Source organism: Trachypithecus francoisi, unplaced genomic scaffold (genome assembly GCF_009764315.1).
Source record: "Trachypithecus francoisi isolate TF-2019V2 unplaced genomic scaffold, Tfra_2.0 Lachesis_group5, whole genome shotgun sequence".
Taxonomy (NCBI): Eukaryota; Metazoa; Chordata; class Mammalia; order Primates; family Cercopithecidae; genus Trachypithecus; species Trachypithecus francoisi.
Window position 1 is genome coordinate 94,896,466 of NW_022681470.1, and position 262,577 is coordinate 95,159,042.

The 262,577-nt window shown below is 46.4% G+C and overlaps 6 protein-coding genes and 1 pseudogene across 16 annotated transcripts; 4 read left to right on the plus strand and 3 right to left on the minus strand.

The window, feature by feature from the left end:
* The first annotated feature begins 33,956 nt into the window (after window positions 1-33,956).
* ADAR (adenosine deaminase RNA specific) lies at window positions 33,957-80,890 on the plus strand. 7 transcript variants are annotated; one of them, XM_033198702.1, is made up of 16 exons: window positions 53,174-53,607; window positions 58,853-59,443; window positions 59,588-60,435; window positions 63,214-63,397; window positions 63,826-63,974; window positions 64,533-64,677; window positions 64,805-64,995; window positions 72,556-72,781; window positions 73,042-73,213; window positions 73,501-73,594; window positions 74,290-74,412; window positions 74,706-74,839; window positions 76,604-76,786; window positions 77,099-77,211; window positions 77,623-77,750; window positions 77,924-78,161. In XM_033198702.1, the coding sequence occupies exons 1-16, from the start codon at window positions 53,290-53,292 to the stop codon at window positions 78,159-78,161; spliced, it is 3,837 nt and encodes a 1,278-aa protein (XP_033054593.1). In that variant the 5' UTR covers window positions 53,174-53,289. The 7 variants fall into 7 exon arrangements, with proteins under 7 accessions (XP_033054594.1, XP_033054595.1, XP_033054598.1 ...); XM_033198703.1 differs by lacking the exon at window positions 53,174-53,607 and adding an exon at window positions 33,957-34,112 and having other exon boundaries at window positions 58,853-60,435; window positions 77,924-80,886; XM_033198704.1 differs by lacking the exon at window positions 53,174-53,607 and adding an exon at window positions 33,957-34,013 and having other exon boundaries at window positions 58,853-60,435; window positions 77,924-80,886.
* A 2,008-nt stretch (window positions 80,891-82,898) lies between these two features.
* Window positions 82,899-96,865, minus strand: CHRNB2 (cholinergic receptor nicotinic beta 2 subunit). The gene is made up of 6 exons (XM_033198708.1): window positions 95,120-96,865; window positions 93,621-93,766; window positions 93,392-93,436; window positions 92,861-92,970; window positions 91,066-92,038; window positions 82,899-87,242 (listed from the first exon to the last, which is right to left on the minus strand). The coding sequence occupies exons 1-6, from the start codon at window positions 95,181-95,183 to the stop codon at window positions 87,072-87,074; spliced, it is 1,509 nt and encodes a 502-aa protein (XP_033054599.1). The 5' UTR covers window positions 95,184-96,865; the 3' UTR covers window positions 82,899-87,071.
* Window positions 96,866-104,497: 7,632 nt separating this feature from the next.
* On the plus strand, window positions 104,498-113,594 carry UBE2Q1 (ubiquitin conjugating enzyme E2 Q1). The gene is made up of 13 exons (XM_033198709.1): window positions 104,498-104,981; window positions 107,229-107,333; window positions 107,664-107,768; window positions 108,414-108,464; window positions 110,405-110,545; window positions 110,761-110,845; window positions 111,117-111,177; window positions 111,398-111,488; window positions 111,604-111,662; window positions 111,764-111,812; window positions 112,088-112,183; window positions 112,576-112,642; window positions 113,106-113,594. The coding sequence occupies exons 1-13, from the start codon at window positions 104,655-104,657 to the stop codon at window positions 113,135-113,137; spliced, it is 1,269 nt and encodes a 422-aa protein (XP_033054600.1). The 5' UTR covers window positions 104,498-104,654; the 3' UTR covers window positions 113,138-113,594.
* A 1,837-nt stretch (window positions 113,595-115,431) lies between these two features.
* Window positions 115,432-168,496, minus strand: TDRD10 (tudor domain containing 10). Of its 2 annotated transcripts, XM_033198717.1 has the most exons (13): window positions 168,331-168,496; window positions 164,471-164,499; window positions 164,061-164,140; window positions 162,687-162,745; window positions 143,271-143,341; window positions 142,168-142,324; window positions 121,683-121,725; window positions 120,598-120,688; window positions 119,327-119,474; window positions 118,924-119,069; window positions 118,492-118,646; window positions 116,100-116,170; window positions 115,432-115,903 (listed from the first exon to the last, which is right to left on the minus strand). In XM_033198717.1, coding segments are annotated over exons 2-13 (1,056 nt in total). In that variant the 5' UTR covers window positions 164,473-164,499; window positions 168,331-168,496; the 3' UTR covers window positions 115,432-115,870. The 2 variants fall into 2 exon arrangements, with proteins under 2 accessions (XP_033054608.1, XP_033054607.1); XM_033198716.1 differs by lacking the exon at window positions 115,432-115,903 and having other exon boundaries at window positions 116,022-116,170.
* A 797-nt stretch (window positions 168,497-169,293) lies between these two features.
* Window positions 169,294-201,167, plus strand: SHE (Src homology 2 domain containing E). Of its 2 annotated transcripts, none has more exons than XM_033198715.1 (6): window positions 169,294-169,943; window positions 172,162-172,288; window positions 182,466-182,771; window positions 185,156-185,312; window positions 185,781-185,900; window positions 200,452-201,167. In XM_033198715.1, the coding sequence occupies exons 1-6, from the start codon at window positions 169,353-169,355 to the stop codon at window positions 200,495-200,497; spliced, it is 1,347 nt and encodes a 448-aa protein (XP_033054606.1). In that variant the 5' UTR covers window positions 169,294-169,352; the 3' UTR covers window positions 200,498-201,167. The 2 variants fall into 2 exon arrangements, with proteins under 2 accessions (XP_033054606.1, XP_033054604.1); XM_033198713.1 differs by lacking the exon at window positions 200,452-201,167 and adding an exon at window positions 187,493-188,745.
* On the minus strand, window positions 189,990-243,058 carry IL6R (interleukin 6 receptor). 3 transcript variants are annotated; one of them, XM_033198711.1, is made up of 9 exons: window positions 241,218-243,058; window positions 239,740-239,863; window positions 235,667-235,848; window positions 235,212-235,378; window positions 234,266-234,407; window positions 221,930-221,976; window positions 220,107-220,176; window positions 215,410-215,503; window positions 189,990-191,136 (listed from the first exon to the last, which is right to left on the minus strand). In XM_033198711.1, the coding sequence occupies exons 1-9, from the start codon at window positions 241,642-241,644 to the stop codon at window positions 191,082-191,084; spliced, it is 1,308 nt and encodes a 435-aa protein (XP_033054602.1). In that variant the 5' UTR covers window positions 241,645-243,058; the 3' UTR covers window positions 189,990-191,081. The 3 variants fall into 3 exon arrangements, with proteins under 3 accessions (XP_033054602.1, XP_033054601.1, XP_033054603.1); XM_033198710.1 differs by lacking the exon at window positions 189,990-191,136 and adding an exon at window positions 201,353-205,777 and having other exon boundaries at window positions 241,218-243,052; XM_033198712.1 differs by lacking the exon at window positions 189,990-191,136 and adding an exon at window positions 209,512-210,110 and having other exon boundaries at window positions 241,218-243,057.
* Window positions 243,059-247,286: 4,228 nt separating this feature from the next.
* Window positions 247,287-256,185, plus strand: LOC117074124 (annotated as a pseudogene).
* The last annotated feature ends 6,392 nt before the right edge of the window (window positions 256,186-262,577 follow it).

Below are 262,577 nucleotides of genomic sequence, written 5' to 3' on the forward strand. Positions count from 1 at the left end.
ACCTATGCTCAAATGTTTATAGCCACTTTATTCATAATATCGCAAAACTGAAAATAGCCCCAGTAGCCTTCAGTGGGCAAGTGGTTAAGCAAACTGGTATATTCATACCATGGACTAGGATTCAGTCATAAAAAGGAGTGGGCTATTAATACGTGTAACAACCTAGATGAATCTCATGGGAATTATGCTGAGTTGAAAAAAACAAAGCCTATCTCAAAAGGCTACATACAGTATTATTTCTTTTATATAACATTACTTAAGTAACAAAATTATAGAGATGGAGAACACATTAATGGCTGTCAAGAATTAGGAATGAGGGGAAGGGGCAGTGGGTGTGGCTATAAAGGGGTGGCATAAGGGAGCCTTGCAATGATGAAGCTGTTCTTTATCTTGATTTTGGTGGTGGTTACACAAATATATACACATGATAAATTCGATACAAGACATGAGTATAGACACCCAAGAAGTAAAAGAAAGAGACCCACACTTAAACATGTTATAATCAAACTTTTGAAAGACAAAGAGAGAATCTTCAAAGCAGAAAGAGAAAAGCAACTTGTCACACACAAGGGATTCTAATTAAGATTATCAGCGAATTTATCATGAGAAACTTTGGAGTCCAGGAAGCAGCTGGGCAATATATTTGAAGTGCTAAAAGAAAGAAAAAAAAAAAACTGTTAACCACGAATCCTACGTCCAGCAAATTCATCCTTCAAAAACAAAGGAGAAATTAAGACATCTCAAGATAACCAAAGCTAAGAAAGTTTATTACCAGTAGATCCACCCTACAAGAAATGCTCAAGGGGGTCCTGCAAGGTAAAATGAAAGGACACTAGACAGTAACTCAAAGCTGTATGAACAAATAAAGATTCCAATAAAAGCAAACACATAAGAAATAATAAAAGCCAATATTATTGTAAAAATGGTTTATAACTCCACCTTTTGTTTTCTACATGATTTAAGAAATGAATAGTTTTTAAAGAAATTATTAGTCTAAATGGTTATTATAACTTTGGTTTGTACTCCGCATTCTGTTTTCTACATAATGTTAAGAGACTAATAAATTTAAAATAATTATAACTTTATGTTTTGGGACACACAATGTGTAAAAACACAATTCTGTGATATCAACAACCAAAAGGGGTGGGGAGAGAATGGTAAAGAAGCAGAGGTTTTGTATGTTACTAAAGTTAAGCTGTATAAATTCAAATTAGAGCATTATAATGTTGGGATGTTACATGTAATCCCCATGGTAGCCACAAAAACAAACAAACAAACAAACAAACAAAACCAGATATAGAATACATGCAGAAGGAAATTAGAAAGAAATTTAAATATTTCACTACAAAAAATTAAATACAAAAGAAGATAGTAAGGCAGGGAATGAGGAACAAAAAAGCTATACAGCATATGGAAAAAAATAACAAAATGATAGAACTGAGTCCCTCCAAATCAGTAATTACTTTATTTATTTATTTATTTATTTATTTATTTATTTTCTGAGATGGAGTCTTGCTCTGTCACCCAGGCTGGAGTTCAGTGGCACAATCTCAGCTCACTGCAAGCTCTGCCTCCTGGATTCATGCCATTCTCCTGCCTCAGCCTCCTGAGTAGTTAGGACTACAGGTGCCCCCCACCACACACGGCTAATTTTTTGTGTGTGTTTTTAGTAGAGATGGGGTTTCACCATGTTAGCCAGGATAATCTCAATCTCCTGACCTCGTGATCCGCCCACCTCGGCCTCCCAAAGTGCTGGGATTACAGGCGTGAGCCACTGCACCCAGCCAGTAAGTGTAAGTTGGACTAAACTCTCCAATCAAAAGACAGAGATTGACAGAATGAATAAAAACAGATGGTCCAACTATATGCCGTCTACAAGAGACTTACTTTAGATTCAAAGACACAAGTAGAATGAAAGTGAAAGAATGGAAAAAGATATTTCACACAAATAGTAACCAAAAGGGAGCAAGTGTAGTTATACTAATATCAGGTAAAAACAGATTTCAGATTATAAAAAGGTTACAAGAGACAAAGAAGGATATTAATATAACATATTAATAAAACGTTCAAAACAGCAAGAAAACATAACACTTATACACATTTATGTACCTGATGACAGACCATCAAAATATATAAAGCAAAAACTGAAGGGAAGAAATAGACAATTCTACAATAGTAGTTGGACTTCAATACCCCACTCTCAATAATGGCTAGACCAACCAGACAGAAGATAAGTAAGACATCAGAGGACTTAAACAACATAACAAACCAACTAGATCTAACAGACATATAAAGAACACTTTACCCAACAAGAACATACGCATATGTTTGGAAGCACACATGGGACATTTGCCAGGATAGACCATATGTTTGGGCAAAAATTAAGTCTCAATAGATTTTTAAAAGATCTATGTCACACAAAGTATCTTCTCCAACTATGACAGGATAAAGTTAGAAATCAGTAACAGATGTAAAACCAGAAAATTTACAAATTTGTGGAAATTAAACAGACACTAAACAACCATTAGATGGAAGAATAAATTAAAAGAATATTAGAAAATCCCCAGAGACAAACAAAAACAAAATCACAACATACCAAAACATGGAATGCAGCAAAAGCAGTGCTAAGGGAGAAATGTATAGCTGTAAATACTTACATTACAAAAACAAGAAAGATAACAAGTCAACAACCTTAAGGAACTAGATGCACTTACGGAACTAGAAAACTTACAACTTAAGGACCTAGAAAAAGAAGAACAAACGAGACCCAAAACTGCCAGGAGGAAGGAAATAATAAAGATTAGACCAATATACAGAACAGAGAATAGAAAAAAACAATAGAGAAAAATCAGTGAAACCAAAAATTGTTTCTTTGAAAAGATCAACAAAGTTGGTAAGCCTTTAGTGAGACAGACTAAGGAAAAACATAGAAAAGACAAAATACTAAAATCAGAAATGAAAGTTGGGACATTACTACTGATTCCATAGAAATAAAAAGGATTATAAGAACAATTGTATGCCAACAAATTGGATAATCTATATGAAATGGAAAAATTCCTAGGAACACAACACCTACCAAGACTAAATCATGAAGGAATAAAAACCTGAATAGACCTATAACTAGTAAGGAAATTGAAGCAGTAATTTTAAAAATCTCCCAACAAAGAAGAACACTGGACTTCATGACTTCACTGATAAATTCTACCAAGCATTTAAAGAAGAACTAATGCCAATCCTTATTAGACTTTTCCAAATAATGAAAGAGAAGGGAAAACTTCCTAATTTGACACGAGACCAGCATTACCCTGATATCAAAGGCAAAGACACTACAAAAAAGAAAAACTACCATTATAATATCCTTCATGAACATTGATGCAAAAATCCTCAGGAAAATACTAGCAAACTAAATACAGCAGTATTTTAAAAGGATTACACACCATGGCAAAGTGGGATTTATTCCTGGGTTGCAAAGCTGGTTTAAGATACAACGATTGAGGCCGGGCGCGGTGGCTCAAGCCTGTAATCCCAGCACTTTGGGAGGCCGAGACGGGCGGATCACGAGGTCAGGAGATCAAGACCATCCTGGCTAACATGGTGAAACCCCGTCTCTACTAAAAAATACAAAAAACTAGCCGGGCGAGGTGGCGGGCGCCTGTAGTCCCAGCTACTCGGGAGGCTGAGGCAGGAGAATGGCATAAACCCGGGAGGTGGAGCTTGCAGTGAGCTGAGATCCGGCCACTGCACTCCAGCCCGGGCGACAGAGCGAGACTCTGTCTCAAAAAAAAAAAAAAAAAAAAAAAGATACAACGATTGAGGCAATACACCACATTAACAGAATAAAGGAAACAAAAATCACATGATCATCTCAATTGATGCAGAAAAGGCATTGATGAAATTCAACACCCTTTCATGATTAAAAAAATACAAAAAAACAAACAAAAAAAACCCAGCCAGATGCGGTGGCTCACACACTTGGGGAGGCCGAGGCTGGTGGATCACCTGATGTTCACCAGCCTGGCCAACATGGCAAACCCCCGTCTCTACTAAAAATACAAAAATTAGCTGGGTGGTGGCATGCGCCTATAATCCCAACTACTGGGAGGCTGAGGCAGGAGAATCACTTGAATTCGGGAGGCGGAGCTTGCAGTGAGCCAAGATCATGCCACTGCACTCCAGCTTGGGAGACAGAGCGAGGACTCCATCTCAAAAAACAAATGAACAAACAAACAAAAACTCATCGAACTAGGATTAGACAGAAACTACCTCAACATAATAAATGTTCAACTGTTCTAGCTGAGGCCATCTTAGATCAGTCTATAGGCAGCTGAACCTCAGACATGTGAGCAAGCCTAGTTAAGATCATCTGAGCCTTCAGACAACCCACAGCTAACAGCTAATTGCAGACACATAAGGAAGCCCAACCCAGATTAGCCGAACCCCACAGACTTGTGAGCTAAATGTGGATTGTTGTATGCCAACTGAGGTTTGGGGTGGCTTTTTAAGGTAGCATTAGAGTGCCAAAAATTATCTGAATCAACCAGGCAGAAAATCAATAAAGGTATAAAAGATTTGAACAGCCGGGCACGGTGGCTCAAGCCTGTAATCCCAGCACTTTGGGAGGATGAGACGGGCGGATCACGAGGTCAGGAGCTCGAGACCATCCTGGCTAACACGGTGAAACCCCGTCTCTACTAAAAATACAAAAAAACTAGCCGGGCGAGGTGGCGGGCGCCTGTAGTCCCAGTTACTCCGGAGGCTGAGGCAGGAGAATGGCGTAAACCCGGGAGGCGGAGCTTGCAGTGAGCTGAGATCCGGCCACTGCACTCCAGCCCGGGCGACAGAGCAAGACTCCGTCTCAAAAAAAAAAAAAGATTTGAACAATACTATAAACCAACCAGACCTAACATCTACAGAACATTCCGCTCAACAATAGCAGAATATGCATTCTATTTAAATGTGAATGGAACATTCACCAGGATAGACCATATGCTATGCCATAACACAAGCCACAATTTAAAAGAACTGAGATATACAAAATACTTCTTCTGCGCACAGTGTAATTAAATTAGAAATCAATAACAAAAAAATTCGGAAATTCAAAACTATGTGAAATTTAAATAATACACTCATAAATAACCAATCAATCACAATGGAAATTAGAAAATATTTTGAGACAAATCAAAACAAATACACAACATACTGAAACTTGTGGAATGCAGTGAAAGCAGTGCTTAAGAAAAATGTATAGCTGTAAACATCTGTATTAAAATAGAAGAAAGGCCGGGTGCGGTGGCTCACACCTATAATCCCAGTACTTTGAGATGCCGAGGCAGGTGGATCATCTGAGGTGAGGAGTTCAAGACCAGCCTGGCCAACATGGTGAAACCCCATCTCTACTAAAAATACAAAAAAATTAGCCAGGCGTGATGGCTGGTGCCTGTAATCCCAGCTACTTGGGAGGCTGAGGCAGGAGAATCGCTTGAACCCAGAGGTGGAAGTTGCAGTGAGCTGAGATTGTGCCATTGCACTCCAGCCTGGGTGACAAGAGTGAAACTCTGTCTCAAAATAAATATATAAATTAAATTAAATTAAAATAGAAGAAAGATTTCAAATAAATAACCTAAACTTCCATTTTAAGAAATTAAAATGAAAAAAGCAAACTAAACTGAAAACAAGCAGAAGGAAATAATAAAGACTAAAGCAGAAATAAATGAAACGGGGTATACAAATAAAAAAACTAATAAAACCAAAGTAAATTCTCTGAGATCAACAAAAATGACAAACCGTTAGCTAGACTAAGAAAGAGACTCAAATGACTAAAATCAAAAGTGCAAAAGCAGATTGTCTTAGTCTATTTTTGTTGCTGTAACAAAATATCTGAGACCAGTTAACTTATAAAGAACAGACATTTATGAAGAACAGTTCTGAAGGTTTGAGAGTCCAAGATTGAGGCACCAACAGATTTGGCATCTGGTGAGGGCTGCTTTCTCCAAGATAGCACCTTCTTGCTGTGTCCTCACATGGTGCAAGGGGACAACAAGAGATCAACGCTGTGTTCTTACAGTTACATCTCAAAGTAGAAGAAGTGGAAGGACAGGCTCACGCCTGTAATCCCAGCAGTTCCGAGGTGGGCGTAGCACCTGAGGTCAGGAGTCCAAGACCAGCCTGGCCAACATGGTGAAAACCCATCTCTACAAAAATACAAAAATTAGCTGGGCATGATGGTGGGTGCCTGTAATCCCAGATACTTGGGAGGCTGAGGCAGGAGAATGGCTTGAACCCGGGAGGCAGAGGTTGCAGTGAGCCAAGATCGCACCATGGCACTCCAGCCTGGGGGACAGAGCAAGACTCCATCTCAAAAAAAAAAAAAGAAAAAAAAAGAAAAGAAAAAGAAATGGAAGGGCAAAAGGCACTCAGGCATTCCCTGTACCCTTTCTTAAAAGAGCACTAATCCATTCATGAGGATACAAACCTCATGACTTAATTACTTCGCAAAGGCCTCCTCTCTTATTACCATCACCTTGGGGTTTCAGTTCCAAAATATGAATTTGGGAGGGATACATACATTCAAACCATAATGGGAACATATCTACCAACCTTATGGAAATTGGAAAGAGTGTAAAAAAATACTATAAACGGCTGTATGCCAACAAATTAGGTCACTTAGATGAAATGGAAAAATTCCTAGAAAGCCACAAATTACTGAAACTAACTCAGTAAGAAACAGAAAATCTAAAAGAACCTAAAATGAGTAGAGATTGAATTGGTAATTTAAAAACTTCCCACAGGCCGGGCACGGCGGCTCACGCCTGTAATCCCAGCACTTTGGGAGGCCGAGGCGGATCACGAGGTCAGGAGATGGAAACCATCCTGGCAAACACGGTGAAACCCCATCTCTACTAAAAAAAAATACAAAAAACTAGCCGGGCATGGTGGCGGGCGTCTGTAGTCCCGGCTGCTCGGGAGGCTGAGGCAGGAGAATGGCGTGAACCCGGGAGGCGGAGTTTGCAGTGAGCAGAGATCGTGCCACTGCACTCCAGCCTGGGCAACAGAGCAAGACTCTCTCTCAAAAAAAAAAATTCCCACAAAGAAAAGTCCAAAAGAGCAAGCCCCCATCTCTACTAAAAAGAAAAGAAAAGAAAAGAGAAGAGAAGCCCAGGTTCACATTTCGTCACAGGTGAATTCTGCCAAACATTTAAAAAAGAACAGGCGGGGGGCAGTGGCTCACTCCTGTAATCCCAGCACTTTTGGAGGTTGGGAGGTTGGGAGGTTGAGGCAGGTGGATCACTTGAGGCCAGGAGTTCAAGATCAGCCTGGGCCACATAACAAAACCCCATCTCTACTAAAAATACAAAAATTAGGCTGGGCGTGGTGGTGCATGCCTATAGTCCCAGCTACTCAGGAGGCTGAGACATGAGAATTGCTTGAATCAGGGAGGCAGAAGTTGCAGTGAGCTGAGATCATGCCACGGCACTCCAGCCTGGGTGACAGAGTGAGACTCTCTCTCAAAAGGAAAAAAAAAAAGAAAAGAAAAGAAAAAAGAAAGAACAGTAATCCTTCACAAACTCTTCCAGAATAGAAGAGGAGAGAACACTTCCCAACTCATTCTAGAAGTCCAGAATTACCCTGATACCAAAACCATTCAATGACATCACAAGAAAACTGTAGAACACTATCCCTTGTGAGGATAGATGCAAAACCCTCAACAAAATACTAGCAAACCAAATCCAGCAACTTATAAAAAAGGATGATCTATAATGACCAAGTGAGATTTATCCCAGGATTACAACGTTGGTTTAATATTCAAAAATAAATTAATGTAATACAGCATATTGATAGAATAAAGAAGACCACATGATCATCTCAATGGATACAAAAAAAAGCATTTTATAAAATCCAAAACTTTTTTATAACAACACTCAACAAACTAGCAATAGTAATGAATTTCCTCAACTTGATAAAGGGCATGTATGCAAATCTTGCAACAACATCCTATTCAATGGGAAAAGACTGAATGCCTTTCTACTAAGATTGAGAATAAGACAAAGATATTTGCTCTTGCCACTGTTCAACATTGTACTGGAAGTTCCAGGCAGTACAGTTAGTCAAGAAAAAGAAATAAAAGGCAACCAGCCTGGAAAGGAAGAAGTGAAACTATCTCTTTCACCGGTAAAATGGTCTTGTTTCTAGAAAATCCTAAGGAATTGGCCGGGCACGGTGGCTCACACCTGTAATCCCAGCACTTTGGGAGGCCAAAGTGGGGGGATCACGAGGTCAGGAAATCGAGACCATCCTGGCTAACAGGGTGAAACCCAGTCTCTACTAAAAATACAAAAAAATTAGCCGGGCGCAGTGGCGGGCGCCTGTAGTCCCAGCTGTTGGGGAGGCTGAGGCAGGAAAATGGCGGGAACCTAGGAGGCAGAGCTTGCAGTGAGCTGAGATGGCGCCACTGCTCTCTAGCCTGGGCAAAAGAGCAAGACTCCGTCTAAAAAACAACAAAAAACAACAACAACAACAACAAAAAAAGAAAATCCTAAGGAATCTACTAAAAGCTATTAGAATGAATAAATTCAGCAAGATTGCAGTTTATACGATAAATATACAGATCTATTATATGTCCACATACTAATAATGAGCGTGTGGGCCTGGTATGATAGACAGTGGAATAAAATTAACGGTCCAGAAATAAACCCTTACATTTATGGTTAACTGATTTTTGACAAAAGCACCAATACAATTCAGTGGAGAAAAATAGTCTTTTCAACAAATAGCACTGGGATAATCGAACATCTATATCCGAACAGATGAAGCTGGATCCTCTACCTCATACCATACACTAAACTAACTCAAAATGGATCACAGACCTAAATGTAGGAGTTAAATCTATGAAACTCTTAGAAGAAATCATAGGACCAAAAAGCAATATTTTTTTTCTTTTTACATGTGACACCAAAAGTGACAAAAGAAAAAAAAATTTGAGATAGGGTTTCACTCTGTCACCCAGGCTGGCATGTAGTAGCATGATCACAGCTCACTGCAGCCTCAACCTCCTGGGCTCAAGGGATCCTCCCACCTCAGCCTCCCAAGTAGCTGGGACTACAGACATGTGCCACCACAACTAGCTAATTTTTAAATTTTTTTGTACAGACTGGTCTCACTATGTTGCCAAGTCTTGAACTCCTGGACTCAAGTGATCTTCCCACTTCAGCTTTGCAAAGTGCTGGGATTATAAGCATAAGCCACCATATCAAGCCAGAAAAAAATGTTTTGATAACTCAGACTTTATCAAAATATCAATTTTTGAACTTCAAAGAACATCATGAGGGAAGTGAAAAGACAACCTGCAAGCTGGAAGAAAATATTTGCAAATAACATATATGATTTAAAATCAGACTATTAAATAACTCTTATAATTCAATTAGAAGACAAATAGCTCAATTAAAACAATAGGTAACAATTTTGAATAAACATTTCTCCAAAGAAATATACAAATATCCAACACCAGTAGTATCAGTTAGAGAAATGCAAATCAAAACCACAATGAGATACCACTTCACTGTCTAGAATGGCTATAATTAAAAAGACAGACAAAAATGTGGAAAAAGTGGTACCCTTGTACATTGATAGTAGGCATGTAAAATGGTGCCAACATTTTGAAAAACACTTTGGCAGTTTCTCAAAATGTTATCTTTTTTTTTTTGGAGACAGGGTCTCACTCTGTTGCCTAGGCTGGAGTGCAGTGGCGTGATCTCAGCTCACTGCAACCTCCACCTCCTGGGTTCAAGTGATTCTTGAATCTCAGCCTCCTGAGTAGCTGGGATTACAGGCACACACCACCATGCCCAGCTAATTTTTGTATTTTTTTTTTTTTTTTTTTGGAGACAGAATTTCCCACTGTCACCAGGCTGGTGTGCAGTGGCGCAACCTCTGCACACTGCAACCTCCACCTCCCAGGTTCAAGTGATTCTCCTGCCTCAGGCTCCCAAGTAGCTGGGACTACAGGCATGCACCACCACGCCTGGCTAATTTTTTTATTTTTAGTAGAGACGGGGCTTCACTATGTTGACGAGGCTGGTCTTGAACTCCTCACCTCGTGATCTGCCTGCCTTGGCCTCCCAAAGTGCTGGCATTACAGGTGTGAGTGACAGTGCCTGGCCTAATTTTTATATTTTCAGTAGAGATGGGGTTTCATCGTGTTGGCCAGGCTGGCCTTGAACTCCTGACCTCAAGTGATCCACCCACCTCAGCCTCCCAAAGTGCTGGGATTACAGGTGTGAGCCACCGCACCCGGCCTCAAAATGCTAAACATAGAAGTATCATATGACTGTAAAATTCTACTCCTAGCTATCTACTCCAAGAGAAATAAAAACATGTCTATGCAAAAAGTCGTACACAAATATTCATAGCAGCATTATTCATAATAGCCAAAAAGTAGAAACGACCCAAAGTTCCATGAACGGATGAAAGACTAAACAAAATTTGGTGTATCTACACGATGGAATACTACTAAGTATTACAAAGGAATGAAATACTAACATAGAGCCAGGTGTAGTGGCTCACACCTGTAATCCCAACACTTTGGGATTACAAATCCACCAAGGCAGGTGGATCACTTGGGTCTGGGAGTTCAAGACCAACCTGGGCAACATGGCGAAACACTGTCCCTACAAAAAATACAAAGATTAGCCAGGTGTGGTGGCCTGCACCTGTAGTTTCAACTACTTGGGAGGCTGAGGTGGGAGGAGTGCTTGAGCTGGGGGAAGCTGAGATTGCAATGAGCTGATATTGCACCACTGCCCTCCAGTCTGGGTGACAGAGCAAGACCCTGTGTCAAAAACAAGCAAACAGGCAGGGCACAGTGGTTTGCGCCTGTAATGCCAGCACTTTGGGAGGCTGAGGCGAGTGGATCACCTGAGGTCAAGTGTTTAAGACCAGCCTGGCCAACATGGTGAAACCCTGTCTCTACTAAAAATACAAAAATTAGTCAAGTGTGGTGGCACACACCTGTGGTGGTGCCAGCTACTCAGGAGACTGACATGGGAAGATTGCTTGAACCTGGGAAGTAGAGGTTTCAGTGAGCCAAGATTGCGCCACTGCACTCCAGCCTGGTCAACAAAGCAAGACTCTGTCTCAAAAAACAAACAAACAAAAACCTCACCTTGTGTAATTTTATTTATATGAAACATTCAGAATAGGCAAATCTATAGTGACACAAACTATATTAGTGGTTGCTGAGGACTGGGGAAAGGTTGGTTTGATGGGAACAGAGAATGATCTCTAAGGGTATGGGGTTTCTTTGGGGGTTGATGAAAATATTCTGAGTCTAGATTATGAGTGATGGTTGCACAACTATGTTAATATTGAATTGTGTACTTTAAACTGATAAATTTTATGGAGTGTAAATCATATCTCCATAAAGCTATTTTTTAAGGAAGAAAATGGATATAATGTTGACATAGTTTGGATATTTGTCCCCTTCAAATCTCATGTTAAAATTGGATCCCCAAAGTTGAAGTCAGGGCCTGGCAGGAGGTGTTTGGGTCGTAGGGGCAGATCCTTCATGAATGGCTGGGGGCCATCCCCTCAGTGATGACCGAGTTCTGACTCTCTTAGTTCTCATGAAAGCTGGATGTTTAAAAGAGCGTGGCACCTCTTCCTCTTACTCTTGCTCCCTGTCTCACCATGTGACAGGCCTGCCCCCTCTTCACCTTCTGCTGTGAGTGGAAGCTTCCTGAAGCCTTCACCAGAATCTGATGCTGATGGCATGCTTCTTATATAGCCTGCAGAACCATGAGCCAAATAAACCTCTTTTCTTGATAAATTACTCAACCTCAGGTTAAAGTTCCTTTATAGCAACACAAAATGAATGAATACAACTGTCTTTCTCCTTCTTCTGCTTGATTTTTCTTTGTTATACTACCTGAAATTACACGCTCATTTATTTTTTTCTGTCTTTTCCTTCTCCAAACCAAAGTACAATTTTCATCAGGGCAGGTACTTTGATTATTTTTTCATAGCTGTATCCTCAGCAGGTAAAACTATGCCTAATACATAATGGGAGTTCAATAAATTCTGCTAAATAAATGGAGTGAACAAGACAAGGAAATCACTGCTAAGTTTTACTGTTGATCACAGACAATGCCATAAGACTGAAAGAGAGCAAAAGTGAAATTGGAAGAGACAAAATACTCACTACTTCTGGACAATATTGTCTACACAGAAACACCAAAAGAATTCATTAAAAATTACTATGACTAATAAGATAATTAAATTAGGTATCTGAGACCAGGTGTGGTGACTCACGCCCATAATCGTGGTACTTTGGGAGGCCAAGGCAGGAGGATCACTTGAGCTCAGGCATTTGAGACATGCCTGGGCAACATGGTGAAACCCTGTCTCTACCAAAAATGCAAAAAATAAAAAATAGCCAGGTGTGGTGGTATATGCCTGTAGTTCCAGCTATTTGGAGGGCTGAGGTGGGAGAATCTCTTGAGCCCAGGAGGTGGAGGCCCCCAGAGATTGTGCTGTGGCACTCCAGCCTGAGTGACAAAGTGAGACCCTGTCTCAAAAAAAAAAAAAAGCCCAACATTCAAAAATGAAAGCAACCTTTATCTATAGAGTCAATGAAATGTCAATTAAAATCTCAACAAGTTATTTTGTGGATATTGGCAAACTGATTCTAAAATTTTAGAGAGGCAAAAGAACCAGAACATCTAACACAATATTGAAGGAGAAGTAAAAAGTTGGGTAACTGCTATTACCAGACTTCAAGACTTCCCATAATACTTTTTTTTTTTTGAAATGGAGTCTTGCTCTGTCCCCCAGGCTGGAGTGTAGTGGCGTGACCTCAGCTCATTGCAACCTCCGCCTCCCCAGTTCAAGTGATTCTCCTGCCTCGGCCTCCCAAGTAGGTGGGATTACAGGTGCGCAGCACCAGGCCCAGCTAATTTTTGTATTTTTAGTACAAATGAGGTTTCACCATGTTGGCCAGGCCGTTCTCAAACTCCTGACCTCGGGTGATCCACCTGCCTCAGTATCCCAAAGTGCTGGGATTATAGGTATGGGCCACCATGCCCATAATACTTTAATTAAGAGGTGTGATATCAGAAAAAAAAAAAAAAAGGCAAATACATCAGTGGAACAGAGTAGAAAACCCAGAAATAGGCCCATATAAATATATTCAATTGATCTTTGACAAAGAAGCAAAGGCAATACAATGGGAAAAATATAGCCTTTTCAACAAATGATACTGGAGTAAACGGACGACAACACACACACACACACAAAGAAAAGAATCTAGACAGAGACTTAACAAAAATTAACTCAAAATGGACCATAAACCTAAACACAAAATGCAAAGCTATAAAAACTTTTAAAACTGTAATACTCCTAGATGATAACATAGGAGAACATCTAGATGACCTAGGGTTTGGCAATGGCTTTTAAGATACATCAGGCCAGGTCTGTAATTATACCTGTAATCCCAATCCCAGCACTTTGGGAGGCTGATGTAGGTGGATCACGAGGTCAGGAGTTCGAGACCAGCCTGGCCAATAGGGTGAAACCCCATCTCTACTAAAAACACAAAAATTAGCTGGGTCTGGTGGCGCGTGCCTGCAGTCCCAGCTGCTCAGGAGGCTGAGGCAGTAGAATCACTTGAACCCAGAAGGCAGAGGTTGCAGTGAGCTGAGATTACGCCATTTTCCTCTGGTCTGGGCAACAGAGCAAGAATCTGTCTAAAAAAAAAAAAAAAAAAAAGACCGGGCACAGTGGCTCACGCCTGTAATCCCAGCACTTTGGGAGGCTGAGACAGGCAGATCACGAGGTCAGGAGCTCGAGACCATCCTGGCTAACATGGTGAAACCCCGTCTCTACTAAAAATACAAAAAAATTAGCCAGGCGTGGTGGCGGGCACCTGTAGTCCCAGGTACTCAGGAGGCTGAGGCAGGAGAATGGAGTGAACCCGGGAAGCAGAGCTTGCAGTGAGCTGAGATCGTGCCACTGCACTCCAGCCTGGGCGACAGAGCAAGACTCCATCTCAAAAAAAAAAAAAAAAAAAAAAATCAAAGGCACAATCCTTGAAAGAAAAAATTAATAAGCTGGACTTTTGTTGACATTAAAAACTTCTACTCTGTGAAAGACACTGTCAAGAGAGTAAAGACAGAAACCACACTAGGAGAAAATATTTACAGAAGACATATCTGATGAAGGACTGTTATCCAAAGTATACAAAGAACTATTAAAATTAAGTAATAAAAAAGTAAACAACCCAGCTAAAAACTAGACCCTCATTTGATCATTACACATTGTAAATATGTATTGAAATATCACATGTACCTCATTAATATGTACTTTTTTTTTTTTTTTTTCAGATGAAGTCTCACTCTGTGGTCAGGCTGGGGTGCAGTGGCGCTATCTCGGCTCACTGCAAGCTCCGCCTCCCGGGTTCACGCGATTCTCCTGCCTCAGCCTCCGGAGCAGCTGGGACTACAGACGCCCGCCACCACACCCGGCTAATTTTTTTTTTTTTTTTTTTTTTTTTTTTTTTTTTTGTTGAGACGGAGTCTCGCTCTGTCGCCCAGGCTGGAGTGCAGTGGCCAGATCTCAGCTCACTGCAAGCTCCGCCTCCCGGGTTTACGCCATTCTCCTGCCTCAGCCTCCCAAGTAGCTGGGACTACAGGCGCCCGCCACCTCGCCCGGTTAGTTTTTTTTTTTTTAGTAGAGACGGGGTTTCACCGTGTTAGCCAGGATGGTCTCGATCTCCTAACCTCGTGATCCGCCCGTCTCGGCCTCCAAAGTGCTGGGATTACAGGCTTGAGCCACCGCGCCCGGCCTAATTTTTTTAATTTTTAGTAGAAACGGGGTTTCACCATGTTAACCAGGATGGTCTCTATCTCCCGACCTCGTTATCCGCCTGTCTCGGCCTCCCAAAGTGCTGGGATTACAGGTGTGAGCCACCGCGCCCGGCCAATATGTACAATTATTACATGTCCATTGAAAATAAAGAAATACAAAAGGGGCCAACGACCTTCACAGTCATCTTACCAAAGAAGATACACAAATGGCAAATAATAATGTGAAAAGATGCTGCTGGTCACATCATCAGGGAAATGCAAATTAAAACAAGATACCAGTCTACCTCTATCAGAATGGCCAAAATCAAGAACACTGACAATACCAAATACTGACAAGGATGTGGAGCAACAGGAACTTGCATCCATTGTAGGCAGGAATGCAAAATAGTGTAGTCACTTTGGAAACAGTGTGGTGGTTTCCTGAAAAACCAAACATATTTTTAACACAAAATCCAGCACTCACACTCTTTGGTGTCTACCCAAATGAACTGAAAACTTACGTCCACACAAAAATCTGTTCTATGGTATAAATATGTCCCAAAAGTTCATGTGTTGGAAATTTTCTCGCCAATGCACCAGTGTTGAGAGGTGAGAGCTTTAAGAGGTGATTCTTATGAATGGATGCCATTATCTCAGGAATGGGTTAGTTATCATGGGAGTGGGTTCCTGATAAAAGAATGATTTTGGGCCGGGCGCGGTGGCTCAAGCCTGTAATCCCAGCACTTTGGGAGGCCGAGGCGGGCGGATCACAAGGTCAGGAGATCGAGACCATCCTGGCTAACACGGTGAAACCCCGTCTCTACTAAAAAATACAAAAAACTAGCCGGGCGAGGTGGCGGGCGCCTGTAGTCCCAGCTACTCGGGAGGCTGAGGCAGGAGAATGGCGTGAACCCAGGAGGCGGAGCTTGCAGTGAGCTGAGATCTGGCCAGTGCACTCCAGCTTGGGTGACAGAGCGAGACTCCGTCTCAAAAAAAAAAAAAAAAAAAAAAGAATGATTTTGGCCAGATGCAGTGGCGCATGGCTGTAAACTCAGCACTTTGGGAGGCCAAAAAGTGAGGAATTGCTAGAGGCTAGGAGCTCTAGACCAGCCTGGGCAATATAACCCTGTCTCTACAAAAAAAAGAAAAAAAAAATTGGCAAAAGTGGTGGCATGTGCCTTTAGTCCCAGCTACTCAGGAAGCTGAGGCAGGAGGATCACCTAAGCCCAGGCATTAAGGTTACAGTGAGCTATGATTATGCCACTACACCCCAGCCTAGGTGACAGAGCAAAACCCTGTATCTAAAAAAGTGAAAATAGGCCAGGCGCAGTGGTTCAAGCCTGTAATCCCAGCACTTTGGGAGGCCGAGATGGACGGATCACGAGGTCAGGAGATCGAGACCATCCTGGCTAACATGGTGAAACCCCGTCTCTACTAAAAAATACAAAAAAACTAGCCAGGTGAGATGGTGGGCGCCTGTAGTCCCAGCTACTCGGGAGGCTGAGGCAGGAGAATGGTGTAAACCCGGCAGGCAGAGCTTGCAGTGAGCTGAGATCCAGCCACTGCACTCCAGCCTGGGCGACAGAGTGAGACTCCATCTCAAAAAATAAAATAAAATAAAAAGAATGAGTTTGTCCACCTTTCTCTCTCACTCTTGTGTGTGCCTTCCTGCCCTTTCACCTTCCACCACGAGATGATACAGCCCTGAGACCCTCACCAGATGCCAATGCCATGTTCTTGAACTTTCCAGCTTCCGGGATCATGAGCCAAATAAACTTCTATTGTTTGTAAGTTACCCAGTCTGTAGTAGTCTGTTGTAGCAGCAGAAAACAGACTAAGACACCTGCACACAGATGTTTATAGCAGCTTTATTCATAATTGCCAATATTTGGAAGCAACCAATATATCTGTCAGTAGATAAATAAGTGGATATGTCTATCAGTAGATAAATAAATGAATAAATAAGCTGTGATACATCCAGACAAGGCAATATTATTCAACACTAAAAACGAAATAAGCTATTAAGCCATGAAAAGACATGAAATCAACTTAAATGCATATTACTAAGTGAAAGAAGCCAATCTGAAAAGTCTACATTCTGTATAATTCCAAATCTATAGCATTCTGGAAAAGGCAAAACTATGGAGACAGTAAAAAGGTCAGTGGTTGCTGGAGGTTGTTAGGAGGGAGAGATAAATCCATGGAGCACAAAGGATTTTTAGGGCAGTGAAATTACTTTGTTTGATAATGTAATGGTAAAATATGTAATTACACATCTGTCCAAACCCACAGAATGTACAACACCAAAGTGATCCCTGATGTAAACTATGGACTTTGGGTGATAATGATGTGTCAGTGTAGGTTCATTAATTATAACCAATGTGTTACTCTCGTGGGGGATGTTAATAGGGGGTATGCTATGCATGTAGGGGGGAATGGGGTTTCCCCACAGGAAATCTCTGTGCCTTTTGCTCAGTTTTGCTGTGAATCAAAAACTGCTCTAAAAAATAAAGTCTATGAAGAACAAAAAAGGAAGATGAAGAGGGCGAGGGGGAGGAGGAGGCCTGACTAAACTGAAGAGTGTGCTATAATAATAATTGCAAACAATAGCAAAGTCATGGAATCAACCTAGGTGCCCATCAACAGGGGACTAGATAACAAAAATGTGGTATATATACACCATGGAATACTATGCAGCAATAAAAAAGAACAAAATCATGTCCTTGCAGCAACATGAATGCAACGGTAAGCTATTATCCTAAGTGAATTAACACAAAAACAGAAAACCAAATATTGAATGTTCTCACTTACAAGCGAAAGCTAAACATTGGGTACACATGGATATAAAGACAGGAACAATAAACATTGGGAACTCCAAAAGTGGGGAGGTAGGCAGGAGGGGCAAGGGCTGAAAAACTTCCTATTGGGTACTATGCTTGCTATCCATAGATCAATAGAAGCCCAAACCTTGCATTGTGCAATATGTCCATGTAACAAACCTGACATGTACCCACCCCTTGAATCAAACATAATTTTTTTAAACAAAAAAGAAATAGCAAAAGTATCTATCCCCTTTCTCCATAGTGTGAGGCCTTGTGTTAGCCCCTCTCCTGCTCCAGTGAAAGACTTAGGCCTATTCTATGAAGAAAGTAAAAGAGGGCCTCTAGTTTGGGATCAGATACAGTTAAGATTAAAGGTTATTGTTCTGAAAACATGATAAAGGGAATACTTATTTGTTTTTTTTTTTGTTTTTTTTTTTTTTGAGACGGAGTCTTGCTCTGTCGCCCGGGCTGGAGTGCAGTGGCCGGATCTCAGCTCACTGCAAGCTCCGCCTCCCGGGTTTACGCCATTCTCCTGCCTCAGCCTCCAGAGTAGCTGGGACTACAGGCGCCCGCCACCTCGCCCGGCTAGTTTTTTGTATTTTTAGTAGAGACAGGGTTTCACCGTGTTAGCCAGGATGGTCTCGATCTCCTGACCTCGTGATCCGCCCGTCTCGGCCTCCCAAAGTGCTGGGATTACAGGCTTGAGCCACCGCGCCCGGCCGGGAATACTTATTTGTTAAATGGTAAGACCCCTCAGTCCTCCTCCTCTGCTCAGTTATCAGAAAGTTATTAACCAGGGTTATATCCTCTAGGCAGGAAAATGGAAGGTTTTTCACAGGGGAATTTGAACAGCTTAAGAGAAAAGAAAAAACAACAAATATACCAACATCAGGGATTTTCCAACAATGGCCCAACCAGATCACCCTACAGCTGATGTTCTCAAAATCAGCTGCACATTAGATTTCCAAGGACCTCTTGAAAATCTCGGCCGGGCGCGGTGGCTCAAGCCTGTAATCCCAGCACTTTGGGAGGCCGAGGCGGGCGGATCACGAGGTCAGGAGATCGAGACCATCCTGGCTAACACGGTGAAACCCCGTCTCTACTAAAGAATACAAAAAACTAGCCGGGCGAGGTGGCGGGCGCCTGTAGTCCCAGCTACTCGGAGGCTGAGGCAGGAGAATGGCGTGAACCCGGGAGGCGGAGCTTGCAGTGAGCTGAGATCCGGCCACTGCACTCCAGCCTGGGTGACAGAGCGAGACTCCGTCTCAAAAAGAAAAAAAAAAAAAAAGAAAATCTCTATGCCCAGGCTGTATCCCACGCCAATTCAATATGTAACTCTGGGAACAGAACCCAAACATCTATAATTCTTACTACTCTTAAATAGCATCTATAGCTCTGTCCCCTTTCTGGTTCTGACTTTATTTGTGCCCCCTCTCTTTTATTCTAGATCAGTTTTATCAGTTTTTCTGTTTTATCAGTCTTTTCAAAACACCAATTTGTGCCTTTATTGAGTCTCTATTATAAACCTGTTTTATATTTTATTTGTTTCTACTCTTATCTTTATTTTTTATTTTCATTTTTTATTTAACTCACAAGACATCTACTCCTATCTTTATCATTTCCTTTCTTTCTACTTTCTGTGTTTAATTTACTGTGTATGTGTATGTATTTTTTTCTTCTAATTTCTTGAGATGGATATTTACATCACTATTTTCAGGCTTTCTTTTTTCTATGTCGTTATTTCTATACATATTCTGTGGTTCAATTGATACATTTTTCAGTTTAAACCTATAAATTTTCCTCTAATGGCAGCTTTTGTTGCATCTTGTAAGCTTAGCTATTCTTAACATTATTTAGTCCAAAATATCTTTTCATGTATATTGTGATTTCTTTCATCCATTAGGTATTTAGAAGTATGTTGCTAATTTCCAAATGTTCAGGGATATTCTACTTACCTTTTTTATTATTGATTTCTAAATTAATTTAAGTGTGGCCAGAGAACACACTCTGTTTGATTTTAATCATTTTAAATTTGTTGAGTTGCTTTATGATCCAACATATAGTCAGTTTTAGTAAATGTTCCATGTGCACTTGAAAAGAATGTACATTCAACAATTGCTGCAGTGTTCTATATGTAACATTTCAGTTACATTTATTGCACCATTCAAATCATTTATATCCCTACTGATTTTTTTGTCTGATAGTTTTCTAGTTAACAAGAGAGGTATGTTGAAATCTACTCTACTACTCTAATTAAGGATCTCTCTATTTCTTATTTTAGTTATGTCTTTTTTTTTTTTTTTTTTTTTTTTGCTTTCTGTATACTGATGTCTTGTTATTAGGTACATACAAATTTTATATTGTTGTATTTTCTTGGTGAGCTGACCCCATTATTATTATGAAACATTTCTGTTTATTCCATTTTATTTTATTTTATTTTACTTTATTGTATTTTTTTGAGACAGGCCCTCAGTCTGTTGCCTAGGCTGGAGTACAGCCGTGTGATCTCAGCTCATTGCAACTTCTACCTCCTGGGCTCAAGTGATCCTCCCACCTCAGCCTCCCTAGTAGCTGAGACTACAGGCATGTGCCACCACACCCAGCTAATTTTTTTATTTTTTTCATGGAGATGGGGTTCTACTATGTTGCCCAGGCTGGCTATTCACTTCTTATCTTGCTTTACACATTAAAGTATTTATGCTACATCTACTTTCTTTTGTTTTGAATTTGTGTTGTATCTATATATTTTTTTCATTCTTTTGCTTTCAACCTTTCTGTGTCCTTATATTTAAGCTGTGTTTATTATAATCAACATATAGTTGTGTGTGTGTTCTTTAAATCCAGTGTGACAATCTTCCTCTTTAATTGGACTTTTTAGTCCATCTATGTTTAATGTAATTACTGATATATTCAGGCTTAAAATCTATCTTACTTATTGTTTCTATATTCTGTATTTCTTTTTCTCTCCTTCTTGCCTTCTTTTGAATTTTTCAAATCCTGTTTTCTTTATCTATTAGCTTACAAGTTATATCTTCTCTTACTGTTCTTTCAATGGCTACTCTAGATTACAGCATGCATCTTAACTTTTTAAAGTATAATAAAAATTAGTAGTTTTACCACATTTGGACACAGCAAAGGCCTTACAACTTTATATCTATTGACCACACTCTTTTTTTTGGTAAAATTATTGTCATATATATTTAAATTTTCTATAAATTTTAATCCACAAAATATTGTTGGAGTTTTACGCTTTCCATTGCTCTTTATTTCTTCCTTAATTATTATGCTTCCATCTGAAATCATTTCCTTCTCCATAAGTCTCTTCAGTATTTTCTTTACTGTGATTCTTCTAGGGATAAATTCTCTCAGGTTTTTTTTCTCTGAAACTGTATTTTTGTTTCATTCCTGAAGGATAGGTCACTGGGTGTAGAATTCTTGGTTGTTACTTACTGTCTTTAAGTGCTTTTAAGTTAAAATTCACTGTCTTTTAGCTTTCATAGTTTTTATTGAAAATTTTGGCTGGGCGGGGTGGCTCAAGCCTGTAATCCCAGCACTTTGGGAGGCCGAGGCGGGAGGATCACGAGGTCAGGAGATCGAGACCATCCCGGCTAACACCGTGAAACCCCGTCTCTACTAAAAGATACAAAAAACTAGCCGGGCGTGGTGGCGGGCGTCTGTAGTCCCAGCTACTCAGGAGGCTGAGGCAGGAGAATGGCGTGAACTCGGGAGGCGGGGCTTGCAGTGAGCTGAGATCGCGCCACTGCACTCCAGCCTGGGGCACAGAGCAAGACTCCGTCTCAAAAAAAAAAAAAAAAAAGAAAATTTAACTCAGTCAGGCCAGGCACAGTGGCTCATGCCTGTAATCCCAGCATTTTGAGAGGCCCAGACGGGTGGATTGCCTGAGGTCAGGAGTTCGAGATCAGTCTGGCCAACATGGTGAAACTCCGTCTCTACTAATATACAAAAAAATACAAAATACAATACAGTCTCTACTAAAATACAAAAAAATTAGCCAGGCATGGTGGCACATGCCTGTAATTCCAGCTACTCAGGAGGCTGAGGCAAGAGAATTGCTTGAACCAGGGAGGTGGAGGTTGCAGTGAGCCGAGTGGGAGGATCACTTGAGCCGGAGTGAAGGTTGCAGTGGCTAAGATCGTGCCACTGTACTCCAGCCTGGGCAACACAGCAAGACTCTGTCTCAAAAAAAAAAAAAGAAAGAAAATTTAACTCAGTCTAATTGTTGCTTTTGTTTTCAGCAGCTTTACTGTAATCTGCCTAGGAGTAGATTCCTTTGTATTTATCCCCGTTGAGGTTGAACTAGCACTTCTTGAACCTATGGATCAACATTTCTTGACAGTATGGGGAAATTCTTAGCTGTTATTTCTCTAAATATTTCTTCAGCCTGTGCTCCATTCTCGCTCTTCTATTCTGAAACTCCAGTTACACATGTTAGATGTTTTCACCTTGTTTCAAACATCTTTTTTTTCTAGGTAGGAGATACTAGACTTTTTTTTTTTTTTTGGGCAGGGTCTCACTCTGTCACCTGGGCTGGAGTACAGTGGCATGATCTCAGCTCACTGCAACCTTCACTCCAGCTCAAGTGATCCTCCCACCTCAGCCTCCCAAGTAGCTGGGACTACAGGTGTGTGTCACCATGCCTGGCTGATTTTTGTATTTTTTGTAGAGATAGGGTTATGTTGCCCAGGCTGGTCTCAAACTCCTAGATTCAAGTGATTCACCTGACTCAGCCTCCCAAAGTGCTGGGATTTACAGGCATGAGTCACAAATATCTCTTATGCTCTTATATGTACTTTATATTCCTTGTCTCACCATATTTCAGCCTAGATATTTTCTTCTAATATTTTATTTCTTTTATTCTCTCTTCAACTGCTTCTCATCAACTGTTAAACCCATCTATTGAATTATTAATTTCATTTATTGCATTTTTCACTCCTAGAGTCTTCATTTGATTCTTTTTTTATAGTCTCTAGTTCTCTCCTGAAATTCTGCATCTTGTAATTTAATTTCTGGAACACATTAATCAAAGTTATCTTAAATTATGTGTATGATTTCTCCAATATCTGGATCTTCCATAGGTCTTTTTCTACTGTCTGTCTTGTAACTGAATTTTTGGCAGTCTTGTCTTTTTTTGCATGCCTATTTTTCATTATCTGGATCTTCCATAGGTCTGTTTCTATTGTCTGTCTTGTAACTGAATTTTTGGTAGTCTTGTCTTTTTTTTTGCGTGCTTATTTTTCATTACATGCTGGACATTGTGTATGAAAAATTATAGCAATAATTTAAGGTACTGGACAATATTATCGTCACCCAGAGAGGACTTATTCTTATTTATAGGAAAGGTTAAGGTAGGGGCATGGCACCAGAATAAATCTAAAATCGAGTTGCTTCAAACCAAATTTCAGTCTTTGAGAGTTAGTCAGTTTTGGCTCATCCTTACTCCTAGGATATAGCCCTTTAGGAATCCCAATTGTAAGTCTGGGATGTTTACCAGCTACTCAGGAGGCTGAAGTAGGAGAATCACTTGAACCTGAGAGGCAGAGGTTGCAGTGAGCTGAGATCATGCCATTGCATTCCAGCCTGGGTGACAGAGCAAGACACGGTCTCAAAAAAAAAAAAAAAGAAAGAAAATTTAACTCAGTCTAATTGTTGCTTTTGTTTTCAGCAGCTTTACTGTAATCTGCCTAGGAGTAGATTCCTTTGTATTTATCCCCGTTGAGGTTGAACTAGCACTTCTTGAACCTATGGATCAACATTTCTTGACAGTATGGGGAAATTCTTAGCTGTTATTTCTCTAAATATTTCTTCAGCCTGTGCTCCATTCTCGCTCTTCTATTCTGAAACTCCAGTTACACATGTTAGATGTTTTCACCTTGTTTCAAACATCTTTTTTTTCTAGGTAGGAGATACTAGACTTTTTTTTTTTTTTTTGGGCAGGGTCTCACTCTGTCACCTGGGCTGGAGTACAGTGGCATGATCTCAGCTCACTGCAACCTTCACTCCAGCTCAAGTGATCCTCCCACCTCAGCCTCCCAAGTAGCTGGGACTACAGGTGTGTGTCACCATGCCTGGCTGATTTTTGTATTTTTTGTAGAGATAGGGTTATGTTGCCCAGGCTGGTCTCAAACTCCTAGATTCAAGTGATTCACCTGACTCAGCCTCCCAAAGTGCTGGGATTTACAGGCATGAGTCACAAATATCTCTTATGCTCTTATATGTACTTTATATTCCTTGTCTCACCATATTTCAGCCTAGATATTTTCTTCTAATATTTTATTTCTTTTATTCTCTCTTCAACTGCTTCTCATCAACTGTTAAACCCATCTATTGAATTATTAATTTCATTTATTGCATTTTTCACTCCTAGAGTCTTCATTTGATTCTTTTTTTATAGTCTCTAGTTCTCTCCTGAAATTCTGCATCTTGTAATTTAATTTCTGGAACACATTAATCAAAGTTATCTTAAATTATGTGTATGATTTCTCCAATATCTGGATCTTCCATAGGTCTTTTTCTACTGTCTGTCTTGTAACTGAATTTTTGGCAGTCTTGTCTTTTTTTGCATGCCTATTTTTCATTATCTGGATCTTCCATAGGTCTGTTTCTATTGTCTGTCTTGTAACTGAATTTTTGGTAGTCTTGTCTTTTTTTTTGCGTGCTTATTTTTCATTACATGCTGGACATTGTGTATGAAAAATTATAGCAATAATTTAAGGTACTGGACAATATTATCGTCACCCAGAGAGGACTTATTCTTATTTATAGGAAAGGTTAAGGTAGGGGCATGGCACCAGAATAAATCTAAAATCGAGTTGCTTCAAACCAAATTTCAGTCTTTGAGAGTTAGTCAGTTTTGGCTCATCCTTACTCCTAGGATATAGCCCTTTAGGAATCCCAATTGTAAGTCTGGGATGTTTACCAGCTACTCAGGAGGCTGAAGTAGGAGAATCACTTGAACCTGAGAGGCAGAGGTTGCAGTGAGCTGAGATCATGCCATTGCATTCCAGCCTGGGTGACAGAGCAAGACACGGTCTCAAAAAAAAAAAAGAAAGAAAGAAAGTCTGGGATGTTTACTAGAACTCCTTCTCATTGATGAGCCCTGAACCCACAGTTATTGTTTCCTCTGCCCAGAGAGACTTCCAAAAGTTCTGTTCAACTTCTCATTTTCTCAGGTTTGACTTTGAAACTAGGAACACCTCAGTGGTGCCAGATGTTTGTCTCACCTCTATGGAATTCTCCCTTCTCCAGAATCTTGACCCCTAAGTTCTTTTCTATCTTGGTAGTTCTCCAACGCTTCCAAACAGATATTTTAAAAATATTTTGAACAGCTTTCCTAACTGTTCTTGATGGGAGACTTGATCTGGTTTTCAATGTCTTTGGGTAATTTATATTTATTCTGCCCAGCTCAGTGAACTTGAAAAATGAAGCCATTAACAGTACCTGGGGTATTTCTCAAACTTCTCAAATGTAAAATTCTGCCAGTAATAACTTTGAGAACCCATTGGAACAAAACAAGACATTGTGACACATAATTGGGGGGGCGGAGCAAGATGGCCGAATAGGAACAGCTCCAGTCTCCAACTCCCAGCGCGAGCGACACAGAAGACCGGTGATTTCTGCATTTTCAACTGAGGTACTGGGGTCATCTCACTAGGGAGTGCCGGACAATCGGTGCTGGTCAGCTGCTGCAGCCTGACCAGCGAGAGCTGAAGCAGGGCGAGGCATCGCCTCACCTGGAAGCGCAAAGGGGAAGGAAATCCGTTTTCCTAGCCAGGGGAACTGAGACACACAACACCTGGAAAATCGGGTAACTCCCACCCCAATACTGCGCTTTAAGGACACATAATTCAGCACCGCTCCTGGCAGCGATGCTGAGATGGACCATTCCAAAGCCTTTTCTTTGCCTTGTGTTTATCTCTCCCTAACTATCAAGCAAAAAACATCTACACGTACAAACCTCTTTTACGCTCTCCCAGTAGCCTGTTCCTGTATTTCTAATTATTCCCAATGTTAGGAATTCAAATTCATGTGTTTCTAATCCTAAATTCTAGAGATTGCAAAAAAGGCTCACAGAAGTAAAAATACATTTACAAGAGTTCATATAGTAGGACTCCTTCGTTAGAAATGAATTGCTATTCTTGCATCTCACTAAAATAATAGTGCTTTCTCCATATTTGTATCTCTAAAATGCTGCTCCTTGTTTTGAGAACATTCTCTTTCTTTATTTCTCATCATATGCCCCACTTCAGATTCTCTTGGCCTCACCTGTCTCTAGGACATTTGAATCCAGCTCCAGTCACTGCTGTTGGGAAAATAAATCTCGGGATCCCACATCACTAAGCCAAAGGGGAAAATCAAGCTAAGAACTCCTGAGGGCAAACCTGCCTCCCATTCTATTCCTAAAAAAGATAACTACTAAGATAAAAAAGCTATACACCTCCCTCACAATTTGCCCAAAAGGAAATTCCTTGGGGACAAAGGACAGACAGAACTTAGTCATCCCTCTGCTCACTGAGATAAATGTGTATCTGATTGCTTCCTTTGGAAAGGCTAATCAGAAACTCAAAAACATTGTCTCTTACCTACCTATGACCTGGAAGCCTGCTTCAAGTTGTCCCGCCTTCCTGGACCAAACCAAAGTACATCTTACATATGTTGATTGATGTCTCATGTCTCACTAGAATGCATTATAAAATTTAATATAGAATGTAACATAAAACCAAGCTGTACCCCACCCACCTTGTGGGCACGTGTTGTCAGGACCTCCTGAGGCGATGTCGGACACACATCCTTAATTTGGCAAAATACACTTCCTAAATTGACTGAGACCTGTCCGATTTTTAGAGTTCACAGAACAAAGTCTGCATGGATTGCATTCACCTTCACACAGGCACACGATGACAAGACCTTATTCCATACCAATACCACATGCTTCTTTCCACCCTTCTGTTGATGCTGAGTCATCAAACACCAGGGGACACATATGTATGAGACAGAAGGGCAGGGGAGTTAACCCTCATAACAGGAAAAACAACAGCCAGTAGAGAAATTCCTCTCTTCTTTTCTCCAAGCAGTTTGTTGAGGGATTGAAGATATCTTTATTCCCTCAAGCATAGCTTGCTGAGTGAGACACACTTTATACAACTTCTTAGAGGAGAGCCCCATAGATTGAGCTATCCCAGTTGTATTTAGTGGCAGCTACTTTGCAAACACATCCTCATATTGGCTTTGTTTGTTTCCCTGTATATAAATCCTAACATTGCCTATGTAAAATAAAATGACAATTACAAATTTGTGGAGTTACAAAGAAAAGAAAGAACCAAAAAAATAGACAACAGTACCATATAAGTCAGAAAAGGTAAGAAAAGAATTAAAATATTCTAAATATTTTATGCTATCTAGAAGAGAATGGTAAACATATTTAAAATTTATGCCTTGTTAAATTAAAATACATGACATATTTCTGAAGTAACCTCTAAAAAATAAAGTATAATTCCAAATCTTTAGTGAAAACCTGGAAGAGGGAGAAAGGTGCAAAAAGAACTCAGTTAATCAAAAAAAAAAAAAAAAAAAAGGCCCAGAGACCTAGAAAATGTAGAACAAATATAAATATAAAAGGAAGAATCAAAGTCTAAATATATAAAGAATCATAATAGGCTGGGGGTGTTGGCTCAAGCCTGTAATCCCAGCACTTTGGGAGGCTGAGGTGGGCAGATCACCTGAGGTCAGGAGTTCAAGACCAGCCTGATCAACATGAAGAAATCCCATCTCTACCAAAAATACAAAAATTAGCTGGGTGTGGTTCCGCATGCCTGTAATCCCAGTTACTTGGGAGGCTGAGGCAGGAGAATCACTTGAACCTGGGAAGCAGAGGTTGTGGTGAACTGAGATTGCACCATTGTACTCCAGCTTGGGCAACAAGAGCGAAACTCTGTCTCAAAAAAAAAAAAAAGAAAAAGAAATCATAATAAATATACATGGAACAAAATTAACAGTAACAAGACAGATGATCAGTTAGGACTCTTTTTTTGTTTTGAGATGGAGTCTTGCTCTGTCGCTCAGACTGGAGTACAGTGACACGATATCGGCTCACTACAAGCTCCGCTTCCCGGGTTCACGCCATTCTCCTGCCTCAGCCTCCCCAGCAGCTGGGACTCCAGGCACACACCACCACGCCTGTCTAATTTTTTGTATTTTTAGTAGAGACGGGGTTTCACCGTGTTAGCCAGGATGGTCTCAATCTCCTGACCTTGTGATCCACCCGCCTCAGCCTCCCAAAGTGCTGGGATTATAGGCTTGATCAGTTAGGACTTTTTAATACAGCTGTATGCATTAATACATCTAAAGCAAAGGAACTTAGAAAGGTTGAAAGTAAAAGGATTGCAAATATTACAAGTAAACACTCACTAAAAGAAAGCTGATTTGTCTATGATAATATCAGACAAAACAGACTTTAAGACAAAGAGCAATGTAGGGATAGAAAGGGATAACTGTGTCATAATATAAAATTTAATTCACCAAAATGATAACACAATTCTAAACACACAAGCACCTAATCAAATGTGTTCCAAGTACAGGGAGCATAAATTGATAAAAACTGGAGAGGCTGACAAATCTACCATCATTGTGGGAGATTTTTCAACATGCCTTTATCTGTGACTGGTAATGCAAGCAGAAAGCAAGAAGCAAAGATACAGGATATTTGAACAAAACTAACAATCTCGTAATAATGGACATATATCAATTTTGTACCTAACAACGAGAGAATACAAATTCTTATCAACCTTGTATTTCTCAGACTAGATTATAAATTAACCAATTAGGCAAATATCAGCACATTTTAAATACAAGTATAATAAAAATTATTATTATTATTATTTTGAGACTGAGTTTCGTACTTGTTGCCCAGGCTGGAGTGCGATGGCGCCATCTCAGCTCACTGCAAACTCCACCGCTTGGGTTCAAGCGATTCTCCTGCCTCAGCCTCCTGAGTAGCTGGGATTACAGGCGGGCACCACCATGCCTGGTGAATTTTTGTATTTTTAGTAGAGATGGGGTTTCACCATGTTGGTCTGGCTGGTCTCAAACTCTTGACCTCAGGTGATCTTCTCGCCTCAACCTCCCAAAGTGCAGGGATTACAGGCATGAGCCACCATGCCCGGCCTAAAAGTATAATAAAAATTAAGATAACAATGCAAATATGTCAGAAGAGACAGGGTCTGTGTTACCCACGCTGCAGCATCAAACTCCTGGGCTCAAGTGATCCTCCCACCTCAGCCTCCTCAGTAGCTGGGACTACCATGACCGGCTAATTTTTTATTTTTATTATTTTAGTAGAGATGGGGTCACACTCTTTTGCCCAGGCTGGTCTCAAACTTCTGGGCTTAAATGTTCCTCCAGCCTCACCCTCCAAAAGTGTTGGGATTACAAGGTGTGAGCCACCATGCCTGGCAAGAACATACTTTTTAAATAATGAGTCAAAGAAGAAACTACAATAAAAAATTTAAGTATTTTTGAACTGAATAATAATGAAAATGTTATATATAAAAACTTGTGGGATACAGAAAGCAGTGCTTTGAAGGAAATTTATTGCTTTAAATGTTTTTAAAGAGGAGAAAAACATGGCTGAAAATTAGTGAACTAAACACACAACTTAAGAAATAAACAACAGAATAAACTCAAAGAAAATGGAAGGAAGGGGATAATTATAAGAGCAGAACTAGAGATAGAAATGAAATAGAAAACAGGGAGAATCAACAAGGACCAAAGTTGGTTCTTTGAAAAATACTAACAAAATAAATAAACCTCTGCAATGATTTATTTAAGAAAAAAATGATAAGAAATCACAGGCAAATAATTTATCAGTCAGTTTTCACTATAATATGCTTTGGTAACTACAAAATCCCAAGTCTCTGTGTTTATTTCTTATTTGCTATATATGTTGACTCTGCTGGGCTCTCCTCCACATGTATTCTTCATTCTGGGGTCCCCAATCAAGCACATGCCATTCTCATGGAAGAGAGAAAAGAGCAAGAAAGCTGGTAGAAACAGGTATGATACCTTTTAAAGTTTCTGTTCATATACGATGATCAAGCCCATTCACAGATGGTTGGCTTTTAATTCTCCTGTCACAAGAGTCACCTCAAGTCACATAGCATTAGGTAGACATGCATAGTCCTCTTACAAGAAAAGAAGCAAATATTTGGAGAGCAATAACACAGTCTACCACAAGTAATATTATAAGTGAAAAAAGTTATAAATACAGCAGAGATTAAGAAGATAATACAATTAATAACTATGCCAATAAGCTTAAACCCTTAGATGACATGGAAAAAATTCTAGAACCTATTATTTTATTAAACTGACTCAAAGAGAAAGAAAATACTTGAATAGTTTCATAACTATTAAACAAATCAAAGTCGTATTTTACAATCTTAACACAAGGAAAATACCTAGCCCAGATGGTTTTGCTGTTCTGTTCTGTTTTGTTTGGTTTGGTTTTTGTTTTTTGGAGATGGAGTCTTGTTATGTTGCTCAGGCTGGTCTTGAATTCCTTGCTTCAAGTGATCCTCCTGCTTGAGCCTGTCAAGTAGTTGAGATTATAGGTGTGAGCCACTAAACCCAGTTCCAGACAGTTTTATTGGTGAATTCTACTGATGCTTGAAAGGAGAATCACTCCAATCTTATTAAAATTCTTCCAGAGGATACAAAAAGAGGGAATACTCCTTATATCACTTTAGGAGCCTTGAAACCCAAACAGATCAAGACAGAATGAGAAAAGAAAATCACAAGTCCATGTTTTTCATAAACACAAATACAAAAATCCTACATAGAATATAACATAGACACAGAATACAGAGTTGACAATAGCATATAAAATTGAGACTTTATGGTCCAGTTATTTATCCTAGGAATGCAAGGATAAGTAGTTTAATATAAACTCTATAAATATCATCTATCATATTAACATATTAAAGGGAGAAAGAAATTGTGTGATGATTTCAATAGATGTAGAAATAAATTAAATTCAAATTCATTCAAGATTTTAAAATTTTATTCAACTAGGAATAAAAGGTACCTTCCTTACCCTGATAAAGGAGATTTACAAAATGCCTACAAAAATATCATTGTTTTATCATATAATATAATTCTAAGTTCCCTTTTTGAATATCAGGAGCATCAAGAATGCCTACTATCACCATTTCCAACAACACTGTACTGGAACAATGCATTGCCTTCTCCCCCAAACCAGTGTAACTTTTTTTTTTTTTTTTTTGAGACAGGGTCTGGCTCTGTCATCCAGGCTGGAGTGCAGTGGTGTGATCTAAGCTCACTGCAAGCTACACCTCCTGGGTTCACACCATTCTCCTGCCTCAGCCTCCCAAGTAGCTGGGACTACAGGCACCCGCCACCATGCCCAGCTAATTTTTTGTATTTTTAGTAGAGATGGGGTTTCACCATGTTAGCCAGGATGGTCTCAATCTCCTGACCTCGTGATCTGACCACCTTGGCCTCCCAAAGTGCTGGGATTACAGGCATGAGCCACCACACCTGGCCAAACCAGTGTAACACTTTAAGATAGATAAAAAGCAATAAGGGTTGGGTGTAGGAAAGGGGAAAACTGGCATTATTTTCAGACAATGATTGTTTACATACAAAATCCAAAAGAATCAATAAATAAATTACTACAAACAAGAGTTTAGCATTGTGGTTGGATACAATATCAACGTACAAAAATCGAATTTATTTCTATACCATCATCAAAAAATTAGAAAGCATATTTTTAAAGGACATCACTTATAATAGCAACAAAAACTACAAAGTATCTAGGAATAAACTCCCCAAAAGATGTGCAAGATCTGAACAAAGAGAATAATGAACCCAAATTAAAGCATTAATGAAGACCTGATAAAAAGAGAGTTATCCCTTGCTTATGGAATGGAAGACTCAGAATCATAAAATGTCAATTCTCTCAAAATTTATATATTATTTGTTATTCAATGCAATGCCAACAGGTTTTTGTTGTTGTTACTGCTGCGTGTGTGTGTGTGCAGCTTGTTTGTGTGTGCAACTTGAGATGCTTGCCTTAAAATATGGTAAAACTAAAGACCAAGCATAGCCAAAAAAAAAAGATGGATGAAGAATAAAAGGGAGATTTTGCAGTACTAAATATCAAGACTTTTTATAAAGCTATGGTAATTAAATATTGTGGTATTGACATCAAGATACACAAATTTTCCAGTGGAATAGAATAGATAGATCAGAAATAGACCCATAAGTGACTGGAATGTTGATATATAACAAAGTTGGGAAAGGTAGGGCTAGTCAGTAAACAAAGCTGGGGGAAAATAAAGGTCATTTGTATGTAAAAAGTAAAATGGGATCCCTACCTCACACTATATACAAAAGTAAATTCCAGAAGGAATAAGGATTTATAGATTTTTAGGAGTAAGAGTAAGTAAACATATATTAGGGTAGGGGGAAAATAAAAACAGGATAAATATTAATAAATTCAAAGTTAAGAATGTCTATCAAAATAGAAAGTGAAAAGATACCAATGCAAGGATAAATTTGCAACACATATAACTGACAAAGAATCAGTGCCCGAAGTTTATGAATAATGTAACAAACAATCCACCAAAATAACAGTAAAAGACTCAAACTGACTGTTATATAAAGAACCAAAAATGGCCTCTGTATCTGGGTCCCCGGGTTGTTCATTTCTTCACAGAAAGCTGGTATCTATCATCTCAAAAGTCTTTCAGCACCTAATTCAAATGTTTATACATCCAGGCATTTTAGATATAACCCAACTAAGCAAATTTTTAGGCATTTAGAGCTGCTTGCCTGCTTTGTATACCTCATGAAACTGTGCCCAACATCTGTTAGTCATAGATAAGATAAATCCATGGTTCATGAAGACTCCAATTTACTGCTGCCCTTGGGAGCTTTCTGAAACAGAGACTTCCCACAGGCCGCTGAACAACATCACCTGGACATGGTAAGGCCACTCCCTTCTGGAAGTTTCCTTCTCTCCTCCCTTTTTGGATGGTTTCTCTCCACCTCCAATCTCTGGATCTTCTCATGCTTCGAGGGACTTCCCTTAAATGCAAACCTGTCAAAGCTCACACAAATAAAGCTTGAGTGTGCTAATGCCACCTCCTGGTCATATATTTTTTTCTTGCTCAGTCCTAAAATCCCTCAAATGCCCTACACTGACATTTCACAGAAGAGAAACTACAGATGGACCACACATATCTAAAAGAGATGCTTAACCTCAGTAAGGCCAATTTGAGACCATGCATTAGCAAAAACCAGGAAATCTGAGGTGTTAGAGAAGATGTACATGCTGGTAGGAGTATAAACTGGTACAACCACTTTGGATAAAAATTTGGTACTATCATATAAAGTGGAATACTGGCATTCCAAAATCCTATCAATTTTATTCCTAGGTAAATATACCCAAGAGACATTTTTGCACGGGGCACCAGAAAGCAATGCTGATTTCCAACACTGTTGGAAATAGCAAAAGACTGGAAATTGCACAAAGATTTGGCAGCTGGAGAATGGATAAATTATGGTACATAATGGATTTCTATGTAGCAGTGAAAATGAACAAAATGTAACTTCAGTCAACAAAGATGAATCTTAATAACATGTTTGTAAAGAAAAATGTACCAGGCCCAGGCCTCTAGATGAAAGTTTGGAAACACACACAAAACTAAAAAAGTAAAAATACATTGCTTAGTAATATATATAAATGCGAAAAGAAATTAAAGCAATATAATAGTTGTGTAAACACAAATTCAGGATGGGGGTTACTTCTGATGGAGAGGCAGTGGCAGAAGATGGGGACCACTTAAAAGTTGATGAAAGTTAATTGATAATATTTTAGTTCTTGGTTAGCATGTCAAGTTAAAGAAGGTGTTCATTATATTTTTTTAAAAATGAAGTCGTTTAATTTAATTTAAACGGTCCATTCAAGGTCTACTGGTTATAACGTATTATTGGCTAATTCTGTGGTCTATTTTTAAAAAGAGGATTGTACCTACGTATTTTCTCAGGCCTTCCGGCCCAACCACGTTATGAATGACTAAGAAGGAGTTCAATCAAGGCCATGGGCAAAAATGCAGCATCCTAAACCCATGTACCTACTCCCCACCGTACCCAAAACAGCAGCATTAACACAACGTAAAAAACCAAGGAAGACTTAGCAACAAAAACCCTGATTTCCTAGAGCGCAAACAAAAGAGGATAGAATCACGTGGTTCTTCCTCCCACGCCCGGCGCGCCAATGATGTCACCAATCTGCGACCACACCATTGATTCCCGACTGAAGGTAGAGAGGGCTACGTGGTGGGGGAGGGCGGGGGGAGGGTATCGGCCGCACTGGCAGCCTCCGGGTGTTCTGCCCTGTCCCAAGGAAGTACAAGACCCGGTAAGAGGCTCTGTCCTTCTCGGCCACACCTTCCTGGGCTGGAACGCCCGGCGCGTGCGGCCTCTCCAGTCTCTGGCGTTGATGTTAGAGGAAGCGCGGGGGCGCCCCGGCGGGGCACTGAGAGTGGCCTCAGGGCTGGGTGGGGACGCGGTGGGTAGGGGGACTGTAGCCGGTCTCGGCAACCTTCCAGCAGGCGGACGCCCAGGGCCGGTGTACTTTTGTGCGTGTGTGTGCGCCCGTGTGTTCGCCTATGTGTGCGCGGGTGTGGGCGGCAGAGGCTGCGCACGGATGCTCCGGCGCTCGTGCCAGCCGGAGCCCAACAGCTGGGTACCAAAGGCCCTTGTTTCCCTCTCGCCGACTCCCCCGCCTCGGAGAGTGACTGGAGAGCGAGGCTCCTGGGACTCGCCCCGGTAGGCGCTTTGCTGCGCCTTCTCCCACAAACTGCATTAGAACCAGCCCTTTATCCCAGAGATAACATCGCCGCCCTGGCGTGCCTTCCACAGGGAAGGCGTAGGAGGCCACTGTGGAGAGCCCACTGCGGGGTCACGGCCGCCGCGCTCAGCCTGTTTGGCGCAGGAGGCCTAGTTGCGTCACCTCCCCTTCCTTCTCTGTTTAGCTTGATTTGGGGTCCCCACTAGAGGGTAATGCGGCCCCAGGTGTTTCGTGTTGGTGTCAGAGTTTGGGAAACTTGCCTTCCAAAAAGGGATACCTGTCATTGGATTTTGAATGTTGTGTGGAGGAGCCCAAGCATGCAGTTAGCGGAGGGAGCAGAGTCTAGGCTGCTATGGGAGGAGACTTACAAACAGAGGCCTACATAGTGTCTTGTTGCTAGCGAGGGAAGCAGGATTGCTAGAGCGGGTCATTGGAAGCAGAGAAGGCAAGGGCGTCAAACTGTCAGCAGTTGTGATGCCAACTTCTTTCTGTACCAGAGAAGCCTTGTTTCCCATCTTTTTAAAGATCTTGAAATATTTTGTTCGTTATTTACAAACAGTTAGTGCTTGCTGTATGGGAAGCAGGGAAATAGAGTGGAAAGCGGACATGAACTTTGGAGTCAGGTCTGCCACTTAGCAGCTGTTTGACATTGAATGAGTTATTTAACCTCTCCATTCCTACTTGGGCTTATCTACAAAATGAGGATAATTATATCTGCCTTGCCCTGGGTGTCAGAATTCGAAGTGTCTAGCTATTATTAGTAAGGGCCCAGTACCCAGGCGCTTGGACTTGCTCCCTTGCTGAAGGTTTCCTGTTGGTACAGCTGCTTGAGAAGCAGGAGAACTTTTTGCTATTTTAGATGTTTGCTATATTGCCAGATATGATACGTAGACTTGGGGGGGGGTGGGGGGGAAATCTCAAAATCTATAATCTCTCTGCTGTAAAATCTCTCTGCATTAAATTCTAGAACTGCAAAGGGGTGAAAAATCTCACTTTAGGCTGGGAGCAGTGGCTCATGCCTGTAATCCCAGCACTTTGGGAGGCTGAGGCAGGCGAATCACGTGAGGTCAGGAGTTCAAGACCAGCCTAGCCAACATGGTGAAACCCCGTCTCTACTAAAAATACAAAAATTAGCCCAGCATGGCGGTGCACATCTGTGATCCCAGTACTTGGGAGACTGAGGCAGGAGAATCGCTTGAACCCGGGAGGTGGAGGTTGCAGTGAGCCGAGATCCCGCCATTGCACTCCAGCCTGGATAATGAGAGTGAAACTCTGTCACAAAATAAAAACAAAACTCACTGTATTAATTATAGCTTCTCATTTTATTTTATTTTATTTCTCATTTTATCCCAAGTAGTTGGCATCACAGATGTGCACCACCATGCCTGGCTAATTTTTTTTTCTTTTTTTGAGAAGGAGTCTCACTCCATCCCGCAGGCTGGAGTGCAGTGGCGTGATCTCAGCTCACCCCAAAGTCTACCTCCCGGGTTCAAGTGATTCTCCCTCCTCAGCCTCCCGAGTAGCTGGGATTACAGGAGCATGCCACCACGCCTGGCTAATTTTTGTATTTTTAGTAGAGACGGTGTTTCACCATGTTGGCTGGGCTGGTCTCGAACTCCTGACCTCAAGTGATCTGCCCACCTCGGCCTCCCAGAGTGCTGGGATTACAGGCATGAGCCACCGCACCTGGCCTTTCGCTTCTCTTTATATAGCACTTGCTGTGCACCTGACACTGTGTCAAGCACCTTACATGTGCTAACTTATTTCATCCCTCCAGCAACATAGTGCACTAAATATTATCCCCATTTTACAGATGCAAAAGTGAATCTTGGCTAAGGTCCTGACACTAGTTAACGGCAGAGCTGGAACTGGAAGCCAGCTGTGTGGTTTGAGTCTTGCTCTTTCTAAGTGACTAGTATCCCAGCAATGTAAACCTGGTGTGGTGGGGGAAAGGAGGCCCAGAGTTTAGTGGGCCAGCACTGGCTGCAAGAGTAACATCTCAAATTGTCCAATGATACCTTTTATTTTACATTTTTTACTTAGCATTGTCCAGATATGAACCAAGGTTTGGCCTTTTCACCCAGAGAAAAAGGAAAGGCTCATGGGCACACAGTGCTAGGATCATGGGCACGAAGTAGGTATTTGGAAAATGCTTGTGGAAAAAAGAAATCCTGAGGCATTGTTATTTCTGCCAGAAGGAGGCCCAGTGCTTATTACACAAAGGCTCCTTAAGCCAGCTAATTTTATACTATAACACACTGTAATATGAGCTTTTTTCTGATTCTTGGATTTAAAGATTTGAAGCTCTGTTTCAGACCAAGATTGGTAGTATTATCTGTGACCAACTGATTAGCGTTCTCAGACATGTGAACAACGGAATCTGAGCTTTTGGGCTTCTGTAGTAATCTCTTGAGATAGAGCAATTTGTTTTGCTATAACATCTGTTAGACTTGGACCTTAATGGGTACAACTGCTTGAGTTTTCTGGAGAGCACTGGATGGTTGTTTCACATCAGGGATAAAGAGTTCAAAATGTTATATTTGTCTCAAAATTAAATATTTGGGAAAGACCTGTGATTGATGTGCATTCATTGTAGGAATAGTACACTAGTTTCAAACAGATGATATTCCTGGTATTTTTGATGAGCTAGTCTGTGTCTTAAAGATATTTAAAGATGACTTATGGTTGCATAGTGAACTATTAGAAACAAACAAAATTTATATAACCCATCCATATAGACTGCGACTTACACACACACTTCTCAGTTTCTCCATCCAAGGAGGTCTAGTTGCTGCTTCTATACCCTCTGGTTACCTTGAAGCTACCTATTTCACCATATTTATCAGACTTAATAGGTGAGACCCTCTGACATCAGCCTCCCTTTCCTTCTGTACCACCCCTTGCCACATGCACACAGAATGAAGCTCTTCTCCAAAAGGACTGTATATTAATCTACTTGCAAGTGGCACAAACCCAGTGTAAATTAACTTAAGCAAAAACAGTTTTTTTCCTCCCTTTGATTATTTAACTAGAAAGTCCAAAGGCAATCTTTAGGCATGGCTGGATCCTGGGTCTAAAATGATGTCATGAGGGCTTTCTTGGTCCTTCCTTTTTCCGTTCCGTTTTGTTTATTGACCTCATCCTCTTTTGCTGCTTTCTTTTCTTTCTTTTTTTTTTTTTTTTTTTTTTTTGAGATGGAGTCTTGCTTGTCTTGCTCTGTCGCCCAGGCTGGAGTGCAGTGGCACGATCTCGGCTCACGGCAATCTCCACCTCCCAGGTTCAAGTGATTCTCCTGCCTCAGCCTCTTGGGTAGCTAGGATTACAGGCACCCATCACTACCCCCAGCTAATTTTTGTATTTTTAGTAGAAACAGGGTTTCACTATGTTGGCCAGGCTGGTCTTGAACTTCTGACCTCAGTGCTGGGATTACAGGCATGAGCCACCGCGCCCGACCTTCTTGCTGCTTTCTCTATGTATACAGAAAAAGCTCCCAGTCAGCAGCCCCAAGCCTATGACCTGATGGCTGTCATTTAGCATTGTAAGCTAACCATTGCTGACAAGGAAACAGGGAGACCACAATTGGAGAGGTCTGCATCATAGACTCACTCCTGGGATGAGAAAGTAAACTGCTCCTCCATAACCTTATGGGATGGGAAGTTCAGAGGTCCTAGGCAGGCAGAAACAGCACATGACTACTGCAGGGGTGTGTGTATGCACACATGTGTGCTTACATGTGTGCTCTTATCTCACTTCTTTGGGGTCCTTCTAGAACCTTCCAACTGTAATGAATCCAGTGGGTTGTGTTTGTCCATCAAACTTAGACTCCCACTGTGGTATCCATTATGTGCTCTCCGTCCTTTCTGTACCTTTGCATCTGCTGTTTGGGTTGCCCTTCCCCATTGCTTCATCTAGGTGATCCTTATAGATTCAGGTCATGCTTCTCCCAGAAGCCTTCATTGACACCTTCCTTAATGAGCGAGGCATCCCTTCTCTCTGCTCCCATAAACACCTGAGCACAACCCCCTTTTAGATTTTATTTCTGTTTGATAATTGTCTGTTTATTGGTCATTTCTCCACTAGACTGAGAGCCCCTTGAGGACAGAGTGCCCTTTGCTTTGTATTCCTTATCTCCTACTCTTAGCTAGCGTTATTTGTCTTCATAGCACTCATAACTGACATTGTATATTTATTTCTTTATTGCCTGTCTCTCCTCATTGACTGTCTCTCATTAGCTCCATGAGAACAATGTGGAAAGGAATTTTCTTTGTTATCAAAACAAAACAAAACTACCTTGAGGCCTAGGACAGTGCCTCATACTGGCATATAGTATATGTTCAGTAAATGTTTATTAAATGAATGAATGGAAATCTTCCCACAGGAAGAAAATGCTGGCATTATGTTGATGAACATTCCAGTCTGCATGATAGACACACTTCTCACTGTAAATATCTGAAACTTGAGTACCATGGCATCCCAGGAAGGCAGCACACCTCTACCCATATGTGTTTGAACCTGCAGAGGTCAGGCCCAAGGAGTCTCCAGCTGGAAATTCTACCCTGTGTGATGTTTCACTCCTCTCAAACCTTTCTGAACTTTGATGGGTTATATATTAAGGCTTTCTCCATATTTTCAGGCCCTTTCCTTGGAGTATTTATTTTTAAAAATTTATTTAAGAACTTACAAGGTGACAGGCACTGTTCTTAGTCCGTTATAAATAGCAACTCACTCTTGGACTGGAGTTTGGGGACCAAGAGTTGTCAACTTTAAAACTTTTTTCTTTTTAAATACCAAAACACTCAAGAACAAAAATAAGACTACTCTGCATCTAGTCCATCTCGCCCTCCATTAGAGCTATCTAACAGCCTGATATAGGTCTTGTGCCTGCCCTTTCCTCGAGTTTTTACAGCCATAGCTAGTAATTATACTGTATCTCATCACCTTTGTTTGGTCTTCACTCAAATGCAGCCATGCTCTGCCACAGGATATGTAGCAGAGCCAGGTGGGGAACCAGTGGCTCAGAGCCCACTCTGCTCTTCAGGACATGGGCTGCTCAAGTGTCTGTCTTCAGCCCTCTCCCAGGGAGGGCCTAAACCCACATCCTCAGGCCCCTGCAGAGCACATCCATCTTCCTGGTTACATGTTATGCCTTATCTGCGGGAACCCTAGCCACGCCACACCCACCCCTCAACACATGAAGAAAGGGAAAAAATACCTTTTTCTTTCTTTTGACAACAACAAAAAGTACTTTTCATACAAATAGACACTTGAAATGACAGGGTTATTATTTAACCCTGCTCTTACTCCAAATATCCAAGTGGCAGTTTCAGTCTAGCTGCAGTACTCTGTTGTAGTGCTTAGTCCTGATTTGCTTCCTAAAAAGTGAATACCAGTTTCCACTGCCGTCAGCAATGCCTGAGTACTTACTGTGCCTCTCCCTCACCTTACCCTCCTCTCCAGAACTGAATATTTTACTAAAAAGGGAAAATCTTAGCTAAATTTGAAATAGCATCTGATTTTAATTTGCATTTTTTATGATAATTACATTTGAGCCCTTTTTACCCATACTTAGCCATTTTTATTTTTACTTTTTAAATTTTTGGTGAATGTTTTGTCTATTCACTTACTGCGTTTAAGTGATTTTTAAAATATACAAATATTCTAAAAAACATGAATTTGCCCTCATAAAAAGCAAACAAGTTTGTTTGCAGTGAATTTTTTTTAGTTTATTGTTTGTCATCTAATTTTGGCTTTATCATTAAAAATACAAATCTAATTTTCATTCTTTTGTAGACAGATTTTATCCTTTTTGATTTCTTTTGCTTGTGAGCATAAAACGGTTTTTTTCTTATTCTGTGTTCTAGTTTTTTTTTTATGGCTTGCATTTTTACATATGACTTTTAAAAAGCTAGCATTCAGTTTTATTTCAGATTTTAACAAGATATTTGATGAAAATAGTATAATATTTTAAATAAAATCAGTTTTAATTAAAGGTCTATGTTTTGTTTTAAGGATGTTTATATTACTGTACTTATATTTTTTCTTTTTAAATAATTTATTAGAATAGTAAAAAGCTTGCTTGACAAAACTGAGATTCACATATATAGATAATCATAATTTTAGTATTCTTAGTGTTTCCATAAGTTGCCGCATGAAAAGATATTTATGTATGGCTGTCTGGTTTAAAGAGGCACTCATGCCTGACAACAGCTTTTCAGCATGTAGCCAAGATGAGGAATTCAGCCTCTTCCTGTTCCCCTTCCTCACTATTTCCCTAAGACTTTTTTCATGGGGGTATATCTATGTGTACCTCTGTGCACAGATTTTATGTGTGCCTTTCAATGTATTTTAACAAAAATATATACCATTTAACTATCCAAATCAAGAAGTAAAACATTTTTCATTACCTCAGAAAGCTCCCCTATGGCTCTTTCTAGTCACCACTACCCACAAAGGCCAACACTATTGATGTCTGATATCTATCACTATAGATTAGATTAGTTTTGCTTGTTCTAAAATTTCATGTCAGTATGTGCTTTTGTGTGTGGCTTCTTTCAGTGAGGATCAACCGTGTTGCATGTGTCAGTATCCATTGTGTGAATATGCATCAAGTTATTTATTCATTTAGTTGATTGACATTTGGGTTGTTCCGATTTGGGGCTATTAAGAATAAAGCTCTATGAACAGTTTTTTTCGGTTTTTTTGTTTGTTTGTTTGTTTTTGAGGAGGAGTCTCACTCTGTCACCCAGGCTGGAGTGCAGTGGTGCAGTCTCAGCTCACTGCAAGCTGCGCCTCCCGGGTTCACGCCATTCTCCTGCCTCAGCCTCTGCAGTAGCTGGGACTACCGGTGCCCGCCACCATGCCCGGCTAACTTTTTGTATTTTTAGTAGAGATGGGGTTTCACTGTGATAGCCAGGATGGTCTCGCTCTCCTGACCTCATGATCTGTCCGCCTTGGCCTCCCAAAGTCCTGGGATTACAGGCGTGAGCCACCGTGCCTGGCCTCTATGAACAGTTTTTTTCCTGTCTTTTGTTGTGGTAAAATATACAACATAAAATTTACCATCTTAAACCATATATATATATATATATTTTTTTTTTTTTTTGAGACGGAGTCTCGCTCTGTTACCCAGGCTGGAGCGCAGTGGCACGATCTTGGCTCACTGCAACCTCCACCTCCCAGATTCAATTATCTGCCTTAGCCTCCCAAGTAGCTGGGATTACAGGCACCCACCACCATGCCTGGCTAATGTTTGTATTTTTAGTAGAGATGGGGTTTCACCACCTTGACCAGGCTGGTCTTGAACTCCTGACCTCGTGATCCACCCGCCTCGACCTCCCAAAGTGCTGGGATTACAGGCATGAGCCACTGCGCCCAGCCCTTAAACCATTTTTAAGTGTACAGTTCAGTAGTGTTAGGTATAGTCACATTGTAGGTATAGTCACATTGTTGTGCAACAAATCTCCAGAACTTTCTCATCTTGCAGATCTAAAACTATATGCATTAACAGCTCCTCTTTCCCTCCATCCTCCAGCTCCTGGTTCTATGAACATTCTTGTACAAATCATTTTGTGGCCATTTTTCTTGGGTGAGTACCCAGGAATATAAATGCTGGGTTTAGCCTTAGAAGAAACTGCCTTACAGTTTTCTCAAATGGTTGTACCATTTTATGTTCCCATGGTATACAAAAATGCTAGTTTGCTCCGTATCCTCACCAACATTAAGTATTGTGAGTCTTTTTTATTTTAGCCATTCTGTAGCCGTGAAGTGGCATCCCATTGTGGTTTTATCACATATTCTAGTCAGTTATTTACATGACTGTTCCCATTACTAGACTGTGAGCTTCATAAGGGCAAGATTCATGCAGTAAGTAGTTGGGTTTTTTTTTGTTGTTGTTGTTCTTATTAACCTTACTCTTCTTATTTTGAGGGTGATACATGCTTTATTATTAAAAAGAACTTGAAAATTATAGAAAGCTATTAAAAAGTCAATAAAATCACAGATTAGCCCACCTCTCAGACATCATCAGGAGTATTTTGGTCTTTCAGGCAGTGTTGTGTTGGTTCGTACAGATAGAGCAGTTCCCATGATGGTTGATTCAGCAACCCAGCAGTGTTCCAGCCTGCTGCCTTGCCATCCTCTGGACATCACTTATTCCCAGCGAGGAGCCCTTTCTCTGAGACAGCCCCAGACAGATTGTTTTTGTGGTTTGCTGGTCACAAATGTTTCACATGTATCACTGGCAAAAGAAGTGGAATCCTCAATACTGGATTAGATTAGATTAATTAACATCCTTCCTCTGGGGCTGGGGAGGGAACCTGGCCTTCTTAGGAAAGTGGACAGAATCACAGTACTCTCAGAAAGGGAGGCATGGTTCTAGCATAGGCCACTAGCACTATCTGCCTCTTTTTTTTTTTTTTTTTTTTTTTGAGATGGAATTTCACTCTGTCGCCCAGGCTGGAGTGCAGTGGCACGAACTGGGCTCACTGCAACCTCTGCCTCCCGGGTTCAAGCGATCCTCCTGCCTCTGCCCCCCCTAGTAGCTGGGATTACAGGTACCCACCACCATGTCTGGCTAATGTTTGTATTTTTAGTAGAGACGGGGTTTCACCATGTTGGCCAGGCTGGTCTCAAACTCCAGACCTCAGGTGATCCACCTGCCTCAGCCTCCCAAAGTGCTGAGATTACAAGCATAGGCCACCACGCACAGCCTGTTTCTTGGTGTTTTTATTTAATTTTTTTACACTTAGCCTTTCAATACATTTGCAATTTGTTTTGGCTTATTAATATAAGGCTAGACCCTAGACTTTTTTTTTTTCAAATAGCCATCCAGTTAGCCCACTTCTCACTGCTGTTTTTGGTTCCTCCTCGTGCATTGGATGTCTGCACACACTAGGCTCTGTTTGGAGGGAGGTGGTTCTTTTCTGTTAGTCTGAAGCTCTACCCTTGCTTTATACCAGTCCTGCCTTGGTTTAATTAGCATAGCTGTCTTCTTTTTAAAAAAAACTGTTTTGTTTGTTCTTGTACTTGAACCTTATTTATTTATTCCCATCAATTGCATCTGAACTTTAGAGTAATCATTTTGTCAGGTATCCACTCCTTCCTGCTCCAACCTCATAGTATTTGCAGTAAATCGTTATTTAATTTGGTATTAATTAGCATTCATAAAGTATTCTGCCATCACATTTGAGACTGGTATGTCCTTCTATTTAAGACATATTCCTCAGCAGAGTTTGTAATTTTCCATGTGTAAGCGTTTCACATTTCTTAGGGTTATTCCTAGATATTTCTTTTTTTTAATGTTTTATTTGCTATTGAGAATATGGTAATTTTCCCTGCATATAAAGAAGCTATTGTTTTTTATATATTTCTCTTATATTCAACCATATTCTTTGACTGTTATTGGTTCTAAGAGTTTTTCAGTTGATCCTCTTGGATCAACTAGGGTTATGATGATATCATCTGCAAATAATCTGTTTTTCTTTTTAATAGTTTATCTCTTATTTTTGTTTTGTAATGTAGAATATGTAAGAATTTCCATATGTATAAAATATATTAAATATATATAGTAAACATGTGTTAAATACCATATTTCTTTTATTTTAAGACCATTGAGCATAAGGACATGCTATTGATTTAATAACAGATTTGGGGGGCACTGTATTAAATGTATACTTATACTATAATTCATATTCCACTATCAGAAATGTTAGGATGTAAAAAGCAGTGCATCTTAGAATTAAGGAAAATAGCAATGGAAATGGTAGCCTGCCTTTTTGTTTCTCATTTGAGTGGTAGTGTCTAACTGTTCCATTCTACATATGATATTGGCTGTTGATTTATGATAGATGGCCTTTATTATATTAAGTATCCTCTCACATCTTCCTGTTTGGAAGAGGTTTCATGTTGGTTTAATCAGCTTAGGAGGGAAAGGTGATCATTAGCGTCAATCACTTTCATGCAGAATCCCACCTCTGCCCACAATGCCTGCCTTCTTTGAACTTTGTTACAGTAAGAATCTAGACTCTGGCATCAAAGATTGATATGCTAAGCAGAAGTTTTACTGCCCAGCAGAGAACCAGTTCAGTGCAAAAGTTAGGCTCTGAGATGTAAGCTTTGGGGGTGGCAATGAGGGATGAGGTAGGTTTTTAAAACTCACAGTCTCTGTCGCATATTAGGGAATCAAATTCTCCAAATGCTACTTATTGGCCAGTGTTATCTGGACTAGGCACTGTCTAAGCAACAAGCAGGACAGGATGCTTGCAGGGGCTTTTGATAAGTTATCTCTCACTGTGTCTATGAGTCAGGATAATAGTGCCCCAGTCATTGTTTTGGTAGAACTCCAGTCCATTGGCTAGGCAGCCGTGTTGGGATTCATCACTTTGTAGTTTTTAACTTTTTACTGTACTCCATATTGGGAACTTTAGCCCTCCTCTGAGATACCCATTATCCACTAGAACTCCAGACAGAAGTGCTGGAGAGGGCAGTAGGCCAGGTCAGGAAGACATAAGCCAGAGTTGAAGTACAACAGTGGAAAGAACAAAGTCTTTAGAGCCGTGCCTCTTAACCTTCGATTTGGGTACACAGATCTATCTGGGAGTCTGAAAGCTATGGACTGTCTCTTGAGGGAAATGCACATGTTGAGTTTTTCAGTAAATATTTTTGAGCACGCTGAAAGCAAAACACTAGTATAACCCTAGCTTCTTGGAACTTGTAGTAAGAGAGACGGATATTTACCAAAAAAACCACATGAAGAAATGTAAAATTACAAATGTAAATATGTTCCAAAAGAGAGGAGGGGGTTTTGAAAGCATGTAGTGTGAGGGGGTAGGGGCTAGAGCTCAAGCTCGTCCTCCAGAAGTGTGGACTACGCAGAGATCTGAAGGGCAAATCACAGTATAGTGAAAAGGATGGGAAATAATCCAGAGAGAGGGGCAAGTATGTGGCAGGAGGGAGCATGGCAATCTAGAGGGGGGGAAAGAAGGCTCAGGGAGGCTGGGGGACAGAGAGATGGGGCATAGTCCAACAGAAGGGAGAAAGGAGGCAGGGCTAGGCCATGTAAGGCCTTGGAGCCATTGTGTAAAGATATTTGCCTTTATCTTAAGAGCATTGGGAAGCCATCAAAGTATTTTTTTGTTAATAATGTAAATATTTGATTTGCATAAAAGATTCCTGCAGCATATACGTATCACTGAAATATAATAATGAAATGAATGTGCGTAAACCTAACACCTTCCCCTGAATGAGAACCTTATCTGTATTGCTGAAGCCTCCCTTGTCCCCTCTTGGAACCCATCTCCCTGTGTTCCCCCTCCCCCTTTAATTGCTAGTTTAGAATTTTCTTGAATTCATGCATAACATGATCAGATTTTGGTTTTCAGAGATCACACAAGCTGTGTCGAGAAGACTGGATAGAAAAGAGGCCAAAGTATATGCGGGGAAACCGGTTAGGAGGTTGTAATCACAAAACACAATCTTACTAAAAGTTTGTCTGCATTTTATTTTATTGCCTTGGAAATTTATTTATTTCACAGATGATTTATTTTCATCATTTAAAAAATATAAATTAATGGTATCTTCCTAGAAAAAAAAATGAAATCAGACAAAACTAAAAGCTCTAATTCTGTTGGACAATAATGAGAAGGCAGTACTGTTTGGTTTAACTAAAAAATGTGGCCAGGCATGGTGGCTCACGCCTGTAATTCCAGCACTCTGGGAGGCCAAGGCAGGCAAATCGCTTGAGCCCAGGAGTTCGAGACCAGCCTGGGCAACATAGTACGGCCCTATTTCTACAAAAAAAAATGTTTTTAATTAGCCAGGCATGGTGGTATGTACCTGTAGTCCCAGCCACTCAGGAAGCTGAGGCAGGAGGATTGTTTGAGCCCAGGAGTTTGAGATTGCAGTGAGACATGACTGCATCACTGCACTCTGGCCTGGGTGACAGAGACCTTGTCTGATTGAAAAAAAAAAAAAAAGGACATCATGGCTGTGTATAAGTACATCTATGACATCTAGTCTGTTTGGCCTTTTCCCTTTGATGTACCCAAATGCAGAAATTCCTGTCTGGCCTAGCAAAGCCTCTGGCAGCCCTGGACTTGGAGCTCCCTGGTTTGTACTGCCCAGCAAAGATGCTGTAGTAGTTTCCCATGGCTGTCTGCTGTAAAAAATAACCACAAACTAGGTGTTCTAAAACAACAGAAATTTATTATCTGACAGTGCTGGAGGCCAAAAATCTGAAATCACTATCACTGGGCCATGTTGGCAGGGCTGTGCTCCCTCCAGAGGCTGTAGGGGAGAATCCATTCCTTGCCTCTCCCAGCCTCTGGTGGGTGCTGGCATTGATTGTCTTGCGGCCGCGTTGCTCTAGTCTTCAAGGCCAGCATCATCAAATCATTCTCTACTCTGTCTTCACATGGCCCTCTCCTCTGTGTGTGTAGATGGAAATTTTTTTGAACTTGCCAAGACTAAAAGAAACGCTTTTAAAGACAAGTGGTCACTTGGAAATGGCTCTCTGTCAAATTCCAAGAAAACCAGTTCACTGAAAGTTCTACAAAAGCCCCTCCATCCTACCCCTTTGCCTCCTCAGTTTTCTCCTCAATCTTCTGCTCTGCAGCAGCAGGAAGACAGCAGAGCACATTTCCTCTAAATTCTATTAAGAAGACAGAATAAAAACTGGTCAATTAAGACTAGGGAGATTTAAGAAAAAAGTAAATGCAACATATTGGTTGTTTCGTAAATTGGTTATTCAAGGAATTGACCATTTGGCAAATTGACTTTCCGCAAATTGGCTGTTGGTGAAATCAGCCTATTTCCCTGAGAAACACTGCAGAACTCAGGGCAGTGGCTGCCTTGAGCCTGCCCAGGACAGGACTGTGATTGTCCCCTCCTGTTTTCTACAAGCCATGGAGATGGGGGCATTGCTCTTGCATGAGGCTGGGACTGAGAGCAGTCCCCACAGGCTGGATCTGAATCCTAGGGAAGAAGAAGATGGGAGATCTCCCACTTTCGGTCCCCACTCAGTAGAATCCAAGTGTAGGCCAGTAGCTGAACGCCTGTGTTGGCCAGAGCCTGGCCAGAAGTCAGTCAGGTGCTGCATCCAAGACCAATCTAGCATCGGAGAGGCGGCTTAAGGGTGTCAGGATATAATGTATAAAACCACAAGTTGTATAGGGTCACCCTGTGGGGTAATTATCAGACTGAATGTACATTTATTGGTTATACATACTTGCAAAAGATTGTACACAGGCCTGTTAGTCATTATTATTAGTATTATTTTACATATGTAATATTATTACAAATGTTATATCTTTATTATATAATACTTAAGCCTGGCACATATAGTTGATAAATACGACTTTTTTTCTTTGTTACTAGATAACTTACTGGATTGGATAAAGGCACTTAATAGCTCTTAGATACCTCTTTTTCTTCTGGGTGTACCTGAGGTATTTCTTTCTTTTCTTTTTCTTTTTTTTTTTGAGATGGAGTTTTGCTCTTGTTGCCCAGGCTGGAATGCAATGGTGTGATCTTGGCTCACCGCAACTTCTGCCTCCCAGGTTCAAGTGATTCTCCTGCCTCAGCCTCCCTAGTAGTTGGGATTACAGGCATGTGCCACCACGCCTGGCTAATTTTGTACTTTTAGTAGAGATGAAGTTTCTGCATGTTGGTCAGGCTGGTCTCGAACTCCTGACCTCAGTTGATCTGCCCACCTCAGCCTCCCAAAGCACTGGGATTACAGGCATGAGCCACTGCACCCGGCCACATTTCTTGCTTTCTTGTAACTTCAAAAGCCAGTTGTAGCCGGGAGCAGTGGTTCACGCCTGTAATCCCAGCATTTTGAGAGGCTGAGGCAGGCGGATCTCCTGAGGTCAGGAGTTCACAACCAGCCTGGCCAACATGGCAAGACCCCACTTCTACTAAAAACACAAAAATTAGCTAGGCATGATGGCGCATGCCTGTAGTCCCAGCTACTTGGGAGGCTGAGGCAGGAGAATCAGTTAAAGCTGGGAGGTGGAGGTTGCGGTGAGCTGAGATCACGCCACTGCACTCCAACCTGGGCAACAGAGCAAGACTCTGTCTCAAAAAAAAAAAAGAAAATTAATGTTGATTGTTAGGAGCTGTTTTAGTGAAATAAAAAACTCAATGATAAAGAATTGAGGAGAAACAACAGTAACAAAAAAGGAGGGCAATACATTTGTGCCTAGCAACTCTGAATTGCTTGCTATGCGTTTCCTAAGAGTTATTCTAAAATGATGCCCTGGTACTTAAAAATAACTGAGTAATTTATTACTTTCTTTGATAATATGTTGCAGATTGTTTAGGATACATTCACATGCAGTACATTTCTGTCCCAGTATCACTGTATGAGCAAATACTGAAGGAGTTTGCAGACATCTGCTTTACAGTAGACAGGGAGATAGACGTTCCAATTGGATATAGCCCATATGTGTAGTAAAGTCTGGTTATAGGAAATTATAGACTAAAAAAGACTGTTGTAAATATGTATTCCTGCACGTAGTAAGGTTAAACAGAAGATCCACAACAAACCAAATTAACAATTACTGGCCGGGCGCGGTGGCTCAAGCCTGTAATCCCAGCACTTTGGGAGGCCGAGATGGGCAGATCACGAGGTCAGGAGATCGAGACCATCCTGGCTAACACGGTGAAACCCCGTCTCTACTAAAAAAATACAAAAAACTAGCCGGGCGAGGTGGCGGGCGCCTGTAGTCCCAGCTACTCGGGAGGCTGAGGCAGGACAATGGTGCAAACCCGGGAGGCAGAGCTTGCAGTGAGCTGAGATCTGGCCACTGCACTCCAGCCTGGGCAACAGAGTGAGACTCCGTCTCAAAAAAAAAAAAAAAAAAAATTACTAAGCCAGACTTAACAGTTACTTATAGTTAAAAAGCAAAAATGGCAGGGATTGGAAAACAAAACCAACTCAGGAACCCTGATAATAGCATGTCCTTTCCTGTAAGTGGGGAAGTCTCACCCCCTGAATGCAGTTATGGAGCTAGAGCTTGGCACAGCTATGTGGAAGCCAGACTTCTGAGGATACTGAGTTTCTGAGTGCTTCATTTGTAGAGAGTAACTCTTAATCATTTAGGTGGTTTTTAATAAGTAACCCTAGGTGGTATAGACACATCTGGGGTCATTTCACAGGCCCCTGGGGAGGTGAGCCTTTCTTTATAGGAAGAGCTCCTCCCTTGGGAGAGGACTGACCACCCATGTGTTGGCGGTGCCTTTCAGTGTTGGTGGTGCCTTTACAAACACTGAAAGGGTAGGCACGGATGAATGATGAATTAACAATGGGTGATTTTTATTGTGTTTGCTGGTCTGTATTTTCTGAAATAAACCTATTACTTTTGTTTACTTTTTAAAGACCTTCATCCAACTTGTCAGGTTTCTACAATAGAACAGTTAAAAAAAAAAAAAGACATCACCACCTCTCAACCTTGGGGGAGTTAAAACAATTACTGAGGAAGAGGAGAAAAAACGTTTATGAATAAGACTGCAGTTACTTGAGCTGCTAAGATTAAATGACAACAGGAGTTGTTCTTTCAAGGCATAAACTGACCTTCTGTTAAGGAAAGGTCACTGCTTCACCACTGAGTCCTATGTTAGATTAAAAGGGATGGGCGGAGCAGCGGTCCAGTTTCCCTCACACAGTAGTTGTGATTAAAGCTTTTCTGGATCATTTCTGAAGAAGGGTTAAAGGCTTTCAGATTGTCTTGCCTGAAGACAAAGCAGAGGTAAGATATAACTCCTGTTACTTAAACGAAGGAAAAAAAAACATGGGAAGTGGACTGGAATTGCAACAGCAAGAGTTTGTTGTGGTTCTTGTTTGTTTTTAGCTTTTAAATTTGTGAAATACAGCATATATATACAGAAACGTGAATAAAACATAAATGTATAATTAAATTATTGGAAAGCAAACATATGTAGCTGCTACCCAAGTCAAGAGCTAGAACATCACCAGTACCCAAAATATTTCTTCCCAGTCAAAACTCCCACCTTTCTACCTAGAAGTAATTAACCACAATATTGTCTTTTTTTTTTTTTGGAGACAGATGTCTTGCTCTGTCCCCAGGCTGGAGTGCAGTGGCACGATCTTGGCTCACTGCAACCTCCAACTCCCTGGTTCAAGCGATTCTCCCACCTCAGCCTCTGCAGTAGCTGGGATTACAGGCGCCTGCCACCACGCCCAGCTAATTTTTTGTATTTTTAGTAGAGACAGGGTTTCACCATGTTGGCCAGGATGGTCCTGATCTCCTGACCTCGTGATCTGCCCACCTCGGCCTCCCAAAGTGCTGGGATTACAGGTGTGAGCCACCGTGCCTGGTCTCATTTTGTCTTTTATGCAGAGCATACTATAGTTCGGTTTTGCCTGGCTTGGGACTTTCTGTAAGTGGGACCATATAGTATACATATGGCTTTTCCCACTCAGTATCATATTTAGATAATTAGCTACCTTGTTGCATGCATAGATCTTTCATTTTTGTTGCTGTATGGTATTCCATCATAGGCATATGCCACTATTTATCCATTTTACTTTTGATGGACATTTGGGTTGTTTCCAGTTTGGGGGCTATTACAGACATTATAAATAATGCAACTATGAACTTCTTGGGGTGTGTATAGTCAGACCTTTCTAGATAATGGTAAACTGGTTTCCTGTAGTGACTAGGAGCTGCTCTGCATCCTTGCTGCCACTGGTCTGATCAGTTGGCTAATGCTGTCTGTTGGTGAATGGACAGTAGCTTTCTGTAGCTATACTGTGCATTTCTCTGATGTGATGGGGTTGAGGACCTTTTCATATGTTTGATATTTTGTTACCTCCTGTGAAGTTGTTTTTGAATTGTTTTGCCCTTGTTATACCTACTGAGTGGTCTGTTATTCTTTCAATTAACCAGCCCTCTGAAGGCGAAATAGGGATATAAAATATGCTGCCTGCCCCCGAGGAGATGACTTGACAATTCTAGAGGCAGATATATGAACAAGAAATACATGCTAATTGTGATTACTGAGGCATCCATCTTCCCCACCAGACTAGCTAAAGGATGGCGCTCTTATTTGTGTCATATCCTGGGTGCTTAACACAGTATCTGCCACATAATTAGGTGCTTAGTAAAGTTTTGTTAAATGATCGAATGGGGCGTTTTTAGCGGAATGTACAAGTGCCCTATTAGGGACAGGTGCCCAGTAACTTGAGAAGCATGGAGTAAGAAACCACAAACAGCACCTGCTCCTCCTCCCCTCCCTCTACCTGCTGTGGGTAAGGCCTCCCTTGTAGATTTGAAAGGTTGCTTCACTGGAAGCAGTGGAGGAGGCATGCTAGGCCAACCAATAGAATGTGCAAAGGCCTAGAAGGAAGACAGAGCCCAGCCTGCAAGGGAATGTTAATTTGGAGTGACTAACACCATAAAAGGGCATCAGCTGGAAATACTGCTATAAAGGGATTGCCTTGTAATCTCAGAAGCAGGGGGGTAAAATTAAGATTAAACACAGGGGGCTGGGCGCGGTGGCTCAAGCCTGTAATCCCAGCAGTTTGGGAGGCCGAGACGGGCGGATCATGAGGTCAGGAGATCGAGACCATCCTGGCTAACACGGTGAAACCCCCGTCTCTACTAAAAAATACAAAAAAAATAGCGGAGGCGTGGCAGCGGGCGCCTGTGGTCCCAGCTACTCAGGAGGCTGAGGCAGGAGAATGGCATGAGCCTGGAAAGCGGAGCTTGCAGTGAGCGGTGATTGCGCCACTGCACTCCAGCCTGGGCGACAGAGCGAAACTCCGAATTAAAAAAAAAAAGAAAGAAGAATCCTGACCATGAAGCAAATCTGACTTTTGTCCCTCCAGATAACAAAAGTTATCTTTTTGAAAGTAATGGTGTAATTTGAATGAATGTAGAGAAGCCCCGAAGACTGAGCTTTCCGCCTTCAGACCTGAATTTAGCAGCAGCGTGGCCTTAGTCAAGCCTCGGTTTCTACACCTGCAAAGTGGGAATAATGCTTACCTTGGAGGGCTGTTGTGAAGATTAAGGGAGATGTAAAGTACTTAACCATTGCCTGGTGGGATAATTTTTATGACCTAGATCCTAAATTGTTCACTGCTGCTGTTGCTACTCCTGGTACTTTTTACTGGCTGGCATCTGCTTAAGTTTGTAACATAGTAGGAGCATTAACAAGGTCCCACGGTGGGGACCTTCGTCGTTTGAAGAGATCTGCGCTCCCGCCCCCCACTCCTACCCCGCCACATTGGCGACGCGGCCACCACCGCACTGGCGCAGAGGGAGGGAGGACAGGGCCTCATGCTGTTTCTGGCCTGAAGTTTTGCGTGCCTTTGTTTTTGTTTTGCTCTGCCTAAGGCCTGTGCGGGGAATTAGGAGCTCAGTACTGGAACGGCGGTTTTCCTAAAGAAGAGTACCAGCCGGGCGGGGGGCTGACGCCTGTAATCCCAACACTTTGGGAGGCCGAGGTGGGCGGATCACTTGAAGCCAGGAGTTCGAGACCACCCTGGCCAATGTGGTGAAACCCTGTTCCTACTGGGAAAAAAAAAAAAAAAAAAAATCCTGGAGTGATGGCGCGCGCCTGTAATCCCAGCTACTCGGGAGGCTGAGGCAGGAGACTCGCTTGAATCCGGGAGGCAGAGGTTGCAGTGAGCTGATACTGCGCCACTGCACTCCAGCCTGGGCAACAAGAGCGAGACTTCGTCACAAAAAAAAAAAAAAAAAACAAAGTTCCTGCCGTAGTTCTCATGCAAGGGAGGGGTTCGACTTGCAACCGACCTGAAACCAAGCACTGGCGCAAGATTTGCTCAAGCCCCTCCTCTTGGCCAAACTTTCCGGAGGGGAAGGCTTTCCGAGGAAACGAAAGCGAAATTGAACCGGAGCCATCTTGGGCCCGGCTCGCAGACCCGCAGATTCCCGTGCCGACGCCTCGGGCCACTTGCAGTGCGGAGCAGCAGGGGTGTGGGGGCCTCGAGGGGCTGGCGCGGCCCAGCGGTCGCGCCAGGGTCGTGCCGCCGGCGGGTCGGGTCGGGCAATGCCTCGCGGGCGCCATGAACCCGCGGCAGGTAAGCCGGGCCGGCCAGGCAGGCCCTGGACCTTCGCCGCCGTCTGGGCTTGTCTTACAACCTCACGGGCTTTGTGTTGGAGTGCGTAGTGTGTGCTGTCTTGTGAGTGTGTGTGTGTATGTGTGTGTGTCGTCTTGCCAAGCAGCATTGCTGGTTTAGGAATTCGTGCGTCTTGTGAGTGTTAGAGCGTGTGTGTGGGGGGGTGTGTGTTTGTGTCTGTGCTGATTTAGGATTTTGTGAATTTGTATCCTGCTTATTAATTCTGCAGAATGGAGCAGTGAGTGAAGAGGGCTTGAGGGAAAATGCGCCCCCATCTGAGTAGGAAGGCCTGAGCCCATGTCAAGGCAGACACCCCGTCTCCCTTTCTGCTAGGGCCCCTTGGGAACCCTCTACCCCCACTTTAGCCCCATTTGAACAACTTTCGGACTCTGAGCAGCGCACGCTATCCTCAGCGTACCCTATCCACCTCCCGAAGGCCGTCTGGGAGTTAAAAATGGCCCTTCTTAAGCTGTAGGAGAAAGCTTGTTAACCGCTTTGTAAATTATAGTTAAAAACTGGAAAAACAAATGTCCTTCAGCAGGTTAACAGATAAACTGCTGAGCAGTGAGAAGGAACTACTGTTACAGATAACAACACGGGTGACTCACAAGTGCGTTATGCTAAGCACGAGAGGCCAGACTCAAAAGACTGCATACTCTATGAGTCCATTTATATGACATTCTGGAAAAAAAACACAGTTATAGGGATGGAAAGTGGATCCGTGGGTGCCAGGGACTGGGTATCAAGAAAGAAGTTGATTGTTGAGTGGCATGAAAAAACTTTTTAGGGAAATAGAAATGTTCTGTATCTTGATTGTAGTGGCGATTGTCAAAACTCATAGATTTATACACTTAAAAGGATAAATTTTACTGTATCTAAATTATATACCTCAATTTCGTTAAGATATACATACATACCACTCCTTTGAAAGGATTAGGGACGCCTGCCTTGAAGGAAAAGCATTTCTGCACAGGTATCAGTGTATGACACTGTGGAACCTGTGTGGTAAAGGCAAAGGGGGGTAGTGCTTATCTCTTGATCTGGTAGTGAGACCAGATCAAAGTGAAATTTGGGGAGCGATGAATGTTAAACAACTTGTTATGTAATTTGCGTAGAGGCGATGCTGAGAGATTTAGAAATGATCACTATGGGTTGCTTGCTCACTTTCTTGCTCTCCTATTCAGTAGCTTTCCAAATGGCTGTTCTCAGTGGTGGCTTGGTTTTTAGGGGATTTAAGGGGCAAAAAGAAAAATTAATCTCCCCCTCCCCCTCTCCCTCTAACCCTACTGCCCTAAGATATCCTTTAGCAAATTTGTATATCCTTTCTTTTCTCTGTGTTCATTCCTGTGTGCACACACATACACATTCATGGATTTTCTCTTTTGGTTTAGGGAAAAAAAATTATAATGTACATATTCTACAACTTTTTGTTTTATTTAACATATGGTTCCTAAATTATCCCCAGGTGAATACAAATAGATGTGACACATTTTGAAAAAATAAAGTAACTGACCGGGTGCGGTAGCTCATGCCTGTAATGCCAGCACTTTGGGAGGCCAAGGAGGGCGGATCATGAGATCAGGAGATCGAGACCATCCTGGCCAGCATAGTGAAACCTCATCTCTACTAAAAATACAAAAATTAGCTGGGTGTGGTGGCACGTGCCTGTAATCCCAGCTAAGGCAGGAGAATCACTTGAACCTGTGAGGCGGAGATTGCAGTGAGCTGAGATCGTACTGCACTCCAGCCTGATTGCAGTGAGCCAAGATCACACCACTGCACTCCAGCCTGGCAACAGAGCGAGACTCCGTCTCAAAAAAAAAAAAGAAAAATAAAAATAACTGTGTAAGTACTATTCCATAGAATGAATGTATCATAATTTAACTCTTCTATAGACAGACATTAAAATATTTTCCAGATTTGAGTCAAGAGTAGCAGTTTAAAAAACATTTAGCTTTTAACTGACTTTAGCCACTTTGAAACACAGTTTTTTTTCCCAAGGTCATTCAAAGAGCTAATAGGAGAAGACCTAAGTCCCATAATTCAGCTCTGGGAGCCAGCACTCACTCTGTACACACATTTGCCTCTGTTCCTAGCAATATGGTGGGCGCGAGGGTGCAGCAAGAGGAACAAGGAAGAAGATATGATTGCTTGCATAGCGCATAGCGACATCTTGTTCATGCAGTCATTAATTCAACAAATGTTTGTTGAGAATCAACTTTGTGCCAAGTGCTAGGGAGGCAGAGATGATTGAAGCATAGTCCTTGATCCCCAGGAGCTCACCGTGGAATCAACTGAAGCCCTTCATCAATACTGTGTTGGGAATGTTGAGAATAGAGAGTTGAGTATAACTTGTAGGACACCTAATGTTAATTACCTTTCAGGCACTGCAATCTGTGTGTGCCATAAAAAAAAAAAAAAAAAAAAAATCCAGTAACTCTGATACAAGGTAAAGTAAATGGTTTAACAGGTACTGAGTAGGAGAAGCTCAAGGAGAGGAAACCCCAAGGGCTGAAGAAAGTGGGAATCAAGGAGTTTCTTGAAGCAAGTGGCATTTAAGGAGCTCTATAAGGAAAGGGTCAGAGTTGTGATAGGTGGCGGTGGAGGGAGATGTGCCACCTGGATTGGCCGTTGCAGTGGCCCAATAAGAGGTAATGAGGGGCTGGAACTGAAAGAAGACATGTAAGAGACAGTACAGAGGTGGCAGACAAGGCGGGACTTGGCAACTACCTGATTAGATCCAGGAGATGAGGCCAGGAGGCAGGCAGCAAAGATGACTCAGGTTTCTAGCCTTAGTAGGCTAGGAGGAGAGTAATGCCATTAGCAATAAGAACTACAGGAGAAGGAGCTGAGTTTGAGGGGATCTATTAATTTGGTTCAGAATATGTGCTGCTTGAATTATGGCAGGATATTTAAGTGGACAGGTTGTCGACATAGTTGGAAATTCAGATCTTAAGCTCCCACACAAGGTAGTGGCTGAACATAGTAGATTTGAGTGTTTTTGCTTCAGAGGGCTAGTTTAGGTTCGGGCAGTGATTAAAGCAACCTAGGAAATAAATTATAAAGGAAGAAGAGGTCCTTAAAACCTTGGAGACTGATTATATAAAGGGTGGATCTGTTAATACAATAGCTATTAAAAAATTATAAGGGGTAGGAAAAAGGGACAAAGAAGAAAAAAAAGGTGAAAGACCTTTGGTGCTGTGTCACCAAACCCTGGGAGGAGAATTAAAAGAAGAGCGCTCAATCCACAGTGAACTAACGCATGTTTGTTAAACAGAATTGACCACCACACAGTGAAGACCCAACTGAAGTTGAAGAGAAGGAATTTTTATGGGACCTGTTAGCATAAGTCAAGGTCCTTCTCCAGTACCATTGGGAAGCTTTGGAGAAGAAAAAGGAGACAGTGGGCCTTGGGTGGAGAAGGGCACTGACATGAGATCCAGGTGGGGTAAGGAGGTACGTGAAGTCAGAGTGGGGAAGAATCAGGGTGACTGAATGGCGGCTTCACCAGGGTCAGGCGAGGAGCAGGTTTCACCAGAGTAAGGAGCGGAAGTTGTAGAAACACAGGGAAGTCACCATCAGAAAAGAGCAGGAGTCAAGAAACTATGGCCCACAGGTACAAACTACCTGTTTTTATAAATAAAACTTCATGGTAAATGAATTGTAAATAAAGGTTTGGATATTGTGTGAGGCTGTTTTTGCGTGACAGTGGCAGAGCTATCTGGCCCTTTATAGAAAAAGTTTGTCAGCCACTGTAAAAGAGTTGCAGGATTTGAGGTCTTGGTGTGATGGCCTAGGTTACAGTCATAGTGAGATTGAAGGAGTAGCTAGACAAGCCAATTGTGTGGCAGAAAGGTAGAGATGGAGATCACTGGGTTAAGGATCCCTGTAGCCAGGGCACCGTGAGAGTGATTGACAAGAATGCTAAAATCCCCTAAGTGTGTCAGGATGTGGAAGAGTAGAAGGCTAGAGTTATGTAAGAAAGGGTCTCAGCTCTACCTGTGCAGGCTTCAGGAGAGTCTGAGGAGGGGGTGGTGAGTGTGAGCAAATGTTGCCAGAATCCCTTCTCCCAGTCTGCAAGCCTCAGGGAAAGGAAGCAAGGTATTTACTGACACCCCCAGGCTTATAAGTACTTCTTGGCTCCATCACCCTCCAGTGAACAGCCCTGGGGAGAAGACAGTACTGGTTTGCAGGTGGGTGGGTGGGGAAAGGGGTCACAGGTGCTCGGTGTTCTGGTAAATGTGCAGATGAGAACATGGGGTTGCTTATGCCCTGTCTGTCAGGTTTCAGAAGAACATGCGGTGGAAGCAGCTATGGGGAGGTAGCTAGGGAAGGAGGGCTGGTCTGAGGAGCAGATGCTGCCAGCTCCACACATCCAGGAGAGCCTGGGTGGTTTGGGCAAAAGTCTCTGGCATCCCTTCTGAGCCTGGGTACCACACTGAAGAGTGAGGACAGGGTGCCATTTTTATCAGGAAACCCTCCAGCTCCCTGAAAACCAAATTCTGATCCTCCCGGGATGGCAGTGGAGAGCCACAGAGATGACTCTGAGGTCCCGTGGCCTTTTCCCAGCTGGAGGTTGTTTTTGTTACTGCACTGTTACAGCCTTGGAGGACTGGGGTTCAGTTTGACCCAATCAGATTTATTCTTTTGTCATAGTCATCCAAACAATAGATCTTAGAGACAGGTGGGCAGAGGTGCACTAGCTGTGCGCCAGTGAGCCTGACTCAAGGAGAGGTCATCTCGTCCCTTCCCTAGTCCCGTCTCCCTTGGTTATTTCATGTGATTGTACTGGTTATTTCAGGTTTCTGTTTTTGTTTTCAAAACAAAATAACATTTATTTGTTGTTCTAATTTTAAAAGGGTAATTGTTTTGACTAGAAAATTTCCTTCTCAACTCCCTTAAATTCCGTCAAAGGGAAAAGTAAGTTAGGTTGCTGGAGAGGCTATGCTGAGGCCTCAGAACCTCTGTGCTCCTGGAAGCTCTGCGTGCTTTGCCTCCTGCCCCCCTCCCTCTCCGTGTTCCTGTTGGCAGGCCCCTAGACAGGTTTTAGGAGGTAGGCGAGTCACTCTAGCTGAGTCATAAGCCCATGGCTCAATTGCCTTCTCAGCCCATCAAGGGCTGTTCCACAGGCAGCAAAGGGAGGGGCCTCCACAGGTTGACCACTGCAGCCCTAATTCATTTTCTTTTCCGCTGTCTTATTCTGCAGGGGTATTCCCTCAACGGATACTACCCCCATCCATTTCAAGGCTATGAGCACAGAAAGCTCAGATACCAGCAGCCTGGGCCAGGATCTTCCCCCAATAGTTTCCTGCTTAAGCAAATAGAGTTTCTCAAGGGACAGATCCCAGAAGCGCCGGTGATTAGAAAGCAGACACCGTCACTGCCACCTTCCCTCCCAGGACTCCAGCCAAGGTTTCCAGTACTACCTGCCTCTAGTACCAGAGGCAGGCAAGTGGATATCAGGGGTGTCCCCAGGTGCGTGCATCTGGGAAGTCAGGGGCTCCAGAGAGGGTTCCAGCATCCTTCACCACGTGGCAGGATTCTGCCACGGAGAAGTGTTGATTGCCTTTCCTCACATTTCCAGGAACTAAGTATCAACCAAGATCAGGAACAAAGAATCTTAAAGTTCTTGGAAGAGCTTGGGGAAGGGAAGGCCACCACAGCACATGATCTGTCTTGGAAACTCGGGGCTCCAAAGAAAGAAATCAATCGAGTTTTATACTCCCTGGCAAAGAAGGGCAAGCTACAGAAAGAGGCAGGAACACCCCCTTTGTGGAAAATCGCGGTCTCCACCCAGGCTTGGAACCAGCACAGCGGAGCGGTAAGACCAGACGGTCATAGCCAAGGAGCCCCAAACTCAGACCCGAATTTGGAACCTGAAGACAGAAACTCCTCATCTGTCTCAGAAGATCTTGAGCCTTTTATCGCAGTCTCAGCTCAGGCTTGGAACCAGCACAGTGGAGTGGTAAGACCAGACGGTCATAGCCAAGGAGCCCCAAACTCAGAGCCGAGTTTGGAACCTGAAGACAGAAACTCCACATCTGCCTTGGAAGATCCTCTTGAGTTTTTTGACATGGCTGAGATCAAGGAGAAAATCTGCGACTATCTCTTCAATGTGTCTGACTCCTCTGCCCTGAATTTAGCTAAAAATATTGGCCTCACCAAGGCCCGAGATATAAATGCTGTGCTAATTGACATGGAAAGGCAGGGGGATGTCTATAGACAAGGGACAACCCCTCCCATATGGCATTTGACAGACAAGAAGCGAGAGAGGATGCAAATCAAGAGAAATATGAACAGTGTTCCTGAAATCGCTCCAGCTGCAATCCCTGAGACCAAAAGAAACACAGAGTTCCTCACCTGTAATATACCCACATCAAATGCCTCCAATAACATGGTAACCACCGAAAAAGTGGAGAATGGGCAGGAACCTGTCATAAAGTTAGAAAACAGGCAGGAGGCAAGACCAGAACCAGTAAGACTGAAACCACCTGTTCATAATAATGGCCCCTCAAAAGCAGGGTATGTTGACTTTGAAAATGGCCAGTGGGCCACAGATGACATCCCAGATGACTTGAATAGTATCCGCGCAGCACCAGGTGAGTTTCGAGCGATCATGGAGATGCCCTCCTTCTACAGTCATGGCTTGCCACGGTGTTCACCCTACAAGAAACTGACAGAGTGCCAGCTGAAGAACCCCATCAGCGGGCTGTTAGAATATGCCCAGTTCGCTAGTCAAACCTGTGAGTTCAACATGATAGAGCAGAGTGGACCACCCCATGAACCTCGGTAAGAGACCACCCAGGACTGTACCTAGGGTTGGGGTCAGGTGCTCTTGCTCCTGATGCAGTCTTGGCTGGTTTGTGAGCAGTGCCATTTGGTGGCGCCTATCTTTTCCTCCTTCCCTTCTGCCTTTTAGCTAAATCCCCCTTGATTGGCCCTTTCTGCAGATATTGAGTAGGGAATATAGACCTTGGACCAGCCAGAATCTTGGCTGAACAAGGGAGAGGTTGACTCTGTTGACTGTAATGAAGCTTCTTCAGAAATGATTGGTTTTGGCCATACGCGGTGGCTCATGCCTGTAATCCCAGCACTTTGGGAGGCCGAGGCAGGCATATCACGACGTCAGGAGTTTGAGACCAGCCTGGCCAACATGGTGATACCCTGCCTCTACTAAGAATACAAAAATTAGCCAGGCATGGTGGCACGTGCCTGTAGTCCTAGCTACTCAGGAGGTTGAGATAGGAGAATCACTTGAACCCAGGAGGCAGAGGTAGCAGTGAGCTGAGATCGCTCCACTGCACTCCAGCCTAGGCCACAGAGCGAGACTCCGTCTCAAAAAAAGAGAAATGATTGGTCTTGAGGGTCAGGGGCAGTGGCTCACGCCTGTAATCCTGGTACTTTGGGAGGACAAGGCAGGTAGATCACGAGGTCAGGAGTTTGAGACCAGCCTGGCCAACATGGTGAAACCCCATCTCTACTAAAAATACAAAAATTAGTCGGGGGTGTTGGTGCTTGCCTGTAATCCCAGCTACTTGGGAGGCTGAGGCAGGAGAATGCTTGAACCTAGGAGGTGGAGGTTGCAGTCAGCCGAGATGGTGCCACTGCACTCCAGCCTGGGTGACAGAGCGAGACTCCATCTCAGAGAAAAAAAAAAAAAAAAAGATTGGTCTCCATGCATCAACGTCATGCCTGCCTCCTAAGGCCAGAGGTAATAAAGACTTAACTCCCTTCTGTAGGCCTTCCCCTCCTCCCTAAGCTGTTTCTGAGAGAGGTGCAGAAGCAGGTGGGTTGGGGCAGGCTGTATACACAGAGTGGGGGTTGGGTTGTGCTGCTAAGCATCTGCAGGTCCACAGTCCCCCGTCTGCATAGCTGCTGGGGCGAAAGGATGGAGGAGCGCATGCACGGCTGTCTGCCTGCCTATTGAAGGTGGTGGTTCTAATTTTATACACCTCCTCTGCACAGATGGGTGGGCTAGCACTTGCTGCCACTCCTGAGCTGTGAAGTCAGCAATTACCTCACTCAGATAGCTGGTCAGGCCCTACACTGTAGGTCCTAATAGGCCAGTGGACAGATTGAGGAAAACAGGAGCTGCTGAAGGGCATAGCAGAGAGCAAAACCACTGAAGCTGAGTGGCTGCAGCTGTAGCCAAAGAAAGAGCCAGTAGGATGGGGGAGAATTCCACTGACCTTTATGTTTACATAGCCTGATTTCTAGGGGTGTAGATTCCTGGCTAGGGCCCTTATTCCTTGTCTTGACTGTCTTCATGATAACAATTTGGCATTTCAGAAGAGCTGTTAAGAAAAGGGGATGTGTCTGTCCAAAAGCTGGCAAGGCCAGAGCTGGATTGTTTGGGGTAGAGACTGGATGGCCGTCATTCTCTTTTGTCTCCATCCCTCCTCCCTAGAGTTGGAGGAAAGCAGTGGATTTTGTGGTTAATCATTCTTTGGACTCACACTATAAGAAACATTGGTGCCATGTTCAAATATATCAGAAGACCTAGGAAATAAGAAAGACCTACTTTTCTAAATGAAATCGCAGACTGAGCAGAGAGCTCACCACATTTGAACGCTTGAACAAAGGGGAGCCTAGGCTAAGTCCAGAAGCCTAGAACAAATGCTTTTTTATTTTCTACATAACAAGGGGAAATTCCTTGTTATGTAGAAAATAGCTTGAGACAAATGGAGCTGTAGAGTGACTCTTTTTTTTTTTTTTTTTTTTTTTTTTTTGTTGAGACGGAGTCTCGCTCTGTCGCCCAGGCTGGAGTGCAGTGGCCGGATCTCAGCTCACTGCAAGCTCCGCCTCCCAGGTTTACGCCATTCTCCTGCCTCAGCCTCCCGAGTAGCTGGGATTACAGGCGCCCGCCACCTCGCCCGGCTAGTTTTTTTTTTTTTTTTTTTTTAGTAGAGATGGGGTTTCACCGTGTTAGCCAGGATGGTCTCGATCTCCTGACCTCGTGATCCGCCCGTCTCGGCCTCCCAAAGTGCTGGGATTACAGGCTTGAGCCACCGCGCCTGGCCTGTAGAGTGACTCTTAACAAACTACAGTGATTTAGGTCTAGGGACAAAAGCCAGCCACTAATAAGTGGCAGATGCCTGACCCCCTAGGTAGTGGGGAATGTGAGACTGGGTTATAAGAAGCCTTCACTATCTTTCAGGACCCTCCCTTGAGGAAGCCAGTCTATCACAGTTGCTTTAGAATGAAGGTCTTTTGGTTGCTCACAAGACTGTAATGGCGTTTTTTGGCTCATCAATTTTGTGTGTGGGGGATTTATGTTAATTCATTGTTAAGAGACAGTGGGTTTCCCATGAGCTAGTTTCCTATCATCTGTGCCTATGTTTGCTTCACTGAGCTATGGGGAAAGAGTCATTGGCTGCTTTGTTTACAAAAAGAAAGGACAGGCTGAGCCTTAAGTAGTAGGAAGGAGTTCCTTGGCCTGTCCTTCATCTCGCCCACAAGTCAAAAGTCCCTTAGCGTAGCAGAAAATTCCAGGTTGAAGGTCTCTTTGGAGAAGGCAGAAGGAATGACTTAGACTCCTGTTCACACATCTAATCACTTTCCGTCAAGATTTAAATTCCAGGTTGTCATCAATGGCCGAGAGTTTCCCCCAGCTGAAGCTGGAAGCAAGAAAGTGGCCAAGCAGGATGCAGCTATGAAAGCCATGACAATTCTGCTAGAGGAAGCCAAAGCCAAGGACAGTGGAAAATCAGAAGAATCATCCCACTATTCCACAGAAAAAGAATCAGAGAAGGTAGGTGTCCTCCTGCCATCTGGGAGGCTATCAGTTCCCTGTCAGTGTCTGGATTGTAACTGACTCCCCTGAAGTAATGCCAGCCTAAAGAACTGACACTATCTCGGAGTCAGCTTCCCACTGTTCCCTCTACCCTACCTCGCCAGCCCATCTTTCCTCCTCTCATACCCAGCTCCTCTCTCTGCTCCTGTCCCAACATCATTGGATTTACAGAATTGCAGAGTTGAAAGAGACCTGAAAGGTTATTGAGGCCAATCTCCTCTCTTGGAAGATACAGAATGAGAGCCCCAGCAGCTCCTTTAACTTTGGAAAGCCAACCCGTTGACAGTTAGTTGGTGGGAAGAAAGTCTCCCATCCCTATCCCCTCTTCTGTGATGGACTAACCAGTGTTTTCTTAGTTTTGTTTTCTTGTCTCTCATTTTCTGTAGACCACAGAGTCCCAGACCCCCACCCCTTCAGCCACATCCTTCTTTTCTGGGAAGAGCCCCGTCACCACACTGCTCGAGTGTATGCACAAATTGGGGAACTCCTGCGAATTCCGTCTCCTGTCCAAAGAAGGCCCTGCCCATGAGCCCAAGTATGTCCCACGTGTCCTCTATCCAGCTGAGGTTTTCTCAAAAAGAAAAAGAGACACATTTTCCTCCTTGCCTCCTCAGGGATGGCAGATTGACCAATTTCTCCTGTTTCAAAATGGGGTAAGGAGGGCTCTGAGGGCCTGGTTGCTGCTTGTGAGGCAGAGAATTAGGGATTAGGAATTCAAAGGGAATTCCTGGCCCACTCTATCTTCTCTACAAGCACTGGGGAGGTTCATGGCTTGGAGGTCACTCACTGTTGAGGGGACAGAAAGGTACAGGACCTGAGAAGCTCTCTGCCTGTGGGTCTGTAGACTCACATGTTCAAGAGAGGTGTTCCTGGAAGAGGTGAAACTACGTTGATGCTTAAATGTTGAAAGGGGTCAGCCAGGCTTAGAGACACTGGCTGTTCAAGGCAGAAGTGACTGCATGAGATGTGACTGCACAGAGGTGATGTGTTCAAGGAAATTACCAGTAGTGGAGGATGGCAGCCTGGCAAAGGCTAGATCAGGCTCCTCAATCAAAATCATTTTAATCCTTCTACATGCTTCATCTCCTGTCAGGTTCCAGTACTGTGTTGCAGTGGGAGCCCAAACTTTCCCCAGTGTGAGTGCCCCCAGCAAGAAAGTGGCAAAGCAGATGGCCGCAGAGGAAGCCATGAAGGCCCTGCATGGGGAGGCAACCAACTCCATGGCTTCTGATGACCAGGTAGGGCATTTTCCTACTCAAAAGATACAGGCCATTTTTAGCAACTGAGTGGTTTGAGATTGCCAGTGACTCCCTCGACATTTCCTGAAGTGTTTACGGCTCCTCTGTTTGACGGATTCTCCTTTAGCCCGAAGGTATGATCTCAGAGTCACTTGATAACTTGGAATCCGTGATGCCCAACAAGGTCAGGAAGATTGGCGAGCTCGTGAGATACCTGAACACCAATCCTGTGGGTGGCCTTCTGGAGTACGCCCGCTCCCATGGCTTTGCTGCTGAATTCAAGTTGGTCGACCAGTCTGGACCTCCTCACGAGCCCAAGTGAGTGTCCTAGTCCTGGCTAATGCATGTGTCACCAGTTGGGGGCGGTAACCCAGGGAAAACAAAGGTGTGCTTTAGCTGTGTAGGACAGAAGGGACGAGTTGAGGGAAACAAGTCCAGCCCTGTCTCCATGGCCTCTTAGAAGACAATAGACTTGCCAAAAGTGAATGTGTTCACTCTTCCAGTAAGCATGATCTTTTTGACTAGTTTTAATTTTTAAAGGAATGTATATGTACATTAAAAAATCAGTCAGGCCAGACATGGTGTCACACGCCTGTAATCCCAGCACTTTGGGAGGTTGAGGCAGGTAAATTACCTGAGGTCAGGAGTTTGAGACCAGCCTGACCAATATGGTGAAACCCTGTGTCTACTAAAAATATAAAAATTAGCTGGGCGTGATGGCAGGTGCCTGTAATTCCAGCTACTCAGGAGGCTGAGACAGGAGAATTGCTTGAACCTGGGAGGTGGAGGTTGCAGTGAGCTGAGATCGCGCCACTGCACTCCAGCCTAGGCAACAGAGTGAGACTCTATCTTGAAAAAAATCATTTAAGCTGATTGAAAAAGTAGTCATTTCAATGAAAAGTCTCATTTCTGTCTCAGACTTCCAGTTTCTCTCCCCAGACCCATATACTACTATAGTCATGCATTAGCAACTGGGATGCAGTCTGAGAAACATGATTTTGTTGTTGTGAAAACATCAGAGTGTATTTACATAAACCTAGATGGTATGGGCTCCTACACACATACAGGCTGTATGGTACGGCCTGTTACTCCTAGGCTGCAAACCTGTACAGCATGTAACTATAGTGAATACTGTGGGCAGCTGCAACCCACTGGTAAGTATTGGTGTCTCTATCTAAACAGAGAAAAGACAGTAAAAAGACAGCATAAAGGATACAAAATACTACACCTGTATAGGGCACCTGCCATGAATGGAGCTGGCGGGACTAGAAGTTGCTGTGGGTGAGTCAGCCGGTGAGTGGACAGTGAATTGTGAGGGTCTAGGACGTGACTGTACACTAGTGTAGGCTTTATAAACACTGTTCACTTAGGCTAACTACATTTATTTAAAATAGTTTTCTTTAATAATAAATTAACCTTAGCTTACTGTAATTTTTTTACTTTATAAACTTTTTTATTTTTTGTTTCTTTTGTAATAATACTTAGCTTAAAACACAAACATGTACTGCTATTCAAAAATATTTCCTTTGTTTATATCCTTATTCTATAGTCTTTTTTCTGTTTTTAATTATTTTTTTTTTAACTTTTTAAACTTTTTTTTAAAAGCTAAGATGAAAATACATTAGCCATTAGCCTAGGCCGACACAGGGTCAGGATCCTCAGTATCACTATCTTCCACCTCCACGTTTGTCCCACTGGAAGGTGTTCAGGGGCAATAACATGCATAGGAGCCATCATCTCCTATGGTAACAGTGCTTTCTGGAATACCTGCCTGAGGATTTTTTTCGTTACTTATTTTTCTAGACGTAGAAGGAGTATACTCTGAAATAATGATGAAAATATAGTAAATACATAAGGAGCGTGCAACCTAGATCCCTTGCATGCACAGTTCACAGTAGAGTTCGTACTACCTATGGGAATCTCATGCTGCTGCTGACCCGACAGGAGGCGGGTCTCGGACTGGAATGCTTGCTTGCCCGCCACTCACCTCTTGCTGTGTGCCCAGGTTCCTAACGGGTTACAGACCCCTGCACTTGGTGATAAGAATTTTTCAGCTCCATCATAATCTTATGGGACCCCTGTCATATGTGTGATTTGTCATTGAACAAAACATTGTTACGCAGTACATGACTATACCAGTTTCTTGAGTCCTTCTAGAAATTGCTATGCATAACTAGCACATTTTCCCTTTTGTCTTTTTAAACAGATATATCTTTTGTTTTACATGTTAACTCCTTGACTTACCAGACTCCTTGCATAGCTGCATAATATTTCATTGAATAGAAGCTGACAAATTCAGTTTCTCAGAAAGAAATATTTAATAGGGACTTAGGAACAGAAATGATGTATTGGGTGGCTGCAAACGGTGGATCCCTGCACTTAACCTCCAGAAAGTATGCTTCCTGGAGGAAGTATGAGACTTGGTTAAACACGCAGCTGATCACACCTTATACTTTCTTGTGAAAATTATGAGCACTAGCTGGCGGGGAGGCTTGGTAGAAATCTTTGTGTGGAGTTATTTATGCTACCAAACACCTTGGGATGCGGGAGTCAAATATTGGTGGTCATGGTGGTTTTGCATCAAGATGGCATCATTCTTGCCATGCAATAGGCATGTTTTCTTAATCTCTAAGGTCTGTCACAAAGTGGAAAAGCAAGGTGTAAAGTGAGGGGAGAGGTGAAGATTGTATATGGCTAGAATATTTTCTTGAAGGATCGAAAAAACTGGCAACTGGGTTTGCTTCTGGGGAAGGAGGGACACTTTAAAACGTATAAAATGCTATCTTGTTACTTTAAATTTGTCTCTCCTTAATAGGAGTAATGTCAGCCGGGCGCGGTGGCTTACGCCTATAATCCCAGCACTTCGGGAGGCTGAGGTTGGTGGATCATTTGAGGTCAGGAGTTTGAGACCAGCCTGGCCAACATGGTAAAACCCCATCTCTACTAAAAATACAAAAATAGCTGAGCATGGTGGTACACACCTGTAATGCCAGCTACTCCAGAGGCTGAGGCAGGAGAATTACTTGAACCTGGGAGTTGGAAGTTGCAGTGAGCTGAGATTGTGCCACTGCACTCCAGCCTGGGTGACGGAGTGAGACTCCGTCTCAAAAAAAAAAGAAGTAATGTCATTTCATGTATTCATATTTATGTGTTATTTGCATTTCCTTTTCTGTGAACCACCTGCTCTTGTCCTTTTCTAGTTTTCTTTCAGATTGTTACTCTTTATTGATACGTAAGAACTTTTAACATAATTTTTTAAAGTAGCCTTTTGCCCAACATGACCCAATCTAGAACACACATCTGCCCACTGTTTAAGCCGTCTGGAAAAGGAGAGGCCCAGTCTCTCTCCAGCTGCTCTTCTACTACTTCATATCCTTCGCTTTCAGTAAGCACCTCCTTATCTTTAAGCACAGGCCTTCACATGATAGGTTCAGTTCATTTTCTCCTCCTCTTCTGTGAAATCTTCTATGAAATCCTTTCCAGGACTTCAAGTCAGCCATTCATTGAGAATGTAAGAACTCACTATGAACTAGATTGAAGATGTGAAAAAAAGTTGCCCGAGTGTGTAGCAGACATATAGCCATAGCAGTATTGAAATGTGCCATCAGGCCGGGCGCAGTGGGTCACGCCTATAATCCCAGCACTTTGGGAGGCTGAGGCGGGTGAATCACAAGGTGAGGAGATCGAGACCATCCTAGCTAACACGGTGAAACCCCGTCTGTACTAAAAAATACAAAACGTTAGCCAGGCGTGGTGGCGGGTGCCTGTAGAGTAGTCTCAGCTACTCAGGAGGCTGAGGCAGGAGAATGGCGTGAACCCAGAAAGTGGAGAGTGGAGGTTATAGTGAGCTGAGATTGCGCCACTGCACTCCAGCCTGGGTGACAGAGCGAGATTCCATCTCCAAAAAAAAAAGAAAAAAAAAGAAATGTGCCATCGGAGGTGAATGCAGAGTGCTGTGGGGACACAGAGGGCACTGCCGCCAGTGTCTGCCAGGGAGTTGAGGAAGGTTGCATAGAGAGGGGAAATGCTAATTGAGTAACTACGTTTCTTAATAACATACTCTCGTTCCTTCTTAATGTGAATTATGCTGGGTCTTCTTTTTTCCTTTCTCTCTACTCTTGTTGGTGACATTAACTAATTTTTTTACTTTTTTTCTTTCTTTCTTTTTTTTTTTTTTTTTGGAGGTGGAGTCCCACTCTGTCGCCCAGGCTGGAGTGCAATGGCGCAATCTCTGCTCACTGCAACCTCCACCTCCCGGGTTCAAACAATTCTCTTGCCTCAGCCTCCCGAGTAGCTGGGATTACAGGCATCTGCCACCACATCTGACTCACTTTTGTGTTTTTCATAGAGACAGGGTTTTGGCCAGGCTGGTCTTGAACTCCTGACCTCAGATGATCCGCCCGCCTCGGCCTCCCAGAATGCTGAGATTAAAGGCATGAACCACCACGCCAGCCATGACTTTTAATTTCTAAATGCTGGAGACCACTCAGAGCTCCAGATTCCTCCATCTAGTTGCTTACTTGTCACTTCTCTTTGGATAAACATCCCTAATCTGACATGTCCAAAGCAGAACTCTTGGGTTTTGCCCCCTTCACTTCATTTCCCTCCAGTCTTTCCCAGCTCAGTAAGTGATACCACTGTCTGCCCAGTGGCTCCAGTCAGAAACCTGAGGATCATCTTTTCCTCTATCTCCTTTACCTCCTTCATCAACTCATCCTTAAGTCCTATTAGTTATACTTAGAATTTCTATCCCAAATCCCTTCCTGTTCATTCCACCTCCAGTGTCAGCACTCTAATCCAAGCCACTGTCTCATCTAGACTATCAAAATAGCCTCCTAACTGATCTTTGTACTTTATTTACTCAACGCTTATTTGTGGAGTATCTTTTTTTTTTTTTTTTTTTTTTAGAACAGGAGCCAAACATTAACCAATAGTCACCTAAAAAAATGTAAGATCTCGGCCGGGCGCGGTGGCTCAAGCCTGTAATCCCAGCACTTTGGGAGGCAGAGACGGGTGGATCACGAGGTCAGGAGATCGAGACCATCCTGGCTAACACGGTGAAACCCCGTCTCTACTAAAAAATACGAAAAAACTAGCCGGGCGAGGTGGCGGGCGCCTGTAGTCCCAGCTACTGGGAGGCTGAGGCAGGAGAATGGCGTGAACCCGGGAGGCGGAGCTTGCAGTGAGCTGAGATCCAGCCACTGCACTCCAGCCCGGGGGACAGAGCGAGACTCTGTCTCAAAAAAAAAAAAAAAAAAAAAAAAATGTAAGATCTCATATTTGATAAGTATTCCAAAGGGCTCGCGTTGCATTGAGAATCAGTTATAGCACGATTTGACTTAGTAAGCAGAGGGGGAAGGGCTTCTCCAAGAAGTACTGCCTGAGCTGGGACTTTAAGGATGATGAAGAGAGAAAGACCAAGGGTTCTAGGTGAAGGACACTGTTAAATCCTGTGGTGGAAGAAGAGCAGAGCTGGCAAAGGGCCTGAGAGGAGGCCCTTACGGGTGAAGCAGGGAGCACAAGGGAAGGCTGGCACTAGAGGAGATTAGAGGTAATCAGGGTGGCCCACCAGGGCCTGCCTTGTTGAGTCACGTTAGTGCTTTGACCACAAAAGCACTGGAGAGCTGTTGAAGGTTTTTAATAAAGGACTGTGACTTGCCCTCTCCCCACACTCTTGTCCCTTTCCCAGCATTTTTCTTCTTAATTTTCTTTCCTCTGCTGAGAGAACCATTTCAGACCTTTGCCTCTTTCTTCAGATTTCCACCCATACCCTGTTGCTCACTTTCAACTACCTTACCTCACACTTAATTGAAAAAATAGCAGTAAGCATACAAGAAATACCTTATCTTCCCATTACCAAACTACCCCGCTACCTCCATCTGTACCAGCAAGAGTGAAGGACGTATCCCTCATCCTATCCCTGTGTCCTGGATCCCCCATCCCTCTCATCTGCTCTAAGACTTTACCGCTTTGGTTGTCTCCTCTCCCCTCGTCTGCAGCATCTCCGTCTCAGATCATTCCCACCAGCCTTGAAACATGCCCATGACTGTCTTTTAAAAACCTTCCCTCTACCCCATATCTTCCTGCAGCTACCATCTCATTTCTTTGCTTCTCTTACAGCCAAACTTCTCAAAAGAGTTATTCATACTCATTGTCTTCACTTTAACTCATTTCACTAAAAAGACCAACCACTAGCCACATGTGGTTATTGAGCACTCGAACTGTGGCTGGTGTGCTGAGGCACTGAATTATTAATTGCATTGTAATTAACGTAAATTCAGTAGCCCCATGTGGCTAGTGGCTACCATTTTGGATAGCACAGCTCTAAAGGATTCTAGTTGCATAATTAACGAATTTTATCATGTATGTAAATATATTATACTATTATAAAACTTTGCACATAAGAGTTCATATTCTTTTCAAACACATAGGGCAGTCATGAAATTCTCCTGGATCCCTGAGGTAAAGATCGTATACAATCTGTCCCTGACCCCCTTCACTGTCCTCTTTTCACGCCACTGTCCCTCTCATTCTGAACTTAAGCCCACTGGCCTGCACGAGCCTGCCAGCATGGGCAAAGAAAGAAGTGAAGGCATGCAGTTGCTTCGGATCATAAAGGAACAGTGAGAAACTCCATGTGGTCGAACATAGACGTTGATTCCTTTTACTGTCCGAGCTGCTAAGTCTTGAAACTGAAGCCTCTGTTGTATGCAGTTGGAGTATCCAAAGCTGGGTTCTCAGCCAATAGATTAGGATCTGGTTGAAAGCTAGGATTCTTGATGCCTTGTCTGATACATTTCCAAGCTGTTTTGCTCCACCATGCCCTTCCCTATGTGTTCGTGGAAATTCCCGGCCGGAGCAGTAGAAGCCACCTCCCTGCTCCACTTGGGCACTTTATTATCAGCACAGCTCATGGGCCCAGGATCCATTCCTTAACCCAGAGTTAGCTCAAGCCTGTCAGGAGCTGCAAAACAACTTCCAGAAAAGCCTGGGTCCCTGGCCTAAGGCCGACCTTGACCTAATGACCTTTCCAGGTCAAGTCCCCTTGAGCTAATAGGAAGTAAATGAGGGAATGGAGTTGGGTGCTTTAAAAATCAGACAGTGTATGAAGTAAGAGTCCAAGTTGGTAACGGTATCTGCTCAGAATTTTATAACATGATTTTATCATATTGTGTTTTACAGCCACTTTCAATATGTGGCAGGTGATACTGGTTTTCCATTTACAATAGTGATACGAAGTTTCCTATTTCAGTGTGTTTACATTTTTATCTCTTTTTTCATACCTAGTATTACAGATATTTACATTTTTAAAGGGTCTGTTTATTTATTTTAGAGATGGGGATCTTGCTTTCTCGCCCAGGCTGGAGTGCAGTGATACGGTCATAGCTCACTGCAGCCTTGACCTCCAGGGCTCAAGTGATCCTCTCACCCCAGCCTCCCGAGTAGCTGAGACTACAGGCACACACCACCATGTCCAGCTAAAATTTTTTTTTTTCTCTTTTTTAAAGAAACAGGAGTCTTGCTATGTTGCCTGGGGGATTACTACGTTGCCCAGGCTGGTTTTGAACTCTTGGCCTCAAGTGATCTCCCACCTTAGCTCCTCGAGTTGCTGGGATTACAGGTGTGAGCCACAGTGGCTGACTCTAAGAAGTCAATTTAGAGAAAAAAGTAATAGTCCAAGTGATACCTGGATCTGGCACAAATCATGTGGCGATTCATGAATGACCAAAATCTAGGACGTGCTGCCTTAGAAACAGCTTCTGTTTGACAGGTCCAGATGTTTGCAAGACCAGCCACATCTTCAGCAAAACTAACCCTTCCTTGGAACAACTGTCAGGATTTGGCACTTGTCTTCATTCTCTGCTTCTCATCCCAAAGGTTCGTTTACCAAGCAAAAGTTGGGGGTCGCTGGTTCCCAGCCGTCTGCGCACACAGCAAGAAGCAAGGCAAGCAGGAAGCAGCAGATGCGGCTCTCCGTGTCTTGATTGGGGAGAACGAGAAGGCAGAACGCATGGGTTTCACAGAGGTAACCCCAGTGACAGGGGCCAGTCTCAGAAGAACTATGCTCCTCCTCTCAAGGTCCCCAGAAGCACAGCCAAAGACAGTTAAGACGTCTACTTTTGGTGCCTTTTTTGGGGCGGGGGGGTCCTCCTAACTTCTCTCTTAAGTGGAGGTGGCTCTTGCTGTCATGCGAGTTATTCCTAGGCTTTACTCTTAGCTTCAAGAGAGCATATATCTGGGACACTAGATGTAAGAAGGAAAAGATGACTCACACGACAAGTAGAGCTTGATCTCCCTGCCATGGAGAATATGGTGGACGCAGCCTCAGCTTTGTGGTGCTAACACAGCCTCCTTTCCCCACAGCTCCCTCTCACTGGCAGCACCTTCCATGACCAGATAGCCATGCTGAGCCACCGGTGCTTCAACACTCTGACTAACAGCTTCCAGCCTTCCTTGCTCGGCCGCAAGATTCTGGCTGCCATCGTTATGAGAAAAGACTCTGAGGACATGGGTGTCGTTGTCAGCTTGGGAACAGGTGAGTGAGGCTCTGAGACATGCTGCCTCCTGTGGCGCCTGAAAGCGGGTCCCTCTCATCCTCCCCTGGAGTCCATGCAAGTCCAAGGCAGGGAGAAGAGACTTCATTTTAGCTACAGTCAATTCAGAGTGAGGAATGAGTTAGTTCCTAGAGGAGAGAATATGGGAGTCTAGGATCTGAGAAATTGAGGCTGTTTCTGCCTTGAACCTTTCAGAACAAATAGCCATCATCCTGTTTGTCATCAGTTTCCTTCCATTATTCTATTTCTGTTTTAAACACCTTCCTAGGGAATCGCTGTGTGAAAGGAGATTCTCTCAGCCTAAAGGGAGAAACGGTCAATGACTGCCATGCAGAAATCATCTCCCGGAGAGGCTTCATCAGGTGAGTGAGATCAGAGCTGTGGCCTGGTTGCCCGGCCGTGGAGAGCTCCAGTTCTCTGTCCCACGTGGCTCTGACATGGCCTCTCTGAATCCCCCTCAGACAGACGGGTCATGATGTGGCAGTGGGAGCCTTTGCTTTTCACCCGTCCATTTGAACCTGTCTGATGGAATCCATCCCCTCTGTGACCTGAGCTGCCTCCCACTACTCAGCGTGTTTTTAAATGCTGTCCTTTTTTCTGCTAACTCTGCTGCTTCATGTCCTTTTCTGAAAACACAAAATGACCTTTTAGTCCTCAGGGCCTTGGGGATGAGGCAGCTTTCCATTTCTATTTGAGGACCTACACAACCTTGATGCCCCTGCCAGCTTTCTCCTCTAACTCACCTTTTCTTTAATTTATGAAGGGAGAGACTTGGAACGGAGCAACAGCTTCCTGTAGTCCTTGAGTCAGTTTGCCCTGCCCTAGAATCCCTGTAGCTGCCATAGCGAGGAGCCCTCAGCAGAAATGAAGGAGACCCAAAAGGCTAACTATGCTTTATGAAATGCTGGGGTCTCCCCTGGAGAATCTCCACCTGAGAAACTGAAAGGTCTGCAACATTGAGGCTTTTCCTTACTTGCTCATTTGGAGGTCAGATTATAGAAGCAACTGTTTTTCCCAGAATTGAACCTGCCTTCCTAACCAGACTTTCTTTTTGTAGGTTTCTCTACAGTGAGTTAATGAAATACAACCCCCAGACGGCGAAGGATAGTATATTTGAACCTGCTAAGGGAGGAGAAAAGCTCCAAATAAAAAAGACTGTGTCATTCCATCTCTATATCAGGTCTGTACAGTTCCTGTTGCTGCCAGGGTGGGCCCTGCCAGGCTATTAGAATTGGGTATCCAAATGCTCTCTTGGCCTGTAAGTCGGACCTCATACAATAAGCCACACTCCACCGTGGGTTTGAGGTCCATATTCAGGTGTAGAATGACTCACGTATACTGCTGTCCACCTCCAGTCTCCCATGGTAGGCCTTAGAAAACATCCATTGCTTCTGTCACATCTAACTGTTTTGGAGCCCCATGAAACTGCAGATTTCCCACAGGTGAGTTTCAACAGCCACCCCTGTTTTTCAGCACCGCTCCATGTGGAGATGGTGCCCTCTTTGACAAGTCCTGCAGCGACCGTGCTATGGAAAGCACAGACTCCCGCCACTACCCTGTCTTTGAGAATCCCAAACAAGGCAAGCTCCGCACCAAGGTGGAAAACGGTGAGTGATACATGCCACCGCCTCCTTTTTGCAAAAGGCTCTGCAAGACCCCGGGCCCCCAAGTCTCTGCAAGGCTGCTAGGATTTTACCATTAGTCACTGGGCACAGAGGTGCTGTTTACAGGAAAGGGAAGACCTGGGTGGGGAGCTGTGTGGTAAGATCAAGGTTCTATTTTGAATGTGTTAGTTTGGGAGACCTTGGAGATCCCCAAGTCAAATAGGAAGTGGAGGTTCCCATGTGAAGCTCAGAGGAGGGAGCTTGGCTGGAAATAGAAATATGGGAGTCATCCCGCTATAGGGTCTTCACGGCCACAGGAATGCATAGGATCACCTCGAGAAAGGGGGGAGGAAATGAAGAGTGTGGCACAACCAAGCCCTAAGGAGGTGACAGATGAGGCTGCCAAGTGCCCGGGTCCCCTCCTGTCTAGCTGGCAATTGCCTCTGCCTTGTCCACTGGCTCCTTCTCTCCTATCCTCTCCTGTCTCCTTACTGTCTCCTCACATCCACGCCGTTGCGTTCAAGCCATGTCAGCAGTCATCACGGTGGTCCTGAAACCCTGCTAAATATCCTAAAGTATAGATACAGTTACCATGGAGCCAGTGCTCCACTTCTAGGTATATGCTCCAGAGAGATGGAGACCTGTGTCCACACGGAAACTAGTATGTGAATGTTCATGGCAGCGTTACAAGAGCCAAAAAAGTGGAAACAACCCAGATGTCCATCAGCTAATGGATTCATAAATAAAACATCAAGTATATCCATAAATTGAGTATCATTTGGCCATAAAAAGAAGTGAAGTGCTGATACATGCTTACGATATGGATGCACTTGAAAACTTGATGCCAAATGAAAAAAGCCAGTCACAAAAGATCCCATATTGTATGATTCCATTTATATGAAATGTCCAGAATAGACAAATCCATAGAGACAGAAAGTAGATTAGTGGTTGCCAGGGCCAGGAGTGGGAGGGTTGGAGACATGAGGAGTGACTGCTCCAATGGGTAGAAGGTTTCTTTTTGGAGCGATGAAATGTTCTAAAATTGACTGTGGTGACAGTTGCAGAACTCTGTGAATATACTAAAAACGACTGAATTGTATGCTTTAAATGGGTGAACTGTATGGCATGTGAACTATATCTCAGTAAAGCTTTTTTTTTTTTTTTTTTTTTTTTAAACCCTATGGTGGTTTCCCACTGCACTGCATATACAAGCAAAACCTGCTGTGATCACCCGGCCTCCTCCTCTCATGCCACTTTCCCCATTCCTCGCATATGCTGTGTCCACACTGGCTCTCTGTCTGCCCCCTGAACAGCCAATCCGCTGGCTGCCTTGGAGCCTTTGCTTTTGTCCTGTGTGCCTGAAACACTCTTACTCCAGCTGTCCTTCTTCTCCATGTCTGGGCTCCCCTGCTGCTGCTGTCCCAGGAGGTTCCCCCTGTGGTCCTCCGTCATAGCTCCCTCAAAGCCTTCAGAGCACTATCAGCATCTGGAATTCTTCTGTATGTACTGGCTACTGGTTTAGTGTCTGTTCTCTCCCCCTTCAATCTCCTCACTGCCGTAGATGTTTTAGGAGGACAAGCATCTTACTTGGTGTTGCTAACCGTTCTTTCCCAGCACCAAGCATAGTGCCTGGCGCATAGCAGGTGCTGTGAAATATGTGAAGAATGAATGAATGTAGCCTGTGGCTCAAGCTTAAGGAGGATAACCACGCCAGGGAGTGGTTTGGTCCATTGGCCCCTGTAAGTCTGACCCAAGTCTCTCACATAGGAGAAGGCACAATCCCTGTGGAATCCAGTGACATTGTACCTACGTGGGATGGCATTCGGCTCGGGGAGAGACTCCGTACCATGTCCTGTAGTGACAAAATCCTACGCTGGAACGTGCTGGGCCTGCAAGGGGCACTGTTGACCCACTTCCTGCAGCCCATTTATCTCAAATCTGTTACACTGGGTAAGAGGCCTGCCTTGGGATCTGGAACTGGTCTGTCATCCTTGTTCCCAAATCCCAAATGACATGTTTTGTTGCCAGGTGTTTTGTCTCCCCTGTCAAAGTGAGCATGAGTCACCCCTCGGTTGCTGGTTGTCCAGTCTGCTGTGGTAGGGAGATCCTGGGTAGCCCTGATCAGAAGGTGCTTCCTAACAAGGCAGCTGTTTCTCTTTCTTGACAACTGTATTTTGGACCTCCAAAATCCCCACATGCCTCTGCCTCTTAACAGCATTTGGTGCAAACACAGGTATATATGTTTCTCTTTTTTGTACACAGGTTACCTTTTCAGCCAAGGGCATCTGACCCGGGCTATTTGCTGTCGTGTGACAAGAGATGGGAGTGCATTTGAGGATGGACTACGACATCCCTTTATTGTCAACCACCCCAAGGTGCTATAACCCCCTTCTATTTTCCCTGACATTTTTCTCCTTTTCAAGCAGTCATGTAAACAGAGGAAAAATGTACAATGTGAGCAAGGGGAACACTGCCTGCAGTGGTAGCCCACAAGGGAACATTGCCCACAGTGGCCCACCACCACCACCATTGGTTGGTGTCCCAAGAACTTTAACTTTCTTCCTTTTGGATGCCAAGGGCTTTCCTTCTCTTAGTCTGGAATTAATCTGAATCGAGGTGGAGTTAGTATGTCTAGAGTGTGCTCTGTCTTAACCAAACAGAACCCTAAATACAGGAGAAAGATCATGACTCTGCATTTCCTCTTTGCTATAAGTCTCGAGTCCCTGCTTCAGAATCTTATTCCTGAAAGGTTTCTATCTTTCTCCCATTGCTTCTGGGATTCCTAGGTTGGCAGAGTCAGCGTATATGATTCCAAAAGGCAATCTGGGAAGACTAAGGAGACAAGCGTCAACTGGTGTCTGGCTGATGGCTATGACCTGGAGATCCTGGACGGTACCAGAGGCACCGTGGATGGGTAAGGAGACAGGAGAGCGCAGTGAGGACCAAGCCTCTGCCCTGACTTGCAAGGGTGCATCATACCTCTGCAGTCTCAGGGCTTGAGAGCCACCTTCCCTGCCACGGTTTCTCCACTGTGAGCTCCTCATCTTACAGGTCCCAGGTGAATAATGAGTGCTTTTGTTTCTCTAGGCCACGGAATGAATTGTCCCGGGTCTCCAAAAAGAACATTTTTCTTCTATTTAAGAAGCTCTGCTCCTTCCGTTACCGCAGGGATCTACTGAGACTCTCCTATGGTGAGGCCAAGAAAGCTGCCCGTGACTACGAGATGGCCAAGAACTACTTCAAAAAAAGCTTGAAGGATATGGGCTATGGGAACTGGATTAGCAAACCCCAGGAGGAAAAGAACTTTTATCTTTGCCCAGTATAGTATGCTCTGGTGACAGATGGATTAGGGTGTGTCATACTAGGGTGAGACAGAGGTAGGTTGTAGCATTCCTCATCACATGGTCAGGGGATTTTTTTTTCCTCCTTTTTTTTCTTTTTAAGCCATAATTGGTGATACTGAAAACTTTGGGTTCCCATTTATCCTGCCTTCTTTGGGATTGCTAGGCAAGGCCTGGCCAGGCCCCCCTTCTTTTCCCCCAAGTGAAGAGGTAGAAACCTAAAAAGTTATCTTTTCTTTCTATACTCAAAGCATACATAGTCACTGAGCACCTGCAGTCCATTTCCTCTTACAAGTTGATTTTTTTTCCATTTCCTTTCCCTTTGTGTTTGCTACACTGACCTCTTGTGGTCTTGATTAGGTTTCAGTCAATTCTGGATCATGTCCAAGACTGATGATTTCATTTGTGGATTACGCAGACCCCTCTACTTCGCCTCTTCCCCTTCTGAGATTCTTTCCTTGTGATCAGAATTTCTCCTTTTCCCCCTCAGAGGGTAAAGAGGTGAACTTAAAGGATTTGGTGAAACATTTGTAAGGGTAGGAGTTGAAAACTGCAGTTCCCAGTGCCACGGAAGTGTGATTGGAGCCTACAGATAATGCCCCGCCATCCTCCCATCCTGCACTTTAGCCAGCTGCAGGGCGGGCAAGGCAACGAAAGCTGCTTCCCTGGAAGTGTACCCCTTTCCCTGGCAGCAGGGAAGTCTAGAACCAGCCAGACTGGCTTAAGAGAGTTGCCCAAGCAATAGCAGAGGTTTCACCCAGCAAGGTGACACAGACCACTTCCCAGGGAGCATGGGCATGCTTCGGAATATTGCCAAGCTTCCAGCTGCCTCTTCTTCTAAAGCACTCCTAGGAATTTGCCCTGCCAATGCTAGGCGTACGCCCTAGCCAACTGGTAGGAAAAAATCCAGGACAAATCCTATAGGGTATAAAATCATTTCTGCTCAGATAATCATGACTTAGCAAGAATAAGGGCAAAAAATCCTGTTGGCTCACGTCACTGTTCTACCCTGCATAATATCTCTCATGACAGTGACACCAAGGGAAGTTGACTAAGTCATATGTAAATTAGGAGTGTTTAAAAGAATGCCATAGATGTTGATTCTTAACTGCTACAGATAACCTATAATTGAGCAGATTTAAAATTCAGGCATACTTTTCCATTTATCCAAGTGCTTTCATTTTTCCAGATGGCTTCAGAAGTAGACTCGTGGGCAGGGCGCAGACCTGATCTTTATAGTGTTGACATAGAAAGCAGTAGTACTGGGTGAAAGGACAGGTTGTCTTCAAACTCTGTGAGGTGGAATCCTTTGTCTACACCTCCATGAACATTGACTCGTGTGTTCAGAGCCTTTGGCCTCCCTGTGGAGTCTGGCTCTGGCTCCTGTGCATTCTTTGAATAGTCACTCGTAAAAATTATCAATGCTTGAAACTATTTCTTTTACTCACGTTGGAGGGACTTTGTTGACTTTTAGAGTGTTGGTCATGACTCCAGGAGCAGAGCAGGGAAGAGCCCAAGCATAGACTTGAGTGCCGTGATGGCTGCCGTCCCGTTTTGTGATTCTGCTTTTACGTGTCCCTTGATAACAGTCAGCTAGACACACTCAGGAGGACTACTGAGGCTCTGCGACCTTCAGGACCTGAGCCTGCCTCTCTCCTTTAGATGACAGACCTTCATCTGAGAATGTGCTGAGCCAGCACCCTCAGATGATTTCCCTCCAAACTGCTGACTAGGTCACCCTCTGTCTGGTGGAGACATTCACATCTTTGCTTTTATTCTATACCCTCGGTACTTTTGACCAAAAATTGACCAAAATAAGAAAATGCAACTTTAAAAAATAGACTAAGGATGCCTTTGCAGAACACCTAAGCATCCCAAGGAACCGGTAGGGAAATGGCGCCTGTCTCCTGGGGTAGAGGAGGCCTGCTCCCTGGCTCTGGGTCTGCTGGGGGCACAGTAAATCAGTCTTGGCACCCACATCCAGGTCAGAGAGGTCTGTGGTTCTCAGCATCAGAAGGCAGCGCAGCCCCTCTCCAGGCTACAGGGTTGTCACCTGCTGAGTCCTCAAGTTGTTTGGCCTCTCTGGTCCGTCTTGGGCATTAGATTCTCCAGCAGAGCTCTGGCCAGCTGCCTCCTCTTTAACTGGGAACACGGGCTCTCACAAGATCAGAGATCTTATCTAGCAAGCCTGTAGTATTGAGTTTCTGTTGTAGGAAGAGCGCGAGGCATCCCTGAATTCCATGCATCTGCTGGAAATGAGCCGTGTCAGACCGCACACCCCCGCGCCCCCATGCCCCTCTGAGTCACACAGGACAGAGGAGGCAGAGCTTCCGCCCACTGTTATCTTCACTTTCTTTGTCCAGTCTTTTGTTTTTAATAAGCAGTGCCCCTCCCCACTCTTCTTTTTAATGATTTTTGTAGTTGATTTGTCTGAACTGTGGCTACTGTGCATTCCTTGAATAATCACTTGTAAAAATTGTCAGTGCTTGAAGCTGTTTCCTTTACTCACATTGAAGGGACTTTGTTGGTTTTTTGGAGTCTTGGTTTTGACTCCAGGAGCAGAGTCAGGAAGACCCCAAGCATAGACTTGGGTACTGTGATGATGGCTGCAGTCCAGTTTTATGATTCCGCTTTTATGTGTCCCTTGATAACAGTGACTTAACAATAGACATTCCTCATAAATAAAAAAAAAAAAACCAAGAATCTGAATTCTTAGAAAGTTTTAAGTCCTGGTTTCTTGGGGGAGGTGAAAATGGGAACAGGGGGACCTGTGGCCCTGGGGTTTCTGATAACAGCACCAGTGGCATCTGACATGAACCTGTTGGGGACAGGGCTGTCCCTCAACCTTTGGAAAGGAGCAGTTTCAAAGAACCTCCCTTTGTGGATAAGTTTGCGTCTGGGTGGGGTGGGGGTTCATCAGGCACCTTTTGATTAACTTCCCCAGCAGGGCCCTTCCCCAGCAGAGCCCACTATTTATTTAGTTATTTAGAGATGGAGTATTGCTCTGTCGTCCAGACTGGAGTGCAGTGGCAGGATCTCAGCTCGCTGCAAGCTCCGCCTCCTGGGTTCACACCATACTCCTGCCTCAGCCTCCCGAGTAGCTGGGACTACAGGCACCCGCCCCCATGCCCAGCTAAAAAATTTTTTGTATTTTTAGTAGAGACAGGGTTTCGCTGTTAGCCAGGATGGTCTCGATCTCCTGACCTCGTGATCTGCCCAGCTTGGCCTCCCAAAGTGCTGGGATTACAAGCTTGAGCCACCGCGCCCAGTCAGAACCCACTATTAAATATCGGGTCCCACGGGACTTGACATGCAAGATTTCAAGGCCCAGAGCAGGAAAACATCCCTTGAGAGAGAATCACATGTTCACATAATTCTAGCTCTCCTTCAGGGGTGTTTTCTACCTCCTCCAAACCCCACCACTCCCAGCTGTTTGACTTCCAGGAATGTCCATATTTGGAGCAAAGTTGCAGCCAGGACCAGGACAGGCTTGGCTGTAGTTTTAGGAGATGGACCATTTTCTTTTTACATCATAGATGACATCCAAATTATCTCTCCATCTTGAATTTCAGAGAGAATGTACCTTTTTTCACATGTAACTTACATCAGAATTTCTAGAAGACTCATCCTGGACCTTTTAAAAATACCATACCAGAGGATCTAAAGTACCTAACAGGCTAAATCCCAATGAAACCTGCCTCATCCATTACACAGAAGGAACAACTGAGGCTAGAAGGGCCAGTGACATGTTGTTTGTGGGCATATTTCTTGAGGACCAGAACGTCACACCACCACAGGTGTCCTTCATCGTCTACTGAGATTACATTGCTGGGTGAGCTGAACAGTTGGTTTTTTGTTTTGTTTAAGACAAAGTTTCGCTTTCATTGCCCAGGCTGGAGTGCAATGGTGTGATCTTGGCTCACTGCAACCTCTGCCTGGGTTAAAGCAATTCTGCCTCAGCCTCCCAAGTAGCTGGGATTACAGGCATGTGCCGCCACCACACCCAGCTAATGTTTTGTACACCATGTTGGCCAGACCAGTCTCAAATTCCTGGCCTCAGGTAATCCACCTGCCTCAGCCTCCCAAAGTGCTGGGATTACAGGCGTGAGCCACCCCACCTGGCCAACAGTTTTAAATTGAAGGACAGTGAAGGCTGTTGTCTCCGCCTGCTATGATGTACCAGGAACCTCGAGTGCCTCTGTCCTCTCTGTTCTCAGACTGCTCCTGGTCCACATGGAGGGAAATGTAGTGCCAGGTCTTTTAGAAATTGGACAGTTTCCTTAAAGCCTGAGGCAAGTGCCCAGCCACTTTGTCTCCAGAGGGAACAGCACTGTCCTCCCACAGTGCTCCCTGAGTGGACTGGGAAGTAGGCTGCCCTGTGGGAGCGCAAGAGGGAGTTTCTTCAGCTCATTTCAGTTGCTGTCCACCCTGCATTTCGTTTACGGAACTCACAATTTAATACTGTTTCCAGGATGTAGGCCCAGGTCTGCAGGTCTGGCCTTATGCAACCTGCAGCCTTAACTTCCCAGAGCACAGGGACTGTGAGAGGAAACCCCAGCCATCCCCACCTCCAGGAGAGTGGTCCTCGCCTCTGTCCAGTCCTTCACAAAGGACTCCCGGAGGCCTTTTCTGGACTCTGCCTACTCCAGGCCCAGTCGTTTGGCCATTTCTTTTACATCTGATGAGTGAATTTATAAAGCAACATCACAGTGATTCAGCACTGTCACCACTCACCTTTTCTTTGGATTCTTGTGATGTATTTAACCTCTCATGAGTCCAGTTTCTCCAGCATTCTCCCTTTTTCCTGTATTGGCCAACACTGGCTCCCGCGGGCTCTCTCCCAACCCCCAAATAGAGTGACAAGACAAATTTGGAAACAACTTTCTTTACGAGAATCTTGAGTTTCTAATGAGTCTGACCTGGAGTGGGCTAGACCAGTGCAAATACTCCAGGAGTGCAGGTGGGGGAGGTGAATGGCAGTGTGGGGAAGATGGGGGCATCGAGGGTGGCTGAGTGAGTGTCCTAATAATTCCTAGACCTATGGTCCCTTAGGAACCGTGTGGCCATCACACTGACTGTCTCAACCTATTGGGATGAATACTAAAAGGTGGCTGTTCTCTGTGTAGTCAAGGTCGGTGAATGGGAGTCTGGCCAGCACTGGTTGGGCCGGGAGGGATGCTATGACACCTGCCTGACTGCCCAGAAACAGAGGAGGACAACTGGAACCGGGGGTCTACTCTGGCTTGGAGAGTGATTCAGAGAAGGCCCTGAATGTCCCTCACTTTCCTCCTGAGGAGCTCTTCTGCCTGCCTCAGTGGCTGCAGCAAGAGTATGAACTTTGGGGTTCAGGCCTGGCACTTGGGGTTCAGGCCCAGCACTACTCACTAGCTGTCACTTGATCTCTCTGAGCCGCATTTCTGTTATGTAGGTGGAGGCCCCTTCCCACAGGATTGTGAGGAATAAAGACAGCACATGCTGAGGACCTGGCGCAGAGCAGACCCTTAGTAACGGGAGCTAATACTGGGATACAAACAGCCCAAGGTCTCCAAACCACCCAAAGAGCCCTCCCTGAGGGGAAAACGGTCTGGCTCTTCCTCTGCCATAGCCTTCCTCAGCAGAACACACCACCTGGGGGCTGCTGTGTCTTGTTTGCTTTTAAATTTTCAATAACTTGGTACCAGCTGTTACAGTATTTCTACCTCACTGCCAGGAAGCTGCCTTCCTCCCACTGCAACGCCACCTGTCAAAAGCAGAGAGCCTGTGCATGCCTTCTTTTTAGACAAAAATAGTTCTCAGATCACCTGTGGCCTTGCCAGCTCTGATGGAGATAATCTCAACCTGTTTCCTCACTTCCCCCTCCCAAACCCTTGCTCCAGGTTTCCATCCAGTATCTCTGCCTCCTCCAGATCTGGAGCTTCTTCCAGTCCTTGCCCAGCTTGGGCACCTGATTCTCTGCAGAGATAGCCCCACCACGGGAAGGAGGCATAGGGGCTTCCCTGACATCAAGAGAAGAGGACACAGGATCCAAGAGTGGAAGAGACTGTAGTTCCCCAAAGCTTCCCAGTGCACTTGAGGGTTCACACTCTGTCCCACCACATGGTAACACCCTGCCTGGGCAGTGGAGCCTTCACCTCTGCCCTCACCTCTTCCTTATTGTGATGGTCCCCAAAGGGCTGCATACAGAGATGGAGAGAATGACACTGCCCAGGTAACCCTCTCATATACACTGACCCCTTTCTTCCTTGCTGAAAGACCTCAGCTAGCTCTGCCTTCTTCATGTTGTAGATGCAGCACAGCTGGTTCTTATAAGAGGTCAAACAGTAGACAACCTCTAGGCCTCTGTTTCCTTGTGTGTTAACCGGGTCATGGAGAGGAGCTGGATAAGCTGCTCTCTGCCATCCCCTCTAGCACCATTTGGTGACTTCACTTGGACAACAGCCACATATGGGAAATATTAAAAGTAAGCACAGCCACAGCAGCAGCTGCTGGGGCCTCTGGCTAGCCCAGGCCCTGGGAGAGCCAAGAGGGGGGGTCTCAGGCTGGCATCCTACCCTTCAGAGGGAGGCTCCTTTCCTGTTGCTGTTTCTGGTTCCAAGACGCCTTCCCCAGGACCGTGAGTTTGAGGAGGGTTCAGGCATAATACAGGCAGCTCCCAATCTGCTCTAGAAGAGGGGAAGTTTCCATAGTGCAGAGACACTCCTTGCTACCAAGAAAAGGTGTCCGTGAGCCCTTCCTGACAGACGAGGAGATGTGCAGAGGCCTGTCTCCTGCAGCCACTGGCTTCCTGTCCCAGTGATGTGCTTCCACAGCTAGTAGAAGACTGGAGCCTGAGGGCCCTGAGCACACACCTATGTCAGGAGGCGCTGCACAGCCAGTCCAGGACTAGAGCCCGGGGTCCCTGAGCACACACCTACCCCAGAAGGGAGGTAGGGGCAGAGCAAGGGTTCAGCCCAGGAATGGAATGAAACTGCTGAGGGGGCTCCAGAGAGAAGCCGGCCCACCTGCTAGACTCCCTCTGGTGTTCCTGTCATGTTCCTCCCAGCTCCCCAGCTCTTCCTGATAAGGGAGACTTGGTTTCCTCAGGGAAGAGATGGGGGAAGAGTGGGCCTGGGAAGGAGGCTGGCATGACAGTCAGGACCCCATTCTCACCAGCTCCAGTTGCCTCTCAGACTCAACATTCATGAAGCATCTACTCTGTGCCAGGTACAGCACTAGGCTTTTTCACAAGCACTGCCTCATCCTCACAGCAACCCCAGGAAGAGGGCATTACCACCCACATTTTATAGGCCAGGAAGATGAGCTCTAGCAAGGTGAAGGGACTTGCTCGAGCTGGCTCACATGAGTTATTAGCAGGGCTGGGACTTGAATCCAGATTCTGGGGTCACTGCCCCATGCTCTATGCCTGTGCTGTCTCCTCCCTCCTCTGCCCTGCCTAGAGAAGCAGGAGTCCCAGCTGGGCTCTAGGGACAAAATGACTTAGGTCAGGTCCCTCCAGTGCATTTGGCAGGCTGACCCCTCTGTAACGCACCATCTGCTGGCCCAGCATTAAGAGGTCTGTTCCCTGGGCTACCCAGTCAGGTGGCCTCCAGCTGGCCTCTGGGAGCAGAGTCAGGGTATAGCTTCCAGGGACAGGAAGCCAAGGCTATGCTTTCTGAGGTGTCGCTGGCAGCAGCAGCCCTGTCCTTCCCAAGTCCTGCTTCAAAGCTGCTCAGGTTTGGTTGGGAGGGGAAAGAGGAAGAGTAACAGCCAGAAGGATGGAGCCACGAGCCCAACAGACTGGAGCAGCATGGATGTAGCAGAGTTCCAGCTATTCACCTCAGTTCTGCTGTGGGCAGAGAGGCTGGGCTGGCTTAAAGCTAACATCCTTAGTTCACTTCCTTCGAGTAACCAGTCAGTTCAAAGTGGAGGAAAAAACAGGGCACTCAGATGGATCTCAGGGCAGGGAGGAAGAGTCAGAGACGCACCTGGGCTTGAATCACCGTGTGGGTCAGTTTCTTCATCTGCAACATGGCTCATGTTGGAATCCATGGCTATACAAAGTTCTTCCAGTTCCAAAAGCCCATGAACTTGGACTTCTCACAGAGTTCAAGTATTTGGACCTGAGACTCCAAGCAGGTCACCCAAAGATTCAGAACTTAGAAGCTCCCCTAATACTCAGCCTTGCCCACCACACCTTGAGCCTGAAAAAGGAAGGAAGGAGAGGAAAGTCCAGAGGGTGCAGATTTCTTCAGTGGGGAAAGAGGATCTGGGGCAGGTATCTGGACCCCTTAGAAGCAAGGGGCTGTGGGACTGATCTGGAAGCCTCCCCCAGGGGTCTGTGACAATGGGGCCAGGCTAAACCTACTGGGCAGGAACAGCTGACCACTATGGGGCCCACCCAGTCCAGCTGCTGTCCACTCAAGTAGTGGCAGGTGTCAGGTCACACCCAGGCCTCTCTCCTCTTCCCCTCCTTTCAGAGCTACCATTGTGTCAGGCCAGCCTGGTGCGGTCTGAGCTCCTGCCCTTCCACCCCTTGTCCTATACTCCTCTTCTCCCATGACTTGGAGGCAGCAGACGATCCTGGCCCCTTGCCCATCACTCTCTCCTCAAGGTAGATGGCTCTGCCATCCCTGTCTTCCACTTCTCAGCAGCCTTGCTCCCCCATCAACACTATTGTCTGGGCTGGTACAAGAGGAGGAGAGCAGCCAAAACAGAAAGCAGCTGGTCCAGCCTCCAGGTTGGAGCTGCTGTGTGTGGATGGAGGTGTGAGGGAGGAGGGGCTCCAGATGAAGCAAAAGGATGGATCTGTGGGGGCGGCACCCCTCTTCTTGATAGCTCACTCGTCCATCCTCCACCCAACACTACTGTGCAGCAGAGGGTGGCGGGGTGAAGGAGCATGGAGAAGAGGAAGGGCCTCACTTGGAGCTGGGGGCTGAGTGGTCTGAGTGGAGGAAGGTGGTGGTGGTGTAGTTCTGGAAGAGAGGCTGCAGGAACATGCCAATGGTGCCAAAGACACAAACAAAGACAAAGATCCAGAGGAAGAGGCGGTCGATCACCATGGCGACGTACTTCCAGTCTTCCCTTACCTGGATGGAGGAGACGGAGGAGGCCCAGGTCACATGATGCAGGATGGGAGGCAAACATGTATAAACAGGTCCCACCACACAGACACACACACCACTCCTGCCGTGATCCCAGAATGACCTTGCTGAAGCATGGCTCTGATCTTAGTAAAAGCCTCCCGTGGCCCCACTGCCTTCAGGGCCCATGCAAACTCCCAAGTATGGAATCAAGACCCACCCATGACAAATATGAGCCTATCTCCTCCTTCTCCCACCCCATAACATAGCCCTACCAAACCCCTGTATGTCTTCCCAGGTCTCTGTGTCTTTGGGTTTCTTTTATGTCTGGAAATCCTGAGCTCCCTTTCTCTACCTGGTATACTCCTACATATCCTTCAAAGCCCAAATCAAACATCACCTCTGAAGGCTGCCTCGACCCCCAGATCATCATGAACTATTGGCTGCTCTGGGTTCCCTCTGCACTGTGTACATGTCTCCATCACAGTATGTTTACTGTATTGTTTCAATTTGCATGCCTGTCCCCCTACTAAGCTACAAGTCCCCAAACAACAAGGACCCTGATTCATCTTTGTCATCTCAGCATCTGGAACACAGAGTGTTGAGTAAATGGCTGATGCTTTAGTGAGTAAATGGCTGCCTCAGCCGGCCTGGCTCCTTTTATGATCACACAATGAGCCCCATCCAACCACACCACAGTCCCCAGAGGGTGAGGACCAGGTCCCAGATGTGAACAAATCAGTCAAAAAGGTAATCCTGTCTGTGGGTTTGAGAGCCAGTCACAAGGCTTGCACAAAGGGCCAGCGTCTCCTCAGAGCTGCTCCATTCCTGCCTGAGTCTGGGCCTTTGTGCACGTGTTCATCTGGAGCCCGGCCAGCTCGGGGTGGGGAGACAGCCACTGAACATCTTTATTTAGTCAGCAGCTGAAGAACTCATTCGCGTGGCAACTGTGCCTGTTATATACCTGGCACCATGCTACACACTGGGGATGCAAACGAACAACAGAAACACATCCAGTGGTTTCCAGTCTACTGAGGGAGGCGGAGCAAAAATAAGCACAAATTTAAAAATTCCGGCCGGGCGCAGTGGCTCAAGCCTGTAATCCCAGCACTTTAGGAGGCCGAGACGGGCGGATCACGAGGTCAGGAGATCGAGACCATCCTGGCTAATACAGTGAAACCCCGTCTCTACTAAAAAATACAAAAAACTAGCCGGGCGACGAGGCGGGCGCCTGTAGTCCCAGCTACTCGGGAGGCTGAGACAGGAGAATGGCGTGAACCCGGGAGGCGGAGCTTGCAGTGAGCTGAGAGCCGGCCACTGCACTCCAGCCTGGGCGGCAGAGCAAGACTCCGTCTCAAAAAAAATAAAAAAATAAAAAAATAAAAAATAAATAAATAAATAAATAAAAATAAAAATTCCACACTGGCAAACAAAGGACTGAGATAAAGAAGAGGAGGATGTATCATTTGGAGTGTGGTCTGGGAATGCCTTTTTGAGGAGGTGAGATTTAAACCAAGGTCTGATGAGTGAGAGAGAACCAGCTGCATGAGGAAAAAGTTGAATAAAGAAACAATTACACAAACCCAAACGGAGGGACATTCAGCCCGCCTGGACCCTTTACAAATGTTTATGCCATGAAAGACAAAGGTGAGGAACTGTTCCAGATTTCCAGAAGTTGATGACTGAACCTGGGTTATGCAAGAGAGTGTCCCTGTTAGGAGAGACACACTAAATTATTTGGGATAAAGGGTCACAGTGTCTACAATTTACTCTCAAATAGTAGAGTGAAAGTTAATAATTGTAATAATTTTTTAAAGGAAAATAACAGGGCATCTCAGGCAGAGGGACCGATGCATGCAAAGGTCCTGAGGCCACAAAAGAGCTTGGTTTGCTTAAGATAAGCCAGGCCGGGCGCAGTGGCTCATGCCTGTAATCCCTCCACTTTGGGAGGCTGAGGCAGGTGGATCACCTGAGGTCAGGGGTTTGAGACCAGCCTGACCAACATGGTAAAACCCCTCTCTACTAAAAATACAAAAAAATTAGCTGAGCCTGGTGGCGGGAACCTGTAATCCCAGCTACTCTGGAGGCTGAGGCAGGAGAATCGCTTGAACCCAGGAGGCAGAGGTTGCAGTGAGCCGAGGTCATACGATTGCACTCCAGCCTGGGCAATAAAAGCAAAACTTTGTATCAATAAAATAAATAAATAAATATATAAATAAAAGATAAGTCAGTGACCAGTGACCTGGGCAAGGAAGGAAAGGCATGAGGTGAGAGGGAGACATTGTTTGGATGCAGGAGCACAGGAGCTGAAACAGGGAGACTATTAGGAGACTCTTGCCCTAGACCAGGCAAGAGCTGATGATGTCCTAGAACCAGGGTGTTAGCATGGAGATGCTGAAAAGTGGATGAAGCCAAGAATTACTTTGTGGTTGTGACAGGACAAGACTTCTGATGACTTGGACAGAGAGGGAGGTGAGAAAGGACAGGGTCAAGGATCACTCCGAGTTTTCAGTCTGAGCCATTGAGTGAATGGTGATGCCATGTACTAAAGACTGGTGGAGGAGCAAGTTGGTGGTTAGGATGTAGACCAAATACTCAGTTTTGAGCATGTTGAGTTTGAGGTGCCTGTGAAGTATCCAAGTAGGTCACCGCATCCTCCGCACCTAGCTCAATAAATGCACAATACATGCGTGACTGCAGCAGGAGAGGTGGAGGCGGTAACCGCAGCCTGCTGAGTCCCTGAATCCCAGCATCTCCACTTGGCCTCAGCTGGCTCTAAGGTTCCCACCCCGTCTCCTCTAGTGTTTGCCTCCCTCTTCTTCCATCAAGACTGTAAGATGCTCCCTGGCCCAAGCTTCAGCTCCAACCCATCTCCTGCTGTCCAGGGAAACAGATCTCTGAGGCCCACACTGCAGTGCCCTTCCTCATCCCCCAGCCAAAATGGCAGCTGGCCCAGAGGAAACCTGGCCAGTCACCATGGCAACAGCTGAGTCTCAGCCTGGAACCAGCCAGGTAGCCAGAGACTGACCACAGGGTGGGTCTGGCCCCTGCCCAAAGTGCGGGGGCGAGGGTGGATGTCAACCTATCATATCTCCCCTTAACTCTTGGTTCAGTCTCAAGGAAGCTCTCAGGGAACCCTGTAGAAGAAGCCAAAAACCGGGTGTGCAGAAAGCCCGGGGAAGGGGCCACGAGCCCTCTCCTTCACCCACCCCAATCTCCATAAATATTTCAGGAGGCCATCCCCTGGGACTCAGAAGAGCAGGGCTATTGATTTGGGACTCCATCCTCTCCGCCACAAGCAGGCTCCTGGAATCTCTAACCCTGCCACCAACGCCACCCCTCCCCCAACACACACAACTCCTACTGTCCTCAATTTTACCCCCTCCTGCCCTGGGGTGCACAGAGGACTCATCTCCACTGGTGCTAAGAACTGCAGGTTAACAACTTGGATGTGGGCATGCAAGCAGCAGGGAGGGACTCTCGGGGTCACGGCCACATGCTGGCTGCCAACCCTAAAGGGCCTCCTCATGTTTCAGGCCTCTCTATCCATAGAACGATGCCCAGCTCAGGCATTTTGCCCTGGGTGCTAGCCCTCAGGAAGCAGCAAGGTCATCCTCCACCAGCCCCAATTTAGGCCGCACCATCTCCCAGAAGCCAACCCAGAAGGGCCCTAGCCAGCGCCCAGACCTGCAACACAGGCCTGACTCACATTTCCCTCTCCTACACTCCTACTAGGTCTGCATGTCTACAGAACGCCGCTGCTTTCCAGACACCCGGGCCCTGGCAGACCCCGTATCTCACGCCTGGGGTCCCAGCCTGCGGCACTCACGCTCTGGTCGTCGTCCTCGCTCCGCATGTGGTCTGCGATGAAGCGCACGCCGTCCACCGCCTCCCGGAGGCCACAGCCACGCGGCTCCCCTGAGCGCCCCGGGCCCGCCACCGGTGCAGACTCAGCCCCGAAGGCCCCAGCCAAGCCCTGCACGGATGCGCGGTTGACGAAGCACGTGCAGGAGTCGGCCCCAGGGGCTTCGCGGAAGAGAAGGGCTCCGGCGCCCTCGCGCTCACGCTGACGTCGCCGCAGGCGCAGGCGCTGGCGGGCACAATGGTGGCGTGGCTGCTGCATGAAGAGCAGCGCGGGCAGCTTCTCCAGGAAGACAACCTTCACCCAGGGCGCCATGGTGTGCGTGGTGGGCGAGCGGTGGTGCACGTTGAGCACACACACGCTGGTGACGATGGAGAAGGTGACAAGCACCATGGTGAACATGAGGTACTTGCCGACGAGCGGCACGTCGAGGGAGGTGGGAGGCACGATCTTGGAGATGAGCAGCAGGAAGACCGTGAGCGCCAGCAGCACTGAGATGCACAACGTCATCTTCTCGCCGCAGTCGGATGGCAGGTAGAAGACAAGGATGGCGAGTGAGGTGATGAGCACACAGGGGATGATGAGGTTGATGGTGTAGAAGAGCGGCTTGCGGCGAATGATGAAGTCATACGTGATGTCCACGTACGTGGAGTCGTCGGGGTTCTCGTTGCGCCGGCCCGGCAGCGCCACGATGTCCCACTCACCACTAGGTGTGAAGTCGTCCAGGCTGGCCACGTCACTCTTCAGCACCAGGTCGATCTCCGTGCGGTCGTAGGTCCACGAACGGAACTTCATGGTGCAGTTCTGCTGGTCAAATGGGAAGTGCTTTACTTCAATCTTGCATGCGCTCTTGTAGATGGCAGGTGGCAACCAGAAGATGCTGCCGTCATAGGAGACCACGGCATTGGAATAGAAGGAGACCTCGTACATGCCGTCAGCACTGCCAAAGGATGGGCACAGTCAGCCCTGGCCTAAGCGTTCCTTCCTCCCTACCCATCAACCCAGCCCCTAGTTGGAGGAGAGCAAAACCAGAGGGAGACATGGGGAGGGGACACCTAGGTCTGAGAGTAACCATCCAGGAGTATAGAGAGATGGAGCAGGAATTGGGCAAGAAGGGATATGGGAGGGGGTGGTTAGTAACTAGAAGAAGTGTCCTGGTCAGAAGGCCTGTGTGACACCTCGCAGGTAGAAAGGAGTGGTGGGTGGAGGGAGGGGGAACGTCTGCTACATGTCACATATTGTATAAGCTGGTTGATCTTCATGAGGGTGGAGAAGTTGGGGGAGCCAGGAGGCCAGTGTGAGGAGCCCCAAGCAATGGAAGGGGACAGGGCATGGTCCCATCAGTTGAGGAAGGTGGCTTTGTACCTTAGAGATGAGATGGATTATTGCAGGAGACAGGATAGAACCTGGAGGAGAAACTGGGACATTAAAGTTCTTTGATCCTTCCCAGGCTTCCAGGAAAGCCTGTTCCTGAATCAGTTGAGGCACTGGAGGCTGTCAATACTTGTTTGTATCCCCACCACATCATCAAATACATACTGGGAGTCCTAACTGGCTGGGAGTGGGCTGGTCACTGCCCAGGTCACCTTGGCTGTCCACACTGTACCTCACTGGTCTGGGTCTGTCTGTCTAGGTAGTGACTTCATATCTATTATAAGTCCCTCCCCTCCCACAGCATAAGTTAATTTCTCTTATCTTCCCCATAACCCCTTCCCTCCCTGAGCCCTCCAATGGTCTCCCCCAACCTTCCCATTGCTCCTACTTGTTGTACAGGACCACATCTGGGAGCCAGATGTGTTTGGAAGGGAGCCGAACTTTCTTCATATTGTCAAACTCTTCAGGTTTCCAGGTGAGGCGATAATCTTCCCACTCCTGGGAAGTGAGAGAGGGAGGCAGTACCAACTTCTGCCCTGGGAGGGGCTCAAGGTTAAGGAAATGAACTAGAGGGGGCCCATATGGCTTGAGGGAGCTTTTAAAAGCCAGCCTCTTCCCCACAGTGACTTCTCTGCCCATCAAGTGTAGCTCATACGGTACTTTCTCATTTAATTTGCACAGCTAGGCCAAAGTACAGTATTAGAATCTACATTTACAAATGAGAAAATGAATCTTGGAGAGTTTAATATGTTTAAGGTCACAAAGCTGGTGAGTGCCACGATTCAAATCCAATTATTTAGGACTCCAAACTCTATACCTTTCTGCCTCTTTTGAGAGATTAAGAAAAAAAAAAGCACATGGGGGAGAAGGAGGAGACAGAAGGCCAGGAGTGTGGGTAGAAGAGAGAACTTATGCTTACCTGGGTCAGCCAGACATTGGTGGTCATGATCTGCTCCCGCTCATGCTGCAGGGAGGAAGAGAGGCTGCCGAGAAGGCCCCTCAGCCTGTGGGCTCACTGCCACCACCCAGGGTCCCTCTCACACCTCCCCAAGCCTTGGAAACACCAGAGGAGGAAGCACACAAGCATTAACACATTTTGGCGGGGCTGACTTCAGTAGCTGGGCAGAGAGTCTGGGACCTCCACTCACCACACTGATGAGCTGGGCCAGTGATACCATGAGCTGTACTGTGACCAGCTCAGAGCCATTGGTGGCTGGGCGGATAAGCTTGTTGTAGCGGGAAGGATCCAGGAGATGCTCCACCAGCCGCTCCTCTGTGTCTGTACCCCACACGCCTGGGCAGGGGAAAGGCAGGAAGAAAGTAAGCAGGCAAGGAGAACCCATCCAACATCCCACCCTCCCCAGGCAAATGGGACAATCCAGGCCCAACCAGTATCTGCCTACATCCCTAAGGATACTGCAAAATGCTTAGATTACCCCCAGGGAGGCCCCAGATTAACGTCTTCGTAGAAAAGCCCCTCTCTGAGACCACTGACCAAGGAGTCCAGACAGCCCCACAGAGATGCCTTGAGACTAAGAACCCACTCTGCAAGGATTCGTGGAGACCAGCTCTTCCCCCAAAGTCTCAGAGGGCAGTTTGAGATTTCTGCTTCCGTGGTTTCCCCAGCAAATACCTATGACTCAAGGGAGGTTTTGCAGGGCGGTGAAAGGGAAGTTATTTGTCCCAGTTACGTGTGTCCCACAGCACACACCCTTTCTCCTGCTGATTGAGAAGAAGAAAGCATATGTGTGTTGGGACACAAATAACTGTTTCCGTTCACCATTTACATGTGCAAATGGCATTATGTACCTCACATAATGACACGTGACTGTGGTCACGACGCCATCCTCCCCTCTCCCTAAAGGCACTGAGTTGGAGTGGAATAGCTGGGTTGCCTAAGCTGTGGGTCAGGCATATATCTAGCCCCAAGTTTCACACACACAGCAGCCCACCCCCAGAGGTGGCCTGTAGGTGTGGAAAGCTCATTCGGTTGTGCATTCCTTTTGTGCCTGCCCCTCCCCACAGTGCACCTCCCTCTGCAACTCTGCACGAACACACCCCTTCCCATCCCCTCAGAGAGTTCCTTCCTAGTCCTCAGTCTGGCAGAGCTTCTTCCCTTCCAAGTCTCCTGTGCCACCTACAAGAGGGTTGAAAAGTCCGTTCCCTTCTCTCGACCCTTCTCTGCCCCTGTGGGGTGACGAGAATCTGGAGCCCAATGTGGGGGATGGGAAACGATGGGGAGCCCAGGGAGGGGTGCTGGACCAGGTACCTTTCTTGAGATAATGTTTCACAAAAAGTCAGATGGCATCTTAGCGCCCTCAGAGCCGGCCCTCCTGCCACCCCAGAACACCTGGGGAGATCCCCTGCCTCCTTGCTCTCTGTGCCTGCATCACCCCTACCACCGCTGGCCAGGTTTCCATCTCTTTTTTGCTTCACTTACTCCTTCGAGTATTGGCTCCTTCCCAGTCCAGCCTCCCAGGTGCTCTCTGCAGTCCCGGGGTCTCTCCCCTAACCCCCAGCAGACTCCCCCACCTCTAGGGAATCCCTTCTTCCACCTTCCGGCCTAGCAGGGGTGAGTCAGAGCACGCCGAGTCTTGGGCCGTTGGCTGGGGTAGGAGAACCTGGCCAGTGCCCGTTTTTCCCTTACCTGAGCACAGCCGGAGGAGGCCGAAGCCAAGGAGCAGCGCCACGGGGCCGCAGCGCCGGGCCATGCCGCGGGCATAGCTCGCTACCTCGCCTACACCGGCTGGAGCGCGCCGCCGGAGGGAGGGCCGCGGGCGGGGCGCTGTCCGTGGTGCTGAAGCCGCGCCCGCCTGGAGCTGGGCCCAGGTGGTGCCGTGCGCCGCGGTGGTTCCTGGGGCTCAGGGAGCCGGCTGCGAGGAGAAACCAGCTTCTCGCCTATCCCGGTCTGAGCAGGCGGAGGCTTTTCCGGCTGCTCTTCCAGGGAATACAATTGGGACGGTGAGGGGGAGGAGTCTGCGCCCCGGAGGCGGAAACGCTGGTTCCCAGAAAAAAAAAGGGGGGTCCCTGGGTGGGATAGTGTTCGCTTGGTTCTGCCCGGGTAGGGTGTGCGTGAAGTAGAAGAAGGGCTGTCCCTCCACGGCACGGTGGAGGAGTTCTGAAGTCCTAAAGTTGGGGCAGGACCTGGAGCGTGGTCGGAGAAGGGACGCGAGACCCGCCGGGAAGCAGCAGCAGGAATAAGACAAGTGGGTCAGGGCCTGCTTAGTACTGAGGGCCAGAGGGCCAGAACGAGGGTCGGGAGACAGGAGGAGTTTTCGGGGTTTTTGCCCTCCTTTTTTCTCTTACCAAACCCAAATGATCCTGCTCCCCAGGTAGGCTGAGGATACAGCAGAGAAAATGCGTTTAGGCCCTTAAAGAGATAGGGGGCTGTGGGTTTGCTATTTTTAAGAAAGCAAACAGCTTTGGAGTCTTGGAACAGCATCCCCTCACTTGTCGCCTTCTCTACTTCCCTGAAGTCCCTAAAAGGCTAAGCTTCCTGCCCACCCACTGAGGGTCTACCTGAGGAGGTCTAGACTTGCCTGCAAAGAAGGTAGCCTTGAGGGTAAGAGTGGAAAGACAAGTAGCCCCTATTCATCGGCCTTCCTCACCCCCTTCTCTTGACTCTAGCTGTTGGCTTCTGTGTGACTAGGGAGATCAGAGACCACTCACAGAGGCCTGACCAAGAGAGAAGCTAACACAAAGGAGACCAAGGATGAGAACCTGAACTCCTAGCTCCTCTTTTTCCTTCAGTGGGTTTGTTGTCACTTTCAACCAAAAGATTCCTGACTAACGCAGACTTATCATACAGCAAGGCTCTGTCCTGTTCTGTCCCTGCTTACTTCAACCTCATCTGGGTCACTCCACCCGCAGCTCCACATTCTAACTACTGGCAAGGTCTTCAGGATCCTTGAACATTTTATCCGTGCCATCCCCCACACTTCAGGGACTTAAATGCATAGCTCTCTTTGGCTTTGTTATAACCCATGTTCCCCCTAATCACCTCCTACTTAACTTTGAGCATTTGGCGGGAATGTCAATTCCTCAAGGAAGCTGTGCTTGACCAAGAACTAGATCAGATACCTTGTTATATGTCTCCAGAGCATGTCCAATGAATAAATGAATCCACCTGAGGCAGTGGCTGCCTCTCTAGATTATGAATCAACACAGTGCCTGAGGGCTCAACAGGTAAGGAAAAGGGCTAGTACTGGACTGACACTTTTTAATGTGTAGGGAAAATTCCTCTCTAAAAGCTCAGCTAGGGGCCAGGAGAGGTGACTCAAGACCATAATCTCAGCACTTTCTAAGGCTGAGGCAGAAGGATCACTTGAGCACAGGCATTTGAAACCAGCCTGGACAACATAATGGGATCATGTGTGTACAAAAAGTTTAAAAATTAGTCGGACATGATGGTGTGTGCCTATAGTTCCAGCTACTCAAGAAGCTGAGGTAGGAGGATCACTTAAGCCAGGGAGGGCTGCAGGTTGGGGTGTGATGGCGCCACTGCACTCCAGCCTGGGCAATGAAGCAAGACCCCATTTCAAAAACTAAACAAATAAAGAAATAAAAGCTCAGCTAAAAACAATGTATTTACCATGTCCCCAGGTCGTGGAATTAAGGGAAGAAGCAGAAAAGTTCTAGAAGAGGACTGAAGGAGGAGGACTACAGACCCAGTGATGCACATGGAAATGGGCATAAATCTGCACCACTTGCTCTGGGACATGTGCATGTGTAAACGCACAATCATCTCTTAAAAATTAAAGAAATCTTGGAACAAAGAAAAGGACTGAAGAAAAACCTTAAGGAAAAGGGAAGGAATGTGTGTGTAGTCTCTCTGCTTAAGGAAAAGATAGAGGGTGGGAAGAAGATCTTCCAACAATTTAGATCAACATTTGTTAGGTATATGTGGTTTGCCAGGAAACCACATGTGTGTTTTGGACCATATGTGTTGAGGATGCAGTGATCAAAAAGACTTAGTCCCAGCTATTAAGGAGATCACAGTTTGGCAGCAAATTATTATAGAATGTGGTGGCTATTCTAACAGACATATAAAGAAAGTGCTATGGAAGCACAGAGGAAGAAGAGGTTAATAGTGCCTAAGAACCTAGAAGGGATGAAGATGAAAACTGAGATTTGAAAGGTGAGAAAGTCATTAAGACAAGGATGACTTAAAGGTATTCCAAACTCCTGAGATACAGGGAGTTTTGGTGGATGCAGAATGATTGAGGAAGGCTGTGAAAGTCTTCTCTTACAAAAATCTCTTTCTGTAATGGTTGCTTGTTTATGGGATGAGAAACTGGGGGGTTATTTGCTTGCTTAAAGCCTCTGGCTTTTCCTGATGCAACTTACAGGCCAGTCTACCTTCTCTTCTCAAATCCCCCAGCTTTTGCTTCAAGTTTACTTCCAGCCTGGCAAGGAGTGAGTCTTCTGAGCACAACCACTCCACGTCTAAGCAGGGCTGAAACACCCTCCTTCCTCATCTCTGCCACACATACTCCTTCCATACCCACCAAGAAGAAAGGCAGCCAGGAAGAGTGGACAGGTCCAGAACCACAGAGGGTGATGAACAGACGTAGAAGTATCAATCCTGAGGCTAAATAATAATTGGGCAAAGTTTTGGTGAGACATTCCCATTGTCTCTGATGATAAGGAATGTTTTCTCTTGAAAGGCTTAAAATTGGTGGAAAGCGGTGGCTCACGCCTGTAATCCCAGCACTTTGGGAGGCTGAGGCAGGTGGATGGACTGAGCTCAAGAGTTCAAGATCAGCATGGGCAACATGGTGAAACCCTGTTTCTACAAAAAAATTAAAACAATTAGCCAGGTGTGGTGGCGTGTGCCTGCAGTCCCAGCTACTTGGGAGGCTGAAGAGGGAGGATGTTTGTGAGCCCTGGAGGTGGAGGTGATTGCAGTGAGCCGAGATTGTGTCACCGAAACCAGCCTGGGCAACAGAGCCAGACCTTGTCTCAAAAAAAAAAAAGGTGGAAAAAAAGGCTTAAAATCAATGTTATTGTCCTTTATTTAAGGTGTTTTAGACTGAGTATGGTAGCTCACGCCTGTAATCTTGGCACTTAGGGGGCCGAGGCAGATCACCTGAGGTCAAGAATTCAAGACCAGCCTGGCCAACATTGTAAAACCTCTACTGAAAAATACAAAAATTAGCCTGGTGTGGTGGCGCACGCCTGTAATCCCAGACACTCGGGAGGCTGAGGCAGGAAGAATTGCTTGAACCTGGGAGGCAGAGGTTGCAGTGAGCCAAGACTGCACCACTGCACTCCCAGCCTGGGCAACAGAATGAAACTCTGTCTCAAAAAAAAAAAAAAAAAAAAAAGATGTTTTAAATTAAAACATTTTTATTACAAAAGTAATACATGTATTCATGAATACCAATTGGAAAACAAGTTAGCAAAACATAGTAAGTACAAAATGGATTCATACTCCTACCTCCCAGGAAAAAAATCAGTGTTAGCAATATTTCACACACACACACCCCCCTCCAAATTTATCTATATGTACTTAGATATAACATTCATACAGCAAAGTATATAAAGTGTATAGCTAATTTTTCACAACATAAACACAGCCATATAGCCACCATTTAGATTTTTTTTTTTTTAAGGAACACACATAACTAATATCCAGAAGTTCCCACGATGACCCTTCCAGTAGTTCTTCTCTCTTCTTCAAAAGTAACACCTTGGGGCCGGGCACGGTGGCTCACGCCTGTAATCTCAGCACTTTGGGAGGCTGAGGCCGGTGGATCACAAGGTCAGGAGATCGAGACCATCCTGGCTAACACAGTGAAACCCTGTCTCTACTAAAAATACAAAAAAATTAGCTGGGCGTAGTGGCAGGCGCCTGTAGCCCCAGCTACTCAGGAGACTGAGGCAGGAGACCGGCGTTAACCCGGGAGGCGGAGCTTGCAGTGAGCCAAGATCGCACCACTGCACTCCAGCCTTGGCGACAGAGCAAGACTCCATCTCAAAAAAAAAAAAAAAAAAAAAAACTAACATTTTGGGAGGAGGGAGGAATGGGGAGTGGTGACTACTTACCTGGAACTAGACAGTGGTAATGGTTATACAATTTGTGAATGCACTGAATGCCACTGAGTCGTACACTTTAAAATACTTAAAGTAGCAGATTTTATGTGTATTTTACCACAATTTAAAAAAAATGACTGAAGGTAAAATAAATAACTACTGTCCTGTCTTCTAATAGCAGAGATCAACTTTGCCTGCAGAACTTTTTATAAATGGAATCATAATCTTTTGTGTGTGTGTGTGTGTGTGTGTGTTTGGCGTTTGGTCTTGTTGCCCAGGCTGGAGTGCAATGGCGTGATCTGGGCTCACTGCAACCTCTACCTCCTGGGTTCAAGCAATTCTCCTGCCTCAGCCTCCTGAGTAGCTGAGATTACAGGCATGTGTCACCACACCCAGGTAATTTTTTGTATTTTTAGTAGAGACAGGGTTTCACCATGTTGGTCAGGTTGGTCTCAAACTCCTGACCTCAGATGATCCACCTGCCTCGGCCTTCCAAAGTGCTGGGATTACAGGTGTGAGCTACCGTGCCTGGTCTGTGTCTGCTTTTTTTTAAAAAAACATGTTAGTGAGAATCGTGAACACTGCTGAATATAGTTGTAGTTAATTCACCTTCATTGCTGTATGAATATACTATCATTTATCAATTTCACCACTGATGGATATTTTGGTTGTTTCCTATTTGGGCTATTGAAAAATAATACTTCTGTGAACACTTTTTCATACTTTTGATATACAAATATAGTCATGTACCATGTAATGACTTCTCAGTCAACAACAGACTGCAATATACAAAGGTGGCCCCCATAAAACTGTAACACTGTATTTTTGCTGTACCTTTCCTGTGTTTAGATAGATACATGAATACATACTATTGTGTTTCAACTGCCTACAGTAATTGCAGGAATTCTGGTGGGCACGGGGGATGCAGCGACTGTATTCAGTAGAGTATAACATGCAGTATAGGTTTGTAGCCCAGGAGCCGTTAGACCCTATAGGCTAGGTGTGTAGTAGGCTACACCATCTAGGTACACTCTATGACACTTACACAACAAAAAGCCACCGAGACACATTTCTCAGAATGTATCCCATCACTAACTGACACATGACTATATATACATTTCTGATGGGTACATAACTAAATCACATATTTTTGTTAATGGAGCACACTGTAATATAGCTTTGTAACCACCTTTCTTTTTTAATTTTTTTAAATCTTCAGCTCACTTCAGTCTAATCTTCTTTCATTTACTATTTCTCAAACAACTCTCCATACCAATAAGTATTTTTGATAACTATTTTTCACAGGTACATAGTGTTCCCTTTTAGGCAAATTTGTGTACATGCCTTTTCTTTCCAAGTGTAATTGCTGGGTTAAAGTTTTAACGTGTTTTTAATATTAATTGCTCAACTGACTTTCAGAAGCATTGATACTACCAGGCTATCAGGGTTACCCTGGGATCTCAGGCGATAGCACCAATGACCAACACCTCTACAACTCTTGCCTATGCTGAGCTCCCTCCTTGTCCCTTTCCCTCCTTTTTTATTTTTATTTTTATTTTTATTTTTGAGTCATAGAGTCTCACTGTCACCCAGGCTGGAGTGCAGTGGCACCATCTTGGCTCCTTGGCTCGCTGCAACGTCCGCCTCCTGCGTTCAAGTGTTTTTTGAGCCTCAGACTCCCGAGTAGCTGAGACTACAGGTACCCCGCCACCATGCCCGGCTAATTGTTGTATTTTTAGTAGAGATGGGGTTTCACCACGTTGGCCAGGCTGGTCTCAAACTCCTGGCCTCATGTGATCTGCCCACCTCAGCTGCCTCCCACAGTGTTGGGATTACAGGCGTGAGCCACCATACCAGACCCCTTCTTAAGTAATTTTCTTTGTTTTAGACCTTTCTTCCCAACCTCCTTCTACTTTAGGGCCTAGTTCTTTCAGAATGTTCTCCCATTCCACCTAAGAAACTCTTACTTTCGAATTCTTTTTTGGGAGTTAATCCTATTAATAATATCACCCTTCAAGGCCCTTCCCCTTCTTGATCCCTATTATTGTGTTCATCATATTGTATTACTGTCAGTGAGATCTGGCTTCACTTCATCCATCACTGCGTGCTCCTAAGGGCTGGAGCAAGAATACAACAAAAGTAATGAGTAGGAGCTGTCACGTTAGGAGCCTCTCCTCTGTACCACAAATCATGTTCCCACAGGGGCCATTATTTCTTTATCTCTGCATCCCCAGTGCCCTCTACAATTCCTGCAAAGACCAAGTGCTCAGGACATTATTTGTTGAGTCAATGACAGAATTCTATGCTCAGGGAGCAAGTCAAAGGAGGTTGCTCACTCTACTCCAAATATGGGCACCTGTAATGAATGATTTTTTGGAGAAAAAAAAAAATCCCTACAATCCATTTTCCACAGAACAGCCAGAGTGATCTTTTAAATTTGTTTTTGTTTTTGAGACGGAGTCTTCCTCTGTCACCCAGGCTGGGGTGCAGTGGCGCGATCTCAGCTCACTGCAAGCTCCGCCCCCCAGGTTAAGCCATTCTCCTGCCTCAGCCTCTGGAGTAGCTGGACTACAGGTGCCCGCCACCACGCCCGGCTAATTTTTTGTATTTTGTTTAAGAGACAGAATTTCACCGTGCCAGCCAGAAAGGTCTCGATCTCCTGACCTCATTATCCACCCGCCTTGGCCTCCCAAAGCGCTGGGATTACAAGCATGAGCCAACACATGAGGCCACCTTTTAAATTTTTAAATCAGCTCATGCCACTTCCTGCTTAAAATCCTCCAGGGGTTTCCCATTGTGCTTTGAATAAAACCCAAACAATGTACTGTTGTCTCCATAATCTAGCCCCTGCTTTCTTCACTGGACTTACCTCCTACCCTTCTCTCCGTTCACTAGACACAAGCCATGCTGAGCCCCGGTTTTTAAAAAAATGTTTGAGTTCTTACCACGGGCACTATTTTATGCACTTTACGTGTGTTCTTACATAATCCTCCTAACAAGTCGGTACTATTATGATCTCCATTTTACAGATGTGAAAACTGAGGCACAAACAAGCTAAGTAATTTCCCCACAGTCACATCATTAGTAGTTGGCAGAGCTGGGTTTCAAACCACTAAAAAAGGCAGAGTCGGGTACAAGGGCATGGACTTTGGAGACAGGCTTAGAAACTCTGTTTACAGGCTGTATCTTCTTGCAGAGTCACTCCTTTCCCCCAGTTGTAAATAGAGGTAAAAATACTTACCTTGCAATGTTGTTGGGAGATTTAAAAATATTTGTACCTGGCCACAGTGGCTCACATCTGTAATCCCAGCACTTTGGGAGGCCGAGACGGGCAGATCACTTGAGCCCAGGAGTTTGAGACCAGCCTGGACAACATACCAAGACCCCTTTCTACAAAAAAAATACAAAAATTAGCCAGCTGTGGTAGTACGCACCTGTAATCCCAGCTACTTGGGAGGCTGAGGTGGGAGGATAGCTTGAGGCCTCCTTGAGGAGGTCGAACCTGCAGTGAGCTGAGATTGTGCCCCTGCACTCCAGCCTGGCCGAGGTAGCAAGACCCTGTCTTAAAATATATATATATTTATTTATATAATCTTAAAATACATATACATATTTTAAGATTTGCAAAACACCTTCGCTCAGGAAATAATAAACAAGAATTCCTACCACAGCCTTTTATACTTTCAGCTTGCACACACAGACCCAAAGTCAACATGTAATGAACTGTTCAGGCTACCCAAACCAGACAAATGGCCCCAGGAAGACCAGGAGCAGACCGTAACCGTAATCATCTTTAAATATCCATACCCCAACTTGACCAAAGGAGGCCTCTGCAGAGGCAACTGAAGAGTCTTTCAGCAAAGGCTAGCTTATTTTAGTCCAAGTGGGAGAGAAAGCGGGCAATCCGGTGTAAGGGCTGAGTTGGCCCAGCAGAAACGACCAGGCCTTACCACAGGCTAACAACACCTGCCCTTGGCAAACGAACGCCAGCTCGGGATTTCTGTAGCTTCAGCCAGCTTTGTCCTTTGTGATAGTGCCACCTAGCGAGGGTCCGGAGGCACTACCTACTCCGGCAACTGCCAGGACCACTGCGACAAGGTATTAGCCATTTAGGCCTAGGAAGGGTAATGGGGTCCACCCGAGTCAGCACCCTTCCATGACTCCGTAGAGGAAGCCCATGCTGTCCTTCCCCCAACCTCGTCCAGACCCATGGGGTCTGAAAAGCGCGAAAGGCCAGATATTGACTAACCGACAGTGATCTATTACCATTCCTCATTTTACGGTGTCCTCTAATCGAATCCCTCCCTGGAAATAGGAAAAACAGGCATCATCCTCATGAGAGCCATTGTACAGATGAGAAAACTGAGACTTGGCGGGAAAGTGGTTAACCCAAGGTCACAAAATGCCATCAGAGAAAGGGCTGGGACGAGAATCCCCGCCACTGGCATTCCGGTCCCCGGCTTCTACCCCGACCACACACCCCTCAGTATGAAGACGCCGCATTCCCACCCCCACGGGGAGCAGAGGCTCCGGTATCCTGCGCCGAAGACTAGCATGGGGGCGCAGGATAAAGACTGCACGGCGAAGACCGCACTTCTTTCTTCTCTGTCCATGGAGCGCCGGGCACGCTCGCCACGGCTCGGGGGCGGGGGAAGCGGGGCCCGAGGGAGGAAACAGCGTTCTGCGCGGGTAGCCCCTGGGAGCACGCGGCGCCGGGTCACGTGAGAGGGGAGCGCAGGCAAAGGGGCGCCGCGCGCAAGCACGCACGACGTACGCAAACACGCACAGAGGCGCTCACAGAGGCAAGCCCCAGACCCCGGGTCACATGTGGAGGGTGGCAGGCGAGAACCAGGGGGCGGGAAAGACGGAGAGATCACGTGGAGGAGGCTAGAGCAGGGAAGTCACGTGAGGGGGACGGAGGCGGGGCCGCCCAGAAGGAGGAGGAGGAGGAGGGGCGCGCGGCTTCCGGCGGCTGGGGGGGCCAGCGAGCGGAGGGGGGGGCCTGTCCCGGAGGTGGCGGCGGCGCCATCTTGGCGAAGGGGGGATCAGGAAGTGCGGACCGCGGCGGCGGCGGCGGCGGCGGCGGAGCCCGGAGCGGAGGCCGGAGGCTCCCGGCCCGCCGGCCCCGGAACGGAGCGGAGCGGAGGATGCAGCAGCCGCAGCCGCAGGGGCAGCAGCAGCCGGGGCCGGGGCAGCAGCTGGGGGGCCAGGGGGCGGCGCCGGGGGCCGGGGGCGGCCCAGGGGGGGGCCCGGGGCCGGGGCCCTGCCTGAGGCGAGAGCTGAAGCTGCTCGAGTCCATCTTCCACCGCGGCCACGAGCGCTTCCGCATTGCCAGCGCCTGCCTGGACGAGCTGAGCTGCGAGTTCCTGCTGGCTGGGGCCGGAGGGGCCGGGGCGGGGGCCGCGCCCGGACCGCATCTCCCTCCACGGGGGTCGGTGCCTGGGGATCCTGTCCGCATCCACTGCAACATCACGGTGAGGACCCCCTCTCGTGCCCCTCTGTGGGGGCCCCTTGTCAGGGACCCAGGATCACTCCATCCAGCTTTTTGCTCTTGAAGGACCTGGGAGGCCGAAGCCCCTCTCAGGGCTCAGCTCTTTCTCTCCAGGTTACATTTGTTTCTGCTGCTAGAGGTTATGCGGTGCACCCAGAATCTCTACCATTGACCCCGATAGTGAGGGACACCCTGACATATGGCGCTTAGACTACCCGTTTTCACGAACCCACCCACCATCCCAGGGTTCACGATTTTGGCTCTTTTTGGCTACTCCACAACTTTACCTTGCTACCTAGGAATGCGCCTTTCTTCCCCTTACTCTTATTTCAAGATAGTAGGCCTCGGCACTGATCCCAGCTGCAAAGACCTGGCCTGAAACCCTCTGCACATTTCAGTGATGCCCTCTTCTCAGTAGTACCTCTGACTTAGGAGGTTGCCACCTGTGGGATCCCCGCCTAGGCATCCCTCAGGCAGCCCCTCTTGCTCTCTCAACTTCACCAAGTGATAGTTTGCAGTTCGTTGACTCCTCTTCCTTCTCTCCCTTTAATTCTCTCTTTCTGGTGTAACCTCTACCTCTCCTCTTTTTGCCTCAGCTGGTAGCAGTTCTGCCACTCCCCTCCCTGTTCCCTGTGGATATATCCATTTGCCCTGGGTTGTTGCTTTTCCTGGTAATGATAGTGATGTGATGTGCCAGCGCTACCCCCATTTATTCTAGGCAGTAACAGTTCCATTTCTCCCCTGTGAGCGTCATTCTATCCTAGGCATACACCTTACATGTCTCCTGCATGATCTACCCTCAGACATCCCTTGAATAGAGAATTGGCTTCTGCTAATTTGGGAAATGTCTGGTACTGCATGGTATAGCACTTACATTGGTTGGTGTTACCTGCTGTGATGGTATTCTCTCTACCGGAGCAGTAGCTGAAATGCTGGCAGACAGTACTTCATCCAAGCAGGCAGACCTAATCGGAGTAGCCTGGGGAAAGGCAGAGTTGTGAATTCTCTGCTACTTGGAGAACTGAATTCAACTTACATGGTGTTTTCTGTCCGTTTTCTCAATCAGACCAGGTTAAGGTTTGGTGAGGTAAAGCCTCAGTTTGGATTGATTGGTGCCCCACCAAAACTCATATGTCCCATTTCTCTTTCATTTCCTTTCTCTTTTCCTGCTAGAAACTTAAAATTGAAGGACTAGGAGTGGCTTAGTCAAGTGAAGACTTGGGCATCTTTGATAATTATTTTGCCTTCAGCATTGAGGATTAGAGTCATGACAATGCTAAGATACCCAGTGGAGGTGGATAAGGTTTCCCTGGCTTGTGTGGGAACCTCAAGAGTTAATTTTGTTTCTGAATTAAGCTTCTAATTCCTTAAGGGTAGGTTTGTCCCCATCCAGCTGCTCTTTCTGTTGCCAGCGGCCATTTACTGCTTTTGTCCCTGGCAGGAAGTTAAATTTAGGGGGTCCTTAGCCAGACTCCCCATGGCTATAAAGGATACTTGGCCTAAACTAGCCCCCTTGGTTTGGGCAGAGGGGGAGTCTGGTCAGGCTGCATTTGGCACCGTGGCTCAGGAATGCTGGGAATGTCAGTAGCGTAGGCTTTCTCCCAGCCTGCCATGTGGAGCCCTACAGCCCACGCCTGGACTGAGAAGGTGGCAGGTTCCCAAGGGAGAGGTGGGGAGAATTGGTCTTTGAGGGGCTCTTCTGGGAGCGGTGTGAGTAGATTCTTGCCAGTACCCTTTTACTCTTGGGTTCTGGAGATACAGTCTAGTTTTTATGCTTTCCTACAGAACTCTGCTTTTTTCACTTCAGTGCCATGGTGATGAGGTGATCCCTTCCTCAGCCCATTCTGGAGTCTGAAAAGCAAGCTTGGAGGACTCTGTTCTGGGTCCAGGGAGAACTTGAAGTCTAGAACTTGTATAGGCAGTGCAGGAGATGAGGAATCCCCCTTCGCTGTTAGCCAAGTTTGGCTGTGCTAGGTTTCCTGGTTTGTACTCTCGAGGAAAGAAAGAAAAGGTTCCAGTCTGCTTCTTGGAAAGGGTCATCCCAGGGACTGTTTTTCTTGTTGTGAAGCTGCTTGGTTAGATGCTGACCTGAGTTGGGCTTTTATGTGTGTGTAGGGGGTGGGGGTGGGAAGAAAAGGGGCTAGAAGTCTTGGGGGGAAGAGGACAGGCAAAATTTGGGTTTTCCCAGAGTCACCCATTTTGATTGCTCTTGTTGCTCTTTTCCCTTCAGGAGTCGTATCCTGCTGTGCCCCCCATCTGGTCGGTGGAGTCTGATGACCCTAACTTGGCTGCTGTCTTGGAGAGGCTGGTGGACATAAAGAAAGGGAATACTCTGGTGAGGGGGCCACAGGGTAGGGGTGCATTTTGTTCATATGAGGCCCATGCCACAAAAGCATCCTGTGAAAGGGATCCTGAAAAGTAGACGGTACACAGCTCAACATTTAGGGTACAATCTCTCAGGGGAGTTGCTTACCGAATCCAGAGGGAGACCCTGCACTGGCCCTGGGATTGGTCCATCAGGAGACTCATTCCCACCGCCACATGGCCCATAAGGCTTAGAAAACTAGGTATTGGTGTGGGGCCCGAACTAAGAGCTCATCCATGCACTTGTGCAGATTGGAGTGGGAAAGGAGTATTTGATATCTCTGTGCTCCCCTACCTGTAGCTATTGCAGCATCTGAAGAGGATCATCTCCGACCTGTGTAAACTCTATAACCTCCCTCAGCATCCAGATGTGGAGATGCTGGATCAACCCTTGCCAGCAGAGCAGGTGAGAAGCTGAGGAGCCTTGGGCCCTGTTGTGCAGAGTTGCCTCACAGAGTACTCAGTAAATAATTGAGACAAATCTGCAGTAGTTTTTCTCCATCCCCACCAGCTCCCAAAAACATACATGTCTTATGACTCTCACCCTCGTTCTTCTCCAGATGGGAATCTTCTCTTGCTAAATGGGGCACTGGTAGCTTCATCTCTCATATCAAAACTCACTCTCACGGGCAGCATCCCAAATGTTGAAAGGGAGCAGAGGAATTTTTACCATTATCTTAACAATAACAGTTGGTGGCCACTGGGGACCCAGGCCCCTTAGTGAGAACCAAGAATGCAATATCAGTCTAAAGAAGATCAAGTAAAGGAGGGGTTCTTAGGAAAATTAAACTGAGATTTATGAGGTGGGTGACAGAGACAGCCATTTTGCTTTTCTTTTATTCTTTGGCAGTGATAGGCGAAAAATAATGGATTGGTAGCAAAGCCATTCCCTGGGCTGTTGCTTCCACTCAGATCTGGCTGGTGGAGAGACTGGCAACATTACAGGCAGGCACACAGCTTCCAGACCTGGGGACTCAGGGGAGTAGGTTGGAGGCTGCGTTGTAGCAAGCCACTGGGGCTCTGATCTCCGTCTTTCCCCTCCCTGCTGCAGTGCACACAGGAAGACGTATCTTCAGAAGATGAAGATGAGGAGATGCCTGAGGTAGGCTTGCCCCCTGAGGTGGCATTGGCTGGAAGCTCTTTCAGTCAGCAGCATTGATCACCCATATCCAGAACTCCAGTCTGGAACTGGAGAGAGAAAAATACCAAAGGAATTGATCAGCCATATCCAGAACTCCAGTCTAGAACTGGAGAGAGAAAAATATGAAAGAATAAAGACAGATTTACTGACCCAGAGGAATAGCCAGTGTAGTAGAGGAGACAGGGCACCCATATCCAACCACTGAAGACAGGTGCAATGTGGTTCAAACCAAATACTGGGTAAGTTAATTTCAAATGACTTTGGAGTCCAACAAACCTGTGTTTGTATCCTAGCTATCCTAATTGAGGAATTTTATGTAATCTCACTAAGCTACAGTTTTTTTTTTGTTTGTTTGGTTTTTTTTTTTGAGGCAGTCTCGCTTTGTCGCCCAGGCTGCAGTGCAGTGGTGTGATCTGCACTCACTGCAAGCTCCACCTCCCGGGTTCACGCCATTCTCCTGCCTCAGCCTCCCTAGTAGCTGGGACTACAGGCGCCCACCACCACGCCCGGCTAATTTTTTGTATTTTTAGTAGAGACAGGATTTCACCGTGTTAGCCAGGATGGTCTTGATCTCCTGACCTTGTGATCCGCCCACCTCGGCCTCCCAAAGTGCTGTGATTACAGGCGTGAGCCACCGTGCCTGGCCTAGTTGTCTTACTTACAAAGTAGGATTATAATATGGTTGTCTTGAGATTAAATGAGGTGTTATATATAAAATACTTCAGACGATATATAAGTGCTAAACAATCTATCTGATATATTCTCTAAAAACATACTTGTACAGAATATAAAATCATGGTTAGGAATTTGAGATTTAGAGCTAGACAGAACTTGGCTGAATCTGAGCTCTGCTAAGAGTTCTGTGACTGGGCACGATAAGCAACCTCACTAGACTCAGCTTCCGCATCTGTAAAATGGATAATGATAGAATAATGAGTGGTGGTGGTTAAGAATGAAATGAGCTAGTATGTGTAGCACCTAGGACAGAACCTGGCATGTAATAAACACTCAGTACACGTTACCTGCTGATGTAATAATTAGGTATGTCCTGCCAGAAATGGGGAGATCACTCTGATTACTTTTATTTCCTAACATTAGGTTAATATCCCAGATTCTATAACCCTGCAAGGTTCTTGAGACTGGCAAAGGGCTGATGACATGAAATTTACTCCTCCCAGACAGTGGACAGCCCTCTGGGCCACACCCCCAACATCTGGCTGAGAGGCTGAACCCTAGATAGGGTCTCCTCCTCCCCTATGCTCAGTGGGCTAGCTGCTTACTCACTTAGAGCAGGATGAATAAGGGGCTAATTCTGTTCTTGACCTCTTCCATGTATCTCTCTGGACATCCTTTCTCATTTCCATCTGGCAGTGGGTGCCTCCGCATACCTGCTTCATGCCCTCCATTTGTAGCGAGGAGAGGAGATTTAATGATCCGGGTTGCTCTTTTAGGCTTGGGGCCCTGAGAACTCCCGGGTGCAATAGTCACCTGGTGAAACATGAGCTTTGAGTCACAGGGTCAGGCCCAAGTCATTTCTGCTAGGAATTAGGGAAGAGTTTCTGCTGCCAAGGGAGTTTCAGAACAGTTGGAGTAGGGTCAGTCCAGGGAACAAGAGGGCTAAGTCCCTGCCTCGGTCTCAGCTGCAGCTCTGCTCGCTTCCTAAGTCTTTGCTGTAGCTTGAGAGCTGAAGAAGACGTTTGCCTTAATCCTTTAGACTATGGGGGGAATGGGGCTGGAAGTTGTTCTAAAAATGGGAAGCGTGTTGTGTTAATAAGACTTGCTAGATGGACTGCTGCACCTTAACTTTTGGCTCTTCGCCAAATGGGACTGGGAAGGTGGTGGTCATTCTCTAACCTGTGTTGGTTTTTTTCCTTTTCACTCTTACCCCACACCTCCCCCAGGACACAGAAGACTTAGATCACTATGAAATGAAAGAGGAAGAGCCAGCTGAGGGCAAGAAATCTGAAGATGATGGCATTGGAAAAGAAAACTTGGCCATCCTAGAGAAAATTAAAAAGAACCAGAGGCAAGATTACTTAAATGTACGTGCCTTCTAGAGAGAGGCTGGTGAAGGGGTTGGTGGGAAATGGCTGGGAAGTAGTAGGCCATCGCATCTCAGTATGGAGAGCAGACTCCTTTTTTGGGGTGTGCCTAATCCTTCCTTAAATCCTGGGCAAGCTGCCAGACTGCCCCTAAGGTCTAACGTGTGTTTACAAACCACACGACCAAGGAATGTTCGTGTCATCGTCCCTCACAGGGTGCAGTGTCTGGCTCGGTGCAGGCCACTGACCGGCTGATGAAGGAGCTCAGGGATATATACCGATCACAGAGTTTCAAAGGCGGTGAGTTTGCCCCAGAGAGGGGCCTGCACAGGAGTCACCCATAAAGAAGGGTATGGTGGCAAGGGGCCCAAGAGGTTCTGGGGTCCAGGACTGCTTATGAACTTTTCAGGCCAAGAATGGAGCTCCTCAAGCCAGTGGCTTGGTTGCATGTCCATCTGTGGTGAACCTACAGCTGTTGATCTTTTTCTCTCAGTCTGGGAAAGGGGTCTGCATTAGAATCCACTCACCACCTGGACCATCCTACTAACACCTATCTTTTCCCTCCTTCCAGGAAACTATGCAGTCGAACTCGTGAATGACAGTCTGTATGATTGGAATGTCAAACTCCTCAAGTGAGTGGGGACTCTGGGATTGGAGAGGAAGTTGAGGAGGAGTATGAGTGGGGCTACTGTGGTGGGATCTCCAGGGCAGCCCCATCCAGCATTTTCGTTCAGAGTCCCGGAGTGGGTGTGGGCAGTGGTTTGGTGGTCTGCTGCCAGCCAGGGCAGGGGAGCCCTTATGAAGCTCCTGAGCTGGAACCAGGCATCTGAGCCTAGGCTTGTTGCTTCTTAGAGTTGACCAGGACAGCGCTTTGCACAACGATCTCCAGATCCTCAAAGAGAAAGAAGGAGCCGACTTCATCCTACTTAACTTTTCCTTTAAAGTAAGGCTTTTCCTTTCCAATGTCTCCCTCTGGCCTAGGCTGCCCCGCCTGCCTGACAGTCCTGTGGAGGATGCTTGCCTCCCTCCCCTGATTGTCATCTCTCTGTCTCTCTCAGGATAACTTTCCCTTTGACCCACCATTTGTCAGGGTTGTGTCTCCAGTCCTCTCTGGAGGGTGAGTGGCTGGCATGCAGAAGAGGGCATCTCCTCTGGCAGAGGGCGGGGAAGAGACTTGGAGCTTTTGTCAGGCACAGCTGACTAACCTTTCTCGTGCAGGTATGTTCTGGGCGGAGGGGCCATCTGCATGGAACTTCTCACCAAACAGGTGAGCCTGCCTCTCCTTGGCCAGGCCAGCCTGGCAGGGGATTGGCTGAGCTTTACAGCATAAACCTCTGCAGGCTGGATGATAGGCATGATGTGGCCGTTTCATTCTGCTGGGCTGGGTCTGCACCCACTGACCCAGAAAGACAGGTGGTGGCAGTGCTGGGGGCAAAGGGCAAGAGCCCTCCTATAGACACAGCTGATTGCCCAGAAGACAAGCATGAGGCTTCTCTGGAAGCTCCATCCGGACCTGCTTGCCTTGTCCCTCCCTCCACCCAGGGCTGGAGCAGTGCCTACTCCATAGAGTCAGTGATCATGCAGATCAGTGCCACACTGGTGAAGGGGAAAGCACGAGTGCAGTTTGGAGCCAACAAAGTAAGGATCCTGGCCCTGGGGCCGGTGGGGCTGGGTGGAGCCAAGTACACTTGGGGCCACTAGCAGGCCAAGGCTTCCTCCTTTAGAGGAATGAGCATAAGGCCTCTGGACTGGTGGCACTGGATGAGAGGGCCTAGGGTCCCCACAGTGGAACAACTGTGCCTTGGCCCCTAGGGGCACCCCTAGGACTTTTGGGAGGGTGCCGGTCTAGAGAAGGAAGACTATGGGATTATGCCCCCAAGGGACCTCCCAGGTGGAGGGTACTTAGTATTTTACTAGACCACAGTGCTGGGAGCTGGGACTCCGGGGTCTCTGGGTGACAGCCTGCAGAAGGTGAGGGGCAGTAAGGCCACAGCTGGCCATGGCCTGATCTGGTGGCTTCCTCCTCCCAGTCTCAATACAGTCTGACAAGAGCACAGCAGTCCTACAAGTCCTTGGTGCAGATCCACGAAAAAAACGGTGAGGCTGGAGCCAGGACTCAGGAGATTCGGACACGCCCAGGTTTTCACTTCCAGCCACAGAGCAAGAACCCCTTCTGGGTTTCTGATATTCAACCACCAGTTAACACAGCACCTGCCCCAGTTCTCCCAGGAGGGACTGGCGGTGGCTAATGTTCACAACCTCTTCCAGAAACACACCAAAATGATCATATTACCGATAAACTTGGTGCTACCCACTTCTTGACCACCTTTTGAAACAGCTCATCTAACTCCCCCATCATCTCAGGTTGGGCACATCATTCCCCTTTCTCACTCATCTCCAGGTATGCAGGCTCTCAGCTTCCCATACACCTCTCCCCACACAGCATAGCCCTCCCCAACATCCTCTTACCTCTGACACTGGAGACATCGTCAGGGATTGGGGCAGGACAGGGAGGGTGGGCCTGAACCTCCACCTCACTGACCGTTCCATTTCTTTGCAGGCTGGTACACACCCCCAAAGGAAGACGGCTAACCCTGGAGTATCACCCTTCCTCCCTCCCCAGGCACCACTGGACCAATTACCTTTGAATGCTGTATTTGGATCTCACGCTGCCTCTGTGGTTCCCTCCCTCATTTTTCCTGGACGTGATAGCTCTGCCTATTGCAGGACAATGATGGCTATTCTAAACGCTAAGGAAAAAAAAACAAACACAGAACTGTTTCAAGTACTCAAGACTGACTTACAGACCAACCAACCACCTTGCTGGAACCCTTGCTAGCAGGCATTCTTATAAAAGAAACTTTCGAGCCTCCTTATATTGCTGGAAACTCAGCTGTGCTCCAGACTAGAGCCTCCTTACCTATGCTATGGATTTTTAATTTATTTTCTCTTATTTCAATGTACACTGCTTTTTTTGGTTACAGTGTATGATGGATGTGTATGAAAAAAATGTATCTTTGGGAAAACAATTACAGTTTGTTAATTTGAAGATGGTGGTCTTGACTCATCTTTATTTTTATTCGCACATCCCACCCCATCCCCTGAACTACTTGGGAGGTGGGGAGGGGTACGAGTCCACTGTTGCTTTGGTAGAGATGAGAGGCTGCGTTTTGCTGCTAAAGCAAGAGAAACATGGAGCTGAAGCACGCACCTGGTCTGCCCCTAGATTTCTCCTCAAGGCCTCTGGAGCAACCAGCACTTGCCCCCTTGGAATGCAGAGCCTGGCCTGCCAAACTACAATGTGGTAGGCTGAAACGATGGTGTTAATTCTTAGGACTACTTTTCTAGTCACAGATGTTTTCAAATTTCTGGGAAAAAGAAAATGAGGCTCAAGAGGCTGCTTCGTAGAATTCCTTTTGAATGAATTGAGTGGGGATGGGGACACAGTCTCCGAGTGTGTATGTGGTCTTTTCTGATCTCAGCTGTGTGGCTGCAACTCTTCGCTGTTCACTGGTTCCTCTCCTGGAAAGTGGCTTCTAACCAGCACCGGATGGTGACCATTGGTAAGCTCTGCTCACCTTCCTCTCTTGCTTCATTTGGCTTTATCAAAAAGAACAGGTGTAGCTCTGAAGTTGTTTGGCTTTGGGAAATTATGGATTCTTTCAAGCCACTCCCCCTAGGTGGGTCCTACTAGAAAGGGTTAGCATTTTAAGCGGGGATTGTTCTATACACCTGTGTCCTTATCCCAGGCTCAGGAACATCCAGGAAGGGAAGGTGAGGTGGGGATCTGTACTGAGATGGAACTGTCAGTGCTGTGTTGTATGTACTTGCTGTTGTAAAAGTTTGGGCATGACTTTGCATCTAGCGGGTGCTGCCTGTATCGCTTTGTCTATAAGCTTGCTCTGGGACTGAGACAGCCTCTTAGGACCTACGATGCCAGCAGCTCTCATAAAGATTGAAATGACAGAGGCCAAGGATGGCCAAGTGAAGACCCAAGTCTCAGAAAACCCAGACTTGGGACAGCTGCCTGGGAACTGTAGGATGCTAGAGCAGTTCTGTAATGCTTTGAGACACGGCAATTTTCACATTGGCCATTCTTTCCCCTCCCCCACCCCTTTTCTTTTGAGGGACTTTTAATGTTTGCTGCTTTAGGTGGATGGGGAGTCCACCAGTCCCACTCAATGCTGCTCTAACCCTACCCACACCCACATAATTAGGGGTGCTAATAAAACATATGCTGAGGTTGAGATAAAGACGGGACATAAGGGGAAAATTCATTCCATAGAGCTGAAATCTGGTTTTCAAGGCCTCTGTGGCTTTCTTCTGAACTTACTACCAGCCCTGGCTGGAATGTAGATTGTGTTTTTAGTAATGTGTACTGTGAGCTGTCTTCTGTATAATGTATTTTGTAATGTATTTTTCTCATCTACCAAAGGATGAAACAAATAAAATTATTTAAATAGTTTGGCTCTAATAAAATTATTTGAAGAAACAGTGGGGTTCACGTTCACTTGACATAGAGGGAAATGCCTGCTCCTGTTGAGTTGCATAACACCAACTCTAGGAGAATCCTCCATTTTTCTTGCCAAACCCAGCACTCCCTTTTATAACCTTAAGTTTAGGGTTCTAATAAAGTACAAAGTATAAAAAAGAATCAAGGCCATATCATCATGAAACAATTTTCTTCTCTCCACTTAGAAGGCAAAAAGAAATGAAACTAACTCTTACCCTACACCTCAAGCATGTATCTATATCCCAGGCAGGGTTTGCATGGCCCAGAGCCCACACTGGCAGGCTCTAATCTCACTGCAGCAGTTTTAGAGGGCAGGGCAGGGCAGGGCAGGGCAGTGGAAGGGTGGCTGGAAAGAAGTATCAATCACTCCAAACTCAGGAAACATGCCAACATTTTATTTGCTCATCGATTAAATATTCTCTACCTATTCTACATTGAATGCCAGGAAAACTAGCAGAGGGCCTCTCCATTATCCAGAATCTGTTAGGACCACTTATATCGTGCTCTGGGGTACAAAGAAGAGACACAAGAAAGACCATCCCAGCTGCCTCAGGCTTTCAACCTAATGGTAGTTTCCTATGTTTGGTTCAAATGTTCATGCCAAGTTGGGGACTGAAGACACATGACAAATGAGACTTCACTCTCTTTTGGGAGGGAAGTTGGGAGTAAAAGCAAAATGAAAATCAATCCTGGGCACAGTCTGGCTTTTTTCACCTCCCAGGCCTCAAGGGTGAAAGGGGTACGAGAAGGCAGGGTAGGTGGCCTCTGGATCCGTGGCAAACAGGAGAGGGAACATGCTGAGGGGAGCCCCATTATTTAGACTCTTCAAACTTTAGGATGTGCGACTGGAAGAGAAAGACAAAGCCTTGGTGGGAAGCAAGGCCCACCCCAGCCAGTTCACCCAAACCCTCAGATAACCAATTCATTTGATGTAAGAATGCCAGGTAAATACTGTATCCAGGCCTAGGCTGCAGCCTGCTGCAGAGACCCCAAGGGCAGGAGTGGAGGGAGAATAGCCAAGTTAGAAGCAGGGGCAGTTACCTCCGAGTTCAAAGCACCAGTGATTTTCCCTTTGAGGATTCGATGAACAACCTCATATGAACTCAAAATGTCTGCAGAACAAGACACAACAACAAAACCTCAGTGGCATGGGGTTGGGCAGGAGGAGCAAAGGGGGGAAGCAAAAGGCGGGGGCTGCAGGGAAAGTGCTCTGGCCGCCAACCAGCTCCAACCAGCAAGTCTCTGCTAGTTCCTGCTAAATCCCTGCTGCCAAGATCAAATGAGATGATAAATGCTGAAAAGGTAGCATAGGGAGAGGGCAAAATAACAGCAGATAAAGGGAGGAGGCACTTGTTAAAATAATTACAGGGATCTGGGATTTTTAATGAGAAATTCTACTGGGGACAGAAAATCATGTTCATTGAACTCTGTTCTGAGAGTTTCAGCTGGAGAGAGGAAGGTTAAAAGTGGAGAGGTTTTCACCATGAGAAGCAGGCACTCTTACATGCTGGAACCAGGCAGGGAGCTCATCAAGAACCCACCTTTCCCCAGGATGTTGTCCTTCACGCAACTCCCACCATCCCACCACAGCCCCCAAATTCTGGGACTCTTTGTATGCATGAAACTGAATCACTAAGAGTCAGACCTAGGTTTCATCCCCAGCTATGCCATTTTCTTGCTATTAAGTACAAGTTCATTTCACTTTTCTGAGCCGTATTTTCCTCATCCATAAAGGGAAGAAAACTGACACTTGTCTGACTTATCTCTGGGTTGGGGATTCTGGCCCTTCTGACAGGCTGGGATCTGCACTTTGAGACAGGAAGCTCCTCTTCCCTGATGCCTGACTGTTCCCAGGCTGGGCAGCAGGGACCCTCTTCATGCAATGACCCAAGACAACCTCTGGGTGGTGCTCCCTGCCCACTGGGCACAAGCCCCACCAGCCTCCCAGGAAGCCTTGGCCCTGCACAATTGGGAGATGCCTTTCCATCTTTAAATATATATATATATATATATATTTTGGCCGGGAGTGGTGGCTCGCACCTCTAATCCCAGGACTTTGGGAGGCCGAGGCAGACAGATCACGAGGTCAGGAGTTCGAGACCAGCATGACCAACACCGTGAAACTCCGTCATTATTAAAAACAGAAAAATTGGCCAGGCGTGGTGGTGCATGCCTGTAATCCCAGCTATTCAGGAGGCCGAGGCAGGAGGATCACTTGATCCTGGGAGGCGAAGATTGCAGTGAGCCGAGATCACAGCACTGCACTCCAGCCTGGGCGACAGAGCGAGCCTCCATCTCAAGACTTAGTTCGTCTGAGGGCCAGGTGGCTCACACCTGTAATCCCAGAACTTTGGGAGGCCAAGGCGGATGCATCACGAGGTCACAAGTGCAAGACCAGTCTGGCCAACATAGTGAAACCCCATCTCTACTAAAAATTACAAAAAGAATTAGCCGGGTGTGGTGGTGGGCGCCTGTAATCCCAGCTACTCAGGAGGCTGAGACAGGAGAATTGTGTGAACCTGGGAGACGGAGTTTGCAGTGAGCCAAGATCATGCCACTGCACTCCAGCCTGGGCGACAGAACGAGACTCCATCTCAAAAAAAAAAAAAAAAAACTTAGTTTGTCTGTAAAATGTTTCCATCTCAGCTAAGCACGGCAGCTCATGGCTATAATCTCAGCACTTTGAGAGGCCAAGGTGGGAGGATCGCTTGAGCCCAGGAGTTTGAGGCTGCAATGAGTTGTGATTATGCCACTGCACTCCAGCATGGGCAACAGAGTGAGACCCTGCCTCTGGAAAAAAACATTTTTTTTAAATAAAACTTTTCCATCTTACTTCCTGTGTATGTATATGTATGCTTCTTCATCTCCACTTCTCCTGACTGCCCCCTAAAGCATTCTTTCATCCTTTTACATTTCACCTAACTTCGATCCTGAGAAGGGGCCTCTTCATTTCCACCTATGGAGAAACCCACAAGTGTCCGAGGCTAAATGAACCACATTAGGAGAGTACGGTGCTAAGTGCTGTGCTCTGGCCTCTAGCACTGGTATTCGAGTGCTAATTTTCTTCTACTGCAGAATCCTTTTCCAGTGAAATCTGAAGCAACATGCAAAGTATGTAAAACAGATGAAAGCTGAACAGCTCTGGTGGAAGCAGGGGTGGGAAATCTGCCCTCTTCTCTTCCCTTCCAGAGAACTCAGCCTTTGGGCAGCATCTGAGGTCCCTCTTGGGATCTTGGGCTCCAGACCCCAGGCATGAAAACCAACACTTGAGAGGTAGCTTTGCTGGGGTCAGATGCTGAAAACGGGGGTTGGGTGGAAAGAGAGACTGAAGCACCCTGGCTGCCCACTATGCTGTTTCCTGCTCGGGTCCCAGAAGCAACCATGGCTTCTCCTGTCCCTGAAACCCTCAGTAGGAAGGTAGAAGATGTCTCACCTTTCTCCAGCATGAATGGCTGAGTCAGGGGTGGGATGGTCCAGAAGTCGTCGCTGTCCAGGCTGCGCAGAGACTGCACAGGGATGGTGGCCAACTGTCCAAAATCAATGAACATGACCACAGCCCAGGTGTCCACCCTGTCCAGCACCCAACACCTGGCAGAGGAAAGGAGAAAGACAGAGGAAAATCATTCTGCCTAGTGCCATGCACAGCAGTCTTCAACAAAGCGGATGTGAAAGTGGAGGTGGGAGAGAGGAAGAGCGAGTTTGCTCTGTTTCTCCTCAATCCTTGAGTGAGGAAATAATGATAAAGATGATTTTGAGAGAAGAAGCCACAGGAAAAAAAACCAGAGCCCAAAGGAAGAGAATGCAAGAAGGGAGCATTTTCCCTGCACACCTCTCCCATAGGCTCTACCCCTGCCCAGGCACACACCTGTTCCAGGCGTGTCCATAATCCCCCAGGTGGTACTCTGCCAGACAGCGAGTCCCACGCTTAACGGCGGAGTCCTCCAGGTAGGGCTGCTGCTCCTCCGCCTGAGCCAGGGTGCTAAACAGCGCCTGCATGTTCTGGTGCAGAGCCTGTGGGATGCAAAATGCAATGGCCCCACTGCCTGCACTGCATTACAAATCTGCCTCTGTAGATGTCACCTGTTACATTAGCACTGCGAATCTTTCCCAAAGGAATCAGGTACGAGGTGGGAGAGGAGACTGAACCTGGGGATCAGACTGTAGTTACCCTGCATCTCCACCACTGACCAGCCCTGTCACCGTGCCCACCCTAGGGAGGCCACGCAGGAAGGCACAGGAGCCTGAGGGGGCCAACAACCAGTCCATACCTCAGTGATGTGCATGGCCCAGAAAAACGGGGTCTTCAGGACGATACTGGTCACCAGCAGCCCTGCCTCCCCACGGACACTGTGGATAAGCGCCAGCCAGCTCAGGTCTCGGAAGCATTCCCTCAGGAGCAGCACCAGGAAGGACCCTCTGCAGGAAGAGCAAGGAGAGCAAGGAAAGGAACGACTGGACCAACGCCTGTCCTGCAGGAGGCTGAACTGCCTGCGGGATGAGTCCCCTAAGCAGGAAGGCTGCGCCCACCCTCTCCAGGGTGGGAGCCAAAGCCAGTTCCCAAGTAATCCCAGTCCACGGCAGAGGAAAGGAAGGGCCAGTCTGGTGGCGCAGGGGTTGAAGAGTTCAGGAAAAGGAAGCAGCAGAGGGAAACAAAAACACACTGAGAAACTCCGAGAGAGAGAGAGGTGGACAAAAGTCCTCAATGGGTAGATTTTGGGTCTCCTAAGTGATTTATGAGTCTCTAAATGATGCAGGTGTGGACTGTCCACCATGCAGGATATGCCTCCCATCCCAAAGCTGCTCCTCCCCTGCATTTACGCACATTCCAAATGTCACCCTGCTGCTCCACTCACTCAACCACCTGCCTAAACCACACGTGACAAGTGACAAAAAGCCACAGGCCCTACAGCATTTCAAGTCAAACTGATAATTCTGGCACTCCTGACATTAAGACAGTATCCACTGTTAAAGCAAAGCAGGGGACATGGTCGGCATGATGATCTCTTGGCATCCAGGGCAGGGGACAGTCACAGGCCTTTGTTGTACGTAAGTGGAAGCTGATTTTATTTATTTATTTATTTATTTTGAGACAGAGTCTCACTCTGTTGCTCAGGCTGAACTGCAGTGGCACCATCTCAGCTCACTGCAACCTTTGCCTCCTGGGTTCAAGCAATTCTTCTGCCTCAGCCTCCCGAGCAGCTGGGACTACAGATGCCCACCACCACGCCCGGCTAATTTTTGTATTTTTAGTAGAGATGGAGTTTCGCCATGTTGGCCAGGCTGGTCTTGAAGTCCTGACCTCAAGTGATCCACCCACTTTGGCCTCCCAAAGTGCTGGGATTACAGGCATGAGCCACCGGGCCCAGCTGGGAAGCTGATTTTATAAGTCAGTGTGGGTCACAGCCTTACAGCTTGGATCTGACACACGAGTTCCCGAAAACTATCCCCCACCCCAGTACTATCCCTGTCCCCACTCTCTGTGGGACAGAGATGTCTGTAATCGCCATTTGCCCTGGTGGTCTTTCTAGACCTTGCTCACCTCATTTCCAAGGGGACTGCAAAGAAGGCTGCCCTCAGTTTCTCTGTCTCACACAGGTCAACAGGAGCTTTAGGAGCGAGCTGTATAATAGCTAGAAAGCAGAAGACTAAGTCCCAGAGGCACCAGAGCTACCCAGAGAGGAATGTGCTCCCCTAACCCGTAAAAGGCCTTCGCCCCGCCCTCAAAGGAAGCATAAAATGGGCCAAGAAGCTGCACCCTCCCAGTTCTCAGTCTCTAGATTCTCATCTGGGTGGGAAGGGTCGGTCAGATGATATTCTTTAATTAAGAAAGCATCCTAGGGCTGGGTATGGTGGCTCACACCTGTAATCCCAGCACTTTGGGAGGCTGAGGTGGAAGGATCACTTAAGGCAAGGAGTTTAAGACCAGCCTAGGCAACATAGCAAGACTCCATCTCACAAAAAATTTTAACAATTAGCCAGGCATGGTGATGCACACCTGTAGTCCTAGCTACTGTGGAAGCTGAGAAGGGAGGATGGCTTGAGCCCAGGAGATCGAGGCTGCAGTGAGCTATGACCACGCCACTGCACTATAACCTGGGTGACAGGCCGGGCGCGGTGGCTCAAGCCTGTAATCCCAGCACTTTGGGAGGCCGAGACAGGCGGATCACGAGGTCAGGAGTTCGAGACCATCCTGGCGAACACGGTGAAACCCCGTCTCTACTAAAAAATACAAAAAGCTAGCCGGGCGAGGTGGCTGGTGCCTGTAGTCCCAGCTACTGGGGAGGCTGAGGCAGGAGAATGGCGTAAACCCGGGAGGCGGAGCTTGCAGTGAGCTGAGATCCGGCCACTGCACTCCAGCCCGGGCGACAGCGAGACTTGGTCTCAAAAAAAAAAAAAAAAAAAACCTGGGTGACAGAGCGAGACCTTGTCTCAAAGAAAAAATACAAGCAAGCAAGCATCCTAGAGGAACAAAGGGAAAAGGGATATTTCTGCAGTAAGGGTCATCAGGGGATGGAGCTGGAAGGGAGGCTGTAGAAGGGGGAGCCACCCCAAGTGAGGCTGGAAGAGGTCCATTAGGAGCTGCAAAGCCACATCCTGGAAACAGATGGCAGTGCAGAATCTCACCAGCGGTTTTGCCAAATCCTTCACCAGAAGCCTTCTCCAACACCTGGGGAGAAAAATGAAAGGTCTCACTCAGCCATGGTGGCATTTGTTTTATTGATTTCTATGTTGAATCACTCCAGGTAAACTGGGAGACAGAGCATCGGCAGCCCCTGTTTTGACTCCAACTTTAGAGCTGACTTTTGAGACATCCACCCACTTTCTCCATTCTCATGGCATCCTGAGCCAACCCAAAGAAAAGATGATCAGGAGCAGGGAAGGCAGGGAGCAGGGCTGCTGCTAGGGAGCGCTCATCCGGAGGTACAGTCACAGAATGAGCTGCCCAACAGCCTTCCCTAGACAGGGGCAGAAGGCACCACCGGGACGCTTAGCCTGGCGCCCTGCTGGCACTACCTGCAGGGAGGAAGACAAGAGGAAGCAGTCACACTGATGCAGGGCTGGGTGGGGACAGAAAGGCCTAGGTGCCCTGCCACTCTCCACAGCCCTGCAGCCCCCAACCCACGCTGGTCTCCCTCTCACCACTGTTCTCACCCGAAAAACCCCCAACCCTGGGGGAACCCAAGTATCTGTCCTCCTTCCCACTGCCCTGCATCCAGGTGCTTCCATCCCACTACCACCACCCACCACGCGCCTCGACTTTCCTTCTCTCCAAAGGACCTCATATCCTCTCCTTTCTTCAAAATGCCCACAATCCCTGCCCATTAACTTGCCTCTTCATCAGAGAGCAAACAGGAAGCAATGAGACAGGATGTTCCCTTCTCCCCACCCCGACCACCAGCCCCTCTCCGGCTCCTGCCCTTCCCGCCATCCCTCCCCTGCACACTTGGCTGCATGGACCTGCTCCCTCCCACTCTGGCTCAAGCCCTCACCCTGCAGACCCACCCTGCTGCTCCTCTAGCACTGTCTCCCTCCCGCGTGGGCCTTTTCCACAGCAAACAAGCAGGATCTGACACCCATTTGGAAAGACCCTGACTGACCTCACAGCGCCCCCAATTCCTGCTTCTGTGCTCCTCTCACTGCAACTCCACAGTTTCACGGTCTCTGTGCTGTTTACCTCCACACTCACAAGTCTCCTCTCAGGCTTCCCCAAAATGGCCCTGCACAGGGTCAGCATGAACTGTCACGCTGCCAAATGCAACCGTCACTTCCCTGTTCTGAATCCACCTGCAGTATTCTCTCTGCTCCCTCTTTCCAGAAACGCATCTCTTGGCGTCACATGTATCTGGTTCTCCTTCTCTTTCCCTGGCTAGCCTTCTTAGTTCAACTGCTCAACACTGGCACATCTCAGGACTTGTCCTCTCCCCATCCACCTTCTCTCCAAGGCCATCTCCAGTGCAACGGCTTTAGGTATCAAGAATGTACCGTGCACTCTCAAAGCTGCAGCCCCAGACCTCATCATTCTCTGGAATTCCACTCACATGTGATGTCCACTTGACAGGAGAGTGAAGAGGTACACAGGCTTAGTATGTCTGCATCAGACTCACCCAAGGAGCTGCAATCACAAACAAATAAAGCAGACCCTCCCCAGGCTAGGTTTCTCCATTTGAGTGAACTGCATCTTTTGTCGTTGTTGTTGTTGCAGAGATGGGGTTCCCATGTTGCCCAAACTGCTCTTGAACTCCTGGGCTCAAGCAATCCACCTGCCTCAGCCTTCCAGAGTGCTGGGATTCCAGGCATGAGCCACTGTGCTCAGCCTACCGCATCACTAACTACAAAGCAGTTCACCCAAGTTCTCTCTCCCAAGCTCCCTACATCAAATTCATCAGCAAGCCAAGCTACCTCCTCCTCCAAAACACACCCGAGCCCATGAACATTTTTCTCCGTGTCCATACCCACCACCCCAGTACTCGCCATCTCTTACCAGAATGACAACGACAGCAAACAGGGAGCTCTGCTGTAGCACCTGCTCCCACAATCCAATCACCTGAGGACTGTGATCTTTTTCAAACAAAAAGCAGATCACATGACATCACTGGTTAAAATCTTCCAACATTTCTCCATCGTGCTTACAAATAAAACCCAAAGTCTTGACCTTGGCTCTCAAGGCTTACCAACGGACGCCCCTTCCCAGTGACCTCTCTGCCTACTCCACTCCCCTTCACCCACCAGGCTCATCCCTTGGGCCACCTGCAGGCCTCCCTCTGCCTGGAATGCTCTTAGTCTGGTCTTCCAAGTGGCTGGCTCTGAGCTGGCATTCAGATCTCAGTAGAGATGTCCCTACCCCACAAAAGGGGCCTCCCTAAGAACCATCTAAAGAAGTGACCTCTCACTCTTCATCACATCATCATATTTTAGTTCTCCAGCTGCTACTCATTATCTGGTATTTTCTTTTTTATTGTCGCTTTTACCACTGGAATGTAAGCATCGCAAGAACAAGAATGACAAGTGTCTTCCAACAATTACTTTGATCATGGAGGTAACACCAGGGCCTAGGATATGCCTGCTGCATATTAAATTAAGCTCTCAGTAAATATGTGCTGAATGAAAGAATCAAATAAGAAATGACTTGGCGGCTGGGTGCTGTGGCTCACACCTCTAATCCCAGCACTTTGGGAGGCCTAGGTGGGCAGATCACATGAGGCCAGGAGTTTGAGACCAGCCTGGCCAACATGGCAAAACCCAATCTCCACTAAAAATACAAACAATTAGCCAGCCATGGTGGCAGGTGCCTGTAATCCCAGCTACTCAGGAGGCTGAGGCAGGAGACTTGCTTGAACCCGGGAGGCGGAGATTGCAGTGAGCCAAGATTGTGCCATTGCACTCCAGCCTGGGTGACAAAGTGAGACTCTGTCTAAAAAAAAAGAAAAAAGAAAAGAGAGACAAGAAAGAAAGAAATGACCTAGGGCAAATTCTTCACTCTCTAAATCTTGGTTTCCCTTTCCACACCAGAAATCCCACCTGCCTTGATATGAGGATTTAGTTGGGCTCAGGACAATGACATGCAGTAGGTACTAAGAAACAGAAGCAGCACAACACAGCAGTTACAAGTGCGGATTCAGGAGTTAGCTGTCTGGACCCCAATCCTGGCTGGGAGATTGGCTGCTTAAGTCTGGGTGAGTTACTTGGTGTTCACATCTGCAGAATAGGATAGTTAACAGCACCTACTGCTGTAATTAAATGAGTTCATACAGTAAAACAATTAGACAGTGAGTCCTCAGTGAAAGTTAACTACTGCTATCAATCAATGAGACCCAAATTGAACCTTTCCTCGCTAAACCAACCACATTCTGCCTCTCTTCTTTACCTATAACAAAGCCAAACCACGGTGCTAAAAATTGGCCCCCTCTAGGCAAGCACATAAGGTGTCTTTTTATTCAGAATCTCACTCTGTCACCCAGGCTGGAGTGCAGTGGTGTGATCTCGGCTCACTGCAAGCTCCGCCTCCCAGGTTCATACCATTCTCCTGCCTCAGCCTCCCGAGTAGCTGAGACTACAAGTGCCCACCACCATGCCTGGCTAATTTTCTGTATTTTTAGTAGAGATGGGGTTTCACCGTGTTACCCAGGATGGTCTTGATCTCCTGACCTTGTGATCCACCCTCCTTGGCCTCCCAAAGTGCTGGGATTACAGGCGTGAGCCACCGTGCCCGGCCTTTCCTAAGGCAGTTCTAAATACCAATCCCACAAACCAATTATCACCAGCAGTTTCAAGCTAAAAATGATTACTAATACAGAAGCATTTTACATCATTTTTGGTCTAATTATTATTCCCTAATGATTTAAGTGATAAATATAACAAGCCCGTTTTGACAGTTTGTAAAATTAAGTTCCAGAGGAAAATCTACATAATTATCATCCAACAGCCACAGCAGGCATGTCACCTAAACACAGACCTCCAATTTCCAGATGCGTCTGTAATACAAAAGTGGCCACATGGAAGCCACAGAGATCAAGGCAGCACCTCAATAGCTGCAAGATCAGCTAATTTTAATTAAGTTCCATTGTTGCTACAAGCACGGTCACCCTCATGCCCAGATCAATCAACAGCTGTTAATTATCCCTTTACTTTGTTCTGGGACATTTCTACCAGCTGGTCAAGTGTTCTAAGAGGTGCGCCTGCTCCAGAGTGATGCTGGGGAGTCCGTGCAGTGGGAGAGGAGAAAGAGGAACACAAAAGTTGGTGGGCAGAAGGCTTGGAGGTGGGACCATCCATTCAGTCCCCTCCACACACCAGGCAGAAGTTCTTGCATACACTCAGCAGGGTACAGCCTCATGACACCCAGAACACAGGCAGCTTCCCAACCTGCAGCCTCCAAGTCTGCTCACTGCCACAACCCTGGGCCAACTCTCTTTAAGTGCTGTCTACCCCTGCCCTGACCTCCACCAACCTGGGGAACTGCACCTGGGAATACCTGAGGAGCCCATCCTGGTGGAAATTTCACATTTGCAGCTTTAACCTCAATTGCTTCCCTTTCATTCTTTAATCACTTGCACTGCTATGTGCCAGACACAAAATGACAAAGATGAAAGACAAAGACCTTTGCATGGGCTCCTCAGGGAGCCCCCATTTAGTCACCCACAAATATAAAACACCACCACAAAGCTCACGTTCTCCTGGGGGCAGCAGACACTAAATAAATATACAAAGAGGAATAATGTCTTTGGCTGGCAGTAAGAGGGATGAAGAGACACAACTCAGGGACAGGGGATGAACGGTGCCAGGGGTGGGTGCTGTCTCAAGGAAAGTCCTCCTGAGGTGGTGACTGCTCAGTGGAGCCTAGAATGAAGGGAGCCGGCAAACCCTATAGACACCTGGGAGAAGAGCCTTCTGGACTAACAATGGTAGGTCCAGAGGCCCTAAGGTGGGGATGCACTTGGCATGTTTGGGGGGTGGCCCCAGGGCTGGTGTGACAATATATTTTCATCTCTTCCCTGGACCGCCAGAAGCAGATCTTCCTGCCTCCATTCTGGCCTCCTCCAGTGGGTTCTAGAAGGTCCCTTTAAAAGTTAAATCTAGGTGCAAGGACGAGTAAATGGTGGCACATGACACAACAGAGTATCACTTAGCAATAAAAAAAGAACTGCTGATGGTGCAACCACATGGATGCATCTCAATAACATTCTGCTGAATGACAGAAGCCAGACACAAAGAAGCACGCACACCCTGATGCCATTTACAGGACACGCTGGAAAAGCTCCATCTCATCGAAAGGATGGACAACAGCTGAGGGCTGCTGGGGGCCCTGAAGGGGGGAGTCTTTTGGGCGACTGAAATGTTCTCTATCTTGATTGTGACAGTGGTTACATCCTGCACGCATTGGTCAAAATTCATCAAGCTGTACACTTAAATGGGTTCACTTTAAGTAAATTATACTTCAGTAAGTATACTGAATACTTCAACAAAGTTGATTTTCTAAAACAAGTGAATGGGTTCTATCTGGCTATGTCACCCCCTGCTCAAACCCTCCAGTGTTCTCATTATTATGTGACTGCAAATCCTGATCACTATTGAATCAAGTCCTGTGTTATTTTTTATTCTTAAGCAACTTTTTTTTTTTTTTTTTAAGATGGAGTTTCGCTCGTATTGTCCAGGCTGGAGTGCAATGGCACAATCTCAGCTCACAGCAACCTCTGTCTCCCAGGTTCAAGCGATTCTCCCGCCTCAGCCTCCTGAGTAGCTAGGATTACAGGCACATGCTACCACACCCAGTTAGTTTTTGTATTTTTTTTTTTTTTTTTTTTTTGAGACGGAGTCTCGCTCTCGCCCGGGCTGGAGTGCAGTGGCCGGATCTCAGCTCACTGCAAGCTCTGCCTCCCGGGTTTACGCCATTCTCCTGCCTCAGCCTCCCGAGTAGCTGGGACTACAGGCGCCTGCCACCTCGCCCGGCTAGTTTTTTGTATATTTTAGTAGAGACGGGGTTTCACCGTGTTAGCCAGGATGGTCTCGATCTCCTGACCTCGTGATCCGCCCATCTCGGCCTCCCAAAGTGCTGGGATTACAGGCTTGAGCCACCGCGCCCGGCCAGTTTTTGTATTTTTAGTAGAGACAGGTTTCACCCATGTTGGCCAGGCTGGTCTTGAACACCTGACCTCGTGATCCACCCAACTTGGACTCCCAAAGTGCTGGGATTACAGGTCTGAGCCACCACACCCAGCCTGCAACCTTTTCTTAGGAATTAACTGCTGCTTTTTCCCCAGTCCATTTACTTGGATTTCCTTGAATCTTTGGCTAAGTTTTCCTGTAACTTTCAGTGACCCTTTTCCATTTTTCTTCCTGTCAACGTCACCCCTAGAGTCTCACCCTGTCCTGCTCTGTTCTGGACTGCCTGCTGCACTGTTCCAGGACTGCCTGTGGCCAATCTGGGAAGCCTCTCATCTCTCTCCCCTTGGATCTGGGTTGGACACCAGACCCTGTCTTGTTTTGGCTTTACTGATTCATTTTTGTTGGAACACACTCCTTCATCGCTTTCTGAGAACACGTACATGGGGCACACATTTTTTGAGACCCCACCTTTCTGAGCAAGTCTTTTTCTACCTTTTTAAAAAAGTGACAGTGTCTTACTTTGTTACCCAGGCTGGAGTGCTGGCACAATCATAGCTCACTGCAACCTCAGACTCCTTCAGCTCAAGTGATCCTCCCATTTCGGCCTCACCAGTAGTTGGGACTACATGTGTGTGCCACCACACCCGGCACATTTTTTGAAGACAGGGTTGCCCAGGATGTTCTCAAACTCCTAGCCTGAAGCAGTCCTCCTGCCTCGGCTTCCCAAATCCCAAATCCCAAAGCACTGGGATTACAGGTGCACACCACTGCAGATGGCCTACCCATATATACACACACACACACACACACACACACATATATATATATATATATTTTTTTTTTTTTTTTTTTTTTTTGAGATGGAGTCTTGCTCTGATGCCCAGGCTGGAGTGCAGCAGCATGATCTTGGCTCACTGCAACCTCTGCCTCCTGCGTTCAAACGATTCTCCTGCCTCAGCCTTCCAAGTAGCTGGAATTACAGGTGTACACCATCACACCTGGCTCATTTTTGTATTTTTTTTTTTTTTTTTTTTTGAGACAGAGTCTTGCTCTGTCACCCAGGCTGGAGTGCAGTGGCCGGATCTCAGCTCACTGCAAGCTCCGCCTCCCGGGTTCACGCCATTCTCCAGCCTCAGCCTCCGGAGTAGCTGGGACTACAGGCGCCCGCCACCTCGCCCGGCTAGTTTTTTTTTGTATTTTTTTTGTAGAGACGGGGTTTCACCGTGTTAGCCAGGATGGTCTCGATCTCCTGACCTCGTGATCCACCCGTCTCGGCCTCCCAAAGTGCTGGGATTACAGGCTTGAGCCACCGCGCCCGGCCTAATTTTTGTATTTTTAACAGAGATGGGGTTTCACCATGTTAGCCAGGCTGTTCTCAAATTCCTGACTTCAAGTGATCCGCCCATCTTGGCCTCCCAAAGTAGTACCCTTATTCTTGACTGACTTGTTTGGACTTGGGTATTATTTTCCTGAAGAATTCAATCACACTACCTGATTCCATATCCTTCAATGTGGATTGTCTTCCTAAGGCTTATCCCTAGTATTCTAAAATACTTCTGTAAAGTGCCTTCATGTAGGTTTTTATTTTCTCATTCATTATCCTGGGCGCTCATTGGCTGCTTTGTATCTGAAAACTCACATCCTTCCCCCATAGGAAATTATCTTACATCATTTGATAATCTCTCCCCCATGCTGACCTGAACTCTGACTAGATGTGTGTGTTGTGCTACGTAAGCTGATCTTCTAATTTTACCTTTTCTTTTCTTTAAAACAATTTTACTACAAAATATTTCAATCAACAAATCCTCTCCCCAAAAAGCAATAAGAAATCTCGACAAACTGTCAAAACAACCACTTTAGGACTCTGGAAATTGACTGAAGCATACTTGAAATTGAACACATCTATTAAAAAGAAAACAGTAGCCGGGCGCGGTGGCTCAAGCCTGTAATCCCAGCACTTTGGGAGGCTGAGACGGGTGGATTACGAGTTCAGGAGATCGAGACCATCCTGGCTAACACGGTGAAACTCCATCTCTACTAAAAAAATACAAAAAAACTAGCCGGGCAATGTGGCGGGCGCCTGTAGTCCCAGTTACTCGGGAGGCTGAGGCAGGAGAATGGCGTAAACCCGGGAGGCGGAGCTTGCAGTGAGCTGAGATCCGGCCACTGCACTCCAGCCTGGGCGATAGAGCGAGACTCCGTCTCAAAAATAAATAAATAAAATAAAATAAAATAAAATAAAATAAAAACAGTAACAATGAAGACTGACCTTCGTATGAAAACAGTGGGCATCTGGGGCTTCCCCACTCCCTGCTCCTTTGGCAGATAGTTCTACCAGGATGGGCAAAACCACAGAAACCAGGAGCATCAAAGGTGGCTGACTTGATTGGCGCAGGTGATGGAAAACCACCAGGTGCCTGGGTGTTGTCAGAAACTGCCACCTTGTGGTAAGCAACGGGAAAGCTGCAGCCTGCGGATGTTGTCCTGCTGGCTTTTATGCATCTTCATCTACAAAATGCCTATTCCTAGCTCTTGCCCATATTTCTATTAGGTTGTTTCTTTTTCGCATTGATTTCCAGGCATTTTCATCCTGTTTTTTTATTTTTGTTTTTTAAAAAATAGCCTAGATCTTAGCCCAGGAACTGGCAAACTTTTTCTGCAAAGGGCCAAATAGTAAATATTTTAGATTTTGGGGGCCTTACTGTCTGTCATGAGTCCACTCTGCTGCTGCAGTGAGAAAGCAGTCACAGGCAATCTGTAAACAAATGGCTGAGGCTGCGTGCCAGGAACGCTTCACGGACACAAACTGAATTTCATACGATTTTCATGTGTCATGAAATGTTCTTCATTTTTTTTCCCATTTAAAAATACGGCTGGGGGTCTCACACCGATATAATCCCAGCAGTTTGGGGAGTGCAGGGGAGAGGACTGCTTGAGCCCAGGAGTTCAAGATCAGCCTGGGAAACATAGTGGGACCCTCTACAAATAGAAATTTGTAGAGTGGGATCTCTACAAATAGAAAATGAAAAAAATATATATATATATATATGGCTGGGCCCAGTGGCTCCCCTGCAATCCCAGCACTTTGGGAGGCTAAAGCAGGAGGATTGCTTGAGGCCAAATTAGCTGGGCATGGTGGTACACACCTGTAGTCCCAGCTACTCACGAGGCTGAGGCAGTATTGCTTGAGCCCAGGAGTTCAAGGTTGCAGTAAGTTCAGACCACGCCACTGCACTGAAGTCTGGGCAATAGAGCAAGGCCCTGCTCTAAAAATATAAATAAATAAAAATAGTTCTTAGAACCTCCACTCTGAGAAGATGAAATATACATACTTCATCTTAGTTCTGTTAAACACAACTAAGAGCCCGGGACATTACATATAAAACAAACATAAGAAGACTCTGAGAGGTGGAGAGAAGGGAACAGGCTGGCCAGAGACCTTGGAACTCAGGGTACAACGTGGTGATGAATTCTCTGGGTTTTCCTTTTGCTTTATATATTCCAAACTTAGAACTGAAGAGGCCAGCAACCCAGAAACACCAATAGGCACAGAAAAAAAAAAAAAAAGCCCCAACAAAAGCCTGCTCTTTCTAGCCAAAGCACCAGAAAAGAGACAGGCTAGGAAGACAGAACGCTTGTAGATAATAACTCCTCTACTCCAGCTAAACACCACCAAAAAGGCGAGCCCACCTCCACGCATGCCAGCAAAGACAGCATGCAGGGCTCAGACTTCTGCCCTCATGAAGCTGGGATGAGTCGCCCAATACCCCTACCCTGATCACAAAGGGCCAAGCAGGCAGCCAGGGATTTCATCCCCCACCCAATAACGAAACCGATCTCTCCCTACGGCCACCCTGCCTGGGTGTCAATATAAACTACTTGGGAACCTGGACTTCCATACCCACCTCACAGACAGAAAGCCCCCAATCTCTCCCTATTGGGGTGGTGTCAGAAGAGGTGTAGTGGACTTTCCCCAGGGGTAATGAAACCATCCAAGCCAAGATGTCAGTGGAGACCACAAACCAGAACTAGCAGTAACAAGGGGCTTCCTGCCGCCTTAGAGGCTGAGTAGGGAGCCTGACTTTCATTCTCACCTGGCAGCAGCGAGGCAGTAGCGTGTTCCTCTGTGGCAGTACCATGTTCCCCTGTGGGAGCAGCATCAGAGGAAGCCAGCTAAAACACAAGGTGTACACAAAATCTAGTCCAGCAACATAACAAGAAAATGTCCAAGTTTCCAGTGAAACTCACTCATCATACCAAGAACCAGGAAAATCTCATGTGGAATGAAAAAAGACAATTAACACCTGCCAATGCCGAGACGACACTGGTGCTGGCACTACCTGACAGACATTTTAAAGCAGCCATGACAAAATGCTTCAAGGAGCAATGACAAGCACCTTTAAAACAAATGAAAAAAAATAGAAACTCTCGGCAAAGAAACCAAGTCTCAGCAAAAAACAGTATTTAAAAATGGAAATTTTAGGCCAGAAGTGGTGGCTCGCACCTGTAATCCTAGCACTTTGGAAGGCTGAGGCGGGAGAATCACTTGAGGTCAGGAGTTCAAGACCAGCCTGGCCAACATGATGAAACCCCATCTCTACTAAAAATACAAAAAAATTAGCTGGGTGTGGTGGCGGGCCCCTGTAGTCCCAGCTACTTGGGAGACAGAGGCAGGAGAACCGTTTGAACCTAAGAGGCCGAGGTTGTAGTGAGCCAAGATCGTACCAATGCACTCCAGCCTGGGTGACAGAGTGAGACTCGTCTCAAAAAAAAAAAAAAAAATTTAAACTGAGAAATACAATAACCTAAATAAAAAGCTCAGTGAGTAAACTCTACAACAGAATGGAGGACCAGAAGAAAGAACTGGTGACTGCAAGGCACAGCAATAAAAATTACGCGATCTGAACAACAGAAAGACGGTAGACCGAGAAAACCTAGACTCAAAAAGGCAAGTGAATCCAAAACAGCAAAAGCACAAAGAAATGCACGCCAAGACATATCATAATTAAACTTCTGAAAACTAAAAACCAAGCAAAAATCTTGAATGCAGAGAAAAACAATTTGAATGACAACAGATTTTTCATCAGAAACCATGGAGGCTCAGCTGGGTAATCTCAGCACTGTGGGAGGTTGAGGCAGATGAATCACCTAAGTCTAGAGGTTCAAGACCAGCCTGAGCAACATGGTGAAACCCCACCTCTGTTTCAAAAGAAAAAAAAAATTTTAATGAAAAAAATCCTTAAAAAAAAAAAAAAAAAGAAAGAAAGAAACCATGGAAGCCAGAAGAAAGTGGCACAATTATGTTTCCAGTTTGAAATAAAAAACTATTTATCTAATGAAAATGTTTTTAGGCCAGACACTTCATGCCTCTAATCCCAGCATTCTGGGAGACCAAGGCGGGCAGATCACCACAGGTCAGGAGACCACCACAGGTCAACATGGTGAAACCCTGTCTCTACTAAAAATACAAAAATTAGCTGGGCATGGTTGTCAGGTGCCTGTAATTCCAGCTCCTTGGGAGGCTGACGCAGGAGAATCACTTGAACCCGGGAGGCAGAAGTTGCAGTGAGCCGAGATCGTGTCATTGCACCCCAGCCAGCCTGGGCAACAACAGCGAAGACTCTGTCTCAGAAAAAAAAAAAAAGAAAAAGAAAATATTCTTTAGGAATGAAGGGGAAATTAACACATTCTCAGGTGAAGGAAAAGTAAGAATTTGTTACTAGCAGACCTACCCTAGGAGAACAGCCAAAGGAAGTTCTCACAACAGGAAAGAAATGATAAAAGGTAGAACTTTGGGACGTTAGCAAGTAAGAAAGAAGTCTGGCGCGGTAACTCACACCTGTAATCCCAGCACTTTGGGAGGCCAGGATAGGCAGATCACCTAAGGTCAGGAGTTCAAGACCAGCCTGGCCAATGTAGTGAAACCCCGTCTCTACTAAAAATATAAAAATGGCCGGGTGCGGTGGCTCACGCCTGTAATCCCAGCACTTTGGGAGGCCAAGACGGGTGGATCACGAGGTCAGGAGATCGAGACCATCCTGGCTAACACGGTGAAACCCCGTCTCTACTAAAAAACACAAAAAACTAGCTGGGCGAGGTGGCGGGTGCCTATAGTCCCAGCTACTCGGGAGGCTGAGGCAGGAGAATGGTGTGAATCTGGGAGGCGGAGCTTGCAGTGAGCCAAGATCGTGCCACTGCACTCTAATCTGGGCGACAGAGCGAGACTCCGTCTCCAAAAAAATATATATATATATATATATTTCCATAAATTAGCTGGTGTGGTGGTGGGTGCCTATAATCCCAGCTACTTGGGAGGCCGAGACAGGAGAATTGCTTGAACCCGAGAGGCAGAGGTTGCTGTGGGCCGAGACCATGCCACTGTACTTTAGTCTGGTCAAAAAGAGCGAAACTCCGTCTCAAAAAAAAAGAAGAAAAAAAGAATGAACACAGAAGGCTGGGCGCGGTGGCTCAAGCCTGTAATCCCAGCACTTTGGGAGGCAGAGACGGGTGGATCACGAGGTCAGGAGATCGAGACCATCCTAGCTAACATGGTGAAACCCCGTCTCTACTAAAAAATACAAAAAACTAGCCAGGCGAGGTGGCGGGCGCCTGTAGTCCCAGCTACTCGGGAGGCTGAGGCAGGAGAATGGCATAAACCCGGGAGGCGGAGCTTGCAGTGAGCTGAGATCTGGCCACTGCACTCCAGCCCGGGCAACAGAGCGAGACTCCGTCTCAAAAAAAAAAAAAAAAAGAATGAACACAGAAAAAATACGGGTAAATATTACGTTGGTGCAAAAGTTACCACAGTTTTTGCTATTACTTTTAATGGCAAAAACTACACTTACTTTTGCACCAACCAATACATCTTCCTTCTCCTCCTGGGTTTTGTTATATTTGACAGTTGAAGCAAAAATTATGTTTTCTAGTCAGGCGTGGTGGCTCACGCCTATAATCCCAGCACTTTGGGAGGCTGAGATGGGTGGATCACCTGAGGTCAGGAGTTCAAGACCTGCCTGGTCAATATGGCAAGGTCTCTACTAAAAATACAAAATTAGCTGGGTGTGGTGGCACATACCCATGATCCCAGCTACTCGAGAGGCTGAGGCAGGAGAACTGCTTGAACCTGGGAGGTGGAGGCTGCAGCGAGCTGAGATCACGCCACTACACTCCAGCCTGGATGACGAGGAAAACTCCGTCTCAAAAAATATATATATATATATAATTCTTTCCGACTTGGATCTAAATGTATATAGAGTAAATATTTTATTTCAAATACAACTGCATTATTAACAGGGAAAGGTAAAGGGAAGTAAATAGATGTACTCAAACTGGTAAAACCAACGTGAGTAAGCTGTAAGTTATATGTATATAATGTAATAATGTAACATCTAGCACAACCATTTTAAAAGGTATACAAAGAGATGCACTTAACACTATAGATAAATAAAAATGGAATTCTACTTATTTTTATTATCATTACTTTTTTTTGAGACAGAGTCTCACTCTGTAGCCCAAGCTGGACTGCAGTGGCGCGATCTCACTCACTGCAACCTCTGCCTCCCGGGTTCAGGTGATTCTCCTGCCTCAGCTTCCTGAGTAGCTGGAATTACAGGCGTGCACCACCACACCCGGCTAATTTTTGTATTTTTAGTAGAGACAGGGTTTCACCACATTGGCCAGGCTGGTCTCTGCCCGTCTCAGCCTCCCAAAGTGCTGGGATTACAGACATGAGCCATTGTACCCGGCCTATTTATTATTTTCGTTTTTTGTTTGTTTGTTTTTTTTGAGACGGAGTCTTGCTCTGTCGCCCAAGCTGGAGTGCAGTGGTGCAATCTCGGCTCATTGCAAGCTCTGCCTCCCGGGTTCATGCCATTCTCCTGCCTCAGCCTCCTGAGTAGCTGGGACTACAGGCGCCCGCCACCATGCCCGGCTAATTTTTTATATTTTTAGTAGGGATGGGGTTTCACCGTGTTAGCCAGGATGGTCTCGATCTCCTGACCTCGTGATCCACCCGCCTCAGCCTCCCAAAGTGCTGGGATTACAGGCGTGAGCCACCGCGCCCGGCCTATTATTATTTTCGTTTTTTGTTTGTTTGTTTTTTTTGAGACGGAGTCTTGCTCTGTCGCCCAAGCTGGAGTGCAGTGGTGCAATCTCGGCTCATTGCAAGCTCTGCCTCCCGGGTTCATGCCATTCTCCTGCCTCAGCCTCCTGAGTAGCTGGGACTACAGGCGCCCGCCACCATGCCCGGCTAATTTTTTATATTTTTAGTAGGGATGGGGTTTCACCGTGTTAGCCAGGATGGTCTCGATCTCCTGACCTCGTGATCCACCCGCCTCAGCCTCCCAAAGTGCTGGGATTACAGGCGTGAGCCACCGCGCCCGGCCTATTTATTATTTTTATGTTTAAAAAAATTTTGTGGCAGGGCGCAGCATGTCACACCTGTAATCCCAGCACTTTGGGAGGCTGAGGTGGGTGGATCACCTGAGGTTGGGAGTTCTAGACCAGCCTGGCCAACATGGTAAGACCCCATCTCTACTAAACATACAAAAAAATTTGCTGGGCATGGTCATCTTCACTGAGATCAAAAAGATATTCGACTACATTTCTTCTAAGTTTTTAAGTTTTGCCTTTCATTACCAAGTTTATAATCCACCTAGAATTTTTGTGCATGGGATAAGGTAAGGATATAATTTCATAGTTTTCTTCATGAATAAGCAATTGTCCCAGTTCAATTTACTGAAGTGTGTATCCTTTCCCCAGAGATCTACCACTCTACCTGAATAATAGTTTCTGGGTACGAATGAGCCTCTTTTTGAGTTCTCTGTTATATGTTATTGGTCAAACTGTCTGGCCCTAAGCCAATACAGCTGGTCTTCCATATCTGTGGTTTCTACATCCACAGATTCAACAAATATTAAAAAAAAATTCAGGGCCAGGCGCAGTGACTCACGCCTGTAATCCCAGCACTTTGGGAGGCAGAGGCGGGTGGATGACCCGCATCAGGAGTTCGAGACCAGTCTGGCCAACACGGCAAAATCCCGTCTGTACTAAAAATACAAAAACTAGGCGGGCGTGGTGGCAGGTGCCTGTAATCCCAACTACTCGGGAGGCCAAGGCAGGGAGAACTGCTTGAACCCAGAAGGCAGAGGTTGCAGTGAGCCGAGACTGCGCCACTGCACTCCAGCCTGGTGAGTGAGTGAGACTCCGTCTCAAAAAAAAAAAAAATTCACGCAGGGTGCGGTGGCTCACACCTATAATCTCAGCACTTTGGGAGGCCAAGGCGGGCAATTACTTGAGGTCAGGAGTTGGAGACCAGCCTCGCAAACATGATGAAATGCCACCTCTACAAAAATACAAAAATTAGCCAGGAGTAGTGGCGTGCGCCTGTAATCCCAGCTGCTTGGGAGGCTGAGGCAGGAGAACCGCTTGAATTCAGGAGGCAGAGGTTGCAGTGAGCTGAGATCACGCCACTGTACTCCACGACAGAGCAAGACTTTGTCTCAAATAAAAACAAAAAAAAAAGTGAAAGTTTTGGTTTTTTGGTGTTTTTTTTTTTATTTAGAGAAAGGGTTTCACTCTGTTGCCCAGGCTGGAGTGAAGTGGCATTATCATAGCTCCCTACACCTCCCAGGCTCAAGTGATCCTACCACCTCAGCCTGCTAAAGTGCCTGTAGGCGTGAGCCCTTGTGCCTGGCTAGATTTTTTTTTTTTTTTAATTTCAATAATGTCAACTTTTTTTTTTTTCTTTTTTTGAGATGGAGTCTCACTTTGTCGCCAGGCTGGAGTGCAGTGGCACAATCTCAGCTCACTGCAACCTCCACCTCCCAGGTTCAAGCAATTTTCCTGCCTCAGCCTCCCAAGTAGCTTGGGACTACAGGTGCATGCCACCACGCCTGGCTAGTTTTTCTTTTTTGTTGTTGTTGTTAGAGACGGGGTTTCACCATATTGGCCAGGCTGGTCTCGAACTCCTAACCTTGTGATCCGCCCACCTCAGCCTCCCAAAGTGCTAGGATTACAGGTGTGAGCCACAGCGCCCAGCCTTTTTTTTTGATACGGAGTCTTGCTCTGTTGCCCAGGCTGGAGTGCAGTGGCGCAATCTCAGCTCACTGTAACCTCCACCTCCGGGGTTCAAACAATTCTCCCTGCCTCAGTCTCCCAAGTAGTTGGGATTACAGGCACTCACCACCATGCCCGGCTAATTTTTGTATTTTTTAGTAGAGATGGGGTTTTGCCATGTTGGCCAGGCTGCTCTTGAACTCCTGACTCAGATGATCTGCCCACCTTGGCCTTCCAAAGCGCTGGGATTACAGGTGTGAGCCACTGTGTCCGACCATTAATGTCTACTTTCTACTTGGATTTCAAAATGTTTTTACCTACTTCTTCAATCAATTCTTAGCTCATTAATATTCAACCTTTCTTCTTTGCTCCTCTAAGGTTGGACGAACCTCTAAATATTGCCTTCACTATATCCCGAAACTTTTCAGGGGTAGTATTTTTCTCATTATTCAATTCTAAGTGTTCTTAAGTTTCTTTATAATTTCTTATTTGACCCATGTGTTGTTTACATAGGAATGTTTTTAAATGTCCACATGTATGGGGATTTTGTGTTCAGCTTTTGTGTACTTATTTCTAATTCAAAAGCAGTGGGAACACTGGAAAATCATCTTTATCCCAAGAGGAAATAAAAAAGTGAGAGCCATGATTCTCTTTTCCAGTATCTGGTTCCGGCATGACACAACTTAACTCTCACCCCAAACAACTCTAAAACTGGACAAAATACAGGAACTCACCGTTTCCAGCACAGAACTAATGAGAGTAGATGGCAGCGGGCTGTTTCCTGAGCAAAGGAAAGCACATGAGCGCCACATTCACCCTGGCCTTCTGCCTGGGGACATTTTCCCAAACCACAGCAAAGGGAAAAGAGCCCAAGCAGAAAGTGGCTGTCTCACTGGGCAGCAACAGAGTTTGGGTGACAGGAATCTGGGGACAGAGGACCAGAGAGGAAGGAGCCACACAGAAATCCAAGGAATCTAGGTGCCTACCTCAGGTCCTTGGTTGAGGCCTAAGCTGTCCGTGGTGCAGGACAAGTACCAGGAGGCCTTAAAGAGAACAGCTGCTGTGAAGGTCGGGGAGAGGGCACTGAGAGAGGACACAGATGCCGGAGGTCTCACAGTGCTGGAGACAATGGAGTTCCAACCCAACAAGGGGGACAGACCTTGGCAAGCACCCGGAGCACTCACCTGAGACCCTACAAAAGCCAAGCCTTAGGAAAAATGATATTACCCAAGAAGAAGGCTCACAATGAAACATTCCAATCCTAACTATGACACACACACACAAACCCTTAATAAGATAAAAGATCTGCTAGTAATTTAATCTTTGCTAGAAAAATTTCAACACCATTTAGAGGACAATAACATAAGTCTCCACGATACAGCATCCATAATGTCCAACATACAATAAAAAATTACTATAGGCTGGGTGCAGTGGCTCAGCTCATGGCTATAATCCCAGCACTCTGAGAGGCCAAGGTGGGCAGATCACTTAAGCCCAGGAGTTTGAGACCAGCCTGGGCAACATGACGAAATTCCATTTCTACAAAAAATACAAAAATTAGCCAGGCAAGGTGGTGCATGCCTGTAGTCCCAGCTACTAGGGAGGCTGAGGCAGAAGGATGGCTTGAGCCCAAGAGGTGGAGGTTGCAGTGAGCCGTGATTGAGCCACTGCACTCCAGCCTGGGTGACAGAGCAACAGCTTGTCTCAGGAAAAAACAAAAAACTATTTGTAAAAGGGCCTGAAAATTTTACCTGTAATCAAGGGATAAATGTCAATAGAAGCAGATTCACAAATGACTCAAATGTGGGAATTAGCAGAAAATGATTTTATAATAACTACTATAAAAATATTATCTTAAAAAACGAGACAAAATAGGTGAAAAGATGAAAAAGTTCAGCAGATAAATGGAAAAAAAGAACCAAATGGAAGTTGAAAAATATCTAAAATGGAAAATTCATTAGATGGGCTTAAGAGCAGATTGGACATAGGAGGAGAAAAGATCAGAGAATTCCAAAACAGGTCAGTTTGGAACAGTGGGAAAGCCTGTGACCATACACACATACTGAGACCAGTTAGCAAGGTTGTGTGAATGTCTTCAGGGGCTCAGACAGTGGGTTCAGAATAGGCAGAGGGCTGGCTTCAACTAGGACTGGTGTTCTGCAAGCTATAACCTAGTGAGAAAAGGGCAATGGAGTTAAGGATGTTTGAACTAAGGTAGTTATTGACTATAGAATTTAGGCTAAGAGGAAAATGAGAGAACAAAGAGAATATTGAATAATGAAGAAATGGTGGGGTCAGTGGACTTCGGGTGCCTATGTGTGCCAATGCATCAACTGTTAGACTGAGGCTATAGAGCCTTGCTACTAAAATGTGGTCCCAGAGCCCGCAGCATCAGCACCACCTGAAGCTTGTGCAAATTCCCAGGCCCTACCCTACATGTATTGAGTCAGAATCGCTGAGGCTAGGACTCAGAAAGCTGTGTTCATAAACTCTTTTGTTGATTCTGATGCTTGTTAAAGCTTGAGAACCATTCTTTCAGAGTAAGAGAGCTGCAAAGACTAGGGGACAGTGCAGAGTGGTATGCTTGAAATGGTTACAGTGATGACAAGGTCTGAAATACAGCTACGGGAATGAAAAACTGTGACTAAGTGGAAGAAAAGATCATTAAAGATACAATAATCCAGGTGGGGTGCAGTGGCTCACGCCTGTAATCCCAGCACTTAGGGAAGCTGAGGTGGGCAGAGCATTTGAGGCCAGGAAGGAGTTTGAGATCAGCCTGGTCAACGTGGTGAAACCCTGTCTCTACCAAAAAACACAAAAATTAGTCAGACATGGTGGTTCACACCTGTAGTCCCAGCTGAGGTGGGAGAATCCCTTGAACCTAGGAGGCAGAGGTTGCAGTGAGCTGAGATCGCTCCGCTGCACTCTAGTCTGGGTGACAGAATGAGACCCTGTCTCAAAAAAAAAAGATACAATGGGCCAGGAAGTAAGTGACTGGACTCTTAGACGAATCATCCATGTGGATGCTAAATTTGCATGATGATAAGACAGAAAGATAATGAGCCAGAAGCAGAAGTTTTCGGTGAAGGGCATAACACAGAAGAGCAGACAACTGCTACTAGGAAGGTTTCTAAGCAGTATAGTCTGACAGGATGCCCTTTCAAAGAGGGCTTAAGAGAGAAAGGAAGAGAAAGAGTTTGAAATTAGCAAAGGGAGTCACCTCTGACAATCTTTTTTTTTTTTTCCCCCTGTTTATAGAGATGGGGTCTTGCTATGTTGGCCAGGTTGGTCTCAAAGTCCTGACTTTAAGCCATCCTCCCGCCTCGGTCTCCCAGTGTTGGGATTACAGGTGTGAGCCACTGCGCCTGGCCCACCTCTGAAAATCTTATTGTAGTCAATAATTGGAAAATCTTATTGTAGTCAATAATTGTAACCCATCTCTCGGCCTCCACCTCCAACCTCTCTAGCTCTATGGCTGACCTTGTTAACTGCCAGCCATAGGCATGCTCTGCTTCCTTGCTGACAGAACCACAAGTTTAACAACAATGTGTCTATCTTTCAAAACTACATCTCTCAGCATCTGTGCACTTAAGGCCATGAGTTACAGGGATATCCAGTGAAACATAAGCAGAACTGTGGTCAGGCCTTCTGGAAAATGCACCTTTTAAGCGGACACAGGCCCCTTTGGCCCTCTGCTTCTCCCCTTCTTCCTGCCTAGAACCCTGATACCACCATGGAGGCCCCAGGGCAACCCTGGACTCCCTACCTCCTGACTTCGACAGGAAAGAAAAACAAATCGCTAACTTGTTTAAGCCACTATTGTTCAGATTTCCTCATATGTGCAGCCAAGTCAGCTTCTAGCACTAACACTTCAGGCTCTGGAATGGGATCTTTTTCTCCTGGTTCACCTCTGTGTACCGAGAATGGGCCTTCCTCCTTTTGAGGGAAGTTCCCAGGGGTTAGTTATGGACCTTATCTTCTCCGCCTGCAGAGGCAGCCTCTACCATTAACTGCCCCTCATACCTCATATTTGGCAATGTTTATCTTCCTGCCAGGAAGAACTGGATTTTATTGACTTTTGTCTTATACTTCACACCAGCAGCCAGAACAAGGCTGTACAAACAGTAGACACTCAATGTCTGCTACATTAACAAGGAAAACCTAAATTTCAATATTCCAGGTTGAAAAAGCCCTTACTGAATTGCCTAATGACTCTTTTTATCCTTGCCAAAAATATAGTCTCCTTAATTTACAAATTCCAAGTTTTCCGCATCTGACCTTACTTCTGACTGTTAAAGGCCATAAAAGTTCCCTGATTTCACCCAAGACCCTGCCTGCTTCTCCACAGTCAGACTGGACTGGAGGTGGATGAAAGCACTGAAAGCAAAGCCAGCCACACTCCAAAGGGTGAAAAGGGAACGCCGCAGAGCAGAAAGGCCAGAAGACATACCAGTGGCACCCGGGGCTGCTGTATCACATCAGGGGTCCTCTTGGAGGGCCTTCTGCTTGTATTCACCAACAGTTTTCGCTTGTGGAAGAGTTTGCCATTCAGCTCCTGGATTGCAAGTGTCACTTTCTGCATGGAGCCCAGATCTACAAATGCAAAGCTGAAAAGGGAAGAGAGAGAGGGCGGCTTTGAGCACATCTCCAGAGAAGCCCAGAGCTGCAGGGAGGCACCAAGCCCAAGCTGGAAGGGCAGTGTCCTCTCTCTCTGCAGTGACAGAATACGAACAAGTAGGCTACAAGTATGTCTGGACTTGGGGCTGCACCACTGTGAGATACTGTCACGGGCCTCTAAGGAGCAGAAGAAATGAGCTGACTTTCACTATGCAGCATATGTCTATGACTTTGAGTTTCATTAATACTACTGCCCCAAAAGTTCAAAGCAAGCCAGCTGTGGTGGCTCACATCTACAATCCCAGCACTTTGGGAGGCCAAGACAGGAGGATCACTTGAGTCCAGGAGTTCCAGACCAGCCTGGGCAACATGACAAAACCCCATCTCTACAAAAAAATACAAAAATTAGCCAGATGTGGTGGTGTACACCTGTAGTCCCAGCTACTTCGGAGGCTGAGGTGGGAGGATTGCTTGAGCCTGGGAGGCGGAAGTTGCAGTGAGCCGAGACTGTACCACAACACTCCAGCCTGAGCAACAGAGCGAGACCTTGTCTCAAGCAAACAAACGTTCAAACCACTTTTTACTGCCTTGAAAATAAGAAAGGGAAAATATAAGTAGGTCTGGTTTTCAGGAACAACTACGGCTGAGGGTGGTATAGTAACTTATCTCAAGTCAGAAAACACAGCAAGGGCATGACCAAATATATACCCAGGTCTCTGGACTTCTAAGCCAGGACTGTGTTGATAAAGACAGTATTCGCTGCTGGGTTAGAAGGTTAAATATGGAAAGGGGGTTTCCCAAATGTTCCTTTGCCAAGTCACAGTGGGTGTGGATGTGGTGGTTGCTGGGCTAGTCTGCAACGTGAGTGCATCAGCAAAATGAACAGGGAGGAAAGGAGCTGCTTCCCAAAGAAAACAAAGGAAGAACAGTCATTACCATTTGCAGCCATTCTGGATTTTGTGGACATCAAGGGGGTTGAAGTCCTTTAGAAGGTACAGAATTTCTTCCTACAACACCAGGGTTTAAAAGAGAGAGACCCAGACACATAACTTACAAACAGTTCTCAAGGTTTCAGATCCCCAGACCGCAAGTATGGATCCAATTTAACCCATATTTAATGAGGATCTATTATGTGCTGTATGTGCCAGATTTTGTAGGATACACAAGAAAGGCCACAGCCCTGTCTTCAGTGAAGCTCACCAGTCAAGCAGGGATGCAGACAAGACAATCAAGTAAACAGACTGTTTCATCACTGCACATACAGCTGGCTATGGGTGCACATGTCCTGTCATTTAATCCAGATTTGGAGGGAAAGGAGGTGGTCAGGGCATGCTCCCAGGAGGAAGTGACTTCCGAAGCTTTGCAAGTACCTCCTCCTCACTGCTTCTCAACCCTGCCTGGCCTCTGCCCAGGGATATGGTTCCCTTCCTCTTCCCCAGACACTTCCCCACACCCTTCTTAACTCCTCTCCTAGTCTGCCCTCAGGCCATCTTCCTCACTCCATACCCTGCTCCCCATCCTGCTCCACGGGCTTGGGTTGCTGTCTACACAAAGGCACCAACCTCCCCTGCTTTATGATAATGTCTATGCCACCCTGAGGCCTTTTTGGGCTACACTCTATTTTTTCTCTTTTCTGCCAAACTTGTAGAAAAAGCCGTCTCCACCTAATGCCTCCTTTCCTCCCTGCCCACTCCCTTCTGACTGCCTGCGCCAGGCTGGTTCCAGCCCTACTGAAATGCTTTCTTGCAGGTCACAGACGTGCGCTTGCTGCCCACTGTAATGGCTTCACTTCAGGCTTCAGCTCTTTCAACTCCTGCCTGTACCCCTCAATACTTCCTCCTTTCTTGGCTTCCCCACAAGAGTGTTAATGATTATAACATTTCACAACCACGATGAAAACCAATTTTTCTCTGGAAAACTCTATTTTGGAAAAAATTTATATTTATACCATCTTCCAAAGTCACTTTGTTGGCTCAAGAAAATAGAAATGCATTATGTATAACTCATTTTTCTCAGTCTTCATGTTTATATTATGTTTACATTCAAATTTTCTAATTTGCTTTATCTTAAATATTTAATGTTTATTACACATGAATCTACAAGATGCTGAGCAACAAGCAATTTGTGAGAACGAGCAATGTGTGCTTAGCATTTTCAGTTTACCAAGCACTTTCGTATCCTTTATTCCATTTGGTTTTCACAACCACCCTATAAAGTACACATTATTACTACACTCATTGCACAGAGGTATAAAATCAAGATCAGAGAGGTTAAATGATGTCTCTACAGCTATACAGCCAATTTAGAAACAGGACTTGAACTCCAGACTCTGAACTTCAAATCCTACATTTTTTTTTCCATTATATTGTGCAAAATCAGAGTTTTCTTCTCAGGTTTTACCATTACTAAAACAAAATAGAAAACTAATATTTTGGCAGGTACGAGGAAACCATAATCTTGGGCCAAATCCAGTCCACCACCTTTTTTTGTAAATAAAGTTTTACTGGAACACAGCCATGCACATCCATTCACTTATTGTCTACAGCTGCTTTCAGGTTACAATGGCCTTCAACCCATAAAGTATTTACTATGTGGCCGGGCACAGTGGCTCAAGCCTGAAATCCCAGCACTTTGGGAGGCTGAGGTAGATGGATTGCTTGAGTCCAGAAGTTCAAGACCAGCCTGGGCAATATGAGACCCTGTCTCTACAAAAAATACAAAAAGTTAGCTGGGCATGGTGGTGCATGCCTGTAGTCCCAGTTACTAAGCAGGCTGAGGTGGGAGGATTGCTTGAGCCCAGAAGTAGAGGTTGCGGTGAGCTGAGATCATACCACTGCACTCTAGCCTGGGCAACACAGCAAGACCCTGTCTCAAAAAAAAAAGGAAAACAAAACAATAAAAAGCATTTACTATCTGACCCTTTACAGAAAAAGTCTGCAAACCCTTGTGCCACAGCAGTGGTTCTCTATTCCGACTACAGACAATATTCAGTTGGAGAGTAAATACTTTTTCTCTTTTAATTACCAATGCAACACCTAGCCCACTCCAGGTATACAAAACCAGAATTGCTGGGGTTGGGACTAAGGCATCGGTGTTTTTTAAGAAGCTCCCCAGATGATTTCAATACACAGCCAAGATTGAAAACGAAAATGACTGTTCCGTGGTTTCAGATTTAGGAAGCAAGAGTTTCCAGAAAATATGCCTGAGGGTGAGAGAAGGATCTCCCTCGCTCCCCTCAACACACACACACAAATACTAAAAACCCAATGACATCTTTTCATCCGTGGAATTTCTTTTTTATTTTCTTTCTTTCTTTTTTTTTTTTGAGACAAGAGTTTTGCTCGTCGCCCAGGCTGGAGTGCAAAGGCGCGATCTCAGCTCACTGCAACCTCCGCCTCCTGGGTTCAAGCAATTCTCCTGCCTCAGCCTCCCAAGTAGTTGGGATTATAGGCGCCCGCCACCATGCCCGGCTAATTTTTTGTGTTTTTAGTAGAGATGGTGTTTCACCATGTTGGTCAGGCTGGTCTTGAACTACTGACCTCAGGTGATCCGTCCGTCTCAGCCTCCCAAAGTGCTGGGATTACCGGTGTGAGCCACTGCGCCCGGCCCATCCATTGAATTTCAATCAGTGTTATCAGTGAGGGTGCCCCATCAGCAGATGCTGCTACAGTTGATAGTTATCACTAGGAATTTCTAAAATCTGAAAGTATGCCCTAATTTTGACATTTTTTCCTGCCCCTTAAGAGTTTAATTTGTTTATTTAAAAATGTTTTGATCAGCTGGGCACAGTGGCTCACATGCCTGTAATCCCAGCACTTTGGGAGGCTGAGGCAGGCAGATCACAAGGTCAGGAGATCGAGACCATCCTGGCTAACACGGTGAAACCCTGTCTCTACTAAAAATCCAAAAAGAAATTAGCCGGGCATGGTGGCGGGCGCCTGTAGTCCCAGCTACTCAGAAGGCTGAGACAGGAGAATGGTGTGAACCTGGGAGGTGGAGCTTGCAGTGAGCCCAGATTGTGCCACTGCACTCCAACCTGGGCGACAGAGCAAGATTCCACCTTGAAAAAAAAAAAAAAAAGGTTTTGATCAATTATAGACATGAAAGGAGGTTTGGTACGTTAAGCTAAAATTGCCTCATGCCCCGTAGGGAATTCTACATCTCATTTTAAATCATAAAAGTAACTTACCAGAATTTTTTAAATTACAAAGACATTGAATGTTTATTGTAGAATTTTTTTTAAAAAACACAGATAAGCAAACTAGAACTATTGTTCATAATCCTGCTACCAAAATATGAACACTGCACATCTACTATAAATATCATGAAATCATACTGTACCTTCTGCTTTGTAACCTATTTCACTTAAAGACACACCCCTTTCAGTCAATCACCGCCAACCACATGGTTTAAAGGATCTATAGCCTGCTATTAGTTAGGGCACCACCACTGACTCTGTGCCAGACAGGCAGGAGGTTACTGCAGTCACCTATGTGCTAAGTAATTTCATGCCAATCCAACTGGCAGCAATTTATCAGTTGGGTAACACCAAGCATTCATGACAGAGGAACCCTGTGCTGCTGGTAGGAGTACAAGTCAGTCCCCTTCCTGGGGTGACTGTGAGGTCCAGCTGTGAGGACCATGCGGCCCTGATGCCCCACACCTAGGTACTGGCTCCAGAGGCACTCACACCTCGCACACCAATACGCATACAAGCCGGTTCACTGAAGCTCTGCTTAAGGTAGCAAAAACTAGGAAAATATTAGTTTGAACCATGTGAAATTGATGATTTTGCAGATTAAAAAAATGATCCAAGCCGGGCACGGTGGCTTAGGCCTGTAATCCCAGCACTTTGGGAGGCTGAGGTGGGCAGATCCCCTGAGGTCAGGAGTTCCAGACTAGCCTGACCAACACGTCTACTAAAAATACAAAATTAGCCAGGGATGGTGGCGGGTGCCTGTAATCCCAGCTACTTGGGAGGCTGAGGCAGTTCCTTAAACCCCAGGGGGCGGAGGTTGCAGTGAGCCGAGATTGCACCACTGCACTCCAGCCTGGGCAACAAGAGCGAAACTCTATCTCAAAAAAAAAAAAAAGTCCAATACCAGCTATTTCATATGGTACAACCTAAGAACTGGAATGTCTATTTGCAGGCAAACACACTGTGGTAGGTTCATACAAAGGAATATTGTTAACAGCCGAAATTACAGCCTAGAGCTGCACATGCCAACACAGACACGATCAAAGCAAGCCACAGACAAACATGCAGACAGAAGGTGAGGGATCAACAACCACCTGCCCAGCACCTCAGCTCCCTGCTTTCCAGGGAACACCCCAGACATGGTCATTCCCAATGCCTACCCCCAAATGACAGCTTTGAACCCCGCACTCTCTGACCCCCTCCTATCTTTGCCGCTCACACCTCTGGTTCTCCAACTCCTTTCCTCAGTACTGTGACCCTTCAGACTCCACCGCTTTCCACCCTCCTGCAAACTCCTGACTCTGACCCTTTTCTCCTAACCGTCCTGCCCCACCCGAACCTACAATGTTCTTGCTGTGCCTTTTTTTTTTTTTTTTAGTCGGGGTCTGGCTCTATTGCCCAGGCTGAAGTGCAGTGGCATGATCTTGGCTCACTACAGCCTCTGCCACCCAGGCTCAAGCCAACCTCCCACCTCAACCTCCCAAGTAGCTGAGATTACAGGCGTGCGCCACCATGCCTGGCTTATTTCTGTATTTTTCATAGACACAGGGTTTTGTCATGTTGCTCAGGCTAATCCGAAACTCCTAACCTCAAGCAATCCACCTACCTGGGCCTCCCAAAGGGCTGGGATGACAGGTGTGAGCCACCCTGCAATGCTCCTGGCCCCCTGCTGTGCTCATTAACCAGCTTAGGTGCCTGGGTCTGTCACTGCAATCACTACCTGGTGTTCAGTACTTCATGGCATTCCTACTACCTATTCCTCATCATCAGCCCCCTACTCTCCCAGAAAAAACTACCACACATACTTTGCACATCCTTTCTGTTCAGCAGAGAACCCTGATTTTTATTTCACTAAGAGAAGCAACCAAAGGGGAACTCTCATTCTCCCACCACCCCCGCATCTGTCTCATCCCTCTATGTGGAAGACCTCTCTCTGCCCCCATCCCTTCCTTCCCACCTTCTCGAGGCCTCTGCTGCTAAATCAGCTCCTCTCTTTCCAGCATCAGTTTCCCTCTCCATTGGATGAGTATACGAATTCACTGTGTTAATACTTATTACACATAACATCTCAGACCCCCTACACTCCTCCAGCTACCACTCCATCTTCCTGCTCTTCTTTTTGACTAAAATCCTTGAAAAAGTCATCTACGCTATCTTCACTTCCTCTTACTCTTTCATTCAATAGATACTTATTAGGTGCCCACTCTGTGCTAGAACTGTGTTAGGTACAGAAAGCAGAGCCCTCCTGGGCTCATCTTTTATGGGGAAGAGATCATCACTAAGAGGAGTAAGTAGCAGGTGGCAGGGCATGGTGGCTCACACCTGTAATCCCAGCACTTTTGGAGGCTGAGGCAGGCAGATCACCTGAGGTCAGGAGTTTGAGATCAGCCTGGCCAACATGGTGAAATCCCGTCTCTACTAAAAAATACAAAAATTAACTGGGTGTGGTGGTGGGTGCCTGTAATCCCAGCTACTCGAGAGGCTGAGGCAGGAGAATCGCTTGAACCCAGGAGGCGGAGGTGGCAGTGAGTCAAGATCGCACTATTGCATTCCAGCCTGGGTGACAAGAGCGAAATTCCATCTCGAAAAATAAAAAAATAAGAGGAGTAAGTAGCAGGTGTGGTGAGTTCGATGGTGGAAAGTATTAAGGAGACATAGAGCAGGAAGGACAGGAAGAATGGGGGCTGCAACTGAGGGAGAAGAGCCAGGGAGGGCCTCTGAGAAGGCCAGCTCCGAAGCAGAGCAGTGAGCAGAGGAAACTGCAGGTGCAAGGCCCTATGGCAGGTTCTGGGCTGAGCAAGGAGGCCAGAGAAGCTGCTGTGGAGCAAACAAGGAAGAAGGCAGGAGCGAGGCAGGCACAGGGAGTGGTTCACGCAAGGCCACAACGGACTCTGCTCTTCCTAAATAAGAAGGGAAGCCACTGGAGGCTTCTAAGTGGAGCGGGGCCAAGACCTGCTTGCCACTTCATGGGGTCACTCTGGCTGCTATGTTAAGATTAGACTGCAGGGGAGCAGGGCAGAAGCAAGAAGAGCGGGCTAGGTGTGGTGGCTCATATCTGTAATCCCAGCACTTTGGGAGGCTGAGGCAGGCAGATCACTTGAGCCCAGGAGTTTCAGACCAACCTGAGCAACACGGCGAAATCCCATTATAAAAATTAGCCAGAGGCTGAGCGCGGTGGCTCACTCCTATAATCACAGCACTCTGGGAAGCCAAGGTGGGCAGATCATTTGAGGTCAGGTGTTCGAGACCAGCCTGGCCAACATGGTGAAGCCCCGTCTCTACTAAAAACACAAAAATTAGCCAGGTGTGGTAGTGCACGCCTGTAACCCCAGCTACACGGGAGGCTGAGGCAGGAAAATCGCTTGAATCCAACAGGCAGAGGTTGCAGTGAGCCGAGATCACGCCACTGTACTCCAGCTTGGGCAACAGAGTAAGGCTTCATGTTAAAAAAATAAATACATAAATAAATAAATAAGCCGGGTATGGTGATGTGTTCCTGTGGTACCAGCTACACGGGAGGCCGAGGTAGAAGGCTTGCTTGGGCCTGCATTCTAGCCTGGGTAACAGAGCAAGACCCTGTCTCAAAAAAAAAAAAAAGACAAATGAACTAAGATCCCTGGCAGTAATCCAGATGGGACAGCAGTGGGTTGGCCGGGGTGCAAGCAGTGGTGTGACAATAGATGCCAGGTTCTGGATGTAGGTAATTTTTTGTTATAAAATAATTCCAAACATACACAGAAGTAGAGAGTACAATAAACTCCCACAAGCCCATCACCATGCTTCAACCAGCAACCCCATTCCGTGTGTTTCCCGTCTCTCCACCCCTTATTCACCAGTGTCTTAGAGAATCCCGGGCATTCTGTCATCTCACCCTTAAATACTTTAGCCTACTCCTCAAAGAGGCATTTTCTCACTAGACACACCATTATCAAGCTAAGAAAAACAATAATGTCTTACTATCAACAGGTAAACCTCACCAATTGTCTCAGAAATGTCTTTTTGTGGTTGTTTTGTTCAAAACAGGATCAAGACAAAGGCTACTCATTGTATTTCACTGTCATTTCTAAGTCTCTTCTATTTTATTTTATTTTTGAGGCAGAATCTTGCTCTGGTCACCCAGGCTGGAATGCAGTGGTGTGACCTCAGCTCGCTGCAACCTCCGCCTCCCAGGTTCAAACAATTCTCCTGTCTCAGCCTCCCGAGTAGCTGGAATTACAGGCACCCACCACCATGTCTGGCTAATTTTTGTATTTTTAGTAGAGATGGGGTTTCACCATATTGGTCAGGGTGGTCTCAAACTCCTGACCTCAGGCAATCCACCTATCTTGGCCTCCCAAAGTGCTGGGATTACAGGCATAAGCCACCACACCCAGCCCCTAAATCTCTTCCAAATGTCCTTAAATCTCTATCAGATCTACTTCAATTTTTCCACAACTGACTTGTTCTGGAAATCAGGTCAGCTGTTCTATAGACAAGAGTGCTACTGCTTTATGGCGGCGTTATTACTTTTTAATTTTTTATTTTTTTAGGTTTTCTTTTTTTTTATTATACTTTTAAGTTCTAGGGTACACGTGCACAACGTGCAGGTTTGTTACATATGTATACATGTGCCATGTTGGTGTGCAGCACCCATCAACTCGTCAGCACCCTTCAACTCGTCATTTACATCAGATATAACTCCCAGGGCCATCCCTCCCCCCTACCCGCTCCCCACAACAGGCGCCAGTGTGTGATGTTCCCCTTCCCATGTCCAAGTGATCTCAATGTTCAATTCCCACCTATGAGTGAGAACATGCGGTGTTTGGTTTTCTGTTCTTGCGATAGTTTGCTGAGAATGATGGTTTCCAGCTGCATCCATGTCTCTACAAAGGACACAAACTCATCCTTTTTTATGGCTGCATAGTATTCCATGGTATATATGTGCCACATTTTCTTAATCCAGTCTGTCACTGATGGACATTTGGGTTGATTCCAAGTCTTTGCTATTGTGAATAGTGCCAGAATAAACATACGTGTGCATGTGTCTTTATAGCAGCATGACTTATAATCCTTTGGGTATATACCCAGTAATGGGATGGCTGGGTCAAATGGTATTTCTAGTTCTAGATCCTTGAGGAACCGCCATACTATTTTCCATAATGGTTGAACTAGTTGACAATCCCACCAACAGTGTAAAGGTGTTCCTATTTCTCCACATCCTCTCCAGCACCTGTTGTTGCCTGACTTTTTAATGACTGCCATTCTAACTGGTGTGAGATGGTATCTCATTGTGGTTTTGATTTGCATTTCTCTGATGGCTAGTGGTAATGAGCATTTTTTCATGTGTCTGTTGCCTGTATGAATGTCTTCTTTTGAGAAATGTCTGTTCATATCCTTTGCCCACTTTTTGATGGGGTTGTTTTTCTCTTGTAAATTTGTTTAAGTTCTTTGTAGGTTATGGATATTAGCCCTTTGTCAGATGAGTAGATTGCAAAAATTTTCTCCCATTCTGTAGGTTGCCTGTTCACTCTGATGGTAGTTTCTTTTGCTGTGCACAAGCTCTTTAGTTTAATTAGATCCCATTTGTCAATTTTGGCTTTTGTTGCCTTTGCTTTTGGTGTTTTAGACATGAAGTCCTTGCCCATGGCTATGTCCTGAATGGTATTATCTAGGTTTTCTTCTAGAGTTTTTATGGTATTAGGTCTAACATTTAAGTCTCTAATCCATCTTGAATTAATTTTCATATAAGGAGTAAGAAAAGGATCCAGTTTCAGCTTTCTGCTTATGGCTAGCCAATTTTCCCAGCACCATTTATTAAATAGGGAATCCTTCCCCCATTTCTTGTTTTTGTCAGGTTTGTCAAAGATCAGATGGCTGTAGATGTGTGGTATTATTTCTGAAGGCTCTGTTCTGTTCCATTGGTCTATATCTCTGTTTTGGTACCAGTACCATGCTGTTTTGGTTACTGTAGCCTTGTAGTATAGTTTGAAGTCAGGTAGCATGATGCCTCCAGCTTTGTTCTTTTGACTTAGGATTGTCTTGGCAATGTGGGCTCTTTTTTGGTTCCATATGAACACTAAAGCAGTTTTTTCCAACTCTGTGAAGAAAGTCATTGGTAGCTTGATGGGGATGGCATTGAATCTATAAATTACCTTGGGCAGTATGGCGATTTTCATGATATTGATTCTTCCTATCCATGAGCTTGGGATGTTCTTCCATTTGTTTGTGTCCTCTTTTATTTCACTGAGCAGTGGTTTGTAGTTCTCCTTGAAGAGGTCCTTCACATCCCTTGTAATTTGGATTCCTAGGTATTTTATTCTCTTTGAAGCTATCGTGAATGGGAGTTCATTCATGATTTGGCTCTCTGTTTGTCTGTTACGGGTGTATAAGAATGCTTGTGATTTTTGCACGTTGATTTTGTATCCTGAGACTTTGCTGAAGTTGCTTATCAGTTTAAGGAGATTTTGGGCTGAGACGATGGGGTTTTCTAAATATACAATCATGTCATCTGCAAACAGGGACAATTTGACTTCTTCTTTTCCTAACTGAATACCCTTTATTTCTTTCTCTTGCCTGATTGCCCTAGCCAGAACTTCCAACACTATGTTGAATAGGAGTGGTGAGAGAGGGCATCCCTGTTTTGTGCCAGTTTTCAAAGGGAATGCTTCCAGTTTTTGCCCTTTCAGTATGGTATTAGTGTGGGTTTGTCATAAATAGCTCTTATTATTTTGAGATATATTCCATCAATACCGAATTTATTGAGAGTTTTTAGCATGAAGGGCTGTTGAATTTTGTCAAAGGCCTTTTCTGCATCTATTGAGATAATCATGTGGTTTTTGTCTTTGGTTCTGTTTATATGCTGGATTACGTTTATTGATTTGCGTATGTTGAACCAGCCTTGAATCCCAGGGATGAAGCCCTCTTGATCATGGTGGATAAGCTTTTTGATGTGCTGCTGGATTTGATTTGCCATTATTTGATTGAGGATTTTTGCATCAATGTTCATTAGGAATATTGGTTTAAAATTCTCTTTTTTTGTTGTGTCTCTGCCAGGCTTTGGTATCAGGATGATGTTGGCCTCATAAAATGAGTTAGGGAGGATTCCCTCTTTTTCTATTGATTGGAATAGTTTCAGAAGGAATGGTACCAGCTCCTCCTTGTACCCCTGGTAGAATTCGGCTGTGAATCCATCTGGTCCTGGACTTTTTTTGGTTGGTATGCTATTAATTATTGCCTCAATTTCAGAGCCTGTTATTGGTCTATTCAGGGATTCAACTTCTTCCTGGTTTAGTCTTGGGAGAGTGTGTCCAGGAAATTATCCATTTCTTCTAGGTTTTCTAGTTTATTTGCATAGAGGTGTTTATAGTATTCTCTGATGGTAGTTCGCATTTCTGTGGGGTTGGTGGTGATATCCCCTTTATCATTTTTTATTGCGTCTATTTGATTCTTCTCTCTTTTCTTCTTTATTAGTCTTGCTAGCAGTCTATCAATTTTGTTGATCTTTTCAAAAAACCAACTCCTGGATTCATTGATATTTTGGAGGGTTTTTTGTGTCTCTATCTCCTTCAGTTCTGCTCTGATCTTAGTTATTTCTTGCCTTCTGTTAGCTTTTGAATGTATTTGCTCTTGCTTCTCTAGTTCTTTTAATTATGATGTTAAGGTGTCAATTTTAGATCTTTCCAGCTTTCTCTTGTGGGCATTTAGTGCTATAAATTTCCCTCTACACACTGCTTTAAATGTGTCCCAGAGATTCTGGTATGTTGTATCTTTGTTCTCACTGGTTTCAAAGAACATCTTTATTTCTGCCTTCATTTTGTTATGTACTCAGTAGTCATTCAGGAGCAGGTTGTTCAGTTTCCATGTAGTTGAGCAGTTTTGATTGAGTTTCTTAGTCCTGAGTTCCAGTTTGATTGCACTGTGGTCTGAGAGACAGTTTGTTATACTTTCTGTTCTTGTACATTTGCTGAGGAGTGCTTTACTTCCAACTATGTGGTCAATTTTGAAATAATTGCGATGTGGTGCTGAGAAGAATGTATATTCTGTTGATTTGGGGTGGAGAGTTCTGTAGATGTCTATTAGATCCGCTTGGTGCAGAGTTGAGTTCAATTCCTGAATATCCTTGTTAACTTTGTCTCGTTGATCTGTCTAATGTTGACAGTGGGGTGTTGAAGTCTCCCATTATTATTGTATGGGAGTCTAAGTCTCTTTGTAAGTCTCTAAGGACTTGCTTTATGAATCTGGGTGCTTCTGTATTGGGTGCATATATATTTAGGATAGTTAGCTCTTCCTGTTGAATTGATCTCATTATGTAATGGCCTTCTTTGTCTCTTTTGATCTTTGATGGTTTCAAGTCTGTTTTATCAGAGACTAGGATTGCAACCCCTGCCTTGTTTTGTTTTCCATTTGCTTGGTAGATCTTCCTCCATCCCTTTATTTTGAGCCTATGTGTGTCTCTGCATGTGAGATGGGTCTCCTGAATACAGCAAACTGATGGGTCTTGACTCTTTATCCAATTTGCCAAACTGTATCTTTTAATTGGACCATTTAGTCCATTTACATTGAAGGTTAATATTGTTATGTGTGAACTTGATCCTGTCATTGTGATATTAGCTGGTTATTTTGCTCATTCGTTGATGCAATTTCTTCCTAGCATCAATGGTCTTTACATTTTGGCATGTTTTTGCAATGGCTGGTACCGGTTGTTCCTTTCCATGTTTAGTGCTTCCTTCAGGATCTCTTGTAGGGCAGGCCTGGTGGTGACAAAATCTCTCAGCATTTGCTTGTCTGTAAAGGATTTTATTTCTCCTTCACTTATGAAGCTTAGTTTGGCTGGATATGAAATTCTGGGTTGAAAATTCTTTTCTTTAAGAATGTTGAATATTGGTCCCCACTCTCTTCTGGCTTGTAGAGTTTCTGCTGAGAGATCCTCTGTTAGTCTGATGGGCTTCCCTTTGTGGGTAACACGACCTTTCTCTCTGGCTGCCCTTAACATTTTTTCCTTCATTTCAACTTTGGTGAATCTGACAATTATGTGCCTTGGCGCATAACTGGGAGAGGAGTATCTTTGTGGCGTTCTCTGTATTTCCTGAATTTGAATGTTGGCCTGCCTTACTAGGTTGGGGAAGTTCTCCTGGATGATATCCTAAAAAGTATTTCCCAGCTTGGTTCCATTTTCCCCCTCACTTTCAGGCACACCAATCAGATGCAGATTTGGTCTTTTCCCATAATCCCATATATGTTGGAGGCTTTGTTCATTTCTTTTTCCTTTTTCTCTAGACTTCTCTTCTCGCTTCATTTCATTCATTTGATCTTCAATCATTGATACTCTTCCTTCCAGTTGATTGAGTCAGTTACTGAAGCTTGTGCATTTGTCACGTAATTCTCGGGTCATGGTTTTTATGTCTATCAGTTCATTTATGGCCTTCTCTGCATTGATTATTCTAGTTATCCATTCTTCCATTCTTTTTTCAAGATTTTTAGTTTCTTTGCACTGGGTATGTAGTTCCTCCTTTAGCTCTGATAAGTTTGATTGACTGAAGCCTTCTTCTCTCAACTTGTCAAAGTCATTCTCCGTCCAGCTTTGATCCGTTGCTGGCAATGAGCTGCATTCCTTTGGAGGGAGAGATGCGCTCTGATTTTCTGAATTTCCAGCTTTTCTGCCCTGCTTTTTCCCCATCTTTGTGGTTTTATCTGCCTTTGGTCTTTGATGATGGTGATGTACTGATGGGGTTTTGGTGTGGGTGTCCTTTCTGTTTGTTAGTTTTCCTTCTAACAGTCAGGACACTCAGCTGCAGGTCTGTTGGAGTTTGCTTGAGGTCCACTCCAGACCCTGTTTGCCTGGGTATCAGCAGCGGAGGCTGCAGAAGATAGAATATTGCTGAACAGCGAGTGTTGCTGTCTGATTCTTGCTCTGGAAATTTCGTTTCAGAGGTGTGCCCAGCCATGTGAGGTGTGTCGTTCTGCACCTAGTGGGGGATGTCTCCTAGTTAGGTTACTCAAGGGTCAGGGACCCACTTGAACATGCAGTCTGTCTGTTCTCAGATCTCAACCTCCGTGCTGGGAGACCCACTGCTCTCTTCAAAGCTGTCAGACAGGGTCATTTACATCTGCAGAGGTTTCTGCTGCTTTTTGTTTAGCTATGCCCTATCCCCATAGGTGGAGTCTACAGAGGCAGGCAGGCCTCCTTGAGCTGCGGTGGTCTCCACCCAGTTAGAGCTTCCTGGTGGCTTTGTTTACCTACTTAAGCCTCAGCAATGGCGGGCGCCCCTCCCCCAGCCTCACTGCTGCCTTTCAGTTAGATCTCAGACTGCTGTGCTAGCAATGAGGGAGGCTCCGTGGGCGTGGTGCCCTCTGGGCCAGGTGTGGGATATAATCTCCTGGTGTGCCGTTTGCTAAGACCCTTGGTAAAGCACAGTATTAGGGTGGGAGTTACCTGATTTTCCAGGTGTTGTGTGTCTCAGTTTCCCTTGGCTAGGAAAAGGGATTCCCTTCCCCTTTGCGCTTCCCAGGTGAGGCGATGCCTCGCCCTGCTTCAGCTCTCACTGGTCGGGCTGCACCAGCTGACTAGCACCGATTGTCCAGCACTCCCCAGTGAAACGGACCCAGTACTTCAGTTGAAAATGCAGAAATCACCCGTCTTCTGTGTCACTCGTGCTGGGAGCTGGAGGCTGGAGCTGTTTCTATTTGGCCATCTTGCTCAGGATCTCAGCGGCATTATTTTGGTCTTCTATTCCCTGTATTTCCTTTTGACTACAAATCTGTCATACAGCTTCACTAGTATAGGTGTTTTTTTGGTAGAACTTTAAAATGCTGTGGTTGCCTTTATCTTGCATCACTTTTTAGGGGGCTCATATCTGGTTATCTCATTTTTAGTGAGGCTAAAATTAGCAAGCTCAAATGGTAACATCCTGATCCATCCATTGTAAAAGTGCCCATCAATACTTTACCTGATGAATTAAGGAAGCTCAGATAACCACTGCCTGAAACAGGTATCTTACTGGGCTTTGCACAATGGTCATTTTTTAATTCTATCATTTATTCTGCATTTATGAGCTAGAGTTCTTCTGTAAAGAACTTTCTCTCATTCACTAGGGTTTTTTTTCCTCTGAAAATGCTATTACATTGGTGTTGGAAAAACAAGATAAATACTTCTTCCTTCTCTTTAATTATCAAGTTTTAAGTTAATGAACCATTATCTTTCCATTTTTAGCTGTGTCCAGTGTTATTTCTCCCTTCTTTATACCATTACAAATTAATGCTTTTTTAAATCATTGGTGAATTTTAATCAAATGTAGTACTTTATGCTCAAATTGGTCCGTCTTTGGCGCATGGGACACCCTCTTTGCTTGCTCTTGTGTCTTTTTCTTTTTGTTTGGAAACTTTCAAATCAGAATAAAAACAGATAAAATAGTATTACAAATCCCTATATGCCTATTACTCAGCAGCCTCAGCCTCAGCAATTCTCAATTCATGGCCATTCCCATTTCACCGTAACATCTCTCCCAGACACTAGGCTATTCTGAAACAAATCTCAAACACCACATTGCTTTACATGCAAACACTTCAGCACAAACTCCAAGAAATAAGAACACCACCTCTAAATAAACCACCTCTGAATAAAACCTCCTGTCTTTTCATTCAAATTTCAATAGTCTTCGATAGCTTTCTGGCATAACAGCTCCAGATCTGGAATCAGCCATTTTTCTAAGAAGGCCTGGTTCTCTTTAGTGGAAAAGAACACAATCTATGGGCTAGGTGTGTTACTGCTATTGGGTAATCAGAGCTCCAAGGTCTCTCAGTGGACACAGCTAGAAGATATGCACCTTAAAAGAGGAAAAAGTCACTGGGTGCAGTATCTCATGCCTGTAATCCAGCACTTTGGGAGGCTGAGGCGGGCAGATCACCTGAGATCAGGAGTTCGAAACCAGCCTGACCATCATGGAGAAATCCCATCTCTACTAAAAATACAAATTGATTCAGGCGTGGTGGCGCATGCCTGTAATCCCAGCTACTCGGGAGACTAAAGCACAACTGCTTGAACCTGGGAGTCAGAGGTTGCAGTGAGCTGAGATCCAGCCACTGCACTCCAGCCCGGGCAACAAGAGCGAAACTCTGTCTTAAAAAAAAAAAAAAAAAAGGAACAAAATACTAAGACACACTCTAACACAAATGAACCCTGAAAACATGCTTAGTGAAAGAATACACAGAATTCCACAATGTATGATTCTATTGATATAAAATGTCCAGAATAGGAAATCCTTAAGAGACAGAAAGTAGATTCGTGGTTACCAGGGGCTGGGAGGAAGGGGGAAAGGGAAGGACTGCTAATGGGTATGAGTTTTATTTTGGGGGTGATGAAAATGTTCAGGAATTAGGACTGATGGCTGCACAATCTTGTGCATATACTAATAACTGAATTGTACTTTTTTTTTTTGGAGACACAGTTTCATTCTGTCGCCCAGGCTGGAGTATAGTGGCCCAATCTCGTCTCACTGTACCCTGTGTCTCCTGGGTTCAAGCGATTCTTGTGCCTCAACTTCCTGAGTAGCTGGGATTAGAGGTGTGTGCCACCATGCCTGGATAATTTTTGTTGCTGTTGTTATTGTTGTTGTTGTTTGAAATGGAGTCTCACTCTGTTGCCAGGCTGCAGTCCAGTGGGGCAATCTCGGCTCGTGGCAACCTCCATCTCCCGGGTTCAAGTGATTTCCCTGCCTCAGCCTCTTGAGTAGCTGGGACTACAGGCGCGCACCACCATGCCCAGCTAATTTTTTATATTTTAGTAGAGACAGGGTTTCACCATGTTGGCCAGGCTGGTCTCGAACTCCTGACCTTGTGATCTACCCACCTCAGCCTCCCAAAGTGCTGGGATTACAGGTGTGAGCCACTGCACCCGGCTAATTTTTGTATTATTAGTAGAGATGGGATTTCACTATGTTGACTAGGCTGTTCTAAAACTTCTGATGTCAAGTTATCCACCCGCCTCAGCCTCCCAAAGTGCTGGGATTACAGGCCTGAGTCACCACACCTGGCCTGAATTGTACATTTTTAAATAACAAATTTTCCAGACTGTGCAACATGGTAAGACTCCATCGTTACTAAAATTACAAAAACATAGCCAGGCATGGTGGTGCGCACCTGTGGTCCCAGCTATATAGGAGGCTATGATCGCTTAAGCCTTGAGGGCAGAGGTTGCAGTGAGCTGAGGTCGCAACACTGCAGTCCAGTCTGGGTGATAAAATGAGACCCTGTCTCAAACAAACAAACAAACAAAAAGGTAATGGTAAATTTTAAGATATGTAAATAATATCTATATTAAAAAAAATTTTTTTTTTGAAAGAGGGTCTCACTCTTGTTGCCCAGGCCGGAGCACAATGGCACGCGATCTCAGCTCACTGCAACCTCCACCTCCTGGGTTCAAGTGATTCTCCTGCCTTAGCCTCCCGAGTAGCTGAGATTACAGGCATGCGCCACCACGCCCAGCTAATTTTTGTATTTTTAGTAGAGGCGGGGTTTCTCTATGTTGGTCAGGCTGGTCTCGAACCCCTGATCTCAGGTGATCCGCCCGCCTCTGCCTCCCAAACTGCTGGGATTACAGGCGTGAGCCACCATGCCCGGACTTTAAAATGTTAATTACATGAAAAGGTTTTTTAAAACACTGGCTATTGTAGTAGATGATCTTCCAACTCTGACCCAAGATTCTTGTGTCTTCTACCAGAAACTTGGAAACTGCTGCAGGCCAATTTATTAGTTTGTAATCAGGGTAAAATCTCAGACGTTTCAGTTTTTTTGTTTTTGTTTTTTTGAGATAGAGTCTCACTGTGTTGCCCAGGCTAGACTGCAGTGGCACAATCTTGGCTCACTGCAAGCTTCACCTGCCGGGTTCACGCCATTCTCCTGCCTCAGCCTCCCGAGTAGCTGGGACTACAGGCACCCACCACCATGCCCGGCTAATTTTTTGTATTTTTAGTAGAGGCAGGGTTTCACCGTGTTAGCCAGGATGGTCTTGATCTCCTGACCTTATGATCCGCCTGCCTCGGCCTCCCAAAGTGCTGGGATTACAGGTGTGAACCACCACACTCGGCTCGTTTCACAGTTCTTGACATGGCATTAATGTTATCATTAGAAATTTCTTTTTCTCTTTTCTTTTTTTGTTTTAAGACACGTGGTCTCTTTTTTTGTTTTAAGAGACGTGGTCTCACTGCCTAGACTGGTCTTGAACTCCTTGGGCTCAAGTGATCCTTCTGCCTCAGCCTCCCAAAGTACTGGGATTATAGCTGTAAACTACCATGCCTGGTCTAGAAATTTCTTTTTAAAACCTTACTCCTTCTCTAAAGGACAACTCAAATCTTTCCTATGAGACTGGTCCAAGTTTGAGTCGAAAGAAGGCACTATGGGGAGGGCTGCTGCTTTCTGTGAAGGGGATGAGGATGAAACGTTCCCTTACCATGGTGTGGAACAGTATGGCCAAGCAAGCCCCAGGTGCTGGGCTCTGGAATGGGGTCTACTGGGTAGGGGGGAAGAGAGAGGTGGCAGGACTGCTCAGCATCTTACCTCCCCAGACCACTGCAGGACCCACATGTAGGGCTCCTCTGCCCACTTCACTGTCAAGTAACAGGTTGGAGCAGCCTGCCAAAATGGGGGAGGAGAACCAGCCCCAGTAGGCTCATCTATCAGGTGCCAGGAATCCCCCAGCCTGCCCCTTTGATTGAGTATGATTTCATTTATTGGATCACAATGACTTACTATGCTCCAATACCATTTTCTTCTCTCTGTCAGACAAAACATAATGGTCCATCTTTTATTTAGTGAGTTATTTCCATATCTTATCGGTTACATGATTTGGCACAAAGCAAAGGACATGGGACTTGGGAGCAACTGAACTGACCTCTCCAAGATGGGGGCATTACCACCAACCAGAGTTACAATAATAATTTAATAAAATCGGCCGGGCACGGTGGCTCAAGCCTGTAATCCCAGCACTTTGGGAGGCCGAGACGGGCGGATCACAAGGTCAGGAGATCAAGACTATCCTGGCTAACACGGTGAAACCCCGTCTCTACTAAAAAATACAAAAAAACTAGCCAGGTGAGGTGGCAGGCGCCTGTAGTCCCAGCTAATGTAGTCTCAGCTACTTGGGAGGCGGAGGCAGGAGAATGGCGTAAACCCGGGAGGCAGAGCTTGCAGCGAGCTGAGATCTGGCCACTGCACTCCAGCCTGGGCGACAGAGCGAGACTCCGTCTCAAAAAAAAAAAAAAAAATCACATGAATAAAGCATTTAGCTTACTTCCTAGAGCATGCCTGACAGTTAAAATATAGTAAATAGTGTAAAGGAATAAAGTACAACTGGGCGGAAATGATTGAGTGGAACTGGTTAGCAAGGGAAAATGGAGACCAAGAAAATTGTGAAAAATGTCTGGCATGCTGCAGGGGATCCACAAAGGTTAGTTTCTCTCGTCCTTCTTCCAGGATTGCGCTCTTTGAGGGCAAGGACTAGGCTGTTTATCTTTAAGCATGACAAGCTGCGGGCACAATATTTTGCATGTAGCAGATGCCAAAAAAAAAAGAGTCAGGCGGTGCTTCAATTCAATAGATCATACTTTCGTTCTCCTTTCATCTGTACTTCAAATATACTTACTACAAAATTTAAGCACTTATATTGTTTTATAATTATTTCAGGTTTGTTGGTCTGGCCTCTCCAAATAGACAGTAAGGTGCCTGGGGTCAAAAATACGATTGCTTACATTCTACTCTCTAAGTCCCAGTAACACAGCACTGACCTAACCAGCTCATTTCAAAGTCAAATAGGTGTCATTTTTTTTTGGCTGAAACCAACTGCTCCCCATTACCAAAGGATCAGCAGCTGAGCCCTAACAAGGTCCCTTCCTAAAAAGAAGCTGCCTCAACCCAAAGTGACAAGAAGGCTGACTAACCCTCCAGGTATACAGGGATAAAGAGTGGGACTAACTGTCCGGGATGCCAGTTTAGCATTTCAGTGCTAAAATTGGGAAAGTCCCAGGCAAACTGTGATGCACTGGTTACCCTAGTTACCAACCAGTGACTGTCTGCACTATCATAGCTCTCAAACGTCTTTAAAAACTGGGGAAATTAAGTTACTGGCAGGTTACTAAGTCATATGGGAAGGCCAAGGAAGATAAGCAGCCTATTGTGAAGAATACCTTAGAAATATCCAGTGGAAGATTGCCAACATACACCTCTGTCTCTCTTTTCTTGAATCCTAAGAAGAAAAACAGCATTAAATGGCAGGAATACATATGGTTAGAGGATTCAGAGGAGTCAGAACACATAAGCCACTTTTTGTATTTCTTTCTTTCTTCCTTTTTTTTTTTTTTTCTTGAGACAGAGTCTTGCTCTGTCACCCAGGCTGGAGTGCAGTGGTATGATCATGGCTCACTACAGCCTCGACCTCCCAGGTCTACACAATCCTCCCACCTCAGCCTCACAAGTGACTGGGACTACAGGCATATGCCACCATAACTGGCTTTTTTTTTTTTTTTTTTTTGGTAGAGACAGGGTCTCTCTATGTTGCCCAGCCTGGTCTCAAATTCCTGTGCTCAAGCAATCCTCCTACCTCAGTCTCCCAAAGTCCTGGGATTACAGGCGTGAGTCACTGCACCTGACTTCACTTTTTCTTCAATGTTAAAATATTCCCATGCACATACACCCCTACAAACATTCCCCAACCCCCGTGAACACTGAATGGCTATACTGAACCCAATCATTCAGCAATACTTATCAATATTAAGGAGTGGTCCATGATAAGTGCTGGCCGTGCATATCCCTGCCTTCCCCACAACAGTGATCACTCTGCAGGGACCTAGAGCCATGGGCACACCAGGAATCCAGCACTTGCAATCAGAGAGGTAATTATGAAGTGTTTCGGGACCCATGGGGCTGTGCTTCCCGAGTTAACACTAAGCTGACAGTGGGGAGCATGCAGGGACCCAGGGGAATGCACGAGGGAGGCTGAAGGGAATCCAGGCAGAGGGAACAGCCCATGCCAGGACATGGAGATACGAAAAAGCTCATTTGGAAAATTGCTCACAGCCAGGACTAGGTGCCAGGTGGATTGCACACCGTATGCAGTGAGTGGTGAGAGAGGAGGCTAGAAAGGCAGGTGAGGCCAAAGTATGAAATAACAGAAGGTTATACCATAGCAGTCACAGTTTATTCCACTGGCTGGGTGATATGGGTGAGGGCTGTAACCAGTTAGGGGGTGTCAATAGACCTGGGTTTCAGAAAGATCACTTTGGAGATGGTAGAGGGAAAACTGGAAGAAGGCACAAGTGAAACAGAAGCATGGGATTAGGTGCAGCAGGTACACCAGGGAGTAAGGGTCTGCATCGCAGCAGTGGCAGGCGTCACATCCACTATGAGACAGGAAACATGGTGGCTGACTAGAGGAAAAGCAGAATTTAGGCAGAACCCAAGTTTCACACTGAACAGAAACTGGGCAGACTGGGAACCATTAACTGGGATCCAAGTGGTAGGATGAGAGTTCCAGTACAAGCGAATCCCCCAGCCTAACTTACCTGGAGATTTCTGCTCTTCCAACACTCCATTCTTCCCAAACAGTTTAGCAGACAGTTGGGGGTCACTACTATTCCAGGACCTGTCAAAGACAGGTGTCAGCATCAAACCTCCCAAGCTCAGACTCCGACAAAAGGAAACATGTGCCAGGCATAACCAGAGGGGCCTTGCATAAACCTCCATTCCCCTTCCTGACCAAGGACTTCCCTTCCTCCTCCCAGAATCAGGTTCCAAGCCAGGAAGACCTCCACTAGACCTTTTAAATCACTAACAGTTAAAGTATACTTAGGATTAGGATTGACTGGCAAGAGATGCCAGTCTTAAGACCGGGGCATGGTGAGACAGGAATGGGAGAAAGAGAAGGCTGGGGGATGGAGCGAGGCTTGTTCATTAGCAAAAGGAAGTGACTTACATGCTGCAGTTGCTTTCCAACAGGATCTCCTGCAAAGCCAACCGGCCACAGTTAGAGGAATGCCAGGATAGTTCACCATCATGTAACCACTGAATAGGTACTGTGGTAAGCAGAATAATGCCCCCCTCCCCTGACCAAAAGTGGTCCACATCCTAATCCTTAGAACTTGTGAATATATTAGATTCATGGCAAGGTTGCAGATGGAGTTAAGGTTGCCCATCAACTGACAAAACAGGCCCAGCATGGTAGCTCACGCTTGTAATCTCAACACTTTGGGAGGCCAAGGCGGGTGGATCACCTGAGGTCAGGAGTTCGAGACCAGCCTGGCCAACATGGCGAAAACCTGTCTCTACCAAAAATACAAAAATTAGCTGGGTGTGGTGACAGGCACCTGTAATCCCAGCTACTCAGGAGGCTGAGGCAGGAGAATTGCTTGAACTCGGGAGGCAGAGGTTTCAGTGAGCCAAGACTGGGCCACTGCACTCCAGCCTGGGCGACAGAGTGAGACAACGTCTCAAAAAAAAAAAAAAAAAAAAAAAGAGAGAGAGAGGTGACAACAGAAACAAAGTTAAAGTGATGTGATATGAGAAGGACTGGACTACTGTTGTTGGCTTTGAAGATGGAGGAAGGGGCTGCAGGCCAAGGAATGCTGGCAGCCTCTAGAAGCTGGAAAAGGCAGGGAAATGGATTCTCCAACTAAAGCCTCCAGAAGGAACACAGCCCTGTCGAAACCTTGATTTTAGCCCACTGAGACGTGTGTCAGACTTGTGACTTACAGAGCTGTGGGATAATATTTGTGTTGTTTAAGCCACTAAGGTTGTAGTATTTTGTTATGAAAGCAAATAGAAAACTAATACAGATAGCATGAGCAACTTTAAAACCACACACAGCTCCGCACAGTGGCTGGCCTGTGGAAATAAAAGAACTTTTGGAGTTAGATGCATCTGTGAGTCCAGCCCAGAGACCTTGGGCAAATTTCAACTATCAAATCAGAATCAAAACACCCATGTCATAGATCATGGCAGTGAACTGAGACACTGCACTTGAAGTACTTGCCAGGTGTCAAGAACTCAATGGTAGTTATTGTGTTTATTTTTATGGTTTTCACGGGCACTTTCCTACAATTCCGTGAGTATTATCTTCCCATTTTACAAATGAGAAAACCAAAGCTCAAGGATATCAGGTGATTTTATAAAATTATAAAAGATACTGAGGTAACTCAGTCCTGTGATTCCAAAGCCTTGGTTCTCTTTCTACAGATAACAAGGCCATCAAAGTCATTTTAAAGGGATTTTTTTCCTGTACTTTATGGAAAACATAAATTAAAACATTAAATTTTAAAATAAAACAGTAACTCTTTTCTCTAACTTATTCCCAGCTATAGGAGAGAACAACCATTTTAGCTGCAACCAACTCTAAATAGAACTAAAAGTAATTCAGATAATTAAAAGACTTAGGTATGGATGGATAAAAATGGAGAGAGAGGTTTGTGGGCAAAATCAGAGATACAGGATGTTAGTCCTAGTTCCTGGTAATCCCTGGAAAAGCCTATGGGCTTCTGGAACAGAACAGGCACTGAGATCTCCCAAGCCAAGGCCCAGCATAAATCTGTCCAAGATGCCTTTAAAGGCCTGCCGGCTACTATGCTAAGCAGCTAAGGCACATTGTCATTTAATCCTCACTCAAACTCTAAGAGGGAGACATTGTTAACCCACGTTACAGATGAAGTCCCGGAGGTGCAAAGGTGATAACCTAGTATCTGGCCAAGATCACTTAGTACCCATGCTCACAAATGGGAGAAGCCTGTTTTTGTTGTGAATCCAAACCATATGACCGTATGATTCCAAAGTGCTGAGTTTCTTTCCAATCTATTGTTTGGTCTGGAGAAGTATCCTATTTGCATAGTTTTTTTGTTGTTGCTTTTTGTTTTTTTGTTTTTGTGTCGCCCAGGCTGGAGTGCAATGGTGCGATCTTGGCTCACTGCAACCTCTGCCTCCCACGTTCAAGCGATTCTCCCACCCTAGCCTCCCAGATTGCTGGGACTACAGGCATGCACTACCACGTCGGCTAATTTTTGTGTTTTTAGTAGGGACGAGGTTTTACCATGTTGGCCAGGCTTTATTTGTGTTTTTAAAAAGACCTAAAGAATACATAAGGTGCTCTTACGACTCACCAACAAAGACAACAAATAAACCGATTAAAAAGTGAGCAAAGGATCTGCTAGACATTTCTCCAAAGATATACAAATGGCCAATAAGCACATGAAAAGATGCTCTGCATCTTTGGCCATTAGGAAAGTGCAAATCAAAACCACAATGATAACACTTCATATCAATCAGGGTGGCTAAAAGCAAGAGATACAGATAACATCCTGTACTTCTAACAGGTGTTAAGGACATGAAGAAACAGGAGCCCACATATTGCTGGTAGGAATGTAAAATGGTGCAGCCACTTTGGAAAAGTTTAGCAGGCTCTCAAAAAGTTAGACAAGGAATTACCATATGACCCAGCAAGTCCACTCCTGTGTAACTATTCAAGAGAAGTTCAAATATGTGTCCACACAAAGACATTTCCACTAATATTCATAGTAGTGTTGCTTATAACAGCCAAAAAGTGAAAACAATCCAAATATCCATCAACTGATGAATGAATGAAGTGCGGTACAGCAATACAATACAATATTATTTAGCGATATAAAAGGAATGAAGTAGTAATACATGCTATACAACCTGGATGAATCTCAAAAATGATGCTAAAGGAAAGAAGGCCACATATTGCATGATTCCACTTCTCTGAAAAGTCCTCAATAGACAAATCAGTAAAGATAGAAAGTAGATTAGTGGCTGCCCAGGATTGGGGAGGCAGAGAGGGAAATGAGTGACTGCTGACAGGAGATCTCTTTTGGGGGTGATGGAGATGTTCTAAAATTAGATTGTTGTGATGGTTGTACTGTAAACACACCAAATATACTGAAAACACTTGAGGTGCACACTTAGAACAGGTGAATTTTATGGTATGTGAATTATATCTCAATAAAGCTTTAAAAAAATGTCAATACGCATTTTCAAGAACGGTCAGTATGAGCACGCATTTCTTCAGCTTTCCAACCTCACAAACCACCACCACCCACACAAATGAGGCCTTCCACAGCCGGGATCATTCATTTTCCATGACTTGTATATGAGGACTCAGTGTTGCTCAGCTCCTGCAGCACATTTAGTTTGCTAAACTAAAAGACTTCTGTTCAGCAAACTAAGTTTAAATGTCGTTTTTTTAAACCATAAAGTTTTTTTTTTTGGCTTTTTGAGACAGAGTCTGGCTCTGTCGCCCAGGCTGGAGTGCAATGACACGATCTTAGCTCACTGCAACCTCCGCCTCCCGGGTTCAAGCGATTCTCCTGCCTCAGCCTCCTGAGTAGCTGAAACTATAGGCGCGCACCATCACGCCCAGCTAATTTTTGTATTTTTAGTAGAGACCGGGTTTCACCATATTGGCCAGGCTGGGCTCGAACTCTTGCGCTCAGGTGATCTGCCCGCCTCGGCCTCCCAAAGTGCTGGGATTACAGTCGTGAGCCACCGCGCCCGGTCTCAGAAAGTTTTTAAAGGGCTTCGAAGGGACGGAGGAATGGCAGAGGCGTCTTTTCCCATAAAGTGGCCACAGTTCTGCACATGGCGCTCCCAGCCTGCACAAATCCGGACTAGGAGGGCCGCTCCCACCCGGCGCGAGCGAGCAACGTCCCCGCGGGAACAGCGACCCCTTTCCCCCGTCCATCGGGACGAGGGCGTTTTCCATAGCTGCCTGCCGACGCCCCTCCCTCCCAACCCTCGCCCGGCAGCCCGGGACCTGGGGACAAGTCATACCTCGTCTCGCGGGCCACGCGCGTCCACCTGCGGTCGCGACGCCCAGCCTTCGCGCCTTCTCCCTCCGCGCTCCGCCCCCTCAGAGCCCGGGGGCACGGGGCGGGCCTTGCCGGCAGCCAATCCCCAGCGGCCACGGGGGTAAGAGCCTCGCGGCGCCCAGGACCGTGTGCGGCGGGAGAGTAACGGAATTAGCGCAGGAGCTGGCGACCGTTGTCCCTGCGCCCGACCCTCAGCCCGCAACCTCTGTCCTACGGCCAAAAATAACGTTTGCAGAAAGCGCAGCGGAGTAGGTGGGCGAGGGGCGCCTGGCGCTGTGTGGGCCAAGGGAATTCCTTCCTGGGGGTGAGCGGCGCACGTGACACGCTCCTGGGCGCGTGTGAAGGCAGCGCCCGGCCGAGACCGGCTCCGTGCAGACGCGGGCTGTCGGCGGCAGCAGGGAGCTCTCGGGTCAGTGGGGCGCGGCCGGTTCGCACGTGCGGCCGCAGCACCTTTCTCCCGAGCTCGCAGCCTCGGACCCGCCTCTCCCGTGGCGCTCACCCCGCCGCCCCTGGCTCTGGGCAGGAGGTGGCGGGGCTGGGAGGCGCCAGCCGCGGAGGGGAGGGGCGCGCGAAGTTGATGGGCCGTCCGCCGTCCGTCCACCGTCTGTTGCGGCGCCTAGGACACTCCCGCCGCCTCCGCTCGGTCCCCTCTGGTCCCCGGGAGCGTGGGCTGGGCCGCAGAGGGCTTCCGTGGGCCTGGCCTCTCCCACCGCGGGAGCAAAGAGCAGGGGGAAGCCCCCGGCGCCCGCCGCCTCCGAGAGCCACGGTGTCCTCGGGCCGGGCAGGCGTTGAAGACGAGCCCGGGCGGGGCCCCCGTGCTTCGTGCCTGTCGCCTGCCGTGTCCGGAGCAGAGGCTAGCGCCCGCCCGCTCGGCGCCCCGGGCCGTGAGGACCCCACCCTGCCGGGCGTGGGCGACGGCCGGACGGGTGGCGGAGCAGCCGTCGCGGGGCCTCGCCGCGGCCTCCAGCGCCCGAGTCACGGGGAATGCAGTGGCCCCCGACCCCTGGCGCCTCTGCGTGTCTGGGCTGGGCCTCCTCGCTCGCCTCCTTCACGGCCGCGACGCTCCTGGGCCGAGCCGGCCCGGGCCCCCTCATGGCGGCCAAGTGGTTCAAGGAGTTCCCCCTGAACCTGAAGACCGTGTCGGAGCGGGCCAAGCCCGGGGGCGGCGGCGGCAAACTGCGCAAGAACTCGGAGGCGGGCGGCGCTGGGCCGGGTCCTGGCAAGGGCCGCAAGAACTCGGCGGCCGAGCTGGGGAGCGGCAGGGCCGGCATCGGCCCCAAGGACAGCCGGCTGTCCCGCGACAGCCTGCAGGGTCTGATTCAGGCCGCCGCGGGCAAGGGCCGCAAAAACTCCCGGGCCACAGAGGAGGAGCCCCACCGGGGTGCGACCAAGAGCTCCGGCTGCAGCACCTACATCAACAGGCTCATCAAAGTGGACACTCAGGAGAAGAACGGGAAGAGCAACTACCCCAGTAGCAGTAGCTCCAGCTCCAGCTCCTCGTCCTCCGCGTCCTCTTCCCCTTCCTCCCTGGGGCCTGAGCTGGACAAGGGCAAGATTATTAAGCAGCAAGACACGGTAAGAATACAGCCTCCCTTGGACCACCTCTCAGTTGAAGGGGAGCCGCGGGCACCTGCGAAGCCCTAGGCTTCTTTAGACCTAAGAGGCGGTGAGGATAGGTTTCCTAAGGTCCTTTCTCCCTCCACAATTCGGGAACTCCTAAACGACCATTTAAAATTCTTAGACGGTTTTTTAATTCTTGAAAAATTCTTATTCTAGAAGTGGGGAGCTTTGCAGAAATGTACTAGCCATTGAATTTTGTTAGCAGTTTAGAAGAGTCGTTGAATGAGATATTCCTGTTTGGTTACATTTGACCCTTTTATAGATGTAGTTTATTTTAATTTTGATATTCAGGGGAATTGCAAAGCTAGACTTGTGTATGACTTTTATGCTTCTTGAACATAAGGAATGGTAACCTCTCAACTGTGTAAGTATGCATTTCAAAGCTTCAGGAAATGGGTTGACCAATTGGTCACCGCCTTCCCCACTGATTTGGAAGTTCCATCATTTTCTGCAGTTCCACCGAGTAAAGCGTTCCTCGGAGCTTCAGCAAGTCTCCAAGACTGCTGCCCTTTCATTCATTCCATGGGTATTTGTTGTGCAGCAACCGTATGAGAAAAGGGGCACAGGGCATCAGGGACTGTGGGGAATACAGAATATGACAAGAAAATCCTCTCAAGGAGATTACAGATGAGAAGAGAGGCTGTGTCCTGCGACCGACACACTGGAAGTTTTCTGGGTGCTGTCCAGTGTGGAAAAGTTAAGAAAAGGAGTGTGAACATAGGAAGGGACTCCATCCATTCTTGCTGAGTTGAGTTGGTCTGATTTGGTTGTTTTTATCTTCTCTCCGATGTGAAACGGGGAGAGAAAAGAGCTCAAACCGAGATTTCAGACTCCGGTCCAGGCGATCATTTCCTAACATGGGAGCTTTAATATTCTCTTGTCCTGACTTCAAACCTGCTACCTCCTTGGATGAAGTCAAGAGCCCATAATACATGCTATGTATGTCTGCGTTGAGCACTTCTATTCATTCCTCCATTCATTTTTTCATGCTGTAAATACAGCATGCCCACCCTGAGCCAGGCACTGAGTGGTGAGCTGTGTAAAGATGGACAGGGACCCAGCTCATGTTATTCAGTGGTCCACCCGACTGTGTGACTAGATCACAATCACCTTGAAGCCAAGGGCTGAGTATCATCTTAGGTTCCTCACTGTATCTTGCAACTGCAGTACACATGGTGGGTAGTCAAGATAAATGTTTGTTAAGTGAATGGCAGTCGCAGTCACAGTCCCTTGCAGTGGTTGTCTGGTTATTTTTATGGTTGTCACTTCTGGATGTCTGAGGTTTCTGAGACTATTTCCAGGCTGTTTCCTCCTCTTCGCTTCTCCTCATGTATCTGAATTCTCACCAACTCCAGTGTTATTTCTAAACTCTTCGGAGAATGTAACGGAGGTTGTGGAGCAAGGCCTGGAGCTTCCTCCCTGAGAAGGGTCCCCTAACCTCTGGTGTTGTCACCCATGTTGTCACCCATCACCTCCTCAGGCACCTTCTATTTTTGGAAAGACAGATGCTTTCTGACACAAAATAGGGGATCCCAGATAGGGATCAAAACCCTGTCTGGTCTGTAGCCTGTGACAGTCAATTTGCCTATGAATTGTTGAACGAAGAACGCCTACAATACTGTTTAGTACTGACCTATTTCTCATTTATGAAGCCTGTCTCTTTGGAGCTGTAATCCACTCCTTGAGGACAGGAAGGATGCCTTAGGTTTATTTTGACTCCCTCACAGTGCCTAGCCAGTGCTGGTGGATGACTGACTGACTCATTATGACTGTACTGCTCAGCGGATTGAAGTTTGAAAAACTCAATTCATAGGGTATATGGTAAAGCCACATACCCTTTTTGCTGTAAAGCCACGGGTACCCTTCACTCCCCACATCCACCCCTGCCACCCTCTAACTCAGAAAAGGTTTAATGCTTGGGGAAATAAAGGAAGGTATAAAGAGCCTTGGGGATAAGTGAGTTTAGATGAATTGTTGCAAATCAACTATACAACCAAAAAAATCAGGTGTTTGTCTAACTGGGACACATAATCAAGTGCAAAAGCTATCTGGAACTGGTTGTAGAGATTTTGACCTCTTTGGAGATGCAGGAGATGTCAGTAGCCATTTTGATACCATTGCCATTTTGGTTTATGGTGGCCCTTAGCAACTGTCCTCTCTTGTTCTTTTACAGGTCATCATTTTAGAAGACTATGCTGACCCTTATGATGCTAAACGCACAAAGGGTCAAAGGGATGCAGAGAGAGTCGGAGAGAACGACGGTTACATGGAACCATATGATGCACAACAAATGATAACAGGTTTGTAAGCAGGCTCTGCAGAATAGGGACTGAAATCTCACACTCAGAGTGTTGTAATACAGCAACCCGTGTCTATTGGGGAAGAGGGATAAAACAGTTTAACCAGATCCTGCTGACTTGAAGAAACAGAAATTAGACCCCAAACTAATGTCAGACTAGGTAACTTCCTTTATGATTTAGTATCCTTCAGAGTTTTAGAATTTAAAGGAGTCTTTAAAGTTTTTCTAGTTCTGTGCAAGATGACATTTATGAGTACAGATCTGCTCAGAATGTGATGTTCAGTTTTGACATGATTATATACATTTTGGGGCCACTTTCAGAAGCTTTAACATTCATAATGGGAGTCATACATCTTACCAAGGATCTAATACATACTTAAGGGAGTTTAATCTATTAAAAAATGCAAGCATGGCCAGGCACAGTAGCTCATGCCTGTAATCCCAGCACTTTAGGAGAGAGGTGGGCAGATCACATGAGGCCAGGAGTTTGAGACCAGCCTGGCCAACATAGCAAAACCCCATCTCTACTAAAAATACAAAAATTAGCCAGGCATGGTGGTGCGCACCTGTAATCCCACCTAGTTGAGGATCTGAGACATGAGAATCACTTGAACCAGGGAGGAGGAGGTTGCAACAAGCCAAGATCACGCCACTGCACTCCAGCCTGGGCGACAAAGCAAAAAAAAACAAAAAAAGCCCAGGCACAGTGGCTCACGCCAATAATCCCAGCACTTTGGTAGGGCGAAGTGGGAGGATCACCTGAGGTCGGGAGTTTGAGACCAGCCTGACCAGTGTGGAGAAACCCTGTCTCTACTAAAAAAAAAAAAAAACACACACAAAATTAGCCAGGCATGGTGGTGCATGCCTATAATCCCAGCTACTCAGGAGGCTGAGGCAGGAGAATCGCTTGAACCTGGGAGGTAGAGATTGCAGTGAGCTGAGATCACGCCATTGCACTCTAGCCTGGGCAACAGGAATGAAATTCTGTCTTAAAAAAAAAAAATGCAAATATGATGCGATTCTGCATTTTGTAGTAGAAGACTTTCTCAAGTTCTACAATATTGGAGCCAAAAGTTTAATTACTAAGCAATAATTAACAATCACTGCTGGCTAGGTGTGGTGGCTCACGCCTGTAATCCCAGCACTTTTGGAGGCCGAGGTGGGCGGATCACCTGAGGTCGGGAGTTCGAGATCAGCCTGACCAACATGGAGAAATCCCGTCTCTACTAAAAATACAAAAAATTAGCCGGCATCATGGTGCATGCCTGTAATTCCAGCTATTCGGGAGGCTGAGGCAGGAGAATCGCTTGAACTCGCGAGGCAGAGGTTGTGGTGAGCCGAGATCGTGCCATTGCACTCCAGCCTGGCCAACAAGAGCGAAATTCTGTCTCAAAAAAAAAAAACAAAACTGCTGTAAACCAAGCCATTCAAGGCAAACCACCTAAAACCAAAGACTAATCATGTAACTTTTCAAGTCAGAACAATTCCAGTTTGTGAGCTAAGCAGTCACTCTGTCATTCTTAGTGTCAAATTTTTCCCTTTTAGTCATAATTAAGTTGATATAAATGATACTTAAATAGAAATAATATAGAGTTATTTGTGAACTTTATGTATTCATCTAGTTTTCCTTAAACATTCTTCCATCCATAATGAAAAACGTAGTTGCTGAGTGCTGACTTAAGGGAGCCTTATTTGAATCTTGTGGGTTTCATGCCTGGGAAGAGTAACTGGTGCCACATGAAAGACTCTGTCTCTTCTGTTTAGAACAGATTGAAGAGTTGTCAAGCTCACGTTCTGTAAGTATAGTCTCAGAAGAGTTGAGCAGAGGGTAGCGGCAGCACACTGGAAAGGGCCAAGACAGGCTTCAGAATGAAAACGAGCTGGAACAGGAAAGCCTGGCTCCACTTCCTGCTTCTCTGCTTACAGAGATAAGGCAGTCCGTGTGGGGAGGGTGTACCCTGGCCAGGCTGTGACCCTGAAGGTCACTGGACTGTGACCCCTAATGAAATCTGTGAATGAAAGGAAGTGAAAATGAACTGTCAGAGTTTTAAAAAACATCAGAGCCTTGAAAGGAATAGGGAAAAGGATTTACTTTTACATAAAATTGAGGGAAAGGATTTTCTTAGTTTTATGCTTAATTGTGATTCACCTTTCTTTGTCCTTGGGTCATTATTCTTATCTTTTTCCTTAACTAAAGTAGGTAGTTTATACCGTACATCTGTTTATTTTGAGAGCTGCACTGATAAGAGGGAACGTGCTGTGATTTTATAAAAATGAATATAATTTTGGTGGTTTTTTTGTTTGTTTTTTCATGTAATTCCCACAAGAGCTCTGTAAGCTAGGGGACTACAATGCTGTCCCCCTCGTGACAGGGTGAAAAAAAACAAGATCAAAGGGATTCGGGCTTGCCTGTGTTCAGGAGACGTTTTAAGAGACAGAGCAGGAATTAGCACCCGGATCTCCCACTCCACATTGAGTGGTCTGTCCCCGACACCACATGGCGTTCAGGACACACTTGAAATGCCATATGCAAAATGACTGTAAACTTCACCCATAAGTGAGGCATCTTTCCGCCCAACCAAGAATGTTGTCTTCAGAAGTCAAAATTGTCCAACATGGAATAAATGTAATAATAATCACTAGCATTTAATATTTGAGGGTGTATTAAGTTCCATGCTCTGTTTTAAACAATTTCTGAAAATAAATTCATTTAGGAATACAAAATTAATATATTCAATTGGCAAATAAATTCAAATTTATTAAAAATCCAAATTACTAACTTTCTAAACTAGTGATCTAAGTATACTTTGCTCTTAACTTTAAAAAAATTTTATTTGTGGATTTTAAAGTTTCTTCATTTCGAATATTCAAAATCAGTGTAGAGACTCTACCTCTTATTCTACCCATAGGTTAGAAGCTGGACAGAATAACAGGAAGTGAGTTTATCGGAAGCTAGAAATAAAAGATTTGCTGCTGGGCTTTTGTTTTTTGTTTTTTAAACTCTTTACTTTTTTATTCAGTTTGCTTCTTGTGTACCTGATTGTCAAGTCCAAGTTCAGAAATTTCCCATCTTTCTTGAGAAACGATAGAGATTTTTTTTACTTGTTTCAGCATTTCTGGAGATGGAAAGGATTTTAATGAACACAGTTAAACTGTGGAGTGGTTAAATCTGTGTTGCCATTCTCAGTATTGCCTTTTTTCTACCAGTGAAATGGGAATTACAGGCCTGGTTTTAACAGTATCTTAGGTGTGTGGAATACTGCCCATATGTTGTTTTAGAATACCCAACAAATATTTCTTGGGAGTTTATTTGTTATGTACTAAGCCCTGTCCTGAGCTCTGGGCATACAGGAAACAAGACCCACATGATTTCTGCCCTTGGACCTCACAACCTAAGGGGGAAGCAGACCTAACACCAGCAAAGAAAATAAGTCATTGAAAAGCATGATTAAGTGCCATGAAGTTGAGAATAGGAGCCAGCATCTACCTCAGGGGCAGAGGAAACCCAGAGAAGCCCATGGCTTTCCTGTGGCCAAATCGCTATGGGACCCAGGCTCCCTGGGTCCCCCCAAAACTTTTCTATTTTAAAAATTAAGAATTTATGAATTTATGAGTAAATTATCACTGAGATTTATCTAGAGGATTGTTCATAAAAAGATATGACTGAATACAAGGCAATATTCATAAAAACCTCTGTTGTTTTTCTGCTAAATTCACAGGAACATTTCAACTAAATAGTCTAGCTAAAATATTTAGCTAAATATTTAGCAGAAATATTCTACATAGTCTAGCATTAGGAGTTTTAGCCACCACTTTGAAACGTTAGCATTGGATGGGTCTTTAAAAGTTCCCATTGGCTAGTTAGCATGAGGCTTCTTTCCACAGTTGATGTCATACAGCTGTAAATTGAGAGCTTACTAGGTACCAGCCTGGCCAAATTACCTCACTAAATCTTGCAACAACCCTGTAAAGTGTTTTGTTTGTTTGTTGAGACGAGTCTTGCTGTGTTGCCCAGGCTGGAATGCAATCTCAGCTCACTGCAACCTCTGCCTCCCGGGTTCAAGTGATTCTCCTGCCTCAGCCTCCCAAGTAGCTGGGATTACAGGCACCTGCCACCACACCTGGCTAATTATTGTATTTTTAGTAGAGACAGGGTTTTACCATGTTGGTCAGACTGGTCTCAAACTCCTGACCTCAAGTGATCCTCGTGCCTTGGCCTCCCAAAGTACTGGGATTGCCAGCCACAAAGTGAGCCACCTTGCAAGTGGGTTTCTTTATACAGTTGAGGAAACCTAGGTTCAGAAAGATTAAATAATTTGTCCAAATTACACAACTGAAAATACCGTGTCATTCAGCAAGCTGTAGTTTTAGCTTTTGAGCTCCAGTCGAAGATTATTTTTAAAATTTTATTTTTACTTCCAAATGATTTTGTTGGTTTGTTTAAATAGCCAAATCTAAAAGAGAACCTCACTGTTTGAGTCTCCATTAAAAAAAAAAAGAGCTATTATGTCCATCTGGCTAGGCCCAGTGGTTCATGCATGTAATCCTAGCACTCTGGGAGGCCAAGGTGGGAGGATCAGTTGAGACCAGGAGTTCAAGACCAACCTAGCCAACATCGTGAGACCCCATCTCTAAAAAAAAAAAAAAAAAAAATTATGTCCATCTTTGCCTGTGATTTAAACAGAAAAAAACCTTATGGAAAAAAGTGCAAATGAATACTGGTTTTGATTTGTCTTTATTCTCCTTGCTAAATTTCAGGGTTTCTGAATTATACCTGCTTTTGTTCAGATGTTTAGATTTATTCAGTAAGAAAATATTAAAGTGATTTTAAAAGCTCGAGCACTGATCAAAGATGTGAGTAAAAAATTGCCAAACAGCCCTGTTTCTGATGCCAGAAAGAAAATAGAGTCTTAAGAGGCTCTAAGTTTAATGTTTTGGAAACATGAAATGGATTAAAATGAATTAGGGAAAAAGGCACATTATTTGGAAATTGGAATTAACATTTTACATGAAATCATTTGAGCATAAGGCATGGACTCTGGAGTTGGTAATAACTGGCCTCACCATAACTACTGCATGACTGGTATACCTAGTCAATACAGCCATGAGTTAGACACTCCAGAGACAATTCTATTTTCATAGAGCATTCTGGACTATATAGAGCAATACTTACTGCTAACTACAATTAATTTAGTAAAAGAAAATCTTAGTCTTCGGACTTTCTTGTTTTCGTGTGAATGGCATAATTACCTGCAGCGAGTTGGGGATTGAGAAGGGAAATTTTGGGCCCCTATAACGTTTCACACCAACCAACTGCATGTTTTTAGTAGGTGCACGTCAGTCCTGAGCTTCAGCCCCAGGCGCAAATGAGTGTTTATCTGCTGCCCGTCCCCTGCATTCTGTTGTCTGCTGTGGTAAATGGCCTCTATCGGCAGCCAGGGTGTAGCTTCCTCTTGCCATTTCCTCCTTCTCAGGCTCGTTTCCTCTTGGAGCCAGCTCTGCACGTCAGGGGCTATTCTCCCTGCAGGAAGGGTCGGCTTGCAGCCCCACGATTGTTTCTGTTTCTATGGCGCCTCAGGTTTGGGGGCAGCCAGGTGTTGGAATGGACTGGAAGGTTACTCCCCTTGAAGGGGGCGGGTGGTATGGGGAGGGGAGGCCTGTGCTCAAGCCCTTTCTCCCCCTAATTAAACATTGATTCAAAAGATGATAGCAGTTTGCAGATTTTGCGTAATCCCAGGATCCTGCAAGAAAGGATTCTCGACTCCATGCTTTGTGTATCTCCCAGAACTTTAAGTATGGGGAGACTGTCTAAATAGAAGGACCTCATTGCAAAAGTAAAAACTCAAACGTGTAATAACTCAAGATTCTAATCACTATACATCATTTTATTTTATTTTAGGGAAGGTGGGCTGGAGGGCCTGATGGGAACACTGCCCGTCCACCCTGTACATCATTTTAATCCAAATGTTTGAAATGTCCTTGTGAGCAGGGCTCCTTCTGTCTTAAGGTTGGAATCACCTCTTTTTCCTTTTAGTTTAGCTGGGGCAGAATTGCAGCGAGGACCTTGGGAAAGGGTTTCCCCAGCCTGTGCCAGATGGTCTCAACTGAGTGTAAACTATGATTAGAAACCTAAAAATTCTATTCTATATTCATCCTTTGAACTCCTTTGTGTTTTCTGCTTCCCTTTTCTTAGTTCTTTAGAAAAGTTCCTTTTAAAAAAAATTACAGCCTTGTCTTAATTGAACCAAGAACAGAGTATGTTTTTGTTTCTTGTTTTCCATATCTCTGTTTGGAGTAAGCAATGAAGAAGAAAAGCTGTAGGATTGAGAGTCCAGGAACTCAGGAGATGCAGCTCTGACCTCAGACAACCCCAGATACCTGGCCTGGCCTGGGGGTGGGGGCCAGGGACAGTTCTTCCGACTCTTACATTCTGATGTGGAAGTTGTAGACACAAGCAGTACCTTTCTCCTCAGGATGGGACTAGCAATGACAGATAGGCTCTGGAGCACGAGGAAGCAGGATGGGGACTGTGGGCACTCAGGAGGTGTGGAAGTGGTTCTCAGGTTTAGCTGCTCTTTAGAATCACCTGGGGGATTTTTACACTCTGACTCCCACACTGTGCCCCAGACCAATCCAGTCCGAACCTCTAGTGGTTAAAGCAGTATGCATTAAAGCCCCCAGGTGATTTCAATGAGCTGTCCCTGCACAGAATTTGAGACAGCTGCTGACAGCCCCTAGTCAGCAGAGAACTGTAACCTCAGCCTGTACCTAAGTTTTGCGCTTTTGAATTTGGTGTCCTGATTTTAATAACGTTTCCCTGATTTGTTGCCCTCTTTTTGTTATAGAGGTCTTAATGAGTCAGTGGTATTTCTCCACGGCCCATCCCCATGCCTGTTTGGAAGTTACAAATAGAAAGTCTTTCCACTCTTTGTGTCTGTGGCCCTGCGGTCTCTTGAGCCTCTTCCTCCTCACCTGACCCCTCAGCCTTCTTGGCTGGCACCTCTCCTTCCAGCCACTCTTAACTGAAGGAGTCCCAGATTCTGCCTTTGATCCTCTCTCGTTTTCAATCTACCCTCCTTTTCTCTTGTGATTGCTTTCATTCTCACAATATTCACAACGATCCATTTGTTAACCCCTTGACATATTCATCCAGATCCACTGTCACCTGCCTGGAGACATTCTACAGCTCCCTCCCCTCCCTCTCCTCCCATCCATCCATCCAATCATTATTTAGCACAATGATATGTCCTGCAATAATAAACAAGATACGGTGGTCTCTGCCCTGGCAGACTCCATCCACCAAATTGAAAATACAAATGCGTCAACATATAAATGGATGCAGTGGGAGAAGAGCAGGGTAAGAGTGGGTTGGTCCAGCCTTAGCAGCTGATCAACTCTGTGGGGCATCAGAGAAGAAGGTGGGCAGGAAAGGCTTCTCCAGAGAGGAGAAGATGCTGAGTTAGATTGTAAAGGATTGCAAGATTGCCAGGACACCGGTGGGCTCAAGACAGTGTAGTATGCAGGGAACTGTAGAACATTGGTCAGAGCAAAGAGTTGAATTGTGGAGAGATGGGACAGGGTAGTGTCGAGAAATTGGGGAGAAAGACAGTGACCTACTCATATAAGCCTCCCATGCCGTTCTAAGTGTTCTTCACTTCTTTTTTTTTTTTTGAGACAAAGTCTGGCTCTGTCTCCCGGGCTGGAGTGCAGTGGCGCGATCTCGGCTCACTGCAACCTCCACCTCCCGGGTTCACACGATTCTCCTGCCTGGAGAATACAGGAGTAGCTGGGACTACAGGCGCCCACCACCACGCCCAGCTAATTTTTTGTATTTTTAGTAGAAACAGGGTTTCACTGTGTTCGCCAGGATGATCTCGATCTCCTGACCTTGTGATCCGCCCACCTTGGCCTCCCAAAGTGCTGGGATTACAGGCGTGAGCCACCACGCCTGGCCTCTTCACTTCTTAAGTAGGCAGTCGGGAGCTTATGAGGTGTTAAGAGATGAGATGAGATGAGATATCTGCATATAGAAAGTTTCTCCTTGACTACGACCAGGTAGATGTTGGTTTGAAGGCTTCCTGATGGGCGTTTAGAAGAGCCACAAAAATGACGCTTCTGTTGGTCTATAATGTAGACTCTGCATCACCAGCTGTGGTTGTCCAGACTCCAGCCATCTCTAAGTCTACCTGGCAAGGCCCCTTGACCCCAGGATGCTCACCACCCTGTGCTGCTAGTTCCTTTTCACTGTGGCTGGCTGGCTGGTTAGCTAGCTAGTGGTTGGTTTGCATCTGGTTTTTTCCATCTATTTTTATGCCCCAGTTCAGACTGTACCTTTCTGATTTACTCTATCCTGTACACCATGGTTAGAGTTATCTTCCAGTGAAACACACATGTAATTGTTATTCCTTGCTAAAATAAAAAAAACAAAAAACCTTATAATGGTTTTGTATTACATACACAACCGTCTAAACTTTGTGTCCTTACTTTTAAAATGTCTACACCTTGGCACTTGGCTTGCCTATGCTTCCAGCTGCTTGTCTCACTACCCATTGCCTCTCTCCTTTGTGGCCTTCTGGCCTTTAGACTCATCTCTCAGCTCCTCATTATGGAACAAGACCTCTATCGTTCCCACCTCCATATCTTCACTCATGCAGCTTCCTCCACTGGAAATGACCTTCTCTATCAAAGTCAACTCATCTTCCATTTCTCTTCCACTTGGAGTCAATCCAAGTGTAGTGGCTAAAGAGTATAGCTTCTAGAGCCCAACTTCCTGCTTCTGAATCCAGACTTTGGCACTTACTGGTTTAGGCAATTTCCTTAAACTCTTTGTGCTTCAGTTTTCTCTTCTATAATAAATAATGATATCCCATAATCACAGAGTGATTGTGAAAGTTACTAGACACTTAGAATAGTGCTTCACACATGGTAAGCCATCGATAAATGTTAGCTGCTGAGTTGTTATTACTGGTTTTCCTTGTAACACTTCTTTTACTTTGATTTATCCTGGAGTTATTAGCCCAATACATATTATTTGTAAATGTGTCTGGCTTCCCCCAGTTTATTGAAACTGCATAGGAGTCAAGAATTCTGACTAATGCACGTAAATGCTTTACCTCAGTGTATATGCAGCAGTGCTTTGAATATCCAGACAGTCCCTGACTTACTGTGGTTTGACTTACAATTTTCAACCTTTACAGTGGTGCAAAAGTGATATGCATTCAGTAGAAATTGTACTTTGAGTCGCATACAGCCATTCTGGTGTTTACTTTCAGCATTCAGTAGATTACATGAGATATTCAAAACTTTATTACAAAATGGGCTTTGTGTCAGATGATCATGTCCAGCTGTGGGCTAATGTGTTCGTTTAAGGTGGGCTAGGCTAAACCATGATACTGAGTAGATAGATGTATTAAATGCATTTTTGACTTGCAGTCCATTTTATTACAATTCTTTTATCTGGGCTTCCTGACAAGATATAAAAACTTTGAAGGTGAACTATACTCAGAGCAGACACCAGAACCTGGAACTTAAGCAGGTCACCCTGAGGCCACTACTTACAAACTGCAAGTGGCACCCCAGAGGTGTGATTGTCTTCAGATGTAATCTCCTACCTTAAAAGTGGATCCCAGCCAGCGTGGTGGCTCACGTCTGTAATCCCAGCACTTTGGAAGGCCGAGGTGGGCAGATCATGAGGTCAGATCGAGACCATCCTGTCTAACACTCCCTGTTAGTAGTAGAGACCCCATCTCTACTAAAAATACAAAAAAAGAAAAAAAAAATTAGCCGGGCGTGGTGGCAGGCACCTGTAGTCCCAGCTGCTTGGGAGGCTGAGGCAGGAGAATGGCCTGAACCCAGGAGGCGGAGGTTGCAGTGAACTGAGATCTCACCAATGCACTCCAGCCTGGGTGACAGAGCAAGACTCCGTCTCAAAGAAAAAAAAAAAAGTGGATCCCATTATCTGACTCAGGCAGCTGGAGGGAAGAAGTTGTAGGCACCTTCATTTTGCTTTTGTAACACAGCTGAGAAGTAATCAGCCCATCAGGAAACAATCTTGGAGTTATCTGCCATCTTCAGACAGACAGACAGAGGTGCTGAGGTAATTGGGTTAATGAGGCTTTTATGGCACCTTTTATGGCACCTTTGCTTTCAAGGCATTGTGTATGGTATGTGTTTTTCAGAAATTAGACGACGGGGTTCCAAAGATCCCCTGGTGAAGGCTCTCCAGCTGCTTGACAGTCCCTGTGAACCTGCAGAGGGTGGCCTGAAGTCAGAGACCTTGGCCAAAAGACGGAGTTCCAAGGACCTCCTGGGGAAGCCGCCACAGCTGTACGACACTCCCTACGAGCCTGCAGAAGGGGGGCCCAGGGCAGAGGGGAAGGCACGGCCCCCTGACAGCCGGCTGCCCGAGAACGATGAGCGGCCCGCGGCTGAGTATGAGCAGCCGTGGGAGTGGAAGAAGGAGCAGATCGTGCGGGCTCTGTCAGGTGAGGGCGCCAGGCCAGGCCCGCCCCAGTGTGACTTCAGGCTTCCAGCCACCGCACCGGCCCAGCATTTGTTTTTTAACTTGTGGGTACCTTTATATTCCTTTCTCTTCTCAGTGTGCAGCTGTTTTGGAAATGCCTGAAATGACCATTGGAAGAACACACCTGGCTGGGCGGGTGGCTTGTGCCTGTAATCCAAGTCACTTTGGGAGGGCAAGGCAGGCGGATCACTTGACCCCAGGAGTTCAAGACCAGCCTGGCCAACATGACGAAACTCCATCTCTACTGAAAACACAAAAATGAGCTGGGCCTGGTGGCGGGCACCTATAATCCCAGCTACTGGGCAGGCTGAGACAGGAGAATTGCTTGAACCCAAGAGGTGGGGAGGTTGCAGTGAGCCAAGATCACGCCGGTGCACTCCAGCCTGGGCGACAGAGCAAGATTCTGACTCAAAAATAATAATAATAATAATACAAAAGTATAACCAGGCCAGGCGTGGTGGCTCATGCCTGTAATCCTAGCACTTTGAGAGGCCGAGGTGGGTGGATCACTAGGTCAAGAGATGGAGACCATCCTGCCAACATGGTGAAACCCCATCTCTACTAGAAATACAAAAGTTAGCTCGGTGTTGTGGCGCACACCTGTAGTCCCAGCTACAGCTCGAGAGGCTAAGACAGGAGAATTGCTTGAACCCGGGAGGTGGAGGTTGCAGTGAGCTGAGATCTCCCCACTGAACTCCAGCCTGGGTGACAGAGTGAGACTCTGTCTCAAAAAAAAAAAAAAGTGTAACCAATGTGAAGGGAGAAGGTAATATATTTGATAGCAAGCAATTGGGTCAGTTTTTGTCTTTTTTCTTGTTTTTTGAGACAGGGTCTCACCCTGTCACCCAGGCTGGAGTGTGTTGGTGCAATCATGGCTCACTGCATTCTCAACCTCCTGAGCTCAGGCAGTCCTCTCACCTCAGCCCCCCCAAAGAGCTGGGACTACAGGTGTGCACCACCACTCCCGGATTTTTCTTTAATTTTTTAGAGACAGGGTCTTACTATGCTGCCCAGGTGGGTCGTGAACTCCTGAGCTCAAGTGTTCCTCTCACCTCAGCCTCCCAAAGTGCTGGGATTACAGGCAAGAGCTACTGTGCCCAGCCTGGAGTCAGTTTCATTTGATTTGAGTCGCCTTCTCGGGTACCTGCTCATCTCTCAGTCCTGTACCAGGTGCTGCCGTTTCATCTCCTTCTGTCCAGCCTAGGTGTCATGGCATCTCAGATGTATTATTTGGTAGTCTCTTTCTGTTTCTGAGTTGTCTTTTACTTTTGCTTTATTATTTCATATTAAAAACTGTTGGTTTGGTTTTATAGGATGGTACACATTCTTGCAAGGATTCATTACCTGTAACTATTACCTGTAACTATGTTTAATCTTTTTTTTTTTTTTTTTTTTTTTTTTGAGACGGAGTCTCGCTCTGTCGCCCAGGCTGGAGTGCAGTGGCCGGATCTCAGCTCACTGCAAGCTCCGCTTCCCGGGTTTACGCCATTCTCCTGCCTCAGCCTCCCGAGTAGCTGGGACTACAGGCGCCTGCCACCTCGCCCGGCTAGTTTTTTGTATATTTTAGTAGAGACGGGGTTTCACCGTGTTAGCCAGGATGGTCTCGATCTCCTGACCTCGTGATCCGCCCGTCTCGGCCTCCCAAAGTGCTGGGATTACAGGCTTGAGCCACCGCGCCCGGCCTAATCTTTTATTCTAAACATAGTGAAACGACAAATAGTTTGACCTTTCTTTTTTTTTTTTTTTTTTTTTTTTTTTTTTTGAGACAGAGTCTCGCTCTGTTGCCAGGCTGGAGTGCAGTGGCGCGATCTCGGCTCATTGCAACCTCTGCCTCCCGGGTTCAAGTGATTCTTCTGCCTCAGTCTCCCAATAGTTGGGACTATAGGCACGTACCACCACGCCCAGCTAATTTTTGTAGTTTTGGTAGAGACGAGGTTTCACCGGGTTAGCCAGGATAGTCTTGATCTCTTGACCTTGTGATCCACCTGCTTTGGCCTCCTGAAGTGCTGGGATTACAGGCATGAGCCACTGTGCCTGGCCGCAAAACCACAAGTTTTTTAAAAGTCCATGTTGAAATATATTAAAGTGGTTTCCTCTCATAATCTAAAACTGTTTTATCCTGATGAATATTTTACAGAAAAAGTGTCTGTATGTGGGATGCTAGCAGTGTGATAAGATATCAAAGACAGCAGGAGCTCAGCTAGCCAGGGTACTTTGCAGTATATTATAGTTAAAGGGGGAAAATGCTTCTTTCCTGAGCCAAGGCAAGCAAGGAGGATTTTTTCCTTTGGAGTTTACATGGATCACCCCAGTGGCCTGCGATGTTAAATGGAGTCTTTCTTCCAGTCCAGTTTGAAGGAGCTGAGCGACCTTCCATCAAGGAGGAAACAGTGAGGCAGCACCACCGGCAGAAGAGCTGGACCCAGAAGATCCTGAAGCCAGCCCTCTCGGACCACAGTGAGGGGGAGAAAGTGGACCCGGGCCTGCCCCTGGAGAAGCAGCCGTGAGTCTCCTCCTCAGACCCTTGTAACAGACAATAGCTGGGAGTTTACTGACAGATTTGTATCGGGGAGCACACTGGCCCATTTCACATGATTATTTTTGTTGATGAATGGTTGCCTGGATGGGGCTTTTAATGAAAACCCGTCTTCAAAGCCCAGTGCATTGTGCAAAATGGAAAGTGCACTGCATCTCAACAAGCTCATTGTAAATCTTATTCTTCTGTAGAGAGTGAAAACTGTTGAAATGACACTAGCGCCGTTAACTCACTCTTGTATGATTGATAGGCTTTGTGATCCAGGATCACCCAGATCTGCATTTTGTCTCTTCTGAATGTGAAGTAGGATCTAGTTCAGGCTGTTGCATCTCTGCCAGAAGTTCATTTCAAACAACGCTTTATGGAACAATGCCCAGTCTGGATTTGTATTTTGACACTCATGGTGCCTTCCCCTCTTCCACCCCCATTTTTCAGCTGGTATCATGGTGCCATCAGCCGTGCTGAGGCTGAGAGTCGACTACAGCCCTGCAAAGAAGCTGGTTACCTGGTTCGAAATAGTGAATCAGGGAACAGCAGGTACTCCATTGCCCTAAAGTAAGTAAGCCCCATGGCTTTCCTCATCTCCAAGGGGAAGGAACACTGTGTGACAGTCTTCTAGTCAAAAAAGGCATACTGTGAAGGTGGTTCACAGGAGTGTGCATTGCAGAAAACAAGAGGCATTTGTTTGGACAATGGAACATGAGACACTCGGATGAGAATGCAAAATTGGTATTGGGTAAATGCCTCCATTATCTATTATGATAATGAAGGTCTTATTGCATTATCTTTGTGCATTAGTCAATTTGTACCTTACATTACCTAATCTGGAGTAGGTCCTCTCAGTAGAGAAATAATTCCTGATGAAAAGAATTATTTATAACAGGGTAGTACAGTCATTTTTCTTTTATTGCCTAGTATTGGGGACTTTAATAAATAAAGATCCCCATTGATTGTCAAAATGCCGACTGCAATTTTGACACCAGTTTCTTCTGGTAAAGAAGGAAATGCTAACTTGCCTGTTGCTCCCCCTGTCTGATCGTACACAGAAAATTCACTTTTGCCTGGTAGGCCTGGTGGAGTGTGTATCATGGAAATTCTCACTGCTCTGAGTTCAGTGGCCCTGTATTGGAGGATCATTGTCAAGAGCTCTAACAGCATTTCCTTCCTGAGGAAGCTGAGCCCCTGCAGCTGAAACAATCAGGCTGGAGAAGAACAGAGTGGGGCGGGGGAGTTGAGCAATATGGCTCAGAAAATGGGATAGGCCACCAGATATACAATACCAGGAATAGCTCGACTATGTTCCTGAAATTGGTGCTTGTGGATTAAATCTTTGAGCTTTCTGTGCCAGCTTTCATTTTATACAACCAGGAATGGTCTTTCCAGATGCGAGGGGAGGAAATGGTTATTATTATTATTTATGTGTCCTTTTTGGGAAAAAAAGGGAAGAAGAACCCTTACATATGTCCTTTTAGCTGTGGTGAGAAGGATGAGTTTTTTTTGTTTTTTTTTTTTTTTTTTTTTTGAGGTTGAGTCTTGACTGTTGCCTAGGCCAGAATGCAGTGGCTTAATCTCGGCTCACTACAACCTTTGCCTCCTGGGTACAAGTGATTCTCCTGCCTCAGCCTCCCAAGTAGCTGGGATTACAGGTGCCTGCCACCACGCCCAGCTAATTTTTTTGTATTTTTTAGTAGAGATGAGGTTTTACCATATTGGCCAGGCTGGTCTTGAACTTCTGACCTCAAGTCATCTGCCCACTTCGGCCTCCCACAGTGCTGGGATTACAGGCCTGAGCCACCATGCCCAGCCGAGGATGAGTTTCTCTCTCACCTTAGTAGCCTCGTGCTTGGGCGTAAGCACGGGTTTTGCAATTTGAGGGCTAGAAGGGACTTGGCATTCTTTTTAATTGTTTTCTTTGTTCCAGTACCTGATGACTCATATGTAATAAGGATAAACCACTCAAGGATTACATGCATTTAGACTGAAATTTCTGAGAGCTCCACTAGAGTGTCAAATGCATTTCTGTGTGTGTAGAACCATTCCGGGAATGGATGAGAACCTATCAACCTAGTGTGAATCTGGCTGCAATTGTTTCCAGTTGGGAGGGATCCTCTGCCCACTCATTCATGTCTCCTTGATTTTTGTTCTAGGACTAGTCAAGGATGTGTCCACATCATAGTGGCTCAGACCAAAGACAACAAATACACACTGAATCAGACGAGCGCTGTGTTTGACAGCATCCCTGAAGTGGTACACTATTATTCCAATGAAAAGTTGCCTTTCAAAGGGGCAGAACACATGACTTTACTCTACCCTGTGCACAGCAAGCTTCACTAAGGTGCAGCCACTGCAAGCCCTGGGCCTCTGGCACCTGCAAGGGCACCATCAGCGCACAACCAGCATCTCAGAGGACAAGGCTGGACTAGCAATTGCTAGAAAATGGGAGTCTTCCTTGAAAAGTCGGAATCTTTTGTTTTGTTTTGTTTTGTTTTGTTTGAGACAAAGTCTCACTGTGTCGCCTAGGCTGGAGTGCAATGGCGCAGTCTTGGCTCACTGTAACCTCTCACTGCTGGGTTCAAGCCTTTCTCCTGCCTCAGCCTCCCAAGTAGCTGGGACTATTAAGTGCGCGCCACCACTCTCGGCTAATTTTTTGTTTTGTATTTTTAGTAGAGACGAGGTTTCACCATCTTGGTCAGGCTGGTCCCAAACTCCTGACCTCAAATGATCCACCCACCTCAGCCTCCCAAACTGCTGAGATTATAGGCATGAGCCACCGCACCTGGCCAAGTCTTTGGTCTTAAAGTGATTCCGTGACACTTTGTTTCTGACCTGTCCCTTGTTTCCTAGCTAAGTAGTTCTACAATAAGAAATCATGATTTGGCTGTTGCCTCCAGCTCTGGAGTTTGGCGTTCTTTTTATGGTATGACCCTCAGGAAAGTTCAGTCAAGAGTTCAGGAGCATCAGAGTTCTCCAGAAATGTGCCTACTTATTACCTGGAATACCTGGTCTCTAAACAAACCAACAAAAAATCCACGTGGCTTTTTCACACCATGGTGCGGACTGGAAGAGTGTGTTATATCGGACTCATTATTGGGGAAATAAATGAGCGGTAGAAAGTGTGAATGACGGGCAAGAAGGTTGTATTTCTCCCTCAGAAGTCGTAATTCAGCTCTAGAGTTCATGGAAATTCACAACTTCAGAGTGTGGCCTAAGGATTCTTTTGTTGGTCAGCCTTTCCAAGAAAGTGTGTGTTCTCTCAATCTCTATGGATTTTTCTCATTTTTTAGCAAATCAATGAGATAAGCATAAATAGGAAGATACCCCAGGTTTAAGTATCACCAATATTGTTAAGCATTAGCATCATTATTAGAATTCTGAATTATAGAATAAAAGGTACAACAAAGATTGCATTTCTGAATTTTAAAATTCTGGAAATTTGCAAAGCTCCACAACTGTTTTCTTACTGAATTCATTATATATAACTTCTGTGTCTTTTGTTTCATCATCATTGGGCATTTTAGTTGCTGTGGAATAATTTTTAATTTTTGTCTCTAAAATTAGATTTGCTTTGTGTTTGCAGTAAATTTTTAAAAAATACAACCCTGAAATCTGATTGTACAAACTGGGTCTCTAAAGCCCACAAAGATTCTCTCATTCTGTACTGAACAGACTGCCTTGTCCTTTACAGAAGTGTTTGAAAAGACCTGGAGGTTTTCTCTTAAATACCGTTACTTAAGATTCATAGTATTAGGATCGTTATGATTTATCATGAGCTTATATCACCAGTTTATTTACTGTGAAAAGAAACCATGGGAATGGCACACTGTGAGAAGAGTACTATGGTGAATGGCTCCAGAATTAAAATTCAGCAGATGTGTCTGTATTCTGGGGTTGGTCACTTGGGTCTCAAAACTGCCCCATATGCAAATGTACTGACTGTCATCAATCAAAAGTTAACCTTTGTAGCTTATAAATACACACAAAATGTTGATTTGGTTAATTTTTTAGGAAAGTATACCCTTCTAGTTATTAGTTATATTTGACTATAAGATTTAGAGGTTAGTAAATTTTTGCTTCTTTATTCAGATAAGATCTCAGCCAAAAGGTTGTGTGATCCTTGATTTTAAAAATGTAAGGGGAACTTTTCCTCACTGGAACACAATGATTTTATTAATATAGAATGTAGGCTGGCTGTGGTGGCTCATGCCTGTAATCCCAACAATTTGGGAGCCTGAGGCGGGCAGATCACCTGAGGTCAGGAGTTCTGACACCAGCCTGGCCAACATGGCAAAACCCCACCTCTACAAAAAATACAAAAATTAGGCCAGGCACAGTCGCTCACACCTGTAATCCTAGCACTTTGGGAGGCCCAAGCAGGAAGATCATTTGAGGTCAGGAGTTTGAGATCAGCCTGGCCAACATGGTGAAACCCCGTCTCTACTAAAAATACAAAAATTAGCTGGGCATGGTGGTGGGCACCTGTAGTCCCAGCTACTTGGGAGGCTGAGACATGAGAATCACTTGAGGCACGAAAATCACTTGAGCCCAGGAGGTAGAGGTTGTAGTGAGCCAAGATATGCCACTGCACTCCAGCCTGGGTGACAAGAGCGAAACTCCATCTCGGAAAAAAAAAAAAAAAAAAAAATTAGCCTGGCCTGGTGGTGGATGCCTGTGGTTCCAGCTATTCAGGAGGCTGAGGTAGGTGAATCACCTGAGCCCAGAAGGTCAAGGCTGCAGCGAGCCGTGATCACACCACTGCACTCCAGCCTGAGTGACAGAGTGAGACCCTGTCTCAACAAGCAACCAACCAACCAGAAGGAATGTTTTTTTCAGATACTGATAGAATGTTTTAAATGTATTGGTTCATTTACTGTATCTTTAGTGTAAGATTTTAAAAGGTTTTTTCAGCATCCATTCAACAAATATTTATTATCTTCTTTATACAAATTATTCATTGTGTTAAACGTATCTTTAGTTTAACATTCTAGAAATGAAACCTTTTTACTTAACCTTATTCTACAAAGGGAATACGGCAGTTATTCTAATTTTAATAAATGCTAAAAGCTTTATACAGTTTTTCTTTGTGCACTAAATGATTTTTGGCCCATACCCAGCAACTGTGATGAATGTATAATGAAGTAACATTTTGAAAACAGACCAGATACATTAAGTATTTATTGAGCTTCTATCATATGCCCAGTATTGTGCTGCTTCTATACTGTTTTCTCTGTGACAAGTCATACTATATTCTTTATAGAATTAAAAGTAGAAGAGAGGCAGAGTTTATATATTGTCCAGTTGCTTTACAGTTGTACAGGAGGTTATAAGAAGAAATACAGTAAATTAGTGGGAAGTGGGAGGTGGGGGGATTAGTGAGCTACTATTTTCTTCTTGAGGTTGTGACACAAGCTGACAAAAGCCAGGGAGTTCACAGCTGTGTGGTGGCACAAAGTTCCATATGTTCTAAAAACAATTAGACCCAGCAGGGTGTCCCTAATGGCTTCCTTGTTAAGCCTCCCTGGCCAGCTGATCTGAAGCTCTGTGACATGTTCTCTGAGCTCTGAATGCTTTGGCTTTTTGTCATTTTGTCTTGAGACAAGTATTTTCCTGTAGTCCTCATTGCTTTGAGTTACTCCATCTCCCAGGATATTCTCTCGTGAGAAGAATGTCTTTTAGTGAATTTGCCTTGAATTTAGCATTCATAGAGCTGTGTCAGTGTTGTTCTTGCTCACACCTCTTTTAAAAAATACTCTGCTTGTGATGACTGGGCAAGTTCATTTGGTTAGTTTCAGGCCTGTAAGAATAGAGAGTAAAGGACCTTGTTATTTACTTTGATACCATAGTTGTATCTATCAGGATGGCCTGCAAACCACTGGCCTTGTGTGTATTTAAGCTAGGAATAAAATAATGGAGAAATGTTAATATGTCTACAAAAAGGTAAATATTGATATACCTACTCTCTGTTGGGGGCAGAAGTGTCATTTCAAGTTATTCAAAGCACTTTCTGAAGCATTTTAGAAAGCCTTTATTCTTTGCTGTTGGAAGTCTCCATACTTTGCAGAATTGGTATTTGTGTACTAGCCTCTGGCAGAGGATGGGGAGGTGGGCAGGTAGTTGATAGGGCAGCCATGAGTTTTTGAGGCAGGTGGGAAATTGTCCTATTTTGTTAATTGGATTATGTAACTCTGTTACTAGTCTGTTATTGGCTGTTGTTATTGGATGCATCTTGATACTCAGAAGAACAGCTGTGAGGCATTCTTCAGTTGCCTGTCAGGTGGGGTTAGTTTCTGTTCTATCAGATGCCCTTTTTCAGTCAAAGGTTAGCTCCTTGTTTCTGCCTCCTTCCAGGGTCCAGGGAGTGCAGTGATGTCGCTTTCATTCCCCTTCCCTGCACACCCTTGACACTCAGCAGGATTGCACTGAAACCCTTCTCAGATCTCTCGTTCATTAGTTGTCTCCTATTTTTCCATAACGAGTACTAGTTTGGCCTTATGATCTGGTTAGAATCGCTCTTCTGTATTCTCCCTTCTAATTTTTGTACTCCACTGACTTGGACTTAGATGAACTTGGCCTGCTGTGCAGTGGGCCTTCTCTTCAACTTACCCTCCTTCACCACTGACCCTGTGTGAAGAAAGATGGTGCGTTACTGCCATCTAATGGAAAAAGAGAAAACTGCAGTTGGGAAAAGCAGCTGTGCATTTAAGGGTAGGGCTTTCTGATACAGTCCAGAAAGGGGAAAATGATGACACAGCAGTTGCCATCTTGAAAAATGCCCTTTCCTGCAGAAAGGGTGCTTTGAAGCCTAATACAACTATCATCACAAGGTCCCTGGACTAGGGCTGGATCATGTAATTTAGAATCTCAAATTGTATTTTAATGAATATGCTGGCAACAGAATCATTGAGACAGGCATCTCATTTTGTCAAGTTCTTAGCCGTTCAGTTTGTCAGGGGCTTTAATATTTTAGATATCAACTAATACATAGTTTCAACTTTTAAAAATATTTGAAGATTGTATGTAATATAGGTGCCTATCTGTAGTGCCTTAGTAATTTATATCAGAAATATTTTATAAAATTTCTGGTTGTATTGCAGTAGCCAATACAGGCTTCATGCCCTCCTGAAGATAGTTTCCTCTGAAATGTAACTTTAAATAAACATTATTCCAAGAAAACTACAGTGGTTTTGCTTAATTCAGTTAGCTCTGAGAATCATCTTCCTTCAGAAAAAGACTTCTCATGGTAAGAGCTACAGCAGAGTTTTATTTGCAATCACCGTTAATGAAATATAGAAACACCATGATGGAACATAACCAGCAGAATTCGATCTTTTCTTTCCTCTTTCACATTTAGAGTCCTTCTATTATGTTTTCTTCCCAAGTAAAATAGTAATACAGGGACGTTTTACTCCCATTTCCTTGGCCCATCTCTTCCTGAGTCGAAAGTTAGTGCACTGATTCTCATCCCTCACTAGATAGAAGATTTGGGCTCTGCTTCTGTTTTTATCAGTTTGTTATTAATACAAATGCCCCATGGCATCTGTGGGATGCCCTAAGTCTGTTGCAAAGTTCAAAACCCTATTTTTAAAAAAGATTCTACCAGGTGATTTGGATACACAGCCAATGGTGGAGAAGCCCCGTTGGAAGCTCCTATTTGGAAATGCACAAATAAATTCACGTGAGGTCCTAGAAGGGCATACTGTAGAGTCTGCTGTCAAAAAGTTTTCCCCTGAAAATTCCTGTTTAGCATGGTATCAAGTTTTTAACTTCCATTAAACATTTATATAAGTTGCCACCAGGTGGAACAAGTGCCTATTGTTTTTTCCCTATCTGGTTTAAGAGAAGAGGAAGTTCGCATTAAGCAATGCTGCTGCCAGCCACCACCTGAGCAATTGAGAGTAATGGTTTTCAGAATTCAGATTGAACACATGTTTACAAGCACCCAGGGTTTGAGTGTTGAATGTTGGATTCTGACCCTGTGAAAGGCCAAGATGTAAGTAGAATAGACTCTCTCCGCACCAGGTGTGCTGCTGGACAAATGCTTTTCATCGTAACAGCGTCTCATTTTAACCCGCCACAACAGCCAGGTGGGAAGTTGGTTTTTCACATAAAGACACGGGTGCTTAGAATGATGAAATGACTTGTCCTGGGTCAGTCATAGTGGTAGAGCCCAGATTGCGGCCCAGGTCTCACTCTAGAGTGGCTTTTTTTTTTTTTTTTTATGGTTTCATTTAAAAACAAAACATACACTGAGCTGTCTATTCATTTTCTTCACTGCACAGCCTGGCCTTGGGAGTGGTGACTGGTGGCCCACGGGGCTGCTCGCTCCACAATGGCCTTGTGGTTCTGGAGGAAACATTGTGAGCAATCTCAGCTCAGTATAATTTGTTGCACATCAGCAGCACTTCACTTCCAGCTCCTTGACCTTGTAGACCAGGAATTTCTGGAAGCCAATGGGCAGCGTGTGCTTCATTATCTTGCTACTCCCGTAACTGATGCTGGCAATACAGGGGAGTATCATTCAGCTTCAACAAGGAAGGGAGTCCTGACACAGCCTACAGCATGGATGAACCATGAGACCATTATGCTGAGTGAAACCAGTCAGTCACAAAAAGACATGCTGTATGATTCCACTTACATGAGGTACCCAGTCAAATTCATAGAAAGTAGTGGGGAAAAAGGAAATGGGGAGTTGTTTAATGAGTGCAGAGTTTCTTTTCTTTTTTTTTTTTTTTTTTTTTTTTGGAGGCAGGCTGTAGCTCTGTCGCCCGTGCTGGAGTGCAGTGGCACAATCTCAACTCACTGCAACCTCCACCTCCCGGATTCAAGCAGTTCTACTGCCTCAGCCTCCCAAGCACTACAGGCATGCACCACAATGCCCAGCTAATTTTTGTATTGTTAGTAGAGACAGGGTTTCACCATGTTGGCCAGGCTAGTCTCAAACTCGTGACCTCACGTGATCCACCTGCCTTGGCCTCCCAAAGTGCTGAGATTATAGGCACGAGCCACCACGCCCAGCCCAGAGTTTCTGCATGAAATAATGAAAAGTCCTGGAGATTGGTTGCACAACAATATGAATGTAGTTATTCGTAACACTGCTGAACTGCACACTTAGAAATGGCTAACCTAGGCCAAGCGTAGTGGCTCGTGCCTGTAATCCCAGGGCTTTGGGCCAAAGTAGGCAGATCATTTGAGCCCAGGAGTTCGAGACCAGCCCAGGCAACATAGTGAAATCCCATCTCTTATAAAAAAAAATTAAAATAGGTGGTTAAGATGGTAAATTTTATGTTAATGCATTTCTTACCACACACACACACAGAAATGCCAGTCTATTATCTTACAATGGAAATGCATCTAGCAGACTGCACATTCAGGTCACCTGTGTGATCAGTGTGCTCTCTACCCATAGAGGGGCCACATGTACTCAGAGCAAGGGAAATAGGAATTGCGTTTTCGGTATCCACCTCCACGTCCAGGACAATCCTCTGCTGGGTCTGGCAAGTTGTGTGCATGGACCTAGGCAGCCTTTCCCCTGCTTGGGAGAGGCTCTGCCTGTAGAACTAGGTAGTGTGAAGTCCTTCAGGTCATTTAAGCTCTGATAAACATACCTGGAGGAGATTCAGTCTGAGGCATGAGGTTATCATTTCCAGAATCCACAGGTAGCAACAGAATTACTTCCCCTTTGTGAATCATGTAGTATGAATTACTGTAATATCTTGGTTCAAATTTAAAATACTTCCTACATGACATTTTTAAATGGTTGCCTTCTAATTTATGTGCATAAATAAACGGGTTTACTAATTTGCATTAAGGGAAAGATAAATTATTACTTGATGAGCACATAAAAGCCAATTTGTTGATCAAGCTATCAACCAGCATGTTGGTAAGAAACATTTTACTTAAAAGATAAGAAAGGTGTAGATTATTTCAGATTGCTTTAATTTTTTTTTTTTTTTTTTTGAGATGGTGTGGATTATTTTGGATTGCTTTACTTTTTTTTTTTTGAGACAGAGTCTTACTCTGTCACCTAGGCTGGAGTGCAGTGATGCAATCTTGGCTCACTGCAGCCTCAGCCTCCTGAGTAGGTAGGATTACAGGCGCCCACCACCACACCTGGCTAATTTTTGTATTTTTAGTAGAGACAGGGTTTCACTATGTTGGCCAGGCTGGTCTCGAACTCCTGACCTTGTGATCTGCCTGCCTCAGCCTCCCAAAGTGCTGGGATTACAGGTGTGAACCACCATACTCGGCCTTATTTTACTTTATTTTTGAGACAGGGTCTTCTCTGTTGCCCAGGCAGGAGTGCAATGGTGTGATCATGGCTCACCACAACCTTGACTTACCAGGCTCAAGCAATTCTCCCATCTCAACTTCCCAAGTAGCTGGGACCACAGGTGTATGCCACCACACCTGGCTGATTTTTTGATTTTTTGTAGCGACAAGGTCTCACTGTACTGCTTAGGCTGATCTTGAACTCTTGGGCTGAAGCGATCCTCCTGACTTAGCCTCCCAAAGTACATGGATTATAGGTGTGAGCCACTGCACCGTCCTGGACTGCTTCAGGTGGTGTGCTTGCAAGTGCAACATTCTTTCTAAAACACTTGCACATTTTAAAATGGAGAATCTCCAGCTCTTTTTAGAAACGAATACAATGGGCCAGGCACAGTGGCTCATGCCTGTCATCCCAGCACTTTGGGAGGCCAAGGCAGACGGATCACTTGAGGTCACTCCTCCATCTCCAGCCGGGAGGTGGAAGTTGCAGTGAGCTGAGATGGTGCCACTGCACTCCAGCCTGGGCAACAGAGTGAGACTCTGTCTCCAAAGAAACGAATACAGTGAGACACACTGTCCCATCACCCAGCTTCAGCAATGACTGTCTTACAGCCAGTTTTGTTTTGTCTGTGGTCCCCACCCACTTCTTTTACATTTTAATAAGCCATGTTTCGTAGGCCATATAATATGATTGGATTATTCCAAAATAGAGGGGTTATAATTGTTTAATAAAGCTATCTTTAATTCTAAAAACAATGCTCATGTAAAAAAATTTAAATATGTACACAAGAAAAATGAGCAAATCTGGTCTTCAGTGACTTCCTCAATGTGCTTAGAACATTGCAGAGGTTTGGCCGGGCACGGTGGCTCAAGCCTGTAATCCCAGCACTTTGGGGGGCCAAGGCAGGCGGATCACCTGAGGTCAGGAGTTCAAGACCAGCCTGGCCAACATGGAGAAACCCTGTCTGTACTAAAAAATACAAAATTAGCCAGGCGTGGTGGCACATGCCTATAATCCCAACTACTGTGAAGGCTGAGGCAGGAGAATCGCTTGAACCTGTGAGGCGGAGGTTGCGGTGAGCCAAGATCGTGCCATTGCACTCCAGCCTGGGCAAAAAGAGTGAAACTTCGTCTCAAAAAAAAAAAAAAGAACATTGCTGAGGTGCTCAACATAGTAGACATCCAAGGCGGCCTCGCTCCCACCTGGCCCCTGCCCTCAGCCCTCCCCTGAAGCCCTGGGCAGGCCTCCCCCTCCCCAGACCCTCCTACTCTGCTCCCTCACTCCCTAGATCAGATTAGTCATTTGCTCCCAGACACAGCGTTTGCTTGTTAATTGTGTGGCTGGCCAGGCACACTGCCAACTCCTGGAGGAGGACATCGGTTCTTCTTGTACCCCACACTCAGCACAGTGGCCTCATAAACATTCCTTGAATGACTCGTTGCACCCAGAGAGCAACTCCACTCACAGAGTGGTGACCATTCATCCTTTCAGAGGGAGTGGATGTAATAAGGCAATAAAGTACAGTTTGGCTGGATGTGGTGGCTCACGCCTGTAATAGCACTTTGGGAGGCCAAGGTGGGCAGATCACTTGAGGTCAGGAGTTCGAGACCAGCCTGGCCAACATGGCAAAACCCCTTCTCTACTAAAAATACAAAAATTAGCTGGGCGTGGTGGTGTGCACCTGTAATCCCAGCTACTCAGGAGGCTGAGGCAGGAGAATCGCTTGAACCTGGGAGGCAGTTGCAGTGAGCCGAGATCACACCATGGCACTCCAACCTGGGCGACAAAGCAAGACTCTGTCTGAAAAATAATAATAAATAAATAAAGCACAATTTGAAGATTTTCAGGAAGTTCACCAAAGTTTATACCAAGGAACCAACAGGAGAAAACCAAACCATTCACGCAGTGCAGAGGTGTGGATAGGTATAGATGGAGGGAAAGTGGCTTGATTTGGCCCCTGATCAGAGAGTTACTATGTCAGAAACCAGTGGCTGCCCCTCTCCTTTGTGACCCATCTCTCGCTGCCGCTGCCTTAAGGTCACCTATGGGAGCCCCGAAGCCATGCCTTTGTATGTGCACTCAGACTCCCATGGGTTAGCCTCCAGCCCTAGCTCACACTGATAAACGTGACAAACCACATGAGGACATCAGGTCCATCTCCTCCCAGGGTGAGTGGGTCAGGCCCCACCCCACACAGGGTGAGGGCACCTGACCTGAGAAAGGGCTTGGTAAGAGAAGCCCACGAGTGGCTGGGGCCTGAGCCCCATGGCAAAAGCAAAGAGCACCAGCCTTAGAGTCCAGCAGACCCAGGTTTGGAGTCTAGTTCAGCCTCTTAACTAGCATGGGCATCTTGGACCACTGTCTTCAATATAAGCCTCAGGTGTCTCATCTGTAAACAGGTGAGAATACTTACATCGCAGCCACATTAAGGAAGAATATCCTGTTTACAAAGCATGTGGTGGAGAGGCAGTAAATGGTAGTTTTTTTATTTTTTATTTTTTTTTTTGAGGCAGGGTCTCACTCGTCACCCAGGCTGGAGGGCAGTGGTGTGATCACAGCCCACTGCAGCCTCAGACTCCCAGGCTCAGGTGATCCTACCACCTCAGCCTCCTGAGGAGCTATGACTACAAGCGCGTGCCAGCACGCCCAGCTAGTTTTTTGTATTTTTAGTAGAGACAGGGTTTTGCCATGTTGGCCAGACTGGTCTCAAACTCCTGGGCTCAAGCAATCCACCCACCTCAGCCTCCCAAAGTGCTGGGATTACAAGCATGAGCCACAGCACCCAGCTGCCATTAGTTTTTTTCCTTTCTTCCCTTTCCACCCCTGTCCCCCCAACACACAGTATCTCAACCTGTTGCCCAGGCTGGAGTACAGCGGTACTATCACAGCTCACTGCAGCCTCCAACTCCTGGGCTAAAGGGATTCTCCTGCTTCAGCCTCCCAAGTAGCTGGGACTACAGGCATGCACCACCATGCTCGGTTAATTGGTTTTTTAAAAATTATTTTGTAGAGCCGGGCACAGTGGCTCACGCCTGTAATCCCAGCACTTTGGGAGGGAGACAGGCAGATCACCTGAGGTCGGGAGTTCAAGACCAGCCTGACCAACACGAAGAAACCCCGTCTCTACTAAAAATACAAAAAATTAGCCAAGCATGGTGGCATATGCCTGTAATCCCAGCTACTCGAGAGGCTGAGGCAGGAGAATCGCTTGAACCCGCGAGGCAGGGTTGCGGTGAGCTGAGACTGTGCCATTGTACTCCAGACAGGGCAACAACAGCAAAACTCCGTCTCAAACAAACAAAAAAATTATTTTGTAGAGATGGGTCTTACTATGTTGCCCAGGTTTGTCTTGAACTCCTGGCCTCAAGCCATCCTCCCACCTTGGTCTCCCAAAATGCTGGAATTATAGGTGTGAGCCACTGCGCCCAGCCTGTGGCCATTATTATTAGGTAATTTTAGTAGATATCTCTACCATAAAGGGCCTGTGAACTTCTACGTAACCAGTAAGGCCAGTGGTATACTGCTTTGCTGCCATAGATTTTTGTTTCCTAGTTAATACCCACAGAAACATGAATCTTACCTCTAGCCCTGCGGTCCCCGGCACAGAGATCTTCAAAGCTGGCTGCACAGCAGCATCACCTGTGGAACTTACGCTCATGCTATTGTGATTGCCCGGGTCGAAGGTTGGCACCTGGCTGCCTCCTGATGCACAGGCCCACCCACAGAAGGGATCCACTGAAGCCCACCAGGTCCGGAAGTATGAGGAACCCCCAGCACCCACCTCATTGTGGAACTGACGGTCCAGCCACTCTCAGGATGGATCACCACCTTCATCAGAACCATCTGAGCAGCTTATATAGCTTTCTGGGGGCCCAGCTCAGACCTGTTGAACTGGAATCCCTGAGGGTGAAGCCAGGAATGGGGTTCTAACAAGCTGGCCGCAGTGCATGCCAAAGCGCATTTATGTTCTGCAGGAAAACGCGCTGCCTGCGTGAGTGGTGCATGCAGGTGCTGGCTTCCATAAAGACACTAGAGATTGGGCAGTGTTTGAAAGATGGTGCAACAGGCCCCTCACCCTGGGGCCCGCGGGCTCACCACTCTGCCTAAGGAGTTGCTCTGAGCTCTCGCCCCAGCCCTTGTACACAGCAGTGCTGCATTTGAATCTTTCTTTAATTTTTTTTTTTTTTTTTTTTTTTTTTTAGATAGAGTCTCACTCACTCTGTCACCCAGGCTGGAGTGCAGTGGTGTGATCTCAGCTCATTGAAACCTCCACCTCCCGGGTTCAAGCAGTCTTTCTGCCTCAGCCTCCCTTGCAGCCGGAATTACAGGTGCCCACCACCATGCTGGGCAAATTTTTTTTTTTTTTTTTTTTGAGACGGAGTCTGGCTCTGTTGACCAGGCTGGAGTGCAATGGCATGATCTCAGCTCACTACAACCTCTGTCTCCCAGGTTCAAGCGATTCGCCTGCCTCATCCTCCAGAATAGCTGGGATTACAGGTGCCCGCCACCACGCCCAGCTAATTTTTGTATTTTTAGTAGAGATGGGGTTTCGCCATGTTGGCCAGACTGGTCTCGAACTCCTGACCTCAAGTGATCCACCCACCTCGGCCTCCCAAAGTGTTGGGATTACAGGAGTGAGCCACTGCACCTGGCCTTAAAGGCCTTTCACCTTGCCAGCACACCTCTGCTGCTGGAGGATGGCAAACACTGTTTCCTGCCCCTGTGCTCTAATACTCACAGATATGCAGAAAGATTTGTTTGCCCTGCCTCAGTAAATAAGGATAATGCTTTCTTAGGAGGCTGTTCCAATAACTGCATGTTCCTTGCCGTCCTCTACAGAAATCACCATCTGCTCTCCCAAGTTCTTCTGGAAAGAGCACCGTAACCATGTCATCCTAACAGCGATGCCATGAAGAAAGGGAGGCAACTCCCTCCATGTCCTGGCTCCAGTGCCCACTCCTGTGTCCTCTCCACGGCCCACACAGCCTGGCCACCTGGGTGACATCTGGTGCCTGTGTCACTTTCTGCAAGACAAGGACCAGCCTCAAAGAGGAGAGCATGTTGTTCTGAAGGAGATGGTGGCTGCCATCACCTGTCCTGTGGCTTTCCTCTGACTGCCCAGGTTGGGGCCCAGAGGCGGCGCCTCTCACTCCAGCTTTGAGTGGAGTTACATAATTTCCAGGCTTCCCTGCAGTTTTCTCCTCCCCATCCCTGAACTGTTTACACAGCAGCTCTCACCCACAAAGAGTCCGCATGATGGCTTTTCCTCTGTTTGGAAGATGTGGATGGCTGTGTCCCAAGTTTTTCCTACCTAAGATCCTTTTCAGTAGGGGATGGATTTGGCCTATCTGATGATCAAGAGATCAGGGTGGCCTTTGTGATACTGTTACACCCGCTCCCAGGTCCAATAAACAGTCTTCTGACAAATAATGGCCCTTCCTTTTCCTTCCCCACCTGTCCACCACCTGGTAATGTAAGCGTGGCAAAATCCCACACACCCCTTCCAGAAATCCAAGGACTCGTGTGGGAAATACTTTCATAATTAAAGCCTTCTGAGAAATTGCTTCTTCCTTGAACTTACCTACTTTTGAGCAGTGCTTTAATCCTGCATTAAGGGGATACCCCCCAAAAATGGTTCTACTTAATTACCCACCCTTCCTCAATCCTTTCTCCTCATTAATCATGCAAGCCTTTTTTTTAGATGACCCAAGTGCCCAAAGCAATAATTACATTTTAAGTGTATTTTTAAAAATGTTTTATTACAAACATTTACAGTGTTCACTTTAAATGCAAAATAGCTTGTAAAAGAAAAAAAAAAACACTGAAAAATATACTGACCCTTTGCCCCATATACAGACATCAGCCTTTGGTATTTGCTTTCAGGTAATTAGGTAAAACAAACAAACAAAAACTTGAAACTATTATTTATCTCCAAGAAAACAACGTAGAGTTGAGGTATTCTATTTAACAGATGTGATCTCCATCCAATAAGGTCTCTCTGTTAATTAACAGCCTTGCGACATGCTGTTCCAATTCTTTCCTCCAAAAGTAGAATTTCATTTGAGCATATGTTCATAAAACTGACAATGTTCCTTAATAATCACTAAGGTTGCCATAGAAACTCCCTGGTGCTGGCGCCCAGCTGCACGGAGGACAGGAGGCTGAAGGGCCCTTACAGGGCACTGAGGAGGGCCTGGCACAGACCCTGAACTGGCCCGCCTGCCCCTCCATGTGCAGCCCCCTGCCCACGGCTGCACGGGACAGCTGGGTGCAGGGCTCTTGCCTCAGAGGGTCACAGGTTGCCCCTGTATCTCCAAGTGAAGACAGATTTCTCACCAACTCCACCTGGAGCTGGTGTCAGCATTCTCCCCACCTGGGTTAGCCTTCAGGACGTGCTGTGAGATAACAGAGCTCAGCACCAAAACAGCCAAGAAGACATTCCTGAACATTCTCCAGGAAACAAACCCATAGACCACAACACTCCTAGTCTGCCCCGCTGGGCCCTGTTCACTACCAGGTGGGCTTCCAGCCTGGTTCCAGCAGCAGATTCCACACCCTGCCGCTGCAACCAGTTTCCTTTCTCCTAAGACAGCAGGGAAATGCCAGAGGCTCCGTGTGAGCTCAGAGCCTGATAAAGAAAGTGCAAGGGCAAGTCCCCATCAGGGCCAAGAGCTTTCTGAGTTACCAAAGGCCTCGTCAGCATAGCCAATGCTACCCCCGGACACATTTCTTGAAAATATTTCATTAATGCTACAAACATTATCATTTTACTTTAGACCTTGAACCAGCATATTTTTTACCTTCCCCACCCAGCAAGATAAGCTGTCGTATTTAATCTAAATGGTCTCTGTCCCAGCGTTTCATGTCTGGCTGTGTGGCAGATGGCTACAGGTATTAGGCAAATAACAGCACTGCTGGGGACTCAAGGCAGTGGGGGTGCTGCAGAAACACAAGTAGAAATGCCCTGTGGATTGAGACACATATTCAGTCACCACAAATTAGAGAACAGAGAAAGCTTAGGATGTATAGCTGTGTACACTGAGCCAGGCCTACAGCCCAGAGAAGACACTTTTTCTTCATTTACAGTAGCTTATGAAAAATAAAGAGAAACCCTCTTCAATACAAAAACAAAACAAAGAAAAAAAGCAAAACAAAACAAAACAAAACAAAACAAAAAACCAAGCAGTTCCATTACAATAAAAATGAAAGCAATAACAATTTGGAGATCAAAGCTGCCTAGCTCTTGGCAATAATGAGCTATCTGAATTTCACATCTTCCGCTAGCATGATTCTGCCCGGCTTCGGTAATACTACATGTGGGTAAAACGGTATAAAGAATTAACTGTGGGCACATAATCACCCTTCATGCAGATTCTCATTCTTAATATTTCCCTTTAACAGCATTTTTGCTGTTCTCAAGTCTCAGAAACTTTATGCGGCAGGATGGGAGGGAACCACCATAACCACCCGCCTGCCTTTTTTTTTCTTTCTTAAATGTTATTGTTTATAATAGAGATGGTATCTCACTATGTTACCCAGGTTGGTCTCAAATTCCTGAGCTCAAGCAATCCTCCCACCTCGGCCTCCCAAAGTGCTAGGATTACAGGCGTGAGCCACCACACCCAGCCATCCTGCCTTTTTGCCAACTTAAGATGAGTTGCCTCAGGCAGCAATAGGGTCTAAAATCTACAGACAAACCCAGCAATGAAAAGCATGGCTTGCTGAAGACAGTAACAGCTTAAACCTGGAAACCCATAAACAAAACAAGGTCACTTTCCTCCTTTTGCACCTGTCTGGTGATGGTGGCTGTTTTTCTAAGAGGGTAGAGTAGTAGAAAGGTTTTGTGGTCTGGTAAATTTTGAGTTGATGGTTACATGGCTGATTTAAATCATATCCCCCCTCTGGAATACCCTGATAACTTGAGAGCTAACTGGGTAACCACTAACACCACTGAATTTTCAAAGCTCAGGCAGAAAAGTCAGCTGAAGTGGTTAATCACGGTGTTACAATTAGACATTTAGTTCTGCTTCAATTCTTGCAGAGCTGAATCAACTCAAGGAGCTAAATAAAAAGAGGAAGGCACCGAGGTAAGGGATTTTTTTTAAATGGGATTTCAAAAAATCCCTTACCTCAGTAAGGGATTTTTTTAAAACCTCCCCTTTGATAGCAGAAAGCTCAGGGCTTTCAGGGTGGGGAATTTCTAGGACCCTGCCTGGTGGGTAGTCGTGGGAGGCTTCCTTCTCAGCACTGGGACAGGGACCGGACACCCTCTCCATAATCGCCTGGGGGAGTAGTCACACGCTGGTTTTCCCCAGAGTAGAGAAGAGGAAGGCTATTTTTCCCCTTTTTAAGACAAAAACAAAATACAGAATGAAACCACAATCTCTTCTCTAATAGGGAAAATATTTTTTCTTTTCTTTTTCCTTTTCTTTTTTGAAACAGGGTCTCACTTGCTCAGTCACCCAGGCTGGAGTGCAGTGGTGCAATCTCGGCTCACTGCAGCCTTGACCTCCCAGGCTCAAGAGATCCTCCCACCTCAGCCCCTCAACTAACTGGGACTTCAGGTGCACTCTACCATACCTGGCTAATTTTTACGCTTTTTGTAGAGATGAGGTTTTACCACATTGCCCACGCTGGTCTCAAACTCCTGGACTCAAGTGATCCTCCCGCCTCGACCTCCCAGAGTGCTGGGATTACAGGCGTGAACCACCATGCCTGGCAGGAAAAATATTTCTCTTCCTCCTTTTTCACTTGACTTAGTTTTGGGCTAAACAAAGTTATAGCGCTTCCCCCACACCTAAGTAAGTTACTTCTATGCTGACACAGCGAATATTGGATATTCCACCCTGTCAAGAGAAAACAGTCAGCAGTTTTTTAAAAACCAAGTTAAAATGCATTCTTGCCAGGCTCATTTTTCTTTTCACATTGTCTTCCTTAATATTATCTTCCCTAGTTACCCAGGTTCGGCTGACAACAAACAAAGCTGCAGTAAAACAGTTTTGATCTCAGCACTGGCAGAAGCCCTCCCTGCTGCCAGCTCTCCTTTGTGGGAGGTGGAGAACAGAGAACATTGGTTTTCAGAGGCTGTGATCCCCCGCTCAGCTCCCACTCTACAGGGGATGGTGGAGACCCTGTGCCGCTCTCCTCTCCTTCCTCTGCTTCTCACCTGAGGTCCTGCAACCCAAAGCCAATGCAGTTGCCTCTGTATTCAGCAAATGCCTAGGATTATCATTCACATTTAGCAAAATGCTAATGAGGAACTAATTATAATTCCGTTGAAAACGACCAGGCCCTGAGATACTGTATTATTCACCCACCCACCCTCAGCTGTTTTTCAACTGTGGGGAAGAAAGGGAGGAGAGAGCTTCTTTCCCCAGCCTTGGCGGTTTAAGTAAAAGCCGTCCCCAGGCTCAGAAAAACAGAATTTGCAAAGGCACTTGGGTTTTAAGAGTTTGAGCTGGAAGATGAAATGATGCAGTGGGCCAGGAGCGTGGCGGCTGAAGGAGGCTTTGGCTGGAAATCCACCCCACCTGCCTGAGGGTGCAGCTTGTGCAGAGGTGTTGGGGGGTGGGCTGCCAGCCACTTCTCCACACTGAGGCCCCCACCAAGCTGCCCAGCTTCTGAGTGTCCGTGTTGAGTGTCCGAAGAGTCTTGACATGGTTCTCTTCACAGTGGCCCAAGTTCACTCTAACCCCTTTAAGCCAGGCATTTGGAAAGGGAGGTTTGAAACCTCAACCAGCTCAACAGCTGGAGCAGGCTGATTTTCCCCTGGTGTAGAAACTTCCGCAAGGCTCTTCCGTGAAGCCAAAGGCCCCGCTCCCCTGAGATAAGCTGGTATGGCAGTAAGAAGCATCTTTTGCTGAGCCCGTTTGTGCTCTGTCATCCACAGGGTCCAGCCTGCTAGTGCCACCTGGCCAGCTATCTGGGGAAGAAGTAGTCTGTATTGCTGATGTCATAAGGGCTCTGTGGGTCCCTGGCATCTGGTTGGTTGTGGCTCGAGGTGTTGTCAGACCCCAGGCTGCTGGGGGACACTGGTGGGGAGATGAGAGGAACAAGCACTGGGGTGGGTCGCGGCCTCTCTGGGACCAGCTGCCCCAAATAATATGGTGGGTGCATGCTTGTCTTGCCTTCCTTCAGAGCCCGCAGCTTCCACGTCTTCTTGAACCTTCACGTAAACACACAAAGACAAACCACACAGATGTTTAGCTCCCCCTGTGACAAGCCCACATTGGAAAACCCCAACAGCTGGCTGCTCTGGTGGCCTGGCGTTCCCAGGTTTCAGCTCAAAGAAGCAAAAACTATCAGCTGTCTTTTTGTTTTTTGTTCATTTGTTTGCTTTGAGACAGAGTCTTGCTCTGTTACCCAAGCTGGAGTGCAGTGGCGCGATCTCAGCTCACGGCAGCCGCAACCTGCTTGGGCTCAGGTGATTCTCCCACCTCAGCCTCCTGAGTAGCTGGGGCTACAGGCGTGTGCCACTACATCCAGCTGATTTTTGTATTTCTCATAGAGATGGGGTTTCACCACATTGCTCAGGCTGGTCTTGAATTCCTGGGCTCAAGCCATCCGCCCGCCTCGGCATCCCAAAGTGCTGGGATTACAGGTATGAGCCAGCACACCCGACCCGAATGCTTTTATCACCAGGGAGTTCACCATACTCTGAAGAGTTGCTGAGTTTCCAAAACACTCCCAAGGAAATAGGTATTATTGGACCAATTTACAAGTGAGGAAACTGAGCCACCAAAAAGTCACTTAACAGTCCCTTAATTGTCCCATTCCAGAGGCTCTTCATTAGGTACACATCACCAGTCCCAAATACATTTACTTAAAAAAGAGAAAAATAGGCTGGGTGCGGTGGCTCACGCCTGTAATCCCAACACATTGGGAGGCTGAGGTGGGCAGATCACCTGAGGTCAGGAGTTCAAGACCAGCCTGACCAATGTGGTGAAACCCCGTCTCTACTAAAAATACAAAAATTAGCTGGGCATGGTGGCAGGTGCCTGTAATCCCAGCTACTTGGGAAGCTGAGGCAGGAGAATCGCTTGAACCCAGGAAGCAGAGGTTGCAGTGAGCCGAGATCGCGCCATTGCACTTCAGCCTGGGCAACAAGAGCGAAACTCTGTCTCAAAAAAGAAAGAAAGAACAGAAAAGAAAAATAAAGTATTATTTTAGTAGGGAAAGAAAATGGGCCTCTCAGTCAAAGTAAGGCTGGCAGGAGGCAGATAATTTGCAACTGCCATGTAATAGCAGGAAAAGGGTCCCACTGCTCCCTCAACTGCCCTCCTGTTCCTCTTACTCTTAATGTTGCCAACCTCCCCAGTTCTCCCTACGCCTCTGGGTCCACTCCTACCATGCTGGTGAGTTCCCACAGACTCAACTGTGGGCACCACTGGGCACAATTTGACTCATCTGACAGGAAAGTCAATGCTACACAGGAAGGAGATAGACATCTCTCTGATCACAGCTTCGTTCACAGTGCTCCACTCTGGGCCCAAAGCCAGGGCTCAGTAACTGAGAAAAGTCACTTGACAGCTCAAAGAAAGATGAAATGGTGACATGGATCTTCAAAAGCACAGTCACGTCCCCTTCCTGAAGGGGCTGTTCAACTGTGCCAGGGTGGCCAGTGCGCCAAGCCTCAACCCCTCCCTCTTGGTTCCCACTTTGTGACTGACATGCCTACTAACCCCAAAGTGGAAACAAGGTGGCCTCCCTCAATTCCATGGAAGATCAGTTACTCCAGGAAGGGCTGGGAAAGAGGAGGGGAAACCAATGTCAAAAACAAGATTTGGGGATTTTCCTTGGGTTTCTTTTTATATCGACAGGTTATTCCTGTCCTTGTTATGATAAATAATTAATAGTTGGCTCCAAATCTGCCACTGACTTTTAGCTTGGTATCCAAATGGAATAAACAATCTGCAGAATGTTATTTAGGGCTTCACCATGTGGACACCACACAGGAAGAGAGCCCAGTAGGGCTGCTGACTGGAGCTATGCTGAGTCACTGAATGGAGTTCTCCTGTAGGAAAGGATTGAGGAAAGAGTCATTACACTCTGGATTTCAAAGAATTCAGACTCTCTGACCCAGGAATTCTACTTCTGGGAAAAGAAAGAACATAGTTATAAAATAAAAAAACTTCATGCACAAAGATGTTCAACACAGTGTTGTTTATAAAAGCAAAATAAGGCTAGGTGTGGTGGCTCACGCCTGTAATCCCAGCACTTTGGGAGGCCAAGGTGGGTGGATCACTTAAGGCCAGGAGTTCAAGACCAGCCTGGTCAATGTGGCAAAACCCTGTCTCTACTAAAAATACAAAAAGAATTAGCCAGGTGTCATGGCGCATGCCTGTAATCCCAGCTACTGGGAGGGGGAGGCAGGAGAGTTGCTTGAACCCAGGAAGCGGAGGTTGCAGTGTGCTGAGATCGTGCTACTGCACTCCAGCCTGGGCCACAGAGTGATATGTCTCAATAGATAGATAAATAAATAAATAAATAAATAGCAAAATAACACCCAAATAATTGGTAATGTTTGGGTGCCACCAATTAGAAGTAATAGGAAGTTGATTAAGAGAACTCAGTATATCCACCTAATACTACAGCTAATGAAAGTGAGATTTATGGCCAGGTGTGGTGGCTCACACCTGTAATCCCAGCACTCTGGGAAGCCAAGGCGGACAGATAACGAGGTCAGGAGTTCGAGACCAGCCTGACCAACATTGTGAAACCCCGTCTCTACTGAAAAATACAAAAATTAGCCGGGCGTGGTAGCAGGCGCCTGTAATCCCAGCTACTCAGGAGACTGACGCAGAAGAACTGCTTGAACCCAGGAGGCGAAGGTTGCAGTGAGCTGAGATTGCACCATTGCACTCCAGCCTGGGCAATAAGAGTGAAACTCCGTCTCAAAAAAAAAAAAAAGTGAGATTTACAAAGAATTTGTACTAATGTGAAAGAATGCCTATGTTATAGTGCTAAGTGTGAAAGGCAGGATACAGAGTTGAGGATACAGAATAATCATGGCTATGTAAAAACAAACAAGAAACTAGGCAGAGGAAAAAGACTCAGGAAATTTGTCTAAATATTAAGTGTTCTTGATCTGGGTGTTGATTGTGAAACCATCTCCACAGGGTTGACAAAAATTGCATGCTGGGCTCTGGACAGAAATACATTAATAGTTATAATGAAGCAGTAATCAGGCTGCACTTTGGCCCATTTCCTTATTGCAAAAAGTCACGTAGCCCTAGACACTGACCATCTGCATCCCCGTTGTTTCTGTAGATAGGATTTCTGACATTAGGATCCTAAGACTTTTGTTTAAGGATCACTTAAGATGTTTTACAGACCCCGAATTCCGGCAACCAGTTTGAAGACCCTCACAGAGGAATGGGATCGGCATGAGAAGACAGCTTCTTCATCTCCCTGTCCCTGGACCTCACCCTACGCCCTGCAACCAGTCAACCATCTCCACACTTTGGCCCAGTCCAACATTTTTACAACCCTAGCCCCAAATTCCTTGGGGAGATGGATTTGAGGTGCTGGTGAAGGATTACCTAGGTGCCGAGGCAAGAGACTGAAGGCACAAACTGTTTCAGTATACTAAAGACAATAGAGCAGGCTGGGCGCGGTGGCTCACGCCTGTAATCCCAGCACTTTGGGAGGCTGAGATGGACGGATCACAAGATCATCGAGACCATCCTGGCTAACACAGTGAAACCCCATCTCTACTAAAAATACAAAAAATTAGCCGGGCGTGGTGGCAGGTGCCTGTAGTCCCAGCTACTTGGGAGGCTGAGGCAGGAGAATGGCGTGAACCCAGGAGGCGGAGCTTGCAGTGAGCTGAGATTGCGCCACTGCACTCCAGCCTGGGGGACAAAGCAAGATTCCATCTCAAAAAAAAGAAAGAAAATAGTTAGAATAAGAATAGTCATAATACAAATTAGATATACAGATGATCATTGACAATTATCAATCATTATTATAAACACTATTAATCATTAGCTTTTAATATTACTCTTTGTTGCATTACTAATATAACCTAGGAATAACGGGCGGGTATAGGGTCAGGAGCTGAAAGGACATTGTGAGACACGACCTAGAAGGCAAGAGGTGAGCCTTCTGTCATGCCCGCGTAAGGGCCGCTTGAGGGCTCCTTCGTCAAGCGGTAACACCAGTATCTGGGAAGGCACCCGTTACTTAGCAGACCACAAAAGGGAGTCTCCTTTCCTTGGAGGAGTCAGGGAACACTCTGCTCCACCAGCTTCTTGTGGAAGGCTGATATTATCCAGGCCTGCCTGCAGTCATCCGGAGGCCTAAACCCCTCCCTGTGGTGCTGTGCTTCAATGGTCAGGCTCCTTGTCCACTTTCATGCTCCTCCCACACTCGTGGTTCCTCTTTGAAGTTCATAGTAGATAGCAGTAGAAGAAATAGTGAAAGTCTTAAAGTCTTTGATCTTATAAGTGCAGAGAAGAAAACGCTGATGTATGCTGCCTTCTCTCTGCTTCGGCTACCTAAAAGGGAAGGGCCCCCTATCCTATAATCACGTGACTTGGTTCAACTTGTCAATCACTTAGAAGATTCACCCTCCTTACCCTGCCCCCTTGTCTCGTATGCAATAAATACCAGCGCGCCCAGCCGTTCGGGGCCACTACTGGTCTCCGTGTCTTGATGGTAGTGGTCCCCTGGGCCCGGCTGCTTCCTCTTTATCTCTTTGTCTTGTGTCTTTATTTATTACAATCTCTCATCTCCGCACATGGGGAGAATAACCACTAAGCCCCGTAGGGCTGGATCCCACAGAGGTTTCCTACCATCTCCTCCTTAGGTGACCCTCTGATTAAATGTCTTTCTCTGCTGCAACCTGGTGTCTTGGCACCTTGACTTGCCACGTGCATCTCATTGTAATTACAATGACACGGGCGTGTACACTTCATGGCACTGTACACACGATGTGGGAACTTTTCTGTATATTTGTTAGACTTTAATCACATTTACATTTTGAAAATTAACAGTGGCTCTCTTTGGATGACATATTTTTTCCATTTGTCATTATTTAAGTCCCTATTGACCTAATATGGAAGCAATCTCTGTCCTCAGTTTTTTTTTTTTTTTCAAAGTAACCGAATGGGTAACCAAGAAAGGTGAGCTTCCCTTTTGAAATATTCTAAGGAGAGTATGAATCCTTTTCTGAAAATCACTAAACTCAAAGAGGACTTTGAAACCAGCCAACCTGAGGGTGTCCAGAGCTGGCCTGGATGGGTGTGAGCAGGGCCTGGGGGCTGGAGAGGATGCGGGGCAGGCAGAAAGAAGAAACAGATGAGCTGTCTGCTGACTTCTTTTGCACCTTGACCTCCACCTTTTATCTATTTTACATATTTGGGCTTCAAAAAGTTTTGTTTAAAGAAAAGATTCTGCAGCTAAAAGAAGTTTTTAAAAATGCTCAAAACTCTCACTTTTTTAGCAAGATATGTAGAAACCAAGGTGCCACCTCTTACCCCAAAGGCCACAGACAGTGCCTACTGCACCGAGCCACCTCCACGGCCCAGAACACCATGAAAGTCCCTCTGCCCGTCCCCCAGCTATGGAGGTAGGAGAAGCTCTGATTTTAAAATACCAGAATGATACACTACATTCAAAACAAAATGATGTTTAAGTCATAGGCATATGCATAGGAAGTCCTCACTTAATGATGTAAGTTCATTCTAGATAAATATGCAGAAAAATAATTCTTTACTAGGAGAATCCTATTTTCCCAATGCCTGATAACCTAAAATAAAAACAGAGAATCCATGGGGGACAGGGAATAGGGTGGGAAGAACTGGCGTCTGTAAGATGGCAAGCCTTTTCGATAGCCTATTTAAATTTTAAAAAAACATCTATGATTCAGAAAAAAAGAATGAGTAATAAAAGACAAAGAAAAAAATCACCGATATTGCTGGAAAAATATTTAGGGCCATACAAAAAATGTAGTATAGACTGGCAAGATGAAGTCAACCTGCCTCTCACACTTCACCTACTGTAAATGTGGCCATCCCATGGTGACCATGGTTCAGCCATTTTGGCAGCCCGGAGCCCCACAGTATTTCTAAGTTTATACTCTTTGCTAGACAGAGGGGATTTGGGGAATAGAAGCATTCTTCATCGCTTGAAATAACTGGCCTCTTTCCAAACAAATCTGCCTTATACAGAAGCAAATGGAAACTCACTAGGCTAGGAAATAAATTCTTGGCATGTTCTCAGCACAGGGCACTGACCCTGTCTGTGCCTGCAGGGACTCTGGTTGTTTAGCAACCAGCCAGTGTCCAAGCATCATCAGCAGAATAGCAAACCAGGTCTGTTCCCAACCTGATGCTCCTCTAGTTGCCGTTACGACACACCAAGATGATGCGGTGTGTTAAGGGCCAGTGGTGGGCCGATGGGAGCAGCTGGGCCCAGCTCTTAGCCAAGAGCAGGTGGGGGCCATAGGCAGGGACTCTCAGGGCGTGTGTTCCACTCCTGGTTCTTGCTTGTCCTTAGGCAAGTCATTTTACCTTTGGGGGCTGTTTCCTCATTTATAAAATAAAAGAGTTTGACCAGATGACCCCTAAGGCCCTACAGAAAGAGCAGGAGTTTTTGGTTTGATTCTTGGCCTTCTTCTTCTTCTTCTTTTTTTGACACAGAGTCTCCTTCTGTTGCCCAGGCTAGAGTGCTATGGCGTGATCTCGGCTCACTGCAACCTCCGCCTCCTGGGTTCAAGCGATTCTCCTGCCTCGGCCTCCTGAGTAGCTGGGACTACAGGCGCGCACCACCACGCCCAGCTAATTTTTGTATTTTTAGTAGAGGCAGAGTTTCGCCATGTTGGCCAGGCTGGTCTCGAACTCCTGACCTCAGGTGATCCACTCGCCTTGGCCTCCCAAAGTGCTAGGATTACAGGTGTGAGCCACTGTGCCTGGCCTATTCTTACTAGTTGTTATCATACCATCTCTTTTAGCTTCAGTTTCCTTCCCTGTCAAATGACTATCACATCTGCTCTACAGGGCCTGTGGTGGGTTATGAGAAAAGCCTGTTGAATCCCTAATACAGACACAGAGCCAGAACACAGGAGGGTATACCTAGGGTGAGGCAAGGAATCCTTTGGCAGGCAGGAGGTGGACCCGTGAATGCTGACATGGCCCCTCACTGGCCAAAATATATAAAAGGCTTTGCGTCCTCCAAGAAGCTACCTCCACTCATTAAGAATCTTATATTCCACACACCCTTTAGATGGCTTGTTCTCTACTTCATTGAAAGAGCAAAGTGAAGGCTGGGCACGGTGGCTCACGCCTGTAATCCCAGCACTTTGGGAGGCTGAGGTGGGCGGATCACGAGGTCAGGAGACCAAGACCATCCTGGCTAACACAGTGAAACCCCCTCTCTACTATGAAATCCCCTCTCTACTAAAAAAAAATACAAAAAATTAGCGAGGCGTGGTGGCGGGTGCCTGTTGTCCCAGCTACTCAGGAGGCTGAGGCAGGAAAACGGCATGAACCTGGGAGGCGGAGGTTGCAGTGAGCCGAGATCGCGCCATTGCACTCCAGCCTGGGTGACAAAGTGAGACTCCATCTCAAAAAAAAAAGAAAAAGAAAAGTGAAAACAACCCTGAACCCAATTTGAGAAGGCATCTTGCTAATCTTTCAACCCACACCACACTTGGTAGTCAAGCTAGGTCAGGGCTACTGGCAGGGTCTGATGAGCTAACGTGTAGAAAGCTCTCTATGTGTAGAAAGAAGGACAGAGTGCAATGTCACCTCCACTTGTATATCATCACAATAAACCACTGCCCAGAAGACCCAGCTTGACTTCTTTTAGGGTTTCAGCTTATGAAAAACAGCCAGTTCCTGCAGTAAAATTGTGAACACTGAAAAATTTCATTACTGCTTGTTCGTTGAAGGCACTGTTGGCTGACTTTTCTGCAAACTTGGAAATGAATGACAAAACCAATGACCAAAGGGAATGAAGATGATTGGGATGAAATGGGCATGAGGAGACAGCGGCCAGGGTGCAGCTCGGCCTGAAAGAGTATTTCCTAACCATGGCTGGAAAAGAACACTAGGGCAGAGCATTGAAAGGTGACCTTTAAGTTCCTGGATTGACACATGGAATATTCCTAAGGAGGTCCTGCTGGGCGCCTTGGATTTAACTGTGTGGTGCTTCTCAAATGTTATTTTTAATTTTTTATTTTTTTTGAGACAGAGTCTTGCTCTGTCGCCCAGGCTGGAGTGCAATCTCAGCTCACAGCAACCTCTGCCTCCTGGGTTCAAGCGATTCTTGTGCCTCAGCCTCCGGAGTAGCTAAGATTATAGGAATGTGCCACTATGCCCAGCTAAATTTTGTGTTTTTAGCAGAGATGGGGTTTCACCATGTTGGTCAGGCTGGTCTTGAACTCCTGACATCAGGTGATCCACCCACCTCGGCCTCCCAAAGTGCTGGCGCAAGTTGCAGTGAGAAGAGATCGCACCACTGCACTCCAGCCCGGGCAACAGAAGCAAAATTCCATCTCAAAAAAAAAAAAAAAATCAATTCATGGCTCTCCAATCCACTGCCATCATCCTAAACAGTTTCTTACTATCTCTTGCCCAGACCCTGGGCTACTGTATCCATTTTCACCCACCTCATCCAGTCTCCAAACTGCATTGAGAGTGACTTTTTGGTTTTCTTTGTTTGAGATGAGCCTCATTCTGTCGCCCAGGCTGGAGCACAGTGGCACAATCTCGGCTTACTGCAACCTCCACTTCCTGGGTTCAAGTGATCCTCCTGCCTCAGTCTCCCGAGTAGTTGGGATTACAGGCATGCACTACCATGCCTGGCTAATTTTTGTATTTTTAGTAGAGACAGGGTTTTATCATTTTGGCCAGGCTGGTCTTGAACTCCTGACCTCAGGTGATCCACCTGCCTTGGCCTCCCAAAGTGATGGAATTACAGGCGTGAGCCACTGCGCCTGGCCCAGGTTCTTCTTAAAACTCCAACAGACACTCATTATCCTCAAGAAAAGGCCTAAATTCCTCCCACCTCTCTTTCAAGGCCTTTTATGACCTGGCACCAGCCTACCTCTCCACTCTTCTCACCCCATATTGCCCCAACCACGCTGCCCCCCAACAGACACGTGCATGCACACACTGTCAACCATATTGCATCCTGGGCTTCTCTCATAAGAACCCTCTTTGGGCCAGATGTAGTAGCTCATACCTGTAATCCCAAAACATTGGGAGGCCAAGGCAGGTGGCTCACTTGAGCCTGGGAGTTCAAGACCAGCCTGGGCAACATGAGACCTCATCTCTACAAAAAATAGAAAAATTAGCTAGGAGGGGTGGTGTGCACCTGCAGTCCCAGCTACTCCAGAGGCTAAGGTGGGAGGATCACTTGAACCTGGGAGGCAGAGGTTGTCCTGTGAGGTGAGATTGCACCACGGCACTCCAGCCTGGGTGACAGAGTGAGATGCTGACTCAAAAAAAAAGAAAAGAACCCTCTTCTTTCTCAGACCAATTCCTCTTCCTCCTTAATGCCAGGTCAGTTCTCCTCACCATGGCATGCTTTTTGTAGCTCTTACCACGGCAGTGATTACCTCTTAGTGTCTGGCTTCTTCCTGAGACTGTATCTGCCCTGCCCAGCATTGTTTCCTGTAGCACCTAAAACAGGGCTTGGCATAATACTAGGCGCTGTGTGTGCTGTGGTGTATGCATTCATTTGATGAATGGATAAATGAATGAATAAATACACTGTAAATTTCATAATGGGCAAAGGAAAGCTACATAAATATGAGAACACCACAGGGCCATCCCCCAGGACCCAACTCACCTCAGAACAATGGCAATGCACAGGAGCGTTCCGAAGGCCAGGCTCCCTCCAGCAACCAGGAATGTGGGCAGGGGTACCGAAGAAGAATCTTGCACTAGGTTAAAAAAAAAAATGAAGATAGAGGAGGAAGAGGAGAATATGGAGAAAAAGGAACAGGAGGAGGAGAAGAAAACCACTGAGCTGGTGCTGTCAAAAGCCTCAAAGGAACCTTTCCCTCTAACCCCTCTCCCAGAAAATGAAACAGCTCTGCCAACCAACAGGCCACTTGACAAGCTTAACTGTTTTTTGTTTGTTTGTTTCTTAACAAAGCCCACTCTAGAAGAACCACCCCCAGCTTAATCTGGCAGACCTCAGGATTCCACCATGTGGCAAGAGAGACACCTCAAGCTCAGGGTTTCTGAGCGCCTGTGGCTAGCCACGGACTCCTATTCACTTTCAGAGTGGTTTTTCTGGTGGCATTCTACCTGCCCCCATAAGACACAAAGAGGGTACAACAAACAGAAGGCTTTGGGGACCTCCTTGGTGGCAGTTCCTGTGAGGACAATGTCAGAGAGGATTGGATGCTTTAAACCAAATATTTGGAAGCAGTTTTCTCCATGTGGGTGTCATCTCTTGCCTGTCCCTGCATTTGGTACTCAAGCCCCAGCCATATGAACATCATTCAGTTCTCCAACAAGCCATGATCTTTTTCCCCCAGGGCTCTCCACACACGTTCCCTCTTCTCGCCTGTCTGCTTTCTCCACCTTTGCTGTACCCCTTTGCTGTCCAGTCCCTACTTGGCCTTTGGATCTCAAATGAAGTGATGTCACTTCCTTTGAGAACTGACCCCACTCCAAGCTAAGCAACTGCCCCTCCCAGTTATTTCTCCAGTTCCACCTCTAGATTGAGTTTCCTGAAGGCAGGGACCGCATGTGTCTTTTTCACTGTAACACTGCCAGCAGCTTACACAGTGCCGAATACAAAGTAGGATCTCCAAAATATGTCCTTGAATGAAGGAAAGAACAAACTAGCTTTGCAAGCAGCCATGTCTTCCCACAGAAAGGCTCTTCCTACCACTGCCAGAGTCCCTGGACTGGACAGAGGGCACATCTAAGCAAAACCATCTCCTTCTGCTGGGAATGCAGTCACAGTTGTATGGACCCAGCATTCAGGCTCTTCTACCCAAAATGCAATCCACTGCTGAAGAAGAGGCTGCCTGCCAGTCATCACTTCAGATGCCTACTGGAGGCAGGCAGTGCAATGAGCCCAGACTGGTGAGTGGGCAGTGTCCCATGTCTCTTGAGAGATGCATCCGTGTAATGAAAGCAGTATGCTTGGCTTGCTTATTTATTAATATTTCATCATCTTTTATATTTGTTCCTTCTTTTTTTTTGAAATGGAGTCTCGCTCTTGTCACCCAGGCTGGAGTGCAGTGGTGTGATCTCTGCTCACTGCAGCCTACACCTCCCGGGTTCAAGCAATCCTCCTACCTCAGCCTCCCAAGTACCTGGGACAACAGGCATGTGCTACCACGCCCGGCTAATTTTTGTATTTTTTGTAGAGATGGGGTTTTGCCATGTTGCCCAAGCTGGTCTCCAACTCCTGACCTTAGGGGATCCACCCACCTCGGCCTCCAAAAGTGCTGGGATTACAGGCATGAGCCACAGCACCAAGCCATATATTTGTTCCTTCTTTCATCCAACAAATATTCTTTGAGTGCCTATCATGTGCCTAAATGGATCTTACATCCAATCAAGGAAGACAGACAAACAAATGTTTTTTAAAAACATTCTCAGGAAAAGGTTGCCGGAGAAGGGTGTATCTGAGCAGAGACTTGAGTGATAGGAAGGAGCTGGCCAAGTGGACGTCAGAGGAAGCCTGTCCACGCAGAGCACACAGCAAGTGCAAAGGCCCTGAGGTAGAGCATGTGTGGAGGAGCAAAGAGGGCACTGTGGCTGGGGCAGAGCGAGGAAAGGGAGAATGGAGAGGCAACGTCTAAACATAGGGGACCACATGGCTTCACTGAGACTCCCCGTAGAAACTGGGGACTTTGTCAGGACTTTGACTTATACTCTAGGGAAGATGGCACTGAGCCAGAGAGAGCTTGGATTTGTGTTTTAAGGGACACTCTAAGTGCTGGTTGGAAAAGAGTTGGTTGGGGGTTAAGCCTAGAAGTTGGTAGACCAGTTGGCAGCCCAGGAAACCCTGCCGGATGAGAGGTGGCAGGGGCTGGACTGGGTGTTGGCACTGGAGATGGTGAGGAGTGGTCAGCTCCTAGATACGTCTCAAAGCACAAGGACAACACTTGCTGAGGGACTGGCCACAGGATGAGGAGTAGGGAGGAAGCATGCCCGATCCTCCGCATCTGAGCAAATGCAGTACCAGTTATTGAGATAGGGAAGATGGAGAAGAACAGATCTGGGTTGAAGAGGTGGGGAGGTGTCAGGTGTTCTCTTTCAGACATGTGAAATTTGAGAATGCTGGCCAGGCGCGGTGGCTCACACCTGTAATCCCAGCACTTTGGGAGACTGAGGTGGGCAGATCACCTGAGGTTGGAAGTTCGAGACCAGCCTGACGAACATGGAGAAACCCTGTTTCTACTAAAAATACAAAATCAGCTGGGCGTGGTGGCGCATCCCTGTAATCTCAGCTACTCAGGAGGCTGAGGCAGGAGAATCGCTTGACCCCAGGAGGCAGAGGTTTCGGTGAGCTGAGATCACACCATTGCACTCCAGCCTGGGCAACAGGAGCAAAAAATCTATCTTAAAAAAAAAAAAAAAATATATATATATATATATATATATATATTTGAGACTGCTAGCGGATGTCCCATGTGTCAACTAGGCAGTTGGGTACATGAGTCTGGGTCTTAGTGGACAGATCAGGGTAGGGATATAAAATTGGGAGTTGCCAGCCTGTGGATGGTCTTTAGTGACATGAAGCTGGATAAAATCATCAGTAACAGGCTGGGCGCAGTGGTTCACACCTGTAATCCCAGCACTTTGGGAGGCCAAGGCGGGTGGATCACAAGGTCAGATCTCAAGAAAAAAAAAAAAAAAAAAAAAAAAGACCTCACTAAAGACCATCCATGGGCTGATCTTTAAAAAAAGTTTAAAAAAAAATCATCAGTAAGGGTGGACGGAGAGGACTAGAGGGTCCCCTCTTCCATAGCAGCCTTTGTTTTTGTTGTTGCTGTTGCTTTTGTTTTTTTTGACATGGAGTCTCACTCTGTGGCCCAGGATAGAGTGCAGTGGCTCAATCTTGGCTCACTGCAACCTCCACCTCCCGGGTTCAAGCGATTCTCCTGCCTCAGCCTCCCAAGTAGCTGGGATTATAGGCACCCACCATCACGCCCGGCTAATTTTTGTATTTTTTAGTAGACATGGGGTTTCACCATGTTGGCCAGGCTAGTCTTGAACTCCTGATCTCAGGTGATTCTCCCACCTCGGCCTCCCAAAGTGCTGGGATTACAGGTGTGAGCCACTGCGCCCGGCCCATAGCAACCTTTGAACACTCAACCTCTTGCATCCCACCCATACCATTCAAAGCCTATTTCAAATGGCACCTCCTCCATGAGCTTTCTGTGACTGCTCAGCTTGATGCACTCTCTCAAATCTCTAAATTCCACTTTGCTTTATCTGTGCCTCCCTTTCCGCCCATCTCACATTCTGGTCTTTGTCACAGTTACCAGTTTACTCTTTGTGGGGGCCTGGACTGTAGCCTCCTTGAGAAGAGGGATGGCTCTAATCCTCTCCGAGTCCCCAGCTGTGCAGAGCGCAGGCCCAGGTATTTAGCAGGTCTTCCACAGGTGCACTGCACCATGGTAGGGCTTGGCACCTGGGCTGTTGTAGCAGAGGCAGCCAGCATCAGGTGCAGGCAGGAATCCACCCAGGGATGGGGAACGAGGGCAAGGACTGCCTCACAAAGCCCAAGAGTCATCAGCTGGAGCCATTCAACTACTGAACCTCTGGAGTCTGGATTCCATCAAGTCCCATACACTTAGTCAGACACAGGACTTGTGATCTTTCTTGATTCAAATACTGGTAAGTTTTCCTGGTCTTGCAGGGATAGGGAATCAGAAGCATTGAAATCAAGGGCTTCATTGAAACCAAAATAAAGATTTCCCTCAATAGGTATTCCATTTCAGACTCCAGTAATCTTGTTTGCAGCACATTCATTTGTATTGTGGGCCAACTGTGAAATATCTCACTGATTTATCCCATTTTTCTTACGATCTCCTCATTATATCTTAGCTAACAATATCAAACTTCAACATATAAAGTAATAAAAGAATATTTCTGGCCAGGCACGGTGGCTCATGCCTATAATCTCAGCACTTTGAGAGGCCGAGGCAGGCTGATCATGAGGTCAGGAGTTCGAGACCAGCATGGCCAACACGGTGAAACCCTGTCTCTACTAAAAATACAAAAATTAGCCGGGCATGGTGGTATACACCTGTAATCCCAGCTACTCGGGAGGCTGTGGCAGGAGAATCACTTGAACTCGGGAAGCGGAGGTTGTGGTGAGCCGAGATCGCACTACACTCCAGCCTAGGCAACAGAGCAAGACTCTGTCTCAAAAAAACAAAATCAAAAACAAACCAAAAAAAAACATTTCTGCCATTGATCCTCTGACGACCTGGCCAAATAAGAAAGGACTTTCCGCAGAGACAAATCTGTCCCTCAGACCCTGTGAATATGAAAATACCCAGTCCTTACCTGGGAGGCTTGTTGCATTTGCAGAATCTCTGGAGAGAATATTATCATCGTCTTTATTAGTAGTAGGTGCCTAAAAGAGACATTCCTCACCATCAGCCTGTTTCTGCAGATTCCACCATCATTCAGATCCAGTTCAGGAGGTACCTCCTCCTCAGAGTCCTCCCTGATCCGCCCAAAGCATTCCTTTCTCCATTTCATTCACAACAGTGGAAAAATCAATAACACTATTATTTGCATTTTTTCTATCCACACCGTGTCTGCTAAGGGTGGGGCTTTCTTTCCACCTGCCTCTCCACCAAAAGCTGAAGGGCACAGCACCCTGCACAGAGAAGATGCTCAGTGGATACACTGAAGCAGCTGTTGTCCTTATAGGTCCGATGCAAGGGTGCAGGTACCACTGTGACTGGAATCCTGGCTCCACCACTTACGAGCTATGTCACCTTGCACAGATTTCTGTTTATTTTTTGTTTTTTTGTGAAATGAAGTTTCACAAAAGAAATGGAGATTCTTGTCGCCCAAGCTGGAGTGCAATGGCATGATCTCTGCAACCTATGCTTCCCGTGTTCAAGTGATTCTCCAGCCTCAGCCTCCTGAATAGCTGGGATTACATGCACGCACCACCACGCCCAGCTAATTTTTGTGTTTTTAGTACAGATGGGATTTCACCATGTTGGCCAGGCTGGTCTTGAACTCCTGACCTCAGGTGATCTACCCGCCTCAGCCTCCCAAAGTGCTGGGATTACAGGAGTGAGCCACTGCACCTGGCCTCAGACTTCCCTTTTTTTTTTTTTTTTCTTTTGTTGAGATGGAGTTTCGTTCTTGTTGCCCAGGCTGGAGTGCAATGGTGCGATCTTGGCTCACCGCACCCTCCGCCTCCAAGGCTCAAGCAATTCTCCTGCCTCAGCCTCCCAGATAGCTGGGACTACAGGCATGTGCCACCACACCCAGCTAATTTTGTATTTTCAGTAGAGACAGGGTTTCTCCATGTTGGTCAGGCTGGTCTTGAACTCCTCACCTCAGATGATCTGCCCGCCTTGGCCTCCCAAAGTGCTGGGATTACAGGCGTGAGCCCCGGCGCCTGGCCCTGGCCTCAGACTTCTTACCCCATGTTAAGCAGCCCTTACAAGCACTCCCTTGTAACATTAACATAAGGAGCCAATGAAATAGCAAATGCAAGGCTCACAGTTTAGCAGGATGAGGCCAGTCCTCAGTTGGTGTCAGTTTCCCCAGAACCTGTGTTGGGAGCACTCTAGCCCCATGGGTATGGGCTCCACCTGCAGCTGTTCCTACATGGAACACAGATAAGGTTCAAGAGCCCCAGGCTCCTTCCTTGTGCTGCACAGCTCCAGAAGTGGCTGTGCCTTCCAGCTTAGCATTTAGGGAATTAAGGGCCACAGGAGGAGATATAGTTGGATAGGAAATTGGATTACTCATGGAATTTGTTAAGCAGCTTCAGAGGTAATCCTCTTTCCAGCAAGTTATGACACCAGGAGTCCACAGGGGAAGGACTCAGATGAACAGAATCCAATCTCAAGCTAAGCCGTTAGCAGTGTCCAAAAAAGCTCAGAGATGAAATAGCTGCCGCTAGATGCAGGGCAGTTCTGCGTGCCAGGCCAATGCTGCTCCACTCTTTACAGTCCTGGGACAAGATAATTTTTATGATTCCCATTCACAGAGGCTTGAAAAGCACAGATAACTCACCACAGCCACATTTCTACTAAGTGACAGAGCTGGGATTTAAACCAAATTCAGTCCGGCATCCGCCCACACTCCTAACCACTAGGTGCTGCTGCCCTGACCCTTTTACAAGAACAGGAGCTCACCTGCGTGGGGGTGGACACCTCATTCTCAGCTGGAGGACTCCTGGATTCTGTGGACAGAAGAAAGCGTTGTTACTAGTGATTCACGGGCCCCGGAGTCCTGTCTCAGGGGCTTGAAAATCAGAAAAAAGTTCATCTCAATGTTATTTAAAAGAATAGCATGGACTGGGCACGGTGGCTCACACCTGTAATCCCAGCACTTTGGGAAGCTGGGCAGATCATCTGAGGTCCGGAGTCCCAGACCAGCCTGACCAACATGGAGAAACCCCATCTCTACTGAAAATACAAAATTAGCCAGGTGTGCTGGCACATGCCTGTAATCCCAGCTACTTGGGAGGCTGAGGCAGGAGAATCACTTGAACCTGGGAGGCGGAGGTTGCGGTAAGCAGAGATCATGTCATTGCACTCCAGCCTGGGCAACAAGAGTGAAACTCTATCTCAAACAAAAAAGAAAAAAAAAAACAGCATGCTGGACATAACCAAATATCCAACCATAAGGGACTAGTTATAGAAAATATAAGTACATAATGCAGAAACTTTTAAAATTTATTTTTTATATATATACATATATATATATATACATATTTTTTTTGAGATGGAGTTTCACTCTTTCGCCCAGGCTGGAGTGAAGTGGCATGATCTTGGCTCACTGCAACCTCCACCCACTAGGTTCAAGTGATTCTTCTGCCTCAGCCTCCCAAGTAGTTGGGATTATAGGCGCCCACCACCACACCCAGCTAATTTTTGTATTTTTAGTAGAGACAGGATTTCATCATATTGGCCAGGCTCGTCTCGAACTCCTGACCTCAGGTGATCTACCCGCTTTGCCTCCCAAAGTGCTCGGATTACAGACATGAGCTACCGTGCCTGGCCAATTATTATACATTTTCAGAGATAGGGTCTCCCTCCGTCGCCAGGCTGCAGTGCAATGGTATGATGATGGCTCACTGTAGCTTTAACTTCTGGGCTTCAGTGATCCTCCCATCTCAGCTTCCCAAGTATCTGGGACTACAGGCGTGTGCCACCACGCCTGGCCAAAAATATTTTAGAAAAACATTGAAGACATGACATAATGCTGTATGAAAAATGCAAGACAAGAAAAATTCCACGTATTTTGATCCAAACTTTCTAAAGAAATATATTTTTATGATTATTTATTGTGTAATACGGTATATATAATAACTATATATTTGTACACAGGAAGAAGAAAATGGAAAGATACACATCACCAGAGATAAGCACTATTTCAATTTCCTTCTATGCACCTTTTTGCAATAAAAAATATATAACAAACAAATATTCATTTGCCTGTGTGGGTTTAGTACACATTGCAGCAGCAGGGATGTGGACCAGGCACCCTCACGGCTCCCTCCCCCTCCACAGGAACAGTGTTTCTGCAGAAACCCCAAGGCAAGAGGAGGCTAGGCATCCAAGCGAAAGCCTGGGCCTTAACCGTAACAGGCAGTGAGTGGAATGCTCTGGATTTCAAAATATTTTCTTGTCAGCTCATCATTTTTCCATCAAGAATTCTAAAATTCCACAGAATGGTTTATACAAAAATCATGAGCCTCACTGGGCCAGGAGTAAGAAGGACTAGCTAGGAGGCGGGGAGAGTGTGATGCTGCTTCTGCGTGGGGGAGGGTTTCCAGAATTCCTGGAATATGCTGTCACCAGTAAGGGGGAAACCACACACCCGCAGCACTAGAGGGAGTATAAGAATGCATCCACTCTTCCCATTGTACAGAGGGGAAACAGAGGCCCAGAGAGGGAAAGCGACTTGTTCAAGGCTGCACAGCAAGTGTGACCAGAATTGAACCTAGAATTCATGGGCGGGACCCAGTTTCTTATTCCTTTGTGTGGTTCCCAGCTCAGCCCAGCCCAGCAGAGAACAGTCATACACTCATAGCCCAGGGTATCTAAAGCATGACCTGAGGGCATGGAGACGCTAGAATGAAAGCTAAAATCAGAAGACAAAGAAGACGGAGCAGGCCGGACTCCCACCTGTAATCCCAGCAATTTGGGAGACTGAGGCGGGAGAATCCCTTGAGGCCAGGAGTTTGAGACCAGCCTTGGTAACATAGTCAAACCTTGTCTCTAAAAAAAAAAAAGAAGAAGAAGAAAACAAGAAGATGGGGCAGCCCTAAATAGAAAATATGGCTGCCCACGGATGCTCATGCGGCCCAGCAGTCTGCCAAACCCAGCCAGAGTCAGCTTTGTCTGGAGCCTTATAGGCTCCACCTTGCTTGTCACCGCAGAACCATGGAAATGAGACGCAGTCATTAGGGTTTTTTAAAGGCTCCCCATACTATACTCAAGACAGATGCTTCAGGAAGAAAGTTTCTACCCACAGTCCTGACCCCCAACACAGCCTGTGGCCCAGAGAATGCCCAGTAACCTCTGGCGGCTCAGGTTGCTGGGGTTAAAGTGGGAATGAACCACAAAGCCACAGGAAGAGGGGAGGAGAGACCGTGGGACCCACAGGCTCAGCAGCGCCAGGCAGCTCCTCCATGCTGAGCCAGCAGACCCTACTTCACACCTTTCCTCACAGCCTTTCAACCACCCAACAGACAGCTCATCACTGCTCCTCTATTCGTACAGAAACAAATAAATAAACCTCACTGAGGAGCCTCCCTAGGAGAAATGACTCACTTCCAGCTGGGTCCCAAACGCCAGCTTCAGAAAAAGCTGTGTGTACATCTCCATGGTGTCTGGGTGCCAAAAGCGCCCCTCGTTCTGAGGTTTCACCCTTCCTCATTTGGGGGGATGGGTGTGGGAGGGCAGTTAAAGCAGGGTCATTTTTTGTTATTAAGACAGGGTCTGGCTCTGTTGCCCAGGCTGGAGTGCAGTAGAGGAATCATAGCTCATTGCAGCCTCCAACTGCTGGGCTCAGGTGATCCTCCCACCTCAGCCTCCCACTTAGCTAGGACTACAGGTATGCACTGCTATGCCCGACTAATTTTTTCTAAACTTTTTTTTTTTTTGTAAAGACAGGGTCTCCTTATGGTAGCTGGCTGATCTCTATCTCCTGGGCTCAGGCAATCCTCCCCCCTCAGCCTCCTAAAGTACTGGGATTATAGGCCTGAGCCACCACGCCCAATCAAGCATCTTTTCTTTTAAGAAATTATGGTGATGGCTGGCCGGGCGCAGTGGCTCATGCCTGTAATCCCAGCACTTTGGGAGGCCGAGGCGGGCGGATCACGAGGTCAGGAGATTGAGACCATCCTGGCGAACACAGCGAAACCCCGTCTCTACTAAAAATACAAAAAAATTAGCCGGGCGTGGTGGCGGGCGCCTGTAGTCCCAGCTTCTAGGGAGGCTGAGGCAGGAGAATGGCGTGAACCCAGGAGGTGGTGTAGCTTGCAGTGAGCGGAGATCGTGCCACTGCACTCCAGCCTGGGCAACAGAGCGAGACTGTCTCAAAAAAAAAGAAAGAGAAAGTATGGTGATGGTAAATGCTAATAGCTATTTGTCACTCACTTGTTACATTTTATGTCCTTACTTAGCAAAATTAAAAGCTGGCAACCAGCCAGATATGGTGGCTCATGCCTGTAATCCCCGTACTTTGGGAGGCCGAGGTGGGCGGATCACCTGAGGTCAGGAGTTCAAGATCAGCCTGACCAACATGGAGAAACCCCATCTCTACTAAAAATACAAAATTAGCTGGGTGTGGTGGCGCATGCCTGTAATCCCAGCTACTCGGGAGGCTGACGCAGGAGAATCGCTTGAACCCAGGAGGTAGAGGTTGCAGTGAGCCGAGATCACGCCACTGAACTCCAACCTGGGCAAAAAGAGCGAAACTCCGTCAAAAAAAAAAAAAGCTGGCAACCTTAATTGGTCCCCAGAATTGTTTTTGAAATTTTACAGACCCATGAAATCCCAATGTTTAGGAATCGCCCAGTTGTGCACAGGGATGTCAGGTGGGTAGGCAAAGGGAGGATGTGGGAGGAGGGTCGTGGAGAGAGGCACAAAGAGTGGAGTGCACCAGGACGGCTGACTGCTAGATACTACTGAGATGTGGTGAGAATCCAAAACAAGGCAGAGACGTTTGGCGTGATGTGCAAGCTCCTGGCTGGGTAGCTGGGTGGGTGGGGTGTCTGTCCCCTGGACAAGCAGGGCAGGGAGGTCTGTGAGAGGTGTGATATGTTTGGTTTGGGTCATGCTGAGCACCTGGCACAGTAGGGAGGATCTGGCCAGAAGTCTGAGCCGAGTTGAAGACATGAATCCAGAGCTCTAGAGACAGGCTTGGCAGGAGACACGGGTGAAAGGCACTCCTGCTGGCATTTATTGCACCCTTGTCATGTGCCAGGCTCTGTGCTAATTGCTTCTCACCTCATTGAAGACTCACAACCCAGCAAGGCTGGGGTTTGGGTTTTTTGAGGCAGACATTACTATTTCCACCTGACAAATAAGCTAACTGAGTCTCGGTGAGGTACTTCCCCAGGTCGTGCTAGTCAAGGGCAAGGGCAGCAACTATACCGAATGCTACCTGACTCCAGAGTCAGTGCTCTGCACAAAGTGGCAGGGGATGCAGTAGAAGTGGGCAGGGCCCCCAGTGGAATGTACCAGAAAGCTGCAGAAAACAGGGCCGAGAGGGAATTTGGGGATGCCACATGGAGAAGTGAACAGGGCAAAATCTCTCCAGAAATGTGTAACCAAGCCTCTGTAACCCCAGAATGTCCCTCTTGGGAGTGCTGCAGAGAGGAACAAAACAAACTCCTCCAGAATGGACGACCAAAGAGTTTGAGAAGATAATAATATAGCTGGAGGGACCGACTGCTCAGTCCTGGCTTCAGGGCACCCCCTCATGTGCAAATGCAAACCTTTGGCAGTACCTCCTCCAACAGGTGTGATTCCCATTCTTGGGGAATAAAGGAGGGAGTGAAAGGGATTTGTGAGGAGCAAGGAATAATCCCCTTGTGCCTAATGGGCTTTTCCCAGGCATTTTGCCCCATGCCCTCTTTGAAAAGGGGCTCCAGCCTGGCTCAGTGGCTCATGGCTATCAATCCCAGAACTTTGGGAGGCCGAGGCAGGAGGATCACTCAAAGCCTGTGCAACATAGGGTGACCTCATCTCTGTAAAACATTTTTTAAAAAATTAGCCGGGCATCGTGATGCATGCCTATAGTGCTAGCTACTCAGAGGCTGAGGCAGGAGTTCAAGGCTGGAGTGAGCTATGATTACACCACTGCACTCCGGCTTGGGCAACAGAGTGAGATCCCATCTCTAAAAAAAAAAAAAGAGGAAAATGATTTTGTGGTTTCCCCAGACTCAATGTTGATGTGACAGGGAGAACTCCTATCAGGAGAGAATAAATTCAGAACTCCCGCTTGAGAGAAAGCCGCCGACCATGCGCCCTGTCCATGGGTACCAGCCTGCACAATTTCCATGAGCCGCCACTGCAGCTGCTAACAGACGTGACCTGGCCTTGCTGGCCAAAGCAGGGCTACGACAGAGTGACTCTGGGACCCCCAACTTCATGCAAAAGGCTGTCCTGGGCTACAGTCTGTGTGGGGGCCAAGCCCCAGCCTCAAGGGCACCTTCAGCACCTGCTGAAGTCCAGACTCCAGAGCCCCCCTCTATGGCATTCCACTTCCACTCCTGCAGGGGCCCACCAAGGCCAGCCTCCACCTGTCCCACTCACACCACCCACCCACATATCTGTCAGCCTCACCAAGCAGCTCCCTGCCACCCTCCCCTTGCTCACAGTTCCGTGCCTTTGTACCTGCTGTTCCCTCTGCCTACAATCCCCATTTTCTATCTGGGACCCTCCTACACATCCTTCAAGACACAATTCAATTGTCACCTCCTCCATGAAGCTTTTCCTGCTATCTCTAAACTGCCCCAACAAAACAGTCTGCTTACAGCCTTATCGCGCTGTAAGCACCATCTATTACATATTAGATATACTACGGTGGGGCATACGCCCTCCTCCAGCCCCCTCAGGCACATACTAAAACCACCAGGAAAGCTTTCTCAAACCACCCACTCCATTTCCTCCTCCAGATTCTAACGCAGTGAGTTCAGGATGGCCTCCAGGATACTGATTCTGGGATGCCTCTGGTCCCACTCTCCTCCTCCCAAGAAGTAGCACTGTCCTGTAATTGCTGATCCCCTTACATGTGCAGTATGCTTTAGCATTTCTAAAGAATATTTTTTCATCAGACTCACAAAAACTCTCTGAAAGGAACAGGATTGGTGCTATCATCCCTACTTTACAGATGACAAGACTGAGGCTCTGAGAGCTGAACTAACTTTACCAAGGTCATAAAACCTGACTCCCAGGTGCTTCCCAGGACCTCTGTGTCTCCCAAAGGCCACCCCTCCCACACCTAGGCTGGGAGGCAGGTGCATCCTGTCTGTCTGGGCCTTGAGAGCTGAAGGTCCTTGTGGCGGATAAGCTCACCCCACATGGTGATACAGTGTCTAGTACACTGACGCATCCCTAACAGCCAAATAACTGTGGTCCATAACACCTCACCTAGTGTTCTAACCTTCCTCTTATTTTTCAGAACTGTCTGCCAATTTCCAACCTGAATCCCCCTCTTGCATCAGAATCATCCAAGTTCCTCTTGCTCTGCCCTCAGCAGAGAGGGGAGCAGCAGGTTTCTTTCTTGGATGTATTCACCACTGGGTTTTGAAGACTTCCCCTGCCTCAAACCACATATGTATAGGGTGGAGGGCTCAAAGTCTTCCGCTCCTTATGTGAGAAGAAACCAACTGAGCTCCCACAGAAGCTGTGTCTATGCCACAGAAGTATGTCCACCCGAGGCTGGAAAGTGAAGACCATACCCAGTGCTGGCCAGACAGCTCCCACCACACCATCTTCCAATAGAGGGAGGGTGTCAGCAACTTAAAGAGGGACATCCACAAATGAGACCAGACTCAGAGGAAAGGGGCCAGACAGGTAAAGAATTCATAGACCATTCCATGTAACAGCTTGGGAAGAGGAGCCCAAGCCGATGCAAGTCTGGGAACTCCAAAAGAATTTAGAGAGAGCAGACTAGGAAATTTGTCATCGGTTATCCCTGAGGACAGAGCAAGGGCCAGTGAGGCCAGAGATAGGTTCACCTAAGAAAGAACTTTCTATATGAATAGATATTTCTCCAAAGATACATGAATGGCCAAGAAGCACATGAAAAGATGCTCAGCCTGGGCGTGGTGGCTCACGCCTGTAATGCCGGTACTTTGAGAGGCCTAGACGGGCGGCTCACTTGAGGTCAGGAGTTTGAGAGCAGCCTCGCCAACACGGCAAAACCCCATCTCTGCTAAAAATACAAAAATTAGCTGGGTGGTGCACGCCAATCCCAACTACTCGGGAAGCTGAGGCACGAAAATCACTTGAACCCAGGAGGTGGAGGTTGTAGTGAGCCAAGATTGCCCCACTGCACTCTGGACTGGGTGACAGAGTGAGACTCTGTCTCAAAAAAGACATCAATCATTAGGGAAATGCAAATCAAAACCACAATGAGATAACACTTCACATCCATAAGGAGGACTATTGCAGCAAAATGAAAAATAATAAGTGTTGGCAAGGATGTGGAGAAACTGGAACCCTTATACACTCCAGTGTAAGTGTAAAATCGTGCAGCCACTGTGGAAAACGGCATGGCATTTCCATGAAAATTTAAAATTAGAATTACCAAATGATGCCACAAATATACTTCTGAGTATATACACACAAAAGAACTGAAAGCAGGAATCTAAACAGATATTTCACACCCATGTTTATAGCAGCATTATGCACAACAATCAAAATGGGGAAGCAAACCCAGTGTCCCCTGACGAATGAATGAATCAACAAAATGTGGTATCTCTACACAATGGAATATTATTCAGCCTTAAAAAGGGAGGAAAGTCTGACACATGTTATAACATGAATAAATCTTGAAGATATTATGCTAAGTGAAATAAGTCAGTAACCAAAAGACAAATACTCTCTGATTCCACTTATTTGAGGTACCTAGAGTGCAGCCTGGGCAACATGGTGAAACCTTGTCTCTATAAAAAATGCAAAAATTAGCCAGGCATGGTGGTGCATACCTGTAGTCCCAGCTATTTGGGAGGCTGAAGTGGGAGGATTTCTTGAGCCCAGGAGGTCAAGGCTGCAGTGAGCATGATCGCACACCACTGCACCCCAGCCTGGGTGATAGAGGGAGAACCTATCTCAAAAAAAAAAAAAAAAAAAAGAAAAGAAAAGAAAAAAGAAAGAAAAAGAGGGAGGGAGACGGCCAGGCGCAGTGGCTCACGCCTGTAATCTCAGCACTTTGGAAGGCCAAGGCGGACGGATCACCTGAGGTCAGGAATTCAAGAGCGGCCTGGCCAACATGGTGAAACCCCATCTCTACTAAAAATAAAAAAATTAGCCAGGCGTGGTGGCAGACGCCTGTAATCCCAGCTACTCAAGAGGCTGAGGCTGGAGAATTGCTTGAACCCGGGAGGCAGAGGTTGCAGTGAGCCAAGATCACGACAGTGCACTCCAGCCTGGGTGGGCGACAGAGTGAGACTCAGTCTCAAAAAAAAAAGAGAGAGAGAGAAAGAGGCAAACGCAGGCAGGAAGGCAGGCATGCAAGCAAGCAAGCAGTCAAGCAAATGAAGTACCTAGAGTAGTCAAACTCACAGAGAAAGCAAGTAGAATGGTGGTTGCCATGAGCTGGGGGAAGGAGTGGGTGAAAGGAGAGTTACTGTTTAACAGATTCTGAGTTTCAATTTTACAAGATGAAAAAAGTCCTGGAGAAGTAAAGTGGTGATGGTTGCACAACGATACTTAATGCCACAGAGCTGTACACTTAAAAATAATATAAATGGGCAGGGTGTGGTGGCTCATGCCTGTAATCCCAGCACTTTGGGAGGCTGAGGTGGGTGAATCACCTGAGGTCAGGGGTTCAAGACCAGCCTGACCAATATGGTGAAACCCCATCTCCACTAAAAATACAAAAATTAGCCAGGCGCGTTGGCGGGTGCCTATAGTCCCAGCTACTCGGGACGCTGAGATAGAAGAATTGTTTGAACCCGGGAGGTGGAGGTTGCATTGAGCTGAGATCACGCCACTGCACTCTAGCCTGGATGACAGAGCAAGATTCCGTCTCAAAAAATAATAATAATAATATAAATGGTAAATATTATATTACGTATATTTTACAATTTGAAAATTTTTAGATGAAGAAACTTTCTAACAAAATGAGATTGCTTCAAGCTGCTTGTGACTATCTAAACTAAGCGGTTGGAATAAAAGGTAAAATAGGGGTCAGCCCATATCTGGAATTCCTATTCCTCTGCACGATGTTAGAGCTGATTTTCCCCCCGCTTAAAAAGGCCCCCAAAGCCACACTGATGCCCAGCATTCAGATAAATCAGTGTATTTTGCTCAAAGTATACACAAATCAAAGAAAACCATGGATAGGTCAATATGATCTACCTTGAAGGATGCACTGATTTATTAAAATGGTCTAAGATACAGTAGTTAGGCCCCACTCCTTGTCCGGGCCTGAGCAGGAAAAAAGCTTTTGAGGAGAGGGCCCAGTAGAAAGCTGCCTCCTGTTGTTGATGAACAGGGAAAGTGCCAACACAGATGGAAGCTTGTACTTGATATTACTGCATCCAACTAGGATTACCCCCTAAGCCCCAGCCTACTCCTCTGGCTCTTCCCAGGACAAGAAAGACAAGGGACAAGGACCCCATAGAACAAAGCCAGCCAGGAGAAACAGCCATCACCCCACACCATCCAATCTGGCAGAAGAATGTGCAGCTGATAGATAAAAGCCTTCTCTCCCTGGGGCCAGGGCTGGGAGAAAGTGGCAGGGGTAGGGATGGGACAGATGCCAATTCTGCCTTTCCTTTTTATCCATACTTACTCAAATATATGGGTATCTTACTCTTTTTTTTTTTCCTAACTGCAAGTTATTTAAGAATGATTAATTTGGTTCAACTATGCCACAGGGCTAGAAACATTTGACCCCAAAGTGAGCCAGGAGACCATTCTACAACAAAAACACTGGGAAAAATAAAACAGTGCTACGAGAGGTAGTAAGCTCTCTGGCTCTGGAAGCATTCAAGCAGAGGCTGGCTGACCACTCTCTGGATTGTGGTCAGGGAGATTCCTGCATTCTAGGTCTGCTAAATCCTAACCTTTCATAGCAGGGTGTTGATAGATAATGTCTCAAGTGGTTTTATCAGGAAAAGAAAAAAAAGTCATATAAGCTTGTTGTTTAGAGTTAAGGAGGGCACCAACAGAGGAACTAGAAACAGAAAGAGTCAAGCAACTTCCTTAGAAAGCAGGACTAGAAATGGAAGACATGGGACAAGGGACCACTGCTCAATGTTATAAGCTGTTTATTACTTCTTTGCCACGTGCATATATTAATTTGATTACAATTTTAAAAGTTTAGGCCGGGCACGGTGGCTCACACCTGTAATCCCAGCACTTTAGGAGGCTGAGACGGGTGGATCACGAGGTCAGGAGTTCAAGAGCAGCCTGGCCAACATAGTGAAACCCCATCTCTACTAAAAAATACAAAAATTAGCTGGGCATGGTAGCATGCGCCTATAGTCCCAAGTTACTCGGAAGGCTGAGGCAGGAGAATGGTGTGAACCCCGGAGGCAGAGTTTGCAGTGAGCCAAGATCATATCACTGCACTCCAGCCTGGGTGACAGAGTGAGACTCCGTCTCAAAAAAAAAAAAAAAAATTTTTTTTTTAAAGTTTAGCCAGGTGCGGTGGCTCACACCAGTAATCCCAGCACTTTGGGAGTCTGAGGCTGGTGGATCGTTTGAGGCCAGGAGTTCAAGACCAGCCTGGGCAACATGGTGAAACCCTGTCTCTACAAAAAAAAATTTTTTTTTTTTTTTGAGACGGAGTCTCGCTCTGTCGCCCAGGCTGGAGTGCAGTGGCCAGATCTCAGCTCACTGCAAGCTCCGCCTCCCAGGTTCACGCCATTCTCCTGCCTCAGCCTCCCGAGTGGCTGGGACTACAGGCGCCCGCCACCTCACCCGGCTATTTTTTGTATTTTTTAATAGAGACGGGGTTTCACCGTGTTCGCCAGGATGATCTCGATCTCCTGACCTCATGATCCGCCCGTCTCGGCCTCCGAAAGTGCTGGGATTACAGGCTTGAGCCACCGCGCCCAGCCAAAAAAAAATTTTTTTTAATTAGCCAGGCATGGTGGCACATGCCTGTGGTCCCAGCTACTTAGGATACTGAGGCAGGAGGATTGCTTGAACCCAGGAGGCAGAGGTTGCAGTGACCTGCGATTGCACTGCTGTACTCCATCCTGGGTAACAAGGAGAAACCCTGTCTCCAAAAAAAAAAAAAAATTTAAGTTTAAAAAAATTTCCATGGGGTTTTTAAAAATATATATTGATGATGCAGTTACTAAATAAGTTTCCAAAAGTAATTGACAACATGGGGAATATTATGTTTATACATGTAAATACACACACACATACATGCACCTAGAAAAAGGAAAGCAGCATACTAGCATGATCTCACTGGTTTTCTCTAGGGAGTAAAACTACTGGTGATAATTATTCTTCATATTTTTCTGGAATTTTTCATGTTCTACAACAAACATGCTAATTTCAACAGTCCTCAAATGGCAATTATTATTACCTTTAACATTTGAAAAAAATAAAAAGCATGAGTGACTGCCCTAGATTAAATACGGCTAACTTCGCATCCCTCCAGCGGTGGCGGGATCCCCACCCGTCTGCCCTGAGTCTGGGCTGGCAGCTGAGGATGAGAAGCCACAGGGAGAACCAAGGGCCGGGGCCACCAGCCAGCACCATCGTCAGACATGTGACCAAGGCCACCTCAGACCATCTCAATCTGATGGCAGCTGCATTCCTGATTCAGGCAAGACCAGCAGAAGAGCTGCTTAACTGACTGTATTTTTGTATTTTTGGAATCTCAAGCAGACAAATGATTGCCGTTTTAAGCCGCTAGCTGTTTGTTTCTTTTGAGACGGAGTTTCGTTCTTGTCGTCCAGGCTGGAGTGCAATGGCGTGATTTCGGCTCACTGCAACCTCTGCCTCCCGGGTTCAAGAGATTCTCCTGCCTCAGCCTCCTGAGTAGCTGGGATTATAGGCAACTGCCACCACGTCCAGCTAATTTTTTGCATTTTTAGTAGAGACGGGGGTTTCACCACATTGGCCAGGCTGGTCTCGAACTCCTGACCTCAGGCAATCCACCCGCCTCAGCCTCCCTCCCAAAATGCTGGGATTACAGGTGTGAGCCACCGCACCTGGCCTAAGCTACTAGTTTTGAGGCGACTTGTCCAATAGCAATGGATACCTGATGCAATGACAGAGTTGAAACACCCCTTCCTTCCTCAGTGCCCAACCCAGTACCTGTCCAAGGCGTGCCCATGGCCTCCGGGCTCCACTCGCTCCACTCGCCTTGCCCAAACTCCTCCTGGGCACGAAGCTGCACCACGTGCCTCAGGCCGCTCCAGGCGTCGTGGATGACACAGTGATGCTGGAGGTCCTTGACCTGAGAGCGGGGGCACAGTGACTCTGGGGAGGGGTCCAGGGTGGTGCTGGGCAGGCATCTCCCCAGTGGGTTGGTGCCTTGACCAGCCCTGTGCTTCAGCTGGCAGAGGCCTCTAGAGGCTCCCACCACCCCGGAGGCTCCACTAGTGAGGGGGTTGCCCTCAGGGCCCACGGGAGCTGCCCCACCCATGCACTACAGAATCCTGCAAGCCACAATGCTTGACATGTTTATAGCCCAAATCTCTTCCCACATTGCTCTCCTCACAGGCAAGCCTGGGAAGAGGAGACTGGCCTAGCATTCTCCTTCTCATTTAATAAATGATATATCACCAAGGCTCAGAAAGCTTAAAACATGTATCCAAAGCAACGAAGGTAGCCAGTTTTGAAGCAGGACCTAGAGCCTATGGTTTTCTTTTTAGTACTCTTTCTTTCTTTCTTTCTTTCTTTTTTTTGAGATGGAGTCTCATTCTGTCACCCAGGCTGGAGTGCAGTGGTGTGATCTCCACTCACCACAACCTCCACCTCCCGGGTTCAAGGGATTCTCCTGTCTCAGCCCCCGAGTGGCTGGGATTACAGGCGTGCACCACCACGCCTGGCTAATTTTTTGTATTTTTAGTAGAGACGGCATTTCACCATGTTGGCCAGGCTGGTCTCCAACTCCTGACCTCACGTGATCCGCCCACCTTGGCCTCCCAAAGTGCTGGGATTACAGGCGTGAGCCACCATGCATGGCCTCTAGTACCCTTTCTACTATGCCTAAGCATCTGGGGGCACCTCTCTGACCAGAAGTAAAACATAAATTTACCATCCATGTTGTGAATGTCTTTGACCGTTCAGCCCGATATCTGAGCTCAAACCGTAGTCTATAGAAAGATGAGTTCCAGGAGTGGGGGTCTTGCCAGGTGACACTGAGCCAGCGGGGGTTTCTGGCCACGGCCGTGACTGTGATGTTGGCAGGCGGATCAGGCTGCACTGTGGGAAAAGGGAGCATGGCTCCTATGCAGCAGCAAACATAGTGTAGAGAAGCCCATGTAGGCTGAGTTCCCAGCAGGCAGGGCCCCACCCAGCCCCGTTCACTCCCCAGGCACAGCTCCACAAGGGCCTGCTTCATCATTGCCACACCTCCCGGCAAGCAACGCCCAAAAGCCACCAACTCACCAAATCCCTCAACCACCCCTTCCCTGCCCCTCTGAGAAGTCGATAAGAAGGATTAAATCAAAAATGAAGGAAACTGCTGGAGAGCGGGAAGAGCTTACGTACAGATTCCACAACCCTGAAAGGTCTGAGTTTTGCTGAACTTGCTCCCGACACTACTGGCGACGCACATGGACACTATGTAGAAAGAGCTGTCTCCCTCCGGGACTGCCAACTGGCAGGAGAACTTCTGGGACTCCTGGGAATACTGGCACGGCTCCTGGAAGTCTTCGGCCGGACTGTTCTGACTGTTAGACACAAAACAAGGGCAGGGCTCGCCTGTCAGTTTCGCACAGACTCAAGAGGGGAGAGAAGAGGGAAGTGGAATCCCGGGGTTTGAATCCCAGCTCCAGACTCACGAGCCCTGTACCTCTAAGTCTTCTTTTCTCATTTACAAACAGGAACATTAATACTACCTATCTCGCAGGGGTTCTGTTAAGATTATTATTATTTTTTTTTTTTTGAGATGGAGTCTCACTGTGTCGCCCAGGCTGGTGTACAGTGGCGCAATCTCGGCTCACTGCAACCTCCACCTCCAGGTTCAAGAGATTCTCCTGCCTCAGCCTACCCAGTGTGCCGGCTAATTTTTGTGTTTTTAATAGAGATGGAGTTTCACCATGTTGCCCAGGCTGTTGGCAACATGTTGCACCACGTAAGCCATCATGCCTGGCTGGTTCTGTTAAGACTGAAAAATAAGGGCCGGGCGCGGTGGTTCATGCCTGTAATTCCAGCACTTTGGGAGGGCAAGGAGGGCAGATCATGAGGTCAGGAGTTCGAGACCAACCTGGCCAATACGATGAAACCCTGTCTCTACTAAAAATACAAAAAAAAAAAAAAAAAAAAAATTAGCCTGGCGTGGTGGCGCATGCCTGTCCCAGTTACTCGGGAGGCTGAGGCAGAAGAATCGCATGAACCCATGAGGCAGAGGTTGCAATGAGCAGAGATCGCATCACTGCACTCCAGCCTGGGCGACAGAGTGAGACTCCATCTCAAAAAAAAAAAAAAAAAGAGCAATAAATGTAAAATCTACAGATGAGGAAACTAGCTGGATTTATAAATATATATAAACATGTAGCCTAGCGCCTGGCACGAAGGGTGAGGGGAGCTAGGCTGGAGGGCTCAGCCAGTCACTCAGGCCTTGGTGGGCTGGCCAGCTCTGGTCTCCCACTGGGCCTGTGCTCTTGGCACTGTACGGGATGTAGAAATGAATTGAGAGGCCCCACCCTGGCTTTAAGGCACTAACAAAAAAGATCTATCCTCAGATGACTAGACACCCAGCAGAAATGCCACTCCAGAGACGCAAAAAGTGCTAGAGGGGTTCTGGCAGGTGAGTCCAAAAAAGAATTCTGGGTGACTGAAGACATTCGAGGTGAGTCAGTCACCATCCCACCTGGCCTGGAAACCTGAGGTTTCACCCTCTTATGACACATGTGGGGATATGAGGCCACGTCAGCCACTCACCCTCTGGCTGGGGTGACGAGTCTGCCATCTCTGACTTGGGTTCGAACCCTGGGCTCCTGCTGAGTCCAGCACATGGGACAAACCCAACCTTTCCAGGCTGAGTTAAAACCCCTTCCTCCTCCCCTCAACACCACCCAGGCTTCCACCCAGCCACAAAGGCAGGGTCACCGACTGCTTTACGTGTGTGCCCAGGCGGGGTCAGAGGGCCAGGGCTCAGTCTTGTTGGCCTGTGTCTCTCCCACTGCCCCAGCACCATGCCTGGTCCAAGGCAGAGCCTGAACTCACCCACGCCTGTGGAAGAAGGAGTGAATGGTGCTGCAATTGGTCCAGGGTATGAAAGCAGACACACAAGAGAAAAAGCAGAGCTCCCAGTAATCCCTTTCCAGGGGCCTGTCTCTTCCAGGCCCTGCAGTGGCCTGAGGTCCGGGTGGGGCCTCAGTGGAGGCTGGGCCCCCCCCCAAGGCTCTCGCAGCCACTTCCCCTGCTCTTTCCTCACTTCAAAGGTGCCCAGTGGCCATGCTGACTCTTCAAAGCAGATGGAAGCAAAGGCTCGAGGCTGCTCAGGAGGAGGACAAGCACTGCAACACGGACACCGCACCCTCTCCCACTCCTGCTGTCAACATGGAAAGTATTCCAGTTAAGCCGGGTGCGGTGGCTCACGCCTGTAATCTCAGCACTTTGGGAGGCCAAAATAGGTGGATCACCCTAGTTCAGGAGACCAGCCCAGCTAACATGGTGAAACCCCATCTCTACTAAAAATACAAAGATTAGCCGGGCGTGGTGGCGTGCGCCTGTTATCTCAGCTACTCAGGAGGCTGAGGCTGGAGAATCGCTTGAGCCCAGGAGGCGGAGGTTGCAGTGGATCGAGATCATGCCACTGCACTCCAGCCTGGGCGACAGAGTGAAACTCCATCTCAAAAAAAAAAAAAAAGTATTTCAGTTGAAGTGTCAGACATGATAGAGATTTCCACAGGCTGGCCTGGGAAGCTGCCAGCCACCGTCTCTATCCTGCCTAATCCTGTCTATGGTACAAGCCTTTGAGGTACAAACAAGGCGTATCCTTCGCTGGACTGTGAAGCTACCCAGGCTTGGGGCATGAGCTGACGGTGCTAATGGCAGCTGCATCACTCACAGATGGGTAATCCTCACTTTTCATCATAGAGGGCAGAACAAAAATATGACTGCCGGGCGGCCCAGTAACTCTATGGAAACAGACCCAAGTGGGAGCCGAACCACCCTGTTGAAGTCACTGCTCTGGCTTTCTGACACAGTAGTCCTGCCTTATCTGAGGTTTTGCTTTCCAAGATTTCGGTTACCTGTGGTCAACTGCGGTCCAAAAATATTAAATGGAAAATTCCAGAAATAAGCACTTCGGAAGTTTTAAACTCCCCCCTGTTCTGAGAAGTGTGATGAGATTTCATGCTGTCCCGCCCAGGACGTGAATCATCGCTTTGTTCAGCATTCCCGCGCTGTAAATGCTACTCGTCGCTCGTCCTGACATCCACCGCCATCATCATGGCTCGGTGATCCAGAGTCACCCAAAACAGGTGATCCTCCTTCTGACACATAGTCAGAAAGTCCTAGTAGCCTAACACCAAGTCACAATGCCTACATCATTCACCTCACTTCATCCCATCATGCAAGCATTTCACGACCTCACATCATCACAAGAAGGGTGAGTACAGTAATAAGACATTTTGAGAGAGAGACCACATTTGCATAACTGTTATTACAGTATATTATTATCATTGTTCTGTGCTATTATTAATTATTGTTAACTTCTTACTGTACCTAACTTATAAATTAAACTATCATCAGTACATATCTATAGAAAAACATAGTATATATAGGGTTCAGCACCATTTGCAATTTCAGGCATCCACTAGGGGTCTTGGAATGTGTCCTCCTTGCCACTGTATTCTGATGACTGACAGCTCAAAATCAATTGTAAACCTCTGGACTGGGGAGACTGTGGCTCTGGGATGGAGACCGGCAAAACCGCAGAGGCAGATTTGTTTTCAGCATCTTCTACCTCCTCTACATCCATGCCTGAACCCATCCCGAGTCTTCCCACGTTAAGCCCGTCTTCCTGTGATGATGCAGGGATCCTCAGGCACCCTCAGGCAGGCGTGACTTCTCGCCCCATGGCCCCTAGCTCCCTCTCCCCCGCCCATCACCACTTTCTCTCTCGTGCCTTTATCATGGAAATAGCCTGATATGCCCACAAGGGCCCAGACACTGATAAGAGGCTGGCTGTTATACCCTCTCCTAGGGACATTTGCATGTTTTTCAGAGCAACGCCCATAACCTTCAGACTTTGAATGAAATCAGACAGACTGGGACTGAATTCCCAGCAGAGCCACTTACTAGTTAAGTGACCCAAACCCATTAATCAGTCTCTGGGCCTCAGTCTCTCCATCTGTTAAGTGAGAAAAATAACGCCCACTTCCCATAGCTGTTTTGATAACAGTGAATAGGGCAAGGTTCCAAGCACAAGCACAGTGCCCAGCTCAGGGAGCAGTCAAATGTAGATCTCAGTTTCCTCTCATCTCCTCTTCCTCAGCCTGAAGGAATTACTTCCTAATGATAACGTTTTGAAATCACCTGAACCAGCCCCTCTCTGGGGGCCTCGGAAAGGAGGGAGCCGACGTGCACCCAGCTCAGCCCAAGATACTTACAACTTCCTCACCAACAGCACAGCCTTGGTCGTCGGAGATGGGGTGCTCCGAGGACCCCACTCACAAACAACGTTGCTGAGGGGGCTCTTCCGGAAGCAGGAGAGCTGGGGCTCCTCGGGGGGAACTGAAAGGAGAGCATCACAGGTGTGAGCAGGCCGGCGGGGATCCTGGGGCACACCCGACCTCGCAGGCAGGGCAGCCTCCCTTGAAGGGAACGCATGGCTAGGGGCCAGTCCTGGGGCCAGTCAGGACCAGACAGCATGGCCACACTTGGCCACACACGAATGGTATCGCAGCTTGGAAATTAAAGGACACCAAAGACCTCATGTCAGTCTGGGACACGCATCCGGGACAGGGGAAGGGAAGCACCTCACGGCCAACTTGTCTGAAGAGGAGATAGGATGATCGAAAAAAAAGGGCTTTGGAGTCACACAGACCTGGCTGTGTGGCCTTGGGCAAGTTGTAGCCGCTCTTCAGTTTCCTCATGTATAAAATAAACTGATGATAATGTAATGATGATGGCAATGATGATAAGCCTGCTTTCCCTGACAAGGCTGCTGGATTACAAGAGATACAAAGAAGAAAGTGCCTTGGCATAGGGCTTGGCACACAAGGCACTGGTTCCAGTAAGTCTTTATCTACGTGTGAGGGAGCTAAGAACTTGCTAATTCTGGCCGGGCGCGGTGGCTCAAGCCTGTAATCCCAGCACTTTGGGAGGCCGAGACGGGCGGATCACGAGGTCAGGAGATCGATACCATCCTGGCTAACATGGTGAAACCCCGTCTCTACTAAAAAATACAAAAAACTAGCCGGGCGACATGGCGGGCGCCTGTAGTCCCAGCTGCTTGGGAGGCTGAGGCAGGAGAATGGCGTAAACCCAGGAGGCGGAGCTTGCAGTGAGCTGAGACCCGGCCACTGCACTCCAGCCTGGGCGGCAGAGCGAGACTCCGTCTCAAAAAAAAAAAAAAAAAAAAGAACTTGCTAATTCTAAAAAAAATAAGAATAGCTAATTTGAGAGCTTAGGATGTGCTATACAGACTTTTTAGCACCATATGTGTATGATACACACATACACACACACACATAGGCAAATTCACATATACCCCCTTTGCAACAACTCTAAGGTAAGGTAATAAAATTAACCTTATTTTGCCAAAGATGACACTGAGGGGTGGAGAAGTTAAGCTGTATGTGAAGGAGCAGGATTTAAACCCAGGCTGCCTGACTCCGGGCCCCAGGCTATTCACCAGTTCACCGGAAGTCCTAACTCCCAAAGCCAATGTTCCCCATCAGTCAGACGCTCCCACCCAGCAGCTGTCTTTGCCGGCATCTGGGTGGCAGACATTGGTGGGCCTTCCCCAAAATTCTTGCGCCAAGGAAATGGCGAGAGTCTGAAGGCTCAGACAGGGACTGTCTGGAATGCACAGAGCCTCATTTCTTACGAGAACTATCTCCAGGAGCTCTGAGGCACAACTCACCATCCACCAGCAAGTGCACAGTCCCAGCCGGGCGGCCGGCCTGGTAGCATGAATAGTTTCCAGAGTCATGGAGCTGCACCGACCTCAGCAGCAGCCTCCTTCCCACGCCAGCCCATCTGCTGAGGTGGGAGCCTGCAGCTGGCTTCCTGAGAACCCAGTGAACAGTGGCATTGTCTTCCGGCTCTCCCCCTGGGCAGGTCAGAGTCACGCTGTCTCCTGGCAGACTGGTCAGCACACCTCTCGCCACCTCTGGAAGAGGGAGAAGACACTCGGTGAGCTCATAGCCACTGAAGAAGGGGCTTCGTTCTGGTCTGAGGAAGCCACGAGAGGCCTCAGTGATAATCATGAAGTGGTCCAGGCTACCGTCACCCCTGCCTGGATTAGGGCAGCAGTCTCCTGGTGGCCTCCCCAACCTGGTCCTCACCATCCAGCTGCCTGGGAGAGCCTTCTGAAGCTGGCTGCCCCACTCCCTGGATTAGAAAACCCTTCAAGGGCCTGCCACCAGCCACAGGATGAAGTCCAAGCTCCTCAGCGTGGCCTTCAGGGCCCTGCTGTCCTTGGAGGTCTCATCTCTCCCCACTCCTTAGAAGGTGTGGAGCTCTCCCCTCAGTTCCCCTAGCTCTCCTCCTCACACTTGTTCTTCACACATCATCCCCTCGACAATTCCTCCTATTCCAGGTCTTGGCCTAAACATCGTTTCCGGTCCCTCAGCTGCACTAGGCCCTCATTCTGCACTACGTCACCCACATGCTGCCATGTAATTACCAATTCCGTGTCTCCCTTTCCCTCAAGACTCCAAGCACCACAGGAATAGGCACCCTGGTCTGTTGTTCTCCGTTACATTCCAGTGCCCAGGACGTAGCCTGGCCCGTGGCAGGGGCCTGCTGAGCGCTTGATGAATGTGTGAATAAATGGATGCCCTTAGGAATGAATGCCAGGCACCCAAGTGCACATGTACACAAGAGGCCTCCGAATTGCAGGGTATTCATGGCAGAATGCCTATTGTACAGTTGGCAACCAAGGCCCAGAAGAATCAGGAGACTGGCCCAGATGCACAGCTGGGGTAGAAACCAGAGCTTCTGGTTCCCTGTTCCATGCTCCCTCCACTACCCTACATCTACTACAGCAAAGCTGTGTTTACTCTAGGGACCAAACTGGAAGGTTAAAAAGCAAAATGCGTTATCTACCCCTTGAAAAAAAATTGGGTGTATTCTACTACTCAAGAAAAAGGAGATTAGAGATTAAAGGAACAAGTACACTTTTTTTGAGTAGCAGTTATAGATTCATAGAATCTAAGATAAAAATTAGCCCAACCACCTTGGACTCATTTATTAACCAATCAATCAAATTAGTCCAACCAGCTAAGGAAACAGAGGCCAGGGAACACAGCCAGTTTTCATCTAAGCACACTTGGTCCTTCGAACCAAATACATAACCGTTTATTAGCAAGCAGTAGCAATATATCTGGCCAAAGATTTTAGAAAGGACCAGCAGCTGCTGAGTGCCTGACCTCACCTCCTGGCCCATGCTCCTGGGACTCAGAAGCAGCCCAAGGCTCCCTGCCTAGCCTGCAAAGCCCTTCTTGTTTATGAGGTGTTATCTCATACTTAGCAGACTGTCCTTCCTTTCACGCCATCCAAGGTGGCTGTCAGAGGAGGGAGTAATGATCAGTGACTCCCAGGCAGATAACACCCCCAAAGCTGGTGAGGTTGGAGTCCACACTGGCTACTGGCCACAGTCCAGGGAGAGAGACATAGGCATCAAAGGGGCAGAGATAGCTCTGCCTGGCGCTGGGCTCTGCCTAGCTATACAGATACCCTTCACACTTCCCTCTCACTTTAACACCTGGAGCCAGAGTCCTCCTCCCTGGCACCCTCTACCCGGAGGCTGACAGAAAAGGGACAGATAAAGGCCATCATGGCAGCCGGTCATCTAAGGTTTTCTCTGGTCACCAACAGAGCCTTGGACCTTGGGTAAGAAAGCTGGTTGAATTGTCCCCATGCAGCCAGCGGAATTTGGGCAGGTTCCTAAGACCCCTATGGCCTTACTTTCCCCCACAGTGAGCAAGTCCTACGTTTGATGAACATTCGAGGAGGCTGTAGCGGCCAGGCACTGGCGAGGAAGACACAATCAGGCATCCCAGAGACCTGCCCTTGAGAAATGGGAGAGCATTCGCTGCTGCAAGGCCAGGACACAGTGCACAGTACTCTCCTGGTCCTCAGCAAAATCTGAGTCCCAGCTGGGCCTCACACCTGTAATCCCAGCACTTTGGGAGGCTGAGGCGGGTGGATCACCTGAGGTCAGGCGTTCGAGACCAGCCTGGCGAACGTGGTGAAACACCATTTCTACTAAAAACACAAAAATTAGCTGGCCATGGTGGCGCATACCTGTAATCCTAGCTACTCAAGAGGCTGAGGCAGGAGAATCGCTTGAACCTGGGAGGCGGAGGTTGCAGTGAGTCGAGATCGTGCCACTGCTCTCCAGCCTGGGTGATAGAGTGAGACTCTGTCTCAAAAAAAAAAAAAAAAACAAAACTGAGTCCCTAGAAGGTGAAGTCCACTGAGGGCAATAAGGGATGGACTGCTACTGCCCAGAGGACTTGAAAGGGTTATAAAAAGCCCCAACTACAATATAGCTTTCACACAGAATTTTCAACAATATATTTTTAGCATTGCAAACATTGTTTTTTAATATATTACATAATCCATGCAAATTCATATGTGTAATGTATGTAAAAGCTACATACATAAAAGTTCATTTAGGAAGCATAAAATACCCAGGAGAGCCCACCAACCTAACTTTTAAAAACAGGTTCACTACCCCTGGATCCCTAAATTTTTCTTAACTTTGCTTCATTTTTGAGCCTCATATAAATGGTTTGAATATAGTCTTCTGCTATGATGTGCTTTTCTCTTTTCTTTTTCTTTTTTTTTTTTGCGGGGGAAGGGACAGTCTAGCTCTGTCACCTAGGCTGGAGTGCAGTGGCGCGATCTCGGCTCACTACGTCCTCAACCTCCCATGTTCAAGCAATTCTCCTGTCTCAGACTCCCAAGTAGTTGGGACTACAGGCACACACCACCACATCCGGCTAATTTTTTTTTTTTTTTTTTTTTGTATTTTTAGTGGAGATGGGGTTTCACCATATTGGTCAGCTGGTCTTGAACTCCTGATCTCAGGTGATCCACCCGCCTCTGCCTCCCAAAGTGCTGGGATTACAGGCATGAGCCACCACGCCCAGCTGGTGCTTTTCTCGAACTTCCTTTGTGTGTGTGTGTGTGTGTGTGTGTGTGTGTGTGTGTGTGATACAGAGTCTCAGTCTGCTGCCCAGGCTAGAGTGCAGTGGCACAATCATAGCTTTTTGCAACCTCAAACTCCTGGGCTCAAGCAATCCTCCCACCTTAGCCTCCTGAGTAACTGGGACTATAGATGCATACCACCATGCCTGGCTAATTTTTTAATTTTTACTAAAGACAAGTTCTCAATATATTGCCCAGGCTGGTCTTTAACTCCTGGCCTCAAGCCATCCTCCTGCCGTAGCCTCCCAAAGTGCTGGGATTACAGGCATGAGACATCGTGCCCGGCTGCTCTTTTTTTTTTTTTTTTTTTTCTTTTTCTTGGAATAGGGTCTCACTCTGTCACTCAGGCTGAAGTACAGTGGCATAATTACAGTTCACTGCAACTTCAAATTCCTGGGCTCAACTGATCCTCCCACCTCAGCTTCCCAAGTAGCTGGACTACAGGTACATGCTACCATGCCTGGCTATTTTCTTTTTCTTTTTCTTTTTTTTTTTTTTTTTTTTGAGACATGAAGTTTCACTATATTGCCCGAGCTGGTCTCAAACTCCTGGCCTCAAGCAATCCTCCCACCTGGGCCTCCAAAATGTTGGGATTACAGGCATGAACACCTGGCCCGGCCTCATTGATACGTTTCTCTGATTCACTGACATATATAGTTAATTCAGTTTCACTGCTATGTAATATTCTGTTGTGTGACCCTATCATTCCCTCACCGAGGGAGGTTTGGGGTCATTCCCAGTGTTTTGCCATATCAAAGAGGGCGGCTATTAACTTTCTCATGACTCAGTGCACTTGCCCGGGAACTTCCCTAAGAGTGAAACTGTTGGTGTTGGCGTGTGTGTGACATGTGTCCTTTTCCTTCACAACTGAACACATGGTCCAGTGTGTTGAACTCCAGTGGGCACCTGATGGAGGCAGCAGTTTACCACATCCAGTCCACATCTTGAAGTCCATCAGTGCCTGAATGCGGTTATGTATGGAAGATGCAAGAACACTTCTAATCGATGCACCAATATTTCCACTTTTCCATTTTCCACTTGATAAAGCAGCTGTCAAGATAAAGCCTAACACAGACTTCAAGTTCCTGTACAAATGACAAACTTGCAGGAACAAAGATGGAAACAGTGCCCAAAGAGAACTGCTCCCAGTGCAATGCTTGCAATATCCCTTCCTCAGCTGATTAGCAGAAATCAGAATTCACAGGGCAGTCTAGGAGCACCAGCATGCAACAGACGCAAGTGCAGGATGCATGAAGGTCGAAGGCAGGGGTCAAGCACCACCACGGCTCATCCAGTCACTGGCACTTTTCACACAGCACAGTCCTCAACTATAAAAAGGTCCCTTCTCCAACCATGGTGACAACACTGGAAGCTCCTGGTCATCACTCATCAGAGAACTCAGTAGGTGCTTAGTGCATGTTTGTTGAATATAGGGCACGTTAGGGGTACCCACAGGGAGGGTCTCAGCACCAAAAACTCCCAGGAGCACGGTTTGCGGTGAAGGGGTCTAAGTGGTGCCCTCTCGTGTTGTGCGATGGGCAGGCCCAGGCTGGGGGGCAGAGGAGCCCGCTGAGGCAAGGAAATAGACTCCTGGAGCCAGAGGAAGCTCTCTTTTCTGCTTCTGCCTTTGCCAAATCCAGTAAATATGTCTTTCTGGTCATTTCCCCTACCCCAGTTCGGCGGGAAGCTCTTGCCATGTTTAGCGGCCAGCCTGAACAATAGCAGGGGCTGTTCTGCTCCTGCACTCACTCACAATGGCCAAAGTATCTGAGCAGCTCAGAGAAATACCAAATAAAAATACTTTTTTTTTCCTCTTCCACAAAAGCAGAGCTGCAGGGAGCAACATAATGGCCACTTCCTCTGCCAAGGAACTTGAGTAATGGTTTTCTGAATCTTTAAAACTGAGTCACTATTTTTTAAAATAGGGAATGATTAATTATAAACCACCCATTGGCAAGTATTGCCTGTCACAGCCCTGCTTCAAAATATATTTCCTCTAGAACCTGTGAACAACACTGTGTTAACTACGCTTTTAAAAGCACTGTATGCAGAATGGTCAAAGAAATACTCATAAAGACCATAAGAAAATATACTTGCTAAAGTCTGAGTGGGCAGCACCGCCCCTCCCCTCCCGCCCACTCAGCCCTCTGCCTCCTGACCCAAATCTCTGACTCAGTACCCCTGACAGCCGGGTGGCAGTGGGGAAGCCTCACGTGTGACTCTCAGAACAAGTAACATTCACAGAAGTGTCCTCTTGCTACTTCTGCCCTCCTCTCCAAATGATGGTGCTAGAAGTGATTTCTTTCTCTTCCCTGCGTCTTTCTGTAGTTTTTGAATTTTCTATAAGTTGCCTATATTGCTCTTATAATGAATATATATATATATATAATTAAACAGGCTAGATAGCCTGGGTCTGTCTGAGTTAGGATTTCTAGGAAGGAGGGAGAGGGTGCGGCAGAGCACAGTGGGCACTGAGGGATATGGGGGGATGAGGGTGGGTTTTTCAACACTAGCAGCTTCTGAGCACCTTCAGGCCAGATAGTGCCACTTTGCCCTTGCACTGCTGAGTTCTCTCACTGTCACTGTCACTGAATTCTGCACCCATAGCCCAGCCTTCCCCTGTACGCCTGATTCCCTAGTGGACACAAGACACCATCCCTGGGCTCAGCCTTGATTCCTCCCATCTGTCCCTGTTTTTCTGTTCCCTGGGAATCTGCTGGGGCCTTCCCTAAGTAGGCCCTACCAAAGAGAAGGGCCAAAAGGAAGACATACGATGGGGAACCAGGTGAGGAGGGGGCTCCTGAGAGCAGTCCTTCCTGCTCCTGGGAGATATGCCCAGTCGTTTTCATGCTCCCCGCTAGCCTGACACAGGCCTTGCATAGTAGGCCCTAGGAGACGGCGGGCAGGCGGGCAGGCAGGGGCGAAGGCGTGGCTGGTGCACACTCTGAAATTTAGCAAAGAGCGCACAATCAACAGAGCATTTGTCCATGAGCAATTGCTAGCATTTAGAGCCAGGATTACAAGCCTATGCCTGTCTCTTCTTCAAGAATTCAGTAATTTTTGTGCACCCATGATGTGCAAGTTCAGAAGTTCCTAATCCAGGAAAAAAAACTCCATATTGAAGTTACTGAGTATCTACGATGCACTGGCACTCCTTCCCATCTTTTCCATATCGTAATCTTCTTTAAACCCCACAAAGCCCTAGAACTTAAAACTATCTATGATACAGGCCAACCTGATATAAATGTCTCCAACATACTGAGGGAACTAAGAAGAGGGATCAATTATTCTAAAGGGGGAAGAGAGATTTGATCGATCAAGGCCTTGATAAATGGATGGGGGTTTAATAAGTGGAGCCACAGGGAGTTATATTCCATAAAGAGAGAACAGCATATGCAAGGCATTAAGAACTGAGAGTCACCAGGCGTAATCCCAGCACTGTGGGAGGCCAAGGCGGGCAGATCACCTGAGGTGGGGAGTTCCAGACCAGCCTGACCAACATGGAGAAACCCCATACTAAAAATACAAAATTAGACGGGCGTGGTGGCACGGGCCTATAATCCCAGCTACTGGGGAGGCTGAGGCAGGAGAATTGCTTGAGCCCAGGAGGCGGAGATTGCAGTGAGCTGAGATCGTGCCATTGCACTCCAGCCTGGGCCACAAAAGCAAAACTCCATCTCCAAAATAGTAATAATAATAATAATAATTAAAAAAAAAAAAAGAATTGAGAGTGACCAGGCACCGTGGCTCACACCTGCCATCCCAACACTTTGGGAGGCTGAGATGGGAGGATTATTTGCGCCCAGGAGGTTGAGACCAGCCTGGGTAACAAGGCAAAACTCCATCTCTACCAAAAAGCTCTAAAATTAGCTGGGCATGGTGACACATGTCTGTGGTCCCAGCTATCTGGGAGGTTGCGGCAGAAGGATCACTTGAGCCCAGGAGGTCAAGGCTGAAGTGAGCTCTGATTGTGCCACTGCACTCCAGCTGGGACACAGAGCAAGACTACGTCTCAAAAAAAAAAAAAAAAAAAAAAAACAGTGAGAGTCCTGGGGAGGGCTGGTGTCTGGAGTATCTGAAACGCAGTAAGGAGGAAGGAGGACCTACAGGGGAACATGGAGGGTGTTAGCACCCTCAAGGAGATCAGGCCTGACTCCACAGGCAGGGGGACCTTCGGTTCCTCTGTGGCCCCTTCTGAAATGCTATGCCTTTGCAACCCAAGAGCCTGGGTTAGGTTGGAGGCTGTCCTGTGCTGCCAGCTAGCCTGGACAGTGGGGACCCATGTCCCTGCTCAGAAACCCAGGCAGTGGGATGGGATTGGCAGGCATGAGCCAAGCCTGTCAAAAGTATGTGCAGGCTCAATGGCTTCCCCACTTCTCCCCACTGCCCCACCAGCCTCCAGGACAGGAGCATTCCATTGCTTCTTGTTTCTGCTCTCTTCCAATCTCCCTGAGAAAAAACCGACTGCCCCCTGCCCCACCTTGGCTCCTGTGCATCATGAAGCAGTACAGAGGCAGGATGGAGGAAGGGGCACCCAAGGACTGTGGCAAGGCCAGGGTCACATACGGGGAGGGAGTACCTTCAGCCCAGGCTAAGAAGGAATGGGATTCTGCAGAGAGGACAAGGAAGCACCTCACCTGGGACTAAGATCACAAAAGGAGGCAGTACTGCCTCCCGAAAACAAACCCCCAAGCTCCTCCTCAACAGTCAATGGCACTTGGTGTCTGGTCTGGTCAGTTTAATCACTGACTATTAATTGTGTGGGGTTGGGCTGACACAAACATACAGTCTGCCTTGATTTGTTCTTTAATATAAAGTACATCTCAGCAGGATGTGGTGGCTCATGCCTGTAATCTCAGCATTTTGGGAGGCCGAGGCGGGTGGATCACTTGAGGTCAGGAGTTCGAGACCAGCCTGGCCAATATGGTGAAACCCCATCTCTACTAAAAATACAAAAATTAGCCAGGTACGGTGGTGCGTGCCTGTAATCCCAGCTACTCAGGAGGCTGAGGCAGGAGAATCGCTTGAACCTGGGAAGCAGAGGCTGCAGTGAGCCAAAGCCTGCAGTGAGCCAAGATCACACCACTGCACTCCAGCCTGGGCAAGACTCCTTCTCAAAAATAAATAAATAAATAAATAAATAAAATAAAGTACATCTCCACAAGCAGGAGGCCCCTTGGTGTAGAGGAAATAGCTCTGTGCTATCAGGCGACCTGAGTTCTATTCCTGGTCTTGTGATGACTCACAGGCAGCCAGGGCACGTCACTGCCCCTGGCAGAGCCCACTGGCCTTCTCTGTGAAATGAGGGTTCAGACTGTGACCTGTAGGTCCCCCACGGGCCCCTACTCCTGCGGTCTAGCATCCCATAGCGCCCAATCATTAGCTCTCAGAGGGCAAGAAGCAGACAATACTCAGCTTGAAAACACATAATTAATCTATGGATTTATTATTTTAGTAGTTGATGGCTTTGGGAGAAGGATGATGACCAGATCATCCCAGTGCCCTCAGAAAAATGCTTCTTTCTCCCCGGAGAGCTCTAGAGGAGGGAAAATTCCCACAACCTCCCTTGCCTCCCATTCCTCAAGGGAAAGAGAGTTTAGGTCCTAGTAACTCCCAGCAAACAAGCCCATATCTCCCTGTCCCGGTGGCCTAGGAATCCCCCTCCCAGAGGCACTGGGACCCCCACCATAGCCCAGACACCCCTTGGCCTAGGGACCCTGCAGCACAGCTCTGGGAAAGTGGGGTTCCTCCCTAATTGGGATGTAAGTTTGGGTGCAAGGAACCCAAACAGCTTTGTTGTTTTTCTACTTTTTCCCCCTTTTCAAGTAAACTTGCAAATGTCAATAACCAGAGAAAAACATGCACACGGAGACACATATTTCTCAACTCTCTTGCAGCTTGCCACGGCTCTTGCCAGCAAAAACAAGTTCAGCTTCCTGGCCCCGTTTATGTAAGTGGTGAACCAGCTGCCTGGCCTGCCACCGAGGACATAGACTTGGCTCGTGCCTGCTAATCCCATCCCACCACCCCGGTTTCTAAGCAGGGACGCAGGTCCCCGCTGCCCAGGCCAGCTGGCAGCACAGGAGGCCCCCCAGCCTGACCCAGCTTCTTGGGTTGCAAAGGCATAGGATTTCAGATGGGGCCACAGAAGAACCAAAGGTCCCCTGCCAGCAATAATGGTCTTGATCTAAAAGTAGGTGGGTGCTGAGAAGCCTCCAGGAGAAGCCTGTGGGCACCTTGTGTCCAAATGGAAACAAATGTAGAATTTGCTCCCACGAGGGCTAGGACAAGTCCCAGGGCTCTTGGTCGCCTGTTCTTGCATTCTCCATCTTTGGACCAAGACTAGCTCCTGGCTTTGATGTGATGATAACAATCATTAGAGTTGGGACATTTACCCTGAGCCCTGGGCTTTCCCTACGAGCACACTACTCCTAACGAAAAGTCTTCCAGGGAGGAAGTCTTGTCCCCATTTCATTGTTGAGGCGACAAGAGATCAGAGAAGTTAGGGAACTTGCCCAAATTCACACAGCTCATGCATGAGGGAATCCATGCTGGACCCAGGTGAGCCTGGCCAAAGCCTCTCCCTCTTTGGCCCAGGTAGCTCTCCATACTCCACCCCCAGCTCCCTTCTCTGGGCTCCCCACCACCCTCTCTCCCCCTCTCCCAATTTCCTCTCCTCTTCCCCGCTCTTCTCAGATCTTTCTACCCTTCAGAGGCCCAGGGAAGGGAATGCTGAGGCTTGAGGGGTGTGCATAAGTGGGGGGTCAGTGCCATCACTGCAGCTACCAACCTAACGGGACACCGAGGGACTCTCAGGAGCCAGGAGTCATGCCCTTGGCCTTTCTTTCCCTTCCCCACAGCTGCAGCATATATAGGATGAGTTAGAGCCTAAAACTGCCTCCCCTTGGACTCCAAATCTCGCGTCCTCCCCAGGTCACCCCATCGTCTGGGCCCATTCATTTCTCCTTAACATTTCAGAGGGCACCCTGGGCCACTGTCCAGGAAGAGGCAAGGCCGCAGGCTATGGCAAGTCAAGGCTCCCAGGCTCTAACCAGAGGCCCAGGGGCCCTCTCTGACTCAGCTCCCAGCCCCACCTGTCCACAACCCCCTCTTCTCAGATGACTAGCTCTGGCTGGCAGGCCCTTGCTCCCTCCCCCACATATGTGTTTGTACTTCTTGTACCTGCTTGTATTTGTCTTGTATTTGGCGGAGTCAGTATTTACCTTGGCCTTGCCTTCCTCCCATCCACACCATGGACTGTATACTGCTAGAGAGAGGGTCTGGGAGGGAGGTTCCTTTGGATCCATAAACAGGTAATGCTCAAAGCTGACTCAGAGACCCGCGTGCGCATGTGACCAACTCAGGAGATAAAACATTTAATCCTCCCCTGGCAGCATCAGAGATAACCACCTGGCTCCAGTCCAAGAAGGTCCAGCCTGGGTCAACTCTCAGAGATTATAAACTAATTAGAGGAAAAGATATCTAAGGCCGTGTGCTGCAGCTCATGCCTGTAATCCCAGCACTTTGGGAGGCTGAGGCGGGCGGATCACCTGAGATCAGGAGTTCGAGACCAGCCTGGCCAACACGGTGAAACCCCATCTATACCAAAAAATACAAAAATTAGGCTGGGTGCAGTGGCTCACGCCTGTAATCCCAGCACTTTGGGAGACCGAGGTGGGTAGATCACAAGGTCAGGAGTTTGAGACCAGCCTGGCCAACATGGTGAAACCCTGTCTCTACTAAAAATACAAAAATTAGCCGTGTGTGGTGGCAGGTGCCTGTAACCCCAGCTATTCGGGAGGCTGAGGCAGGAGAATCGCTTGAAACTAGAAGGTTGCTGTGAGCTGAGATTATGCCACTGCACTCCAGCCTGGGCAACAAGAGTGAAACTCCGTCTCAAAAAAAAAAAAAACCAAAAAACCAAAAAAACAAAAATTAGCTAGGCATGGTGGTGTGTGCCTGTAATCCCAGCTACTTGGGAGGCTGGGGTAGGAGAATCACTTGAACCCTGGAGATGGAGTTTGCAGTGAGCTAAGATCGCACCACTGCACTCCATCCTGGGCGACCCTGTCTCAAAAAAAGAAAGGATATCTAAGGAGGGCAAACAATCCACTCCCTGGCCCCAACCTAACCCCAGGAGCAGATAGAGAAATAAAGAGATTAAAGGCAGGACGCAGCAGGGCTTGAGAAGAAAGCCATTAGTACCTGCAGATGGACACACACAAGATTTTGGTCCCAAAAGGGACAGTGAGAAGCTAAAGCCAGGGAGTGGGGTGCTGAGATGAGGAGTGCTGTTTTAAGGCTATTCGGTGCTCTTGAGGACGACTCAGGCCAACCTACTCATTTTGGTGGATGAGGAGAACCAGGGCCCAGAAGTCACGCAGCAGTGAACGGTATCGCCAGGACCGGAGCTAGGCTCTGGGACTCTCAGTCCAGGCTTAACATGCAGCCCTCTGCCTTCCCAGAAGTACGGGCTAAAAGGGCTTGTCTTCTATCTCTGAGCACAGTCTCAGAGTGTAACAGGGAGGCTGGCCCTCAGTCAGATTTTTTTATGTGCTTCTGGAGGGCAGGGAGAGGGAGGAACCTGATGTATGCACCCCCATTCCATACCTACAGACTCCCCAGCTTCCCCTCCCTGATCCCTTTAGCTATGAGGCAGCAAAGCTGAAGATTTAAGAAGTCATGTGGAGGTGTGGATGGAGCAGCTGGTAGGGGTAAGGGGAGGTTTCAGGGGTTTGCATAGGGGGATTTAGGGCTCCCCTGAGGATGCTTCTGTTCAGTTCTTATTTTGGGTGGTGGTTCCACACGTGTGTTCAGTTTGGGAAAACTCACCCAGTGTGAGACCTATGCTGACCACACTCTTTTGTAGGTGTGTCACTCTGCCATAACACTTTTTCATACAGGCCCCAAAGTCCCCACTCTTGCATTCCAATCACTGCCGAGCCATCCCCACCCCTCCCCACCCCCTCCCCACCGCAGGTGCCATGAGCTTGGGTACACACATGCATGCACAAACTGGTCCAGCTCACTCCACATCACCGTCAAGGAAGCAGTTGCGAATGAAGTGTCACGGGCACATCTCCCCTCAGTGAGACCTGAATGTTGGGCTCTCCTGCCCCAGCTCCTCCTCCCTCATAGATAAGCCCCATCAGGCCTACCAAGAGATAGGAAGACTCGGCATTATAAATACGTCAATGTTCCCTAATTAATCTCTAAAGTTTACTTGGCCACGTGCAGTGGCTCATGCCTGTAATCCCAACACTTTGGGAGGCTGAGGCGAGAGGATCTCTTGAGACAAGGAGTTCAAGACCAGCCCAGGCAACATAGCAAGACTCCATCTCTATAAAAAAAAAAAAAAACACTATTTTTTTTTTAATTAACCAGTCATGGTGTCACTCACCTGTGGTCCTGGCTGCTCAGAAAACTAAGGGAAGAGGACTGCTTGAGTACAGGAGTTCAAGACTGCAGTGAGCTATGATCGAGACACTGCACTCCAGCCTCCGCAACACAGTGAGACCCTGTCTCTATAAAAAATAAGACAGAGTGAGACCTGTCTCTAAAAAAGTAAGAAGGAAAAAAATAAAGCTACATAATTAAAACAGTGCAATACTGGCACATGGGGATAGGGAGACCAAATTAAGAGACTAGAAAGTTCGGAACTAATAAAAATAAAAAAGAGTTCAGTCTGCACTACTGATCTGTATACTTTAAAGTGGTTATTATATTTATATATATATATTTTTTTTTTTTTTTTTTTTTTTGAGACAGAGTGTCACTCTTGTTGCCCAGGCTGGAGTGCAGTGGCACGATCCCAGCTCACTGCAACCTCTGCCTCCTGGGTTCAAGTGATGCTCATACCTCAGCTTCCCGAGTAGCTGGGCTTACAGGTGCCCGCCACCATGCCTAGCTAATTTTTGTATTTTTAGTAGAGATGGGGTTTCACCATGTTGGCCATGCTGGTTTCAAACTCCTGACCTCAAATGATCCGCCTGCCTCGGCCTCCCAAAGTGCTGGGATTACAGGCGTGAGCCACTGCACCCGGCTGATACATTTTACATTATGTGTATTTTACCACATTAAAAAAAAATAAGTTAGTCTAAGTGCCTGCTACACATACAGGCAGTTTCTAAGTGTGCTGCATGGATTAACTAACTTGATCTTCTCAATAGTCAATTTGACAGAAGAGGCTGAGGTTATATAGCTAATTAGGGGTGACCCGGATTCAAGTCCAGACAACCGGGCCTCAGACTTTGTGCTTTTAACTACTCACTATGCCAAGAGGCAGTATAAACCCAAGTATACAGGAATTTGGTAGATTTAAAATGTAACTTTGAAAATCGGTGGGGGAAACATGGATTCAATAAACTGTAAAGGGATGTCAGGTGACAATTGGAAAGAAAAAGCTGGAGTCAGAGTTTATACCTCATCCATAATATTAATAAGTTCAAAAATGGATCAAATATTTAAACTTTTGAAACTCTTAACAATACCAGAAAAGGAGAATCTTTCAAAATATTGGAATGAGGGGAGGTGAACGGTGTAGCCAGCGCCGTGAGCTCTGGGCCCATGGCGACCTAGGGCCCTGTCCTGCAGACTGCAGACGGCAAGTACAAGCAACTCAAGGGTGAGTGGAACCATAAAAGCCCCAACCTTAGCAAGTGCAGGGAAGGGCTGGGCCGCCTCAAGCTAGTTCTTCTGGAGCTCAACTTCTTGCCAACCACAGGGAGCAAGCTGACCAAACAGCAGCTCATTCTAGCCCGTGACATACTGGAGATCGGGGCCAGTGGAGCATCCTATGCAAGGACATCCCCTCCTTCAAGTGCCACATGGCCCAGCCCAAATGCTGCTACTTTGATTACAAGTAACAGCTTCCCGAGTCAGCCTACATGCACCAGCTCTTGGGCCTCAACCTCCTCTTCCTGCTGTCCCAGAAGCGGGTGGCTGAGTTCCACACGGAGTTGGAGTGGCTGCCTGCCAAGGACATCCAGACCAATGTCTACATCAAACACCCTGTGCCGCTGGAGCAATACCTGATGGAGGGCAGCTACAACAAAGTGTTCCTGGCCAAGGGTAACATCCCCACCGAGAGCTACACCTTCTTCATCGACATCCTGCTTAACACCATCAGGGATGAGCTCGCTGGGTGCATTGAGAAAGCCTATGAGAAAATCCCTTTCACCGAGGCCACCAGATCCTTTTCTTCAACACACTCAAAAAGATGACCGACTACACCAAGAAGTGAGGGTGGGTCCTGGGTCCCAACAACTAATATAGTTTTGCCAGCCAGCAGCAGAAGTCGGAAGACATTACCATTCCCTCCACAGAACTGGCCAAACAGGTCACCGAGTATGCCCGGCAGCTAGAGATGATCATCTGAGCCCACCAGGCACTGGGTGGGACAGGGCACACATTATTTAAAACAGTTACAGTGCAAGGTTTCCTCCAATAAAGGTGGATTGACCTTCTCTAAAAAAATAAATAAAATAAAATATTGGAATGGGAAGGATGTTATTAAGTATGATATAAAACCCAGAAGCAATAAAAAAGACTGGTAAATTCAATTACAGTTGGAAAAAAAATCTGCAGCCAGGCACAGTGGCTCACACCTGTAATCCCAGCACTTCGGGAGGCCAAGGAGGAAGGATTGCTTGAACCCAGAGTTTGAGACCAGTCTGAGCAACATGGCAAAATCCCGTCTCTACAAAAAATACAAAGACTAGTCAAGTGTGGTGGTGTGCGCCTGTAGTCCCAGCTACTCGGAAGGCTGAGGCAGGAGGATCGCTTGAGTCCCAGGAAATTGAGGCTGCAGTGAGCCATGAGCATGACACTGCACGCCAGCCTGGGTGACACAGTGAGACCCTGAGAAAGAGAGACAGAGAAATTTCATGGCAAAAACCACCCCCATCACCATAAAAAAGTCAAAGACAAATTGGAAAAATATGCAACTCATGTATGACATGTTAATATGTTAAGAGCTTCTGTAAACAATAAGATCAATGACCCAATCAAAATAAAATTAGCATTGAACATGAACAGGCAGGTCATAGCAGATTATGCAAATGTCGGTTATACATTAAAAAACCCATGCAATCTTATTCAGATAAGATAAATGCAAATTAATTCCACACAGAAGCCATTGTCTGTGTAGATACCAGGTTAATAGCACACTTTTGGCAAGGGCGTAGGGACACAGGTATTCTCACAACGCTGCTGGAAGTATAAATTGGTGCAACTTCTATTCTCTCAAAATGACAAATCTCATGGCCTTTGCCCATCAATTCCCCTTCGGGGAATATATCCTGCAGGAGTACTTGCACTCACACAACAAGAGGCATATGCAAAGTTATTCCTCACAGCAGGGTGTGTAAGAGCAAAAAGGGAACAACTGTAATCCCAGCACTTTGGGAGGCCAAGGTGGGCGGATCACGAGGTCAGGAGTTTGAGACCAGCCTGGCCAACATGGTGAAACCCCATCTTTACTAAAAATACAAAAACTAGCTGGGCTTGGTGGTGCATGCCTGTAATTCCAGCTACTCAGGAGGCTGAGGCAGAAGAATTGCTTGAACCTGGGAGGCGGAAGTGGCAGTGAGCCAAGATCGCGCCACTGTACTCAAGCCTGGGTGACAGAGCAAGACTCCGTCTCAAAGAAAAAAAAATGACTGTACTCAAGCCTGGGTGACAGAGCAAGACTCCGTCTCAAAGAAAAAAAAATGACTCTTAGGATCAATAACATTTATCAAGCATGCATTTTTGTCTGTTACAGTATTTTATACTTTTCTTTTTCTTTTTTTTTCTTTTTGAGACAGGCTGGAGTGCAGTGTTGCTGTCATGGGTCACCGCAGCCTCGAACTCCTGGGCTCAAGTGATCCTCCTGCCTTGGCCTCCTAAAGCACTGGCATGACAGTCATGATACACCACACCCGGCCTCAAAAAGTATTTTATACTTTAAAGCTTGTAGTGACTTGCCCAAAGGTCCCCTAGCTGGTGAAGCAGTTAATGAGGAGACAGGCTTGGATTGCCTGCCCCCAAAGCTGTTTTCTCTCTGCTACCTCAGCTGCCTCTCTGAGAGACAGAGGAAATTCATTTATAGTGATGTGGATTGTAAAACATTCCCCTGACCAAAAGTCCTATGAATAGACGTGGGGGACCTCAGCCACTCTCAGGGCTTGAAATAATATCTGCCAGCACGTGACTCCCACATTTACATCTCAAGCTCAGTCTTCATCCCTAAATTTCTGACTCCCATATCCAACTCCTTCTCAGTATCCTCTCTTGATTGTCTAGCAGACATATCCATTCCGGCCAGGCGCGGTGGCTCACGCCTGCAATCCTATAGCACTTTGGGAGGCCGAGGCAGGCAGATCACTTGAGGTCAGGAGTTCAAGACCAGCCTGGCAACCTGGCGAAACTCCATCTCTACTAAAAATACAAAAATTAGCCAGTTGTGGTGCTGTGCACCTGTAACGCCAGCTACTCTGGAGGCTGAGGCAGGAGAATCGCTTGAACCCAGGAGGTGGAGGTTGCAGTGAGCCAAGATCACGTTACTGCACTCCAGCCTGGGAGACAGAGACTCTGTCTCAATACAAAAACGAAAATGAAAAGACATTTCAGTTTCCATATGTGCAAAACTGGCCTCTCATCCTGTCCTGCAGCCCACCATCTATGCAATGGGGCCAGCACACCTCTCACCTGAGGCTGTTTTGAAGATTACATGAGATCACAGATGCCAAGGGCCTAGCGCAGCTACTTGCACACAGTTGACACACCATAAATGTTAACAGTTATTGTAACCATCATATAGAGAGGGAAGACCAAAAGATGCTTTTTGGGAAAGCAGTTGGGAAGTGGAGTGGGAACTGATTCAGAGAACAGGTGCTGGGGAGAATAGGCTGGATGCAGGGCCTCAGGGGCACATTCCTAAGGGTACAAACCACCCGACAGAGCTGGCAAGGGATGAGCAGGAGTGGGGGAGGCTGCTGAGGTCCAGCTAACGTCAAGCCTGAACTCAGTGGCAGAAAAGCCTCTGCCTTTGCCAGGGACTTTAACCTCTTCAGATCCCAGGCAAGAGGAGAGGGTAAAGAACACAGATTAACTACACAAAAAAACCTCCCAGCTGGACACAAAGGCTCATGCCTGTAATCCCAGCACTTTGGGAGGCCAAGGCGAGTGAACTGCTTGAGCCTAGGTGTTCCAGACCAGTCTGCACATGGCGAAACCCTGTCTCTACAAGAAATACAAAAAATTAGCCAGACGTGGTGGTGCACGCCTGTAGTCTCAGCTACTCAGGAAGCTGAGGTGAGAGGTCTACAGGAGTAACATCCTGTATTCAAAAAATAAAAAAGGCTTTTCTTTGCCACCTTCCCCTCGCTACTCCAGCCCTCAAGGATCCCACCTGCAGACTTGCAGTTAATGACCTGGTATTTAGCACTTCCCTCTGCTAGATTTCAAGGAGCTAAAGGGCCAAAGACTTGTTACCTCAGAGATACCTCTCCAGGGCAGGGGCATCCACAGAGCCCTCTGCTTCAGAACATAACACATCCTCAGGTGGTACACATTGTTAAAGAGAAGGCAAGAATTTTCCTGCCCAAGACGGACATATAGGCAATCTAAAGATTTGTATATTTCCTTCAGATCTTCACTCAAATATTATGTTATCGGCAAGGCCTTCCCTGGCCTCCCATCTAAGGCACCTTGCCACCCCACCCTGCCACAAACACACACGGGGCCTGTCTTCCTCTCGACTTTAGTTTTTCTCCTTAGCACTAGTCGCTAGCATACCACATACTTAATTTACGTCCCGTTAATAGTCTCCCACACTAGAAGGAAACTCAACTAAGCCTGGGATTTTTGTCTCTTTTATTCACCGTGTATCTCCAGCTCTTAGAATCGTGCCTGGAACAGAGCAGGAGCTCAAAATATGTTTTTGGAGTGAATGAATGATTACCCACACTTATTTAAGCACTTGCTGTGTGCTAGCGACTTCTGTAAACACTCTATTTAATACCTTACTTAGCTCATCTCATCTTCATAACCACCCTTCGAGGTAATACAATTATTTCTATTTTCTAGAACACTGGCTCTCAGAGAAGTTAAATCACTTGCCCAAGGTCTTATAATTTTTACTTGGCAGGGCAGGGCAGAGATGTGTCTGGCTTGCAGGCCTTAGCCATTACCTACACAAAATGAGCTGTGTTCAGGTGGAGGAGAGCAGCAGGTAGAGGGGGATAAAGGAAAAAGAGAGCAGAAAACCTCTGGAAGAAACTGACTAACACTCTAGACCAGCACTGTCTGGTAGGAGTTTCTGCAATGATGGAAGAAATCTGTATCTGCACTGTTCAGTACAGTAGCCACTAGCAACAGGGACTGTTGAGCACTTTAAATGTGACTAGTGCAATAAGAAACTAAGATTTTTATTTGATTTCATTTAAATTAATTTACTTTTTTTTGGAGACAGGGTCTCCTGTCGCCCAGACTGGCATTCGGTAGTGCAAACATGGCTCCATGCAGACTGGACTCCAGTGATTCTCCCACCTCAGCCTTCTGAGTAGCAGGGACTACAGGCTCATGTCACTGTGCCCAGCTAATTTTTTTAAATCTTTTTGTAGAGACAGCATCTCACCCTGTTGCCCAGGTCGGTCTCCAACTCCTGAGCTCAAGAGATCCTCCTGCCTCAGCCTCCCAAAGTGCTGAGATTACAGGCGTGAGTCACTGCGCTGGCATAATTTAAATTCAAACAGGTACACGTGGCTAGTGGCTACCGTATTACAGAGCACAGCTTCAATCCAGACTAGATTCAGTGACTGGAAACTAGGTTGCTTGCTGGGTCTGTGGCTTCCAGGCCTGGTGGCACGGGGATTCAGGAGAGGGGGGAAGGGAGTGTATATTTTCAGCAGTGAGCACCTAGGTTACTTTGTGTAATCTACGAATACCCAGCGAGGGGAGTATTTGTTGCTGCTAAGGGCTGGAGATGAGGCTCAGGGTCAGGATCAGTGTGCCTGCTGCCTTGGGATCTTGGTCCTCGGTCAAAGGAACTTCCTCTCTCTAACCACCCCCCACCCCAAGCCAGACAATCTGTTCACGGTAGTTGGTACCGAGTGGCCCGGTCAGAGTCTGGGGCTTCTCAGCCCTTCTCAGGATTTACCCATGACCATTTTCAGGCTCCTTTTAGGGTGGAGTCTGCATAGCTGATCCTACACAGGCCTCACAGGCTTTACACGGACTCAAGAAATGTTTGCTGCAATGAATAAACAAGCAGCAAGCCAAAGCAAGGAGAGATTTCTGGCAACAGAGAGCCCGAGGAGGGAGGGCCTTCATTCAGCTCCTCAACGACACCATTTAGGAAGCTGTCCTCAAAACTGACAGTCCCTAAGAATCACGAGGGGCAGTTTGTTTAAAATGACATGCCCCAGGCCTCACTCCCAGGTGTTCTTATTTAATAAATCTGGGTTAGGGTTCAAAAATCATCATGTTTACCAAGCCCTCCCACCCAACACACACACCAAATCTGGTGCTAGGCTCAGAACTAAGCTTTTGAGAAATACTGATTTAGGATGAGGCTAGGCATGTATGTGGGTACTGGGGGCAGGAAGAGGTTGCCCTAGAAGGAAATTCAGAAGCTGAGATAGGTCTTTGAGATACTTAAAGGTATACATACTTCTTTTGTGTATTTTCCTTGCATTGCAGTAGCAAGAGGGAACTTGAGTCACCCAAGTCCAGCCTTCCAGCACCAGAGTGTTGGAAATGGCAGAAGCCTAAGTCCCAGCTAGTCCAGGCCCTTAGACAACAAGTACACCTGAGAAGTCCTGGCAGCTACAGGGTGTGTGGGCGGTAGCTGATCTCCAGGAAAACAAATCTCTGGGCTCTAAGAGCCCCGCAGGCTGTACCTGCGGATTTCCCCTCTCAGCCAACTCCAGCTTCTGCTCCCCCTCTGCTCCTCACTTCTCTAAAGCGAAACATCTCACAGTCATTTGCTCCATGCTTCCTGTACGATTTCTTTATTTTTACTCTCCAGTTTGTGGGCTGTCTGTGTGGGTGTGGGAGAGGAGCTGGGTATTTCTACTTCTCTGCGTTTTCCTTCTGAGCTGGGAGGACTTTCACTTCCTCTCCAATCTCTCAGTTCTGCCTTTCATGGGCTGTCCAGGTCATGAGACCTCCTCTCCTAACCTTCCTGAGCACCAGGGAAACAGAAAACTGATTGCAACTGGCTGCCCTGGACGGGCCTAGCATCCACTCAGGAGCAACAGGTGGTGGCAACTACAGCAGTAACAATAACCTCCCTGGGGCAGGAGCCCTGGGCTGGTGTGACAGCAACAGAGGCAGCCAAGGGAGCCCTGCTTGCTCCCGAGGCCATCCAAGGCCTGAAACCTGTCTTGCATCCCTCTAACACCACCATGGGCAAGCCTGGGCCTCCACTTCCCTCCCTCAGCCTTTTCTGCCCCAGCACTCAGCCAGACAAAAGTAACTCTCAGCTTGCCCCAATGCCCCCAGCTCTGCCTGCTGATCTAGTTCTATATTTGAGAGTCTTAGACATCTATCACACTGGAGCACAGAGCCATGGGAGGGGTCGGCCTCCACCACCCGGGCCTGACAACCTGCCTTCCCAACCTCCCTGAACCTCAGTCTCCTCTTTCAAACAGTTATATGTAGATACAGAGGAGGATTAGAAAACATTGAATGGGTGCCTCAATCAACAGTGGCTGTTACTGGCAAGAGTTATAAATGTGTATTTAAAAAGGAATCCCTTCCTTTTTTCTTCCAGTCATAAGGACCACAACCATCCAAATAGCAAAGAGAGCCTCAGACACTCCAGCTCAGCCTCTAGCTGCAGAAAGTCACCTTCCCAAAGGGAGAGATCAGTGTTCACCTAGGACTGGAACGCAGTGTGATCTAGTGGTTGAAAGTCTTAGCCTTCAGCCTCCCCAGCCTCGTCAGCTGTTCCAGAAGCCTGTCAGCTGCCCCTTAGTTTTCTGCTGTGTCCTCAAAGAAGCACATGGACCCTAAAATAAACTTCTGGAGAGCCAGTTGCCCAGCTCTTCCAGAAGAGAGACTAGACACACAGCTGGGC

What these genes read in the sequence shown, in the direction of transcription:
- ADAR (XM_033198700.1), top strand. Translation starts at nt 53,290, where the DNA reads ATGCAAGGGAGGGGTTCGACTTGCAACCGACCTGAAACCAAGCACTGG. An exon ending in GCGCCATGAACCCGCGGCAG is followed by an intron (nt 53,608 to 58,852) that starts GTAAGCCGGGCC and finishes CTTATTCTGCAG; the next exon opens with GGGTATTCCCTCAACGGATA. An exon ending in TTATTGTCAACCACCCCAAG is followed by an intron (nt 77,212 to 77,622) that starts GTGCTATAACCC and finishes TGGGATTCCTAG; the next exon opens with GTTGGCAGAGTCAGCGTATA.
- CHRNB2 (XM_033198708.1), bottom strand. Translation starts at nt 95,183, where the DNA reads ATGGCCCGGCGCTGCGGCCCCGTGGCGCTGCTCCTTGGCTTCGGCCTC. An exon ending in CCTCCTCCGGCTGTGCTCAG is followed by an intron (nt 93,767 to 95,119) that starts GTAAGGGAAAAA and finishes TCCCCTGCCCAG; the next exon opens with GCGTGTGGGGTACAGACACA. An exon ending in GCGAGGACGACGACCAGAGC is followed by an intron (nt 87,243 to 91,065) that starts GTGAGTGCCGCA and finishes TCCTCCATCCAG; the next exon opens with GTAAGGGAAGACTGGAAGTA.
- UBE2Q1 (XM_033198709.1), top strand. Translation starts at nt 104,655, where the DNA reads ATGCAGCAGCCGCAGCCGCAGGGGCAGCAGCAGCCGGGGCCGGGGCAG. An exon ending in TAAAGAAAGGGAATACTCTG is followed by an intron (nt 107,334 to 107,663) that starts GTGAGGGGGCCA and finishes CCCTACCTGTAG; the next exon opens with CTATTGCAGCATCTGAAGAG. An exon ending in TGGAATGTCAAACTCCTCAA is followed by an intron (nt 111,178 to 111,397) that starts GTGAGTGGGGAC and finishes GTTGCTTCTTAG; the next exon opens with AGTTGACCAGGACAGCGCTT.
- TDRD10 (XM_033198716.1), bottom strand. An exon ending in GCAGTCCCCTTGGAAATGAG is followed by an intron (nt 119,475 to 120,597) that starts GTGAGCAAGGTC and finishes CTCTTCCTGCAG; the next exon opens with AGGGTCCTTCCTGGTGCTGC. An exon ending in GGGCCATGCACATCACTGAG is followed by an intron (nt 119,070 to 119,326) that starts GTATGGACTGGT and finishes TGCATCCCACAG; the next exon opens with GCTCTGCACCAGAACATGCA.
- SHE (XM_033198713.1), top strand. Translation starts at nt 169,353, where the DNA reads ATGCAGTGGCCCCCGACCCCTGGCGCCTCTGCGTGTCTGGGCTGGGCC. An exon ending in CTGCCCCTGGAGAAGCAGCC is followed by an intron (nt 185,313 to 185,780) that starts GTGAGTCTCCTC and finishes CCCATTTTTCAG; the next exon opens with CTGGTATCATGGTGCCATCA. An exon ending in AGGTACTCCATTGCCCTAAA is followed by an intron (nt 185,901 to 187,492) that starts GTAAGTAAGCCC and finishes TTTTTGTTCTAG; the next exon opens with GACTAGTCAAGGATGTGTCC.
- IL6R (XM_033198710.1), bottom strand. Translation starts at nt 241,644, where the DNA reads ATGGTGAGGACCAGGTTGGGGAGGCCACCAGGAGACTGCTGCCCTAAT. An exon ending in TGTGCACTTGCTGGTGGATG is followed by an intron (nt 239,864 to 241,217) that starts GTGAGTTGTGCC and finishes CTCTCCTTTCAG; the next exon opens with TTCCCCCCGAGGAGCCCCAG. An exon ending in GTGCTGTTGGTGAGGAAGTT is followed by an intron (nt 235,849 to 239,739) that starts GTAAGTATCTTG and finishes TGTGTCTAACAG; the next exon opens with TCAGAACAGTCCGGCCGAAG.